Consider the following 287,605-nt stretch of genomic DNA (forward strand, 5'->3'; position numbering starts at 1 on the left):
TATGGAAGATTCTCACTGCAGAAAGTAAAATCTCATCTATTTTTTGGTCTCTTGAAGCTCTACCCTATTACAGTGAGCCTTTGGATGAGTTTGAAGAATTGCAACGATTTGAAAAGTAATTCTGCCATAACCATTAAAATTTATAAGCACATATACTCTATATCCATCAGACTCACTTTGAGGAATCTGTCATACAGAAATAAAATAGCAGTACATATGAGCATATGGAAAGAGAGAGAAAGTGTAAATGTTAGTCGCTCAGTCATGTCCGACTCTTTGGGACCCCATGGATTGTAGTTTGACAGACTCCTCTGTCCCTGGGATTTCCCAGGCAAGAACACTGGATGGATTGCCACTCCTTTCTCCAGGGGATCTTCCTGACCCAGGGATCAAACCCAGGTCTCCTCCATTGCAGGCAGATTCAATACTTTCTGAGCCACCAGGGAAAACCATGAACATATGGAACTAGATGTTTATTGAGCCTTCATCTTAATAACAATAATCCAGTAATATCTTGGATATTTATAATAGAGAAACAGATAAACTGTTGTATTACATGTTACAAAACATATTATCAATGAAAACTCAATGACAATCAAAAGAGAGAAATTCCTAATGTATTGTCAAACTTGAAAAACTAAGCAAATTATATATGTTCATGCTGAGAAATGCAGAATGTTTGGTCACCTGTTAAATTTAGTTAGAGTTCCGTTGAGCAGTGACCAAAAACCCCATGCCTTCTCAGCATAGTCAGAATGTATGTAAATCCGATTTTCTTCTCCATAATTTCATCAAAGCTCTTTTCATCTCACTGTTTCGCAAGCTGTAGATCAGTGGATTCAGCAGAGGTGTGAGCAACGTGTAAGCCAAGGACATCAGCTTCTTGGTTTCTGGGGAGTAGCCAGATTTGGGTTGTAAGTAAGTCATACTGGCTGTGCCATAGAAGAGGGTAACAGATGTGAGATGGGAGGCACAGGTGGAAAAAGCCTTTTGCCTCCCAGTGGTTGATGGCATCTTCAGGATGGCAAAGAGAATTCGAACATAAGACAAGAGTATCAACACGAAAGGAACCATGATAATTAAAATGGTGCCAGTGAATGCATAGATCTCAAACAAAAAGGTGTTTGCACATGCAAGCTCTAACACTGGGGGAGTCTCACAGAAGAGATGATTAATTTCATTGGGGCCACAAAAGGGAAAGCTAAAAACCCATGAGGTCTGCGCAGTAGCCACCATGATCCATGAGACCCATGAAAACATTACTAATTTCAAGAAAACCCTATTGTTCATAGTCACTGGATAGCTCAGAGGATGGCAGATTGCAGCAAATCGGTCATAAGCCATTGCTCCAAGGAGAAAACATTCGGTCCCCCCAAAAAGAATAATGAAATACATCTGTGTAAAACAGCCTGCAAAAGTGATCCTAGTTTTTTCACTGGAGAGGACCACCAGCATTTCAGGCATGATGACTGCACTGAAACCCACTTCCACCACAGACAGGTTCAGGAGAAACAGATACATGGGAACGTGAAGGCTCTGTTCCAATGAGATGACGACTATAATGATGGCATTTCCCAGCAGAGTCACCAGATAATCAACCAAGAACACTCCAAAAAGCTGCACTTGTAGTTCAGGAAAATTAGAAAAGCCCAAGAGGATGAAGTCAAACACAGAGCTTTCATTTTCCCTTTTCATTTCAGTAGAGAAGTGTGTATTGTTTTTATGAACCATGTATGTAAATTATAAAGTAAAAATCCAAAGCTGAGAGTTCGAGTATGATATTCTTGACAGATGATACAATGATGAGTTCATTCTGGCAAATCAAGTTGGCAATTTTGAGAATGGCTAATATACTGTAATAGGGACTCTTCCAAATACAAATAAAGAAGTGAAGCATTTTGGCTCAGAAATCTTGTTTCAAAAGTAGAAAATAACAGCAGATGTTCACTAGTAATTTTTTGCTAGGTGGAAAATTAATCTTTTCCTTAAAATATACACAGACATTACATTATTTAGAATCTATTGTCTATGATAATACATTGATGTATGCATCTTTGGTCTTTTCAATTTCATGTTTATATATGAACTTTTAAATTAAGTATTTCAAATAAACAAATAGCAAAAAACATCTGGAAAAATATTAAATTGGTAATTCAAAATTAAAACAAAATTTTGGTGAATATTTACTATAAATGCCAAGGTTCAAAATTAATTTATAATAACTTTCTTTAAAAAAATATACAAATAATATACCCCAACAAATACAGAAACACTTAAAAGAGGTTGGATTTAAATGCACTTATCTCAGATAAACCTAAGTAAATTGTTTCAAGCACTCCAGTTTCTAGTCAGAGTAGATCTGACTAATTATACTGAAATTTGCCTGAATGAGAAACTTTAGAGGTCCGTTCTCCATGGCCTATCCTTATGACCATTGAAGTGACTTTCAAGGATATTAAAAAACACCGTTTTTTGTCATTCTGATCCTGTGGTTTAAACAACCACTCTCTCTTTCAATACCTCTCTTTCTCTCATTTCCCCACTACTCTCTACCCCATCATTCACTGACTCCCATCACCTTAGTATCTTTTCTGCCATAACACTCATCACCAACTGAAATACCACATACTTATTAGAGTTTTATGCTTATTGTTTAACTCCCCCTTCTGGAATATAAGCTCCAGGACCACAGGAACTTTGCTCTGTTGTTCACTGTATTCTCAGTGCTGGAATAGATACTAAATGATATAATAGATAATAAACCAATATTTGCTGAATAGATGTAATAATAGATACTAAAATTAGAAAAACCCATGGAATGGGTTTTCTGCCCTTAAGGAATGTAATATCTAAAGGAAAAATAAATCAAATTCAAAACGAGAGCCCCAGAATTAATCCATGGCTTTTGTAGAAGTTTGAGGCTTCTTGTGGGATTGGAACTACCACTAGATTGGAGGAATGAGTCCAGACTCTGCCAGTACCTCCAAGATGAGTCCTTGCTTCTCCCTGCAGTCAGGTTCCCCTTTGTGGTTGGGAGCCGACAAATAACCCAAGACAATTCTTCTGGTTCTGACATGAGTGCTGCTCTGATTAGTTCTTGGAAAACTGCAGCCTGCAAAGCTTCCCCTCCATGCAGACGACACACAAGCTGAAGGAAGACTGGAATCGTGGTGGATGAGCATGTAGGAGGCACACGTGCCGTCTCAGTCCTATGGATGAGCCAGCCCCAAGCAGAGCTGACCATCCTCCTCCCAACCTTCCTGAGCCCCTCTCTGGGCAGAGCACCTCACTTCTCCCCTGATTTTCCCTCCAGTCATCCAGACCAACTCTCCCCTACCTCTAGCATCCTCCTCACTTTTGGACGCTTTGATCTTTAAAATCTGGAGTCCCTCTGGGCTCAGCAAGATCATCCCTACTTTCACTGCTCCAGCTCACTGTCTCTTTTCCTCTCCTTTCAACCTCCCTCCCATCGTTAAATGGTTTTCAAACTGGCTCCTCCCGGTTTTGTAACTTCTCCTCCAATCTACCCCTCATACCCCTGCCAAAATAATATCATCCTCCCTCCCCAAACCTTCAGAGTCTCCTGTCAGTAAAATAAAACGCCTTTTCTCAGTCTGTCATTTAAGGGAAACCAGAGTCAGGACAAGTACTAGAGAAATTTAAAGAGGGAAATACTACTTCCGAATGGAAAAGGAGAGTGAACGACCATAAGCAGAGGATGTCATAGTAAAAGGGCCATAAAGTGGAAGGAGGAAGGCTGGCTTGCTGAAATCAAAGGTACTTATTCAATGACATCTTAGTACTAGAATTGGCCTTTGGAGGGTGCTTTGAAAACTAGCAGAATTTCACTGTAGGACATGAGGAAGCCAGGACAGAAAAACAGGCAAGCTAAAGACATGTAATGTTGTCTTGAGCTCAGATCATAAGGGCAATAGCAGAGAATAAAAGGCAAGGTGATTTACTGAATTTAGCTATAGTGATAAATTAAAATCAAATGTTTGTATCAACTTTAATAATTATATTTTGGATACCAAAAAACTCCCCAAATTAGTAAACTCTACAGGAAAAATAAACTTTTTAAGTATCATTTCTAGTAGGCAAAATTATATATTAGACTCCAGGTGTTTAAAACCAAATGAGTTTTAAAAATAAGAAAATTTAGAGTATATTAAAAATATACAAACTCCTGGGGCTGATAAAGTTAGAAGCAAATTTAAATGTGCTGCCTTCATTTAAAAAAAAAACTAAACCTGAATGGTCCATCTTTTCCTTTTAATATAAACAAAAATGATGGCCTAATTCACTGACATGTTCCTCTGACTCCAGTGTTAACTTTCTGTAAATGACCTTGGGTAAATCACTTCCTCCTCTGGATTTCATCTTTCTCTATGACTAGCCTTATTTATGACCATCTGCCACTCCAGCTACAAACCTCTATGAGCTGATGATTAGTGCAAGCAGTCATCAAATAGAGCTCTAATTATTGCCCAAACTTATACGTGAATATGAAAGGTGGTGTAGTAGGCATTCTTACCTGAGCACTGATAGGCATCTCCAATTATCGTCGAGAAAAACTGTAAATAGGAAACTCACTGACAGGTACATAAGTAGACTCTTCAATTCCTAACCTAATGATTGCCTCAATTTTCATTTCATTTAAACTTATATTTCACTTCTTTAGTTGAGAAATGCTCCCATAAACAAAACTCAGTGATTCAATGCACTGATTTTATATTATACGGCCAAAAAATTGTTTGCCCTAGGAGAATCTTTCTCTAAAGCACTTACTCCCATTTTATATAGACCTGCCCATAAGACTATCCCATATGGACCTAAGAAATTTCAGTTGCACAACCTTGGAGCAACATTCTCAGTTTCTACGGGGAACAAACAACTCTTCACTCAAGAGGCTCAATTCCACCATGACCTCCCCAATTAAGAAATTCTCTAGTAATAGGAAACACATTAAGTTGATTGAGGTTATTTTGTAGAAAGCCTGGATGTCCTTACCAATATGTTTGATATTTTCTAGTACAAATATGGTAATACTGAAATTTTAATGGAGAAAAAGTCATTCAGATGATTTTATAGTTGGGGCTTTTTAACTGGAAATCAAAATATCTGGACTAGTTTTATGACTGAGCAAATAAGTAACTTCTCTGCCTCTATTACATTTCTGCTAAAATAATGTTACTAATTTCACAAGGTATGTGTTAGAACCAGTGTTCAATCTATGCTGAAATGAACACCCAAATTATCATGTTGTACACCTTAAATTTTCACACTGTTATATGTCAAATGTATTTCAACAACAACAACATAAAACCTCACAGTAAAAAAATAAATAAATAAAATTGTCATCATTCCTACTACTATAAATTGAAAATTGTCATTGCATTTATATTATACTTATATTTTAAACAATATTTATGTATATCATATGTACAATATAATAACAGTTAATATACACTGTACTATATTCAATATATATTATATTTTATAAATATGCCTATTCATATCTTAAATATACTCTTTAATGTATTATTTATATATATTTGTATAATAAATTTATTATTATATTTATATGTATATAGTAGTAGCAGTTCCAAGTCTTATCATCTCTCTAAAGTGTTATTATTATATGGTTTTAGTTTTATAATTTTTATGAATTTATAATTATTATTTTATAATACTACATATTTTAAAAACTGATGCTCAGAAAAGATATGTAACTTAACAAAAACATACATACATGTAGAAAGTGGCAGATCCAACATTTGGAACTAAGTCTTTTCAGCTTTCACTGAGTGTCCAGTAATTCACTCTGATTTTCACATCAGTGATATTTTATGTATATTCAACTAGCAACAGTGAGAACAAGTAATTTATATTTATCATTTCTAGGCCATCAAAAATGTTCTACTATCTTTGGTTGAGTTGACTCATTGGAAAAGACCCTGGTGCTGGGAGGGATTGGTGGCAGCAGGAGAAGGGGACAACAGAAGATGAGATGGTTAGATGGCATCACCGACTCGATGGACATGAGTGAGTAAACTCCGGGAGTTGGTGATGGACAGGGAGGCCAGGGGTGCTGCGATTCAAGGGGTCGCAAAGAGTCAGACACGACTGAGCGACTGAACTGAACTGAATTGATCTTTGTATGGTTTTGACATGCTTATGACACCAATATAAGGTATTTTGTTACATTTGATTTTGTCACAGGTAAAATTCATGCTGAGGCATCATTTCTACCTGGGGAAGCCCTGATATATCTCTGTTTTATTGTCTCTGTCCACAGAGTGGTGTGGAAAAGACACACTAAAAGCAGGAAGCAGGAAGAGCTGGGCGACCTTTCTCCCCAAGAACCTACCACCTCAGATATTTGCCAGTCACTTCCCACACGGTAACCATGTCCCAAATGTCATTGGACAGTACAGGTTATTGTCAAGGGTACCACACCAACCCAATCTCAAAGCTGTGTGGATTTACTTACATAAATTCAGTCTTTTCCTGGCAGTTCAGTTCAGTTCAGTTCAGTTCAGTCATGTCCAACTCTTTGCGGCCCCATGGACTGCAGCATGCCAGGCCTCCCTGTTCATCACCAACTCCCAGGGTTTACCAAAACTCACGTTCATTGAGTCAGTGATGCCATCCAACCATCTCATCCTGTCGCCCCCTTCTCCTACCGCCTTCAATCTTTCCCAGCATCAGGGGCCTTTCCAATGAGTCAACTCTTCCCATGAGGTGGCCAAAGTATTGGAGTTTCAGCTTCAACATAGTCCTTCCAATGAACACCCAGGACTGATCTCCTTTAGGATGGAATGGTTGGACCTCCTTGCAGTACAAGGGACTCTCAAGGGTCTTCTCCAACACCACAGTACAAAAACATGAATTCTTCAGTGCTCAGCTTTCTTTCTAGCCCAACTCTCACGTTGATACATGACTACTGGAAAAACCATAGCCTTGACTAGATGGACCTTTGTTGGCAAAATAATGTCTCTGCTTTTTTAATATGTTATCCAGGTTGGTCATAACTTTCCTTCCAAGGAGTAAGCATCTTTTAATTTCATGGCTGCAGTCACCATCTGCAGTGATTTTGGAGCCCCCCAAAATAAAGTCTGACACTGTTTCTACTGTTTCTCCATATATTTCCCATGAAGTGATGGGACCAAATGCCATGATCTTAGTTTTCTGAATATTGAGCTTTAAGCCAACTTTTTCACTCTCCTCTTTCACTTTCATCAAGAGGCTCTTTAGTTCCCCTTCACTTTCTGCCATAAGGGTGGTGTCATCTGCATATCTGAGGTTATTGATATTTCTCCCAGCAATCTTGATTCCAGCTTGTGTTTCTTCCAGCCCAGCGTTTCTCATGATATATTCTGCATATAAGTTAAATAAGCAGGGTGACAATATACAGCCTTGACATACTCCTTTTCCTATTTGGAACCAGTCTATTGTCCTATGTCCAGTTCTAACTGTTGTTTCCTGACCTGCATATAGGTTTCTCAATAGGAAGGTCAGGTGGTCTGGTATTCCCATCTCTTTCAGAATTTCCCAGTTTGTTGTGATCCACACAGTCAAAGGCTTTGACATAGCCAATAAAGCAGAAATAGATGTTTTTCTGGAACTCTCTTGTTTTTCCAATGATCCAGCAGATGTTGGCAATTTGATCTCTGGTTCCTCTGCCTTTCCTAAAACCAACTTGAACATCTGGAAGTTCACAGTTCACATATTGCTGAAGCCTAGCTTGGAGAATTTTGAGCATTACTTTACTAGCGCGTGAGATGAGTGCAATTGTGCAGTAGTTCGAGCATTCTTTGGCATTGCCTTTCTTTGAGATTGGAATGAAAACTGACCTTTTCCAGTCCTGTGGCCACTGCTGAGTTCTCCAGATTTGCTGGCATATTGAGTACAGCACTTTCACAGCATCATCTTTCAGGATTTGAAATAGCTCAACTGGAATTCCATCACCTCCACTAGCTTTGTTTGTAGTGATTCTTCCTAAGGTCCACTTGACTTCACATTCCAGGATGTCTGGCTCTAGGTGAGTGATCACACCATCGTGGTCATCTGGGTTGATGACCCAGCGTAGCCAAAAATAAATGAATAAATAAAATTGTTTTTTAAATACTCATTAAAAAAGAGAGAGAGCACACCAAAATCACAACCATCTGCAGAATAACCATCAGTGAAAAAGATTGGAAACTACCAGAAAAGATCTTCCACAGCTAAAGACATAAAGAAGAAATGAGACCCAGACCCATGATGGGAGGGACCATCCCCAGCTGGGAAACCCACAAACTGGAGAATAATTGTATCACAGAGGTCTTCCCACAGGGGCAAGAGTTCTAAGCCCCAACATCAGGTTCCCCAATCTAGAAGGTCTGACATTGGGAAAACGATCCCTCAGGGTATTTGGCTTTGAAGACCAGGAGGGCTAAATTGCAGGAGCCCCTCAGGACCAGGGGAAATAGAAACTCCACTCCACAAATTCCACACACTCTGGGACTCAGGGCAAGAGCAGTAATTGATAAGAGCCTGGGCCAGACCTACTTGCAGGTCTTGGAGAGTCTCCTGGAGAGGCACCTACAGCTCACCATGGGGACACAGACACCAGCAGCAGCCATATTTAGGAGCTCGTTCTACCCTGAAGGAGAAGCTGACAGGCCAACGCCATTGTGTGGGCTCCTTTCTCCAGCATTTAGGGCCAAGACCTGGCCCCATCTAATAGTCTGCAGGCACCAGTGTTGGGATGCCTCAGGCCAGACAACTAACTGGGTAGGGATACAGCCCCAGCCTTCTGCAGACAGGCGCCTAAAGATCTTCTAAGCCCACTGTTACCCTGCCCACCAGAGGGCCAAGACGTAACTCCACCCACCAGTAGACAGGCACAGGCCCCTCCCACCAGGAAGCTTGCACAGACCTCTAGACCAGCCTCAACCCCCAGTGGGCAGACACCAGAATGTAGGCCAGACCCTCCCCACTGGCAGGGCAATGCAAACTTCAGGACACTCCAGATCTCATCAAACGAATCAATCCTAAAGGAAATCAACCCTGAATATTCATTGGAAGGACCGATGCTGAAGCTCCAATACTTTGACCACGTGAGGCAAAGAGCTAACTCATGGGAAAAGACCCTGATCCTGGGGAAAATAGAAGGCAAAAGGAGAAGGGGGTGGCAGAGGATGAGATGGTTAGATAGCATCATTGACTCAGTGGATATGAATCTGAGGAAACTCCGGGAGATAGTGGAGGACAGAGGAACCTGGCATGCTGCAGTCCATGGGGTTTCAAAGAGTTGGACACGACTTACTGACCGAACAACAGCTGTGTTCAGTTGACCCCATACACAAATGTGTCATGAACCACCTCCCCATCTCCTATAATCGGTCTGAAATGGGCCCTGAGATCCCAATGCCCTGCCGCCAGACTCCAGGAACCAGCTCTGCCTGCCAGTAGTCTGGCACTAACCCCAGGCCCTGGTTTCACCTGCCAGTGGGTGGGCAGCAGCCCAGAGTCTTCAAGACCCTGATTCTGCCCACCAGTGAGCCAGCAGTAGCCCGGGGGTCTCCTAGACCTGACACCTCGTTATCAGGCCCTGCTAAACAGCAGCCAGCAGCATTCCCAGGAGGCAGAGTCTGAAACCAACCAGACTAGAGGCCAAGCAAGCCTTTATCTGTGTACAGTATGTATACACTTGATAGTTATGCAGTATGATATATTGTCTGCTCAGAATCCTTTCCTTAGGAAATCCACTTTTTCATTCCCTATGTTTCAGGAGGTGCTGGTCCTTCCTTACTCAGCCCATCGAATGTGACCTAGGCCATGAGAGTCGCTCAAGTCAGAGTTCATTGTCCAGACCAAAGAGATTGTTCAAGGCTTGACACCTGCTCAGGGTCAGGTCAGAATCCTTCTCCAACTTCCCTGCAGGAGCTATTCATAAAGACTATTCCCTCCCTATGGAATTATTGGCTGTAAGAATGGTTTAGGTTGATGCCCCTTGTGGCCATCTTCTCTGACAGATAAGAGCAAAAGGCAACTATAGAAAGAGCAACAGAGGGGAAAGACAGTGGAAGCCCAGATAACATTGTTAGAAAGAGCCGGACAGACCTAACTAGAAATCAGCTTTAAAAAAGAAAAGAAAGAAAATAGTGGGTCTTTTAATTTTTGCTTAATCTAGTTTGATTTGAATGTGACTCCTATGTAAAATAGCATGTCTAAACTTTAGTTGAATATTACATTCATTTTTTTTTAAAACAGGTCTCCTTGTTCCCATGAAAAACTAGCAACATGACTGGACACCTGTTTTGTTGTTCCCCAAATCTCTATGACTCGCAGGAGATGGTCTGCTGAGACCATTCAAACTCTCTAGGGGCCAACACAGACTAGCTAAGTGGGTTCCACTAGCCTCTTCAGTAATCCAGTACACACTGCTCTTTAATTAAGTACATGTGCACACGTTCAGGCTTCCCAGGTGGTGCTAGTGATAAAGAACCCACCTACCAATGCAGGAGACATAAGAGACGTGGGATCCATCCCACATCTGGGTCATGAAGATCCCCTGGAGGAGGGCATGGCAACCCACTCCAGTACTCTTGCCTGGAGAATCCCATGGACAGAGGAGCCTGGCGGGCTACAGTCCATAGTGTCGCAAAGAGTTGGACACGACTAAAGCAACTGAGCAAGCACACACACGCATGCAGTTTCTTACACAGATTCTGTATATATGCATAGTCTATGTGTTCAACAGGCATGTATATAATTATCAAATGTGGAGCCACCAAACTTTCCATGTGAAGAAGAGTTTGTGATAATTAGTGTCATGGGGTCCCATATTGATCACTCAAGGCTGAGTTGACTTGGATTCATATATCTTAGCACGTCCAGCAGCTTTCTGGAACTGGTCCATGTGAACTCAACTTGTGAGGAGTCATAACAGCAATAAAACTGTGTGAAAGGCAAAACGAGGGGTGTCTGAGGGCCCGAGGCAGTGTTAAAGCTCTCAGCTGCACGGGGGGGCACTGCGGAATGGGGTTAGGTTGGTGGCGCCTAGACAGTCTTTGTAGACCTCTGCTCTACACCATGGGCTGAGGTGTGGGAGACTAGAGGGCTGCCTAAAGAACCCCAGAACCTGGTGGGGCCCCTGACTGAACTTCAATTTCCTCATCGTAAAATGAGGCCTGGCTGGCTTCCCTGGTGGTCCAGGGTTAAGACTCTGCACTTCCAATTCCGGGAGCATGGATTGAATCCCTGGTTGGGGAAATAAGGTCCCACATGCCAGGTGGTATGACTGATGAACATATAAATAAGTAAATAAAAATTTAAAAAAAAAATAAAATGAGAGCTGGGAACTGACCACATCTACATCTAGAATTCCCTTTTTCTGCTTTTCTCTACAGAGGGAACCAAAGCAGAAAAAAGAGATTATGAGCTAGCACTTAGAACTGACTGATATTTCCAGAAAGGAAAGTCAGTTAAAGGCACCTCTGGGGATAGTCATGATATGTTATTAGCATGGAGCTAAATCAAGTCACAGTAAACTTCCAAGACTAAAGGTCTGTGACAAGCCTTGGCTTATTTCCAACGTGGAAATTTGAAAAGTTTCTCGAAATTTGTGAAGCCACTATTTATTTAAGCTACAATTGATCACATTACACCACAGTATAGACTGGGCACTTCTGAGACCTCTCTGCCTCTCTCTATCTGCCCTTCAGCCAAGAGCAGACAACCAGCAAATTCCTAGAACCTGACATGCTTTGTAAAGAACATCATTTGCTTGCACAATGTCAAGGGCATTTCTAACTTGCTTCTCATCTGTGAAATAGGAGCTTAAATAACTCCTCTTCTTGTCCTCAGAGAAACCTCTGAGAATGTGGTCAGAGTGTGGTTGTCTCAGCAAGGGCTCTGGATTCCAAGAAGCCAGGGTCTGGGTGGTGATGAGAAGGGAGGACCTCGGCAGTACCGTCCTCCTGATTCAAGGGCGCAGCACTTCCTCCATGGGACTGGACCTCAGCCTCTTCAACCTCTCTGCCCAAGGGCCCCTGTGGCTCATCATAGCCATCCAGGATGAACTGGGGCCACTCCAGCTGCCTCTGAATCTCTGTGACAGTTGCTTGATTGTCCCTACAACACCAGAGGAGGAGCTGGTCCAGTTTGCCCTCTGCCAGCAGGGCCACACATAAGGACCCCACTCTACAGCTCACACATAAGACATCATCAAACCAGCCTGGGTACAGGGTGCCAGTGGTCCAGTCCAGCACCATTTTTCTGGCCAGGGTTATCTTTCCTATGCCAGCCGACCCCTGTAGCGCCACTCTGGGTGGGACCTGGGAGGGCTCTTCTCAAGGATCAAATAGAGCCTCCACTGTGACAGAGGCCAGCTCCAGCTCCTGGCTGGGGCAGGGAGAGGAGTCTGGGCTCCCTGAGCTGGGCGTGACCACCGGAAGAAGCTGGTCATGGTTGCCATTAATACCCCCTTCTTGACCCTCCTGTAGGTGGCGCACATGCTCTCATGTCCATAATCTGTGCTAGACAAGTGGGGTGTTAGGTAGTGAGGTGGGAATAAAAAGAGAGTCGTGCTGGCCTCTGTCCTTTATTCTTATCTTCTGTGCTCCACTCTGAAGATTATACTTCTAGCAACATGAAGAGGGCCCACTTCAAGTATGTATATGTGAGTGTGTGTATATACGTGTGCCTGTGCATAAATGCATATGTGGTGTGCTTGTTCCCAGCTATATGAGTGTGCAAGGCTGTGTTCTGTGTGTGGGGGGGTGGGTGGCTGGGTGTTTGCACGGTGTGAGTGAATCCTTATTTCCCCACGTGCTCATGAAAGCGTGCTATGGAAGTTTGTGTATTTTTGCCGAGGGAAGGCATCAGTGTGCACCAGCATGTATGTTTGTAAGAATATGTGTATATGCAAAAGTCACTGTGTGTGTGAATGCCTGAGTGTTCATGTGAAATGTCCCCATGTGAATTGGTGAGGACAGAAAGAGGAGAAAGGGAAACTGGAGAATGGTGACTTCATAGGAGCCCATTCCTAGTAAAGGTAAGCCAGGTGCTGGAGATAAATCAGCTTCTGAGCAGGAGCCCCCCAACTCCTAGTCTACAGAACCCTCCTGTCTTTGTGTCAGAGGAGCTCTCAGGCGTGAAAGGAGCCTGTGGAGGAAGCACTGGTTCCACTGACCCTCTGTTCTCAACCAGCACCCTAGAAGGGATGAGGGCTGTTTAGGCGACATGCCTGCCCCGCCCTCTAGGGGGCATCGGTCCACTGGTTCCTTGTGAGAAGCAGCCTGAGCTGCCTGCATGAGAGAAGCCGGGGAAAGGTTTGAGCCCACTGCTTAAGGCTGCTTCTTCTAGTTAGCAGAAACACCTTCACCAACACCACCCCCAACTTCTAAGCTCCTCATACTTTCTCCTCCTCTAGTATGACAACTGGAGACCGGGAGGGCGTTATAATCATAAGATACCCTAGTCTTTCTATTAATCACTCCCTACCCTCCACCTGGCAGTGATCATGAAGCAGGAGAGAGATGGGCCCCAGGCTGAGGACCTGAAGTCTGTTCCCTGTGGACAAATGTGTGTGTATATGCTCAGTCGCTCAGTTAGTCCAACTCTTAGGATATAACAACCTCATGGACTATAGCCCCCCTGGCTCCTCTGTCCATGGAAGTTTTCAGGCAATAGTACTAGAGTGTGTTGCCATTTCCTGCTCCAGGGGATCTTCCCAACCCAGAAATTGAACCCATATCCCTCCCATTTCCCGTATTGGCAGGCAGATTCTTTGCCACTGAGCTTCTTGGGAATCCCCTGTGGGCAGATACTCCAAGGTAAACATAATAGCAGGGGCAGAGAGGAGCCAAGTCTTGCCCAGATAAAAGATAAAGAAAATACATATTTCTCAATTCTTGAGGTCAAAGACTTTCCCAACCACCCATGCACAGAAAAGCTCTGGGGGATTAAAAAGGGAGGGGGTGTCACCCCATAATAGATGGTGTCAACCTTCCCACAGGCCTCTGCACTGGAATCCACCTTGGCTAAGAGTGGAGGACAATATAAGATGATTGGCCAGAGGAAACCCAGAAGAAATGCCCCATATAAAATACACAGAAGCACAACTCTCTCTGACCCCATCCATGTGTGCCTATTCACATGTACTTTTTTTACTTCCTAATAAACACTTGTTTCACTATTTTCCATCTCTTTGTTGAAATTCATTTCTACAAAGCAGACAAGCCAGGGCCTTGCCACTGGACACTGGCCCTCGTGGTCTAGTGGTTGGAATTCAGAGCTCTCATTGCCATGGCCTGGCTTCAACCTCTGGTCAGGGAACTGAGATCCTGCTTCCTGTTACTGCTAATCAAGGCCAGCCAAAATCAGTCAGAGCCTTCAGCTCAAGGCCACTAGGACCCTGAGGCACTGGGGCTCCCAGGCAAGGGCAGAGGGCAAGAGTCAGAGAAGGCAGGAATTATAGGCTAAGGGGAGGGGAGTCTCTGGAAATACCACGGACCGAGGGAGAGTCCCAGGGCCTCCCCTGTCACTGCTGCACTCGCCATCCAGACAAACGTGGCTAAGCTGTCCATGAGTTCCAACAGTTCCAACAGGTTCCAACAGGTCCATGAGTTCCAACTCGCCATCCAGACAAACGTGGTTGAGCTGTCCATGACCATCGAGACCGTGAGCACCACTTTCACAGCCTCCGGGGCTCCATACATTACTTTAGAGTCAATGCAAATCCAATCCAAATTCATCTTTATGAACTTAATACCAAACCCAGACCCATTATACTGATAAATTTAAATACAAAAATCCTAAACAAAATATTAGCAATCTGAACCCGATATTGTGTTGAAGAAGTCATATGTAGTAAACAAATAGGGTTTAGCTCAAGAATGGGAGACTGTTTTAATTTTTTTAATCCATAAATATTAATCTCATTAATAATTAAAGAAATAAAATGTATAATCATAATTAATCAAAAAACTTTATAAAATTGAAAACTATTCATAACTATTTTGAAGAAACTTTCTTAGTGAACTACATATTGTAGAGAATTCCTTAAACTCATAGGAATTGTAGGAATTACCTAATCTCATCAAATGAACCTACAAAAATACCCCCAAGAAATGGGTAAAGATTAGAAAAAGTATTCCCTTTAAAATCAGGAACAAGATAGACACAGTTGCTATCACCACTTTAATTCTATTGTTCTAGAGTCTGTAGCCAGCACAATAAAAAAAGTGGAGGGGGGAGGACAAAGATATAATGATTAGGAATGAAAAAATGAAAGCTATTTTCTGCAAATAATGATTATCTGCGTAGAAAAACAAATTAATAAAACAAATTAATAGATAAATTATTAAAAACAACAGGTGAATAGAGTTGACAGATGGATAAACTATTGCACTTTCATGAATTAGCAATAAAAAATTAGAAAATATAGTTATAAGTACAATATCTACAAAAGCAACAAAAATATAAACAACAAAATATGTGTATACTGCACACAAAAAAATTATAAAATTTTACAAAACTATATCAAATAAGGCCTAAATAAATTACATCCCATATTCACAAATAGGTCAACTTAATATCACAAAGTTGTCAGTTCAGCTCTAATAGATCTTTAGAGTCAATGCAATCTAAATCCATCAAATTTTACAAATTTATAAAAAACAAAAGTAAACAAGTGGGACCTGATTAAACTTAAAAGCTTTTGCACAGGAAAGGTAAAAAGACAACCCTCAGAATGGGAGAAAATAATAGCAAATGAAACAACTGACAGAGGACTAATTTCCAAAATATACAAGCAGATACAACTCAATACCAGAAAACTCATACAACTCAATACCAGAAAAACAAACAACTCAATCAAAAAGTGGGAAAAAGATCTAAACAGACATTTCTCCAAAGAAGACATACAGATGGCTAACGAACACATGAAAAGATGCTCAACATCACTCATTATTAGAGAAATGCAAATCAAAACTACAATGAGATATCACCTCACGCCAGTCAGAATGGCCATTATCAAAAAGTTTACAAATGATAAATGCTGGAGAGGGTGTGGAGAAAAGGGAATGCTCTTGCACTGTTGGTGGGAATGTAAATTGATACAGCCGCTATAGAAGACAGTATGGAGATTCCTTAAAAAAAACTAGAAATAAAACCACCATATGACCCGACAATCCCACTTCTAGGCATATACCCTGAGAAACCAAAATTTAAAAATTCACATGTATCCCATTGTTCACTGCAGCTCTATTTACAATAGCTAGAACATGGAAGCAAACTAGATGTCCATCAACAGATGAATGGATGAAGAAATTGTGGTACATATACACAAGGAAATATTACTCAACCATCAAAAAGGAATGGATTTGAGTCAGTTCTAATCAAGTGGATGAACCTAGAACCTATTATACAGAGTGAAGTAAGTCAGAAAGAGGAAGATAAATATCATATTCTAATGCATATATACAGAATCTAGAAAAATGGTACTGAAGAATTCATTTACAGGGCAGCAGTGGAGAAACACACATAGAGAATAGACTTGTGGACATGGGGAGAGGGGAGGAGAGGGTGAGATGTATGGAAAGAGTAACATGGAAACTTACATTACCATATGTGAAACAGATAGCCAACAGGGATTTGCTGTCTGGCTCAGGAAAATGAAACGGGGCACTCTATCAACCTAGAGGGGTGGGATGGGGAGCGGATGGGAGGGAGGTTCAAAAGGTAGGGGATATATGTATACCTATGGCTGATTCGTGTTGAGGTTAGACAGAAAACAACAAAATTCTGTAAAGCAATTATCCTTCAATAAAAGAATAAATTAATTTAAATTTTTTTTTTACAAATTTACCCTAAAACATATAGGAAAGAACAAAAGGCCAAGAACAGCCAAAACACTTTTAAAGAAAAAGATGGCAAAAGGGAGGGAGAACCTGGCCTACCAAACACTGAGACACATTCCAAAACTACAGTAATTAAAACAACCTATTATCCAGATTCCAAGACTTTTTTTTTTGGCTGTATTGTACAGCTGGTAGGACCTTAATTCTCTGACTAGGATTCGAACCTGGGCCCCCAGCCGTGAAAGCCCAAAATCCTAACCAATGAACTACCAGAGAATTTCCAAGACTTATTCTAAAACCAGAGATATAGTCATTAATAAATCATTATATTTGTGCAGAATAGACAAAACGGAAAAGAAAAAAAAAGAGCCAGAATTAGTACCTGACATTTATGAAACTTTGATGTATAAGTATCATGGCAGATCAAGGAGGAAAGAAATAACAATTCAAAAGGCAAAATTTTTAAATTCCAGATAAATTAAGGGGTCAGAACAAAATTTTTTAAAAATTTAAAATATAGAGAAAATATATGCCTATCTTTATGATATTCAAATAGGAAGGATTTCTTAAACCAGACCCCAAAAGCTCTAACCATAAAGAAAGTATTGACAATCTTTATTACACTACAACCAAGATTGGTTCTTCAAAAAATACCTCATGGGAAGTAAAAGGAAAATCTATAAGCTTGCAGAATGTATTTGCAACATTTATGACTGATAAGAGATGGGTATAAAGGTATGTAAAGAAATCCCTTTTAAAAATAAAATAAATAACATGTAAGTAAATAAATAAGCAACCTAATAGAAAACAGAGCAAATGACATGAAAAGATTTTTCATGGACGAAAAGATACACATGGCCACTGACATATAAAGAGATACTCAACTTCATTAGTAACCTGGAAAATGCAAATTAAGCCCACAAGTAGATACCATTAAATATTCATCAACTGGGAAAAATTAAGATGTGGCAGAGTTCATTCATTAGTGAGTACTTTTATATATCGCTAATAGGAGTATAAATTGGTAAAAACCCCTAGGAAAACAAATTGCTTTAGAGTCTGGAAATCTGGGACCAGAATGCCAACAAGGTCAGTTTCTTTTGAGCGCTCTCTTCCTGGCTTACAGACAGTTATCTTCTCACTATATCCTCACAATGTGGACTTCTTATAAGACCACAATCCTATTAAATTAAAGTCCCAACCTCATAACCTTATTCAACTTTAATTACCTCTTAAAGACCCTATCTTGAGATAAAGCCACATAACCATTGGGGTTTAAGGCTTCAACAGATGAATTTTGGGAGGCCACACCTGGACAAGTAACACCAGTTACCAGGTGCTCAAGGCCACATATACAGAAGGATGTTTAAAGCAGTGGTTGCCAAGAAAGGCAAGCAACCCCATGCCCACTCAATAAGTTGGAAAATAAATTTTGATATATTTAAACAATAAAATGTTACACAGCAAGGGAAATGAATGAACTATAGTTAAATGCAACACCATGAATACATCCTAGTAAACTGAGGTTGGGAAGAAAAGATGATTCCAGAAGTTTACTACTTTCAGTATTATACTCTCATAGAGTTCAAAAGCTAGCAAAATTAAAGAATATATTATTTAGTCATATATATAATTTAAATAAAACCATGATTTTAAGCAAATGGTGATAGACACAAAATTCAGGCAAAGTGTCATTTCTCTTTCTCTTTTTTTAGGATTTATCAATTAGCTGCTCTGGGTCTTAGTTGCAGCACACAGATCTTCGATCTTCATTGCAGGATGCGGGGTCTTTAATTGTGGTGTGTGGGATCTTGTTTTTTTCTTAGTTGTGGCATGTGGAATCTCCTATTGATAATTGTGGTATGTGGGATTGAGTTCTCTGACTAGGGACTGAACTCAACCCTCTTAGCCACTGGACCACCAGGGAAGAGCCTAAATAGTAATTTCTAAGGTTTGGGCAGTGAGGCAATGAAATATTGGGAACGAAGACATAGTATATATAAAACAGAAATGCTAGAACCAACCCATCCTGTCTCACAAAAGCCAACTGTTAAATTTTCTGGAATTTTGAGAGCCAGTTGTTAGACTGCTCATAGTTTGCAATTAACCATGCTGGGAGTATATACACCGTGGAAATAAGTAAACACTAAAACTAGCGCCGTATTTTTTTTTCAGGTAGCTGGTTGTTAAACACTTAGTAGCATCCCACTGCCTGCACCTTGGCATGAAGTCAAGGGGGTTGGCCAGGCTCACTACTGCTAGAATCTAAGCACCCTGGAGAGGCAGGAGTCAGGGATGGTTAAGTTTAACAAGCCAGAGAAAGAAGCTACACTGACCCAAGACAACGGGGAGGGAGGGAAGGCCAGAGGCAGGTACAGAAACTAAGATATGAATATCAGAAAGCCAGAGAATTGAGCGAAGGGAGTGCCAAGCCAAGAAGACGAGAAGGAGATGGGTCTTGGAGCACCCTGGAGACAGGCAAGTGAGTCGCCATGGGTCACCTGGGCAGGCTGGCTTTTGACAGGGTGACCAATCAGCTGATGGGGTTTGGTTGCTGTAGAACATTTCCCCTGAAGGAAGAAGGTCTGCAGCAGCCTCTGAAAGTGCCTCCAGGCACAGGGCTTTAATGTCACTGAATTTCAGTGTAACAGGAATGTCTCAGGCTAGTGGAGCCTGGCTGAGGAGCATGGCTTCCTGAAAACTGCCTGTAGTGATCAGGGACCGACTGCTGGTGGGAGGCAACCCACCAGCCTGCCTGGGCCAGTCCCAGTCTGCAGAAGGATGGTGTGACTGTCCACTAAGGAGTGGTTCCTGGGGTCTCTGCCCCACAAGGGCAGCCAGAAAGTGGAAAGTGTTAGTCACTCAGTCGTGTCTGATTCTTTGTGACCCCATGGACTGTAGCACACCAGCTTCCTCTGTCCATGGGATTTTCCAGGCAAGAATACTGGAGTGGGTTGCCATTTCCTTCTCCAGGGGATCTTCCTGACTCAGGGATTGAAACTGGGTCTCCTGCATTGCGGGCAGAGTCTTTACTGTCTGAGCCACTGTCAGGGAGTGGTTCCTGTAGGCTCTGTCCCACAGGGGCAGCCCAGGTAAGTCCCAGTTGCAGAGTTGAGAGGGCCTGGGGTGCCCCTTTGAGGTTCTCTCATGTTGCTGTTTTTATTCAGTCGCTCAGTCTTGTCTGATTTTGCAGCCCCATGGGCTGCAACACACCAGGCTTCACTGTCCTTCACTGTCTCCCAGAATCTGCTCAAACTCGTGTCCGTTGAGTCAATGTTACCATCCAACCATCTTATCCTCTGTCTCCCACTTCTCCTCTTGCCTATAATATTTCCCAGCATCAGGGTCTTTTCCAGTGAGTCAGTTCTTCTCATCAGGTGGCCAAAATATTGGAGCTTCGGCTTCAGCATCAGTCCTTCCAATGAATATTCAGGGTTGATTTCCTTTAGGATGGACTGGTTTGATCTCCTGGCTGTCCAAGTGACTCTCAAGAGTCTTTTTAAAGCACCACAGTTCAAAAGCATCAATTCTTCGATGCTCAGTCTTCTTTATGGTCCAACTCTCACATCGGAACATGACTACAGGGAAAACCACAGCTTTGACTATAGGGACCTTTGTCAGCAAAGTGATGTCTCTGCTTTTTAATATGCTGTCTAAACTTGTCATAGCTTTTCTTTCAAGGAGCAAGCGACTTTTAATTTCACGGCTGCAGTTACCATCCACAGTGATTTTGGAGCCCAAGAAAATAAAGTCTGTCACTGTTTCCATTGTTTCCCTTTCTATGTGCCATGAAGTGATGGGTTGTCACCGAAGCTGGGGCTCCCTTCACTCCAGCCATTACCGGGGTGGGGGATGGGTGCACCAAGCTATAGGTCCACCTTTAACATGAGCCTGCAGCTATGACCCTGGGCTTGTCAGGCAGGACTGGCAAGCATGTTCCTCAGGACACCAGGAACCCACGTGTGATGGAGAATCTTATATGTCAGTTTTACTGGGGCACAGGATCCCCAAATATTCAATCATATATTTTTCTGGGTGTGTTTGTGAGTGCTCTTGAATGAAATGAACATTTAAAATTGCTAGACTGAGTAAAACAGATTGCCTTCTGTAACGCCAAAGGCTTGAATAGAACAAAAAGGTTGACCCTCTCTCAGATTAAGTGAACTCTCCTGCCTAAATGTTGAGTGAGTCCACACTCATGCTCAGTCGTGTCTAACTCTTTGTGACCCCATGGACTGTAGCCCGCCAGGTTCCTCTGTCCATGGGATTTTCCAGGCAAGAATACTGGAGTGGGTTGCCATTTTCTCCTATGTCTCCTGCATTGCAGGTGGATTCTTTACCCGCTGAGCCATTAGGGAAGCCCTTGTTGAGCAAGAACACTGGTCTTTTCCAGTCTTCAGGCTCAAATTGAAACCTGGGCTCTTGTAGGGTCTGGAGTCTGCCTGCCAGCTTTGGGACTAGAAGTACACATTGGTTCTCCTTGGCTCCAGCTCATTCCACCAAAGATCTTAGGACTTGTCAATCTCCTTAATCACCTGAACCAACTCCTTATCCTAAATATGTATTTCCTGTTGGTTCCTCTGGAGAGCCCTAAGACTCCATCCACAATGTACACAACAGATTTCCCATGTGTAAGAGGACAGCCCATTTTCTCTCCCCCCATGCCTTCTGCCCTTCTCTAATAAACCTGGACCCAGAGTTTCTGTTTATATGGTTCAGCCTGCCTAGATCCCTTAATCAGCCACTAAAAAGCCAGCATCTGGATGTATGAATGCCCTTGTCCCAGCCAGTCAGCATCCTTGAAAGACCACACCAATGATCCCTCTCCTCCTGCCCCTGAGCAGAGGAAAATCACAAGATTGACTGGATCTTTGAGATCTCTGGGATAAGCTGGGTCCTCAGATAATGGGTCAACGCCTTGGAGGGCTCCCTGTCTATCTCTCTTCCTAACACTGTCCATCCCCCAAGGTTGAACTCGACCTTTGCCTGGCCATTCTCACCAGATGGTCTTGCCTCCACTTGCTTGAGAAAAGCATTTGACAGAAGTTCCTGCAATGTCCCTTCTCTCCCCCATTCAAAGTGTCTCTGAATCTTGATTCATCCTTTTCTCTGTCCCTCCAAATCAAAAAGGGTCCTTAAGCCCCTGATATAAAAGTTCTTGATGGTGCAGTGTCCACAGCCAACTCAAATCTACACATGGAGATAAGGTCCCAAGTTTCTGCATGGTCATTTGGGAGCAGCAACACTTCACTGGAGTGGTTCCTGCCTCTAGTCTTCTTCCCATACGATGATCTCAGGGGACCAGCCCTGGCTAAGGCAGACCGCCCCCCTCCCCCACCCCAGGCACCCAGAAGGCAGGCCAGAGCCCAGGGCAGCCTCTTGAGCAGGTCCCTCATGCCATGCGAGACCATCCCTCCAGACTAGGCTTTTCCCATCTGGTCCTCCTTCCTCCCTTGGAGACAATTAGCCTTGTTCTCACTTGTATATTCAATCTTTCTTTCTCCTCTAGATCCTTACCCTTGATTTAAAATACACTTAAAACTCTTCCAGCCTAAACTGTCCCCATCTCAATCCTGCTGTTCCCTCTGTTACTCCTTTAAGCGTCTTCTTTCCTTCCTAGGCAGTTTCTTTGAGAGAGTAGCCAGCACTCTTGCCATGAGTCAACCTGGCCTTTCCCTCACTCTTGAATTCTGGCTTCCATATCCAACCCAACCTCGAGTCCACTGGCATTGCTCTACAGGGACTGCTAAACATCTAAGTCATCAAATGCAAGAATCACTTCAATCCTCCTGAGGTTGGCTCTTCATCTGTGTTTGGGGTGTCAGCTTAAAAAATATTCACAACCTAAAAGTTAAAAGTTATGTTTTATTCAATGAGAATTTTTAGGACTTCAAGCCCAGGAGGCAACATCTCAAGCAACCCTGATAGAACTGCTCCAAGGAGGTCAGGCAGGGGGCCAGGTTATACAGTTTTGTGTAACAAAGGGCTGGTAAGTCTGAATAACAAAAGATTTTTGTTAATTAAAGGAAACCAGATATCTCAAGGAATTTAGCATTTTTATTTGTATGGGAAGATGCAAGAGTCTAGGCTCACTGAAATCATTCTTTTGATATGCATCCACCTATCTGGGGCCAGTATTCTGTGTTTTCACATCCTCAATTTCCTCAAGGCTCACAATGGGGCGTGGCTACAGTCTGAGGCTTTTTTTTTTTTTTTTCTACTTACTAAACCTATTTTTTTTTTTTTTAATTTTTTTTTATTAGTTGGAGGCTAATTACTTCACAACATTTCAGAGGGTTTTGTCATACAATTGATATGAATCAGCCATAGAGTTACACGTATTCCCCATCCCGATCCCCCCTCCCACCTCCCTCTCCACCTGACTCCTCTGGGTCCTCCCAGTGCACCAGGCCCGAGCACTTGTCTCATGCATCCCACCTGGGCTGGTGATCTGTTTCACCATAGATAATATACATGCTGTTCTTTTGAAACATCCCACCCTCACCTTCTCCCACAGAGTTCAAAAGTCTGTTCTGTACTTCTGTGTCTCTTTTTCTGTTTTGCATATAGGGTTATCGTTACCATCTTTCTAAATTCCATATATATGTGTTAGTATGCTGTAATGTAAAGCCTGAGGCTTTTAAATGGCAGGTATTCTTTCCTTCCTAAGTTCCCTCAGGCTCATCAGCTCACCGACAATGGTGGCTGCAATCGCTAATGGCTGTGACTTCCTTTGTTTAGTGATATGTCAAGAAATATTCCATTTCTCGAAGGGAATGGAAAGAAAGAATGTACCCAGAATACCCACAGGAGAGCAGGATCATGGGAATTCTAATCACAAAAGGTAGATCCAAGGAGAAAGCAGTTCTTGGGCATGAGAGTCCGGGCTAAGAAGTTCAACCTCACCCACCCACCTTGCCAGCTGGAAGCTGGCACATGACGCAACTAAAGGAATTGACAAATTTCCTCATAGGCAGATGTTATCATACCCCTCACACAATACAGGAAACTGAGGCTCAGGAAGTTAAAATAAAAACCCTCTAGATTGCCGAAAGTTACACAAGGAGTGAGGATCAGCGCTCCTTCCACACGTAGTGTTGCAGAAACCAGTAATCAATAAATCAAGCACCACACTCGGAGAGTTGGAGACCTCAGGTTTGTTAAGCCAGCGGGCCCAGAGGAGTTAACTCTCCAAGCTCTGAGCCCCGAAAAAAGGAGTTACAGAGATTTTATAGACAGACTACAGTGGACAGCACTAGCTGCCAACAGGCTGGTTTAAACTAAGGTGTTTCACATGCGGGAACAGTGGTCAACACGGGGAGATGAATGACTGACCTTTACATGGACACGCCTGATTAAGCAGGATCGCAGGGGCTGGGCAATTGCAAAGAGCAGGACAAGGGAGTGTGAGATAAACTCTAGTTCCCAGGATTGTAAGTCCCCACTTTCAGAGACTACATGACCTACATGATCCAGACTTTGCAAGGAGCAAACTGAGTTACAGAGGCAGAAGGAGCAGGAGGTTGTGTAAAATTTTAACTTTTCCTCCTCACTAATACATTCTATAAAGTACTTATTTGTCTCTACTAGAATGTAAACTTTTCGAAGACAATGGTCTTTGTTTAGCTCTCTGGTATCTCCTAAAAGTGTCTGGCACATATTCAAATTGTTTAATGAATGATACACTGTATGGACACCTTAGGATGCAGTCAAAAGCAAAGCCCTTTCCTTGATGCCAATTATCCCATTGAAGTGCCAGCTGCGACCTTTGCACCGCTCTCTGGCTCCATCTGGTGGCAGTCTCTCTCTCCTCCCAGGGCGGTCCCAAGTTTATTCGGAACTACTTAGCTTGGTTCTCGCTGAGGGCGCATCGGACCAAAATCAAAGAGCACAAACTCAGAGCAGGAAATTGTAACTCTGAGAGGCATCATCAGTAGCCAGTAAGCAGAAGCATTTAGTTCACGTGGTGCAGGTTCAGCCTATGGCGCTCCTAATGTTCTCCAACTGTCTCTTTTCCGGTTCTGGCTCCTTCTCTCTCGACAAGATGGCCACACCGGCAGTACCGGCGAGCGCGCCTCCCGCCACCCCATCCGAAGCCCCAGCTGCGGCTTCATCTCCGGCCTCGGCCTCGGCCCCGGCCCCAGCCTCAGCCTCGGCCCCGGCTTCAGTGCCGGCTCCGGCCCCGGCTCCGGCTCCAGCTCCATCGCCGGCTCCCGCGTCATCCTCAGACCTGGCAGCGGCAGCGGCTCCGGGCCAGACCCCAGCCTCAGCGCCAGCCCCAGCGCAGACCCCCGCACAGCCTCTGTCTGGTCCTGCTCTCCCAGGCCCCTTCCCCGGCGGCCGCGTGGTCCGGCTGCACCCGGTCATCTTGGCCTCCATCGTGGACAGCTACGAGCGACGCAACGAGGGAGCTGCCCGAGTAATCGGGACCCTGCTGGGTGAGTGGTCAGGGGAAATTGACGTTCTCTTTTACTTCCCATCTCCTTTTATCTTGTTCCCCTCTAGTCTCACTCCCTTGTAGTTATAAGTATAACTACATAATTGTTGAATAAGTATAGTGAATAAGTATAGTGTGAATAAGTTGAATAAGTATAGTGTGCCAAGTGACTAACATTTTATTTTTAATCTTCGCAGTAGCATTTGGCTTCAAGTGTGATTAGTCCCAATCGCCGAAAAACGTGTTCACACCCTTACTGGGACGTCAGAAACCTTTTGACTCCCTAAACCCAAGTGATCAAGTTTTTTCCCCTTACCTACTACTGGTCTTTATTTTCCGAGTGTTAACCGAGAAGTTTTTTCTAACTAGTTGGCAACGGAGTGGGGACATCTTGTAGAAAGATATCCCTCTCAGCAAGTAAACCAGTTTGGCAAGATCCCATTTGAATTTCAATATTCTGCTTAAACGTCTAAGCCTGATCCTTCTTTCCTCGCTCTGTCTAGTACTAGTCACCGGTGAAATATAGACCCCCGTTCCCCCAGGGCAGTCTCTGATTCTTCGTTTGGACACAAACAATTAATACAAAACAAATCTGTTCTTTGTATTTACCATCACATGGAGAAGTAACGTTTTTCTCTGCCTTGTTCCAAATGTGAGGAATGGGTATTTTATGTTAGAGTAAAACCGAGAAGCCCTAAAAAGGGATTTCTGACAGTGTATTCTTTTCTCTGGGGACTTCTGGTCCCATCAAGTTAATTTTCACTCCATCTTGGTCACAGATACGGGGCTCTTTTGTGATTCCACTTTAGTCGAATTTATGCTTTCTCTTTCTTAACCCTTGAACGTGTAATAGTTTCCATTGTAGAAGACAATTGGTGTATTGAGAAGAGGACAATAGTTGTAGCCAGACTTCTGCAAACATTAGGGAAGTCTCTTTCCTTCAGGGGCTTGCTGAAGACGTCTGAGTGTGCTGACACAGACTAGGTATGAAGCAGCTGTTGGTTGCTGTCATCCACCACATCAGGCACACTCCTGACGCACATTCTTATCTTTGAGAGTGTAGCATTTTATGGAAACTTCAGTTGATGCATTATCTTAAAAACATTGCCATAGCTATCTCAGACCAAGCCTTTATATTCTCTTTGCTTGTTCTCCCTATTTTTTTCCTTTAAGTTCCACTCATTTTCCAGGTTCCCAGGAAAAGTTTTCACTCTGTCCTTCATCTCCCATACCCCACCCTCACCTCTACTCATAATCTCCCAAAGTGTGAAAATGTTAGTCGCTCAGTCCTGTCAGACTCTTAGCGACCCATGGACTGTATGGTCTGTAGCCTGCGGGCTCCTCTGTCCATGGAATTCTCCAATAATACTGGAGTGGGTTGCTATTTCCTTCTCCAGGGGATCTTCCTGACCCAGGGATTGAACCCCGGGGCCTCCTGGTTATAAGCAGATTCTCTCCAGTCTGAGCCACCAGGGGGGGTCCCAGTCTCCCACAGTATACCAGAATTCTGTAACGATGCCCTGCTTTGAGCTTCTGTAATAAATGACTCTTGCATCACTGACTTGGCTCTCAAGAAGTACTATTTTATCCTTTCTTCTACACTGTCAGATTTCTCAAATTCACTAGATCTATTGACTAAAGAAACAATTCTCAATTCTCCACCCTAGATTTGTACTCGGTGCCCCCGGATATTGCAGTGACCTGAGTTAAACCAACTGTAATGTAGATTTTCAGCTCCACTTCCAAAATGGAATCGTGGTACAATGCTAGATGTTACAGAGGCAATGCTTACTGAAGAATGAAGCACAGAATCTGCTTGCTAGGAATATAGAAATTTTAAGTTAGAAAGCAATTCATGGGACATATTCCATTTGGTTAAATTAAATCACTAGTACCTTTTATGTGCCATAAAACTATTAGATACTTAGAATTCAAAGGCTGATAAAACGAATGCTACTCTTAACCTTAGATTCAAGATGAAGATACACTTATATGCAAATAACAGGAGTATAATGAGATAAATGCTCTAATAGAAGGGTGCCATAATGGCATGCAAATATAGAAGACTTGACTATTTCAGAAGCTCAGAGTGGCCAAGTCTGTTGACAATAGGTCAAATAAGATATAGAGTATGTATGCATACTATTATATATAAAATAAATAACGAGGACTTAACTGTACAGCGTAGGGAACCATACTTAGTATTAATGGAAAAGAATCTGAAAAAGAATGTGTGTGTGTATATACAGGTATAACTGAATCACTTTTTTGTACACTTGTAATATTGTAAATCAACTGTACTTCAATTAAAAAGAAAAAGTATCACTGGATTTGGGGATATAGTTTCGGCTAAGAGGGCAGAAACCGCAGTGAAGTGGGATTAAACAGACTGATGGGTCAGGAGCAACATTGTAGTCTGGTGGAGAGGGAAGCACCGGAAGCCTAGCGAGAGGGACTAGTAGGTTAGGGTAAAAATGGAGCAATCAAGGGACTGGGAGTCTTAGTGAGGTCAAGAAACAAGGTAGCAGGAATAAAAATATCAGAACTAGAAAAATAAAAGTTTGTGGTATGATGTTCAGGGTTCACAAGGAGAAGTTTTCTGGATGATGGTAGGGTTAAGGTTATGACTGGGACCATATGGCTGCAGCAGGTACAGGGGAAGCTCCCTAAAAGTGTGCTCTGAGGATGGGGCTGCTCTGTGAGTGGTCTACATAGACACGGTTAGAATCCTCCAGGCAGCTCTGCAGGTGAAATTCTATTGAGAAAGTCCAGAGCCTGAAAGACGAAGATCTTAGAGTGAAGATCTGGCGTAGGACAGGTAGCAGGAAGTGAGGCAAAAGGAGACCCTATGAAGGAAGAATAGACGCTGTTTGCTGATCGTTAAAGAAGAGAGTTGGAGATAACTCTGGAGTTCCATTTCTTTGGAAAATCCAGGTTCCATTGGTGCACATGGCTGAAACTTGGGAGCTTCTGAGTCCAGGTTGGATTTTTGTTGTTGTTCCTTGACTTCAAGAAGACCTCTTGAAAGCATTTGGGGCAATTGGAAGCCCAAGGTTTTATAACACTTGGACCATTCTCTCTCACAGGAACCGTCGACAAGCACTCAGTGGAAGTCACCAATTGCTTCTCAGTGCCACACAACGAGTCAGAAGATGAGGTGAGTGGGGATTTGAGATCCCCATACGGTCTGTAGCTATTTGTTTGCCAGACTCTCTGTGAGGCCCTCCTACACCAAGGATGTCATGCTCATAGCTAGAACTGCCGTTCAAAGAGCTTTGTCTCATTTGGACATACTTGCCAAGCCTCTTCTCTTTGTTGGAATTGGCCTCTTGTCTTGTTCACCCATTTTGCTGTGGACTTGTGGCTTCTTAGCTTTCTTTCCTGCCCTTCTTCTTAGGTGGCTGTTGACATGGAATTTGCTAAGAACATGTATGAGTTGCACAAGAAAGTCTCTCCAAACGAGCTCATCCTGGGCTGGTAAGTTGGGACGGGGGTGGAACATCTCAGTGGTTGATTGCCAGTGCCTTTTGCCACCTGACTAGGTAGCGTACTTCCTCGTTTGGAGACAGGGTATTGAATGTGTATTATCTCAAGGAGCTGGGAATTCTGTGTGTTTTGCTGGCAGTTCTGATCCTGTGAGGCCAAGAATACTCATTTTGAGCTGCAGCTTTTGCTGAGCAAGTCGTTTTTGCCTCATTGGTGACTTAGAGTTTTTCATGAGGTTTTAAGTCAGCCTTGTTTTATTTGATTTAATAAAATTATCTGTGCTTTTTTTCTTCCTTCACTGTTGTCCCTGGGGGTATAACTACCACAAGGGTGTCAGGTACCCAGAGACACCCATGCCACCATCCTGTTTAGTACTGATGTCACGTGTAGACATGAGTCCACAGCTCTTCCGTTTTCCAGGTACGCTACAGGCCACGACATCACGGAGCACTCGGTGCTGATCCATGAGTACTACAGCCGAGAAGCCCCCAACCCCATTCACCTCACGGTGGACACCAGCCTCCAGAACGGCCGCATGAGCATCAAGGCCTATGTCAGGTGACCGGGGGCTTGGGCCACAAGGGCATGAAGCCTCCTTCATCCATGCTAACCCTGGGTGACACCCGCCTCTACCCCATGCCAGTGTCATCCTTCACTTTGCGACTTGCTGCCTCCTGAGGAAGCCCCTGCCTCTTTCTCGGCAGTTATCACTGAAGAGGTTCTACTTGTAAAGAAACTGTCCCTGAAGTTACCACTTGCTGACCCTTGCCTGCCCAGACTTCTTCTCATTGCTCATAGCCAGTTTCCAAGGGCAGCCCTTTAGGTATTTGAGCAAGCTTGTTTTTCCTGTCATCTTGTCTAGAAGCTAACTCATACACAGCTCCTACCGCTGATCCTCACATGGTGTGCTGGCCAGGATTCTTCTTCATCTTCACTGATATTCTGAATTGCCCTTAGGTTTGTCATTATCCCTAAAACTGTGCATAGAACACAGGGCAGTACAGATTAAGAGTGGCTGTCTTTATCTTGAACATGTCCGTTAATCCTGGTTATAGTACAGTTTGAATGACAGTCACATTGCTCTGTTGGCACATTGAGCTTGCAGGCAACTAGAATGCTGGGTGATGGGGATGTTGGGCTGGATGATGGGAAACTCTGTAGTGGCATGCCAGAAAAGTGGCAGCTATAGGAGTTGAAAGGATTATATTTTCTCCTTGGAATGACACCCTTTGTTAGTGCGTCTCTTATTACATTTAACTTTGTGCTGTTTCTGTGTCTGTCACTGAAGTGGCTGGTTAACCATTATGTGTTGAGACAGAGGTGGTACATGTCAGTTCTTACAGGCCAGTTATTGTACCACTAAGTTCTAGTTGTTGCCTGATTTCTTAGCCTTTCCAAATATTTCAGACTCCTGCAGATGCAATGATAGTGTATAGTTGACTCAGTAAAGGCAGTCACCTTTTCTGAGATTAGTTATTGTACCCAGTCTAATCTTGATGGACCAGAATAGATTTTTTTTTTTCCAGTGCTGATGAGTACTTTTCGGTCCCAGATGAGACCTGTCCTGTCACTTCTTTCTGTGGGGAAGGATGTCTAGGCACCGAGTTCCACAGGGATATTCAGTGTCTGGTCCTCTTCACTGAGATTTCAGTGTGTGAAGTAATTCTCTGGAAAAGGGTCCAGGCCCCGTCCAAATGCTGAGTCCATTCTCTCAGGCCAAGAGTTTGGTGTGTGGAAAGAGCTAAGGGAAGAAAGTGGCTTGTTCTCATTAGACCTCTGGGCTTCATCTGGTCCAGCCTTCTCATCTCAGAACCTTGGAAGCCATACTCTAGATATGACTGCTTTCCTAGCCGGGACCAAACATGGAAACTGCCCCCCAAAGCCATCTGTTAACCTTGACTTTTGTCTCCCCAGCACTTTAATGGGTGTTCCTGGGAGGACCATGGGGGTGATGTTCACCCCTCTGACAGTGAAATACACATATTACGACACTGAACGCATTGGCGGTAAGTGACCTCCCCATTTCTAGGTCCTGGACATTTTTCAAGGGAGGGGATTTCTGTATAACAAGGATGGAAGACCTTGGGTGGGTTACAAGCAACCCTTGATCTAAGGTTTGTATGGGACTCGAGGAATTATTTGAGAAGTTGTTAGAGGTGGGAAATCATCAGCTCCAGAGGCTACGTGGCCATTCATATGAGACCAAAACCAGGGATTAGCATCCTGGGTGCAGGGGTTGAACTCTCTCAGAAGGAAGAAAAGCTAGTAAGGGCAGAGCAAGGGGAGTTTGGGAAAGCTGACTGAGTCCAGAAGGAGGTAGTTTGAGTTCTCTTTCCTGATGGGATGGCTGAATTCTCTGTCTCTTCTACCCCACCCACTCCCACAGTTGACCTGATCATGAAGACCTGTTTTAGCCCCAACCGGGTGATCGGCCTCTCCAGTGACTTGCAGCAAGTGGGCGGGGCTTCCGCTCGCATCCAGGACGCCCTCAGTACAGTGTTGCAGTATGCGGAGGACGTGCTGGTGAGGATGGGAGGGAAACAGGAGGAGGAGGGCGGGGGTCTCCACTGAGACGGCAGGGGCTGCGCTGGCGAAGTCACGGTCTCAGAGACAGGAATTAATGTGCCGTGTTGACTCTCTTGGTGCTCAGTCTGGAAAGGTGTCAGCCGACAATACTGTGGGCCGCTTCTTGATGAGTCTGGTTAACCAAGTACCCAAAATAGTTCCCGAGGACTTCGAGACCATGCTCAACAGCAACATCAACGTGAGTATTGTCCCTGGGCTTCTGGGAGCCTGCGCCTCAGCACGTACACGTGTGAAGGGGGGTGGGGAGGTGGCCTGGAGAAGGCAGAGGAGGCAGGGCAGCGCCTTTGGCCCCGTTGCAGTCTAGGCTGTGAGGAAGAAAGCACAGGTGTTCAGAGATTCTCTGCCTGCTATTTCTTTGCTTCCCATGGCTCAGGTGTATCAGAGATGAAAGGTGTTCTCAGGCATTTCCTTTTTGTCTTCCTCCTCCTCTTGATCAGCCTCTCCCAGCTTTCATTTGGCCAGGACTGCCTTACCCTCAGTGACCATCATACAGCTCGCCAGCCTTTCTGCTTACTCTCTACCCAGCCCCGCACTCATCCTGGATTCCTTCTCTTCCAGGACCTGTTAATGGTAACCTATCTGGCCAACCTCACACAGTCACAGATTGCCCTCAATGAGAAGCTTGTGAACCTGTGAAGGGGCCGCGGGCAGCCCTCCTGCCACACTGGGCCCCAGCCAACCCAAGGACCCAGATGGAGTGAAGGAGAAATGGTGTCTTTGTGATCTGAGTCACATTGAGTCAATCAACTGCTTGTGACTCTAAATAAACATAGACTACCTTTTGTAAGTGAATTCCATCTAATGTGAGTTTCCCTCTGGGTCGAAGGGAAAAGGCAGTTCTGGAACTCACCCAGGAACCAGGAAGTGAGTACTTTGGTGGAAGCTGGGTCCTGTGTGTGTGGCCTGAATCCAGGTCTGGATTTTTTTATGCCACTGTCTGCTTCATGGTTTAGTGGCCCAGTGAAATAATTGCTCTCGTAAAGCAAAAATACAGCATAATGGGAACATAAGGGCTGACCAGAGTCTGTCAGAGTCTATGTAAGACATGATATCTGAGCTGATGTTTTTTTTAAAAAACCAGGAAATCTGGAAAGGGTGATTGGGACAAAGGAAGTACATGGAAAATTGCTTAACCTGTTTAGAATCTAAGAAGGCAGGAGCCAGACCACGAGGGCCCACAACCTGTGGAGGTTAGATTTTTATCCGGGAAGTTGTGGGAAGGCATTGGGTAATTAGATTTAGATTTCAGGAAGATGACTGGGTACTGGTGTAGAGGTAGGAGGGAAAAGGAGAAAAACAGAAAGCAGAGAGATAGGCAGAGGGTCGCCATGATTGTCGAGAGATGACGCAAGCCCAGGTTCAGGCCGGGCCTTGGGGATGGTGACAGAGACTTGGGTTCAAGAGGCAGACTCCAAGGAGGACCTGGAGTCAGGTTGACACTTGGATGGTGAGATGGGGGCAGTCTGGGATATTGCCTGGTTTATATATGAGGGTTGATAATATATGAAAACCCTGGCTACTCGAGGATGGTGGAAGCTGAGGATGCAGAGGTAGGGTTACAGGGTAGTTTACCAAATGGTGAAGTCTTAAATGCAAATAAATATGACTTATTTTGTAAACTGAGGCCACACCAGATGTTTTGAGGAAAAGCTGAAGAATTCAAGTTACGTGTTGCCTCATGTAATACTTATCAAATGCTAACCAGTGTGTTAAGCAAGAGGTCCTGGTGCCTGCTTAGAACCTGCAGGGGGGACAAAGAGACCATCACTTTGGGAATCATGAGGTGTTACAGGTCGTGGAAGACTTCCAGTTAGGAAATGAAACCTAAGCTGGACTTGAAGAATGAGAAGGAGGCAGATTGAAAAATAAAAGAGGAAAATAGGGCATTCTAGACAAAAAACAGCATGTGCAAAGGCTTGGAGGAAGACTGTCACCTAACGTTGTTCCATTGTTGCCCACGCTGGCCACAGAGTTGTTTATAAGACAAGAACACTCTTCCATGCCTGCAGGGATGCTTGATTTTTTTTTCCCCAGGCTTTGCCTATATGTGCACAAGTTTGTTTTTTCTATGAAATGTGTTTTCACACATTCTCTTTGTGGTTGTGCCTGTGCTGAAATCACTGCAGCGTGTCTGGGTGTGACATCATGTGTTACTTGAGTCCTATGATATTATACTTCCCTGATTTTCTCCCAACACCCTTAACAAACTGGTCGTTCCTCCTCTGACACCTCCCCATCCCATCCCACCCCCAACAAGTTCTGTTCCCCAGGGTTCCATCTTGGGCCCTCTGCCTGGAAGAGCTCAGGAAAGCCTGGGACTGATTACTCCCTCTGTGTTGATGATGCCTAGGCTCCAGTGCTGGCTGAAATTCAGAACTGGTTTCCTGGTTCCAGAAATAGCATATCTCTTACCTGGATGTCTCAGAAGCATCTTAAATTCAGCATGTTTCATATTCAGTTGAGTGTCTCTTCCTCCCCAACAAATCACTTCCTCAGGGAATAACACAACCATGTACACAGTTGCCAAAGCCCAGAAACCTTGGGTGAACCATTAATTCCTCCACCCACCATCATGCCTCAAACAGTTCATCACAACTCAGCCATCCTTCTTGCCGTCTGTGATCCTGTGATATAATAAACAAATTTTTTTCATCCGTGTTACTAGATTCCTGGCATGCAGTTCTTAAACCCGTTGGAATTTCCTAAGTAATAAGACCTATAAAGATAGAGAATCTTATCCCTGAGCAGCTACTTTCAACTGCACCTGAGTTTATGCTAATGGAATGATGTTTGTAAAGCAGCTGGATCACCACAGAATGGGGCCTGGTTGCCAGGTAAATCAGCCATGTGTTTGGAGCTTATTATGTTCAGCTCAGGGAGGGGAGAGGGGCTGAAGTTTGGATCAATCCATGAATGACCACTGGTCTGATCAGTTGTGCCTATGTGATGAGGCCTCCATTGAAAGCCCAGAGTTTGGAGAGCTGGATTGGTGAACAGGAACGTGTCCAGGAGCAAGACGCATACCAGGAAGACAGTGCACATAAACTCCACAGGGACAGGGACCTCTGTGCTCGAGACCCTCCCAGCTTCACCCTGTGCCTCTTCATCTGCCGTATAGTCACATCCTTTAATGTCTTCTAACAAAGCAGTAACAGCAGGTAGACTTCCTGAGTTCTGTGAGCTGCTCCAGCAAGTTGACTGAATCTGCGGAGGCAGTTGTGGGAACCTCCAGTTTATTGCCAGTGGACAAGAAGCGTCAACCTGTACTTGTGATTGGCATCTGAAATGGAGGTGGGAGAGGGATATGGAGGGGAGGCAGTCTTGTGGGACTGAAACTTCAGCCTTAGGATCTAGTACTGACTCCAGGCAGATGGTGTCAGAACTGAGTTAGATTGGAGAATGCTCAGCTGGTGTCTGGGCATCGCTTGGTGTGAGGAAATCAGCTGCACTTCCAGTCATAGACGTGTTTGATGTGGTCAGTGTGGAATAGAGGGAGACGGCTGCCCTGTTGCCCCGCTTCCATCCCTTCTCACAGCAGCCACACTGCCCTTATAAATCCAACCAGGACAAACCAATGATGAAGTTCATAGGTGTCTACTGCCAGGGTGAAGTCACACTTCTGCCACAGTCTGTAGGCTCAGCATGGCCTTGCCTGGCTCTGGCTTCATCCGTAAACTCAGAGGCTGGACACCCTTTGCTCTGCCCTCTGCCTGGAATACAGCACCTCTAGCTGACTTAGTACTGCTGCTCTAGGTTAGTCTAGATGCTGCCTCCTCTTGGAAAGTGCTCCCGTGCCATGATCCCACAACTGTCTCCTACTTAGCATCTATCTCACCATTTTGGACTTGTCTGTTTACCCTCTGTTAGAACATAAGCTCTGTAAGAGCCAAGACTGACTTTTCTGTTGGCTGTTAGACACCAGAACAACCCAAACATTCAGTTCTCAGTAAATGTGTGTGACATGAATAAATGAATGGATGACTTGTAAGATAATTACCTCGAGACACACTGGACATAGTAAGTTCATCGGGGGCATTGGGATCCTGTGGAGAAGGGCCAGAGGGAGGGAGCACACCAGACAGGTCATTTGTTTAACTCATCCTACAAGTATCAGTATTTCGTGATGTTTATGTGTGCCAGACATAGTGTCAGAAGCTGGGGATACAGAAGTAGGTGAACCATGTTCTCTCCCCCTGCCCTGAGTTTCAGTCTTAAAGTGAGAGACTAAATAGGACAAAATGGATTAATTGCTATTAAAAAAAAAAAATAGGGATGACTTCAGAAGACACAGTAGAGGGCAGGCTTAAATCTGCCTGAAAGCTCGAGAGGGACTTCAGTCTTGAAAAACACTGGGAATTGACTGGGCACAAAAGAGGAAGTGCTTTGAAGAAAGTGGGGTAAAGATCAAAATATTACTCAGTTTTATAATGGTCTGTGTATAGGGAGTTGTGTTTCCAAGGATGTAGCAGCCTAGAGGTAAAAATAGAGTTGCCATGATAGCCACAACAGTTTCTGTTACCCTGTCTTCTCTGGGGACACCTGCTTCCTCAGATCCTCCCAGAATCTCAAGTTCTTTGAATCAGGAGTCAATTTTTTGAAATTTCAACTATATTTTATGAAATGTGGACAGACTAATTTTTTTATGTTGGACATGTGGGTTATTTCCAATCTTGTGCTAACATTCCTTGGTGAACAACTGTGTGTGCAGACGTGACTATCTGGCTTTACACATTTTTGGGGTGATCTGTGTCCCCTACTCTGTGACACACGTTGTCACCCAGGAAGTCCACACAGTACCGCCCAGCCTCTGCAAGGGGAAGAGACCTTTGAGAATAAGTCACAGCTTCCACTCGCCCTCTCTCCACTGTGGAGGGACGGAGTGAGAGGCTGAGGGGACAAGAGACCATATAACCCCAGCCTCTGCCCTCCATGGGTCCGTAACCACCATAAACCTCTCCTCTGTCAGCCCAAACCAGAGTCCTTGGGGGGGGGGGGGGGGGGGGGATTGCTTTGGAGAGCATGGGAGGGACATGGAAATCTGCACACGGTTCCCTGTTCTAACTCCAGCCTGCCTCCTCAATTGAGCCTGTGGGCTGCTTGGCTATAAGCAAGGCCTTGGGCTCTGCTGGAGTCCCTGGAGAGGGAATAACTTTAGAGCTTTGTCCCTGGGAAAAGCTGGGCTAGGGAAGTACTGGGAGGCCTTTACAAAGAGGTCTCTGGCAAAGACCAGAAAGTTCTGGATCCTGTGAAGAACCTGGCCCATAATCACTGGTGGACCTAGAGGGAAGCGGGCATAGGGTCTTACTGGATTTTTGCTCTGGCCAAGAAGGATTGAACAGATACACTGAGTCACCCCACTTCCTAAGGCGGGGAATCTGAGGCAAGGCTTCAGCAGAGGGTGGCATCTTGTTTGGCTCTGCTCAGCCCATTCTAGGCAGAAAGACCATTTCATCTTCCAGCACCCACAGAACTCCTAGAGATGGTCAGGCTGTGCTCCAGCAAGCCCTGCTGTGGCTGCGACATCAGTCATCTGATGAAATCAGCATTTCTCCCACATACTAGCCATGGTCAGCATTGCCAGGAATGTTCAAACAGGGCCCAGCTGCTGGATCTGAGTTGCTTTTACACTCACTAATGTCTAGGAATCCATTCAAGCTCTTAGAGGGCTAATAAAATCCTGCTTTGCCCCCTTTTTCCCCAAATATGTCACAGAAGGGAAAACAGTTGCATTTGGTGCTGATCTAGACTATGATTAGGTCAGTTTGTTCCGTGATGGTCTGTCTGGTCCATCTTGGTCTGTCTTCTGCCTCATTCAGGCTGCTAGTCCTGTGTTGATGTTTCTGTCTCATGATGATGACCATCAGTTTTATAACAGTCTCTGTGTCCTTGATAACGGACCACTTGGTCCCATGAGGAACACTGCTGTAGGGCTGAGGCTTTCTGAGTCATGGCCACCAGAGGGTGCCCTGGCACCAACTGAAGTCTTGGTTGCCAGTTTACAGTTTTCTGAGTAGGTTTTCCAAGGGCCTGGTAAAGAAAGAGCACCTGCTTTGGAGAGGCTAGCTTGGTACAAAATAGGTGGACAAAGCTCCTGGAGATGCTCCTCTTCATAAGTCTCCTAGGGCCACTTTCATTCCCATCAGACTGTAATCTACAAATCCTTCTATACAAAAATCTTAGAGGTTCCATTTTTCAGGAGGAGCGCTCGTCCAGGCCCTGACTATCAAAATGAGGTTTCTAGGACTTTCCACCCAGGGTAAAGAGTGGTACCAAAGCTCATGAGTAGTCCTGGGCATCCTAGGAAAGAGCCTAGCCTGTCAGTGTGTTACTAGAGTTTGGGGCAGGTGAGTGAGGGGCCCTCTCCAAACTCGAGGTTGGAAGACATGGTATGAGGCAGGATCATACCAAACAGTCCCAGGTAAGACTACTCAGCTGATGGGGGTGTGAGAGATGGATCGAAGTAAGGGGTAGCTGAGATGCCCCAAACAGTCCCAGGTAAGACTACTCAGCTGATGGGGGTGTGAGAGATGGATCGAAGTAAGGGGTAGCTGAGATGCCCCAAATTTGGACCTAAAATGCAGCTGGAAAAGGGACCTACTTAGTTTGAGTCCTCTGAAAGTAAAATGTGTGGCAAGGACTTGCCGGGGGGGGGGGGGGGGGGAGGTAGTTGATGGGGAAGGTGATCTATTTTAAATTCCTACAGTTGTCATTCAAAAGTACCACAAACTTGCTGTCTTACTCTCGCAGTTCTGGAGGTTGGCAGTCTGAAGTCAAGGGGGTTTATAGGGTTTATGTTTATAGGTTTATAGGGGTTTATAGGGTTATGTTCCTTCCTTGTCTTTTCCAGCTTCTGGCAGGCACAGCTGTCCCTTGGTTTGCAACTGCAGCACTTCAATCTCTGCCTCTGTCGTCATATGGCATTCTTCTTGTGTCCTGTGTCCATATATATCCCTCTTGTAAGGACACCAATCATACTGGATTAGGTCTCACCCCATTGACCTCATCTTAATTTCATGACATCTTCAAAGGTTCTATAGCCAAATAAGGTCACATTTGCAGATACCAGGGCTTAGGACGTCAGCATATCTTTGGGGAAGAGGAGGGCACAATCAACCAATAATATCCTCCAAGAAACAAGTCAGTGGAGACGAGGGGAAGGAATAAAATATATGTATTCCTATATGTATATAGGTATTAAGCTGGTCATTTCCATCTCACTGAGAAGCCTCTAAGGAACTATGTAAAATACCCCCTGAGAATTATCCTGCAGAAAGACTTGAAGACTGGGACCTTTAACCAGTTCTTCCATTACCTGAAGAATTTCTTAGGAGGTTAACTTCCTCATACTTGCAGGCTGCATGCACAGGTGGACTAAGCATACTTTTCCAGCTAATTAGGAGAGCTTAAAGTGGGATGCGAGCACTTTGCAAAGAGCTGTCCACAGCTATGCTGAAGTCAGATTATGGGCTATGGCACAGGGAACCAAAAGTGTCTGCAAAGATAAACCCTTTGCATTGCTCAGATCTGCTCATGACCCACGATAAGTCAGTCCACTCTGTTGTTGACTTCTTTTTTTGACTGTGCTACACAGCACATGGGATCTTAGTTCCCTGATCAGGTATCGAACCCACTCCCCCTATATTGGAAGCATGGAGTCCTAACCACTGGACTGCTGGGGACTTTTAAAGGCAGTGGTCAGCTGCAAGCTCTACATTTAAAAAGAAAAACTTTCAGCAGGAGAGTCAGTAAAGTATAGTAAGTGTAGTTCCTCTGCTGTGTTTGCTCCTAAGCCACTATTAATATTCATCATCTCTTTCCCCCACAACCCAGCCACCAAAGGTGGTCTGATTGCTTGTCCTGAGGGTGTGAGCCTTTGGCTTCGCCATCATCAGGTGGTGTTGGCTGTGGTTACCTAGTTGCTGCCATCACCAGGCCTGAAAGCACCGAGAGCCACTCCAACACCCAGGTGTCACATGACCCCTCCTTGGCCCCATCAGAGGGACTCTCCTTACCTCTTCTGGACAATCAGGGGTGGTTGCGCCCTCAAATATAGCAATTCTCTTTTACTTGATGGTCCACTGGCACGGAGAGCCCAAAATGGAGAACTTTCCTTGTTAACCAGTGGAAGACGTCCCCCCAAGGACCAGAACCAGTCACAGAAATGGGGAACATAGTTCCTGCAAGGAAGTCCCCAGGGTGATGATGAAAGGGGTTGATTCTACTTCACCCCTTGACTGCTTGGCCCCGGGGGTTCTAACTGCCAGGGACGCAGCACTATCAGCCGATAGCTTAATACATGTACTACATCCTGGAGGACAGTGACGTGATCCACGGTTGTCATCCCAAAGCTGGCTCCTAGGTGAATTCTTGAAAGGGCATTCCCACTTTCCACCCTTGGCTTCCAGGTAATGAAGAATATGGTAAGACCCCTTGTTGTACAGAACCATCATCACAATCCTTCACCACAAAACACACCCTTCAACTGAGATATCACTCTGCAGGATCCCGGGTTGATAGTAAGACATTCTATAAATCACTGGAGAAAACAGCAGGGAAGATGAGTCCATTATTCAGAAAAGCTTTCAGTTCCAGTCGGGACACCCTGCTGCCCTCTGCAGGGTGGCGAGAGTCTGATGCAATTAGCTTCCCCGGTGTTGGGGCAGTCTCCTCAAAGAATGACAGCATAATGAGGATCCAGCCTCTGCAGTGAGCATTCAGCAGTAGCAGTACGCAAATCTGCCTGGGTGAGAGGAAACCCTGTCTCAGGGCCTAGGCTGAGCTTCCATCTCTGTCACCTTCCTACTCTGTTCGTGGGCCCAAACTCTTAGTCGAGGATAGAAACTGATACCCACCAGACACGTCATTCTTTGCACCTGGTTGTTGAAGGCCCCTTCCTCTGCAACAGACGCTTTCTGATGAGCATTGAGATTCAAAAATCTGCCCAGTCTGAAGCCACTCCTGTTAGTCCATCCACACCCCTTTCCCCCAGACTTCCTTACTCCGGTCTTGCTTCATCCAGGCCTCTGACCACCCAGTTGAGTTACTCCCCACTGCCCAGAAGTCCATGTGTATTCTCCCCTCAGGCCGTGCCTCCCTACCTGCAAAGCCGATGGCCAAGTGTACTGCCCACGAGAAGGGTTTCTCTCACCACTCACATTTAGCACTACTCCTGAGTGGGTGTGTGATATTGCTGCAGTTCTTTTTTGTTTTGCACATTGTATGAAGCCAACCCATCCATAGGCCGAGGCTCAAATTTTTGTCCTCCTATAGCTATGGCAGTCGGAGACACCCCCACAGGTGTGAATGTGAGCTGAGAGAGAGGTTGGTGCAATAGGGGTAAGACATGGAGTCTAAACCACCTTTCCACGCACTCTGTGAACCTGACCCAAAAGTACCACTGTCATCATACAATGAATCATCCATTCAAGACTAGTGAACATAATCACCCCGCTAATGACTGGACCAACTTAACAACTGCTGACCCAGACTACAATGGACATTTTTGGTCATGGTGTCTTGATATCCCACTTTCAAGTCTTTACAGGCCATACCCGGGCCCCAAAGCACACCATGAGCTGTTTTTTCAAGTGAGTAATTCTGGGTTGCCGAAGGCATGGCTTAGCTCTCAGACCTAAAAGATCTCCTATTGGAACTTTCCACAGACTCCACTCAATGTCCTCATCTAACACAGAGGCCTCTGGCACTGTTAGACTTTTGGGTCATTGAACCCAAGACTCAAGGCAGCTGGGACCTCAGCTTGAACCTGCTGAAGATGCCTTTCTTGCTTTAGTCCACATTTAAAGCTAGAAGAGATAGTGCATTCTCTGGTCTCATATAATAAATCCTACCTCCCAAACCCCCTGTCTCTCAATAAACTGCCAACATAGTTCCCTTCTAAGGCTGGGTTCTCCAGAACCAGACTCTGAAGCACAAGTGATTTATTAAGGAAGTGCCCCCAGTGATGTGATGGTAAATGATCAACACCCGGCTCTTTGGAATGAAAATACAACCTCGATATATGTGTACTAAGGCGTTTCAGTTGTGTTTGACTCATTGTGACCCTATGGACCATAGCCCGCCAGGCTCCTCTGTCCTTGGGATTCTCCAGGCAAGAATACTTGAGTGGATTGCCATGCCATCTCCAGGGGATCTTCCCAACCCAAGGATCAAACCTGCATCTCTTATGTCTCCCACATTGACAGGCAAGTTCTTTACCACTAGCGCCACTTTCCATAAGTACTTCCACCATGGTAAATGCTCCCACCATAGCCAATTTAAAGCTTCAGACATGATGTTTCTAAACATGAAGTTGAGAAGAGATGCTAACAATTGGCTCTTGGCTCTGGTCAGCTCCAGAATGTTGCTGAAATGTTGCTACAGGAGACAAGGAAAGGAGTGGGTGCAGGAGGACAAGGAAGTAAAGCAAGAGTGTGATCTCAAAGTTCCACCAAAGTTAGAGTCACCTGATCCTACTAACAGGCTCCAGTGTACAAGTTTCACCTCAGTGATACACGTGGCCAAGACTAGGATGGTATTCTTTCATACCCGTGCACCTATTAACTGTTAGGCAAGAGCCACCCAGCATGGAAGTAAATCCCTAGGTACCTATGTCTCTGTGTAACTTCATAGTAGGAAGACAGTCCCCTGAGGAAGAGGCACAGGTGTTGGAGTTTAGAAGCAAAAGTCCATCAAAGCTGTTGGTGAAAGTGAAAGGTGGGCAGGACACACAGAAACAGGAAAAAGGGACCCAAAAGGATCTGAGTGAAGCACCAATGCTGTCTGCACCAACTCACTGCAGAACCATCACCATATCCAAGTTATAGGGAGCATAGCATCAGGGCAAGCATGTTAGACCAACTCCAGCTGCCCTTGCCTGAGCATACAATCCCGAATCACTGAGAGTACTCCCAAGTCAGTAAATTCCCACCTGTCTAACCTTGTATTCCAACCTCCCACCCCAATCCTAGCCCAGCACCCTCAAGGTCTGCTCCTGCACTTCTTCTCCGTGTTCCTACTACTATGTATCAGATAGGGTTAAGCAGAGAAGGAGAACGCTTTCTGCAAAAGAGAGTACCTTACTGAGGTAGTCATCCCTGTAGTAACTGGGGCTCACTCTTAGAAGGAAACCATGAAGAGCCATGTAGAAAGGGCACCCACCAGTCCCCCCACTAACTGGGTGTTTGTCTTAGGGTAACTCTCTTATGGGCTTCCCTGGTGGCTCAGTTGTAAAAGAATCCACCCACAATTCAGGAGACCTGGATTCGATCCCTGGGTCAGGAAGATCCCCTGGAGAAGGAAATGGCAACCCACTCCAGTAGAATCCCATGGACAGAGGAGCCTGACGGGCTACAGTGCATGGGGTCACAGAGAGTTGGACATGACTGAGCAGTTAACCAATAACAACTCTTAGACTTCCAGGCAGCACCTGTGCCTGTCCATGCATTTCCTTCAGAGAAATTTCTAAGCCAGAAAAAGCAGAAACACCATGCAGTTTCTTTAGATGGGATGCTGGTAAAACAGAACTCTCCACCACAGCGGCACTGAAATCAGGTAGGTCCGGGGGTGGAAGGCACAAGGTACTGTGAACATTTGCTGCAGAGGGCTTGTCTCCAAGAGAATTTTGTCTTAACAATCCAGGTATCACTCATGTCTGGGGAGGACGAAAGCTGCACAAGGCCTCGGAGAGACTTGGAAACAAAGGCAAGATTTAAACTCAGGGTTCCTAAGCTTAGACCAGAGGTACTTTCTGAGGGTCTGCAATCTAAAGCATGTGTTTACCAAAGGAAGAGGGGTTATGTGGCACAAATTTTTAACAGCAGGGTTGGGTGATGCCACCAGCACGACAGGGGTCTAGGATTCTTGGGTTTTCTGCCCTGGTAAGTAGAGACAACTTAGCGACTAAACAACCAACAAAAGTTCTTACGTCTCCTGCATTGGCAGGCGGGTTCTGTAATGCTAGAGCCACCTGGGAAACCCATCATTCAGATCTCAGCTCAAAGATTACTTCCTCAGGAAAGGTTTTTGCATCCTATCAGACTAGATCCCCAAATCCCACCTTCTTGCACGTATATTCTCATAGCATCAATACTTTCTTATCATAGCTTTTAAATGTTTTTAATTATAAAACAATTTTAGGCCTTGCTATGCGCCTTGCAGGAGCTTAGTTTCTTAGCCAGGGATCAAACCCATGCCCCCCTGCATTGGGAGCATGGAGTCTTAACCACTGGGCAGCCAGGGAAGTCCTCTTGTCATACTTTTTAAACACAGTTTCTAATAATATACTTGAATACAAATGTCACAGTAATAAACCTCAGGTAAGCAAAAATGAAACTTTCCTTCTATTTCCCTCTTACAAACAGATCTCTAATACATATTTCTACCAGTGACAGAAAATTTAATCTTTCCAATTCAGGGCAAACTCATGCTCTTCTGGAAGTAACTCAATCCTGCTTCAGTGAATAGTCAATTCAGAATTTTCCTTCTGCATAGAAAGGAGTAAACAGCAATAAACCTCTCTTTAGGAAGGTGTGCTTGCAAGGTTGGTGATTGGCTAGCATCTGGGAATTTGGATCTCAGGAGGGTTCCCCCCACTTCCTAATAAGAACAGCTCACTGTCACTAATGTGTTTGCAAACAATATAGTATATGCTTTCTTTGGGGATTCCAAATTTTGTTACGTGCTTGGAAAAAGGTGCCTATACAACCAGCCCCCAATAAAACTCCTGGGCATTGAGTCTTTGGTGAGCTTCTCTGTTAGACAACATTTTACAGAAGTTGTCACAACTTATTGCTGGGCATTTAGCTGGTCCTATGTGGAGACTCCACTGGGAGAGGACTCCACTGGGAGAGGAGCCATGGGGAAGCTCATGCCTGGTTGTCTCCAGGCTTCATCCCATGCATTTTTTTTTTCCCTCTGTTGATTTTGCTTTGTATTTGAACAGAAAAGAGCTAACTTAGCAGGCCTAGGTTGCTCAAACCTTACACATTCCAAAGAAAGTCTCATTTTCCAGGCCTGGTCCTTAGCCTGAATCCTGGGAAATAACCTTTGGCCCCTTAGAATATTCTGCCTGTTAAGAGGTTTGGGGCCATACTTCACCAGTTTGACCAGGTAATTTTATCCCAATAAAATGATTTATGTAGTAACTCTTACTGCTCTGGAGAGGCAGGGAAATTGTCATGGTAGGTCAGTCTTACAGTCATGGCACATCAATGTGACTTACCCTCCATCATAAACCTTGGCCCCCAAGGATTGGGTGAGATTCCCTAATTGGCACTGTTGTTGCTGGGAGAATGTGCTCTCACGGGATTCCACTGGGAGGAGTCATCTACACACTTGCAGGTGATTTCTCTTGCTTCCTCTCAACGCCTTTTCCTTGGACTGACTTTAATCTGAAGCGTTTCACTGTAATAAACCATAAAACCAGGAGGATAAGAGCTTCTCTGAGTCCTGCAAGTCCTAGTGGATCACCGATCCTAAGGGTGGTCCTTTGGACCCTGACATAGTATCCTTTCCCTATAATAAATGATAGCAGTGAGTATTGTACAATGAACCCTGTGAATTCTCTTAGCAGATCATCACACTGGGAGTGGTCTTGGGGATCCATGTTATTCTCCATCACCCTTCTTTCCCACACTCCTGAGAAAGAGGGGTTTCTTTATCGTCCTGAACTTTAGGGAAAGGAAAGTATCTGATCCATGAGCATTATCTCTGTAAGAGCTGATTTTGTCTCGTTCTTGTGGCCACACCTGTCAACTTTGTTCTTGTTTCCACCCCACTGTAACCTCTCTGGTCACCTGATCCACGTACTCTGAATCCTCCTCAGCCAAACATCTAAGTCCATTTGGGTACTCCAGGCCTTTTAGCCCTTTCATTTCCCTTATAGAAAGTCCAGAACTTTCCATGGGATTTTCTGGTGCCAGATTAAGGAAATGAAACTCTGTGGGCCCCTGGTTCCAAGACCAGGGGAGCTAGTCTTAACTCACCCATTATTGATATTCCCGCCTCTGGCAATGCATGCTGGGAGCAGGGTACCTATTTTTCACACACTAGGATTCCTACAATCTTCACTGGGGTTTCTGTTTTCCTCCATATTATTCCACCTTGGATTATTTATATCACCATAAATAATCAGAAAGAATGCAGTGTTCTTTCTAGTTATCTAGCTACTCAATATTCAGATTAACTTTCCATTTATTTTCAGATTTAACTTTTTGAAAATTCTCAATAATTGATACATTAATTTAAGAGCACTCACAGTTATCATAAATATTGTGATGCAGAGTGATGCAATTATAAATATACATGGTGGAATTTCAACCTATAAAGTACATGAAGTGATTTTTCCTTCAAAGTTCTGCCTAGAATGTTTGTCAATATTTGAAAGCAAACATTCCGATGTTAATAATACATCCAAACAAGGTTCCTTCTTCATACTCTGGATGTTATATACAAGTTAGAGGTGATAGGACCCCCACAATCACACGATTGTTGATCATTCACAAGTTCAGGGATGTCAGATGTGACATTTGGTGACCTGGCCTCCAGTAAAGCTGAAGTCAAACTGGAGTTTATACATAGTTCCTGTCACTGCTTTTTCTAGTGGGAATAAAACAAAAAACAAAAGTATAACAAGAACAACAAAGTGTGCAGGCAGATATTTCTCCCAAACCTTTTTTTTAATGTCAGACCCTGAACTGATGCTCGACACATCTTTTCATTGCATAAATAGTCAGCTCTTGCAATTGCTCTTGGACTCTCTATCAAAACTTGTAAGAGCATTTTTTGTTGTTGCTCTTGTTGGTTTGTTTACTTGTTTTGGAGCTTGAAGGTTGAACACTGACTTTGACATCTGTCTTTTCACAGCCAGCCTTGTCTGCTCTCTTGCTCAGGCTTCCAAAAAGCTCACAACAAGTATCGCCCCCATTCAATAAGAAGCAGAGCTATCAAGGGTGAGGTTACTTACCTGGGAAGACATAAAGGCCTGTTCCTGCCTTAGACAGTGGATACAGGGGTACTAAGAAAAATTACCTGTCAACTTGTGTTATCTTCTTAGATCCCCATTCCCACCCCTCTCTTCATTTACAGAGAGCCCTGAGCACCCAGAGTAGGGCTGAGCAGATGCTCTTGTGAAGATGTTCCTGCCACTCTGCCCCTTTAGGATGAAGAGGAAACAGGCGGAGGTTGATGAGGGAGGTTGTCGTGTGACAGTTCATTTGGGCCTCTGAAGGTGAAGCCACTATTCTGTAGCGTGAGAGTGGGGATGGTCCATCACCTCTGTAAGGTCATTCAAAGTACCAGTCACCCAGAGAGGAGGCCCAACTCTCTCAAATGGACATCTTCACCTCTTGACCTTAGGCATGCAAGTGGCAGGATGACTAGGAAAGAAATCCTGTAGGAGAGTCTACGTTTTGGAATCAGAATATAGATATCTACAGATGATCAGAGAGACCCTGCATTCACACATTTCATTGATGGCTCTGCTTATCTTCCAGTGTTTTTTCCTCTAAAATTAATGACATCATTAAAAATCTAGCCTGTTCTAGATCTAAAAACCCAGGGACTGTGTCCATCAGGGCCAGAGTGTTAAAGAGGGGGCGCTGCCTATTAGGCTGACATGGGGATAGCAGTGGGAACAGAAGTTGAAGGGAGAGGATGAAACTTCAGGGCACAGTGGAGGGTGCACTTGGTTCTAGCCAGCAGGCCTTCCTTCCAGAGTTTTATTTTGCAAAGTACTCAACTTGTCTTGGGCTTCCCTGGTGGCTCAGACGGTAAAGCATCTGCCTGCAGTGTGGGAGACCCAGGTTCGATGCCTGGATTGGGAAGATCCCCTGGAGAAGGGGTACTAGAGTGGGTACTAGAGTACTAGAACCCACTCTAGTACTCTTGCCTGGAAAATGCCATGGACTGAGGAGCCTGGTAGGCTACAGTCCATGGGGTCGCAAGGAGTCAGACACGACTGAGCAACTTCACTTCACTTCATTTCAACTTGTCTTAGGATCAGGAGTCATTGCCTTACATTGCCTTTCATCCCTGTTACACCAGAGGAGTTTTCCTTCCAGGTGTGGTCTCTGAGATGCCGACTCCCAGGTCCCTGTTCCTCACTTTGCCATGGTGGACCCTTGGTCCTGGGTCCTCTTCTGGATTTCTCTTTGCTCTCCCTGAAATGAGTTGGATGATTTGGCCTTGCCCAACTGAGAGATTCCGCCTTCCTGGACGGTAGCCAGGACCCCAGTTCCAGGACCACTTTCCTGCACTTTTTCATAGATAGTCCTAAATCCTTCAGCCTATGAAGGCTACACTTTTCTTCAAAATGCAAATAGACTATTTCTAATCTATCTCCTTTTATCTGGGGAAGTCTAACATGCCCTCTGTAATTTGCTGGAGGACTTCCAGGAAGGGGTGTGTTCTCTTGGTCTTTGTTTTTGCACCCTCCTCTGAACTTCATTCACAGTCCCCCACGAGCTGCTCAGCTGGCTGTCCTTCTGCTCCACTTCGGCTCACATGTGGTCTGTGTTCTGCCTTCTGCATCGTCGAAGCATCATTTCAGCAAGGTGATGCTGTATACACATCAGACTTCTCCTGAAGGCTTGGGGATAACAGTACAGCACCTCGGAACAGGAACCAAATTACAGTAACATGTTAGACATCTTTTTCTTCAGGTGCCCTGGCCATTCCTACCCAGGGATTTCTCATCAGCTACATTCCCTCTTAGACTCTAGCCTTCTGCCCTTCTCCCTCTCCATCCCCAAGCTTTAATCCTGTATTCTCTCTCCAGACTTATTCCTCCCACTCATCATTTAGCTACCCTACAATAGCACATACATTCCTAATGTCTTACTAAGCAGGGTAATCAGTAGCCTTGTTGTAACTCTTGCACACAGATAAGCTGAGACCCTTCCTCTCATAAGCAAAAGGCTCATTAATCAGCTTTCAGGGAAAAAGCACCAGCTCCTTTGAGATGAGTTCTTCCTGCCTGGCTATCTATGAGGTAAAACAGCCACTATTACAGAGTGCTCACAAGTTCTGTGGGTCAGGTGAGGGCAGGGCAAGGATGACTTGTCTCTCCTCCATGTTGTCTGAGGCCTCAGCTGGGGAGACTCAAACAGACTTGAAGGGGTAGAGGATGTAATCTTCTGAAGGCGTCTTCACTCATATGTCTGGTGTTTAATTGTTGTAAATTGAAGGCTAGGTCAGCTGAGACTGTCAGTGGAAGCATCTACATATGACTTAGAGCTTTTGCTTATAGCTTAGGCTTCCTGACAACATGGCAGCCACTTGGAAGCCAGACTTTCTTACCTAGTGACTCAGGGCTCCAGTGAACTGAATGGCCTTTTACTCTGTAACCTCAAAAGCACATAAGCATCCAGAAGCAAAACGAGATAATACAGATTTTAGTTCTCAAAGAGAAGAATGTCAGAGATTTTGTGATCATGCTTTAAGACTGCTGATACTTTAAGACTGCTGTATAGCTTCCTCCCACAGAAAGCTGACAGACAGCTCATGGTATTGATGAGTCAGCCCTTTCTCTGGGACTCTGTCAGGCCCTTCCTTCTGCCTAGTCCAGGGTTCCTCTAGGATGTCTGGGATGTAGCTTCCCTCCAACTTTCAGCCCTGGTTCAGGACAACTGGTTTTGGGCTTCTTGTCTGTACGTATTTGGGTGTCAGGACTGGGAGGTGGAGGTTTGGGAGTCCAGTACACCTATTATTGGCTCTTACAGCCACAGAACTCTTGTCTTGCACCAACAATCTGGTTCCATGAGGAGGTAGAATATGTATTTATTATTACTACCTCCACGGGCCTCCCCAAGGCAAGTTACAGGGGCCTGCCAGCCAGTGCCGGATGTCAGTGACTGCTGGCTCAGTTCTCATGGGTTGGAGTGGGTGATGCTGCTGGAGCAAGTTCTCTCTTATCGTGAGAGTCCCTTCTGAGGTCCTATTGCCCTTCCATCAGTCCTTTGGAGAAAAGACATCCTTGGAAGCTTGTCTTATAGCACAATGGTCAGGAGCAGTGACAGGGGCTCTGGTGTGTAAGTTAGTCTCTCAGTCGTGTCCAACTCTTTGCAACCCCATGGACTGAGCCCACCAGGCTCCTCTGTCCATGGAATTCTCTAGGCAAGAAAACTGGAGTGGGTTGCCATTTCCTTCTCCAGGGGATCTTCCTGACCCAGGGATCGAACTCAGGTCTCCTGTATTGCAGACAGATTCTTCACAGTCTGAGCCACAAGGGAAGCCTATGGGGGGCCCCCACAAACTCACACGTTCTCCAGATAGGAAAGTTCACCCATCACCCCTACCCAAACAACGAAATAAACCTTCACAGAGTCACAATGAGTGATTCTGGAGTCCCAATCCACCACTCCTGAGGTTAGGGGTGTGCCAGGAGTCTCACCATCAAGATGTGGTTCAGAAGCAGTAGTTCTGTTTGGGAGGCAGATCGTGCATGTCAGTCTGTAAACCCCCAAGGGAGAAACAGTGTCTGCTTGCTGTATATAGCATTCTGCTGAGCACCTGGCTCTTGGCAAATACAGATTAATGATGCTTTGGGGCAGCTCTGAGTGGTTACAGAGATGATCAAATTGCACAGTGTGGCAAATTTCAGAGCTATAGGGACCAGCAAGTTATGTAAGTGAGAGAAACTGGCTGCCTGGGAGGCTGATGGGAGAAACATGCTCCTCTAAGGACAGAAGCCACTTCTCTGTTCTGTACCTACCATGTGGAAGGAAGACCCAGAGTTGCCAGGTATTCTTAGTTTTTAAGACAGAACAAAAGCCCAATCTGACAAATTTACCAATTTTTGTGTTGTCTGCTTGCTGCTGCTGCTGCTGCTGCTGCTGCTGCTAAGTCACTTCAGTCGTGTTCTACTCTGTGCGACCCCATAGACGGCAGCCCACCAGGCTCCTCTGTCCCTGGGATTCTCCAGGCAAGAACAGTGAAGTGGATTGCCATTTCCTTCTCCGGTGTTGTCTGCTTAGTTACTGAAAAAAAGAAAAACCTGCTCAGGACAAATGAAAATACGTTTGTCAGCTGGATGCAATAGGTGAGCTGCCAGTGGCAAGCCCTGTGATCCAGGAGGTTAACAGGCAAGGATAGTTTCAAGGGAGTTGACCCCGATCCTTGGATTAGGTTGGGCCCCACGGCGGCGCACTCCACCTCCAGGGACCTTGACACCTCCACCCGGACCCTGTCTCAGCCTGTTAGCGCAGCCTCCCCACAGCTGAGGCACTGAAAGGTCCTTCTTAGGCTTCCACGACCTCTGCAAGAAGATTATACCTGTAAATCCCCAAGCCAGGAGCCCGGGGTGGGGGAAGGGAAAGGAAGGAGGGGCGGTGCAGAACCACGGCGCGGTCGGCTCTCCCCAGCCCTCCCCACCCAGCGGGCTCCTCTCCCGTAGACACTCGTCCTTGAGCCACCCTCACCCAGGTGTAGACGAAGTTAAGCCAATATACCTGGGTGTTTTTTGTTTTTGTTTTCCACCCCCCACCAAAGGATTTTGAGTGGTAATGGAGGGAAAGCATAAAGGAAAATAAACAGAAGCGATGGCCCTGAAGTAGGAGTGTTTACAGAACTTGGTCTTCAGAACCCAAGGGGGACACAATATGCCTAGGGAATCTGGCTGGGTTAGAGGGAGGAAGAAGTGGATTTTCTCTCGGGTAAGGAGGAGGCTGAGTAGCGACAGTTTTAGGAGAAGGGGCACTTCACTGGTTAAAGGTTTTCCCTGCTGAAGGCATGGGAGCGGGGACACGGCGGGAATCTTTGAAATTCCGAGATAGGTATTCCCTTTCGTGAGAAGGGCGGCAATAGACCGTAACAGGTTTAATGGATAAAGATCCCACGCAGAAGGAGAGCGATGGGCCGGGGGGGGACCTCTGTCCAGGGTGGTCTGTGTTGTCGGGTGTTCATCCCGGCCTCCTACGCCCGCAGAAGGGAAAACCACTAAGTAGTCTCCGTCCCGGGAAGGTTTGAAAACAGCGGTGCCCTTGTGACTCCGGAAAAGATGGAACGGTTGCTATGGCGACGTAGAGCACACATCGGAAATAAATAAATAAACAGCTCTGGCTGCAGCAGCCGCGCCCCCGCGGGACTCGAGCGCGGGGGAGGGGGCCCCTGCGGGCCCGGGTCCCCGCAGCCCGCGCGTCCCCGCCATTGGCAGAGCCGGAGGGGGGGGTCACCCCCCGAAGGGGGGGGCGAATGGTACAGTCCTCCGCCCGCGCCCTGGCCCGGCCCGCTGCAAGCAGGCGAGCTCGGATCCCCGCGCCGCCGCGGCCGCCAGCGTAGTCCGAGGCAGAGTCGGGAGGCGGAGATGGAGGGAGTCAGCAGCCACCGGACCCTGTCCTACAGCCGCTGGAGCTACGACAGGTAGGGCGGGCGCCTGGAGGATGGGCATCGCAAGGACCCTCCGGGCGGCCCTGAGTGGGCGCTCTCCGAAGCTCGCACTTTTGCGGGGAAAGCCGGCCCTCGCGGGGTGAGAACGGGTGTGATCGCCCAGACCACCCCCCACCCCCAATCAGGGTGCACTCGGACCCTTGAGTATCCGGGACGGTTGAACGGAGAGCCTCGGATATCCGAACCCGGAGCCGAGCGAGAGTGTCCGCACACTTGCGGGGCAGAACTCTCGGAGGAGGGCTCCGGGCACTGGGACCCGCGAGCTGGCACTCACCTCCCACCCCTCCCCCACCCCACCCCGGCTGCCCCGCGGGGGGCGATCCGCGCAGAAACAGCGCAAAAGAGCTTCCAGGGACTGCGGGGCGGGGCGGGCCCGCGGCGCGTGGGGCGAGAAGGGGCGCCCCTCGAGTACGGGCCGCGCCCCCCTTGGCACTGCAGTCGCCGCCTGGGTCTGCCCCGCAGGGCCTCGGCGGGGACAGGGCTAGCCCAGGGCGGAGTGCCCCGGGTCGCTGTCGGGGACCCGCTAGTCGCTGCCTGCCGGGCGGATAGAGGTGGCAGCCCGAGGCCGGCTGCTGGGGCCCCAGGAGAGGTACCCGCGCCCGCCGGGTTGCCAGGCTCGGTATCCGCCCGGCGGGGATGCAAAGCGGCTGCCGGCGTGGGCGGATTAGAGCCGCGCTCCCCACGCACTCCTCCGGGAGGAGGGGATCAGCCATCCTTCTGATGAAATGAGAAAAATAAGAGCAACGGAATGAGTCGGTCATAAAGCAGAGTAGATTTATTCTAAGATTTGGTTCTTTCTACCTTTTTCGGTGTGTTAAATGTCACCCCTCTTATTAAAATGAAGTCATGGTGATGGTAAATGGATTTTTGATGTTGTTTTTGTTTAAGTTCATAACCCCTTGTCAGTCTCAAGAAAGCTGAAGTTAATTGCTCTGATCCGTGGCCCTTATGGTGAGGGCTGGAAGAGAAACTTCCTTAGCCGGGCTGCTCTCATCTCCCTGAAGTCTTACTTCCTGCCTTCTTCCTCTCTCTGCTTAAAACCTTCCTGCATCTCCGATAGCCTTTGTGTTCAAAGATTCAGAGGAACAGGTGTCCCTCCTGCCTCAGGCTAATTCCCCTGGGACCCCTCCCTGGATCTCATCTCCCACTGACCCCTTCCATCTTCATCTTTCCCTCTTTACTGGTCACCTCCGTTCAGCCTGTAAACCTCTTCAAATCTGTCTTGTCTCCCTCCACAGGATAGGTGCAGCTGGGTCACCTCTTTCTGGGCTTTCATTGCCTTCTTTAAGGAAAAAATCAGTTTGATGCAGCTTCCTCATCCACTCTTCATTGCACAGCCCTAGCAATCCGCCTGCAGTCTGCCTCACAATTCCAGTGAACTTGCTCTTTTGAAAAGCAGTGCTGTCTATGGAGATGAACCCTAAAATGATTGAAATATTAACCCTAAAATAACAAAACTTTCCAGCATGTTGTTCAGATCCCAAACCACACATTCATTCACTTAATCAACAAACATGTATTAAGTGCAAACTAAGGGCTCTGGAGATAAGGATATAAAAAAGTACATTACTTCCTTCCCCGACTTAAGCTCACAGTCTAGATTCTCAGAGAAATCCAGGGTAGCACATGCAGCAAATGCATCTTGGGACGAAAAAGCATGATCCATCACCCTTTGCCTGGATTCTGTCACTTGGATTCTCTTTTGTCCCTTTTCCATTCCATTTGGCCTGAACTTGTTTCCCCTGCCAATATCCCTTGGTGTCAAGTGATTGTTGTACCATAGTCTTCTGGAAAGCAAGCTCAAACTCCTGCTATATAATCTGTAACATTAACATGAGATTATTTGTAGCTTAATCTTCCTTAGCCCACTACCACCACAGTAGTAGGTTTTAGATGGTGTTGTAGTGCCTATTGATTAATTCACCTGTTTAATTATCGTCTTTCTTCCTCGGATCTATTTGGCCTCTCAAATGACCTGAGATTTCTGTTAAAAAAAAAAGTTGATGTTACTGTCTGTTGTATAAGAAATTAATAAAATTATCTGTTTGATTTGGGGTAAAAAAGAAAGAAAGAAATACATAGTAGCATTATACCAAAGGTCTAATACATATATGGGAGGAAGTATTTAAATTAAATTAATTCTATATAGTAACTAAACTCTTTTTCCCCCTGCATAAACAAACAAACAAAAGCAGCTAGTCTGTAGAATTACACAGCCTGAATTCAAATTCTGACTCCACCTAGCTAAGCTTAAACACATTATTTTTCCTCTCTGAACATGTTCCTTCATCTGTAAAATGGAGAAATATCATGAACTAGATGGATTAATAAACGTAAAGGCCTTAGCATTCTGCCTGGGACGTAGTAATAAGTGGTTCCTATTGCTGGGAACCCCCTGTAGCTCAGATGGTAAAGAATCTGCCTGCAATATAGGAGACCCAGGTTTGATCTGTTGGTCAGGAATATCCCCTGGAGAAGGAAATGGCAACCCACTCCAGTATTCTTGCCTGGAGAATCCCATGGACAGAGGAGCCTGTTGGGCTACACCCCATGGAGTGGCCAAGAGTCGGATGCGACTAAGCAACTTTCATTGCTGTTTTATTAATAAATATTGTAAACATCTCCTGTGGGCTTCCCAGGTGGCGCTAGTGGTAAAGAACTTGCCTGCCAGTGCAGGAGACAGATGCAGGTTTAATCCCTGGTCGCAAAAAGTTGGACATGAATATAACGACTGAACACGCATGTATTGTAAATGTCTCTTGGGAGCCCTGGTTTTCCACAGAAACTCAGTTTGAAAATCATTATTCTCCTTTATAGGCCCCCCACATTAAGATATTTCCAGGGATCCTGTCCTCAGAACTCTTTTCTTCTCACTCTGACAACCGTGACACCTGGGGAGCTGTGTGAAGAAAACAGGTTCCCTGGCCCTTGTCCAAAGGAACTGAATCTGAATGTCCAAGTATGGGCTCTTGGAATCAATACTTGGGTAAACCTTTCCAGATGATTCTGGTACAGCTGAAACCACTGATATATACCACCCATTTCCATTTTCTAGTTACTACTTAGTTTTCAAAACAGAAGAATTGAATTATTCAAAAAAGTTATTTAATCCTCAAAAAAGCTGTTAAAAAGATTACACAATCAACAAATGCAGATAGTGCATAGATATTAAAAGTGAAGTTCAGTGATTCTGTAGCCCCCCACCCCCAACTCCTAGGAGAAAACCACTGCTAACAGTTAACCCTCACTTTCCAACCCTGTTCTAGCCTCTGTCCCCACCACATCTTTGAACCTGGGAAGGTATTCTCTATCACATTCCCATCGAAGTTGACCTCTGTGCTGTGTGTAACCTATTCATTATAAGCCATTTTCCCCTTTGCTTCTTCTTTTTTGTTTGTTTGGTTTTGTTTTTTGAATTTTTTTTTTTTGGACCACGCCCATGCAGCTTGCTGTATCTTAGTTCCCTGACCAGGGATTGAACCTGGGCCCACAACTGGGGAAATGCTGAGCCCTAACCACTGAACCACCAGGGCATTCCCTCCCCTTGGTTTCTGAGGCCATTTGTGTATCAGTCATCCGTTGCTGTGTAACGCATCACTCCTAAACTTAATGGCTTAGGATAGTAACTGAGTTAGCTCAAGATTTTGTGAATCAGCAATTTGGGCTGGGCAGTTCGGCAGTTTTTGTGGTCTGGGCCAAACTCAGCTTTTTTTTGGCTGTATTGACTTATATGTTTGGTGCCTTAGCTGTGAAGGCTAGTCCACCTGGGGCCTCTCTCCTTCAAACAGGCTAACTCAGGTTTCCTTGCATACTACTAGAAGCGTTCCCAGCGGGAGAAAAGAAGCTGTAAGGCCTCTTGGGGCCTAGGTTTAGAACGTCACTTTGCCACACTGTTACTGGCCAAAATAAGTCAAAGGGTAGAGAAATAAGCCTCACTCTCAAGGGAGGAGCTGCAAAGAATTCAAGGCCGTTTGTTACAATATGCTACCTACATTTTAAAAATTGTTGCCTCCCCTTGGTTCCCACCTTCTAAATGTGAGCACACGCCAAAGCCCTCTCTCTCCTCTTTTCCATTCTGTTCCTTTCCATTCTATTCTCAGTTATCAACTCAATGCTTTTAACATAGAAATCCATATCTTCAACCCCAATCTTTTTAATAGGTTTTTTAAAAGAATAATTTTTTTTGTTGCACCAGGTCTTTCATTGCTATGTGAGGGCTTTCTCTGGTTGCTGCAAGTGGGGACTACTCACAAGTCGAGGTGCATAGGCTTCTCATTGCAGTGGCTTCTCTTGTGGCAGAGCACAGATTCTAAGGTATACAGTAGTTGTGGGTTGTGGGCTCTAGAGTGCAGGCTTAGTAGCTGTGGCATACAGGCTTCGTTGCCTCACAGCATGTGGAATCTTCGCAGACCAGGGATCAAATCTGTGTTTCCTGCATTAGCAGGCAGAGTCTTAACCTCTGGACCACCAAGGAATTCTTCAACCCCAGTCTTTTTGTTGAGCTTAGCCTTATATCTCTACATGCCTTACATCTCTACATCTCACAACTAAGTCAAGATATTCAAAATTGGACTCTTCCCTGATAAATCTATATTCTCTATTAGATTCCCTGATAGTCAAATGAACACCTCAAGACTTTGACACTGACCTTGAACTTTCCAAGTCTAGTCATTTCATCTGTCTGTCCTTACCTCTACAACTGATTATTAGGAAGATAAAATGAGACGATATATCCAAAATAACTGGCACAAAGTATCATTAACTCCATATGTTCTCAACAACTTGGCACTCGGCTAACTACCTTGTATCTATTGAGGCTCCAGTCATTATCCGTGGAGCTTTCAATGCCCATGTCAATGACTAAACTAGTACTTCTGCCGATTTTCAGATCTTCCTATTCTAGAGACTTTTCTTCAGTTATTTACAGGATACATTCCTAGATCTCGATACCTGGAATTGCCTGACTTCTGCTATCATACACATGATCATCCCATTCTCTAGGATGATACTATGGTGTCCTCTAGTGCCTCATCTCTGCATATTCTCTGCACCCCTTTCCTGGCCTTTCTTCTTAGCTTCCCGGCCAGGACCACATGAGAGATCATTTGAATCACTCACTCCCTTCACTTGGTATTTCCTCACACATGCTCACCACTACCCTGGCCCTGTCTGGATCTCTACCCCCCTTTCTTATGGTGGCACTAGAACCCTATCACAGCTATGCGGGTTGTCCTCACTTTCATGATCTTCATCGCAGCTTGGCTATCTCCATCATCTCTCAATCTTTTCATTTCTCTTGGTTTACCTTCACTCTCATTTCCCACAACAGCTTTTCCAAAGCAAGACGACTCCCCCTCAAGACTCCTCTCACTTGACCCTTTCTCCATGTCCCCAGACTCTAAGCAAATGATATTGCCTTTGAGAAAAACCAGTTACATCCAGCTTGATCTTCTGTAACTTCCTGCCTCCACATCACTTCTACTGCACATCAGTCACTCCCTTGTGGGGACTTTTTCATTGTTTCCACATCTTTCTGTTAGAAACCATTCCATGATAAACATCCTTGTTTAAGACAACAATTTTTTAAACTTTATTTTATATCTTTAAAAATATTCATTCATTTATTTATTTGGCTGTGTCCAGTCTTAGTTGCAGTACGCGGGGTCTTTGATCTTCCTCAGGGCATGTGGGATCTTCAGTTGCAGTGTGCAAACTCTTAGTTGTGGCTTATGGGATCTAGTTCCCTGACCAGGGATTGAACCCAGGCCCCTTGCACTGGAAATGTGGAGTCTTAGCCACTGGACCACCAGGGAAGTCCCAAATAACATTTTTTTCTCGTGATTGATTATTTGATTAGAAGAGGAGTTGTTAGTTTCAGATTTGGGGATTGTTGACAGATTTTTCTCCAAAAGGAGTGAATTGATTTGTATTCTCACATTAAGTCACTTTAATGGCACAGTGTATGATTATCTATTTGTGAGTCTGACCTTCCAGACTCTGAGACTATGTAGCATAATTGTTCAGAATTTGGATTTTGGATCCAAAGTGACCTGATCTAGAAGCCCAGCTCCCTCAATTATTGGTTATGTAATTTTAAAGCAGTGACAACTTCTACCTACAAAGAAGATAATAATAATCGTACCTGCCTCTTGAGTAGGCCCATTCATTTAATTTGTATTTATTGAGCATCTTCTAAATGCCAGACAATATTTCAGGCATGCGAGACAGAGCAGTGAACAAAACCAGGTGCTTGGTCCCAGAGTTCTTAGTCTAGTGGGGGGAGATAGACATAGACCAAACTATTATATATATATATATATATATATATATATATATATATATAATAATTATATATAATAGTTTGGTCTATGTTTATATATGTGTGTGTGTGTATCAGTGCTAAGTGAAACATGATCTGGTTAGTGTACAGAAGAAAAATAAAGCAGGCTAAGGACAGAGTCTGACTACATGGGGGTTGGGTGGTAGTGAGTATGCCATACTGTTTAGTGTGGTCAGGCCAGCTCTTTCTGATAAGGTGATGTCTCAGCAGAGACCTGAGAAGAGCCAGAGAGTGAATCGTGTGGCTAATGGGGAAGAATGTTTCATGGAAGAGAAATGGCGAGTAAAAAGGTCCTGCAGTAAGAAGGAGCCTGGTGTCTGTTTGGGATCGGCACAGAGGCCAGTGTTTCCTTGTGCCTCTTTGTAACATGCTATGCTCAGTCACTTCAGTCGTGTTTGACTCTTTGCAACCCCATGGACTATAGTCCACCAGGCTCCTCTGTCCATGGGATTCTCCAGGCAAGAATGCTGGAGTGGGTTGCCATGCCCTCCTCCAGGGGATCTTCCCAACCCAGGGATTGAACCCGGGTCTCCCGCATTGTAGGCAGACGCTTTACCGTCTGAGCTACCAGGGAAGCCCAACATACCTACCTACTAGAATGGCTAAAATGAAAGAGACTGACCCTACAAAGTTTGTGAAAGGATGCAGAGGAATTGGGACTCTGCTTGTGGGGATGTAAAAGTTGAGGACCTTCAACTTTGTTCTTTTCTTCTTTTTCAAACCACAATATTCATCTATTCCTCCACAGCTGTGAAGATTTCTTTCCGGTTTTTACAGTGTTTGTGGTCCTGCCTGGGGCCCATCCCCAACCCAGAATCAAGCTACAAGGCAGATAAAATCTGGTGGTTTCTTGGAGCGTGTGGAGTCAGAACCATGTGAAAAGGATGATTTGGAGATGGCCTCTCATCCAAGCCCTGGAGATACAGGATGTTCTTTTTTTAAGGTTTTGGCTATTCTGGGTCCTTTTTAAAAATTTCACATTAATTTTACAATGAGATATTCAAGTTCTATAAAAGCAAAACAAAAGCCTACTTGGATTTTGTTTAGGACTGTAGATCAATTTGAGCTTCCCAGGTGGCACTAGTGGTGAAGAACCTGCTTGCCAGTGCAGGAGACGTAAGAGATGAGGCTTTGAACCCTGAGTCGGGAAGAGCCCCTAGAGGAGGACCTGGCAACCCACTCCAATGTTCTTGCCTGGAGAATCCCTCGGACAGAGGAGCCTGGAGGGCTATAGTCCATGGGGTCGCACAGAGTTGGATCCCCTGAAGTGACTGAGCACACACAGGAAATGTATGTAACATAAAATTAGCCATTTTGGCGATTCCCAAGTGTAAATTCAGTAGCATCGATCACAGTCACAATTTTGTGTAACCATTACCACTGTAGATTTCTGAAACATCACCCCCAAACAAAAACTGTGTGCTCATTAACAAATAACTCCTCCTTACCCTCTTCTCCCAGCACCTCTAACTTACTTTCTGTCTCTATCAATTTGTCTATTGTAGATATTGGATATAAAGAGGAATCATACAATACTTTTTCTTTTGTCTCTGGCTTAATTCACTTAGGATAATGTTTTCAAGGTTCATCCATGTTGTAGCATGTATGAGATTTCATTTCTTTTTTTTTTAAACAAAAATTTTTTTAAATTATTTATTTGGCTGTGCCTGGTCTCAGCTACAGTAGGCAGGATCTTTAGTTGCAGCATGTGGGATCTAGCTCCTGGACTGGGTATTGAACCCAGACCCCCCGCATTGAGAGTATGGAGTCTTAGCCACAGAACCACCAGGGAAATCCCTTCATTCCTTTTTTGGCGGAACAACATTCCGTTATATGGATATACTGCGTTTTATTTATCCATTAATCTGTTAATGGACACTTGCGCTATTTCCACATTTTGGCTACTGTGAAAATGCTACTGTGAACATTGGTGCAACATTTTATTCCAGTCCCTGTTTTCAGTTCTTTTGGATATATACCTAGGAGTGGGGGTTTCCCAGGTGGCACTTGTGGTAAAGAACCCACCTGCCAATGCAGGAGATGTAAGAGAAGCAGGTTAGATCCCAGGGTCAGGAAGATCCTCTGGAGAAGGGTATGGTAACCCATTGCCTGGAGAATCCCATGGACAGAGGAGCCTAGTGGGCTACAGTTCATAGGGTTGCACACAACTGAGCAGTTAAGCAGAGCACAGAACAGGTGTACAACATGATGTTTTGATATACATTTATATTGTGAAACGATGACCACAATCAAGCTAATTAACATTACCTATCACCTTGCACCTCACATAGGTACCATTTTCTTTCCTTTTTCTTTTTTTGTGGTGAGAGCACTTAAGATACAGTCTTTTAGCAAATTTAAGAATTCAACCCAGAGTTGATAAATGTAGTCCCCATGCTGAACATTGGAGCTTCAGGATTTGTTCTTCTTGCGTATCTGAAACTTTGTACCCTTTAACTAACAGCTCTCATTTTCCCCATCTCTCCAGCCCCTCCCAATCACCATTCTCCCCTCTGCTTCAATGGCTTTGACTGTGTTAGAGAAATATATAAGTGATACCATACAGTATTTTTCTTTTTGTGCTGGTTTATTTCAGTTAGCATAATGTCTTCCAGAATTTATCTGTGTTGTCCCAAATGGCAGAATTTCCTTCTTTTTAAAGACCAAATAGTATTCCCTTATAGATAGATATAGATATAGATATAAAATCTCACATTGTTAGCCATGTGTTGGTCCACAGACATTTAAATTGTTTTCATATCTTGGCTATTGTAAATGATGCTGCAATGAACATGGGGGTGGAGATGTCCCTTTGAGATTCAGATTTCATTTTTTTCTGGATATACTCTAAAGTTGGATTGCTAGATCATATGATAGTTCTATTTCAAATTTTTTGAGGAATTTCCATTCTGTTTTCCACAATGGCTATACCAATTTATATTATCATCAACAGTGTACAAATGTTCACTTTTTTTTTATAATGTTCTTTGAAGCACAACAGATTTTCACTGTTTTCCACAATGGCTATACCAATTTATATTACCATCAACAGTGTACAAATGTTCACTTTTTTTTATAATGTTCTTTGAAGCACAACAGATTTTCACTTGGACAAAGTTAAATTTATCCCTTTTTCTTTTGTTTATGCTTTAGGTGTCTTATTTAAAAATCCATTGCCAAATCCAAGGTCACGAAGATTTACCACTGATTCCTTCTAAGTGTTTTGTGGCTTTAGAGTTTATACATAGGTCATGGATTTATTTTGAGTTATTTTTTGTATATGATGTGAGGTGGGAGTACAACCTCATTTCTTTTGGAAATCCAGTTATTCTGGCACGTCTGTTAAAGAAACTGTTCTTTCCCCATTGAATGAACTTAGCAGTCTTGTGAAAAATCAATTGACCATATCTCAATTTTGAAAATTTAAAAAAATCGGTTGACCACAGATATATGGATTTATTTCTGGACTCTCAATTCTATTCCATTGGTCTATATGTCTATCCTTCTGCCAGTACCTCACTGTTTTGATTACTGCAGCTTTGTTATAAGTTTTGAACAGGAGACAAGGGAAGGGAAGCAAGACATGACCTGTTCTAAACATTTTAAGAAGAGCTGTGACTCCCAAGGGACTGGCTCACTAAGATGGCACAAAAGGGGCAGAACTTGAGCTTTGGTATTAGACCTGGTTCAAGTCGTGGCTCCACCTCTTACTAGTTGTGTAAATGGAGCACAGTAAGGGAAAATCCTTCTTCTTTTGGTTGATTATAAAAAATCATACTGCCACTTATGAAAATAAAAGAAACAAAGGCTGAACAGTTTAGAAGTATTATCAAGTAGATATTTAATCTGCTTTAGTTTCCCCATCTGTAAAATGGGGTGATGATTTTCTTATAGTGAAGGGTCTTGTGAAAATTGGATGAGATAATGCTCATGTACCCTTGCAGGTGGCCTGTGGATTAGCAGAAATAGACCACACTCATATCCACTATAGGATTAGACAGAATGGATTTCCTAACTTAATTGGCCTAGAGATTATTGGTGACAAGGGACCATACTGGCTGGGGTCGCCACAGCATATTTTGCTGTTTGGTTCCCACAAGGGCATGAAGCTACTGGTGATACTCTGCCCAGGTGGGTTTCTGTCAACTTGAGAAAGCACCGAAATTCTTGTAAAAATAGCCTTTTTGTATTTAAGGCTTACTTTACCATGCTGAGAGAACATGACATGAACAAAATATGTGCTTCTGTTTTCAAAAAGTAGGCCCTCCTGTCACAGGGAAAAAAATTAGTCTCTCCCGGTTCTTGAATCTAACTTGATGTCAGCAAAACCACTTACTTTTGGTGGGGAGGGGGTGGGATGGGGCGGGCAGCCAGAGTCACGTCTAGGTGTTTCTGAACTTTGGCTTTTTCCTCACAGTGTTCGGATCACTTGCACAGTACCTGTGGGTCCTTGGAAAAGCTCCTTAACTGCTGTGAGCCTCCATTTCCTTATCTTCAAAATGGACATAATAGTAGTACTTATCTCATAGCGTTGTTGTGAGGGTTAAATGAATTAATGTATGGAAGCTTAATAAATGCCGAGTGCTTGGGACAGTGCCTGGCACATAGCAAGTGCTATTTAAGTGTTAGCTGTTGTCATTATGAACTGGCATGTAGCAGGCTGTCTGCTAATATCAGGAGTTTTCTGTCCAGTGGAATCTGAAAGTTGGGCTATTCCTAGCCACAGGGACAGATGTGGTGACCCAGGCAGGAGAAGCTCTGTGAGGAGAGTGGGCAGGAAAGGGAGGAGGCAGAGATGGGTCAGGAGTACATGGAGGGAGGTAGTCCAGGGGTTACAGAAGGCTAATGAAGACCCATTGGGCACCAGTTGAAACCAATTGGATGAGAGGGCACAGCTGTAGGAACTCCGAGCCAGGGGCAGATGGACTTGAGAGTCAAGAACCTTAGCCAGTGCCTGAGGTGTGGGTGACAAGGTTCAGCTTCCCCAAGAAGGACTGGGGCTTGGCATTACCACTGGGCCTCAGTGGAGAATCCACAAGTACAGCAGGACGTGGAAACAGACCCCTCTTTGAGGACTTGGACCCGTGCCATCACTGTTGAGAGACCCCGCAGAGGAATCTGTAAGGATGAGTCAGTTAATCCCAGTCCCCAGTGCTGGTGGGCCAGAATCAGCAGAGAAGCTAGAAGGGACTGGGCCGGAGCAGGGCCAATCAGGCCTGGGGGCTGATCCCTGTAGCTTGTGAGTTCACAGGCAGCTTATTCCAAAATAAGGATGGGATCCTTCTGCTGTCTATACATGGTTTTATGAAGATGTGTTGCACACAGCACTGTTGAGGGAGTCCAGGATTTCAGTCCACCCCATTCATTCCCATTCTGTCTCTGGGCCAGTCCCTTGGTTCTCTGGGCCTATTTCCCCTGAAGTAGAAGGAGGTAGACTGGGTACTGAAGCACTCTTATAGTTCTGGTGTTCTGTGAGTACATGGCCTACGGCCTCAGTGTGGTCTGTGATTGGGAAGGCTGGGCTGGAGAGAGGAGGAGAGGGTGGGCTGGGATTGTGACCCTGGCCATGGCTGCGCCAGCTTAGGGGCTGCTGGGCAGGGGAGGCTGCAGTGGCCACCAGAGGTAGATGATTGAAGACCGGCTTTGTTCCAGAGCTTTTAGCGTATAGCTCCTCCTTCCCCCCCTCCTCCTCCTCCTCCTTCTTCTGAATTTGTAGCTGTACAAGATCGAGAGAGCTGAACTGGGGTCCAGGGGTCAGTGGAGGAGCGCTCTGGAGGAGGTGGTGAGTATGGGATGGTCTGTCTCCCATGTAGCTGGAATGATTGAGGCTCAGGGTGATTAGGGCTTAGGGAGAAGAGTCAGTCATGGCTGAGGGCAAGGACTTCTTGAGGACTTTAGGACTTACTCCCACTCAGGTTTGAAGTCATCAGTCACTGGGGTTTCCCAGGTAGGGTTACTGGAATTACTTCTATTTAGTGTGTGCTCAGTCGCTTTGCAACCCCAAGGACTACAGCCCTCTAGGCTCTTCTCTCCATGAAATTTCCTTGGCAAGAATATTAGAATGGATTGCCAACTTCCTCCTCCAAGGGATCTTCCTGACCTAGGGATCAAACCTGGGTCTCCTGCATCAGCAGGCAGATTCTTTACCACTGAGCTACCTGGGAAGCCCTAATATCATTGGATGCATTTAAGCAAAAGCAGAAAGACCCTGAGACAGAGACATGTCTGTGACGAGAGGAAGAAGGAAGGGCCTGCTATGCCCACAGTTTGGAGGACAATTGCCAAGCTGGGGCCCCTGGGATAATTCCTTTATCCTGCCAAAATTTGTGGCTTGTCAGTAGATAAATGTCAGCTGAGCCTGGGTCCCCTCTGGGAGATTCTGGTCCAACGTGTGCCTGGGTGAGATGCCCATCTGTGCCCTCCATCCCCATCAGCCCCCCTCTGAGGTCTCAGGCAGATGATCTGGTCTTCTAATGTGAATATGAACAAAAGAAACCCTGTGTGTGTGTATGTGTGTGTGTGCATGGGTCTGTCATGCTTTAGGGAACATCCTGCCCATGCTGTTGCCATGGACGCAGACTTCTGAAGGCGAACCGGGCCAGAACCCAATGGAAGGCAGCATTAGAATGAGGGGCAGAGTTCAGGTCAGGCAACCTTTGCAATCAGGGAGGGCCTGCAGCAGGGTAATGCGGATCTAGGGTTATCTTCTGACCAGGTGCCCCTCCTCAGCAAAGACTTCATCCCAGCCTGGCTGTGCCTCCTCTCTGCCCTCGTTGGCACTGCAGACCAACTCACCCTCAGGCCAGGAAGGCCCAGGCCCCTCCCTCCAGTCTGGTTGGCCCTGGGTGGGAGGTTCTGGGTGGGGTCCTCTCCTCTCCAACACCAAGTGGCAGAGAGCAGATGCAGCGATGGGTTGGGCTCCACTGGGAGAAGGCTTCTGTGAGTGTGTTTCCCTGCATGTGCAACTGAGTGTGCACGCCAGGAAGAATGTATCTGGGGTGTGTGCCTGTCGTGCTGGGGAGTGTGTGCACCATGGTGCCTGTTGATGAGTTTGTACATCTTTGCGGGGAAGAATGTGTCACCACGGAGAGTGGCTCTCCCTGGATGTGAATGGAAGTACTGTGCCGGGGAGGATTGATTCTGTGTGGTACTGGCCAGCTTCCTCCCCGTCTTCCCGCTCGCTCCCACCATCTTTGGCTCCTGCCTCTGGTAGGGAAGATTGGGAAGTGGAGGAAGACGGCTCCATTGCCCTTTGTCTTGGCCCAAGATTAGGCATGGTTGGGCCAGGAGCCTGCTCTGACTCCCCTTGCCTGGGCACTTTGTGCAGGGCTGGTGGGCTGTAGAAGCGCCCGCGGGACCCACTGAGCCACTCCCCTCCCCACCATCCCCGCCCCAGATGCCCGCTTAGATCAAGGTGCAGGTGTGACCGTGGGCGGCGGGGGGCGGGGGCGGACCCCCACCCCCACTCCACCCCACCCCACCCAATCCCGAAGGAGTCGGAGCCGGGACCCTGCGTCTTCCACGCCTCGAGGGGCTCTGGGCAGTCCGTGGCCGCATCAATGTTGGATGAGCCAGCGCTGCCTCCGCGCGGCCTCGATACCATCTTGCTGGGTCTCACTTTTAGTGTAATTGGAGCACCCAGGGCGAGCCGGTGACTCGCAAGCTTCTCGAGACGCCACCTGCGGGATACCAGGGCCGGGGTAGGGAGGCTGGCGCAGACTCTGGTGCTGTGTCCCGGGACGGGGACCGGGTGGGGTTCCGCCCGGCCCGCGCTCGCGGAGCTGGGGTCGGTTCCAGCCTGGCCACTCCTAGGCCCCTGGGGCCCGGTGCCGGGTTACCCATCCTCCGCGCTCAGGCCACCTCGCCCTCCCTGAGGTGTCATCTGTCTGGTGGCGGCTGCGTGCCCTTGGGCCAGTTCAGTCCTCTCCCCCCGCCTGGCTTTGGGGGTTTCCTACTGGGGAAGGGGCTGGAGGGGCATCAGCTAGAGGGAGAGAGATCCCCCTGGGGAAGGTGGGGGAGTAGCTGCCGCTACGGAGAGCCTCTCCCTGCAGGTGAGTGTTGAGTGCTTGGGCGGAGGGGAGAGGAGGGCAGGACTGAAATCTGGGGGTCCGGGTTGGCCAAGCGTCTCACCACCCTGACCTTCTCTACTCCAGCCTCTGCACCTTAACCCTGGTGACACCACCCTGGCCTCCCCCTGGGTGGCAGGGGAGCAGTGGACTGGTAGTCTGTTGAGCATCTGTACTTGCTGGCAGCCTTGGGGATGAGGTTGATCCTGGGCCAAGTCCTGGGTGGTGGAGAGTGGACCGCCTCTCTGGTGGGCAGCAAGTTTTGACTTGTGCAAACTATGGTCAGTGGGCGGGCAGCCTGTTTTTGTAACTAGTCTGATGGAGCCCAAGGATGCCTGTTTGTTTACCTATTAGCTGTGGCTGCTTTCAGCTACAACCTCAGAGTTGCACACAGTTTGGCTTGCAAGCCTAAAGTACGTACTATCTGGTTGTTTAAGAAAAGCTTTACCCCTCTGAGCTGTCCCCCAGGGCAGGCTCTCCTTCAGCCTCCACACCTGTCTTCCTCGCCCCCAACACTTGCATCGCCACACATCTGGCTCACCCCTGGCTGAGTGCTTTGCACACCTGGGAACTTTACTGTGGGGACCATTCACCTAGTGTCTCCTCACTGCTTCTTTCTCTGGCAAATGACAGGGGGCAACAGGCATCCCAGAGTCAATAGGATATCTGAGAGCTGAGGGTTGAGTGCCTGCAGCACCCGTGCCTGACCCCAAGCAGAAAGTGAGCCCTTCCTAGGCCCTAGGAATGAGGTAAGTCAGCTGATGGTAGCACAGCGTCTCCGGGACCCCCACGTCTATCACGGCAGCCAGCTCTGGGGAGGGGGCTTCCTGTTACCTCTCGCTGTGGGCCAGGCCAGGAGCAGGTGACAGACAGGTCCCAGCGGTGCAGTGCGGAGACACCTGAGTGAGCAGGTAATTAAAAGGCACAGGTAAGCCCTGGAAGGAGTCAGAGAGCTCCAGAGTAAAGGCCCCGCCCCTGCCTGCTACCCTGTGGCAGACCTGGGGCCCCTGTGCCCTCTTTTCTCTAAGCCTTGAGTCTTCAGAAACAAAACTAAGCCTTTTTCCTTGGTTCTCCTTTGCACAATTGAGTTCAGGGGTCTGTTTAGGGGAAGGACGGGAGCAGAGAGAAAACGCCAGGGCCTGAAAATGGAGCTGCAGTCCTGCGCACTGCCAGTAGGTGGCACCCGTGAGGTACTGGCGCCCTCTGGGGTGGGCCCTGTGTGTTCTGCCTCTTGGCCTCTGTTCACCCTCCAGTTCCGGCCTCAGAGACTGTGGTCACACATTCTCTGAATCCCACTAGGCCTGACCCGCTTTGCCTGCCCCCTGAGGCAGCTCATCGACACCTCCAGACGTTGTAGTTCAGAGCGTTTTACTTGGGTTGTGGGGAGAGGCCACCAGGGACAACCTGCAGTTGTGATGATCTGACATCACCTACCTACTTCTCCTCCCTAGCAGGGCAGCTTGAGGGCGGTCGATTTTTCTCTCCTCTGGGCTGCAGGGCCTGGCACAGCGGAGGGGCAGAAGGTATTTGGTGGGAGATGACATGCAAACAAGAGAGAGTCTTGCCATAACTGTTTACCCCTGTGGTGTGTCTGGTGCGTCTTTAGTATGCAGCTAGCCTGCTGGGAAGGAAAGGTGCGGGGATTCACGGGAGTGGGGAATGGAGTGGGGTGGAAGGGGAGGGAGAAGGACCTGGGCACGAGTGCGCCCTGGGGAGGGAGCTGGTCCCACTCTGCCCTGTGCTGGGTGGGGCCAACATTCTAGGGGTTCTCTAGATGGGATGAGGGATGCTGAGGAGACACAGGCCAGGGCCAGAGAGTGCTGCTTGTATCCAGGGAGAGCCAACTTCCTGGCTCTTGCCTGGCACCGGGAGCAAGAATGAGCTTATGAGGGATGAGACAGGCTGGGGTGGGGTCTAGCGCCTGTGGCAGCCTCATCCCTCTCTCCTGGCCCTGGCTTAGCCCATTCCAAAAGTCATTCAGTCTAACAGGGAACAATTGTGTGGCCCCCCTAGCGGTCCCAGACAGAGGCTTAGAGGGCTACATCGGTATTGGGGAGGTCCTCCGTCCACCATGCAGCTGCTTCTGACAGCTCAGGAAGATGTCCAACCCAAGGGGGATGGACAGTGCCAGTGAGGTCTGAGGTCTGATTTTGTTTAGAGGCTGTGCATATTGGGTGGACGTTTCTTGGAAGAAAAGTGGCTATTTCTAGTGACTGTGTCCCGCAGGATCAGTGGAAGCCAGGCCAGCACAAGGCTTGTGTTCTTGGGAAAGGGCTACTTGCAGAATACCCTAACTAAAGGGCTGACAGTGACATGCAGGTGCCGTTTCCCTGCCTCGAACAGGCTCCAGAGTGAGACTGGCATCGCTCATCGGGGTAATTACTGGTTTGGGTTCGATTTCCATTCAAAACAGTAATCCCAGCCTGAGCTGGTGTCAGATCTGAAGGTTGATTATTAGTAACATTTATCAACAGCCTCTCAGCTTCAGGCAATTACAGCTAATCTGCCATTCCTGCTCCCAACCGTGCAAAACTGCCAACCTCTTCCCCACCCGCCCCCTCCTCTCCCCTCCCCTCCACTCTCCTTAGCAGCCAGCCTGAGAGAGGCCAAGAGATGGGGGCCGCCTCCGAGTCACTGTCACTCCCGAATGTAGGGGACCCATGTATGTGCCTGACATCTGTGCTCCTTAAGAGCAATCTTCATGCTGCAGACTCTTGTAAAAGCTGAATCTGGCTCTATCAGAGCTGAGAGGAATCCCTGCAGCTTAGTGAATCCATGTCTCCTGGTGACTTGTCACATGATGATGTTTTCAGTAGGGTCCCTCCTCCCTTCCAGGCCCCAGACTAGGGTGAGGCACTGATCTTTACCACAGATAATATCTTAACACAATGATTTTTAAAAACCAAAAGGAATGCAAAAACATCCATAGTGAACAAAATAAAAATTTTAGTAAAGACAGAATCCAGTGAGTTCCCAGGCAGTCCGGTGACTGGGATCCCAAGCTTCCACTGCACGGGGTCTGGGTTCGATCCTTGGTTGCAGAACTAAGACTTCACGGGCCGCACAGCCAAGGAAAAAAAGAAAAAAACGACAGGATCTAACCGTGGATAGCAGGACTTGGCCTCACTTGCCTCACTCTAATTCCAGCTTTATAGGACCCTGTCTTTGTTTACAATTGTGGTATTTTATCCAGGATATTTTTGCATTCATTTTGATTTAAATATAATTTATCTTGATCACTGGGTTTGGGGGCACCTTCTTAAATTTTGGACCCCAGGTGAGTGCCTCCTTCAGCTCACCCCAGTCCTGGCCCTGCTCTCCCACTTCCTGTTGGGCCCCCCACCCCTGCGCCCTTCAGTTCTCACTGTCCACTGCTTCAGGTAGGGGAGGTTTCAACTTACCTCTGAGTGGGAGCCCCTACCATGGGCCATCCTTCCCGGTGCCCCACCTTTACGCCATCCCCCTGGACCCTGCTTCAGCCTTCAGGCATCTCAAAGAGTGCCTCAAGGTTGCCATGGTAACTGCTGTGGTAACTGCAGGACAGAACACTGCTGGTCTTGCCCCACTCCTATAATCCTGTCCAGGCAGGGACAGATAAGTGCAGACGTGCCTAACAATGTCCCTGATGCATCAGTCTCAAAAGAAGTTAAAAACACTGCTGGACGTGTCTGGAGAGTAACTCCTTCCCGGGCAGGAGTGGGTTAAGAAGGGCATGTGGCTAAAGGAAGACTGTGATGAGCTGTTTGTGACAGGAAAACATGGGTACTGGCCAACCAGCCTTCTGCAGGGGGCAGATCGAATTCACTGAAGGGCTTTTGTTTTGCTGAACAGGGCCTCTGAGCCCAGGGACACTTGTCCCCACTGCCCAACCCTCCAGCTGTACACAGCTTGTCTAAGCGCTAAATAAATGTTTCAGAAAGATCAATGTTGAAGGGCTGGCCAGGACACCAAATTGTATCGGAACTTGAGGCAGTCATGTCATGGTCCAGACCTAGGTGGCTTGACCACTCAGTGTCCTGATGCTGTCCCAGTGGGAGGTCTGAGGGTCCCGGATGAAATGCATGGGAAGCACTCCCACCCGTGCTGTTCGGCTGCAGCAGGTCCCAGCTGAGCCTCCCTAGCCCTGCTGAGCTGCATGCTCTTCAGTCCCCCAGTCTGGCAGTTGGTCACCCCATGCCTGCTCTGCCATTTACTGGGCAAGTCACTTCCCCTCTGAGCCTCAGTTTCCTCTCCTGGGAAGGAATCAATAACAGCGCCCTCCTTTCAGGGATGTGGTCACCAGTAAAAGAGCTAATGTATATAAAAGAGGTCAGAAATGGCCAAGTACTGAGATGGATGTTCTGTGGGGCTCTGCTGGACAGAAGGAGAATCACGGGGAAGTGTATCTGGGCTTAACTGGAAGAAGAAATTGTTGACTGCAGGTGGAGGGACTGCTCTGGAAAGAATGAGCATCCTGATGCTGGAGGCACACATGGAGGTTTTATAATTCCATGTCGATCAGCTTAGCTTCCAAAGGGCTTCTGGCCCTAGGGATGACCCTAGAGGGATGCAGTCTATCCAGCCCCGAGGTTCCATGACTCCTTTTGTCCGTGCTTCCCCAGTCCTCTCCTGGGGGGTTGTGCTGCTGGGCCCCACAGCCAGCCATAAAGTGAGAATGGCCTCCTTGGAGAAAGCTGGCTTCACTTATAGTTGATAAGGTTTTTCCTGGTCCACATTCCTATGGGCCAATATATAAACCTGAGAACTTGGGCAGGAGGGGGGCTACCAGGGATGCTGTGCTTGAGAAAGTGCTGGCCTGAGCCTCAGCTTTGAGATGCCCTTTGACTCTAGCTGCAAAGTTTCATTCTGCCTGAATCAGGACAGAAGACATCTGAAAGAAGTTCCTGAGATGTGGAGGGATGTGGTTTCTGGTTCCAGGTGGCCACACACGTATACTCACCCTCCTGGAAGTTGCTGTGTGCAGCATGTCTGCACACTACATTTGTGCTGCCTTCCTGCACTGGCTTTGGAGCTTCGAGGCATGTGTCAAAGTGGAGCGAACAGCAGACTGAGAGTTGGGGAACCCAGCTCTGACCCCTCCTCCCACTGAGCCATCAGTGATACAATGGGCAGGGTATGAGATGCCTTCTCAGTTGACAATCTGTCTTCTATTCTCTGGGGGCCATTAGAGTTGATAGAATGGACTCATCTTTGCACTTTCCTCCTAGGCCACTCACAGTCTCCCCGCAAGTCTTTCTCTGTCTGTTTGGCAGACCTAGGGGCCAAGGGCTCCAGGGTCCCATCAGAAGTGCCTGGTTTTGCAACTAGGCATCATTTCCTGCTCAGGAATTTGAAATTGAAGCCCAACGATTCCTAATACTATTCTAAGCTCTCATTGAAAATCTGAGTATAATGTTTACAAGAGTGTGGCTGTGGATGGATAAGAAAGAGAACAAGTCGAGCTGAAGGTGACGTGAGCAGGAGGTAGAGAGAAGCCTGGGGGCGGAGGAGGCTAGAGGGGCTGGCAGGACTCGGACAGAGGGAATCAGCTTAGATTCTGCCCTGAGGCAGAATGTGGTGCTTCTGAGGGGTTTAAGCAGGACCAGGAGGCATGATCAGACTTGCATTTAGAATGCTCACTCTCCAAGAGGGAACTAAGACGGCAGAGGAATAGGACGAGGAGACCACTTTCTCCCTTACAAATTCATCAAAAGAACATTTGAATGCTGAGCAAACTCCACAAAACAACTTCTGATCGCTAGCAGAGGACATCAGACACCCAGAAAAGCAGCCCATTGTCTTCGAAAGGAGGTAGGACAAAATATAAAAGCTAAAAAGAGAGACAAAAGAGTTAGGGACGGAGACCCGTCCCGGGAAGGGAGTCTTAATAGAGGAAGTTTCCAAACACCAGGAAACCCTCTCACTGGCGGGTCTGGGGGAAGTTTTTGAATCTCGGAGGGCAACCTAACTGGGAGGAAAAATAAATAAAACCCACAGATTAGAATGCTCACTCTGGTGCCAGTTGGAGGATGGATTTGAGAGAAGTAAGTTGGAAGCAGATGCCATCCTGATGCCGAGATCTAGGCAACAGACGAGGAGGCCTTACAGAGGATAGGGGTCCAAGCAAGGGGGAATGGGGAACTGAGTGATACTGGGTCAGTAAGCTCAGAAGGACTTGATGGTTGTCTGCATTGGTCGATGAATGTGGACAGGGAAAAGAGGAAGCAATGACCGCACCTGGGGGGCTGGATGTGTCACTCACAGAGAGAGAACATATAGAACAAGTGTTCAGAGTCACAGGAAGTCCCAAACTGTGTACCTCAGTGTGAGGTTTTGCAGGACATCCAGGGGGATGTGTCCAGAGAGCAAGTAGACGGAAGGGTTTGGAGCTTAGGAGGAGGTGAACCCATGATGCAGGCACGGATGTTCTTTATGGCAGGGCTGTGGGACTTGAAGCCCTGTGAGGGGATAAGATCACTCAGTACACTCTAGGTGGAGTGAGAGGACAAGAGGCTGAGGACAGAGACTAGGAAACCTAGATCCCCCATCTGTTCCTCAAAGGCACACTGTGTGTGTCCCATGGCCCCGGGCCTGCCACTGACCCCTAGGCCAGGGCTGACCACAGAGAGGACATCAGTGAATGTGTCTGACTGTGGTTCCCCCAGATGAGGTCTTTGTCCTTAATGTACCTGGATCTGCCAGAGTTGCCATAGTAACCACAAATGCAGGGATACATGGTCTCTGTGTTGTCATGGAAACAAACACTTGCGTATCCCTCAGTGGCACGGCTACTGAGAACTTGAGGATCCAGTCTGCCCCGAAGGGTTTGGGAGGGAGACTGTGACCAGCAGAGAGGGTTTCCATGTCCTAATGAATCAGTGATGGCGGCTGTTAGCGTGACTGTTGCCACGGTGATGGAGAAAGACACCCAGGTGACTGGTGCTAGCTTCAGTACTGAGCTGGTGAGATGAAGCATCGCAACGGGCTCCAGGTCTTTGTGTGCAGCCTGAACAGGACCAGACCTCAAACTCACCCCACCCTCTGGCTGCCATGGGGACCAGGACCTCTTTGCTTTCTCTTTGGGTTTGCACCCTTTTGCCAAGACAGGGATTTTGTTCCCAGGAGGCACTCCCCGGCCCATGGGATCTCAGCATTCAAAGCAACACAGGAAACCTGGGCCCCTGAAACGGGGCCACCGAAGAGATCGGTAAGCACGCAACACCCTCTCCTTTAGCCCATGGACCCCCACCCTGTGTCCACGGCACCCATCATGACTTCCTCCCTTTTAGTCCCAAGGCCCTCCCTTCCCCCACCACATGGGTTCCCATGGCTCTTCCCTCCCAAAATCTCAGGCTCTGTACAGGTCAATGGGGACCTTTGCGCCTCTGCTCACCCAAATCTCAGGGGAATCCTCCACCACGGGTGTGAGGCCTCTGCTCCTGCCCTCTGCCTCCACTGCGGCCTCCACCCCACCCCTGGGCTCCACTCCCCTGACTTTATCATTATCGCCCTCCTTCTGAGCTGCCTGCCTGCTGTCCCGGGCCCCACAGAGCCAGCACCTGCAGGAAGTCCCTCCAGCTGATCCCACTTAACTCCCACTGGAAGCAGCTGGGGCTGAGGCCCTGGAGGAGGCCTTGATGAGTGCCCAGTCTGGCCAGGTCAGGGGCAGGAATGACGAGGTGAGGTACAAGGCCGTGGAGTCACCCCTGCTTTTTGTCCTCAGGCGAACAACCAGGAGGAAGTACTGGAAAGAAGGAAGGGAGATCGCTCGGTGAGCTGGCAGGGGAGGAGGGAGCTCTGGCTGGGGAGAGGCCACCAACAGAAGCCTGTGCGGGGTGGGTGTGGGCAGGGGAGGGCAGCTCTGTGGCCGTGGACCCCATATGTGCTGGGCTCTATGCGTGGGAAATGAAGTCTGGAGGAAGGTGTGACCCCGAAGGGAAGTGTGCCCTCTCTGTGGCTGTCATGGCCTTGATTTATTCCTCCTGGAAATAAAAGGACCCTCTTGTGGTCCTTTTGCCCAACTCCAGCCTGGTGATGCTGCTGAGAGGGCCCAGGGTTCTGAGCTCCACTCCCCAGCCTGTCCTGGGTCACTCGGCCAGGCGTTCTCAGACCCACACTCTCCCTGCCCTAGGCTGGCATCCCCAAGGCCTGTGTTCACAGTCCGGAGATGGTCTTTTCTAGGACTCCTGACCAGAGCCTGCTCTGTGCTTTACTGATGGCACGGTCCCTGGGATATATTTCCTGGCCCAGAGGACAGGCAGGAACAGCTGCCTGTGAAGGAGGGAGCTTGCCTCAGAGGTGAGGCCAGATGTGGGATCCCCTTCCCAGGTGCGATGTGGCTGCCAAGGGTTCCCTGAACCTGCAGAATGCATCTGGTCTTCCAGGGACCAGGCCAGAGACATAGAGGGGCATTTGGGGCTCTGGTTTGCACCCTCTGGGATGTTGGTCCTGGGTTTCTGATGAGGTCTCTGATGAGCTGTCCTCAAAGAGGAGCTCTGTGGAGAACCATGGGTCTATGGCCCTCTGTCCTCCTTTTCTGCACACGGCCTAAAACCAGGTTGGCTTTTTAGCCTAAAGAAAATCTCATGAAGAGAAAGGTGGGAGGCAGGGGAGGAGACATGGTGTGTCCCTTGAGCCTACTTTTGAGGCTTCTGTGGGGGAGGAGAAGGAGGAGGAGGAGGAGGGGTGTAGGGATTGAACCCCAGGGGGCAGACTCTGCTGTATGACGCAAATGAGGCTCGAGGACTTCAGCTCATTTGTCTTCTGCAGCTGGTGCATTTTGAGTGATGTGAGCTGAGTGATGTGCCCCTCTGGCACCCACCACCCATACACTGTCAAGGCCACAAGAACCTCTGAGATCACCCTTTGATTAACAGCAGAACAGAGGCCTCAGGGCAGGGTCACACTGCAAGTTGACAGCAGAATCAGGACTAGAACCCAGGCGCCCTGCTCATGGATCTTTCTCTGCACTGCAGGCCTGGGAATCAGCCTCACTGTGTAGCAGTCAAGGAGCCTGCTAGGAGTGAGTGGTCCTTTGGTTATGACCTTTCCTCCTGTGAATGGAGGCCCTGAGCTTACTGTGGGCTGTATATCCACAGCAGATGCCTGACTGGCAGGGACTCCTGGCCTTACCAGGTTTCTGGGATGACTCTGGGGTTAGGTGCCTCGTTACTTTACCCAGGGCCTCCTCCCACCACCACTACTCTGGCTATTCTGTGTTGAAAGGCTCTGCCAGTTTCCCTTTAAAGCTGTGTTATTCAAGATGGTGCCAACAAGTGTGACATTTTGCTCCCAATAGCCAGTCCTGTATGGGCTCGCGGGGTGGTGAGTACATGGATGAGGGAGCCAGGCAGTCTCAGTGTTAAGACTGAGTTCTGGGGACATATCTCTGCCAAGTTGGCAATAGTCTTAATTGATGATAAAGTTTGATGGTCCAGCCATGGAAGGACATAGCCAGAATAAAGGAATCTTGTCACAGCGTTTTTATTGCAGGTTCTCCCAGTCATCCCGGGAGCTTCCACGTCCCTGAGGACATTCCTCCATACCCTAGCCTCGGAGTTTCTTGTTTTCCTCAACTCATTGACTGTCACCTTTACTTCAGTCACCCAATACTGGGATCTTATTGTCATGTAAAACCGTTCCATCTCCAAGGTTTTAATCTCTCTGTACCTCCGAGGCATTGGCTCCCTTTGCTCCACTGTATCAGTTCACAGAGACCTTCAGGCTCCCGCCTCCTAGTTTTCTTCCTGCCCTGAATCCACCCTTGTTCCTATCCAGTCTGGACCCTATGACCTTGCTTCAGCTGTTTGCCAGTCACCACCTGGCCCCCTAGTCTCCCACACCACCCCTAGAACATGGTAACTGACTGTCTTCCTTAGTCCTGACTTACAAGGAAGGGGGCGGGTGGGAATCCCTTCATGAATGGACACTAGTCCAAATTCACAGTCCATAGCCTCACCTGAGCCCCCAGCCGTCCTCCGGCCTAGGCCACTGCAGTGCCCCCTCAGCTGTTTCTAAGCTCTCACATCATCCCTCTACTTGTCTATACCAGTTTCCCCTCTTGTTCCTAGCAGTCAACCGAGGCTCTCTCTTTATAAAGAAAATCTGCCAGGAAGACATTTCTTTTCTTTTTTTTAAAAAAAAACTTTTTATTTCATATTGGTGTATAGCTGATTAACAGTGTTGTGATAATTTCAGGTGAACACAAAGGGACTCAGCCATACATATACCTGGATCCATTCTGCCTGCCCCCTACCCCACCCCCAGGAAGAAATTTATTTAACCTCTGCTCTGGGCAACATTCCTGCATCCATGCCTATCCATACCTCTGGCCCCCATCACACTGAGAGATGGGTGTTCCTCTTCCAGTTAGCCTCTCCACAAGAGATCTGGGGACCCTCCACCTTGCCTCTCCATCCAAGTTCCCCCCTCTGTTGCTCATTCCTTCTCTCCTCTCCTGGCTCCTTCATTTGTAACTCAGTTAAGAAATGAAACAGGAGCACTTTGACTTTATAGCCTCCTCTCTCTCCTGCCCTCTCAGCCAAGCCTATGAAAATCAAAGTCAGTGTTTATTATCTCCATTTCCCCACCTGCTGCTGAGTCTTTAATCTACTACAACCTGGCTTCTGCCCCCATTTCACCACCTGAGCTGCTCATCCTGTGTCTCCAGTGGGTCTTGCTGTAAATCCCCCTGGAGCCTTTCAGTGCCTAGTCGACCTCTCAGCTGCATTTGATAGAACGGAGCGCGCTCTGCCTTTAGAAGCTCTCTTCCTTGCATTCCATGACCACACACTCTCCTTTTCCGCCTGCCATCCTGATGTTTCTCAGTTTTCTTCATGAGATCTTCTTCTTCCGTTCATCCTGGAAATGCTGATGTGGTCCAGGAGTCTGCCCTGGTCTCTTTTCTCCCATAAGCTTGTTCCTGTGGTCTCATGGATTACCCTGGCTTCAGCCTCATCTCTCACTGGTGACTAGAGCTGCTCCTCAGACCTTCCTCCTTAATTTTACCTTTTCTTTTTAGTTCTGTAAGTTTTTGCTTCATGTGTATTGAAGCTTTCTTTATAGGTACATAAACGTTTAAGATTGCTATGTCGTCTCAAGAACTCAACCCCTTCATCAGTAAGAAATGTCCTTCTTTATCTATGGCAGTACTTCTTGTTCTGAAGTTCCATTGCTGCTACTGCTAAGTCACTTCAGTTGTGTCCAACTCTGTGCGACCCCATCCCTGGGATTCTCCAGGCAAGAACACTGGAGTGGGTTGCCATTGCCTTCTCCAATGCATAAAAGTGAAAAGTGAAAGTGAAGTCGCTCAGTCATGTCTGACTCTTCTCGACCCCGTGGACTGCAGCCTACCAGGCTCCTCCGTCCATGGGATTTTCCAGGCAAGAGTACTGGAGTGGGGTGCCATTGCCTTCTCCATTGGTCTGATGTTAATTTAGTCACTCCAGCTTTCTGTTGATTAGCATTTGCATGGTGTATCATTTTCCATCCTTTTATTTTTAATCTCTCTGACTTTAAATTGGGTTTCTTTTAGGAATCATATCACTGTGTCATTTTTATCCACTCTGACAAATTTGAATTTTTAATTGGAATATTTAGAACATTTATATTTACTATTATCATAATATGGTTGAGTTTAAATCTACCATCTTGCTGTCAGTGTTCTATTTGTCACACTTGTTCTTTTTTCTTCTCTTCCTACTTTCTTTGAGATTGGCTGTCATGATTCGATTTTATCTCTGTTCTTAGCTTATTAGTTGTAACACAGTTTTGTCTTTCTTCATGGTTGCTCTGTTGCTGTTCAGTCACTCAGTCGTGTCTGACTCTTTGCGACCCCACGAACTGCAGCACGCCAGACCTCCCTGTCCTACTCTGTCTCCTGGAGTTTCTCACACTCATGTTCATTGAGTCAGTGATGCCATCCAACCATCTCATCCTCTGCCTCCCCCTTCTCCTCCTGGTTCAGTCTTTCCCAACATCAGGGGCTTTTCCAGTGAGTTGGCTCTTTGCATCAGGTGGCCAGAGTATTGGAGTTTCGGCTTCAGCATCAGTCCTTCCAATGAACACCCAGGACTGATCTTTAGGATTGACTGGTTGGATCTCCTTGCAGTCCAGGGGACTCTCAGGAGTCTTCTCCAGCATCACAATTTGAAAGCATCAGTTCTTCAGTGTTCAGCCTTCCTTATGGTCCAACTCTCACTTCCCTAAGTGGCTACTGGAAAAAGCATAACTTTGAGTAAACTGACCTTTGTTGGCAAAGTGATATCTCTGCTTTTTAATATCCTGTCTAGGTTTGTCATAGCTTTCCTTCAAAGGAGAAAGCTTGCTCTAGGGTTTACAATATACACCTTGTACTTGCCATAGTCTACCTTAAAATGTTACAGTACTTCACTAATATCATAAGAAACTTACAACAGTATACTTCAGTTCCCCTTTCTTGTCTTTTGAGCTGTTGTTGTCATGCATTTTGCTTTTACTTATAAACCCAACTATCAGTTTATTATTTTTGCTTTAAACAGTGAATTATCTTTAAAAAACAACTTTGGGGGGAATATAACTTATATACCATATAATTCACCTGTTTATAGTGTACAATTCAATGTGTTTTAAGTTGTGCAACCAACACTACAATCAATTTTAGAGCATTTTCGTTTACCCCATCTCCCCAAAAAACTCATGCCCATTAGTAGTCATTTCTCTTTCCTCTACCCACCCCTAGCCTTGCACAACTGCTGATTTACTTTCTATCTCTGTAGATTTGTCTATTGTGGATATTTCATATAAATGGAATCATAACTGGCCTTTTGTGACTGGCTTCTTTCAAACATATCACAATGTGTTCAAGGTTCATCCATGTTGTATCATGTCTCAATACTGCATTTCTTTTCATTGCCAAATGACATTCCATTATCTGGATTTACCACATTTGTTTATCCATTCATTCGTTGATGGACATTCACATTTTCCACTTTTTAGCTATTATGAATGATGCTACTGTGAATATTTGCAGACATGCTTCATTTCTCTTGGGTACATGCCTAGGAGTAGAACTTTTGGAAGACTGTATGTTCCACCTTTTGAGCAACTGCCAGGCTATTTTCCAAAGTGGCTGAACCAATTCACATTCCCACCAGCAGTGTATGTATAAGAGATCTAGTTTCTCCACTTTCCTGTCAATACGTGTTTTAGCTGTGGTATTGACTAAATAATCATCCTAGTGAGTCTAAAATGGTATCTCATTGTGGTTTTGACTTATCTCTCCCTAATGACTGATGATAAGTGATAATGTGCCCATAGGCCATTTGTGTGTCTTCCTTGGAAAAATGTCTGTTCAAATCCTTTGCTCATTTTTAAATGGACTATTTGTCTTGTTACTGAGTTGTCAACGTTCTTTTTGTATTCTAGATGAAAATCTTTAATGAGATGATGATTTGCAAATATCTTCTGTCATTCTTTGGATTGCTTTTCACTTTATTAATGGTGCCCTTTACAACACAAAAGTTTTGAATTTTGATGAAATCTAATTTATCTGTTATTTTGCTGCTGCTGTTGTTTGTGCTTTTGGCGTCATATCTAATTGCTTAATACAAGGTCACAAAGATTTATGTTTTCCTCTGAGAGTTTTATGGTTTTAGCTCTTATACCAAGGTCTTTCATTAATTTTGAGTTAGTTTTTGTATATATTGTGAGGTAGAGGGATCCCAGGTTTTTCTCATTTTGGATATTTAATTTTTCCCAGTATCATGTGCTGAAAAAAACTAATTTTTCTCCTATTGAGCAGTCTCGGCATCCTTGCCAAAAATCAACTGATTGTAAATGTGAGTTTGTTTCTGGACTCTCAGTTCTACTGTGTTGATTTATGAGTCTGGCCTTACACAGTCTTGATTACTGTGGTTTCATAGTAACTTTTGAATTTAGGAAGTATGAGCTCTCCAAATTTGTCTTTTTTCAAAATTGTTTTGGCTGTGTGCTGGATCCCCTGAATTTCTTATTTTTTTTTTTTAAATTTCTATATGAATTTTAGGACCAGTTTGTTAATTTCTACAAAGAAACCAGCTGGTATTTTGATTGGGGATTGTGTTGAATCTGTAGGTCAATTTGAGGAGTATTGCTGTCTTAACAACATTGAATCTTCTGATCCATGAGCACAGGGTATCTTTTAATTTATTTAGGTCTTCTTTGATTTCTTTGAAAGAAGTTTGTGGTTTTCAATGAACAATCTATACTTGTTTTTAAAAAAATTCATTCTTAAGTATTTTTTGATGCCTTTGTAAATTGAGTTATTCTTAATTTCATTTTTTGGATTGTTCACTGTAAGTGTATAGAAATGTTAAAAATTTTGTATACTGGTCTTATATCCTGCAAGCTTGCTGAACTTGTTTATTAATTCTATGGTTTTTAGTAGATCCCTTAGATTTTCTTTATACAAAATCATGTCATCTGTGAATAGAGATAATTTTACTTCTTCCTTTCTAATCTGGAGCCTTTATTTCATTTTCTTGCCTATTCATCTTGGCTAGAACCTCCAGTACAGTGTTGAATAGATTTGTTTTGATCCTATTGGGAATGCATTCAGCCTTTTACTTTTATGTATGATGTTAGTTTTGGTTTTTCATAAGATGCTCCTTGTCAGATTGAGGAAATCCTCTGCCATTTTTTCTTTGTTCCTGTTTGCAGTATCTGCCACCCCATCCATTTTTCTGGATGCTTTTAGGATTTTCTCTTTATCCTTGGCTTACAGCAGTTTGATTATGAAGTATCTTGGTATAGTCTTTTTCATGTTCTGCTTGAGGTCTTATTACCATGCCATGTAACTCTGCTAAGAACGGTTCCATTCTCTCATCCATTTTAAAAATGGTTTATATACTTTGCTGTTGTTTGATTACAAGCTCCATGAAGGCAGGGGCTATGTCTGTTTTTCCCCACTGTTCTGTCCTCACCCTGTAGTGTATGTACACAGTAAGCACTCAATAAACGTTGACTGGGCAATAATAACCAACATTTCCTGAGGACTTAGTGTGCTAAACCCTGAGGACTTACAGTGTTAAGCCATTTACATATATTAACTCATAAAAAGTCGCAACTACCCTATGAGGTAGGCACTGTTGTCATTCACAATATGAGGTGAAGAAACTGGGACACAGAGTGGTTAAGTAAATTGGTCTAGGTCATATTGTCATGTAAGTAGTGAGGCAAGCTTTCAAAGGTGTGTACCCTTAACCATTATTGAATGAATGAATGAATATTTTGATATATAGTGTCTACAAAAGGGGACCACAATAGGTAAAGGTATAGCTCCTAAAACAATCATCAGAACATCAGACTTTCCATAATTTTGAGTATCCATACACAATGTTAATAAATGTCTCTCTATATTATGTATGTATAATATTAAATATAATATTCAATTAAATGTAGTAGTTCTATAAGTATTAAGTGTTAAGTAATGCTCGCATATAGTATCTATCATCACTATTAACATTGTGATCCTACTGCATGCCAGGTTTTGTGTTAAGTGTTTTATGTAGATTGCTTTATTTATTTATTTATTTATTTATTTATTTTTATTTTATTTTATTTTTATTTTTTTTATTTTTCAGTGGATTTTGTCATACATTGATATGAATCAGCCATAGAGTTACACGAATTCCCCATCCCGGTCCCCCCTCCCACCTCCCTCTCCACCCGACTCCTCTGGGTCCTCCCAGTGCACCAGGCCTGAGCACTTGTCTCATGCATCCCACCTGGGCTGGTGATCTGTTTCACCATAGATAATATACATGCTGTTCTTTCGAAACATCCCACCCTCACCTTCTCCCACAGAGTTCAAAAGTCTGTTCTGTACTTCTGAGTCTCTTTTTCTGTTTTGCATATAGGGTTATCGTTACCATCTTTCTAAATTCCATATATATGCGTTAGTATGCTGTAATGTTCTTTATCTTTCTGGCTTACTTCACTCTGTTTAATGGGCTCCAGTTTCATCCATCTCATTAGAACTGATTCAAATGAATTCTTTTTAATGGCTGAGTAATATTCCATGGTGTATATGTACCACAGCTTCCTTATCCATTCATCTGCTGATGGGCATCTAGGTTGCTTCCGTGTCCTGGCTATTATAAACAGTGCTGCGATGAACATTGGGGTGCACGTGTCTCTTTCCGATCTGGATTCCTCAGTGTGTATGCCCAGAAGTGGTATTGCTGGGTCATATGGCAGTTCTATTTCCAGTTTTTTAAGAAATCTCCACACTGTTTTCCATAGTGGCTGTACTAGTTTGCATTCCCACCAACAGTGTAAAAGGGTTCCCTTTTCTCCACACCCTCTCCAGCATTTATTGCTTGTAGACTTTTGGATAGCAGCCATCCTGACTGGCGTGTAATGGTACCTCATTGTGGTTTTGATTTGCATTTCTCTGATAACGAGTGATGTTGAGCATCTTTTCATGTGTTTGTTAGCCATCTGTATGTCTTCTTTGGGGAAATGTCTGTTTAGTTCTTTGGCCCATTTTTTGATTGGGTCATTTATTTTTCTGGAATTGAGCTTCAGGAGTTGCTTGTATATTTTTGAGATTAATCCTTTGTCTGTTTCCTCATTTGCTATTATTTTCTCCCAATCTGAGGGCTGTCTTTTCACCTTACTTATAGTTTCCTTTGTTGTGCAAAAGCTTTTAATTTTCATTAGGTCCCCATTTGTTTATTTTTGCTTTTATTTCCAATATTCTGGGAGGTGGGTCATAGAAGATCTTGCTGTGATTTATGTCGGAGAGTGTTTTGCCTATTAGATTGCTTTATTTAATATTCATAATTCAGTGAAATAGGTGTTAGAATCCCTGTGATATAACTAAGGCTCAGAAAGATCAAGCCCAGGGTCACAGAGCTTATCACAAAGCTGGATTTGAGCCCCTGTCTATTTGACGCCATATCTGTGCTCTTAAGGGCTTTGCTGTACTCCCCTCTCGAGCCCAGCTGAGGCAGGGGCTGCCTTTGACTCTCCAGGCTCTCGCTCTCCCAGGAAACTCCCAAATCCTAGGGCTTGGTCCCCACTTCACAGCACTCTCCAAGGGGACTACCTGTGCCCCAGGCAGTTTCTCCCAGCCCCTGTCCAGTAGGGAGAGATGACACTTCGTCAGTTCAGACACTGTGGTGGTCGTCCTAGTCCCTCGGAACCTGAGGGGTGCCATATTGGAACCCATCCTAGACCAACTAAATCAGAACCTCAGGAGGAGGCACAGGAATCTGAATTTTCACCAGCTCCCCAGGTGACTCTGATGTCTAGACTGATTTGGAAACCACTGGCCCAGGCTCAGGAAAGAGGAAGTGGATACTCCTTAGGAAAAGAAGTGGGGGCTCTTTCCCAGACCAACTTTACAATACCTTTTAGAAACATGATGGCATTATGTGGTATGAACATATATTGTAAAATAATATTAGAAAACCTTCTAGTAAATTTGGAATACACAAAACAATATAAAGAAGAAACATAAGGTTACCTATATAATCCTAACACCTAGAGGCAACTCCTGTTAACATTTTGATTTATTTCTCTTTTTAAACTTTTTTGAAGTGTATATTTGTACACATAAAAATGCACAACTATTAGGGACACAGTTTATAATGAATTTTCATGGCTGAACAGTTATGTTAACAAAATCCAGACCAAGGAACAAAACATCAAGAGCACTCAAGAAACTCCCTTTGAACTCCTTTCTGGTAACTTCACCCTCCAAAGCAGTTAACAGTGAAAGTCGCTCAGTCGTGTCCAGCTCTTTGCAACCCCGTGGACTATACAGTCAATGGAATTCTCCAGGCCAGAATACGGGAGTGGGTAGCCTTCCCTTTCTCCAGGGGATCTTCCCAACCCAGGAATCGAACCCAGTTTCCTGCATTGCAGGCGAATTCTTTACCAGCTGAGCCACCAGGGAAGCCCAAGGCAGTTAAACCGACTTCTAACATACTAGGTAATTTTGCCTATTGTTCAGTCATCAAGTCGTGTCTGACTCCTTGCAACCCCATGGACTGTAGCACACCAGGCCTCCCTGTCCCTCACCATCTCCCGGAGTTTGCTCAAACTCATGTCCATTGGATCAGTGATGCAATCCAATAATCTCATCCTCTGTTGCCCTCTTCTCCTTCTGCCTTCAGTTTTTCCAGCATCTGTATTCTTGCTGTGAGAACCCCATGAACCGTATAATTTTGCCTATGATTGATATTTAAATAAATGGACAATTTCTTATCTCCTCTTTGAGTCTGGCTTATTTTGCTGATATTATATTTGTGAGCTTCACTTGTTTTAAGCATGTGTAGTTGTTCATTTATTGCTTCTGTATAGTATTTGTGTGACTGTAACACAGTTTATATGTCCATTTTAATGTTGATGGCATTTAGGGAGTTGAAAGTGTTTGGCAACTGTGACTAGTGCTGTTATGAACCTTCTTGTACCTTTCTCTTGCTGCACGTGTGTTTGCATGTCTGTGAGGTATGTACCTAGGAGTGGAATTGCTGAGTTTTACGTTCAGCTCTAGCAGATGTTGCCCAAGTTTTCCAAGATGGCGCTACAGGTGCACCTTTGCCAGCAGTATGAGTTCTGCTTATGCCACATCCTCATCAAAACTATCTTTTATTTTAGCCATCCCGGTGAGTGCATAGTGTGTGGTATTGTGGTTTTCCTTTGCATTTCCTTGGTGAATACTGAAGTTGAGCATTTTTTCCTTCATGGTTTTTGGTTTTCTTGGCTGCAGCTTGCGGCTTATGGGATCTTAATTCCCTGACCAGGGATTGAATCTGAGCCCATAGCAATGAAAGCACCGAGTCCTAACCACTGGACCACCAGGAAATTCCCACCCTTCATGTATTTCTTTTTAATCTTTTACTTTGTGTTTACCTCTGGCAATCCTTAGTTCATTTAAAAAGAAAAACAGAAAAAGAAAGACAGGAGGGGTAAGGCCAAACCATAAACAAAAGAAAAATCTGATAAAGTAAACATAAAAATCAGAGTAAAGTACTATGTTGTTTTTCCCTTCAGTGAAGTTTGTCAATTAAAAATAAACACTGTCTGACTTTCAGACCTTAAAGAAATTTTATGTTTTGCTGTTGTTCCATCTCTTAGCCCTTTATTCTGTGCTTCTCTCAACCACTTAATTTTCACTTGCTTTACTGACAGCATTTGTATCTTTGGGAGTGGGGGATGCAATTTTGTAAACTTTGCACTAATATTCTTCAAAGAGAAGTTATTGTGACAAAGGAGAAACTTAAATTCAGGCTGAGAGAGGGAAGCCTTGGGTAGCCAATGCCCAGAACAAGTTACTGTCATTCCCATGAGAACAGTAGAAGTAGAAGTCAAATTGTGGACACAGCAGAGCGAATTCTAGAAATAAGGTTGTTTTGTTTTGTGCTGCTATGCAGTTGTTTGTTAATTGAAAAATGGATTTAAATTTCCTTTAGATGCTTTAGGAAAAAAATCTTCCTGGGCATTATCTGAAAACAAAAATAAACAGATTGAATCTATACACAAGACAATTATATATGTTCTTATATATCCTTTCCACATATATCCTTTTCACAAAGTTGTGTAGACTGACATCTAAAGTTTTCTTGTAGCATGTCTTCCCATATCATTTAACACTTGAAACTTTTAGTGTCTCTAGAATAGAGCTTTTTTTATGGACTTACTGAAATTTATTTAATCACTCTCCTGTTTTGGTTATTTCAATAGTTTCTGAAGTCTCAATGATGAACATCCTTATTGTAAATTTCCATGCTCACTTAGATTACTTTCTTAGAATAGCTTCAGAGATGTGAAATTAATGGCTCAAAAGAGTGAATGTCTTTAACAGTCTCTGATACACCAGTGTGAGACATTTCTTCCGGAAAGAGCATCATTCGGCCATATATGACAGTAGATGACACGCCACCCCCTTGGATGACCACCAACTTTGCACTCACTTCAGTTACAGTATCTCTTGCCATATGAGAAGACTGCTATTTTAAACCTTATAAAATCTGTTTGGTTTCTGGATTTAGGAACTTGCTTAGAGCAGCTCCTCTACTCTCTACACATGATTAGAACAGTATTGTCTAATATTTTTTCCTTGTAGAAATGTTTTCCTTTTTACATAAACCTTAATCCATCTGTTATTTGTTTTTGTGTCTGATAGGAAGTGGGGATACACTATTTTCCCCCAGATAGCAAGTTGATCTCTAAACCATTTGGCAAATAGTGCAGCATTTCTTCAGTCTTTTGAAAGGCCATCTTTATCATAAACCAATTTCCTCTACAGACATGGGGCTCTTTCCACACTGCATTTGTCTGTTTGGTCATTCTCGAGCCAGTACCAGTGTTTTGGTTATTTCAGAGTTTTAGTACAGTTTGAGAACTGGTATGGCAAGTGCCTTCTTATTCTTGTTCTTTTATAAATTTTTCTTTGATATCTTGGGAAAATCAGCTTATTTTTTCCAGGTGAATTTTGGGATATATTTGTTCAATTAAAAAATTCAACTGCACTTATGATTAAAATGCTATCAAACCTATAAATTCATTTGTAGACACGAATATCAAAATTATAATACCAGACAGGAACAGAGGATTCATCTCCTTAAATCAGGAGTGTTTGTATAGGTAAGATTTCTTGTGTTTTTTTAGAATTTTAGTATGTTTTCATGTATATGTGAGACATTTCTTGTGACGTTTTTCTGGGTATGTGAATAGGCTAGAATCTCTTGTTTTATATTTGTAACTAGATGTTTCTGATACATAAGATAATTATGTAAGTCAGCGTGTCAGAACTGGAGTAGGTGTGTCAGAGCTGAAGGATCAGGGTGTAGCCTCATCCTCAGTGAACCCAGGGGACCCTGAGGCCTGAGAGGTAGGGTCTTGCCTCTGGTCACAAGGTGAATCTGAAGCCCAGGAGTAGGTTCCCAGCCTGTATCCCCTGGAAACCTCCTAAGTTAGATGGAGAGAAGGGCTCATTGTAACTCAGTAATCAGGGAGCCAACTACTGTTGCCATGGAAACCTAGAGGCTTCATCTTCTGGGAGGACCAGAATGTGGAGTCTAGAGAGAACAGACTGCATTAGGATGGGACCAGTCTAGGGAGTGTGTGTGTGTGTGTGTGTGTCTGTGTGTGTGTGTGTGTGTATGTATGAGAGAGGTGGGAGAGAGAGAAGGAGAGGGAAACACTTTTTAAAGAGAGAGGTGCCCACCACATCATTGTCTACTAAGGTCTGGTGCCGTACTCTAGATTGACACTGGGTGGTGCTGTAAGAAGGGGTGTCCAAGGCTGCTCTTGCAGTGAGCTGGAGGCACTCTGGGCAGAAGTGCTAGCATCTGCCCATCATAGGACCCGGAGTCCAGCTGGCATCTGCTGGACGCTGGTTCCTCCTCCCTCAAGGCCCAAAGGGAGGCCCCCACCCAGGCCACACAGACCCTGGGATGATGACAGAAGAGACTGACCTCTCACCCCAGGACTCATCTCCGTTGATAATGGGCTGGGTGGCAAGGACAGTGCAGGAGTACACAGGGTGATGGTCAGGAGGAGTGGACAGGGCCTGACCTGCAGATGGAGCTCGGGGTTGGGACAGCCAAGGCCAGCATGTGATTCTTTCACAGCCTCAGTCTGACAAGACTCAGGAAGGGGAGGCCCGTGAGTCCTGTGAGCATCTGTGGAGTTTGCAGCTGGGAGTCCTGACTTCCCTGCTCGCCTTGCCCCCTGCTTCTGCACACCTGAATCTTGAGCCTCCTGCTTCTCTGATCCCTCCCTGCCAGCCCAGGAGAGCCTAAGCCCAGAACTAACTGCCCCTGAGCAAGGGCCGCAGGCCCCAGGGAGGCCTTCCCCAGGCAGGCATGGGATGAGCTTCTGGAAGCAGGCGGGGTGTCTTCATTTGGGAGGTGGAGTGCTGGGGAGAGAGGAAGGAGGTGAGCTGCTAAGGCCACCCGTGGCGCCTGAGGCTGGGTCTGAGGGACCCAGAAGTGTTGAGCGAGCAGCGCTTGTCCATCCTTTCCCTGTCCCCACTCGTCCCTGTGCCCCAGGGAGACCTGACCTCCAGAAATGGAGCTGTGACCCCAGGAAGGTTCCCTCCAGCTTTCCCACCCCTTGCTGTCAGGGTCACCCTCATGATTGATCCGGAAGGTGGGCTTAGAGTTCTGGCAGGGGTTGGGGGAGTCTCCTGCCTTGGAATGTGGGGGTGATATGAGCATGCCTGAAGTATGAGCTCTGTGTGTGGGGTGGCCGGTGTGAGTGCCTGTGCTAAGTGATCATGGAAAGAGATGAGGCAGGGGATGGTGTACATGTGTGCATGGTCTGTGTGTGTATGTGCGGTGGGGAAGGAGGTGTGTGTGGTGTGTCTGGAATGGTGGAGGTGTGTGATGGGCTGCTATGGTATCCATTGATGTGTGAAAGGCCTTAGTGGGAGGCTGACAGGTCTTTGTTGGAGGGTATGCACGTATGAAGTGCATGAAGCAATTTCAAGTACATATGCGTGTGTGGGTATTGTGTGTGACAGTTGGGTGTATGGATAGTGGGTGTATGTACAGTAGAGCTGGAGGCAAAATATGTTTGTGGAGTGTCTGAGGTGGCGTGTGGGGCCTCCCACACGCTGTACATATGTGAGCCTGACTGCAGGAAGAGCTGGCATGTTGTTACATGTGGCTTGGGAGGGCGAGGGCTATATGTGGATCCAAACTGCCTTCATGGTGTATCCCAGGTAGTGTGTGTTGGAGGAGTAATGAAAATGAACTAGCATGTGAGAATGCGGAGTGTGTATGAAGAAGGGACAGGCATTGGTGGCTGTGGTCTTCCTTCTCCAAGTTGAGGAAGCTGAAGCTCACGTAGGGAAATAAACATGACCGTATGCCTAGCAGCTCCCAACCCAGACTCTTGAGGGTTGAGGGAGACTGGCCCCTCTGGTGGCCTGGTGCTGGTGGGTTATGGCCGGTCACGTTCAGTCCCTTAGGGTTATTGTCCTGGAGCTGGCTCCCACACCCCATGAGGATCAATTGTACAATAAAGAAAACATTTTGTAAGCCAGCTGCTAAATATAGCTGTTATTGACAAACAATATAAATGTAAAATTAAATTATGTTTTTTAAAAAGGTGATAAATACTCAAAACTCCCAGCTTCGTAAGTTTTTTTTCCTACGTTGGACTGCATCTTCCGTCCGGCCACTCTTGTGGCTGGTCTGTTGTGAGGCACTGCCTTGCACTGTTCCTGACTCCACATTCAATCACGTCTCAGAATCCCAAGTATTCTTTCCCCAGAAGTGAGCAGATGCTACAATTTAGACTTGGTTTATTCTTTTGTTGATGGTCTAGACTTCAGAAAGGGACAGAAAACAGTTTTGTGAGTGTGGATCAGATTTTCAAGTTTGAAATGTCTGTGGCTGCTTCATTGTCAACAGTACTAACTATTGAACAATTTTTTTTTTTAAGTATTCAAAAGCTGTTTACCAATTCAGCAAAGAAGTCACTCAAATCACTGGCGAATGGCTGACGTTTTGACACATCTTCATTGTTTCACCATCTTACTTGTTAAACAAAAATATCAACCAACATGCACATCAGAACTCTACCTGTCTGTCACTGCAGCCACAGGTTGGCTCCAGCTAATGAGGAAAGTGGAAATCAATGAATGCATTGATTTGGGGAACATCAACTGGCTATATGGAATTTTTATTTGTAAATTATGTGCTGCACATCCTTTATATCAGCAAAATTTATGATAAGCTTATGTATGTAGGCATGCAGACATTTTCTGGAGAGCCGGGTATTAAGCATCGTTGATTGGAGCTCTCAGTAAGAACTACCCCCTCCACACACGTCTCCCTTATTGTGCACGAGGTGAGGGGAAGAGGGCAGGTGCAACCTCAGAGACACTGGGAGCCGCTTCTCAGATTTCCAGACAGGCTGCAGGCAGCTCACCACCTCCTCCTACTCCTGGGCTTTGGGGCTCACCTGGTGGCCCCATTTATTCAGCAATAGCTACTTAAGCCCCTTCTCTGCCAGGTGCTGGGCATTCCCAAGGAGCAGGAGGACATGGTCCCTGCCTACATGGAACTTACAGCCCAGGGGAGGAGACACCCAGTCCCAGCCAGCCACTCCTGTGAAAGCATGAGGCAGAAAGGAGACCCCTCACCCAGCTGGAGAAGGAGGGAAGCCGGGACAAGCTGGCCTGATACAGACGCTTCTCAGTACTGGGTGCATGGTACCCATGGGCTCTCTGTTAAACAGGCGGAGGCTCTTTCAGGAGGTCTGGGCAGTCTGGTGCCCAGGAGTCTGCAGGGTACTTGGGTGTGGCGGGGTGGGTGACCCTCAGGCTACACTTGGAGAAGTCTTGATCTGGGGAGAGAAGGGGGTGTGTGCAGAGGCAGAGGGATGAGAAAGACGAAGTCATGTTGGGAAATCTGGAATGAGACTTGATGGGGGCAGTGGAGGGGAGAGGGGGCTGGAGCAAAGTGGAGGTGGGCCAGCCTGGAGGGGAGGGCGGAGGAGAAGCAGGAGGCAAAGGGGGAAGCTCACATAGCCTCACAAGGGGTTTGGATTCTGTCCTGTGAAATGAGGGGCTGTCAAAAGATCCTGGTTAGCAGAGAGGTGATGTGCTCAGATTGACTTTGGAAAAGTATGGTGCCCTTAGAGCTGGTAGGACTGGAGGTCAGGATTCTGGAAGGAGGCTAGAGTCACGTGAGGCCTAAACCCAGAGAGAAGCATGGGGGACAGAGGAGAGGGACCTGTAGGAGGGCCTTGAAGGTTGAACTCACGGGGCTAGGTGAAGGACAGATGAGTTAGGTTGGCATCTGGGTGTTTGGGAGTGAATGGGTAGATGGCAGGGCCATTCTTGGTGCCAGGAAACACAGGAGGAGGAGCAGGTCTGGAGTGAGATGAGTTCAGTTTTGGACCTGGAGAGCTCGGGTGCTTCTGGAGGGGCCCAAGACACTTGGAGCTCAAGGGAACCTGCAGGAGGTAGATTGGGAGCCCCAGAAAGTAGGTGGGGGGCTGGGATGGGATTGGAGAAGTTCCCTGGGAGAACACACAACGAGAAGAGCCTCAGAACAGGTGTTTGGATCCATCCTGAAGGGCCAGGAGCTCAGGTGCCTGACTTGGCCTCATTTCTGGAAGAGGTGACCCAGACACCAGTCCCTCCATTCAAGAGAGCCAGAGAGGGGGCTGGAGGAGGCTGGAGTAGTTCAGAACCGTGAGCAGGTGACTGCCTTCCACAAGAGCTGGAGGTCATAGCACTTAGGAGTCTCGGGGTCTCAGTTCTAGCTCCAGTCCTAGCTCTGTTGCCAACTTGCTGTGTGACCTTTGGCAAATCACTACCCACTCTGGGCCTCAGCTTCTTTATTTGAAAATGGGAAGGTTGGACCAGACCAGTGGTTTTCACATGACGTTTGAAGCCGCAGGGTCACCCAGAACTAACTCTAGAGCATCCTTGGAGGGGGAGGGAGAGGCTGAGGGTGAGGCACACCAGTCCCTGGCCTCCCTCAGCTTCGTCCAGAGCTTTTGTGGTTTCTGTGTTGGTTTCCACCTAGAACCACTGGGTAAGAGAATCCCAAGTCTGTGAAGCCTTATCCACACAGACACTATGGAGACTGAAGGGTAATAAAACACGCTGAGAAAATGAAATAGCCTCACTCAGATGCTGTGTGAGTCTTGATGCCTGTTTTCCCATATAGCGCAGGCGTGGTCATGCCCGTGCTTACCCAAGACTCTGCGTGGCTGTGGGTAATTTCAGCAGCTCAACTTACTCCCTCCTCCTGGCCAGTGGGTTGCCAGCCTCGACCATCAGTGCCCCCCTCTGGGGGTCTGTGTGACACTGGCCCTTCCCCACAGCTTCTGGGGACAGCACAGTGTGAGGTTGGTTGTGAAGCAGCAAAGGGCCTCCCTGCCCCTTGATGCTATCTGTCCACTGTCGCTATAAAGACAGAACAAAGATTCTCTGAACAGGATGGAAAACACCTGGGTTCTCCATAAAGTCTGGTCTCCATGATGATGCCCACTGAGTGCTGGAGACATCTGCTGGTTAAGACTTCCCCACCTCACCCAGCTGCCCCCAATGCCCCTCAAAGCTAGGCACTGTCAGCAAACTGGAGGGAGGCTGGACCTAGACCTGTGTGCAGGAGGGAGATGAGCAGGGGGTCAGAGATGGGAGCAGAAATGTCCCTAACAGTGCCCCCTAGGGAAAACTCAGACCCTTCAAATCTGTGCGCCCTCACATCCCCGAGAAGCCCATGCCTGGCTTCCCTCTCTCCAGGCAGGGCCCCTGAGCGGTGGAAGAAGGTCCCTGCCCACACCCTGGCTCTGGGATCCTGCCACGAGGTGGTCATCTGGGCGGGGCCAGGATTCATGCCCGTTTGCCCCTTGCTTCTTCAGCTCAAGCTCATGGCCCAGCATGCACCACCCTCCCATTGCTGGGAAGGTGGTACTGCCCCTACCTCCTAAGGCATCCAGATGCCCAGACCAGGCCACACTGGGCCCCAGGATCCCAGGCTTGAAGACTGTGCCTTTGGGGAGCTCCAGGGTCCCCAGGTTTCCTGCTACCTTGGGAACAGTTTGGAGGAAGAGCTCAGCAGAAGTGGCCTCCTCCCTGTCACCCACTCAGTGTCCTAGCTAGGGCTCAGAAGCTTGCTCCAGGACCCCTGGGATGAGCCCCCCACCCCCTCCTTATCCCTCCTCTGCTTTCTGGGTTCCCCACGACCATGGAGGCCACTTCAGCAGTTGCCACTTGGCAGGGTGGTTGGATGCGGGCGGGGTGACGACTCTCGGTGTTTCTGACAACAGGCTGGGGGACTCAAGCGCCAATGTGAAGCTGAAGAGAGTCGTGGAGACAGGGGGCATTGAGACCGAGTCTGCCCAGGCCACGCCCGTGGCCGGGGTGTGGCCCTGGGCCTGGGGAGGGTCACTGTTTGAGAGGAGGACGCAGCTTTATAAAATGACTCCGTAAGTATGGCCTGGGTGGGTGGGGCCATGGGCCCCTCTGCCCCACCCTGGGACGTGGGAGTGGACCAGGAGCAGCTGGAGCTGCTTGGGGCAGCCCAGATAGCCGGGGGGCTGCTGGTGTCAGCGACGTGCGATGCTGCAGCCAAGACAGGGGGTGGGGAACTAGTCTGTGGACAGCTAAGGAGCCTAGTTCCTATTTCAGGGGCCTGCGGAGGACCCTCTGAGGCATCCTAGGCTACTGTGCTAGGGTTTTCCCTTGAGGGTCGTGTGAGGGTGGGGAGGCTATGGTCTCTGCTGTGACTGCCAACTGCAAGCTGGCCTTTGGTCCAGATGAGAGCCATATGAACCCAGGAGCCCAGGAAGACAGGCCTGTGACTTCTTTCTTAGGCATGAGAGGCGCTAGGACAGTGATTTGCCTCATACAGGCCTTTGGAGAGTTAATACGTGTTCCCAGGCCCTACCCCCTCAGAGTTTTGGTTGGGGCCCAGGAATCTAGTTTTGAAAGCCCCTCAGGTGATTCTGATGGAGCAGTGTAGCTGGGTGAGGACTCATATCCCGGCCCAGTCCTACCATAGGCAGGCCACTGCCCACAGTGCCGCCAGAAGATGCTCATGCTTTGACTCTTAGAGACGTTATGGTCACCCAGAATCTCACATGAAAGGTGGAAGACCTCTTCAGAACCTCTTCCTCTGAGGCCCAGAGGAGAAAGAATGGTGCATATGGTGGGCCCTTGAGGGAAAAAGACTAAGGAAGAGAAGGATGAAGCCTGAAAGAATGGGATTCCTGCACCTTAGTGTCTGGAGCCTCATGCCTAGGCTTGTGGTCCTCCCAGCCTGCTCAGGGCCCAAGGCACCCAGGTCCACACCAGCTCCCGCACTGCCCCCATCCGGTCCCGAGGGTGAGCCTGACTCCTTCAGCAGAGAAACTGGAGAATGGAGGTTCAAGAGAGGTTGTCTTGGAAGGCGAGCATGCCCAAGGATCATTATGGAATTTTGTCAGTAGAGTTCATTTTTTAGTATGTTTAATGTCTTTTGAAAAATGACCTTTAAAAGCACTCCTGATTAACATGAAGGTTACTGACTTCACTGAATCAATGTGAAAGTAACACGAAGTAACTGACTGAATGTTTGCATGGTGGAGCTGGAGTCTGAGGTGCTGTGAGCTGGGTCACCTCCCATCTGGCCTGCCCGGAGCTGCACATTCATTTCCCTGACCCCAGGCACGTCCACACCTCCTGGCTCCGGAGCCTCTAAGCTGCTCACTCGACCCAGTTTGCTGAGTCACTTCCCAAGGGCTGAACCTTTGGGCCCTTTCCAATTTCTTGCTATTATAAATATCACTGCTATGAATATCTCTGTACAAATTACTTTCTTAGTATTTTACTGGGAAGCAATCCCTGAGTGGAATCACTAGGTCAAAGGACATGCACAATTTTATAGTTCTTGTCACATATTACTAGATAGTTCTCTGGAAATACTGAATCCGTTTACCATGATACCGATTATGTGTGGCCAGTCTACACAACCCTCCCGTAGTAAGGTTAATTGTTTTTGTTTGTTTGGAGATGTTTTGGGTTTTTTTGTTTGTTTTTTATTTTTATTTATCTTTAAAATTTATTTTATTGAAGTATAATTCATTTACAATGCTGTGTTATTTTCTGCTGTACCACAGAGTGATTCAGTTTTATGTGTGTGTATATGTATATATTCTTTCTCATATTCTTTTCCATTATGGTCTTTTGCAAGATACTGAACATAGTTCCCTGTGCTATACAGTAGGACCGTGACGTTTATCCATTCTATGTATGATAGTTTGAATCTGCTAATCCCAGATTCTCAAACCATCCCTCCCCCACCCTCCCTCCTCGTTGGCATTCACAAGTCTGTTTTATTTTGTTTTGACTTTTCCTGTCTCGCCATATTGGTTAAGAATGGTGCTGTAAAGTTGTTGCCATGTGTATTCCCATAATGACTGGTGGAGCTGGGCATTCTCTGAAGGACCCTACAGACCTGATAGGCAGGGATTATGGTGGGATCAGTCCTGAGTCAAAGAGCTAGACTAGGGCTGAGAAATGGAAAATGTTGGTTTTCTAGACTTCCTCTTTCTGCCCCCTGCGGTAAGGCACCTAGACCACAGTTCCACTTGCTCTGAGGCTGAGTGATGAGTGACTCATAGCTGTCTGCACCAGCTGTGGCCTTCTGGGTGCCTAGATTACCATGCCGTGCTTGTGGTTGTGGTCCTGGGGTTAAACTCTGGGCTTTGTAATCTACCTGCCTGTTGTTTGATCTCAACCACCACTGGGGAGCTCTGCCAGAAGTTTGTCCACTGCCTATCAAGCCAGGGCTTTGTGGCCAGCGAGGGCATCTGGGTAAGGCCAGGAACGTTTGTAAGATCTGGGCTGCCATGCCTTGGCTGAGCTTCAGGCTTGACGAGTTTGGGACAGTCTTAGGGAGCCTTGACCCACATCAAGGTCTAGCACTGCAGCCTGCAGATAATGTTGGGAGGGCTTGCCAGTGATGTAAGGGGCTCTCAAGACAGAGACTGTGAGGTTCGAGGGCATGAAACCCGGTGATGGCAACCGAGTGCTGTGGTCATTGTGGGCAGGGCCACAGGACACCCTGGGATCTCAGAGTGAACAGGCCGGAGTGAGGGAGGAGAATAAGTCCAAGCAGACCTGACTGGTGGGCAGCGGAAACTGGAGTGTGAGGCTGGCAGTCACAGTGTAAAGTGTTGAGAAAATCTGAGAACACAAAGTCACACATGGACATCCAAGGGTGTCCCGGGTAGGATGGAGTTACAGGGCAGTTTGTGAGCCAAGGGCGTCTAGGAGTTCCTGTACCAAGGGCCTGTCTGTGATGAAGCAGGATGCTACGGGAGGGGAGGACACAGGGCCAGTGTGTGATACAGACAACAAGGGCCGGCCTCTTGGAGGGGAATTGGCAGAAGCTGGCCAGGGATCAGTGTTCCAGCCCAGCACCTGAGTTTGGATCTACTGAGGGGAGGCCTGGCTCATGGACATGGGGCTGAGGCGGGGGAGCTGGGAGCTGTCCTGGGCTCTGGGTCCTCTGGCCTTTGGGCTGGAAGCGAGTCTCCTTTGCCTCTCATTCCTGGCCTGATGCTCATGGACCCAGGGCTTGGATAGGGCTGGAGCAGGTGATCATGGACAGGGGAGACATGGCCCCAGGACCCCCAAATGGCAACTAGACAGAGCTGAGAAGTGGCTTGGTGCAGCAGAAATGTGGATTCAGATTCGGATTACCTGGTCTGACCCTGGTGCTGTGTGTGTTTCTGTGTCACCCTAATTTACCGTCTCCCACCCTCCACTTCCTCTTCTGTAAAATGGGAATATTCATTATAGGGTGGTGGAATTACAGAGGAATTCAAAAGAATTGGATTAGAAAGGAAACTGCTCAGCACAGACAGTTGTTGCTCAACAAATGCCGGTTTCCCTCCTTTTGCTTCTTTTAGCTTCTAGAGCAGGGCCCTGTGTGTCTCAGGTGGGCGTCTGCCCTCAGCAGGAGGGCCCAGGGGGAGGGGCTGGGGGAGGGGAGGGGGCAGCATGTGAGTTGGCAAAGCCCTGGAGCAGAGCTAGAACAAAACCTCAGCTTCTGGGTTAATCTGACCTGCGGGTTATGGTGAGTTTAGCCCAGTGGATGGTTAAATCCTGGCAAATTGCTGAGCCTCTGTTTCCTCATCTGAAAAGTGGGTTTATTAACATCTCGAATCCAGAATCACATGAGGAGTCACAATGATACGTGGAAAGCACTCACACCACTCATGCACATAGTAGGTCCATTCATATGTGAAGTGTGGCTTCTGTGACTGCTGACACCTCTGTAACCCCAGGGTCACAGAGGGAACAGAGTAATTGCATGGTGGTTAGCGCTCCAACTGGTGCTGTAGCTAATTAATCTGTGGCTAACGTGTTGTCCTAGAGTTGGCTGAGGAGGGAGGACACAGCTGGATGCTGCCCTGAGGCTCTGGGACCTGTGGGGCTCCAGGGTCCTGCCAGGGGCAGAACAGGCCCTCAGTAGTTCTCTCTCACACCGGGTGTTCCCAGAGTGGCAGAGCCAGCAGGTCTGATCAGGATTGGGCTGAGGTCTTGCCTGGCACGGCTCGGAACCGCCTTTCCCCTGCAGGAGCATCACCAGGGGCAGGCAGCATAGCGAAGAAGGGAGTCAGGAGGGGCCCAGCATGGGGTCAGGATGGGGGCGGGCAGGCAGTTCCGTGCAGTCCGGAGAGAGCTGGGTTCAGTCCCTGGATGGGTCAGCTGCCTGTGCCCAAGCTCTGATCCCAGGCTTGATCCATTACTGTGCACGGGGGATCAGGGGATGGACTGTTCTTTGGAGGCAGGAGGACCATGTAGAGGATCCAAACATCTGGGGAGAGTCAGGCTGAAGCTGCTTCGGGCTTCCTCCAGGACCCCCCTGCCTCCCACTCTGGGCACCACAGCCCTGGAGCAAGAGGATTCCAGGGTCCCGAATCCCAGTCTGTCACCTGCAAGTTGGAGATCCAGGGCAAGTCTAGCCTATGTGACTGTTTGTATCCCTTTCTGGTAAATGTGCTCGGTTGTCAGGTGCTGTGCTTGTAGCCTGAATCAGACATGATCCCTGGGTTTGGAGTCCTCGGTCTAGGAACTAGCCTGTAAGTTACACCAGTAATAACTGCGGGTGTTCGGGGACTTCAGCAGTGGTTACAGAAGCGCGGAAGGGGTGTGAAGCCCCTGCACAAGCCCCACCCCTTCCAGGTGTGCAGCCCCTGCACTTGGCAAATGGCACTCAGTCCCTTTCCCCCCAGGACACCCCTGGACCTGTCTGGACCTGCCAGGATCCTCTGGACAACCTGTGCAGCCCATCATCTCTCTGCAGCACACACACACTCACACATGCACAGAGCCATCACTGCGTAAAGATAGGACCCCTCCCTGTCTCTGTCGCTGCCCTTCATCCTGAACCTCTCACTCCAGCAGCTCCACTCTGATTTCCTGATCTGATTTCTCTGTTCTCCCAGTGTCTGGCTGCATAAGATATTGGTTTGTCGATGGTCTTACCCCACCAGTCTTACAATAACTAGGTCCTGCATCTTTGGCTCGTACCTCTGCCTCCCCCTTCCTCCAGCAAGATCTAGGAACTGTCCCTCTTGATGGGGCACTTGGGAGTTAGTGCGATGGGGTGGTTGATGGGCTGTCCTTTCCCAGTTTCCCATCCTGTTCAGCCAGTGTCAAGGAGTCACAAATTCCCAGGTTTGGACCCTGTCTCTGCTCCTTCCTAGCTGTGTGAAATCGGGCAAGTTGCTTTACCTTTGAAACCTGTTTCCTGGTCAATGGGAACACTGATAGTACCTCCCTTGTAGGGCTTCCATAAAAACTCAGTGAGACCCCGTAGATGCAGTTTTTAGCCCCAGTGCCTCTCACATAGTAGATGTTTAATAAACATTAGCTTCTGTTATTACCTTGTGGCTAAGAAAATATATGGAGTAGATGGGAACGATTACTTATATACCCAGCAAAGAAATATTGATCTTCTTTGTTCCAGCACTGCCCTAGGTAATGGGGATAAACTGGGGAGCAAAGCAGAGGAAATCCCTGCCCTGGGAGCTTTCACTCTGATGGTTTTCACACCCACAAAATCCTGCTGTTCGGTCAGCCTCTTCTCTGCATCTTCCCCTGGGGCAGCCTCTCTGCCCTCTCTCCCTCAGCCTCCTCCCTCAAGACTCCCTGAATTCATCTCCTGGCCCATCCTCTGTGTATGCTCTTCCACTTACCCAAAATGTGTGTCCTACAGACCTGCAAACCTAGCATATCTGAATTGGAACTCACGTGTCCAACCCCCCTCCCACACCTCTTCTCCCACTGTTTCCTGTAGGGATCCCTGCCCCACCTCCAGCTATTCCTCCATCATCTTCATTGTCATCATCACTTCTCATGGAGCACTTACTATGTCAGGCACTATTCCAAAGGCTTTCATTTATTAAATCACTTAATCTCCCGAAATCCCTAAGAAATAGTTGCAATTGTTTGCAGATAAGAAGACTGAAGCCAAAGTGGTTACATGAATAGTTCAGAGTTCCATGACTCTAAATGGCAGAGCCAGGATTATTAGCCAAAAAAAAAACCAACCCAAAATAAAAAATATTCCAACCACAAAAGCATGAGGCAGCCTGGCCTCAGAAGCTATCTCCAAAGGCTCTGCTTTCCCTCCGGTTGTGCGCCCTGCCCCGAGCCCTTTCTCAGAGGGCTGACCTCAACTGTGCCACTCACCCTGGTCCCCTTCTCAGCCAGAGGCCAGGCCCCTCTCTTCTGGGCTCTTGAAGAGCCCACTCACCTGTATCTCTGCCGCTCTCTTGCTTCACCCCAGACCTTGCTCCAAGGGCTGCCTGTGATCTCCCTTACAAGCAGGACCATGTGTCTCCCCAACTTCCTGTTGCTGCTAAGAGATTCAAGACCTCAGCCTGGCCCCGAATAACCTCCCCATTCATTCCATACACCACCCACCCACGCCAGTGCTGTCCTGCCTCCCGTGTCTCCCTCACTCCTTTTCATTAAACCTCTCTCCAGCCTTGAGTGGTGCCTCTGCTGCAAAGCTCTGCCCGACCCTTGGCCAGACTCTCCTGCCCACCCCTATGCCCCCACAGCGCTGGACCCCACTGGTCCAGACCTTCATTCTGCTCGGGATGATCACTTGCTGTGTCTGTGTTCACGGGTGTGCTCCACTGCCCTGTGATTCTCAGAGGCTGGCACCACGTCTTACTCATCTCTGGGTGCCAGAGACTACCAGGGCTCTCGGCAGAGGGAGTCTCGATGCTCAGATGAACAGAACCAACCTCCAGAGTCACTCAGCAGTTTGGGTCAGGAAAGGTCTGAGGGTCTTTTTTTTTTTTCCCATCACGTCCTGCAGTAGAAACCAGAGATGGGGGATGATTCCCCAGATTGTCAATCCCAGAAGAAGGGCGGAGCTGGAAGGGCCAGTGGAGCTCATCTATGTTAATCCTTTATTTTTGAATTGTTGGACTGAGGCCCAGAAAGGGGAAGACCCAGTCCCAGGCCGCTCATCAGTGAGAAGTTGTGGCTAGAATTCAGATCCCAGCATACTTCCTGCTTTGCTGAACTGTTAGATTTTTTTTTTTTTCTTCACTCTTTCTCTACATAAACTGCCTGCTGTGGTAACCCCAATTTCTTCCACTGAAAATCAGCCAAAATCTCAAGGCTCTGGAATGTTTCCCTCTCCTCTTGCAGATAACTCCATGTACACTTCATTTTATACAGTTGTCATCACAATTTTGCATTCCTATTTTCTTATTTAGTACTTTTTGGGTAATAGTTCTTATAGAAAATGGGATATACTTCTGGGTTGCTTGTCTTTGTCCACTGAAATTTCATGTGAGATTCCTATCTATCAGTGTGCTGTTTCAGTTGGTGTTGCTTTATAATATATTTTAACCTCTAGTGGGACTGGTCCTCCTCTCATTAGCCATCATTATCAGAATTTTCTTTGCTTTTCTTACTTACTTTTCTTTTCCTCCAGATAATTTTTACCTGGGTTATCTAGAGGAATGAAGGGCAGGAAAATAGTTTATCCCAGGCTACCCTAATCTTGAATTGTGCACTCAACTCCTGGCTCTGAAAATGAAAAAGAGGCCCATTGATTGAGTGAAATAGGCCAAAAGGGAAGTGGTAACACCAACTCCCCTTGCCACTGCCCCTCGCCTACCGTCCTGGGAGGCAGGGTAGGATGGCCGCACAGTGATAGATGTGCTCCCTCAGGGTGGGTGTAGCTGGTGCTGGTGATCACTCTGAACTGTGGGTTTGCCTGAGGCCAGGAGCCCATTGGCAGCTTCCTGTGGAGGGTGTGGAGTCGGGGGAACAGACCCAGCCCACGCATCCTCTGAACCTGCACCGCCAGCCCTGCAGCCTCCCCACCTCCTCAGCAGGGGCCCAGTCTGTCTGCACCCTTAGCTCTTTGTGCTCTGGTGCAGGAGTCTGCCTCTCACTGCCCACTCTCTCTAACTTGGTACCTCAGAACTAACACCTCACCTCTTATTAGCCCAGTTACCCTTAAAAACACTTGAGGTGCAGAATGGACACCTAATTTTATCACTGACCCAACTGCTTTGTAAGACAAAATTTAGGAATCCTCTTTGTTAAAAATATTTTCATTTTATGTTGGAATATAGTTGATTTATAATGCTGTATTTACTTCAGGTGTATAGCAAAGTGATTCAGTTATATATATACATATATCTATTCTTTTTCAGGCTCTTTTGCCATGTAGGTTATTACAAAGTGTGGAGAAGAGTTCCCTGGGCTCTACAGGAGATCCTTGTTGATGACCTGTTTTTAGGAACACTGCTGATTGGCACTAGTCAGCAAGGCAAAGCGACTACTTTGCCTTTCTTGTCTTGGAAGCCTGGTTCACAGACCATCTTGGTCTGTGCCTTCCTTTCTTCAGGTCATCACCTAAGGGAATCTTAAGAAACCCCTGTACATTATCAAGTTTCAAAATTCCCTTCAATTTTTGCTTTGAATTAAGTGAAGTCTAATTTAGGAAAAATTACTATCTTTAAAATACTCTTATCAGGTAGGAATATATTAGGAATCTCCATTCAAGTTCTTTTTATAAATCTCAATTATATTGCATAAATTTCTTCATATGGATCACAAATAAGTTTCATTAATATTATTTTAAAACACATAATCTTTCCATTGTAGATGAGAGATCTTTCAAGCTATAAATGATTATTATTTTATAATAATAATAGAAATGTTGACTATTTTCTTTTCATCTTTTTATGTGGTGACTTTATTGAACTTTCTGATTCTAGAGATTTTCTCATTTATCCACTTTAGTTTTCTTAAGAACCCAGTACAGAGTGCCATTTGCAATAATGTAAATTATTACAGGTTTGACCCCTGGGTTGATCCCATTTTCCACAATGTAAATTATGACTCTACTTTCTAATATAGTAGACTAACAACTGTTATAGGCTAATGTATAGTCTAATATAGTAGACTAATGACTGAAGAAGAACTAAAGAGCCTCTTGATGAAAGTGAAAGAGGAGAGTGAAAAAGTTGGCTTAAAACTCAACATTCAGAAAACTAAGATCATGACATCTGGTCCTATCACTTCATGGCAAATAGATGGGGAAACAATGAAAACAGTGGCAAACTTTATTTTGGGGGGCTCCAAAATCACTGCAGATGGTGACTGCAGCCATGAAATTAAAAGATGCTTGCTCCTTGGAATAAAAGCTATGACCAACCTAGACAGCATATTAAAAAGCAGAGACATTACTTTGCCAACAAAGGTCCATCTAGTCAAAGCTATGGTTTTTCCAGTAGTCATGTATGGATATGAGAGTTGAACTATAAAGAAAACTGAGCGCCAAAGAATTTATGCTTTTGAACTGTGGTGTTGGAGAAGACTCTTGAGAGTCCCTTGGACTGCAAGGAGATCAAACCAGTTAATCCTAAAGGAAATCAGTACTGAATATTCATTGGAAGGACTGATGCTGAAGTTGAAGCTCCAGTACTTTGGCCACCTGATGCGAAGAACTTACTCACTAGAAAAGACCCTGATGCTGGGAACGATTGAAGGCGGGAGGAGAAGGGGATGACAGAGGATGAGATGGTTGGATGGCTTCAACCACTCTATGGACATGAGTTTGAGCAAGCTCCAGGAGTTGGTGATAGACAGGGAAGCCTGCTGTGCTGCAGTCCATGGGATCACAAAGAGTTGAACACGACTGAGTGACTGAACTGAACTGAATGACCGTTCCTCAATATTGCCTTCAGGAACTTTTAAAAATTGAGATAGTTGGTTTGGCTCCATCCCAACTAAACCACCACCCTAGGTCTCAGCAATAGAGCCTTGAACTAGAAGCAGGGAGGGTGGGGGGTAGATTCTAGACCTAAGAGACAGCCTCTGCTGAGGTTGGGAGAGTGTGAGCCTGGCTTGCCAGAAAGCAGACCAGTATGGCTGGAGAATGGAAACTTGATTGGTTGTATGGACACTTAAGCATTTTTCTTTTTATTTTTTTTGGTCTGCAAGCCCAGGAAGTCAGTGAAGGATTTAACGCAGCAGGTGCAATGGTAGATTTGCATTGTGGAGAGATCACTCTTGGTGCCATGTGAGAACAGACTGCAGGAGAGCCAGAGGGAAAGGGGGTGCAGCGCATTATGTAACAGCAGCTAACTCATGCATCTCTTTACAACATGCCAGGCGCTGTTCCGAGTGGTTTCTGTATATTAACTATTAAGTCTCCGAGTACACAGAGAGTTTGTGGCAGAGCCTGGTTTGAAGCCACAGATCTGGCTCCAGAGTGGATACCTGAGGCATACATGGTGACCCCATGTACCTCAGATGAAGTAGCATGGACCAGGGTGGTGGCATTGGAAATGGTGAGAAGATTGATGAAGGGGACCAATGGAAGAGATACTTAGGAGTTAATAGCCACAGGACCTGGCGGATTTCATGTGGTAGGGTGGTGGGAGGAAATATCATGGTGCTAGTTTTTCCTATGTACTTGTGGTCATTTGGAGTTTTTGTGGGACTTGTCTACTTTTCTACTGAGTTATTTGTACATGCTTATCACCTCTACTCGTTTTCTGGGGAAGGAAGGAATTCAGATCAATTGCCAGGGTGCATTCTGCATCTCCCATGTGTCTTCTGGGTGTGCGGCCAGGTGAGAGATGGCCGCTGCTCATTATACTTTTGCTTAAGAGTGTGAGAGCAAAGTGAACCTGTTCTGAGTGTTCCCTACTCAGCCCTCCCAGGGAGAGGGATCCCAGAAGTAGTGATGAGTATGAGGGCCTGGACAGGGCCAGTTGGCCTGAGAAAAATCAAGCCAAAATCCAGGGAGGGCCTCGTCCTGCTGAGCTGGGCCCCTCATTCCCTACCACCTGCCCCTTGCCAGCCTTAAGGCCATGGGAGGGGCCGGCTCTACAGCAGCAGGGAGATGGTGCCTGCAGCAGAGATGTGAAGGAGGGTGGCCTGGGAGGAGGACTGAGAATCAGGGAGAGAGATGCAGAGAGGCTGGAAGCAGCCTGGAATTGGAGAAAGGCATAGGTGGGTTCTGCCCCACCCAGCCCCACCAGCCCTGGACACTGTCTCACTGAGGAAGTCTAGAAGGAGCTGCCCAGAGCTCGGAGATGCTGAGGTGGAGCGGCTCTCTCCTCCCCGCAGAGCCCAGGCAGGGCAGCAGCCACAGGGACTGCCTGTTCTCATCCTCCTCTGAGATGGGCCCACGCCCCAAAGCCCAGGCTTCCGCCAAGGCGAGTAAATCCTTGCTGTTGTGACCACCCGTAGAGCTTATGCTTCCTTTCGTGTAATAGCTCCTCAGGGTTGCTGTGAGCAGTCAATGAGATAATGCAGGTAATGCTCAGCACAGTGCTGGCTCCACACCAGGGCTCAATAAGTGGAAGCTCTAATTACTATGTGTTGTCACATCTCTGTGGTGCTTTGGAACACAGTGATCGCAGGTTCTCATTCCTTCTCTGCGTTCAGTCTCACACACCCTATGTAGCAGGCAAGGTGCGCATTGTCCCCACATAACAGATGAGGAGACTGAGGTGAGCCCTGCACGTGGTGCTTGGCTACCCATGAGTTAGCAGCACAGAGACAAGAATTCAGTTCACGTGTAGTGTGTTTTCATTGCTGTGTGTTTCTTTTATAAAATGCAAGACTTTTATCCTTATTTCAGAGTTGAACAAATTCTAATCACCTTCTTTTGTCTCCTAACAGCCCTGCTGTAAAGAGTTAAAATATTAGAGAAATGTGTAGCACTGGAAGGTAGCCTTGGAGAACATCCCACCCTCTGAATTTCTAGAGGCACAGAAAGGCAACATACTCGCTCAAAGCCACACAGCATATTGACAACAAAGCCAGGACTGGGATTCTGGGTCTGGTGTTCTTTCTTCTATACCTGCTGCCTCTATAGGACTTGGTGACTTTTCTCCCCATTTCAGAGATGGGAAAACTGAGCCAGAAATGTAGAACAGCTTCATTCTAATCCCATGGCTTTTTCCTTAGAGGACACTGCTTCTTCAGTGACCTAGTAGCTTTAGAATCTGATTAGAATTTGTTATTTATGAACCATTACGAGCAAAAGAGAAGGACCTTGGAGCAAAAAGATGGTATGTTAGGGGTAATAAACTTTGCAAATAGTTTAAGTTGCATTTCAGGGTCTGATTCCTCTTGCTAGAGAAATGGGGTAGCAAATTCAAAGTAGTGTTGTTTAAAATGCATCTCACATTTTAAACAACCATGGTTTTCTTAGGGGGGGGGTGGAAAAACAGGTCAAAACCGCAAACTCATAGGTTTTCTGAAAGGTTACAAAATAAAATGTTCTTTGCTGGAGGATATAAAGGCAGTGGCTCTCTGTTTGACAAAGGAGAGAGCTCTGCTAGATAAATCTTGCATTATGAACAAATGAGAACTCGCTCCCTCTCTTCCTGATCAGCTTAATTCATTGTTGCTTATCTGCAAATTCAATAACACTGATAAAATAAACCCCTCCTGCAGGCTGAGCACGGGGCCTGGGCCCTCCTCCTCAGAACCTTTTCCTATTTCTAACCTCAGCCCCTGCTCCTTGGATGCCCTGTGTGGAAGTGGGCAGAGACTCTGTGCCTTGGCTCTGGGTCCCCCAGCCACACCCCACCCACGTCTGGGTCCTCGGAGCAGAAGATGCTCAGCAGATCCTCAAGGCAGAGCTGGTAAACTGAGCCAAGGGCAGGTATTAAGCATCCTTCCCACACTTCCCCACCCCCTCCAAGATGAATCATTTAATACCTGGCTCAAAACTGCAAGGATTTTTAATGCCCACGTGGACTGGAGGGCTGTCACCTGGGTGCCATCTTGGTGACAGATCATACTGCATAGGACGATTAGGGATATTTCAGCTGTACAGCTTTAAGAATATTATTTATTAATTCACTAAACCCGTTGTGTACCAAGTGTTCATTTACCGTCTGTCTCCCCAACCACACTGGCAGGGTGCTGTCTATGCTATGGAGGGGTCAACGGGAGAGCTAAGGAACCAAAAGCTAGAGTTAAGAGGAAGCCAGCACCTGGAAGGTAGTCCTAGGGTGGCTTTGCTGATGGACTAGACTGTGTCTTTCTCACCCTGGGCAACTTTTTCTGAGACCATGTGTGCATATTGCCAGTGTGGAGCTTCTTTGTAGGATATTATACTTTCCTACAATATTGTATCTTACCTCATAAACCTGTTCCTCTGTTACATTCCTCCTAAAAGATACTTAGAGATCCATCCTTTGAATGTAGACTCATTGATCTAACCAAGCCCCAAATGACACACATTTTGTTACCCCACGCCCCTCCCCCCCCAATTTCTGCCAATTTCCCCCATAGAAATAAAGCTGGGATGACTATCTCTGTACATAAACTTTGGCTCCAGTGTGTGTTTCTCTTGGCTGAATTTCTAGGACAGGAATTAATGAGTCAAAGGGCTAAGCCTTATCACTGGGTTTTCTCTAAATGATAGCCATTGAGCTGTGGGCTCTAGAACTCTGTGCTGCCTGAGTTTGAACTCTTTCACTTGTTATCTGTGGGGCTTTCAGCAGGTTATGTAACCTCCGGTTTCTTCATCTGCAGAATGGGGATAATAATAGTACCTACCTCATAGTGTTGTTGTGAGGATTAGATGAGAGAAACCATGTGTAGCTGTTGGGTTGAATAGGCATGACTCATGAGATGGAATCATAAAGCCAACTTTATTTTTGTCTCCCATGGTCGATTTAATTTTATTCTTCGAGGCTGTTTTCCCCCCAAAACCTGAAGGTAAGTCCCATGACTTTTCTGGCCATTTCCAGGTAACCAAAGGTTGTCCAGTCAGTCATTAATATGTTCTATCTATTGTGATTAAAAAAGCTTTGAACTCCAGAGTAACATCAGCTTCTCTTGTCCACCCCAGCTTGCTTCAGGCTAGGTCTTATAGGCGAGGGTTCACTCAGCAGTTCTGACCCTCTCCAGGGTCCAAGATGAAGGTACAAAGTGGGGAGAGAGGAGAGGAAAGTTCTCCCTGACTGATATGATATTCTGATGAGCTGGTGTCACACTCTCTGGGCTATCTCTCTACTTGGGGTGTTTTTGTGGATTCTTGGCGATCATTCCATCACTGGGGTGTCTCCCCAAGTACAGCTCCTTTGATGTGGCTGGTGCTTTCGCTCTATGACTCACCTTATGGACCCATTCTCAGGCCTTGGGAAGGTAGCTGGACTCACCCCCTCCCCCACTGTGGCGTCCCCTAACAAGGGGGCCCTCTGGCCTGGGATCTAAGACAATCACACTTGTTCCTTGTGCTGGGGCCCACACTGTACCCATCACCCCACTAACCTGAGAGCACAGGCTGACCCTGGGGCAGCAGCACCCTCTCAGCCATCAGGGCAGGTGTGACTCAGATGCCCAAGCACTGTGGCCCCATACTGGGCTTCCCTAGTGGCTCAGACGGTAAAGAATCTGCCTGCAACACAGGAGACCCAGGTTCAATTCCTGGGTTGGGAAGATTCCCTGAAGGAGGAACACCCACTCCAGTGTTCTTGCCTGGAGAATCCCATGGACAGAGGAGCCTGGCAGGCTACAGTCCATGGGATTGCAAAGAGTCGGACACTAAGCTCTCATAGGGGTTTCCAGCAAGCTCTACCCTTCAGGTTGGAGATGAAGGACATAGTACTCTCCACCCTTCCTACTTAGGGCTCACTGGACCCTGGGGACTCTCCCTAAAATTCCTGTTGAACCTCCCAACAACCATTTTTTTTCAGCCTGTTTTATTTTATATGTATCAGAGATGTGCCAGCTAATGATACAGCCTCTTTTCCATGTCACATTTGGTGGTGTCCCACCTCACCCTGGAATGTGATATCTTACCTCGGAGTCTCAACTACATAGTTCCATTTCATCACCCTTTTGCTTTTATGAAACACACAGAGGGTGCCCAGCATAGAGATAGTCTATAAACACATAGAGGGTGCCCACAAATGATAGTCATGTCTGACAGTCTTATAAGCACTCATTTACACTGACTTCCTCACCACTACATTTGGTTTTCTTCCTATTACTTTGTTTTATACTTTCTGAGTTTTATGTTTCCTTTAGACTATAATCATTTTTTTCTTTTTTTTTGGCTGCACTGTGCAGCATGTGGGCTCCTAGTTCCCCAATCAGTAATGGAACCTGCATTCTTTGTCTTGGCAGCACAGAGGCTCAACCACTGGACCACCAGGGAAGTCCCTAGACTGTGATCATTTCTGTTGTTCTGAAGATTTTTATTTGTTATTCTCTTCTGCAGTGATTTGGAAAATAGACATATAGCTTTTAATTCTGTGAGTGGTCACTCTACATTTTTTTCACAGACATCGGTAAGCCTGTTTCTCTCACTTTAATCATGTGTGATGGAGCAGTGGTCTCTGTATATTCTGCAGTTTGAACGGGAATTTCAGAGGGCTTCTCTGGCTGCCCACACATGTGCTGCCGTCTTGCCATGATGTCTGCCCCACGGCTTTGCAAAGCACCGGTCCCTGGTGTAGGGCCTTTTGTCTCTGCCCTGGACTTCCCCATCCACCATCTAGCAGGTTTCAGTACCTCTGGGCTTGTCTCTCTCTATCCTCCATCTTGTTCCCAATTCTCTTTTTCTAAAAGGTACACGTGGGCAGGTTGTTGTTATTGTTGTTCAGCTGCACCCCAGTCATGTCCGACTCTCTGCAACCCTGTGGACTGCAGCATGCCAGGCTTCCCTGTCCCTCACCACCTCCCAAAGTTTGCCCAAGTTCATGTCCATTGCATTGGTGATACCATCCAGCCATCTCATCCTCTGACACCCCCTTCCTGCCTTCAATCTTTCCCAGCATCAGGGACTTTTCCAATGAGTCTGCTGTTTGCATCAGGTGGCCAAAATACTGGAGCTTCAGCATACTTCCAGTGAGTATTCAGGGTTGATTTCCTTTAAGATTGACTGGTTTGATCTCCTTGCTGTCCATGAGGCTCTCAGGAGTCTTCTCTAGCAGCACAGTTGGAAGGCATCTATTCTTTGGTGCTCTGCCTTCCGCGGTCCAGTTCACAACCGACCACTGGGAAGACCATAGCCTTTGACTGTATGGACCTCTGTTGGCAGAGTGATGTCTCTGCTTTTCAACACACTGTCTAGATTTGTCATCGCTTTCCTGCAGAGAAGTAGTCGTCTTCTGATTTCATGGCTACAGTCACCGTCCACGGTGATTGGATTACCCTTGGCTTAAAACCCATTAGTGGTTCCCCATTGGCTACAGGATAAAATCCAAGCCCACCAGTCAGGTGCTCTGAGGGCCATGTGATCTGGTCCTACCTTAACTTTTAGGCCGTTTTGCCACACCAAACCACTCACCTACACGCTACCACGTTAGGTGATTTGCACTTAGATTTTCACGTGCGTTGGTCACAGACTCTCACATCCCTGCCTTTGCTCATGTCATCCTCTCTGTCTAGAATGCCCTTTGGTAAAAGAGCCTAGAACCATGCCAAGCCAGTCATAGACTCTCAGGAATTGTTAAACTTCACCCATTCCTTCCTCATCTGTCTATCAAAACCCTCCTGGGGACTTCCCTTCCTGACAAAAACAAAAACCTGCCTCATCCATCAAGGCCCAGTTCAACTGTCATCCTTTCTTATTCTCAGGGAAGGCTTATCCTAACCTGACGTCCCTCCCTTCAGAATCACTGGCTGCTCCCAGCACTTTGTACACCTGGACTGTGGTAGCGGCACATTGGTGCTTTCTGTCTCTCCTGCCAGACTGAAAGCTGAGAGCAGGGTTGAGCCTGACACCTGCTGAATTGCTGCGAGGACCCTTGAGCCCAGCTGGGTCGAGTTGATGTTTGGTCGATTGCACTGTCTTCCTCAGAATACAAGGGTACTGTGCCAAGCTATGAGGCCGGGGGTACACCTTGGGACTTGGTGCCCAATCTGGATCGGTGTTCATTTATTCTTCATATCCTTTTGCTTCCAAAATTGACGCAAGGTGGCCCACACTCAGACTGTTAAATTAGGAACAGAAAATTTATGATTCCACATGGAAGTAGCAAGGTGCCAGCATGCTCACCTTCTTCCTTGAGTGAACGAGCCTTACAGAGGGGAACTTGCGCTGGGGTCCAGGTGGGTGGCAGCTGGTGAAGGTCTCCTGCAGGTTGTTTCTGTCCCTATGTATTCTTTCTCTCCCTTGACAAACCGTGACCATGTTGGAAAATGCCTAACATGCCATGAGGAGAATTTAAATTCACAGCAAATACCTCATCTTTGAGGAATGGGACAGGTGGTGAGGAGGGCGTGTGGGTTGCTCTGTTTCAGTAGAGGTACCCTTGTTCCTGGGATAAATATAAAAAGCTTAGGTACTTCTTCAAGGGTCACCCTGCAGGACAGCTGTATTTTAACCACAGTTTAGCACAATATTCTTCTCATGCCTTTCTGGAGTGGTTTTTTAGTAGAAGCCAAGGGCATACGCTTAAAATGTCAACCAGGGAAGTCATCTGAGCAGCAAAACCCATCACCAGTTCTGAATTGAGTGTGAAACTCACACACCCCTGTAGAACTCACAGAAGTACATGCTTAGATTCTCCTCATGCATACACATAAGCATCTCAACTAAGAAATGTTCTTGTGCAGGCTCATTCTGATTGCAGGGACACCTTACACACACATGTGCGCACACACACACTCATGCATACATGGCGCACAGCCCCTCTGGCTCCCCCACATCCCATGGGCGCACACAGCCTTCACAGAAAGAGACATGGAGAACTGTCTTTTTTCTGCACCTCACTTTGCCTCCCTTAGGACAGAACTTAAAAGTGTCTATTTAATAGATTCAATTACTCCAGGCTCCTGAGACCTTCCAACTTGATTCTGATTGCTTTAAGGTGTCAGATAATTTGGGGAAAAAGGAGGAAAGTAGCCTCAAGTCTTGAGGAGGCAGTCTTCTCAGCTCATCTCTGAAGTGGTTGGTAGCTGCTGATGGTCTGGAGGGTGGTACTGACCTCTTGCTTCTAGGCAGTGTTCTGTCCACAGGTCCTGACAGACAGGCCTGGGGTAGTGATTTGCTGTGCTGCCTTGGTCTCCAGGGCAGGGACCAGCCCCTTTCTGCAGCCCTTCTTAGGAACCTTAGGAGTGAAAGCACAGGCCCAGGCCAAGGGTCCCAGCAGACAAGGAAACCGCTCTACCTTCTGCCCCCTGCACCCTACTCTGGGATGAATTTTTTTTTTTGTCTGCTCCTTGTTCTCATTGACAGTGATAGCTCTTGGAGGTTGATAAATAATCAGAGGTCACAGCCTTTGGCGAGCGTTGATGCTGCACTAGACAGAGATGGATCTGACTGCCCCGTGCGCCAGAAGCCTGAAGAGGGAGGCGGCGTGCATATGTGTGTGTGTGTGTGTGTGTGTGTGTGTGTGTGTGTGTGTGTGTGTGTGTGTGTGTGTGTGTGTGTGTGTGTGTGTGTGTGTGTGTGTGTGTGTGTGTGTGTGTGTGTGTGTGCGCGCGCGCGCGCACTGCAAGAACTGTGATAGGTAGGAGGAAGCTAAGGACAAGGGCTGTGGGCACTGGTGTGTGGATCCTGGCTTCACCATTGACCAGGTGTGTGACTTCGGGCAAGATCTGTCTTCTCGGTGCCTGTTCCTTCTGCTATAAAATGGGTATAAGAGCACCTACCACTGTGTGGTTGTGAGAATTACACAAATTCTATTTCTGGCACCTGATGGGAAGTAAACGCGCCTCCCCCCCCACCCCCGCCAAGATCCTGGTTACTGTTTTTACAGTGGGGGGACTCCTGGGGTGGGGGCTCCTGGTTGTGGACCCATGGGCTGCAGGAGGGGCCCTCCCACGCTCTCGCCATTAGCCAGGCAGTCACGGACACGCCCCTGGCCTGGCTGGGGGATGGCGCTGCGGAATCCAGGGTGCACGTGAGGACACACCTGCAGTGTGGAGACCCCCTCCGTGATCCCTGGGTCTCCCCCAGCTTCAGCCAGCCCTGCTGTGGATTGGCTGCCCTTCACCTCAACACGCTTTGAACTCGGTGCTCGTCACAGCCAGGACCACTTCAGTGCTCAGAGACTGTGAGGTTATCTTTGTTGAGAGGTTTTGCCTCCGTTTAAGTGTAGTCCTTAGGGCTTTGGAAGACAGAGATGCTGGGTCCTTTTCAGCTCCATCGCTGGGAACTTTCTGTCTTTGGACATCTTAGCCTTCCCGAGGCTTTATTCTCTGGGAAACAGCAGCAACTACTTGCCTCTCACGGCTGCTGTGAAGATTAAGTAATATAAAATTTAAGGGCTAAGGATGCACTAGACCATGCTCGGGACCCGAAGGTTCCCTTGGACCTCTTTCCGTCTTTGGGGGCATCATTCCTTTCCTACACAACTGGATCCCACCCCCTACTTCTCCTCTCCCTCACCCCATTTAAGCAACGGTTTCCCATCCCTTAGCGGAGATAGTTCAGGTAGGTAGGTAGGTGTTCGAATTATCCCCGTTTCACAGAAGGAGAAACTGAGGCTTGGAGGTCGGGGACCCGCTCGGTGGTAGCGCCTCTATTCACCCAAAGTGGGCGCAGGCGCTCTTACTTGCGCGGAGCCAGGGGACCCGCGCTTTCTGCGAGGGGGCGGGGGCGTTTGGGACGCCGGAGCCGATCTGGGGGTGGGGTCTCCGCCGGGGGCGGGGCGGAGCGAGGGGGGAGGGGGCGGGCCGCCGCTGCCACGCCAAGGCCGGGCCCCCCGCGCGGGCCCCAGCCCCTCTGGCGGCGGCGGGCGGTGCGGGCGACTTCTCCCGCCTCCACGCGCGCGCACGCCCGTGGCGGCCCCGCGCACTCAACCGCTTCGCCCATCGCGCCGCGCAAGCAGTCGTTCTCCGAACCCGCGGCCGGGGCCCTGGCGTGCAGCGCGGGCCTCGGCGGGGCCCAGCGCCCCGGCCCGGGAGGATGCGGCCCTGGGCGGCCCGGGAGCTGAGCAGGGCCCCCGCGCCGGCCCTCAAGGGCCCCGGCCTTCCGAGCCGCAGCTGCCGCCCCGCCCCCGAGAGACATGACTTCCAAGCCGCATTCCGACTGGATTCCCTACAGGTACGCGGGCGCCGGCCCCCATCTTCACTTCCCCCACGGGGCGCGGGTCTAGCCCACCACCCTTCAATGCTGAAGGCTCGGGGCAGGGTCGAGGGTGCTGGGTCGGGATGCCCACCACTCCGAACTCCGGGAGCAGGGCTGGTTGCGGATGCAGGGCTGGGGCGCAGGACAGCTGTACCCTTCCCATCTGGCCTTACCCTAGGGGCGCGGGTTGGAGGCGCTGGGCCTTCCTACCCCAACTTTGGGCGCCCCAGTGAACCCGCCTGCTCTGCCCTCCCCACTTATAGGCCGGGGTTGTTGGAAGAGGCCAGTGCTCTGGGCCTGTGTGGACCTTGTTGGGGCGGGCAGCGCCAGGTGGTTGCCTGGGGAGGGAGTTAACCGTGCTGAGCCCCCTCCTAGGCCCAGCATACTGGTCACACGCCAGTATAGCCGCGTGCACACACATACATCTGCAGATATGCACCCATAGGACGTCCACTGGACCAAAGACGCTCCTGCTGGTCGCTTCACACACTCAAAGAGCGTGAATTCCTGGAGACAGTCATTCTGAACCTAAAGCACAGGCTGCTTCTACATTCATGCACCATGTATTGCTGCGCGCGTGTACACACACACACACTTTCTGATTCTTAGGCTCACACAGGTGCACTCCTGCCTGTCTGTACACACACACATCCTGTATTTGGGGGAATACCTGCCTCCCACTACCCAGACACAAGTACCACTGGTATCTATCAAAGACACAGAAATCCACTTAATCCACTAACTGGTTTAAACACTTGGATACAGACCAACTCAGTACATGAAAACTGCCTTCACATGCACAAGAGAACGAACCTAGGAACCCGGGCACACTTAGGGAAGCATGGCCTGCCTGTGTTCCCTGATGCTGTGGTCTGTCCCAGGGACAGTTGAGTGTTCACGCCTGTGTGAAGGTTGAGGGGGTGGGAGGGGGGGAATCTCTGGGGCTTGCACAGGTGCAGGCCTTTCCCCATCCACTCTGCTCCATTCTCTCCATTACCACTGGAAAAGAGCTCATCGCCATGGCAGCGCTATATCCTTGGTCACCCATTGGCTCCTTGGTTGCCATGGGCTACGGGGCTATCTCCAGGCCTCCCCTGAGAGGCATGTGTGTAAAAGGGGTGCTGGACTTCTAAGGTCCACTATGTTCTTGCCAGCCTAGGTGCACATGCTTGTGGCTGGTAGGCACAGGCTCCAGACCTGCCTGTAACACAGCCTGCTCTTAAAGAGACCTGATTCCAGTCACTGATAGAAAATAATTCTGACAGGGCTCTTCGATGAGTCTGTCCAGACAGCATCCAAAATGGAAATCAGCTGAAACTGCCTGAGGCTTGTTAAAAGCAGATCCTGCTACAAACAAGCACCCGTCACTGGCCTGAGACTTCACAGTTTTCTCTTGAGAATTGTTGTGGTCTCTAATCTCAGCTTCTTTGGGAGCTTCAGGGCTTCCCAAGTTAGAATTTATGGGTGTCCCTCCCACCAACACACACACACACACACATGTGTGCATACACATACATCAACCTAGGATTTCCTGTGGACATAAGCAGTCACACATAGACCAGGAGACAGTCCCATCAGGGGACTAGGGCTCTGTACTCAGAAGAGTTGTCACCCCGCACAGGGCATCTTGGCTGGGGGTACAAGTATTTTCTGGAGCATCCTGGCCTTCTTGACACCTGTGTGCTGAGAACTTTCTAGAAGACAGAGTATCATTAACCTCTTCTAACCACCCAGCAGAGATGCCTGGGCAGTACCTGTGAGATAGAGGCCGTGAGTGCCGTGAAAGTACCTGCCCAGGTGCTGATGGCAGGGTGTTGGCCACAGACTGATTTACGAGGAAGGGAGAAAAGGGGAAGCGCATGGAGCTGGGATGTGATGGCGTGTTTAAGATCTGCAGGCTGGGGACCAGGCCAGATCATGGTTCAGGGAAGCCTCTCCCAGGAGCCAAGAACCACAGCAGCTTGTGAAGGGAGCGCTCAGGTCTTAGAGGAAGTCGGCCTCATACTGGGGAGGCTTAAGCCTGCCTCTGGGGGAGAGGGCACCAGGGAGGTGGGGCTATCTCCCGGAGATGCTTAGTCTTCCCACGAGTCCCAGGCACTGGCATCCTGCAGAGAGGGATTTGGCACTTGCCCCAGCCCAGGCCCAACCACCCCATCCCCTCATTCCTTTCCTGAGCCCACACACTCCATCTGGAGCGCAGAATCCTGCCACCCTGAAGCCCAGCCCCGAGGAACATCTTGGCCCCCTTGTGGCCCTGCCATGTTCACCGTCCCATCGCTCTGCCACTCTGCTTTCTTGTTCTGTTGCAGGGAGGGTAGGTGTCTAGCTGGGGGTGGGCTGAAGTTAGAAGGTGTCGGTCTCTCCCGCCTTGCTGGGGTCTTTCTGAGCCTTTGTGAGCTTAGGAAAGCACTGGACTTGGGTGTAGACTTCCAGAATGAGGAGATATGGCTCAGAGGAGCAGATACAAATTGCCTTTTGCACTAACGGGGCTGCTGATCGCAGTCACAGCCACATGCCTGCCTGATCACAGAGGAAACTGGGGCAGAAGATGGTGAGGTGATGCACTTTGGAGATGAGGAGGAGGGGCGAGTGTGCACGTGCTTTGGTGTGAGGTTTCCCTTGTGTCACAGCATGTCGGAACTGGAAGGTATCATCTGGCTTGGGGACCAGAGGTGGGTCGATATCTTGTTAGCTCTCCTGGTGGGGGTTCTGCTGCCTCAGTGGTGGTTTGCACCTGCATCGCCCAGACCTGGCTCGTTTTCTTTGAAGCTGTGGCAGCTGGTGATAATCTTCTTAAGGGTAATTGTGACTCAATTTGTAATGATCATGGATTAACCTCACATTCTGACTTAGAAGGGAACCATTTAGTTTATAAAGTATAACAACTGTAAAAGTGTAATAACTTTTTGGTTTTTTTCCTCCATATTATTACTACTACTGATTTCTATCTGCCATTCTTCCTTCACCTGTGTTCTTGAGTGTTTACTGCCCCTGGTTCATGATTTTACGTTTTATGGACTGAAGGAGGAGCAGTGAGAGTCAGGAAAGCCTGCTGCCCACAGGTGTATTGGAGGAAGGGAGTGATGACCAGCCCTGTCCTCTGTGCTCTGTCTGTGCTGTCCTGTGGCCGCCGCCTGGCGTCTCCTTTACCGGCCATGAACTCCTGGAGAGAGGGGAATGCACCTGAAGAGCAACCATGTGCCTGGCATGACCCTGCACGGACACGTGCCCACCGCTTTGAATCAAAGTGGCATTCCCAAGTAGACTGTAGGACTTCCTGGCTTTCCTGGCCCCGCACCTGGCTTCTCAGCACCCCTGAGGGCTGCAGTACTCTCCCCTCACAATGGGGCTTCCTGAGTGCTACTGGCTAAGCACAGTTCTAGGTCAGAGAAGGAGAATTTCAGGCAAGAAGGGCCCTCACAGACTGCCCAGTCTTCTGTGTGAACACTCCTCTCAGCATGCCTGCCAGCAGCCTCACTTCCGATGGACGAGACCGCTAGAAAACTCTCCCTTAGGGTGCGCCTACTCCTGTCTCTGTGTTTCCCCTCCTCTTGTTCTGTGTGTTAGTCGCTCAGTCATGTCCAGCTCTTTGCGACCCCATGAACTGTAGCCCCTCGGGCTCCTCTTGTCCATGCAGGCAAGAATACTGGCGTGGTTAGCCATTCCCTTCTCCAGGGGATCTTCCTGACCCAGGGATCGAACCCAGGTCTCCTGCATTGCATTACTCTGTGAGCCACCAATGAAGCCCTTCCCCTCCTTTTGGCCCTAATTAAGATTCTCCTGCTACTGCACTTCTTACTGCTTCCTGGGGAGAGGAATGACTGCTCATTAGGCGAGACTCCTGACTCGCTCAGTTCTGCCTCAGGTGCCTCAGGGCACTCAGGTGCCCGCTGCTTTGCCTCTGGTCGCAGGAAGAGCAGACCCTCTGCCCGCAGTTCCACAGGCAGTTTCTCTCCTCTCCCACCCCGAGCATCTTTGGGAAGTCTTCTTGCTGCTGGCCGGGGTGGAGGGAGCAGGAGCACAAAGTTGACAAACGATTCAGGGAGCAGAGAGCCTGTGGATGTGCTCAGATTGGTCTCTGCCCTCCTCCACCTCCTGGAGCCGCAGGCAAGGTCCTGGCTGTGGCCTGTCCAGATGTCCAGCATCGAGCAGAGTGAGGCTGTTATTTCCTCACAGTGGACCTCTGCCTTCCAGCCCTTACCACCCCCAGGGGATGGCTTTGATACTGACCGCTCCCCTCAAGGCCTCTGCGAGCAAAACTGCAAAATCTTTCATCAGGCTGATGTCAAGCCCTGTCTTCTGCATTCTGCCTGTGTGGGAAGACGGGGTGTTTGGGGACCCACCTGTAAGATTGGACCACTACCTGTTAGGCTTCTAGGGTCTTCTGAATGCACACTCTCTTAGTGAACAGTTAGTATCTCTTCTACTTTGTTTCACCTGTAAGTCTGTTCAGAGGCCTGCCTTGTGTCAGGTCAGCGAAAAACCTGCTAACCAAGAGAAGCTTGATGCTCTTAATAGAAAGTTCCTTTGATGATGATGACATGACCGATTGTTGCCAAAACCTTTATCCATCTGACTGACCTAGCCCACCACTTACTTGGCTTTGTCCTACCCACATGGTGGTGTCACTGGTCCCTGCAGCTGCATGCGGAGGCCTGGCTGTACTGTCCTCCCGTCTTTTATGATAGGCCCGAGGACATGTGCCCTGACTTACCAGCATACTTGGCCATGCTCCTAATGGTCACATCCTGTCTAGATATTCAGTTGACCGCTTCCACAGTCTAGCCTGGGGCCACCCTGTTCTGCACACTATATTTTCCTGCATCTGAACAGAAGACTCTGCTTGCATGCTTCCAGCCTTAGAGCAACTTCTCAGTTTCTTTTTTGTTCTTTAGAGATCACAAGCTCTGACTCCTGGTCTCTACTTGCGTGGCGGAGCATTAGAATCACATGTGTCATTGGCTTTGAAAAAGAAAAGTGTGAGGTGGGGGATTTATTCTGGGGCAACTTCCCCAGCAGGTCTGAACTATCAAGTCAGGGCTGAGTGCCCCCAGCAGTTGGGACTCACCTGGTAAGTTTGGGAGCCGGTGGCTGGCATGAAGAATCCTCATCCTGGGAGGCTGAGCTCTTGTGAGCAGTGTGGTCCTCTCGCTTCTGGGGTTGCCTCTGTTCCCACCTCCACCGTGTTGCCCACAATGTCCCAAGCAGCCACTGGGCAACAGAAGCCACAGGTCTGGACGTGCTGGGGAGTGGGGAGGTTCCAGCATTGGGCACAGAGTTCACAGCCAAGCAGGTGGTCTTTCCTCCCCGGACAACACACTTGCCTGACTGCCAGAGTCCAGCAGGGGCAGGCCCCGCTGTGACTGAGCGGGAGGACAGGGAGCAGCGGGCAGGGAGTGGGCACGGAGACTGAGTCTGCTCCGAGGTTGACCTGGCCTCTGGTCGGCTCTGTGGATTAGCTGGAGAATGGAGGTGGGGTCTAAGGAGAGGGGGGACCTGGGTTCCTAGCGACATTGGCCAAGTCTGGCTTTTCCAGCCCCTAGAAGAAGTGTCCCTGACCCTTGCTGTCATGCACGGTTCGGTCTCAGATATCTGTCCGGCAGCTTTGAAGAAGCCGGGGGATGTGGAGGGGCCGTCTCCTGGGAGGTGAGGGGGTCACTTGATTGGCCTTGGGCAGAGCGGATGGATGGATGCACACCGCAGACCAGGTTTCTCTGGCCTTCACGAGCCAGTGGCCAGTGCTTCCCGCGGCCTCTCTGGTGACCATCGTGAAGGAGCCGCCGGGGTCAGCTGGAAGACCCATCCATCAGTGCCCTGTCTCCTGTCCGAGTCGCCTGGCGGGGCTGCAGCTGGCAGCCTGGGCTTGGCAGTGATTCCATAATTGGAGCCCAAGTCATTAAAAGGCCATTACTGTCTCCTTTCATGGTTATCGTTTAGTGCTGTCTAGAACAGAGGCAGAAGGAGGCAGGCCGGGGAGTGAGGAAGGAAGATGCCTGGGAGAGGTTCTGTTGGGAGGCAGGGCGGTCTGGGGGAGGTGCGGGGGGAAGGACTGGCTTGGCTGCTGTCGGGGTGAGAGAGGAGCTCTGGTTCTGCCCTCCCTGGAGACGGCCATCATTGTTGTCATTGTTTAGCTGTGTGCAGGGGATTCTTTGTTATTCTCCAGCGACAGATGCTGTGCGCTCCGGATACATTGTTGTCAGGCAGAAACACCACCCACTGCCAGCTGGCTGGTGCCAGGTGATTGTGGTCCACCCTTTGCCTTTGTGGCTCTCAGGGAAGCACCCTGCTGCCCCGCACGGGCGGCTCTCAGAGCCTCCTCGTTTAGCTGGATTTATTGTCGGCCCTCCTGGATGGGTTTTGCTCAGCCAGGCGTGTTCTTGCTCACCAGACACATGTTGCTTCTCCCCAGTTGCCGCCCCCTGCCCTGCATCCCCCACTCCCCTGCATCCTTCACTCACACAGCGCTCCTGGTGGGGAGGGTGGAGGGGGGTGGCTCTCCAGGCATTTCTGGGGTATCTGAGTTTCTGGAATCTCTTCAGAAGCCTCACCCTTGCGTTCATCCATCTTTCTCTGAAGGCCGGTGATTAAGTCCTTTCTACCTGTAATCGTCCTTGGTGCAGCTCTTTGTCATTCTCCCCCTTTGGGGGATGGAGGTGGGGACAGAGGAAGAGGAAGTGATGGAACAGAGTGGAAAGTCCATGGCAGTGGAGCAGATGTCCTCCGCACGTGGGTGAGGTTGTTGGGGGCGGGGGGACACTGAGCAGGGAGGCCACGGTGGCAGGAACCACCGTTTGTCAGTTGAGCAACCACTGTGGCCCGCAGTTTGGAGTGGCATTGCTGATGTGAGCTTACCTCTCAGCGGGATGTTGCCCCTTCACGTTAGCTGTCAGCTCTTTGCATGGTGTCAGCACCATGGAAACAGTCAACTGTGTCCTGCTCAGCCAAGCCCAGGGCCAGGGATGACCTAGATGACTGGCTCGCGTCATCCCAGTGAGCCAGGAAGCAGCCTCTCCTGCTGGCAGGAAGGGGAGGCAGCACGGCCTTGCAGAGGTGGCCAACATGCCTGAGGTGCAGGCTACCCCACGCGTGCCAAGGCGCAGAGCGTGGCGAGCGGGGCACAGCTGGCATTCAGGCCCCGTTGCCCCTCTCGGCCAGGTGCACAGAGCCAGGCTGGGCACCGTGGCCACGAGGACAGTGGTGTTGGCACCGACCCTTTGAGGCTGTGTGGCCCTTGTGCTCTTGTCAGGCCATTGGCTGGAGGCAGAGAGACAGGAGGAGAGTTAGAGCCTCTGGACCTGGCCAGACTCCCAGGCATCCTGCTCTCCTTCTGCCCCGCCTGTCCCGTGTGCGGCCTCCTGTGACGGGACCCTCGCTGTTCCAGCCCCTGGGATTTTTCAGAGCTATTCCCTGTCCTCTGGGCCTAGCATTGCCCTTGGGGAGACCCATGTGCAGCTGTGTGCTCTTAGGCAGGTGGGCTCTTTTAGGTGGACTGAGGCCTTGACTAGAAGCATGTCTGAGTTCTCCTGTGCTCTGGCCACTGAGGGTTTGGTGAATGAGGCTGTTCTGTGCAGGGCCCCAGATCACAATCGGGCTCTTCTTGTGTGTAGAACAGTCCATGGGCGTCGGGCAAGTCCTTCCCAGATGTCAAGTAGGTAGGACAGCTGCTAGTTCAAAATAGGCAGTCTTCACAGTTCTTGGCCAGGAAGGTGGTGAAGCCAGAGGGCTGGGTGGTGGGCCGTCAGCCATCCGTGGACTCCCCGCCACCCCCTGGCCAGGCCCCTGCAGCACAAGCAGTGTGCTGAGCTGAAAGGACATTTCAGGTCAATGATTGTTCCAGCTGGGAAGGGCTCCTGCTGTCAGGAGGAGGTGGATCGCCTCACCTTGCCTTCAGGGTGATGTGACCTCCTTATATGCGACTGTGTTCAGCTACATTCAGGACACCCACCTCTGACACAGTGTCTGCATGCATGCATATCCAGGTATGTGCTTACACATGTGGACATGCTTCCACACACTGGGACATCTTCCAGTGTGCACACACACATGAGATCCTCCTACCGCCTCACACGCAAACCCGGCACACTTGGACATACCTGTGGAGGCACCCACACAAGGTCTGGTTCAGGGGCAGGCTCCGGAATAAGGGGGCCGGGGCAGCCTGGGGGTTCCCAGAGCCCATATCCTCAGGCTCCAGCCCCACACCATGCATGCTTTATAGTCTTGGGTCTAGGTCTCATACTTGTGTTTTAGACTAGAAAGAAAGCTTAAGTGGTTGGCACTTCCTCTTCATGCCCTGCCTTACTTGAAGGCAGGGCCAGTCTGTGAGATGAGGCTGCCGGTCCCATGACCTCATTAGTTAGGGATTCAAGGATTTGAGGCTCTGCAGCTGCTTGCACCATGTAGGTGGCCAGGGAAGGACCCGGCAGCTGGTTGCTGGGCTGTGCCTCCGATGTGCTGTGTCCACGCTGCACACATCTGCACCCAGCCCTCACTGTGCCCCAAGGGACTGGTTGGTGTTTCCGTTTCACTCTCCAAAACGAGGGGTCCTCTTTACGTGGGGCAGGGAGGTGGGCAGTGTCAGCGTCTCCACTTTACCACCTGGAGAGCCAGGAGTTGGCCTTGAATGGATGGCGAAAGTCTGCCCCAGAGGACCCAGCTTCCACCAGAAGGATGGAAAGATGGAGGGGTGGAGCCGGAGGGGCAGGCCCTTGGGTCTGAAGCCCCGCCTTGGGCCCGGCTTGTGACTGATGCCCCTGGATCTGTCAGGCCAAGCCCTAATGGGCCCAAGGGGAGAGTTTCCTCCTCAGTTTACTGGGGCGGGGTAGGCTGGGAAGTCCTTGGGCAGCAGGGTCCCAACAGGAGGTAAGTCCCTGAAGTGGCAGAAAGACGGCTCGTGTCTTTATGTCTCTAGGTGGTTCCCAGAATATAGCTTGACCCTTCTTCCCCATCCCATGCCCAGCAGCCATGACGGGAGGGGCTTAAAGAACCCAGACGTGCCGGGAGAGGGCTCTGGGTGGTCCTCGTGGGCCAGCCCTGAGTGCCCCTCTCTCCCCCTGCAGTGTCTTAGATGATGAGGGCAGCAACCTGCGGCAGCAGAAGCTTGACCGGCAGGTGAGTGAGGCTGAAGCCGGGTGGGAGGGTGGTCAGTGCGCGCCATCCAGGCCAGAGTCTGGACGGGGTCTCCAAGGGCAGCGGGTGGGGAGCCATCCTGCTTCCTGGGTGATCCTGTGTGGTGGAGAGAGGGGGCCCTCCCAGGAGAGAAGTGGTGAGCTCTCTCCTTCACCAGCTTGGCATTAGCACCACCCTGGCATCTAGGGCTCCTGCTGGGAGACAGCTCAGGTCATTGTGCTGTGACCCTGCCGGGCAGCTACCTGGACTGACACTTGCCTGCTTCCCCAAGTCCTGGGGCACAAGGACACGAGGTCAGAGTGGGCTATGGACCCCACTGTGACCTCTGGAACCACACGGAGCCAGAAGGGCCCCCCCTCCCCGCCAGTCCCCATCTGGGCGCCTTCCCTTGGGGAGGCGGTCAGCCTGCTCAGGGCCCGCCAACCCCTGTGTGTGTCCGCTGCCTCTGTAGCGGGCCCTGCTGGAGCAGAAGCAGAAAAAGAAGCGCCAGGAGCCCCTGATGGTGCAGGCCAATGCCGACGGGCGGCCCCGGAGCCGGCGGGCCCGGCAGTCGGAGGAGCAGGCCCCCCTGGTGGAGTCCTACCTCAGCGGCGGCACCAGCTACCAAGGTACACCCCACCCTGGGGCTGCCCACGGGGGCCCTCGGGGACTCCTGCTGACCTGGACAGGCGAGGGCCCGTCCTGTTGGGGGTGCCCAGGTGGGCAGAGGGCTGGGACAGGCGGAGGGAGGCTGGGATCTGGAGCCGGGGCTCCCACGCCAGGTGTGGGGCCAGAAGGTAAAGCTTTGTGGGCCTGGGACTTCAAAAGCCCGGGTTTCTGATCTGAGACATTTCCCTGAAAGCAGGAGGCAGCTCCCCGCCAGCTTTTGTCTCTCGAGAGGACTCTATCTCACATGCTGCCCACCCATGCCTCTTGTTACAGATAGACAGACACCTGTCGCCTCCCCTCCCTGGGTTCCCCAAACCCTCAATGTGCCCAACTTCTGGCCCGTGGGTCCCTGCACGGAGCCACGGTGACCAGCAGCCTCCAGCTCCTAGCTGTGTACACACTGGTTCTCAGCGGAGTCCCCTGGGAAGGGAATTCTCTGCGGCTCATCCTGGGGGCAGGGACGCGTCGATTTCACCCCAGTGCTCAGGACCCTCCTTCCTGCTGAGGACCCCAAGCTGGGCAGCAGGTGGGCCTCTCTGAGCCTGAAAGGACTGAGACTCAGTCCCCACTGCCCCCTGCTGGTGGCCAGTGATCACGGCAGCTCCTCCATCGATTAAGAAGGTTGCAGGCCTCTGGCTTTGCAGTTGGAAGGAAGCGACGTGCTCCCCTCCTTCTGGGCTTCCTCAGGAGGTGCGGCCTCCAGGCACTTCAAACGACTGGTAGTTGCCTCGCCTTGAGGCTCCTTCACAGTAATGCCCCCGTGTGTGCTTCAGTTCAGCACCTGGGCCGCAGCTGATGTGTCTGCTCCACCTGAGAGGCCCTTTAGAGAAGGGGACAGTCTGGGAGGCAGCCCCAGCTGCTCCGCCTGGCACTGGCACCCGGCCCCAGCCTTACCTGGCAGCCTTCCCCTCACTCTTTGTCCATGGGTGCTGCCTCAGTGTCTTGCAGAGAAGGCCCCCGACATTCTGGGTTTGGTGGAGTTTAGTCTGTATCTACTGGAGCCTGGCATCACTGCCCCAGCTCTGCCAAGCCTGGCACCTGGTCATCTGAGGCTGCCCCTGGCAGGGGAGCCTGCTCTGGGGACTTCAGGCCCTGCCAGTTTGTGCCAGAGCCAACATCTTGAGGCATTGAGCGGAGAGTCTGGCAAGTCACATCTGTGCAGTCACTTTGGCAGGGGTTTCTTGAGCACCGACTGTGTGCTGGGCCGGGCCAGGCCTGCAGAAAGACAGCAGCGGCTCTGGGGTGCATGGCCAAAGTCAGAAACAGAGCTTCTGGTCGTGTGGGTCACCTGCTCACTTGTCACTATGAGCAAGTCACTTACCCTCTCTGGGTCTGTTTCCTTCCCTGTAAAGTGAGGAAAGTTCTGTCTCAGGGCTTTGAAGGTTGGAGCAGCTATGGTGTGTTGCAAGGTCCAGCCAGCAGAATGCTGTCCCCTGCCCAGACTCCGGACCAGGCAGGCTGAGGGCAGCTTCTCCGGCCCAGGCTTCCCCAGCTCAAGGAGGCTGCTCACCCTGCTGGCCAATGTGGGATTCGGGTTTCCAGGAGCCATGACCCCAGCAGCCTCGCTGCCTCTGCCCTGCCCTCTGCTGGCTGTTGGTGTTAAATACACAGGGCTCATTCCCAGAGAAAGATATCAAAAAGTGCAAGTGTCAGTTGCTCAGTCGTGTCTGACTCTTTGCGACCCCATAGACTGTAGCCCGCCAGGCTCCTCTGTCCATGGGATTCTCCAAGCAAGAATACTGGAGTGGGTTGCCATTCCCTTCTTCTAGAGGACCTTCCCGACCCAGGGATTGAACCCAGGTCGCCTGGGTTACAGGCAGATTCTTTACCATCTGAGCAACTAGGGAACTCCAGAAGATGAGATAAATCAGAACCAGTATTTTATCCCAGTGGAGAGTTTTTGACCTACTGACTGTGTTCATTCATGTTAATATTTATTGAGAGCCTGTTTGGGTTAGAGGCTGGGGGTCCAGAGTGAGCACAAACTGATGCAGTCTCTGTTGTCTCACGGCCCTTAAGATCTAGGAGGGGAGAGAGGATGAAACAGACTGTCATAGGTGTGGGTTGCGGAAGGAAGCCAAGCTCGGCGAGTAGATGGCAGAGTAGTGGCCAGAGCAGGGTTTCCCCGAAGAGGTGATGTCTGAGCTGAACCTCGCAGGATGATGGATGTTAGTGGGAGCGGGGGCTGTGTCGCGAGGGCAGTCCAGGCAGTGAGACAGCGAGAGCAGGCCCATGGCAGGCAGGAGGGAATCTGGGGCCTGCCTGGGACCTGGGATACCCAGGAGGTGATGAGGACACAGTTAGGCAAGGGGAAGGCCGGGCTTGCAGGAGGACGTTGGTCATCATCTTAAGAGCAGAGAGAAACCACTCAAGGGCCTTGACAGATTGGGCTTCTGAAGCCTGGAGAGGGTGGAGATACCCAGTGGTGGCCCTTCTGAGACCTTCCACTTGGCAGGCAGCTCTTGGGATCCATTTATTCTCCTGCTTCGAGGGCTTGTCCCAGGAGAACAGTGCAGCCCCTGGGGTGCTCGCCCTCACTCTGGTCTCTTCTGGACATTGCAGCCTTTTCTGTCTTCACCTACCATCATTGGTGACCCCCATTCTCACAGACACACTCCCTCTGCCTCCCCAGCTGCTCTGCTTCTGGGGTGGTCACGGTGCAGACCAGGCTGTTGACTTTATCACCCTGTTGGGTTGGGGGGTGCCACCTCCTTCCAGCCTGGCCTGCCCTGCGCACCTCTGCCTGGAGGGATGATGGTACAAAGGCCCTGGTGGGGGAGCTGGGTGTGTTGTGCTGGAGCTCTGGTCTCACCTTGCATGCATTTCTCTCTCTCTCTCTCTCCGGCTAGTTCAAGAGGCCGACTCGCTTGCCAGTGTGCCCCTGGGAGCTGCCCACCCCACAGTACCAGCCTCAGCCAAGAGAACCAAGGCGGCCGCTGCGGCAGGGGGCCAGGGCGGGGCCTCTAGGAAGGAGAAGAAGGGGAAGCACAAAGGTTGGCTTGCTTTCACTGCCCTTTCTTTGGGATGCCTGGCCCCCACCATGGGGCTGGCAGGAGTCTTGTCCTCCAGACTTGGGGGTGAGGGGCTGGGTGGGAGGCCTCGGGGAGAGCCCCGACTGGCACTCAGGAACCCCCTGCTGGCTCACAGGCCTCCTCCCACTCACATGGGACCGGGCTGGCCCGTGGGCATGGGCAGGACTCTCCTGCTGCCCCAGGACGTGAAGTCCAGCTCAGCTGTGGCCCAGGAAGCCCCTCCCGGTCCGCCCGAGCACCCTTCACCCTGATCAGGACACTCCTCTGAGGGCCTCGGTGTCTCCCGGGCGGCCCGTCTCCCCCTCGGGCAGTGCTCGGTGGTCTTCTGGGATTCCTCACTTCTCCAGTCCCATTTCCACCCTCTTGGCCCACAGACCAGTCTGTTCCCTCTGCTCCTGCCTCTCCAGAAAAGATCCCTGGAGACCAAGGCCAGTTACAGTGGCCCTGCCCTGAGTCCCGTCTCTGCTGGCCACCCTGTCTCCTCAACCCTTGTTCCTGGGAGTGGCTTCCAGGCCTCCGCATCATGGTCGGACAGTGGTGTGTTGGGTCTGAGGGCCTGTGGAGCTGACCGTGGCATTTTAGGCCAAGCCCAGATGTGTGGGCCAGGCCTCATTTCTGGTCCCGAAGCTGTGGCAACGTGGGCAGGAAGGTTGATGGGGGTGGGAGCCCCTCCATTTGGGAAGGCGAATGTATGCCGACCTGTCTTTTTCCAGGGGCCCTGTGTGTTCCACTGATGTGTGTGAGTGTGTGCGTGTGTGAGGGAGAGAGAAGGCTGGCCCTGGCAGTGCAGAGCTGGCCGTGTCCGAGCTGAGTGGTGGCCTCGCTGTGTCGGACCCAGCCTCGTTCTCCCTCCTGTCCTGCTCACCATGTAGTTGGAGCTGGCTGCCGGCTGCCTAGGGACGAGAGGTATTTCAGTCCCCCCCTCGGCCACAGATGTGGCGGAACAGCAGAAGAAATGGAGCCCGTGCCCCTTCCTAGCTCACCCACTGTTAAGAGGCTGAGAGCAGTCATTCATTTTTTTTAAAAATCGGTTTTGCAAATAAAGTTTTCAGAGGTGCGCCTGTTCTTCCCTTACCCTCTTCCTGGACACCTGGGGATCCAGGCTGCCCCGCCCCCTCCGCACCCCTGGATGGGACTCAGGAGTGTCCATGGCCTGCAGGCTCCGGCGGGTCAGCAGCATCGGCTGAAGACAAGTCTGAGGCCCGAGGCCCTGTGCAGATCCTGACTGTGGGCCAGTCCGACCAGGCTCGGGACGCGGGGGAGACGGCCGCAGGTGGCGGCGCACAGCCCGGCGGGCAGGACATCCGTGCCACGATGCAGAGGAAGGGTGAGCCCCGTGGGGGTCCAGAGACACCCCCCAAAGCTCAGCCCCAGGTTCTCAGATGCACCTTTCTCAGGGAGCATGGCCGTCCTGTGTCTGTTTCAGCCCCTCCCAGGCCCTGACAGGGGGCACACTTGGAGACCAGTGAGCAACTTGGGCAGGGACCCCTGAGAAGGCTGCATTGAGGGAGAGAAGTGTGGCTAAAGGAACCAGCCAGCCCACAGCCCAGCCCTGGGTGTCCCCATCCCCGTCTCCTGCCTGCAAGGAGGCCCAGATTTGGGGACAGATTTCCTTTCCCTTTGGTCCATTTGAGAAAGTTCTTTTCTTATGAAATGTCCCCACTGAGCTAGAGGGAGCAGGGCCAGGAGACTGAGAGGCAAGGCAGACCCTCCCAGGAGACCTGCTGCCCAGAGAGTGAGCTCTGCCCCAGGGAGGTGGCGGAGGGAGAACCCGCAGTGAACATGTTCTGAGATGTCGCACAAGGCACAGCCTCCTGGAGGAAGGCTGCTGAGGCTAGGGTGAAGATGTGAAGGCATTAGATGTGGCAGGTTTTGGAGAGGATGGGCTGCCTCGGTAGCTCAATTGATAAAAGAATCCACCTGCAATGCAGGAGACCCTGGTTCGATTCCTGGGTCAGAAAGATCTCCTGGAGGAGGGAATGGCTACTCACTCCAGTATTCTTACCGGGAGCATCCCCACGGACAGGACCCATGGGGTCGCAAAGAATCGGACACGACTGAGCGACTTTCACTTTCTTGGGAGAGACTTGGTGGGCCCCGAGCATCAGGCTGAGTGAGGAGTTGGGACTTTTCTCGAGATTTTATAGACTTGGCCAGCCAAGGCCTCCAGTAGACTTGAGGCCAGAGACGGAGGCTCCCAGGCAGGGCCAGCTCAGTTCAGGCCTTGCTACCCAGGAGACAGGGCACCCTGGCTGCCAGACAGCGAGGGTCTGACAGCTGAGGCTGGGAGGGGGGCTGCACCCGGGGACAGTGACCAGCCCCAGCTTACGTATGCACAGGAGAATGTCCTAGTGTGCATCTGAATGTGTGCGTGGGAGTCTGTGGATGCGCGTGTGTACGTGCCACTCTGCGTGTGTGTCTGTGTGTGTGGTGTGTATGGGTGATTTGGAGCCAGTGAACGGGTGACTGTCTGGGTGTGCCTGTGTGACCGCTCGTCCCCTCCCACTCCTCTGCCTGACCCAGGCATCTCCAGCAGCATGAGCTTCGAAGAGGAAGAGGAAGATGAGGACGAGAACAGCTCTAGCTCCTCCCAGCTCAACAGCAACACCCGCCCCAGCTCTGCCACAAGCAGGAAGTCCACCAGGGTGAGTGAGGAGCTCCTGCTCAGTAAGAAGGCAGACGGCAGTGTTGCCCGGGTGGGAGGGGAATGAAGTAAAGTGATGCAGAGTTGGCGTGCCTGTCAAGAGCTGCTTTCCCCGGGGCTCTTCTGTCTTCTCAGTCTTCAGTCAGGCCAGAGGGCAACGGAGCTGGAGTCGGACAGCATGTTCCAACTCCCTGTTCCCTCCATCCCCACCCTGGGGTGCTGCGCTGAAGGAAGGGCTAGGAAGCCAGCTGCTGGCCCAGGGCTGGGGTCTCTGTGCCCACATCCCAGGGTGCAAGCCCTGTCTCCCACCACCACCACCACATGGGGGTAGCTTTGGATTCCAGACCACCAACTTCAGCGGCTTGGGGTCCCTGTCTGGGGCTCAGGCTCTTCCTCTCTCTTGGGCAGGAGGCAGCCTCGGCCCCCAGCCCCACAGCCCCCGAGCAGTCAGTGGATGTTGAGGTCCAGGATCTCGAAGAGTTTGCCCTGAGGCCGGCCCCCCAGGGGATCACCATCAAGTGCCGCATCACACGGGACAAGAAGGGCATGGACCGGGGCATGTACCCCACCTACTTCCTGCACCTGGACCGCGAGGACGGGAAGAAGGTGAGGTTGGCTTGGATGCGCAGTTTGACCCTGTGGGCTTAAGGTCCTGGGGGCTGGAGTGGGACTGGAAGCCTCAGCTCCAGCACTGACCTGCCAGTTCCCCCAAAGAGACAGAAGGCTGTGTGCCCCGTCGGTGCATACGTGTGCACACGTGTATGTTCAAGAGCTGAAGCGAGGGGATCACTTGTGTGAGTGAGGGTGTGTGAGTGGTCCTGGGATTGCATGTGGACTAGAGGCTGGGCCTGGAACATGCTTGACTTTGCTCCACTCCCCAAGGTGTTCCTCCTGGCGGGAAGGAAGAGAAAGAAGAGTAAAACTTCCAATTACCTCATCTCCGTGGACCCTACTGACCTGTCTAGAGGAGGGGACAGCTACATCGGAAAACTGCGGTACCAGCATGCCCCCAGGAGGCCAGCAGGGGTGGGGCAGGCAGGGGCAGGCTCTGTTGAGGGCAGCTCCTGCCCCTGAAGGAGGTCAAGTGTCAGATCCTCTCCCAGGGTCCTCTCTGTCCATCAGATCAACCGCAGGCTCAGATCTGTGCTAGCCTGGAGCCAGATTGGAAGATAAGCCTCACTCATCCTACCTTAAGCTGCTCCCAGGCAGAGGGAGCACAGGCCCCCTAGGGGGACAAATCAAACCCTAGGATGTCAGGGATGATGTAGGCCACCCTGGAAGAGCCGCCTTGGTCTCACAGTCAGTGCCAAGGGGCAGGAGTAGGCCCTTGAGGGAAGAGGAAGCAACCTTGGGTTGGGGCCAAGGCTCTGAGCTAGGCCTCAGGTGAGGGAGGGTGTGCTGAGAAGTGTGGCAGATTCAGGAGCGTAAGTCAAGCTTAGAGCTGGAGTTGGGGCTGGACCATAACTCGCAGGCTGAACGGGACAGAGCAGATCATCTCCACTCTCCATGGGGTGCCGAGTTTCCTCTGCAGTCTTGCCGGGTGCCCCTCTGGTAGCTCACCTACCACGAAGGGAGCCACTCCAGTTCCTCCAGGGAGAGTTTCTGTAGCACTCCAATTTCCCTGAACTCAATTGAGATGCCCTTTGATTAAACTCGGAGCAAGTCGAGGCCCTCTGTCCACGAAGCGCCTTCTGAGATGATTCTGTGAACAGTGTACCCCCAGGTCCGCTCCTGGCCCAGCCCAGAATGCTTTGTAGGCACCATGTAAGAGCCTCTGATCTGCTCTCTGTCCACAAAGGTCATGGAGGTCCCTTCCAGTCTTTCCTCCATAGGACAGCCTCTGAGCTAACTCCCTGCCCAGGGACAGAGGGTGCACAACCCTACACTGATGGTGTCTGTCCTTTAGGTCCAACCTCATGGGCACCAAGTTCACCGTTTATGATAATGGAGTCAACCCTCAGAAAGCATCAGCCTCTACTTTGGAAAGTGGAACCTTGCGTCAGGAGCTGGCTGCTGTCTGCTACGTGAGTTGTGGGCCCTGGATCTCTGGGCTTCCAGTTAGACATGACACTCAGGACTTGCTACCTGTCTGTGGCCTATTCCATCTACTCTTATGGGCAGACAAAGAGGTGCCGTGGAGTGGCCCCTGCCTGGGACAGAACACAGCTGACCACCTGCCTGGCAAGTTCTGGGAACTCGGGCTGCCTCTCTGCAGCCCAGCCTGGATGCCTCCTGGGAAGAAGGAGGCAGGAGGCCTGGGTTCATGTTGGCACAACCCTCCAGTCTTCCCTCCAGTATTCAGGTCCTAAATGGACTGTAAGGCCCTTTGCATAATCATCATTATCACTGAATAGTCAACCTAAGAGCTTGAGGCGATCTTCTTTATTATATAAATGAGGAAACTGAATATCAGAGGTTGGGTCACTTGCCAGTGTCACACAGCTCATAGATACCGAACTGGGATATAAACACAAGGAATTTCTCCATCTAATTTCAAAATGAGGGACTGGTACCATTAACTTGGGACTGCATAGCTGTTTTGTATGATCCAATGGTGCCACCTGCTGGTCAGCTCTGGGGAGGCAGTCTGAATCTCTTCAGGTGGTACTTAGCCCCAAGTGCCATTTGAGGCACTGAGAGACAGTAGTGAAAGAAGATACACTCTTCTGGGGCTTCAACCCTGAGTGGGGGAGGTAAGCTATAAAACAGCTATGTGACATTCAGAAAACTAAGATCATGGCATCTGGTCCCATCACTTCATGGCAAATAGGTGGGGAGACAATGGAAACAGTGAGAGACTTTATTTTGGGGGCTCCAAAATCACTGCAGATGGTGACTGCAGCCATGAAATTAAAAGACACCTGCTCCTTGGAAGAAAAGCTATGACCAACCTAGACAGCATATTAAAAAGTAGAGACATTACTTTACCAACAGAGGTCCGTCTAGTCAAGGCTATGGTTTTTCCAGTAGTCATGTATGGATGTGAGAGTTGGACCATAAAGAAAGCTGAATGCTGAAGAATTGATGCTTTTGAAGTGTGGTGTTGGAGAAGACTCTTGAGAGTCCCTTAGACCGCAAGGAGATCCAACCAGTCAATCCTAAAGGAAATCAGTCCTGAATATTCATTGGAAGGACTGATGCTGAAGCCGAAACTCCAATACTTTGGCCACCTGATGTGAAGAACCAACTCATTTGAAAAGGCCCTGATGCTGGGAAAGATTGAAGGCAGGAGGAGAAGGGGACGACAGAGGATGAGATGGTTGGATGACATCACTGACGCAATAGACATGAGTTTGAGTAGGCTCTTGGAGTTGGTGATGGACAGGGAGGCCTGGCGTGCTGCAGTCCTCAGGGTTGCAAAGAGTCAGACACGACTGAGCGACTGAACTGAAGAAGGATAAAATAAAGCAGGAAGAGAGCTCAGTTCAGTTCAGTTGTTCAGTCGTGTCTGACTCTGCCACCCCATGAACCGCAGCACGCCAGAAGAGGAAGAGGGCTATGATTATTCTTTTAGGAAGGATGGCAGGGAGGGCCTCACTGAGGTGGTGCTTGGATAAAGGCCAGAAGGAAGTGAGCGCCAACCGTGCAGGTGTTGAGAATATGGTGAGCAAAAACGCAGGCATGTCAGGGGAGCAGAAGGAGGGCAATGAGTGTAGCGGAGAGTAGGTGGTGAAGAGAGCGGGTGATGGGGCCATATTTCATGAGGCCTTGCAGGACGAGGTAAGACCGTCATCTTTTACTCTGAGTGAACTGAGAAGAACGACCTGACTCACCAGGACTGCTCAGCACTGTGTGGAGAACCGATGACAAGGAGGTGGGGTGGGGGCTGAGGAAACGAACAGTCCAGCTGAAGGCTGGTCCTTGCTCTTGCTGAGAGACAGTGGTGGTTGAAAAGTGGTTGAATTCTGAGTATAACCTGAAGGAAGGGCTGACAGCATTTGCTGATGGGTTAGAAGTGGTATGTGAGGGTGGGGGGAGTTAAGTTACGACTCCAGGTAGTTTGAGCAGATGGAGGAATGGAGATGTCATTTACTGGAGGAATGGAGATGTCATTTACTGGAGCAAGGAAGATGGTAAGCACAGCTTGTTTGGGCAGAGTGGAGATGAAGGAGCCGATTCTGGACATGGTAAGTTTACAGATGCCTCCTGTACATTCGAGTGGTGATTGACGAGCTCATCTTTATCCCGTCCTCCAGTCTGTCCAGCAGGTAGGTAGAGTCTTCAGATGGCCAGTATTGAGCGAACTTCTCTCTTTCGCAGGAGACAAACGTCCTAGGTTTTAAGGGGCCGCGGAAGATGAGTGTGATTGTCCCGGGAATGACCATGGTTCATGAGAGAGTCTCTATCCGGCCCCGCAACGTGAGTCGCCACCCACCCCACCCGCTTTCCCTGTTCTCCCCGCCCCTTCGCGCACTTCGGAGGGCACAGCTCCAGCGGGGGTGTGTGTGTGTAGACAACAGGAGAAGCCCTAGGGGTCTTAGGGAGATCTAAGGACCCCCACCCCGGGGCAGATCATTCTCTGGGGTGGCCATGGGGCCGAGGCCCGGGCCTGGCTCAGCCGAGGCTGCCCTCCCAGGAGCATGAGACGCTGCTAGCGCGCTGGCAGAACAAGAACACGGAGAGTATCATCGAGCTGCAAAACAAGACGCCCGTCTGGAATGACGACACGCAGTCCTATGTACTCAACTTCCATGGGCGCGTCACTCAGGCCTCGGTGAAGAACTTCCAGATCATCCATGGCAATGACCGTGAGTGTTTCTACCCTGACTCATGACTGTCCGCGTGACCCTGGGGCCCTTAGCTTGGGATTTAGCCCACTCAGCCCTGCCTGTAGAGGTCAGAGTTTAAGGACATGGGTTATTTGGTTAGTAAAGGACTTTCTAACCTTAATGACTGGGAGGCCCTGGAAGGACCTCCTCTGGAGCCCTGACCCTAGATTCTGTGCTCACGGCAGAGTCTCAGGCGCGGGACCCCCCTTTGAATGGACTTCCTCTCCTTCCCCATCTCCTGGTGTGTGTCTGCGTCTTATCACCTGTTCCATCTCTCCTACCACTTCTCCCATTTGGTCTGTGCTTTACCTCCTCTGGGATTCTCCTGGCATCTCTGCTTCTGGCCTTCTCTCTGCCCCCTCATGATTTGGTTGTCTGTCTGTCCTTCCGCATCCCTGACCTGCCCTTCTCTCTGTCCACACTTCTGCCTGGCTCCAGCGGACTACATCGTGATGCAGTTTGGCCGCGTGGCAGAGGACGTGTTCACCATGGATTACAACTACCCGCTGTGCGCGCTGCAGGCCTTTGCCATTGCCCTCTCCAGCTTCGACAGCAAGCTGGCCTGCGAGTAGCGGCTGCCTCGTGCCCTCTGGGGTTGCCCAGCCTGGAGTGGAGCCGCCCGCCTGCCTGTGGAGCAGCCCCACCGACCCCTGTACATAGGCCCCCTGCCAGGTGAACCTTTGGCTCGGTGGGCCCCCGGGCTCAGCCACCCGGGAACTGGCTCCTCCGCCTTTGCTGCTGAGGCAGAGGAGTGGGGGGCATGAGGGGACCAAGGCAAATCCTTTCTGTGCCCCACTCTTGGGTTAGTATCCTGCTGCAGCCGTGTTTGCCAAGCGGAGCAGCCTCTTCAGCCGGGGAGGTGGGAGGAGGTGGGGAGGGAGAGGAAGCACAAGGCAGGGCTGCCGCGGCCCAGCGTCCACTCAGCCCGGACTCAGACGACCATGGGGCCCCAGCAGTGCGGGGCTCGGTGAGTGTGTGTGTGCGAGAGTGTGTGTGTGAGTGTTGGGGCACGTCAGCTTTACATAGCACAGGCTTGGGTAGCTGAGCTGGCCCTGAACTGCAGAAAGTCCTCGAGCATCAGCTGGCCTCCGCCAGGCCTGGGAGGAATTGGGGTGGAAAGGTGAGGGGCAGGACCCTGTCAGGGTTGCAGGGCCCGGCTGTGGCTGTGGGAGTTGGCTGGCAGCCTGGGGTTGGGGCTCGTTTGATTTCTCTAGGATTTCTTAGTGTGTGCAGAGGCAGCAGGAGGCCGGCCCCCAAGGCCAAACGTCTTAGCAGGTAGGGCCTGTAGGATCCATACAGGCTGAGCATACAGGTGGCACGTGGGCCAGGGCTGTCCAGCAGCCCTGTTGGCTGACCCAGGGAACCCCAGGATGAGCCCCAGACTGCACACACGTAGGTGTGCCTGGGGCTCCTGCCTGTGCTGCAGCTCCCTGCAGCCAGCCTAGGCTGTGGCCACTGAGGGCGTGTGTGTAGTTGTGAGCTGGGAATGGGAAAGGGTGAGGACAGCGGGAGGCATGTTAGAACCACAAGGGATCAGAGGTGGCAGGACCGACCTTTAGAGATCACCTAGAAGATGGACTTGCCTGGGGTCACCTGGCTGGTTAAGGGCAGAATTTGGATTTCAGTTCCCTTCATTTCCTTGTTCCCACCATCCCCCCAAAAAAACTCTCTCTGGCCTTCCTGGGGCGCAGTGTGCATTCTCACGCACCTGATTCCAGACTTAGAAATGTCAAGAGGTGGTGAAATTGAGACCTTTTCAGTGGGAAACCGGGCAGTTCCCTGCTGAAAGCTGTCTGGATTTTGCATGTCCATCTGACCAGGACTGGCCTGTCTGGCTCCCCCCACCCTGAGGGCAGGCTTTAGCAAGGCTGCTGCCCAGGTGTGACAGCTGTGACAGGTGTGGGTGGCCTGACCTCTCCCTCTGCCGCCCTCCCCCTCGGATGGCACCATCCACGCTGCAGACTTGGGGACGCTTGCGTATGTGTCATTCGCCCTGACAGAGGCTGCCGGCCCAGATGGAGATCAGAAATCAGTGGGAAGCAAGCGAGAGTCATTCCTCACTTCAGAGTAGATGGATGTCCTTGGAAAGACTACACAGAAGTTGGGTTTTTTAAAAGTCATACTTCAAACATGTTAGCAAGGCCCTGAGTGAGGTGGTGCAGCTGTTTTGACTTCAGTGGAACGAGGCTGTTCTCATTTCCTGGGAATCTAGGTTTTCACTTGTTGAGTGCTTAAAGCGAGGCCTCCTGTCCTAGCAGGGACCTGGCCACACCTGGGGCTTCCGTCTCTGGTTGTTAATATCGTCTGGTATCTAGACCACTCTGACTTGGGACCTTCTTGAGGGCGCTGGAATTTTCTGTCCTGGAGCAGGTCCACTTCCCAGGGAAATATTGTTGTGCTGTCCTCCTTTCCATAGTCCCAATTTGGCTCTTCCTGTCTTGACTTTTGAGAAGAGAGACCTACTGACATTTGGAATGACAGAAGCTAGATGACCTCGAACGTCTAGTCAAGCTGTTTCTCTGGGTCAGTGATTTTAAGGTAGAAAGGTTGATCCTGGATCTTTGAGAGAGGGAGGATCCTGGTGGCAGAGTGGAGAATTCATCAGACATACAATGGAAAATGTGTCTCCTGCTCACTCCTCTAGTACACAGAGGATGGGTCGACGGGTGTTTCATTAGGGTCAGGAGTGTGGCCTGAGAGTTCCAGCCTGGCAGTGGCAGAGGGTAGCTCAGTGACAAAACCCTCTGTTAGGTACTGAGTGACAGGCAAGAGCACTCATCACCTGCTGGAGACCCAGCCTCGCAAGGTCTTTTTTAAGACCTCATTCTGGGTGATGCTGGTTTTCCTTAGCCATGGGCCCAGACTCCTAAACCTGCTGGGACCCCTGCAGACCACTTGGGCTCAGTCTCTCTCCCACAGTAAGAGTCCTTGCCCTTTGTACCCACTACCCAGATGGTCCTTGGTTGGGCAGGGAACTTGGTGATGGAACAAGCATGCCCCAAGGGCGTTGGGTAGCTGGGGCCTTAGGCAGCTCCTCTGTAACTGCTCCTGCCGCCAGCTCCTCCTGGGGCCACACCCCATCTCTTCCCCCACACAGTTCTGCAGAGCAGTAAGGTTCACATCCCTAACTCTTCTCCAGTCCTGGCTTTTCTTTCCTTATGGCCCTAAGGTGCTCTGTGTCTGTCTCTTTGTGTGTATCTGGGGCCAAGGGCAATCGGTGAACAATCAATTAAGGTTTCCTATTATGATCATATTTCTGTGGATGAATAGGAAAGGAATGAGGATGTAGCTATGATCACCTGTGGATTTTGTTCATTCATTTCATGCCCTTTGATCAGAAAGCGTACCTGGGAAAGTACCACCTCCTTCTCCAGAGGTTCTGCTTGGGAAGACACTATCCAAAAAAGTGTAGTTCTTCAGTTTCCACTCTGCATTATCTGGAGAAATTGGTGTGTTGCACGCGTGTTTTGGATGAATTTGAACTTATTGTAGTTGAATGTGCCTTAAAAATCATGACACTAATTCAGAACAAGCATGTGAGGTCCAGACCCATGCTGAGGACAGGTGTTAGAAGCCAGGGAGTGTTATCGTCACAGGCTAGAAGAGAACCTCTGGGGCCCGCCTCCTGCAGTGACAAGAAGGAACAAAACTATAGAAGCAGATGTCTTTTTTTTGCTCTAGAAATAGTGGGGCATTTACCTCAAAATGAATTTACCATATATTCAGAGTTCTGAACTTAACAAGCCACAGTGATGATTTCAAACTAAGATGCCTGTGCTTTCCTTACAGCAAGTGAGGGGGGGGTGGGTCCACGGCTCTGTTAACGCAAGCACAAATTTCGTCTCCAGGGTGGGGTCCCTGGTCTTCCCTTCTCTACAGTTCCTTACCCCAGCTGAGACAGCCCTGTGACCTCGGGATGCCAGGGGGCGCTCAGAGCACACGTGTCCAGAGAGCTGGAGGAGGCTGCTTGCTCTGGTGCCAGCACTGAGGGGGGCCTGACTCCTTGGCACTCAGGGCCCAGCGCCGGGACCCTACAGTGCCCTGGGCCCTGGCCTGTATAACTGGAGCGGCCCCCAGAACAGGCCAAACTACGGGCTCTTGTTTTTGAGTTTATTGGTCATCTGTCCTTCCATGCCTCTAGTTTTGCAGTTTTTTTTCATCTCAGGATATGGGGGGGAAAGGCCAACAGAAGTTATGGGGCAGGTTTGGTTTTTTAATTTTGCAACCAGGTTGAGAAGCAAGTTGGTCTTACAGAAAGCACTGCTGCACTTAGTAATCAAGTGATTCTGAGCAAACCACGTGATTTTTCTAGATCTGTTTTCTCACAGAATAAGGTTAGACTGTCACAGCTTGCGGTAGGATTCGGGGTGAATGAAAGTTGGTCCTTGCTCATCACTTTCTGGCTCATCACTGTGCCTTTTTTCTTTCCTGAGAAAGATGTCACACCTCTTTCCTCTTCTGTTCTCTTGTCCCTCCCTGCTTCCCTCTCAAGATCCAGGCAGAGCTGGAAATTAGGCTGAGATCCAGAGTTTCCTAGAAAGTAACAGAGTGACTTAGAAAGGGAAGCCCAACTCTGGCCTCTTTAGTCCTGCATTTGGTGACAAAGGGGACTTAGAATGGTGACACTTTTCTTGCTGAGAGCATACATTTAGCCAGTTTGCATAATGCCTAGAATGTGTATGTCTGTTTGCACAAGATTGTCTTTTCCTATTTTGGAGTGGTCAGACATTTTATTTTTGTTCAAAATTATCGAGTTTTAGACAAACTTGCAAAACTGTGCTTTTATTAAGTGATTTTTTTGAATAAACTCTTTGGTATTCTGGAGCAAATGTATTTATTTATTGGTATGTGCAATGACAAAGTTGGTATTTTCCCATGTTGACATTATGTATGTTGTAGAACTTAATGTTTGTCTAAGTACAGACCATATATCAACAAATTAAACTTGAACTGTTTCAACACTGCTGTGCACTTTTTTCCCCCCATGAAAGAAAAAACATGTTTCTTACCTAGAAGTTTTTTTCTACAACATTCATTCCTTCTGCCCTAAGAGCCTCAGGGTAGGGCAGGAGGGTGGTGGTAACAAGGGGATCATAGTTGGGTTGGAAACAGTCACCTGTGGGAGGAAACTGTCTTTCCTCTGGCTGTGCTCCTCAAGTTTAAAGATGGTCAGAACCCCAGATGTAGAGGCTGGGGAAGGCTGGAAGAAGGGTAAAGACAGGAGGTACTAAGCTAGCTCATCCTTTGCAGGCTCAGCTGTGCCAGCCGGAAGAGCGGGCTGCTGCTTCCTAGTAAACCCTGTGGGCCTGGCCCTGAGGAACAAACACAGGGATGTGGAGCTGGAAAAAGGTGGGGAAGGCCAAAGTGGTGGAAATAACATGAAGACCTAGATGCTGGGTTCCTCTAGCCATATGCAGAGCAGCCCGACCTGTTTAAACAGAACCTGGACACACTACACGCTTGGGAATTTTCTTTTCAGCCTGTGGCAGATCTGAAGTCAAGAGGAAGGGAGGCTGCAGTTATGCCTGACAGCTACAGGTCTGGTCCTAGGTGGGGAGGACCAAAACTGAAGTCACCCAGTGACTGCGGGACCTGGGCTCTGGGCCATTCCTGGCAGTCAGGATAGCCTTGGAGTGTCAAGTCCAGCAGCCCGGCACGGGAACTTGGTGAGTGCTATGCTGTTGACGGCACTGACCTGAGCACCCAGCACAGGCTACACCCTGGACGGATCCTATACACAGCATCTTATTTCATCCCAACGGCTCTGCAAGGGGAGAGCTTCCCAATTCAACACTGAGGAAACTGGTACTTAGAGCAGTTAAGGAGTACTCTAAGGAAAAGGAGAAATTTGGCCTATTTAATTTGTTTAAGAAAATGGGAAAGGAAAAACCTAACGTTAGGTACATTTTAGAAAGATTTGTATGAAAATCATCAAGGCAAAGTCTGTGATACTTTTTTTTTCTCATTTCTGGGTAGCTGACATGTTCAATTTTCCTCTGGAATATAGTCTGGGTTGAGGGAATTTAATGTGGTGATGAGTAGTGTTGGTTTATTACCCCAGATCAAGAACCTACCTGGACTGTGGCCTCTCTCCATGGCTTTGCCTCTGGGAAATAGCATATGCAGAACACTACTATGATAAAAAGGAAAGAGGATTTTGTAGTTTAGTGATCAGGTTAAAGATGATCTCTTCAACAGCTCTGGACAGGGTCCATGGAGAGTCCTGGTTGATAGCTATTATCCTGGTGTAATTATTATTAAAGTTCCCTTTTCCTAAAATGTCCCAGTTTGGACTGTAAGTCGTTGGATGACCCAGGCCATGGAAGGTGCATGGGGTGCTCACAGGCATCTCTTCCAGAGGCCGCACGAGCCTCCACTCCTCACTGCAGCTCTCTGTCCCTGGCTCCCGAGCTCCCACAGCATTGGTCCTGGAGCTAGGGAGGTGCTCTGCTTGTGCTCCTGGCCTGACCAGGGAAGGGCATCTCCAGGCCAGATCACCCACCTGAGTTACTAAGCATGGCCCCACATGATGCAATTATTTCCTAGGCCAACTGTCTGACCCCAGAGGTATGACTCTGCTCTACCATGGTGCCCAAAAGTCACTGCAGACCTAGTGCCAGGGGACTGATCAAGTTCTCAGCCTAGATCAGTTCTGGAGAAATGAAGACCAGGAGAAAAAGAGATGACAAAAACCAGGCCCATGACTTTGGTCATCTTGGACTGTATATATAAATATAATCTCATCCCTGAAGAATAACGTAATTCTGAAAAATCCAAAAAGGACTGCCTAATCCGAAACGACTGAAAAGTAAATTTTTTAAAATATAAATACATAAATATTTTCCTGTTATATAAGCCCACCAAGAATCAGGGCAGCAAGAATCTTCATGAGGTCTCAGTACTTGGGGCAGGAACTGTTTCTACAAGCCAGTTTCGCCCAGAGATGAACATTCCAAATAAAGAGTTGGTTATGTGACACCTTACATACCAGCCTCAAATATCAAAATACCTGAACATCCATTTACTTTCACATCTCACTGCTCTACCACCACTCTTTCTGCCAACTGTATCCTTTCTCTTCCTTGCACATCTGGAGAAGTTCATAGCATCCCTCAAGATCCATCTCCTCTGTGGAGTTTCTTGGAAGTACTTTAGCAAAAGTGACCTTTTCTTCCTTTGTGCTCATATGGATTTGGGTCCATATCTCAATTATAGCACAAAATCTTGCACAATAAAGTAGCTACCGCTTGCTGAGTGGTTATCCTTTATGAGATAGGACCAATGCTGTTTTATAAGCACTGATGATTTCACTTAATCTCCGTAACTGGATTTAGTCCTCATACCCTCTAAGACCTGGGCTCTGACTCCCCAGCTTTAGCGATGAGAAAGCCAAAGTTCTCAGGGTTAAAGAGCTGGCCAGATTCTACAACTAGAATAGACAAGGATGGAACTGTGACCAACATTTCTCTGCCTGCAGAACTCACCATCTTGAGCCCTTTTACAGTTTACAGTTCATTTTAAAAAATAAACTGGATAAGGCTCTCATATTCAACTGTTTTTTCCTCAAAAGCAGGAATTATGCAGTGGTCTGCAAGATGAATAAATGAGAGAATAAGCAGAAGGAAACAAACATCCACCTCTAATAAGGGAATCATATCCTAAGGCAAAAAAGAAACTTGAACCAGAGTCCCAGAACCCTCCTCATAAATCAGCCCCTCACTGTGATGAAGAGAAAGAACATGGCAAATAATTTATCGAAGCAGGAAAGAGCACCTACATTATTTTTTACCTTCAGCATTATATTACATCTAGATTGTTCTCAGTACATTTTAAACTCCTTTCTTTACAAGTGAATCTAATGTTCTACACAGAGAGAGATACAGTATGCTTTCTATGGACTCAGTCTTCATTGACTTTTCTCTGTAGTCATTAACAAGAAATGCATAGCTGTAGCTGACACATCATCTTAATATGATCCTGTGACAGTAGTGTATATGCTTATATGTGATCTAACAGTGATTAAATTATTTTCTTGGTCTCTGACTCATTCCAGGTATAGTGGAACTCTAAAAGCCAAGTCCACCTTTACATGATTTCTTAGTTTTCAAGTCTTCCACATTTCGTGGTCCTCGGGAATGTGTCCTCTTGAAACTCTCAGGTCTTACCTGTAAACTGAATTCACTCATCCTTACTATACAGAATACATCTTACCTCAAGGAGACACATGACCAATGGCAGCTCAGAAATTAGGCTTTGGGTTTGGTCACAGTCCTCCCTGTCCTAACCTACCTCCCACTTTGCCCAACTTTCTCAATAGACTCAGATATCCAAATACGGAACACATGGTCTGTTCCCAAGCACTGCTATATTGGGTCCCTGCAATATAGGGACCCAATGGCTTGGGTCCAAGGTCCTTAGATCAAGGACAGCACGTGGTCTACAAGTTCAATCCTCCTCGTTTCTGTTTTAATTTGTTGTTAAGAACAAATTCCCCAGAGGACACACATTCAGAAACAGCATTTAAACAAGGACTGCCTGTCAGTACATGGGTTTACTCTCCGTCAGCCACTCCTTGGCCTTGTGAGCATCTCATGGCAGGACCTCCACCCTTCGGCAGCCTTTCCTGAAGCTTCAAACCTTGGTTCCACAGGGCAAGGACTAAAGTCTCTATCTCAAGCTTCCTCTAGCCACGGAAGACCAGAGGTATGAAGGTGCTTCTACATTGGGCAGTTCTGTTAAGCAGAACAAGGATAAAGGAAGCTAGAGATCCAGCCATTATTAGAGAAAAACTGTTTCCTGGCAAGCCTGTCCCTGTAGAAGGATATGGCCACCCACTCCAGTATTCTTGCCTGGAGAATTCTATGGACAGAGGAGCCTAGCAGGCTATAGTTCATGGGGTCCCAGAGAGTCAGACACAACTGCGTGACTAACACTACTACTACTATTACCAGCAAGCCTCTAGGCTCATTCTCAGGTCAATGGGAGTCTTCTATGCTGGAGAAAAGTGGAGGTTTGAGGCAGCCTCGGGGCTCTACAAAAGGCCCTCACTGTAACAGGCTCCTCAAGAGGCCCTCGCTGTAAGTGGCTTCAGCTCAGGCAAGAGTCCCCGCTCTGGCCCTACCATTCCCACAAACAAAATGTTCTCCTTCTTGAACCCAGCATATCACTAACCTGCTCAAGGCCCAAAGAATAAGGCACCTTGGACTCAAATCTTCACTCTTGCAACCTTAAGTCCTCATCATGTGTAATTTGATGTTCGTCACAGGTAAACCATCTGTTACTTCTAACACGGAGAGTCAGACCTCTGCCCTGAGTGGTCCCATCTGTAATTATGATAGATCAAAAATTACTCAGTGGATCAAATCTCTGATGGAGCAAAGGAGGAAGAGAAAGAGGGAGGCTGTCTTGTGTTCATACTAATTTCTATGATGTTTTGTAAGGTGACAGGTGTGCAAGCACCAGGAAGGATTTATGATATCCATGGTAGTGGCCTGATTGGCTATGATACTTAAACACAGAGAATGAAGTACAGGGCACAGGGCCAAGGATGAAATCAGAGAGGAGAGAAAGGTCACCTTGGGACTACAGTAATGGTCCTAGACTGACTGTTCTCAATCTAAACCCTGGGGATGCCGCTTCCTCAGCATACCACCTGGATCTGCTTTATCTGCACTGATGCCCGACTCTGCAACTCTCAAGTCATAGGGCCACACTTCATTGGTGGTTTCCTCCTGCTCACTGTAACTGTTTGCACCAAATCCAGCATTCTCTGCCAAGACGGCGGGATCCTCTTCTTCAGGAGACCAGCAGGAACATGGTTCTGGCTGTAGGTCACATGAGGTAACAGAATTATCTTCCTGAGCTCTGGGCTCAGTAGGCATTGCCCAACCCACAGGGTCTGATACTTCCTCTTCCAGCACTCCCATTCTTTCAGCCATTTCTTCAGCAGAGGGCTCTTTTGAGTCAGGGTAATCCACCAGGATGGTTTCTTGCCTATGCTTGATGCAATCTGAAAGGTCATAAATTGGATAAGTCTCTTCGGGATAACCTAGAGAAAAAAGTAGCATAAAGGTCTTACAAAGAATGTCTCTTCCAAATAAATAGTGTCAGGTTCAAAGAGGCTTCTCAGGCAGCAGCCATTCTATCCCAACAAATCCATTCAAGAAATCTCTAACAGGACTAACAGTTCTCAAGTTTCACTTGAGCAAATTCTTGGCGATCCAGCTGACTGTCCACCAGCTCTATGAAATACAAACTAATTCAGCTGAAAATCCCTTCTCAAGTTCAGGGTGCTTGGGGCAGAGTGTAAGTCTCACACCTCAAGCTTCTGCAGTAGTGATGAAGATTAAACAAACAACATGATCCTCAGTTTAAAAAAAAAAGTGCCAAACACCAGATGGAGAGAGCATAGCTCAAGGCTAATGTTTATAATTTCTATTTGGAATCATTTCCAAAGCTTCCCAGGGGTGGGGTGAGAGTGGGGGAGGAGGAAAGGAATGTTGAGCTCTTTGAAAAATACACCACAAAGCCTTCTACTAATCAAAACAATTGAAATGGCTTGCAAGTGTCAGAAATAGAGCACACTTTAGCAAGACAGGCCCAAGATCCCCAAGGACAAAGACTGCATTTTGAGAAGACAGAATTCCCATTGTTGGCTTCTTCGTCTTCGCGACAGGGAACAAAAGAAAACAACAAACTGGTAAACAACATGAATCCCAGCAATGATAATGAGAAAAGAGAAAATGATGCCAAATTAAAGAATGAAATGAAATAAATCTGTGTCAGCCAAGCCGAGCCTGAGCAGCAGATGGGCCGTGCTGGAGCTCATATGCCGGTGCTGGCAACAGAGCCGTGCTCACCATACAACGTGAAAGCCAGAGAATTCAAAACCCATTTGCACGTTATGATAATTGGCAAGTTGAACCCTAACATAAACCATTTTTTTTTTTGCCTACAAATTCTGAAAAGTTGGGGTCTTTTTTTTGTGCCATGCACAGTGTGGAGACACATTTTTACAACATTTATGATCGGGGGGGAAAAAAAACAGTCAAAGTCACACAGGCTTATTGTAGAAAATCTGAAAAACCCAGACAAGTTTTAAAAGAGAAAACAAATCACCTAGAATCCCATCACTAATAACAATGTGTTGTACTACCTCTAGCCTTTTTATAAGTGCAAGTGATATTTTTCTCTTTTTTAACAAAGAGGGATCATACTGTACATAAAATATTGTACCCAGATTCTTTTCCTTCAACATTATATCATGAGTACTTCTTCATATTATTAGGCATTTAAAAGTTGGCTGCAAAATATCCCATCATACAGCTACATAACTGACATGATTTACCATGCCCCTTCTGTAAGACATTCAGATTCTTTCCAATTTTCCATTATAAGTTTCATATTAGTTAAGATCTCTGAATATAAATCCATCTCCATTTCCCTATTTTTTTAAGATAGACTTTTAGAAATATGAAAACTAGACCAAACGGGAGGGACATTTTAAAAGCCTTTTTTATATTCTGCCAAATTACTTTCCAGAAGAATGGTATAAATTTTTAGTCCTACCAGTGACATAAAAAAACTGTCCTCCTCCTCACATCCTCACCAGCACTGTAGTAGCGTGTCAAGAATCTCGCCAATGCAGCCTTAGTTCCCAGGCTTAACTTACTGCGGACAGTATGCTGGGTAAACTGGAGCCTAGCTACCCAAGGTCCTCACAGTCTCTTTGGTCAAAGGCAGAGGCTGGGAAAGTTAGCTCTAGTTAGCTCCTAGCCACTGAATGCTTAAGAGTGAAATCTGTTTTCTGGCATATTTCTGCCTCTCCCTACACCAAGAACAAAGCTTAATGTTGGAATTTCATGACTATCTGCCTTGGTTTAAGATGGGGAAGCCTGCTGAAGAAAATCAAACAGTGACTCACATAACTACTTGAGTAGCCCATATCAGCCAACGTACTGATTACCCAAGAACTTCATTAAAAACATAAGCAAGAAACAAAAACTCACTGGTCCTACGAGGAAGTCAGCAGTCCAAAATGGGAACCAAACTAAGCAAACGAAAGTGAAAGTGAAAGTGAAGTCGCTCAGTCGTGTCCGACTCTTTGCAACCCCGTGGACTGTAGCCTACCAGGCTCCTCTGTCCATGGGATTCTCCAGGTAAGAATACTGGAGTGGGTTGCCATTTCCTTCTCCAGGGGATCTTCCCAATCCAGGGATCGAACCCAGGTCTCCCGCATTGCAGGCAGACACTTTAACCTCTGAGCCACCAGGGAAGGTCAATCACCTTTTAACTGACATTTCCAGTAATATTCAACTGGTTATTGTATGTATAAAACCAATCAGGCTTCAATATAAAAAAAAAGGAGCAAACAGAATATAAGAAAGAGCTGTCAGAAACTGAAAATCCTAATTGCAAAAAAAAAAAAAAAAAAAATTAACCCAAATAAGGAAGAAAAGAGTAGGTTGAAATAGACATGACTGAGAACCAAATTAATATATTATTAGAAGTTCAAGGTGAAGAATTCTCCTAGGACAAAGATAAATATGACAAAGAAATGGAAATTATGAGAAAAAAGATAAGCTGCACAGAAGACCTATCCAAGATCCAATCTTAGAATTATTACAATTCTACAGTGAGAGGGCAGAGTAGGTTAAATGGGAGCAATAATCAAAGAAATTATAAGAAAATATTTTTGAGTTGAAAAAAAGTCCCAAGTCTTCAGATGGATAAATACTAGGTAAAAATACTTTGAAAAATCCATACATTAATACATAGTCAGATATATGCTGATAAACTTGTACAAATTCAAACTTTTAAGTATAAAAAGAATACGAATTTCCAGACAGAAAACAGAAACTAGCTAACCAAAAACAGGTTGCCATTGAGAAAAAGAATAAGACTGGGATAAAAGTTATCATTTTCAACATCAAATGAAAGTAGAGAATGAAGCAATGTTTTCAGACTTATAAGGGAAAACAGCATGATCATACAATTTTATACTCATCCAAAAAATTATTTGTATCAAAGTGAAAAATTAAGTTAAGTCCAATACTTAGAAAACACTCTCTTCTATTTGGGGGAGCTGGGGGAAGGCCTTAAGGAAGTATTCTGACAGATACAAAAATTAATCAAAAGTTTAAAGAAAGAAGATACTGTATATAAGAAAGTGGTAAAAAATGAAATCTATAAGAATTATCAATGTAAAATAAATAATTATTGATAATGTGGTTAGAAATTTAATGACATTGTTAAATACTTAGAAAAGCCTAATATCTTTAAAAGCTGCATAAATCATTTGGAGCTAAAACTCTACATAATTTCAACAAAACCTAAGTAGTAGGTAGAAAATAAATAAGAATAATTTTACCTTATTTGGGAACAGGTTATATAATGAAGATTTGCAATTTGGAAGGAAAGAAGTAATTCCATTTTTCGTTTCATTGATTACTACTGAGAATGAAATAATTTTTCTTCTGTTTTGTAGCCAGTTGAACTTTTTTCTTTTGTGCACTGCATAGCTAGGTGGATATCAGTGTTTCCTAAATTAGTTGTAGAACTTTTTATATATTAAAGATATCCACTTCTTTGCTGATTATATTTGTTACAAGTATTTTTCCAATTTTAGTGTAGGCTCTGAAAACTTTTTGACCTTGTCTGATCTACAGAAAGTAAAAGTTTTATGTACACCATGTAAATTTTATGTTATGCTATCCTCTCCCTTATAATTTCTTGCATTGCTTTTTTAAATGAGTTTATCTTGTGTTAATTGTAGATTGATGTATAGTTATAAGAAATACAGAAATCCCATGTACTCTAGTTTTTTCTAATGATAACACCTTATAAAACTATACACTATAATATCACAACCAGGATGTTAATACTGATATAGTCAGTATACAGGACATTTCTATCACCACAAGGATCCCTTATATTGGCCTTTAATGGCCACACCTACTCCCTCCTGCCCCTAATTCCCTCCTTAACCTCTGGCAACTACTAGTCTGTTCTCCATTTCTATGCTTTTGCCATTTCAAGACTGTTATATAAACAGAATCACATTACATAATAACCTTTTACAATTAGTTTTTTTTATGCACCATAATCTGGAAATTCATCCAAACTGTTGCATTTATCAGTAGTCCATTCCTTTTTATTGCTACAATCTTTCCCAGCCATCAGAGTCTTTCCAATGAGCTGGCTCTTCGCATCACGTGGCCAAAGTATCAGAGCTTCAGCTTCAGCATCAGTCCTTCCAATGAATATTCAGGATTGATTTCCTTTAGGATTGACTGATTTGATCTCCTTGCAGTCCAAAGTGAAAGTGAAGTTGCTCAGTCATGTCCAATTCTTGGCGATCCCACGGACTGTAGCCAGCTCCTCTGTCCATGGGATTTTCCAGGCAAGAATACTGGAGCGGGTTGCCATTTCCTTCTCCAGGGGATCTTCCCAGCCCAGGGATCGAACCCAGGTCTCCCGCATTGCGGGCAGATGCTTTACCATCTGAGCCACCAGGGAAGCCCTGCAGTCCAAAGGGACTCACAAAAATCTCCAACACCACAGATCAGAGTCATCAATTCTTTGGCGCTCAGCCCTCTTTATGGTCCAACTTTCACATCTGTACGTGACTACTGCAAAAACCATAGCTTTGACTATACAGACTTTTGTCAGCAAAGAAATGTGTCTGCTTTTTTAATATGCTATCTAGGTTTGTCATAGCTTTTCTTCCAAGGAGCAAGCATCTTTTAATTTCATGCCTGCAGTCACCATCTGCAGAGATTCTAGAGCCCAAGAAGATAAAGTGTGTCACTGTTTCCACTGTTTCCCCTTCTATTTGCCGTAAAGTGATGGGATCGGATGCCATGGTCTTAGTTTTTTTGAGTGTTGAGTTTCAAGTCAGCTTTTTCACTGTCCTCTTTCACCTTCATCCAGAGGCTTTTTAGCTTCTCTTCACTTTCTGCCATAAAGGTGGTGTTATATGCATATCTGAGGTTACTGATATTTCTCTGGCAATCTTGATTCCAGCTTGTGCTTCATCCAGCCCAGCATTTTTCATGATGTTCTCTGCATATAAGTTAAATAAGCAGGATGACAATATACAGCCTTGACATACCCCCTTCCCAATTCTGAACCAATCCATTGTTCCATGTCCAGTTCTAACTGTTGCTTGTTGACCTGCATACAGATTTCTCAAGAGCCACAGGTAAGATGGTCTGGTATTCCCATTTCTTTAAGAATTTTCCAGTTTGTTGTGAGCCACACAGTCAAAGGCTTTAGTGTGGTCAATGAAGCAGAAGTAGGTGTTTTTCTGGAATTCTCTTGCTTTTTCTATGATCCAGCAGATGTTGGCAATTTGACTTCTGGTTCCTCTCCCTTTTCTAAATCCGGTTTGTACTTCTGGAAGTTCTTGGTTCACATACTGTTGAAGCTTAACTTGAACGATTTTGAGCATCACCTTGCTAGCATGTGAAATGAATGCAAGTGAGAAAAACACAGTATGTCTCCCCATTTATTTATTAATAGATCTTTGATTTTTTCATTAGTGTTGTATGGTTTTTCAGCATGCAAATCCTGTACATGTTTTGTGAAATTTACACCTAAGTCATTCATTTTTTTGAATGATTACAAAGTTTTCATTTTGATGCCACCATGTTCATTGCTAGTGTACAGAAATACAATTGATTTCTGTATGTTTATCTACCTCGCTGAACTCATTTATTAGTTTTAGCTTTTAAAATAGATTCCTCAGGGTTTTCTATCAGACCATCATGTGATCTGCAAGCAGGCCTTTTATCTCCTTTCCTTTCTTCCTGTAATACCAAGAACTTTCAGCACCATGCTGAATAAAAGTACTCATCCTTGCCTGTTCCCAATCTTAGGGAGAAAGCATTCATTGTTCACCATTAAATAAACTGTAGGTTTCATAGATTCTCTTTATCAAGCTGACAAAATTCCCCTCTTGTCCTAATTTCTGTTTTTATAATGAACAGATCTTGCACTGCTTTTATGCTCAATTTTTTTCCTGCTAAGAGCGAATACCTATTCACAACTATTTTTTTTCTAGTTTTTAAGGTTCTTCTCCTCCATCCTTAGCTATTTAATATACGTAGGGTTATTCTGATTTTAATATGTACGCTCTTACTTCTGCTCTGGCAATAATGAAGGCATGAGAATTCCCCTGTTAAACAACTAGAAAATCAAATAAAAGATATGAAGAGCCAATTTTCAAACATTATATAACAAAAGTAGTCATGGATCCCCACGGAGCTTGGAAGGCAAAGTTCAGGGAGACCAGAGCAGTGAGAATATATAGGGAAAAATACTGGAAGGAAAGGAGCTTCGCAAAGAGAGCTCCAGAGATCTATAGAGGGAACTCCTAATGTTGTTAATTGTGTTCGAATCTGTGCAGATATGGGATAAAACTAACCAGGGCCAGGAAAAGAAATGATAAAAGCATTAGGCCTGTAAATTCCTGGAGCTCACACATGGCTAGAACAGTTCACGTCCTTACCAGCCAAAGTGGAAAGACCTTGTGAAGCATCACACAGAGTCCAGAGAAAGATACTACTTTACTAATAGGGCTAAATTAGCCACAGAATAAAAGTTGCTTTGGAACCACTCTAACAAACCTTAAAAACAAGCACTGAAGGATCCAACTGATTTCTGGTAACTTAACTGTAGTATTAGAAAGAAGTCCAACACTAAAGTACTAAGACAAAATCTAGCATTCCACAATGTAAAACTCATAATACCCATCATCCAATCAAAATTTACCAGGCATGCATAAAGGGCAGGAAATGAGGACCCATAACAAGGAAAAAAATATCAATAACTAGAAAGAGATCTAGAAATGACACAGAAAATAAGATTAGCAATCAAGTCTGTTAAGAAAGCTGTTATAAATATGTCTCATATGTTCAAGAAGGTAGAAGGAAATATGAATATATGGGAGAGATGAGAAATAAAAAAACCCAAACAGAACTTCTAGAGATGAAAATACAATATCTGAGATTAAAAACACACTGAATGAGACTTAGAGCAGATTATATACTGTGGAAGAAGAGATTAATAAAGCTGAAGACATAGGAAAACGATCCAAAATCAAGCATGATGGAAGCAAAAGACTGAAGGGGTAAAAAAAAGAGGCCATATGTGACCTGTGGAACAATATAAAAAAATCTAACAAACATGCAACTGGAGAATCAAGAGAGCACAAGAGAACTATCTCATGAATGAAACAATGGCCAAAAATAGATCAAGGATCTAGGCTTCCACCTTAAGAAACTAGAAAAAGAATATCAAACCCTAAGTAAGCCATAGAAATCAATGAAATAGGAAATAAGAAAAAACCCGAACCACAGTATAGTTCTTCAAAAGATCAACAGTGTTGATAAACCTCTGATCAGTCTAATCAGGAAAAAAAAAATTACAAAAAGGCCCAATTACCTATATCAGGAGAAGAACAGGACACATCCTTATAGATCTTACACATATTAAATAAATAGCAAAATATTATAAATAATTTTATACTAATAAATTTGATAATGAGAATAAAATAGGTAAACTAATTGAAAGATACAATCTATCAAAGTTCACTCAAGAAGAAATAAACTGATATAGTGCAATTCATGTTAAGAAATTAAATTCACAGTCATATAAGTCTTGCCACAAAGAAAACTCCAGGTCCAGATGGTATCACTGGAGAAATCTGCCAGACATTTAAGGAACAAATAAGTAATCCTACATAAACTCTTCTTTTCCAAAAAAAATCAGTATAATTCACTAACTTAAGTCACCAAAACAGAAAAATAATATGATCAGTTCATGTGATTAACAAAAAGCATTCATAAAATCTCAATACCTATACATGATGAAAAACTCTCAGCAAAGTAAAACCAGAAGGAAGCTTCCTCAACTGAAAAAGAACATCCATGATAAACCAAGAGCTCATATCATATTAATGGAGAATGTGTGAGCACTTTCTCACACATAATATCAGGAAACAAGGATGTTTGCTTTCACCACTTCTATTCAATATTGTGCAAAGAAGTTTTAGCCAGTGCAGTAAGCCAAGAAAAGGAAAAGACCTATAGACTAAAAAGAAAACTGTCTTATATAAATAATTTGAGACTGTCTACATAGCAAGTTTAAAGAAATTTAATCTTAAAAAATCTTAAGGGAAAAAAAAAAGAAGCTACTAGAAGTGTGTTTAAGAAAGTCACAGGATACAAGATCAGAAAACAAAAATAAATTGTGTTTCTACACAGATAGCAATAAGCTATTAAAAAATTTTAAATATCACTTATGATATAAAAAATATGAACTTTAAGGATAAATTTACAAAATATGTATAAGACCTAAATACTGAAAACCATAAAACATTGCTGAGAAACTAAAGATCTAAATAAATGGAAAGAAAAATATTAATGGCTGGAAGATTCAATATTGTTATGATGTCAATTTTTCCAAATTGATCTAAAGAATCAATACAATGCCAATCAAAATCCTATCAGGCTTTTGTTTTTGTAGAAAGTAACATAGAGCCTCTTGATGAAAGTGAAAGAGGAGAGTAAAAAAGTTGGCTTAAAGCTCAACATTCAGAAAACAAAGATCATGGCATCTGGTCCCATCACTTCATGGCAAATAGATGGAAAAACAGTGGAAACAGTGTCAGACTTTATTTTTTTGGGCTCCAAAATCACTGCAGATGGTGACTGCAGCCATGAAATTAAAAGACACTTACTCCTTGGAAGAAACGTTATGACTAACCTAGACAGCACATTAAAAAGCAGAGACATTACTTTGTCAACGAAGGTCCGTCTAGTCAAGGCTATGGCTTTTCCATAGCCTTGTGTGGATATAAGAGTAGGACCATAAAGAAAGTTGAGCACAGAAGAACTGATGCTTTTGAAGTGTGGTGTTGGAGAAGACTCTTGAGAGTCCCTTGGACTGCAAGGAGATCCAACCAGTCCCTCCTAAAGGAGATCAGTCCTGGGTGTTCATTGGAAGGACTGATGTTGAAGCTGAAATTCCAATACTTTGGCCACCTGATGCGAAGAGCTGACTCAATGGAAAAGACCCTGAGGCTGGGAAAGATTGAAGGCAGAAGCAGAAGGGGACGACAGAGGATGAGATGGTTAGATGGTATCACAGACTCAATGGACATGAGTTTGAGTAAACTCCGGGAGTTGGTGATGGACAGGGAGGCCTGGCGTGCTGTGGTCCATGGGGTCACAAAGAGTCAGACACGACTGAGCGACTGAACTAAACTGAACATACTGATTTTAAATTTATATGAAGGGCCCAAAATTACAAAAATAATTTTGGAAAAAAACATAGTTGAAGAACTTGCCTTACCAGATTTCAAGACAATATAAAGACATTGTGATATTAGTATAAGTATAGACACAAAGATCAATGAAACAGAACAGAAAATCCAGAATACACCCACCTATACATGGTTAAATGATTTTTCCATTTTCCAAAAGGGAAGGGTTGGTTGATTTCCAACAAACACACCAAGATAATTAAATATAACAAAATAAACTGGAACAATAGAATATCAATATGGAAAAATATTAACCTCATCCTGATACTGCACACCATATATAAAAACTAAAAAATAAAATCATGGGCCTAAAAGTAAGAGCTAAAACCATACAATTCTAGAAGAAGGCAGAAGACTTTGGTAACTTTGAGTAAGGCAAAGATTTCTTAAAAGCTCACAAAGAGAGTGAATCATAAAAGAGAAAATGATAAACTAGACTTCATCAAAATGAAAAAAAAATTTTCTGGTCTTTGAAAGATGCCACTAAGGAAATTAAAAGGTAAATCACAAATTAAGAGAAAATATTTGCACAATTCATAACTGACAACTTATATCTAGAATATAGAAAAAACTCTTGCAACTCAGTAAGAGTATAACCAATACAGCTCAAAGTTGGCAGCCCAAAAGTTTCTAAACTGGTGAATGGAGAAACAAACTGTACCCAGACAACAGAACACTACTCTGCAATTAGAAGAACTACTAATACACTGAACACATGCAAAAGCATTACACTTAAATCAATGAAGCCAGAATACAAAAGAACATGTGCAGTATGACCCATTTGTATAGAAAAGATAAAGCTAGAGGGACAGAAAGCAGTTCAGTTGCTGCCAGGGCAGAAGGGGATTAGCAGCAATGGGGATGGTAACTTTCTGCGATGATGGAAATATCATGGCCATTTCATGACTGTGGTATGATTATACACCTCTACATATCTGCAAAACTTATCCAACCATACACTTAAAATTGATGAACTGTGTATATCTTATACCTCAGTAACAAAGCTGATTTTAAAAATTCTGTTAAGATCTCTTTTCTGGGCTGATGGTTAACAAAGAAAGAAGAAAACACTGTTTACCTTCCCAGTCCTCCATATAAGGGGCCTCCTCAGCTTCTTTCTCTGGAGTGGATCTATCAACGAATTTTCCTTCTCTCATGACCCTGGTGATTTCTCGGAGCTGATGCAGCAATCGTTTTTCTTGGTCAGAAGTCACAGTCTGTGCTCTGCTTAGAAAGAGCAGACAATCCAGCTAGATAGTAGTAAATACTCCTAGGCAACGAACATAAACATTACTATGATCTGCCTGGACTCTAGAACAGGAAGTTCAATAGCAACAGATAATTACTCTAGGAATTGATTCTGGAACTGCATAGATGGGAACCAGAGATGTTAGTTCAATGTTTTGATTTTATAAATAGGAAAACTAAGGCCTAGAACAGAGCAAGTGATTGTCCGAGGTCCCAGAATGATTTAATGTCAGTTCTGGGACAAGACCCCAGATGTCTCAGCCTTCAGGTTCTTTCACAGTACACCTCACTGCCCCGATTCCCTATCCTCAAGCGGTTTCACCATTACTTACATTACTCCATTTACTACAAGCCACTTTTCTCTGAAGAAATGTCATCAAAAGAAAATGTGCTGAACCACTCGCCTCAATGAAGGAAAAATATGCTACTAGGCCAACCCTAGAAGTGCCAGGCTGAACCTCCTTGTGCAGAAATAAAGACATATCCTAAAATGTGAGAGCTGGATCATTCTGACAAATCATCTAGACCAAAGGAATTGGGGAAACTGAGGTCCATGGAGAGGAAATTATATATTTATTCACATTGTTAGTTAATGTCAGCACTCTACCTAAAACTAGTCTCCTAACTTGTAATAGCATTCAGTGCAATTTTTAAAGCACAGTGCTCAAGTTCCACAGTTTAGAAAACCTGGATGTGATCCCCTCATTCAGCTGTGCTGGCTCTGGGGAAATGCCTGCATGAGTAAGATGAGGCTCAAGGATAACATGTGACTATTTGAGAGGGAAGCGCTGCATCGTATCGACAGGAAGGCAAAGCCCTACTCAGAACACTGAGAATTGTCTGCTTTGGGACCAGTTTTATCTACTGGCAGGATTTAACAGAGGCTACTTATTCTCTTAAAACCCCAAAGCACTCGAAGTCAATATAACACTCATGAAGATGAAAGAAATGATATATTCTGTACCAGCCTCATGGAGGTGTCATCAATCTTTCCCAGTCCCAAGCCTATGTTTCTTTTTACATTTAACCTACATTATGTTACCCTTAATGACTAACAAGGAAGAAGAAAAAAATGCTTCTCTTGTCAACATTAAGATGTTAAATGAGGAAAATGTAGGTGCAACATTTTTACAAATCTCAGTGGGAGGAAAATAAAAACCCCAGGAGCTCCACTTTTTCTACAATAAATGGTCTCAAAGCTATGAACTGAGGAAAGCCTGTCTGTTCTACATGCATGTGAACAGCTGCTTGATACTTTCCATCAGCAGAGGAGTCCTGACTCACCTTAACTACTCATCTGTTCTATAACCCCTAACTCTTATTGTTATGACAACTCATTTTGTGGGAGGCTTCTGGGGTAGCTGGGTCACCCTTAGCTCAAAGAGCCTATGTGATTATCACAACATGTTGCACATGTTACTTCTCTGGACTGTACTTAATACATCCTGAATTTTACTGAATGCAACAGTCTTGACTTTGTTTTCTAATTCATGGAAAACCAGAGCCCTTAATTAAAAGGGATATGGGTAGGCTAAGAAAAGCAGAAACAGAAGAGAGCAGCTTTCTTAGAGAATTCCAAACTAAAGTGTCCTCAAGTGTACTCAGGGTCTCTATCATGCATTAGGCAATTAATCACGGTCCACTTTATATCTTCTGAATTTATTGCAATAGCACTTTCATGGATTCCTCATTGTCTCAATTTGGTTTGATAATCCTGGATGTCAGAGATAAGTTCACTACAGTATAGGCACACTGCCATGAACATTTTAACTGCCCAATAAATGGGTTAGCTTGACTGGTCCCCACTTCCTCACTGTCCATTTTCTTCTACCCCTGAAATCTGGCTGCCACTCCATCATTTTACCAAACCTTGTGAAAATCAATGACCACTTTACTTTCTTCCCCCTTTTGTCACACAGCACACAGGATCTTATTTCTCCAACCAGGGATCAAACCTGTATTCACTGCAATGGAAGCATGGAGTCCTAACCACTGAATCACCAGGGAATTCTCCAATGACGACTTTACTCTTAAGTCCAAAAGTCTTTTTATCACATTTCATTCTTCTTGACTTCTCTGTATTACGGCCCATCTTCTCCTTGAAATGTCCTCCTCTTACAATATGGTTTTCCTGAAGGCTCAATCCTAGGCTCCTGTTTATCCACTCCTACAGGCATGCACTCAGGAAGCAGAGCCAATTCACAGACTAAACCATAACTTCTACATATATGATGCTCAGACTTTACCTCTAATCTTGACTTCTTACACAAAGGCCAGTCTCATAATTCCAGTTACCTCCTGGGCATTTCTACTTGGAGGCCTTGTCACTATACTAAAGTTAATCTTAAATTCACCCTTTAAAACCATGTCCTAGTGGCCCAGGATCATTAGCAACTGCATGAACAGGTAAGCTAAGTGAGGTTGGCTATGGCTGATTCCAAGACGTTAGAAAAATAAAAGGTCAAGTTGGGAGATAACTCAGACCTTTGAATGCTTCAAAACTCCGAGAAGTCATCAAGTTCTGAATCCAAGAGTTACACAGAATGAAACAGCTTCTTACAACAGCACTCAAATGAGAAAAGAAATCAGACCAGCAGAAGACTGCTGGCAATGGCCACATGACATAACATGCTTCAAGGATTTGGTAATCTCATCTTTTCCTCCTCTTACTCCCAGCCAAATGGACACTTCCAAACTTGTGTCCTTTGTTCTGACCACAATACCTCAATTTACTATTGCTGCTATATATCATACATGGACGTTCTGTTTATTTTTTTTCTTTTCAAACATATTATTTTGTACTGGAGCAGAGCCGATTAACAGTGTTGTGATAGTTTCAGGTGGATAGTGAAGGGACTCAGCTGTACATGTATAATACACGGATGCGCTGATGTTTCTTCAGCCATGCTCAAAGCTGAACTCATGACTCATATTGCAAAGCCTTCTCTTCATTCTTCTGTGCTTTATCTTGGTTGATGCCACAATATTCCTACCAGTTTGGACTGTATTCTGGATTATCTGGGAGGACACAATGCATTTATGAAGGTCCTTAAAAGCAGAGGGGGAGGCAGAAGAGGCTAAAGTCTCAACTCACTGTTGCTGGCTGTGAAAGTAGAGGCAAGAGTTCATGAGCCAAGGAATACGGGTAGCTTCTAAACTCTGAAAAAGGCGAGGAAAGATTTTACCCCAGAACCTCCAGAATGCAGGGAAAAGGCTGGCCTACACCTTGATTTTAGCCCAATGTAGGACTTCTAACATACAGAACTGTAAGATAACCATGTATGTTGTTTTAAGGCATTAAGGTCAGGTTAATTCATTACAGCAGCCACAGAAAACTAATACACATTCCTAGAGCACATCTTTTCTCTCTGAGATGCAGGGCCTTACAGAGAAAATAATACTTGCAAATGACAACCATACAGGGTTGTAAAATCAAAAAGGTGCCAAAAATATTCCAAGTGTTGCTGAAAATGTCTGCTTCAAAGTACTTTCTTTACATCTACCTCATTCAATCTTTTAACATGTGCAGACACTGTCAAATGTGCCGGCATTAGGAATGCAAGTCTGAATAATGAAAATTCCCTGTTCTCAAGAAGGTTATAAGGCATTAAGGAAGACAGAAAAGTTAACAGAAGATAAGGAAGTAACATGATGCTTACAATATCCAATAAACATAGGTGCCCTGGGAGCATGTAGGAGGAAAACCTAACCAAGTTGTGGGTCCAGGGAAAGGCTCTCAGAGGAAATGATGACTAAGTTGAGACCTCTAAGACAATTAAGAAATAAAATAAGTGTCTGTGCCGAGGGGGTTGGGGGCAACAACCAAGCAAAGGAAAAAAGTATATGCAAAGTCCTAGAAGCAAAAATGCACAGGTACTTCAGAGGAAAAGCAAGTACTCAGTGTGGCTGGATCATAGACATGGAGAAAGAGCAATGGGGAAAGATAAAGCAACTGAGGTATGCAGAGCCCAGACTATGTAAGTCATGTAAAACATTCTACTCTTAATCAAAAGCAACAGGGACATAATAATGAAGGGTTGAAAGAGGTAATCCACTGGTTTGGAAAGCAGAAAGTGAAGTGAGGCAAATTAGAGGAAACAAAACCACATGAGATAGTTTTGACCTATGTCAAAAGTAAAGGCATTCTCAGGACTTCCCTGACAGTCCAAAGACTCCATAATCTCAATACAGGCGACCCAGGTTCGATCCCTGGTCAGGGAACTAAGATCTTACATACCACACAACATGGACAAAAAAAAAAAAAAAAAAAAATTAAAAGACACCAATTTCTTTAAGGAAAAAAAGTTAAGGCATTCTCCATTTGCTCACTCATTCTTCCATTTCAACTAATACTTTTCTAAAGCCTACTACTGTCCTGTGCTAGGCACCAGGAATAAGAAGGATAATTCCTGCCCTGGTAGTTTAGAATGTTTTGCAGGGAGACACTTATTAACCAAGAAGAAATGACAGGACAGGTAATTAATGAGATATGAGAAGTTAAGAAAAGATGAATCAAAGATGACATTTAATTTCTCTTTTGGGCAACTAAGTAGCTGGTGGAGCTATTTGCTGAGATGGGGAACATTACAGGTAGAAGAGGCTCATCTGTGGGTAGATGATGAGCTTTGTTTTGGATGTTCATTCAAAGGACATTTACTGTCTGATGAGGAAAAGAGGAGCTATCTATGTGACATGTCCTGTAGAACCCTGAATACAAAGATCAGGAAAGGAAGAGAAGGATGTCAACAGGGAGCAGGTAGGATTTACTCTTCTACCATGGTAAGTACAAATGCTTACCTCAAAAGTGACTATATACTCTTTCAACGGCAAGTATTTACTTAGTACCTGCTATGTGAACGCAGTGAACAGACAAGAGACTAAGCCTGTCCTCAAAGAGTTTAGATCCCAACGATGCCTGCCAGAAATGTGGAGTCCCACAGAGATATTCAACATGCCTGCCAAAGTGTCTGCTGCCAGAGGTTGCACCCTCGTGTCTCCTCTTGGGGCACTCCATGCTTCTAGGTAAATAATTACAGCTGCACATGCTGCTCCAGGAAGGAAATTTTGCTGATCACAAGGATGAAATAAGGACACCTCAATTCTGGTTTCCAGATCCTTTCCTTGGTCTTTGTGTCCCGGGACTAGAGAGTTTGCTTAAATCAGACATAACATGGCATAATACCAACCTTCTAGGAGGCCTAATTATTTTAAAAAGTGTGCAGACTTATATTGCTCACAGGTGAAAGCTTTCTGAAGTTTCATTGGATAGTATTATAAGCTTTTCCCATATTCTTTCATAAGCACTAAAATAAAGTATTAGAAATGGCATATATTGGGAATTTTAAGCAAAATCTTACAGTTACAGAGTGATATTAAATAAAAGGACTTGGAAGGCTGAAATGAACATGTCTTCTTTGTCTTAAATCCTCTCCTTGACCCCCAGAAGCCTGGCAATGTGACAAAATCTTGATATAATAGAAAAAATACTCGGTTATTTTGGGCTCTTCTAATAACCCTAGAAGCACAGACTTGTAAAAGAATAAATGCTACAGAAACTAAGGTTAAAGGATTTAAGTATAAAAAGGAGAAGAATATAAAACATGTAGCTACCTAGGCCTTGCAATTTTGAAGGTGTAAGACCCACAGGTCCAAGCTATAAGGATAAAAGGTTTTAGATTAAGGAGTTTCAGAGAGAAAGTCACCTCCTGTGGACTGGAAAATGAGATCTGGGAAAGGGAGACAGAGCTATGCTCTCTTGAGTGAAAGGAGAGCTGATCCCTGGTTCCTGACAGGTATTGTGGAAATATTTCACACAATCGTTGCCATGCAGCAATGCAATCCATGTGTTCTCAGAGAGTCCCCACTCCAGCATCTGACAAGGAGTAAATAACCTGAGCTAGGGCCTACTGCCCCAGAAACAGTGATGTGGCACACCTCCACATGCAGTGGTGATGGCAGGGTGGTGGAGGAGACACGCAACTCCTCTGCTTTGCACATGAGATGTGGAGACGCAATCCTGGCCGGCACAAAGAGGACAGACAGTAGTTAGGAACCACAGGACCACATCCCGAGCTTGGACAACGGACAGATGGGATGCATGGTAGCATTACGTGAGCTGCGCTAAGGGAGTCTGAACAGCAGTGAGTAATATCTTCAGATGTTATTTGAAAATATCTTCACGTAGTTTTTTATCCCAAGGTCCAGTAATTGGGTCTCCCAGGTGGGAGGCCCTGCCCACAGACACTCACCGATTGTTTTCTGACCCTTAGGTGTTGCCTAGGGCTTCAAACAGACCAGGCGAGGGTATGATATTTTCTGAGGCACAAGGGTCTATAAAAGTCTGGTACTTGCCTACCCAGACTGAGTGGTACAGGGCAAGGGCAGAAAAGGCCAGAAACATACAGATGCACAAACTAGTTTAGTCACACTCATACGAAACACTGAAATAGATAATGTATATAAAGTATTTAGCTTAGAGCTTGGTTCTTAGTAAGTGCTAATAACACCAAATAGTATTACTCACTCACACAGATATATTCATGTAAAGATAAGAACACCTATCTTGACTGCTCTGGAGAAGGCCAGATGGTCACTTTGCTTTCTGGACCAAAAGAAGCTCAAGGGTGCTGGGCCCAGAGAGGCAGGGATTACTCTTTTTTTTTTTTAATTTTCATTTATTTTTATTAGTTGGAGGCTAATTACTTTACAATATCGTAGTGGGTTTTGTCATACATTGACTTGAATTAGCCATGGATTTACATGTATTCCCCATCCCGATCCCCTCTCCCACCTCCCTCTCCACCCGCTCCCTCTGGGTCTTCCCAGTGCACCAGGCCCGAGCACTAGTCTCATGCATCCAACCTGGGCTGATGATCTGTTTCACCCTAGATAATATACATATTTCGATGCTGTTCTCTTGAAACATCCCACCCTCGCCTTCTCCCACAGAGTCCAAAAGTCTGTTCTGTATATCTGTGTCTCTTTTTCTGTTTTGTGTATAGGGTTATCGTTACCATCTTTCTAAATTCCATATATATGCGTTAGTATACTGTAATGGTCTTTATCTTTCTGGCTTACTTCACTCTATATAATGGGCTCCAGTTTCATCCATCTCATTAGAACTGATTCAAATGAATTCTTTTTAATGGCTGAGTAATATTGCATGGTGTATATATACCACAGCTTCCTTATCCATTCATCTGCTGATGGGCATCTAGGTTGCTTCCATGTCCTGGCTAAGGGATCACTCTTAAAAAGGTCACTTCAGCAGCAATGTAGACATTGCAGGGAAAAGCCAAACCAAGGGACTATAATTTGAAGATGTTTACTCTTTTCATATCCAGCCAAGGATGGGCAAGGCAGGAGCCAGAAAGCAGGGAAAAGAGTACAGGGCGCTAATAGCACCATGGATGGCAAACAGAAGGGGCCAAGGTAGAGCAGTTTTCTGAGGCAAAGACTCTACACTGAGCCCCTGGGTCTACAGGAGGGACCTTTCAAGACATCCTCCTGCATGGGACCTCCTGCATGCCATTCACCCCAGTTCCTACTCCACCCTTGTCAGAAGGCCTAGCGTGAACCGAATCCCTCTTTGTCCTCAATCTCACATTCTGGTTTCTCCTCTCTAGCCTTCCTACACCCGTGTCTTCTTAGTTGATGCCCACTTCCATTAACCCCCAAAGCCACCATTTCAGATCCTCAGCCAGCCTTGTAGCGAGGAGTGTGTCTTTGCCGTGGGGCATCCTAAAGGGCTAGTTTGGCTCCCGACACCTATTTCACACATCCAGTTCTGTTCTGGCACAGTCAACATAAAACAAATGACTACTTTGAGCATACTTGGGCTCCTTGCATTTTGTCTCCAACAGAAAGCACAGTATTTAATAATCTTGTTTTACTTAAGATAATGCCATTTTTAGACAGCTAGGAAAATGACTTCCTTAAAATGCAGTCATTTTACCTTGTGGCATCCACTCACAAATTTACTCACTCTCACAATAACATTGCACAACATAGAACATATACTCTTGAAAATGACACTTGAAAGTGTGAAAATGGAAATGTTAAGTGAAATATGTAAATGACTAATATGATAACAATATATAAAGTGAAAGCAAGTGGGCCAGAAATCAAAGAAAAATAAAATTTTGAATTAACTCTCTAAATGGGCAACAGTCTGATCCCTGTTAAGTGAAAACATACCTCTCACCATTAGGCCCCACTCTGTTGATTAATTTTTCCATGGCTTCCTCTGTTTCCTTCAGTTTTTCTTGCAGTTGAACAAGCTCAAAATTGGCTGAAAAACAAGCATCAATCTGAGAACCATCATATACAACTCCTTAAGCTCTTTTCTGAAACACAGCTGGCTGTGACGCTCTACAATAATCCAGGCTGGTCCTGAGACTCAGAGGAGAGACTGACAGTCTCTGCAGCTAACCCAATCAGGACACAAAGGGTACTGAGGTCTAGGTACCAAGATCTAAAGGATACACGTTTAGAAACTGATGAATAAATCACCCTCTCTTACACACAGAAACACAGCAGAACCCGCCAAAGAAACACCTACAAGTGAAAAACACAGCCCTACACAGTCAGCCAAGAAGAAATGAAGATAAACATCATCTTTCTAATTCAAATAATACTTGAGGATGAAGTACCAAATCTGGTAAAGGTCTTCAGAAAAGGTATTAAAGTCTTGAAATAAGCACTATTTCATCTGTACCTAAGATCTGAAAACATAACGAAGATGACAATTTAAGTCTTCAAAAGGAAAAGACTTGCACTAGGGCTGACACATTCCTGACCCCAGGTTTCCTACTTCAGTCATCTGTGGTTGAACTGTGTAACCTTGCCCCCCGTCTTCTCAAGAGAGGTCAAAAGGAGCACATCTACTGAAACCAATGTTAAGGTCCTAAAAGTAAAATAAAAAAAGCAAATCACTCAATCAGGACATGAAATAAACTTTAAAGCAATAGGAAAATAAAATGTTGTTCATGTCTTTCTGTTTCATATCTGAGCGTCATCCTACGCAGATATATTTAGAGGGTCACTATAAAATATAACATTTCAGAGGCTTTTTAGTACTTTTATAACATATTCTTCTGCATCCAATTAACATCTGTGCCACGTATATGCTTGGGTTATTTTTATTTTGTGTATGATTCAAAATCGAAGTGGAAAAAGTTGATACAACTGCTACTGTATCATAAGACAGCTGCTCTTAGGAATTCATTTACTTCTTTCTGTTTTAAATGCATTATGTGACATTATGAATTTGCTACTCTTTAGCTCACAAATATTTTTTTTTAATTTTATGATGTGTTTACCATTACTTTTGGTTAGACACTATCTCAATTAAGAATACAGCAAGGACTGCAGTCACTTAAATCTGAATATTTAAGATTTCAGGATGCAGAAGCCACTGGGCTATCTATTTTCACAGTGAATCCAGAGTAAAATTAAACTGCAACTATGGCTGAGGGCAGATGCTTTAGTGGCGCAGACTTTCTTCATTTTGATGATGTCTTTCTTTTAAAAAAACCTCTGATGAGGCTTCAGTATCCACAGCATAGTTTGGCCTCCAAGGCCTTCAACAATACAGCTTAACTGACCTACTCTTCATGCCTTCTCACGCACAGCTGCCCCGTTTCAGGCTGTGTCTTACTCAAGCTCCCTATCAGGCCTCCTCCACAGCTAGACACGATTTCCCAGAAGGCTTTCACCAACTCCCCTTTTTCTAGGCAATAAACTTTTCACCAGTTATATTCTCCTAACATTCATCCTAGACTATAAATTCTCAGAGCGAGGAGGCATGCCATATACATTTCATTTTTCCAGAGAGCACAGAATATGCTAGTTGGTCCATAAATATTTGATGATCATGTTTCAAGAGTCAGAATATTAAACTCTACCCCTAGATCTAATAACTGACTTTGGCAACTGACTTGATCTCACTGCCTCAGTTTTCCTCTATGTGAAATAAAGATATTTGCTGCCAATACTCTGAAGTCTGGAAATGACAAGAAACCCGTCCTAAGTGTAAAATATTAATTTGTAATATATGTTAACAAAAAACTGAACTGACAGTTCTGTACTTTTCATAACAGTCTGTCCCTTAAAAGCCCAATATCAACATGGAAACTTTTGAGAATTCCCAGTGTGTGTGCGTTAGTCACTCAGTCGTGTCAGACTCTTTGCAACCCCAAGGACTACAGCCCATCTGTGGAATTCTCCAGGCAGTAATACTGGAGTGGGTTGCCATTTCCTCCTCTAGGGGATCTTCCTGACTCAGGGATCGAACCTGGGTCTCCCCCACTGCAGGCAGATTCTTTACCATATGAGCCACCAGGGAAGCCAGCTAAGGTAAAAACACCGTCAGATTAAACTGGGACAACTTTTGAGAAATGCTTTTAAGGCATACCCACAGACTGTCACTCTGGCTGCTTTACAGCTGTCTGACTCAATGAGACTCATGAAATACTGAAAGGGCACTTACTGATTTTCCTGTGGGCATTTCCAGGCGTGGCAGTAGGGCACTTCCGATCCTCTGGAGTACTCTTCCCCCTTGAGAGCTGAGAAGTGAAGGAGGTACAGCACATCAACAGCAGCTCAGAACCTCAAAGTCACGGAACCCCTCATATTAAATGGGAAAAAAAAAAGGTTGGGAGAAATCAAATCAAACAGCAACATTAGAGAAACATCTCAAAAAACAAAAGCCAACAGAAGCTTGCCAAGTAAAAAATTACTGAGGCACAAGAAAACTCTCTTCACACGTCATGTGCTTTGCCCATGCTCACTGAAGACCCAACCTGGGCTGCCAGCAGAATTGCTAGGCAGGGGAAAAGTGACCTCGTACTCTAGTTAGGAGGGCAGAGTGAATCTGCTTCCTCTGCTTGCAGTGCTAAGGCCCATGGCCTGCCTAGACATGGAACTTAATTAGGAGCCTACTTTCAAAAGGACCCAAATCATGTCTCCTCAGAGAGAGGAAATATCAGGCTTAGTTTCAGGATGTGGCAGTTCTGTTTCAGGAGAATCACTACTATTAGGATTTCCCTGGTGGCTCAGATGGTAAAGGGCCCGCCTGCAATGCAGAAGACCCGGGTTCAATCCCTGGGTCAGAAAGATCCCTTGGAGAAGGAAATGGCAACCCACTCCAGTATTCTGGCCTGGAGAATCCCATGGACAGAGGAGCCTGGCAGACTATAGTCCATGGAGTCATACAGTCAGACACGACTGAGTGAATTACTACAACTGATGTGGTGTTGGCACGGTCACTACTTGGCCTCACAGTGATTGCCTGGAAATCACAATGCCAACCTTAATGATAAAGTTCTTCTTAGAACATCTTTATGCCTTTACAGCTTGCAAAGATGCCCAGTCAAGGAAAAAACCAGGAAGGGCAGCAAGAGGGTAGGCTTTGAATTTTATTGCTCAATAGATTAGCAATTAGAAGGATCCAGATTCAATCCCTGCTTCTACATTTTCAGTTGTGAATTCTGGGGCAAATTATTTGGGTTCTGAGTGAAGATTTTCTCATCTATGAAACTGAGATAACAGCTATCTTAAAGTATCTTCTAAAGAAGAGGCAAAATTTAAAGAGACGGTAGATTTGAAAAAGGGCTCCGAAATACAAAGGGTTTTAATGCTGACAATGATTCTTATTATGATGATAATAGATTTTCATTGATGTAATACAATCAAGATGATTTCACTTACCTTAAACAGAATGTACAGTATATATAAAAAAATTCCAAAACCATAGATGGGAATAATTTGCCCCATCAGGCCTCTTCCACCACTTCCTCCTCCAGCACCTCCGCCTGATCCCTTGGCCTTTGCAAAGGCTTCTGCGAGGTGAGACCTCTGGAAACGAGCCCCAGGGGTCTGGCCATCTGAGGGTGCCTGCTGCTGATGCATCATAGGTGGAAATCGACCCAACTTCCCTGAGAAAATAGAATAATCAGTCTTTATTTCTTCTACTATTTTAAATACAACTATTTTGAAACACGTCACATACTGAGATACAAATAATAGAAACCAACTCAAACAAGTTTAAGAAAAAACTGGAACTTAGATTATAAGGATATACAGGTATCACTAGAGTATCACACAGATAATAAACACTATGTGGCAATCTCTAGCTGTTCACCAAACCCATGTTCTCTTCCTTTTTCGGTCCACAGGTAGATGACATTTTTCAGCTTCTCATACTTAAATGTGGCCATGTGACTGAGTCCCAGGCAAAGCAATGTGAATGACAGGTGCCAGCTCAAGGCCTGATCTATACAACTTCTCATGTATTGAATTCTGTGTCCATTTCCGTTCTTCAGGCTGGATGCTGACACCGAGGGAGGCATTTGGGAGTCAAGTGTTGAAAATGGCAGAGCCTCTATCAACCCAAGTTCCTGAATAACTGTGTGGCACAGAGCCTTCCACTGTCGCCATCCCACCAACTTAGCATCATCTTGACCTGTTCATGTGAGTAAAAAATAAACTTCTTTTGTGTTAAGGCCATGATATACTGTGGAGTCTATCTGTTAGAGCAGTTAGCCACTCCAACTAATACATGTAAGGAAATGCAATATACATAATTTTGGTTTCAGAAGAGAACACAACTGGAAATTGGAAAGCAATCGGGATTCAAGACAGCTCCTCTCACATTGTACCTCAATCATTCTCCCTCTCTGTGGGGCCAGAAGGCTTTTTTCCCTGTTACTTTGTTTTTTCTCTGTTACTTTGTTACTAGCTTCTCCTTGAACATGAAGATGTTCACCCCCAAACCCTTTGATTTGCATGTCCTTCAAGGGGTCAGCAGAGATTGGTCATAATTCCAAATTCCCTGCAGGAAGATTTTGAGGGCTCAGCTTGGGTAGGTATGTGGCACTTGCTAATCAGCTGCAGCTGAGCAGACAGGATTCATGTGCTACAAACAGGGTCACAGGGGCTCATCTCTGTGGGTGGAAGAACAGGGCTTAGAGAAAGGAGCACACATCAATTTTCTCACACTGTTTTCCTCCGTTGAGGCAGCCAAACATTAACACCGTCAAGCCTCCTCCAAGTCATAGGTGAGAAAGAAAGGAAGGACATCTCTTCAAAAGCCATGTAAACAGGCTTCTGTGGATAAACCAGTGACAGAAAAGACTAAGGAGCAGAAAGACTTCCTGATTCAGGCTCTGAGAATAGAGACTATATGGTAAAAAAAAAAAAAAAAAAAAAAAAAAAAAAAAACTGGTGGATTTGATTTCAAAAAAATGGTGGATTTCTGTTCAATAAAGAATACCATGAACAGGGTTAAGAGAGATGACAGACAAGGAAAAGCTTTTGCAGCATCTAAACTTGACAAGGGATTAAACCTTTGGAATAGACAAGGAATTCCTACAGTTTGATATGAACATCAGAAGAAGCCCAATAGAAAAATGCCCAAAAGATATGAGTAGGGAACTCACAGAAAGAGAAGTTCAAATGGTTAACAAGTATATTAAGAGATGATCAAAGTAAAACCAATGAGAAAAATACCAATTTAAACAATGAGATAGCACTATACCTATCAGAGGGGCTAAAATCAGAATGGTGGGTAATAGCAGGTACCGGCAAGATGTGGGATGCAAGCACGCTTGTGCACTACGGTAAGAGTGCAAACGGATGCAGGCATTCTGTTAGGTGATACGGCCGTACTTAGCAATGTTAAGGGTATATCCTATGATCCAGTGATCCCACACTGATGGATAAGTTCCAGACAAATTCCCAGATAAGGCTGTCTAAATCTGAATTCAAGCAATAGGCTTTATAGACCTGTGTGAGAATGTTCACTGTGATGATGTTGTAGTAGGCAGCCTGAAGGAACTTTGATCTCCATGACTGCTAGAATGTAAAATCAAAATGGAATAGATACAAACATGGAATTCCATGTAGCTTTCAGAAAACACACTTTACATGAACCTACAGAAGCATGAACATATTTTTAAAAGCACAGCACTGAGTTAAACAATAAATAAGCAAATACCATGTATAAGTTAAAGACACACCATAATTATACTACATATCTTTCAAACAAATATGTAGGCATAAGAACATAAAACAGACACATCAGAGTGGGCGCATGTGAACAGGAGAAACGAACAGGCATGTAGACTGAAGGTAAAGGATTAAAAAGAAAATAATGGAATAAGAAAGCAAGCTTGCACTGATGACGTTAATCAGGTGTGATTAACTGAGGACTATCTTTAAGTCAACTTGCTGCTCCTGAGGTGAGAGAGAGGGGTAGGCAGGCAGACAGTGAGACAGCGAGCCACTGGCCAGGAGCTGCCCGCTGCTTTGTATCTTCTCTCAGACAAGCTCCACCCCAATAACCCTCTTTTCCCTCCTGTTAATGACTTTGGAGGACATGGAAATTGTGAGAAGAAATGCTTCTTTTTAAGAAGAGGTCAGCAACAGAAGCACAGCTTCAGACAACAGACGAAAGACAGCAGGTCACTACCCCTCGTTCTAGGTGCGGTGCTCATGCACGCACTTGCTCAGTCGTGTCCGACTCTGAGACCCCATGGACTGTAGCCTGCCAGGCTCCTCTCTCCATGGGATTCTCCAGGCAAGAATCCTGGAGTGGGTTGCCATTTCCTCCTCCAGTTGATCTTCCCAACCCAGGGCCCGAACCCAGGTCTCTTGCATTGGCAGGTAGATTCTTTACCACTGAGCCACCTGGCAAGTTTATTCTGGATGCTGGTGACTGTTTTGCTACTAAACTGTCAAGGATCTTAATAGCTTAAATGGTGACTACTAGCTTTAAGGCTATCATGCACTTAGAGCAAATACTTAGCCAGCTTCCCAAAAGCTAACCATCTTCTTGAGTGAATCTGATATATCTGGTGGTTAGTGTAGATTTACTATCTGTAGTAATATGTTGTTGAGTTCCATCTTACTGTACTGAGAACACCATTTTCAAAACTTGGCATAAAACAAAATATATAAAATTAAAACCAAGTAATGGCACAAAAGGCATTATTTTGCATTTCTAAAACTGAAAAATGATGATGATGCTAAACATCACACATTTCCCTCCCCCCAAAATTTATATAGCTCCATCAACCAAGAAGATGGACTGGACAGCTATTATTACTCTGTACTGTAGGTAGGAAAGGAGGAGAGCCATAAGTGAAACAGACACAACAGTTCCCACATGAAGCAAGGTTTTTAAAAAGTAGTATACCCAAAACAAACAGCAAAAAATGAAGAGTATCGTGGATCTTATTACCAGACAAACTAAATGTCTAAGTACTGAAAAGAATGCCAAAAAAAGGAAAGGAGTCAGATGGGCTTAATCACTGGAGGGAATGAGATTCAGAAGAGAAGAGGAGCAAAAGCATAGTAGGAGAAGAGGAGTGTGAGCAATGAGAAAAGGACGAGAACAAAGGAAGAATGAACAAGGCCAACTACCGAATCCTTTCAGGGAAGTAACAGGAGACAAGGAAAGCAAAACACATAGATTAAATGCTAACTTGTGTCACATGAATTTAATACTGTGGGTTTAGGATCAGGGAAGTGATTTAACAAGAAGGGTGTTTGAGGGGGATTATTCTAGCAGTTGAGTAAAGACCAAACACAGAAAGAAACCAGGGTCTAGAAAATCAGCAAGAAGACAGCTATACCTATAGAAAGGAAAGGATGGATCCTAGGGCTTTTACCTTGTAATGATCTGCAGTATTTAACAATGAATGAGGGGGACAGCTAAGAAAACTCGAAGGTTGGTTTAAGATACCAAGAGAGAACAAAGAGGAAAACTGAGAGGGCTTATGGTTAGGGGAAGACTGAACACCTATTTTCACGTTAAATTCTAGGTGTTGGTGGTACATCCAGAGGAAATATTTATTTGATTGTAGTTAGGCTTGAGAAGAAACTCTGAGCTATCTAAATGACATAGCTAATAAATAAAATTAAGTTGAGTGAACAGTCCCCATGCCAAAAAAAGGTGGAGGGATATGTGAAGTTATGCGCAAAAGGAGCAAAGGAGGATAGACACGAAAGCAACTGAGAAATCTAGAACAAACTGATAAAAGACTAATAATAGCTATCCCTGCTTTTAGACACAACGTATCCTTGGGAAAAGGATGGCCAGCATATGAAATCTTGACTGTCCATCTGTTTGGATAATAATGGCAGTAACAGAAATCAATATGATACAAAGAATCATAGAAACTTCAGAGTCAGAAGGAGCCTTAAAAGCCATTCAGTCTTTCAAAAAGCGCTATGAGGACAAGATACCCATAGAAAAGGATGAGTTGGACCCCCTGCCTCACACCACATGAAATTTCTAAAAATTAACTCAAAATAGAGACTTAAATATAAGAGCCAAGACCATAAAAGTCTTAGGAAAAAAACATAAACATAAATCTTTGTGACCTTAGATTAGGGAACATTTCCTTAGATATGCCTCCAAAAGCACAAGCAACCAACGGAAAATTAACTGGACTTCATCAAATATTAATGCTTTTGTACGGCAAAGGACACCATTAAAAAAAAAGTGAAGACAATCCACTAAATGAAATAAAACATCATATCTCATAAAGGTCAAGTATTCAAATATATACAAAGAAGAAATGTAAAGTAAACAAATCTACAATCGGATACAACTTTATACCCACTAGGATGTTATAATCAAAAAGACAAGATAATAAAAATGGTTGGTGAGGATGTGGAGAAAGGAACTATCATACTCAGCTGAATGGGAATGTAAAATAATGCAGTTGCTTTGAGAAATAGTCTGGCAGTTCCTCAAAAAGGTAAACAAAGTTTCCTTACGACCCAGCAATTCTACCCAACCTCTTCAGGCTGCTGCTGCCAGAATGCCACCAAAATGTGCTTACACAAAAAATTATGTACAAATGTTTAAAGCCAGCATTATTCATAACAGTAAAATGTGCATCAACTGATGAATAAACAGATGTGCTATATCCATACAATGGAATCGTACTCAGCCATATAAAAGGAAAGAAGTACAGACACATGCTACAGTATGCATGAACTTTGAAACCATAATGCTAAATAAGTGAAGGAAAAAAAGTCAGTCATGCAAGACCACATATGATTCCATTAATATGAAATGTCCAGATTAGGCAAATCCATAGAGACAGAGTAGATTCATGGTTGCTTGGTGGAGAGAGGGAGGGAGGGTGCAGAGGGAGCAAAACAAAGTGACTGACTATTATTAAAAACCACTGATTGTGCAACACAGTACATGAATTATATCTCAGTAAAGCTGAAATTTTTTAAAAGAGCCATCTAACCACCTATGTTCAATACCCTCAAATTCCCTTCAGCGGTGGTCCTGACTCTGCCAAATACCAAACAGAAAACTCTGTATGGCCCCCAGGAAGCCCAAGCCACCTCTGTACAGCCGTGACTGTTAGATTTGTCTTCTTTATATTGAGTTAAAGGGTGAGTAATGGGAGGAAGAAAGGAAGTGTAATACAGGGGTTTAAAAAGCAACACTGAAGGATGTGGCCGGAAGTAGAGAAACATAATAAAATTGATTTTAAAGGAGATTATTGGTGTTGAAGGGCTTCCCAGGGGGCGTTAATGGTAAAGAACTTGCATGCTAATGCAGGAGATTTAAGAGACGTGGGTTCAATCCCTGGGTCAGGAAGACCCTTGGAGGAGGACATGGCAGCTTATTCCAGTATTCTTGTCTGGAGAATCCCCATGGACAGAGGAGCCTGGAGGGCTACAGTCCATAGTGTTGCACAGAATCGGACATGACTGAAGCGACTTAGTATGCACAAATTGGCGATTACAACTAGAATCAAAGAAGCACTAAAAGGACTTCCCTGGTGGTCCAGTGGTTAAGACTTCCTGCTTCCACTATGAGGGGCACAGGTTTGATCCCTCGCTAGGGAGCTAAGACCCCTAGGAAAAAACACTGAAAAAGTAGAGAATACTATTTTCAAAGGCAGGAGGGGGAATTGACATCAATGGAAGAGATAAGCTAGATGGTAAAAACATATTTTATATCCCAGGAGAAATCTGTGCATTTTATATTCAATGTAACATTTTACATATTTACTACTGAACACTTAACAATATGCCAGACACTGTGCCAGAGATTAAAATAAATAAAAAGAACTTCTGTATTTAAAGAGATTATAGACAAGAAGTATAGTTACAGCAACATGGTAACGTACCACAACTATCAAGTTCAATGGCTTTTCCTCAATTCTCACTCGTAAGGTTCCTCTGCTACACAAGAAAACAATCACCACAGTCATTCAATAAATACTGGATTAATCTGAACAAATCTCTCAAACTTTCCTGCCTTAACATCCGTGGCACATCACTCTCCTGATCTTGGCCCACTGACTTGTCTGTCAACCTATTTCTTTCCATCTCTTTTACCTGTTCTTTAATCCTCTCTCCTCAAGATTCAGTTTCATCTTTTGTTTTTTCCTCTTTTTTTCTTTGGTAAATTCATTCATTCTCAAAGCATACATTATAATTTCCAAAATGTACAGGCTCTCGTTCTAACCTTCCTCCAAGCTCTTACCTCTTATCTCTGAATCCCATTAGTATATGTCTTTTGGTGTGTCTATCAACTCAAAGCTATGAAATGAAACCCTTTTTCACCTTTCAAAACCTGCTCTCCTCCTGTATTTCTTTTCTTTGTAGAGTCAATTAAGCTTTGGATCTATAACCCCTGCCACCTGTAACCAAAGGTATACTTGGGATGGTAGGCTAAGTTCAGAATGCTGAATCTGGAATAGATTTTTCCATAAAATTAACTGTTCTCAACAGGGAGTTAACCTGACCTCTTGGATCTTGGTACCACCATATTTCTTAAAACTGAATAGCCCAGGATGCCTAAAAAGTCAATGGCAAGCAAACACTTGGAGATGTCTGGTTGAAATGAATTTTTAAGAAAAAAAATTTAAAGAAAAGACCCCAAGTATACAAAAAAAAGAAAAACTATAGATGATAATACATGAGCACTTGTATGACTACCTACCACATGTTAACTGGAGCCCCTTGTGTCTCTTCCTTCCACCATCGCTGAGATAGCCACATCTCTGAATTTAGTTCTTATTATCAGAATGTATGCTTTTAGGCTTCACTATGCAAGTATACCCGGAGAAGGCAATGGCAACCCACTCCAGTACTCTTGCCTGGAGAATCCCAGGGACGGAGGAGCCTGGTGGGCTGCCGTCTATGGGGTCGCACAGAGTCGGACACGACTGAGTGACTTAGCAGCAGCAGCAGCAAGCATACATCCATGAACAATATACAGTATTGTCTGAGTATTCTAAAACTTTATATGATGAATGGATGGTGGTTGTATAACACTGTGAATGTACTTAATGCCTCTGAACAGTATACCTAATGGTTGAAATGATAAATGTCACGTATATTTTAACAATTAAAAAAACCTTTATATTACAGTATCACACTGTACTGATGTTTCTGTAACTCTCTTTTTTTGCTTTTTCTGGGTGAGGATTAATATTTTGACTTAGAAATGTAACCAGATTGATACACGTAGCTCTAGTTCATTCACTCAAACTGCTTTATAGCATCTCCATATATGTGTATATCACAATTTTCCACTATTATAAATGTTACAAAATATTAAACACTACTTTACAGCTACAATATAGAAGAATTTTTGGATTTTTAAAGATTTGTGGATTTAAAGATTTGTGTTGGTTTGCAATGTCATGTTAGTTTCAGATATACAGCACAGTGAATCAGTTTTATACGTGTGTATATACATATATATAAAAACACATATATACACACACACTTTCATATTTTTCCCTTATAGGTTATTAAAAAATATTGAGTATAGTTTCACGTGCTATACAGTAGGTCCTTGTTGGTTATTTTATATACAGTAGTGTGCATATATTAATCTCATATACATAGCAATATATACACAATGAAATATTACTTGGCCATAAAAATGAATGAAATAATGCCATTTATAGCAACACGGATAAACCTAGAGATTATCACACTAAGTGAAATAAGCTAGACAAAGACAAATATCATATGATATCAGTTATATATGGAATCTTTAAAAAAGATACAAATGAATTTATCTACAAAAGAGAAACTCAGACATAGAAAAATGTATGGTTACCAAAGGAGAAAGGGAGAAGGAGAGGGATAAATTAGGAAGCTGGGGCTTATGATTTTAAAAAAAAATGCTTTAAAACAAACAGAGAGATCAGAACATTAAAGATATTAGAACATTAAAATTGCAGACCTTCCAAAATAGAAAACAGCTGTGTTTCCTATCTCTATATGTACTTAAGTATTCTATAAAGTGGACTTGACTAAATCCCAATTGTTTATTGAAAGCTTTCCCCAAATTTAGGTTTATTTAATTATTAAAATTTCACTTAGCAAATCATTTAAGCTTGACTAAAAACTTAATGGATTTTACAGAGTGAAGCTCTACTTTCCCTTGTTAATAACCAGCCCCACTGCTAAAAACAAAAACAGAAACTCTAGCACTGTTAACAAAGAGCTTTCTGAAAGCAACATTAAACCATCTGCAGCATTTCATTCTCAGGCAAATAAATCAATAAAGAACTGGATGTGTTTATATTTCTGATTACCGCAATACAAGAAAGGGCTTAATGGCCAGTCCTTTAAGATATGAAAGCGTCTCCCTAAATACTGAGGACATTCTCGAGGCCATATTTAATTCAGCATTACTTAAGGTGGCGGCTCCAATAGCTGACTGTTTCTTTCTCACCAGTCTCCTCAGAGGGCCCATCTTGTCACATTCCCCTCCTACCTAACTCTACTTTGCTGACCACTGCCTTAATGTTTTCTGCCTGTTTAATCAGATTTTCTTCTTCATCTCTTACCAACCTCTCCATTCCTAATTCATACTACATATAACTAAAGGAGATACTTGTGGGTCTAAGCTGCTTAGCATAGGGTCTGGTCCACATACTCAATACATGTTAACTATTACTCTTTGTATCAGAGTAATCTTCCTGAAGCATAATTCTAACTAGTCTTGCCATATCTTTGATCAAAAGCTTTCAATGGTTCCCATTATCAACAAGAGACTGCATCATGCAGGAGGAGAAGGAGGGAAGTAAAATGAGTACCACCATTTCAGTCAGAGATTCTCACTGTGCATCCAACATTTGAGCAGAGGCTAAACCAACCTTTCTAGAGCCAATTTTCATCATCTGTAAAATGGCTATCATAAGACCTACTTCTTGGAGTTGTTACAAGGGTTACAGATTAAATAAGACAACATATACAAAGCACCCAGCACACACAGTAGGTATTTAACAAATTCTGATCTTCCCTCCTTACAACCTGAACTTCAAAACAACCAAATCCCATAATCTAGCTCAAAAGTACCTCTTCACACTTCTTTCCCATTACATACCCCTGATTCAGCCAAACGAGACTTCTCACCAAGCTCTGAGCCTTCCTTCTGATTTCTTGCCTCTTAGCCTTTGCTTATTCCAATGGTTTTGCTTCTCCCTCCAACTTCACATACCTAAATCCAACCTATTCTAAGCCCAGGCCAAATGCTGCCGTTGTCCCTGAAGCATTTTTTCTTATCATCTCCATTGCTAAGAATACACTGTCTGAACTTCTTTACTTACACTTTTAACACCTGGCCTTATTCAAGAGTTATATTGAAATTATGTGTCTTATAGCTCCTACTTGAATGGACTGGAACAGAAATGGGTAACAACTCCCACTAAGTACCATTTCTACTCAACTTTAGTTAGTGCTAACTGAAACCTACAAATCACATCTGAGAACAAGAAAAGATCTGGTGTTGCTACCAACTGGCCTGGCACTCACAGTTAGCTCTTGGTATTCTCTTAAATGTAGGCAATTTCAGACATCAACAGCAGACAAGGCCATGACGGATCAAGGCAAAAATAAATAAATAAATAACATTCTGCAATCTGTCTGAACACACACAAAACATGAACACTGCCCAAAGAAATATATACATATATATATATCAAACTAGATGATGAGTGATTGCTGCCACTTTGTTAATTATAGCTATAGCTTTTCTATAGACTGCTGTCTTTACATAAACTCTACTAAGACACCCAGTCACAGAATTTGCCCTACTTTCTGACAGCACCCAATCCATAGCAAAGACCCACGTCCTTGAACCTTCTTAAAAATCACCTAACACAAGCCTCAATCTCTATAGTAAGACTTTCCTAACACTCTTCTTGCTGAGATACTGCATGCTTCATCACGGTATACATCTTCCTTTGCTGAACAAGTAATAAATCCAATTTACTCAACTACAGGTGCACTCCTGGTGCCCTGGCTGGAGGATAAACTATGAACTTCTTGAATAAAAGTCTAGTATTTTCTTTATGCCTACAGGGCATGTTTTGGGTCTCACAAGCTGTACACTTTGTTGAGCTGATCTGAATGACTTATACTATGCCTGTTGGCCCTTTCTGGAATCTCAAGACCCAGCCCAGTCACTCTCAAGGCTAAACATTCACTTCATTATCCTGAGTGTTTTCAACTTCACAGTTTTGAGAAAAGAAAACAGCAGTCAGGGTGACTGATCAAGGTGCTCCACACCCACTTTTTTTTGAATTTAAAAAAGTGTCTAATTCACATGCATTCAGTCTCTCAAATTGTCTCCTCTCTTCTTTGCGTATGCTTTCAGAATAGATGTCTGATGTTTCCTTAGAAGAACAAATAAGTAAGGGACCAAAATAATTTGTATCAGGCACTTACAATTATGTGTATATGTCAATGTTATATATGTACATAACATATGTATACACAAGATTAAGAGTCAGTGAGTAGTCCTTCACTTGAGAACACGGGGACAAGAGGAGTCTGAAACAGAGAAACAGGGTTCCTGAGGAGGGGATGGTAAGGAACCTTGTTTATAGGCATTCAAAGTGAGATGCTCAATGGAAAATAGGCAGGCCGGGTCAGCAGGAGAGATACCAGGTGTGACATTACTCTTGAGCGCCACGGGCCCCATCCAGTGGAAATGAGGGCAGGACTCTCTTGAGGTCAACTCTAGCACAGACACAGCACTCTGTCATTGTGGAAGACTTCAAACACTCTGGCACCTGTGCAAAGTCTTAAGTCAGCTAACTGGGAACAACTGACAGATCCCTGACCTAGTATGCTGACATTTTCATGTTCCACAGGTATGTAAGATGAGTATGAGAATGGCTATTATGGCTAAAGAAACTGGTTGATGAAATGAAAGGAGAACCATAGGAAAAAGAGACCATGTCATCTTAGAATTTGTGGCAATAATGTAGGGGTTGTATGGTACAGGTTCTAGTAAGGCAGAATTGAGAAGTCCTAAAAATAAAGCCATGTAGTTCCATGGCAAGAAACTCTAAAAAGAAAGCTCTTGAAATGCACTTTTGCTTGGATATTTAGAAGAGCTACCAGTACATCAGATGTACTGGTAGCTCTTCTAAAAGAACAGACAGAAGATCAATAGAAGAACACACAAGAAATCAGAATGAAAGAGTAGCAAGACTTAGAAGAACCATACGAGGAGGCCAAGGTTCAAAATAAGTTTACAAAAAGGCTAGCAAAAGCAAAAGGGGTATTTTGAGAGTGAAAATACAAAATTTATGTGGCGTTTTGGATAGACATGTACACACTGCTATATTTAAAATGGATAATGAGGACTTAACCACATAGCACATATAACTCTGCTCAATGCTATGTGGCAGCCTAGATGGGGGTGGAATTTGGGGAATAATGGATGCCTCCAAACATACGGTTGAGTCCCTTCACTGTTCACCTGAAACTATCACAATATTGTTAGCTGGCTACATCCCAATGCAAAATAAAAAGATTAAAAAAAAACTACAAACAATAAATGCTGGAGAGGATGTGGAGAAAAGGAAATCTTACCACACAGTTAGTGGGAATATAAATTCATACAGCCACTATGGAGAATACCATGGAGATCTCTTAAAACACTAGGACTAAAACTACCATATGACTCAGCAATCCCACTACTGGGCATATACTCTGAGAAAACCGCAATTCAAAAAGATATATGTACCCCCAGTGTTCATTGCAGCACTATTTACAACAGCCAGGACATGGAAGCAACCTAGATGTCCACTGACAGATGAATGGATAAATAAGATGCGGTACATATATACAATGGAATATTATTCAGCCGTAAAAAGGAATGAATTTGAGTCAGTTGTAGTGAGGTAAATGAATCTAGAGCCTGTTATACAGAGTGAAATAAGTCAGAAAAAGAAAAACAAGTATCATATATTAATGTATATATATTTTATCTAGAAAAACAATATGGATGAACCTATTCACAGGGAAGAAATGGAGATGCAGACATGGAGAATGGACTTATGGACACAGTAGGGGAAGGAGAGGGTAGGACCAACTGAGAAGGCAGCACTGACACATACACACTTCCATGTGTGAAATACATAACCAGCGGGAAACCGCTGCGTAACACAGGGAGCCCAGCCCATACAAACAAAACTGACCCACCTTGTTGTATGGCAGAAACCGACACAACATTGTAAAGCAATTATCCTCCAATAAAAAAGGAAAAAGAAAATGCAAAGTTACCTGATAATAAAATGTAAGGCTGAGAAAGCAGAACTTGTCAACCTCTATTTTACTTCCATATTCTCTATCAAAGGATATGAATTTGGGGTTAAATGGAAGAGAATTAACAATTATAGAGGGGAAAAAATGTCCCAGATGGGTGAGGCAAATAAGTTCAAGCCATTCACTAATTAACAGGAAGACTGGTAAAACTTGCAAATAAGGTCACTGAACTAAAGAAAATGTTAGAAATTAAACTGATAAAGATTTTGAACGAATGGTAATAGATAACTATTGTTCCAGTTTGCAAAAAGCAAAAGGTGGACAGTGGACTTTTCAATTAATAGAAAAGTGAACATATTGTATAGCTCTTGGGCTCAATTCTAAAAATGATTCTTCCCTTTTTTATGGAGTGGACATGAGAGGGAAGAAACTTTTTTTCTGGTTGTAAAAGAAATGCATACCTATGGAAAACTGAGAAAATACAGAAAAGTATAAATAATGACCACCTATAATTCCTAAAATAACCAGTGTTAAAATGTTGATTTGCTTCTTTCTTGTGACTATGCATAGTGAACACAACTTTACTTTTTATTTATAGCATACAATTTTTGCATATCATTTAGAACTTGTCATGAGGAGAAGAAAGAAAAAAGGAGAATGAAAATGTACTAAAAGAAATTATGGCTGAAAACTTCCCAAATCTAAAGAAGGAAACAGATATCCAGGTACAGGAAACACAGAAGGTCCCAAACAAGGTAAACCCAAACAGATCTACAGCAAGACATATAATAATAAAAATTTCAAAAGTTAAAAATAGGATTCTAAAGGTAGCAAGAGAAAAACAAGGAGTTAATTACAAGGGAACTCCCATACAGCTATCAGCTTATTTCTCTTCAGAACTGTTGCAGGCCAGAAAGGAATGGCAAGATATATTCAAAGTTCTGAATGGGAAAAATCTGCAAACTAGGATACTCTACCAAGCAAGATTATCATTTAGAATCGGACAAAGAATTTCTCAGATAAGCAAAAACTAAAAAGAACACAGCAATACCAAACCTATTCTAAAGGAAATATTGAAAGATCTTCTCTAAATAGAAATGAAGTTATAAATATATAGGAAAGACAAAAATCACCTAAATCACTTATTTAGATCATTTGGAAAGCAAATCACCTAAATAACCCAGTACAAGGGGAACTCCATGGTGGCCCAGTGGTTAGGACTTCATGCTTCCACCACCTGGGACCTGGGCTTGATTCATGTTTGGGGAACTAAGGTCCTGCAAGCCATGCAGTATGGTCAAAAATTTTAATTAAAAAACTTCAATATTACAATTTAAAACATAGATAAATAAGGCCAGTGTACAGATTTTTAAAAATTCAAAATTTCTGTGAAAGTGATGATAACCACAATGAAGAACAAAAGGACGAACAAGAAGATGTACAAGAAGATATGAAAAGCATAAAATGAGAGGGGAGAGTAAGAAAATGTAGATTTTTTTTTCATTTCCTAGAGTGTGTCTGAGCCTATATGACCAGTCTAAAGCACACAGATAAAGGATGGAATTAACATACTTGAAAAACAGAGTAACTACAAAAACATAACACATTCACAAAAACAAAAAAACAAAAAAAAGAGAGAGAGAACTGAAGTATGATGCAAAAGAAAATCAAACCACAAAAGGAAAGAGAAAGAATAAATATAAAATCAACAGGAAAATACAGTTTAAAATGCAATAAATTCATATTTATCAGTAATCACCTTAAATGTCAATGAACTAAATGCTCCAATCAAAAGACACAGAGTAGAAGACTGGGTTAAAAAAAAACAACGGCTACAACATGCTGCCTATAAGAGACCCACTTTAGGGCAAAGGACACAGACAAAATGAAAGTGAGGGGACACAAAAGACATTTCATTCAAACAGAAATGAGAAGAAAGTGGGAGTTAAACTACTCATATCAGACAAAACAGACTTTAAAACAAAGGCCACAGAGGAATATAAAGGACATTATATGATAATAAAAGGATCAATACAAAAAGAGGACTTTACACTTGTCAACATATATGCACCAAATACATAAAACAAATTCTAACAGACATAAAGGGAGAAAATAACAGGAATACAATAATAGTAGGAGATTTTAAAACACAACTCACATCAATGGATAGATCTTCTAGACAAAAAACTCAATAATGCAACAGAGATCCTAGATTATACAATAGAGCAGTTAGACTTAGTTGAAATTTCCAAAACATTATATCCAAAACACCAGAATACATATTTTTTCCAAGTGCACATGGAACATTCACTAGGACTGACCACACAGTAGGGCACAAAACAAGCCTCAACAAAGAGTACAGAAATTATCTTAAGCATCTTTTCCAACCATAATGTCATGAAACTAGAAAGCAACCACAGAAAAGAGAAATGAGAAAATAAACAATCACACAGAGACTAAAAACAAGCTACTAAAAACCCAATGGCCAATAATAAAACCAAAGAGGAAATTTAAAAATATCTTGACAAATGACAATGAAAACACAACCATACAAAATCTGTGGGATGCAGCAAAAGCAGTTCTTAGAGGAACGTCATAGTGATAATCAGGAAATTCACAGTGATACAGGCCTTCCTCAAGAAACAAAAAAGTCTCAAATAAACAACCTAACCTTTCACTTAAGAGAATCAGAAAAAGAACAAACAAAATCTAAAGTCAGTAAAAGAAAGAAATAAAGATCAGAGAGGAAATAAAGTAGGGATTAAAAAGTTGAAAGAAAAAAAATCGATAAAACCAAGAGCGTGTTCTTTGAAAGGATAAACATGACTGACAAACCTCTGACCAGGTTCACTAAGAATAAAATAAGAAATAAGGAGACTTAACAAATAACACTGCAGAAATACAAAAAACCTTAGGAGACTACTTTGAAAAATTACATGCCAACAAATTTGACAACCTTGGAAAAATAGGTAAGTTTCTGGAAATAAACAGCTCACCAAAATTGAATCAAGAAGAAATAGACAATTTGAGCCGACTGATCACTAGAAGTAAAATAGAATCTTTAAAAGCTCTGTACAAAACAAAAGTCTGGGACCAAATGGCTTCACAGGCAAATTCTACCAAACATATGAATAAGAACTTACATCGATCCTTCTCAAACTCTTTTAAAAAACTGAAGAGGAAGGAACACTCCCAAAGATATTCTAGTCTATGAAGCCACTATCATCACCCTTATACCAAAACCACACAAAGACATCACCAAAAAAGAAAATTATAGGCCAATATCTTTGATGAATATAGATGCAAAAGTTCAACAAAATATTAGCAAACCAAATTCAACAACATATAAAAAAGATCATACACCACAACCAAGTGGGATTCATCCCAAGTTCACAAGGATGGTTCAATATACACAAATCAATGTGATACAGCAAATAAATATGAGAAGACAAAAACCACATGATCATCTCAACAGATGCAGAAAAAGCATTTCACAAAATTTAACATCCGTTCATGATAAGAAAAAAAAAAAAAAAAAAAAAAAACACCTCTTACCAAAGTGGGTACAGAGGGAACATATCTCAACATACTGAAAGTTACTTATGATAAACCCACAGCCAGTACAACGCTCAGTGGTGAAAAGCTGAAAGCCTTCCCACTAAAATCCAGAACAACACGAGGATGTCCACTTTCACCTCTTCTATTCAACACAGCATTGGAAGTCCTAGCTACGGCAATCAGACAAGAAATAAAAGGTACTCAAATGAAGGGAAGAGGTAAAATTGTCATTATATGCAGATGTCAAGGTATTACATATATTAATAGAAAACCCTAAAGACTCCATACAGTTTGAGAAACCTGTATGCAGGTCAGGAAGCAACAGTTAGAACTGGACATGGAACAACAGACTGGTTCCAAATAGGAAAAGGAGTACGCCAAGGCTGTATATTGTCACCCTACTTATTTAACTTATATGCAGAGTATGCTGGGCTGGAAGAAGCCCAAGCTGGAATCAAGATTGCTGGGAGAAATATCAATAACCTCAGATATGCAGATGACACCACCCTTATGGCAGAAAGGGAAGAGGAACTAAAAAGCCTCTTGATGAAAGTGAAAGAGGAGAGTGAAAAAGTTGGTTTAAAGCTCAACATTCAGAAAACTAAGATCATGGCATCTGGTCCCATCACCTCATGGGAAACAGATGGGGAGACAGTGGAAACAGTGACAGACTTTATTTTTTTGGGCTCCAAAATCACTGCAGATGGTGACTGCAGCCATGAAATTAAAAGACGCTTACTCCTTGGAAGTTATGACCAACCTAGATAGCACATTAAAAAGCAGAGACATTACTTTGCCAACAAAGGTCCGTCTGGTCAAGGCTATGGTTTTTCCAGTGGTCATGTATGGATGTGAGAGTTGGACTGTGAAGAAAACTGAGCACCGAAGAATTGATGCTTTTGAACTATGGTGTTGGAGAAGACTCTTGAGAGTCCCTTGGACTGCAAGGAGATACAACCAGTCCATCCTGAAGAAGATAAGTCTTGGGTGTTCATTGGAAGGACTGATGCTGAAGCTGAAACTCCAATACTTTGGCCACCTCATGTGAAGAGCTGACTCGTTGGAAAAGACCCTGATGCTGGGAGGGATTGGAGGCAGGAGGAGAAGGGGACGACAGAGGATGAGATGGCTGGATGGCATCACCGACTCGATGGGCATGAGTTTGAATAAACTCCGGGAGTTTGTGATGGACAGGGAGGCCTGGCATGCTGCGATTCATGGGGTCACAAAGAGTCGGACACGACTGAGCAACTGAACTGAACCGAACTGAAAGACTCCATACGTATAAAACTAGAACTGAGAAATTCAGCAAGGTAGCAGGACATAAGATTAACATGCAGAAATCAGATTTCAACAATGAAATATCAGAAAGGGAATGTAAAAAAAAAAAAGCCAATAACTTTCAAAATTGCACTCCCCAAAATAAAATACCTAGGAATAAATCTGAGGAAGGAGGTGAAAGATTTACACACTAAGAACTATAAAACATTAATAAAGGAAATTGAAGCTGACTCAAAGAAATAGAAAGATATCCCATGCTCTTGAATTGGAAGAATATTGTTAAAATGGCCATACTACCCAAAGCAACCTATAGATTTAATGTTATTCCTATCAAAGTGACATTTTTCACAGAACTAGAACAAATAATTCTAAGATTTATTTAGAACCATAAAAGACCCAGAATTCCCAATGCATTCTTGAGGGAGAAGAACAAAATAGAAGGCATAACTCTCCCAGACTTCTGACAACACTACAAAGCTACAGTAATCAAAAAATCATAGTATTAGCACAAAAACAGACACATTAATCAATGGAACAGAAGAGAGAGCCCAGAAAGAAACTCCTACATGTATGGTCAATTAATCCTCAACAAAGGAGGCAAGAATAACGGGGGAAACACTGTTTCTTCAGCAAGTGGTGTTGGGAAAACTGGACAGGCACATGTAAATCAATGAAGTTAGAACACATTCTCTTACCATACACAAAAATTAACTCAAAATGGCTGAAATACTTAAACATAAGACATGACACCACAAAACTCCTAAAGAGATGATAGGCAAAACACTCTCTGACATAAGTTGTATCAATGTTTCCTTAGGCCAGTCTGCTGACCTAAGGCAATAGCTGCTGCTGCTGCTACTAAGATCACTTCAGTCGTGTCCGACTCTGTGCAACCCCATGGACTGTAGCCTACCAGGCTCCTCCGTCCATGGGATTTTCCAGGCAAGAGTACTGGAGTGGGTTGCCACTGCCTTCTCTGCAAGACAATAGAAATAAAAACAAAAATAAACCAATGAGATCTAATCAAACTTATAAGCTTTTCATAGCAAAAGAAACCATAAATAAAACAAAAAGACAACCTACAGAATGGGAGAAGATATTGAAATATAGAAACCCCACTTCTGGGCATATATCCTGACAAAACTCTAATCCAAAAAGATACATGAACCCTATGTTCACAGCAGCCCTATTCACAACAGCCAAGACAAGGAAGCAACCCCAGCGCCCACTGATAGATTAACAGATGAAGATGGGGTCCACACACACAATGCAACATCACTCAGCCACTAGAAAGAGTGAAATGATGCCACTTGTAGCAACGTGGGTGGACCTACAGATTATCATACTAAGTGAATTCAGAAAGGGAAAGACAAATACCATATGATGTCACTTATACGTAGAATCTAAAATATGATACAAATGAACCTATCTACAAAAAAACAGACTCACAGACACAGAGAACAGAGTTGTGGTTACCAAGGGGGAGGGTTGGGGGAAGGATGGAGTGGGAGGCTGGGGTTCGCAGATGCAAACTATTACACATGGAACAGATAAACAAGGTCCTACTTTATAACACACAGACCTATATTCAATATACAATGATAAACTGAAAAGGAAAAGAATATTTAAAAATGTATATACAGGTATAACTGAATCACTTTGAAAAGCAGGAATTAATGCAATATTGTAAATCAACTATACTTCAATTAAAATAGTCTCAAAAATAGGTGCACAGTATCAGATTCAAATTTAGGTATAACTAATTCTGTATTTGTATTGTCCACCCTGTTTATAAATCAATACCACTGCTTTAGTGATTCCAGAGAAATCGATATTTTCTCCCCTTTGATTTCAAAGAAAAACAAACCTGGCCACAAAAAAAAAAATACTTCATGAATATAACTTACTGGAATCCTAACAGTCTATCATATGCATGCACAATATGAGATGCAGCCATAAATAATAATAAATGGGAACCCACTCAAGTATTCTTGCCTGGGAAATCCCGTGGACAGATGAACCTGGCAGACTACAGTCCATTGGGTTGCAAAAGAACTGGACACGACTTAGCAACTAAACAACAATAATGGTTTATAAATGTTAATAGAGGAAACCACGATCCTTGGGAGCCAATATTCATTAATTTGTTTAATTCTCTAATTCTTTAATTTATTGATTAAATTCTTTAATGATTTTCTACTGTGTGTGGGCCTGATCTAAAGCTGGAGATACTGCAGTGAACAAAACAGAAATCCTGACCCTCATGGAGCCTCCTATCTCAACCAGAAAAGAGATGATACACGAGGTAATGATAAATACTAAGAGAAAAAATGAAGCAGGTAAAGGGGATAGGAGGTGTTGGGGGAAAGTAAAGATTTAGCAAAAGTATCCAGAGAAGGCTTGGGAGATGTCTTTTAAGTTAAGACATAAAGAAGATAAAGGAAATGCACATAGCTGTCTAAGGAAGAGCATTTCAGGCAGAAGAAACAAATGCAAAGGCCCTGAGGTGAGAGCGCACCTGGAATGTTCAAACCATAGTGAGGAGGACACCAGTGTGGTCAGAGCAGAAGGAGAAAGCCGGCAATGTAGAAGGAAACAGAAGAGGATTAAGTAGGCCTTGTAGGTCGGATACAGACTGCCTTTTCATCTGTTTGAGTCAGGAAGCCACTGGAGGGTTCTGTGGAGGGAGACTTAAGCTTTAACAGGATTAGTATGGATTCTATGTTGAGAATACAAAGAAGGGGGAAGAAAGGAAGCATGCAGAACATAATGCTATACTGGACAGAATAAGATGGAGTAAAGCAATCAAACCAACTGGTTGAATGATTGTACACAAATGGGTTTCAATGAACAGAATGAGGTGACCTTAAGAACAGCTTCAAAAGACTGACAGATTTTTTTAGATAATGTGAATGATCAAGAAGATATGCTAATCACAATCAAGGGAATTCATGAAAAAAAAATGAGGCAGTGAGAGAAATTTGAATACTGATTTCATGACATTAAGGAATTACTCACTTTCAGGTGTGATAATGATATTGTGCCTATATTTTTAAAATAAATTTTGTTTTCTTATGCTTTAGAGATGTATACAAAAATACTTAAGGATGAAATGAAATCCCAGTGTCTGGGATTTGCTATTTGCATAGGGGGGAAAGTAAGTAGGGATATCCATGATACAACATGATCGTTGTTGAAGCAGGAGGACGTGGATTCCTCTTATTATACTACTCTATTTACTTTTTCTTATGTTTGAAAATGTCTTTGACAAAAAAAGGTTTTTTAAAAATCAAGAATGATATATAGCTGAGATGGTAAAAAAACAAATACAATGAATGAAACAATAAATGTTCTGAAGAAATGTCAAGAGGCTAGAATTCTGGATCAAATTGAGACAAAATGCAACAAGGAAGGCTATATCGCTCTATTTTGGCTCCAAAACACCAAGAGAATGTACAAAATGGACAAACCTATAGGAGTACCTCCTTTTAAAAAAAAAGAAAACTTAAAATTCTAATACACAGCAAAATCAGCAAGTAAAATACCCACAATCTAAAGCAACCCCCAGGATGTATTAACAGAAGTAAAGAATTTTAAAAGGGGGGATATGCGTTTAGTCACTAAGTCAAGTGCAGCTCTTTGCAACCCCATGGACTGTAGTCTGCCAGGATCCTCTGCTCATGGGATTCTCCAGGCAAGAATACTGGAGCATGTTGCCATTTGCTCCTGCTCCAGTATCTATCCCTGGGTCAGGAAGTGAGTCTCCTGCACTGGCAGGCGGATTCTTAACTGCTGAGCCACCAGGGAACCCCCTAAAAAGGGGTATGGGGCATGCAATAGGCTGCTCTTCCATGAGCTACCCGGCTTACACTTGCTATTGTTTGCCATACTTAGATACTTGAAACTATGTCACATGAGGAATGGATATGGGACCTAGGGATGTCACGTAAGAAAAAAGATGGAAAAAGGCGATGTGATACTAGTCTACAAATTTCTGAACTCGTTGCCTTTCCCCTTTAATCTATTTTGCTTCATTACTATTTTGGTAAAGGGTGTCACCATCTATATAGTCACCTAAGCCAATAAGCTGAGAAAAATTCAAGATGCCTCCCTCTGTCTCAAATTCCACTTCTAGATAAAAATGTCTCTTAAAATTGTTCCTGTCCCTCCTGTTCAATGTGGACACTTCCCCTGCTCCATTTACTCCTCCTTCCTCCAGTATCCCTATTTCCCTCTGGGAACCACTCCCAACTACACAGTGGGTCAGCATATTCTTTCTACCCAGAGCACTGCAAATAACTTTACTCAAGTCAATAAAATGGATGGATATGTTAGCTGGAACTACTGGGAAAGAACTGGGGGTGGGGGGATAAAAGTGAGATGGGGGAGAAGGAAGAGTTCAAAAGAAAAGAAACATTCTTTCTCTGCACTATTAAATGTGAGGTGATATCTGGAACTGTTGCAACTATTGTTGCTACCCTGAGAGACAGAGCCAACATGAGAAGAAATCCAGAAGTAAAAAGAACAAAGAAAATCAAGACAGAAGTCCTGATGGGGTTGTGAATCTCTGGATCAAACCAACAGGAGGCCAATTTTAACACAAAGTCCTTTCATGTGCACTAGTCAACACATCCTCCTTTCAACTTGACAACTCAGCTGAATTTTCTGTTACTTATCAAGAGAATCCTAAACTGAAGAGTCCAAAGACACTGGCTTAATGATGTTCATGATGTCTCAAATGGACTACTGCAACATTATTTTCCCTGAAGAAACCCTCACTGATACAGCTTCTACACTGTTGTCAAGATGTCCTTTCAGATTTAAGTTTCTCTTCTATTAACAAACTCACAATGGCCTCACCTATCTTTAGAACAATATCCAAACTCCTTAAGTATGGCATGAAAAAAAATCTTTACAATTTGGCACCTAGTCTCATCTCTTACAACTCTAAAGCTATTTCAAAGCTCTGGGTGTTGATTTTGCTGTGTTCCCTCTGCCTGAAATATTCTTCTTAATCTGGCTAATAAAAACATGTTAGAATTACCTCCTCAATTTAGTAAAAAAAAAAAAAAAAAAGCAAGGTTTTAACATCCAAAAATCAATTATGTAATGTATCATATCCATAGAATGAAGGACAAAAACCCCATGGTTACTTGACAGACAGAAAAGGCACTTGACAAAATTCAATTCAATCCCTTCATAATAAAAATACTCAACAGACCCCCTTTTAAAAATTCTTTAGTTCTATTAATGCATCCATAGCTAGCAGTATCCTTAATGGTATGAAAGCTTTCTTAAGATTAGGAACAATCAAGAATGTTCACTCTTCACTATTTCTATTTGACACTGTACTAGAGGTTCTAGACCCAGAGAAGGCAATGGCAACCCACTCTAGTACTCTTGCCTGGAAAATCCCATGGACATGGACAAAGGAGCCTGGTAGGCTACAGTCCATGGGGTCACAAAGAGTCGGGACACGACTGAGCGACTTCACTGTCACTTTTCACTTTCATGCATTGGAGAAGGAAATGGCAACCCACTCCAGCATTCTTGCCTGGAGAATCCCAGGGACAGAGGAGCCTGGTGGGCTGCCATCTATGGGATCTCACAGAGTTGGACACGACTGACGTGACTTAGCAGCAGCAGAGGTTGTAGCCCAGGCAGTTAGGCAAGAAAAAGAAAAGGCCTGTAGGTAAGAAAGAAAGAAGTAACGCGATCTCTGTTTGTAGACAACATGATCATTTACCACAGCCAATAAACAATTCAGCAAGTCTACAGAATACAGTATTAATACACAAAGACTGTATTTCTAAAACTGAGTAATGAATAATCTTAAAATTAATAAAATAATTCAATTTACAATAACATCAAAAAGAATAAAATACTTAGGGATATATTTAACAAAAAGAATTCTTGTACACTGAAAACTACTGAAAGTCGTTCAGTCGTGTCCGACTCTCTGCGACCCCACAGACTATATAGTCCATGGAATTCTCTAGGTCAGAATACTGGAATGGGTAGCCTTTCCCTCTTCCAGGGGATCTTCCCAACCCACGGATTGAACCCAGGTCTCCCAAATTGCAGGCGGTTTCTTTACCAGCTGAGCCACAAGGGAAGCCCAAGAGTACTGAAATGGGTAGCCTATCCCTTCTCCAGCAGATCTTCCCAATCCAGGAATCAAACCGGGGTCTCTTCATTGCAGGTGGATTTCTTTACCAACTGAGTTATCAGGGAAGCCTGAAATCAATTAAAGACCTAAATAAATTTTTAAAAATCCTATTCATAGATTAAAAGACTTATTAAGATGGCAATACTCTTCAAAATGATTTAGATTCCACACAATCAAAATCCCAGCTGGTTTTTGCAGAAATTGACAAGCTAATCCTAAAATGTGTATGGAAATCCTGAGCCACAGCACTCAGAAATCAATCTTGATAATAAAAGAACACAGTTTGGAGAGTTAACAATTCATGATCTCAAATTTTAACTACAAAGCTTCAGTAATCAAGGCAGTGTGGTACTGACATAAGGACAGGTATATATTCTATATCTGATGCTTATCAATGGAACAGAATTGAGAGTCCAGAAATAAGCTCTCACACTTAGTCAACTGAATTTCAACAAGGATGTTAAAAAAAATTCAATGTAACCAGAATAGTCTTTTCAAAAAATAATGCTGGGATAACTGTATATCCATATGAAGTTGGACTTCTCCTCATATCAAAAGCAAAAATTAACTCAAAATGGATCAAAGGATTAAATATGAGTAAATACTATCAAACTTGAAGACATGGGCATAAATCTTCATAACCTCGGATCTGGCAATTATTTTTTTAGATCTGACACCAAAAGCAGAAGAGGAGAAGGTAAATAAGTTAGACTTCATCAAAATTAACTTTTCTTAAGAGGACACCATCAAGAAAGTGAAGAGTTGAAGAAAATATTTGCAAATCACATATCTGATAATGAACTTGTACCTAAAATACATAAGAAATTCTTATAATTCAACAATAAAGAAACCCAATTTAACAATGGGCAAAAGTCTGAACAGACATTTCTCCAAGTTGTTACACAAACAGCCTATAAACACATGAAAATATATTAAAGTTGTTAGTCATCATGGAAATACAAAAACAAAAACAAAAACAACCCACAATAAGATAGCACTTCACACCTGTTAGGATGGCTATAAGAAAAAGGCTGGCAATAACAAATGTCGGAGAGTATGTGGAGAAATTGGAATCCTCACACATTAACGGTGGGAATGTAAAATGATGCAGACACTTTGGAAAACAATCTAGCAGTTCCTCAAAACTGCTCACAGAGTAATAATATGAGCGAAATTCCACTCTTAGTTCCAGCCACACTAAAATGTTCACATTTCCCAAATGCATATATTCAAGAGAAATGAAAGCATATATCCACACAAAAATGTGTACACAGATGTTAACAGCGGCATTACTCATAATTATCAAAACCCCAAATGCCCAACTAATAAATGAATAAAATGTAGATGGAATATTCCACATAATGGAATACTATTCAGCCATGAAAAGTAATGAAGCACTGAAACATGCTACAACATGGATGAAACTTAAAATCATGCTATGTGAAGGAAACCAGTCACAAAAGATCACACATTGTATGATTCTATTTACATGAAATCCCCATAGCAGGCAAATCTATAGACAGAAGATTAATGGTTGCCTAGGAAGCTCCAATACTTTGGCCACCTGATGCAAAGAATTGACTCATTAGAAAAGACCCTGATGCTGGGAAAGACTGAAGGCAGGAGGAGGAGGGGACGAGAGAGGATGAGATGGTTGGATAGCATCACCGACTTGATGGATATGGCTTTGAGCAAACTCAGGGAGACTGTTCTGAATGAAGGACAGGGAAGCCTGGTGTGGTTCATGGGATCACAAAGAGCCAGGCACAACTGAATGACTCAACCGAACTGAAGGCTGAAGGGGCTAGCGGTGGGGCTAAAGATGGTTTGGGGGAGGCGGGAATGATAAAGTGTTCTAAAATTGATGGCGGTGATGATTGCACAACTCTGTGACCATGCTAAATACCAGTCACAAACTTTTTTTTTGCTTACTTTTTTACTGATGTATAGTTGATTTACAATATTATTTCAGATGTACAGCACAATGATTCCACATTTTGCAGATTATACTCCATTATAGGTTTTTTACAAGATATTGGCTATAATTCTCTGTGCTATATATCCTTGTTGCTTATCTATTTTATATTTAATACATAGTAGTTTTCATCTGTTAATCTCATACCCTTAATTTACCCCTCCCCCCTTTCCTCTCCTGTTTGGTAACCACAAGTTTATTTTCTATATCTGTGGTTCTGTTTCTGTTTTGCACACACACTCGTGTTATTTTTTAGATTTCACATATAAGTGATATCACATAGTATTTGTCTCTGACTTTTTTCACTAAGCGTAATATTCTTAGGTCCATTCATATTGCTGCAAATGGCTACTGCTTTTTCTAAAATTTATTTTTAATTGGAGCATAACTGCTTTACAATATTGTGTTGGTTTTTGCCATATGCCAACATGAATCAGTCATAGGTATACATATGTCCCTTTCCTCTTAAACCTTCCTCCCACCTCTCACTCATCCCACCTCTCTAGGTTGTCACAGAGCACGGGGTTGAGTTCCCTGTGTCATACGTAAATTTCCACTTGCTATCTATTTTACATATGGCAGCGTACATATGTTTGCATGCTATTCTCTCAATGTGTCCACCCTCTCCTTCCCCTATTGTGTTTACAAGTCTGTTCTCTATGTCTGTGCCTCCAATGATGCTCTGCAAATAGGTTCATCAGTACGATCTTCTAGATTCTATATATATTCTCTTTTTGACTTACTTCACTCTGTATAATAGGCTCTAGGTTCATGCACCTCATGAGAACTGAGTCAACTGTGTGTCCTTTTATGGCTGAGTAATATTCCATTGTGTATGTGTACCACAGCTTCTTTACCCAAGCATATGTTGATGGACATCTAGGTTGCTTCCATGTCCTAGCGATTATAAATAGTGCTACAATAAACACTGAGGTACATGTGTCTTTTCAACTATGATTTCCTCAGGGTATACACCCAGTAGTGGGATTTTGGGTCATACGGTAGTTTCTTTTTTAATGTGGTACGCATATGTTTAGTTTTATTAAAATGCATTTATCAAATTGTTTTCCAACGTGGTTGTACCACTCTACATCATTACAAGCAATATGCGAGTTTCAGTTGCTTTGCATCCTCATCAGCACTTGGTATGGTCAGTGCATATGGTAGTTTTATTCCTAGTTTTTAAAGGAACCGCTATACTGTTTTCCATAATGACTGTATCAGTTTACCCTCCCACTAACAGTGCCTCTCCAGCATTTCTCCACAGCCTCTCCAGCATTTATTGTTTGCAGATTTTTTGATGATGGACATTCTGACCAGAACTGACTCATTGGAAAAGACCCCGATGCTGGGAAAGAGTGAAGGCAGGAGGAGTAGGGGACGACAAAGGATGAGATGGCTGGATGGCATCACCGACTCGATGGACATGGGTTTGAGCAAGCTCCGGGAGTTGGTGATGGACGGAGAATCCTGGAGTGCTGCAGTCCATGGGGTTGCAGAGTCAGACACGACTGAGTGACTGAACTGAACTGATTCTGACGAGTGTGAGTTGATACCTCATTGTAGTTTTGATCTGAATTTCTCTAATAATAAGCGAGGTTGAGTATCTTTTGATGCAGTCACACAGTTTAAACACATGAACTGCATGGTATGTGAATTATATCTCAGGAAAGCTATTACCAAAAAAAAAGAAAAGGTTCTTCTCTTCCATAACACTTTTCTTGAGACACCAATAAAACCAACCATTCTAACATGTGTCTCCTCCTTTCCCTGCAAGGATTTGAGTACCTGCAATTGATACTTTTTTGCACTTCTTCAATGTTTTTTCCCCTATACTAAACTGTGAGTTCCTCAAGGCAGGGATTTGGCTTTTTTTTTTTTTTTTTTTAAGAATTAAACAGTATTTATAAACTGTGTGCAAGTTATGTTAAAGGGTACATTATTAATATTTGCTAAAGACTATCTTAATGGCTGTCATGTGGAAAAGGGACAATGCTCATTTTATATATGCGAATGGGCAGAGATGGAAGCTATAATGACACAATTTTAAGACACGGATGACATGAATTTTCAAATAATCAGGGTTATCCCTTTCTGCAGAGCAGGGGTTTCTGGATTCTGTGGTTTCTCTGAGTTGATACTCAAATTCTTGATGTATGTACAAAAAGTATGGGCATTTTTCCTGGGGGAAAAATCCATAATTTTCATTAGATTCTTAGAGAGATAATGGTTAGAGGTTATAATGGATAACCCAATGGTGGTTAGGAATCACCATTTTTAAAATGTCAGTGTACCAAGACAAGGATTTTAGTTAGCAAATTTCAGTTACTGGAATACATCAGTTAAGGTAGGCTTTTACATAGATTATGGTGGCTCAAACAGTAATGAATCTGCTGCAATGTAGAAGACCTGGATTCGATCCCTGGGTGGGGAAGATCCCCTGGAGAAGGGAATGGTCACCCACTCCAGTACTTTTGACTGGAGAATTTCATGGGCAGAGGGGCTATCTGCAGGCTGCAGTCCATGGGGTTGCAAAGAATTGGACACAACTGAAAAACTAACACTAACTTACTTTTACCTAGATTATACTACTTTGGTAATGAATGCAAAAAGAGCATTTTATTCATTTAAAAATACTGACGGTCCAGTATATGCCAACTGCTAAAGAAATGGCTTACACTCTACAAAGCAGAGACAAAAAAAAAAAAAAAACCAACCAGTAAAATATATAAGAAAATGTCATTTGATACAATAACGCCTTCAATCGAAAAAATAAAACATGGTGGAATAGGAAATTATGAGAGTGTAAAGAGTGACTTTAGTTAGAGTCATCAGGGGAAGTCTTTGAGGAGATTACATTTAAGCTGAGCAATGAGAAGGGCGCCGAGGAACTAACACTTCAGGAATGAAGAGAACAGAAACTGCAAAGTTTCTAAGGTTAAGAACACTATTATTACTTGAGTTCTTAGGAGAAAAGGCCATCTCTGATCATCTCTCTATACAACATTTAGAAGAGTATCTCCCACCTGCATTGAAGAGAACTTATTCAAGACAATTCAGCATGATGAAAATTTAACATGATAAGACACTATTGTAAACGAATCTTTAACTGCTTAGGGTCATCGTGAATTTACTCTTCATCATCATCAGACAAAGTGAGTAAAACCTTTAGGGTTTTGTAATCAGAGAAAAGAAAAAAGAAAAAGAAAACTCAACAAATGAGGTAGTTTGCTTTTTTTTTTTCCAAGAAGTTTCTCCCAGGGAGATAGTTTTACAAACATAAAGACTATCAAGCAAAGTCTATGAAAAGAATTCTGGGTTGGATCTGCCCTTCACCCTTAGAGCTTGGTGTTTTGCATTTCTTGTATTTATAATCTATGATGTACAAGAGGGTGGAGTTACAGTCAATGTGCACAAATCAGAGGGAAATAAGTTTGAGTTCAAGGAGCTGTCCAACATCAACAGGTTGAATACTAGTGGAAGCAGGAAAACTGTAAAACCGTGTCTCAAAGATGTTATACAGACAATTTCCAGAAGAAAGTTACCAGAACTTCACAGTCTACAGAGAACTGTGCTAGTTCCTTCTCCCAGTCTTTGGCATTCCTGCCCTGTTACATTTACCCATTATGCAAACGCCCCAGAATGCAAACCACAGGGTGGATTTTTAACCACCACATACATCATGCCAGTAACAAAGGATTAACAAATACTTGTTCAGGTAACGGGACGCATAACCATGTTCATCTCAGTAACTGAAATTCGGATGATTAAAGTCTTCAGATTATATTTACAAAGGCACAAAAAGAGCCTGAAGCAGTGAGCACTCGACACCAAACTGAAAATACACAAGAAACTAAGGTTAACAATACCCAGTCCCACTATTTCATTAGAAAGCACGAAAGAAAACACACGGACACCCTAACAAGGGGAATTCAAGTGGGAGCCCTCCTGACTCAAAGCGCTTGGACAGATAGTGCCTAGCTGAGTTAGGCCAACGGAGGGAAGGGGTGAGAGCGACCGGAGAGAGCGTCCAGGCTCGTCTGCGCGCACTCCTGCAGGGGAAGGCCTGGAGGGATCTGGTCCGGCCGCTGCCCGCTGGGGCCAAGAGGACCCTGGCGCTTGGCACCTCCCAAACTCCGCGGGGCCGGAGACCCCCCGCGGCCGCCCTCCCTCCAGCAGGGCTCTCGGCGCTGGTGCTCGCCCTGCGGCTCGGGCTGGCGGGGCCGGCCCGCGCTTACCTTCGGGCGCCGGCGGCGGCTCCTGCCGCTTTCCGCGGGACAGGAAAGCCTTGGGCAGCAGCAGCGACACAGCCAGGACGAGGCCCGAGGCCAGGGCCACCCTCTGCACCGTGGAGTACGCCATGACCGCCCACCCCCCGCCGCAGGTGCGGGCTCCCGCCGGAACCGGAACCGCAGCGCCCGCGGCCTCCGCCGACCCCACCGAGCGCTGCGCGGACGGCGCCGCGCGAGGGACACGCGAGCGCGGCGCGTGGGGCTGACTCGCTCCTCCCGCGGGGTCCCCAGGTGCGCTGGGGTACCCGCGCCCTCTCCTTCGTACCAGCTGGAAACTCCTCCCTGTAGCCCACGCCCACAGGGGCGTTCTACACCTAAACTACCGGTGGCCGCGCCCTTCCTTTCATCCCCATCACTGCACTGCTCACTCCCCTCCTCAACCGCCCATCAATTAACTGGTTAAGCTTCCAGCCCCTCAGGCCCCGCTCATTCATTCTCCATCTGCAGCCCAAGGTGATAATGCTAAAACTCAGGTGTAATGCGTTTTAAGCTCTCCATAGCTTCAAATCTTTGAAAATCTCCCCTTTATTCTCATATAAAGGTCCAAGTGCTTTCTGTGACCTCAAGGCCCTCCCTGATCTGGTTCTACCAATGCGCAGTTCAAACTAGATCATTTGCTATTTCCCTAACATATTTCTTGCTTTCCGGGAATCTTTGCTTATCCTGCTCACACTGCCTGGAAAATTCCTAACACATCTCCACTGCTAAAAACTTCTCTGAAAAATAGCTGAAAAGTACTACCTTCATGAAATATTTTTAGCCAGCTTCTCCTTCCTGTGTCCCCACAGTCCTTGTCACTGTCCTTATGAATTTCTTTAACAAACATTCTTTTGGTTCTTACTTTGTATCAATCACAGAAATGGCACTACAGAGTCTGATGAATAAGATAGTTTCCCTGTAGGGTAGATAATCATAGAAACAAGAAAATGCAGCAAGTATTCTGGACTCTAGATCACTCAGTTCACTGAAAGGAGGAGAAATAAGGAAAGAGCTTCTGAAAGTAGGTGAAATTAGAGTGAGTGTTTAAAGAATGAGGAAGTTACTAGGCAGACAGGTGAGAGGAGTTCGAAGGATAGTCCAAGAAAAGGTAGCAAAGAAAGCAAAGACATGAAAGCTTGAAGCTTCCTTATGTGCTGTGAAAACTATTAGTAATTCATTTTGGTTGTAATTCATTTAGGGTCAGTGACATAAAGTGATAAGGCAATATAAGCAGGAACTAGGTTATGAGAAGCTTAGATATAATTCCCAGTTAAATATGGCAGATGAAGGACTTCCCAGCTGCTCCTAGTGGTGCAGGAGTACCATTATGGTGCTCGTGCCAATGCAGGAGATGCAGGTTTGGTCCCTGGGTCAGGAAGATTCCCATGAATAGGAAATGGCAACCCACTACAGTATTCTTGCCTGGAAAATCCCATGGATAGAGGAGCCTACAGTCTCTGGGGTCACAGAGTTGGACACAACTGAAGCAACTTCATGTGCATACACTCATGGCAGATGGAGCACACACGTTTATCTTTGCTTTCTCCAGACACCTCAGAAAAATGAAAAAAAAAGTGTATCAACTAAAATACTGAAGAGGATGGGAAAAACCATGACAGCAGATAAAAATGTCAAAGTTTCTATAAGATGCAACATTATCCGATAGAAATAAAATGCCAGTTACTTATGTATTGGGTTGGTCAAACACTTTGTTTGGATTAAAAACCAGAACAAAATTTTCAGTAAACCAATAATTTAAAATTTTCTAGTAGCCACACATTTAAAAAGTGAAAATAAACAGATGAAATTAATTTATTTAACCCAAAATGTCCCAAATATTATCATTTCCACATGTGTAACACTAGTCATTCACATTTCAATGACTTAGTAGCCAATGCCTAGAGGCTACCATATTGAACAGTGCAGGTTTAGAGAATAAAAAGTGAAGTGCCTACAGAGAGAAAGACTCTAAGAAGCAAACCAATTTGACTTTTAGAACCTATAAATTCTTAGGAATTGAAAGTACTGAGTTCCTTTAAAGGCAAAGATGTAGAGTGGGACTGAATGAAGAAAGATTGGTTGAAAGTCTGTGAAGAAGCAGCTGATATCCTCCAAGTCCTCAATTATTGCAACCAGGGGGATGCCCCTGCTAGCATCACTCGGGCATCATCATTATTGATGTCATCAATAGTATTAAAAGTTATTGAGCTTTTCCTATTGTCCAGGTATTTTCCATATCATGACAATTGATTCTGTTAACTTTATGAAGTAAGAAATATTATTATTTGCCCACTTTACTTATGAGAAAACTAAGGAACAAAAAGCTGAAGTAACTTGCCCACAACTGCACAACATACATCGGAAGCTTTTATTTGAATCCAGGCAGGCTTACTCCTGGAAATGGCAACCCACTCCAGTATTCTTGCCTGGAAAATCCCGTGGACAGAGCCTGGTGGGCTACACTCCATGGGGTCTCAAAGAATTGGACATGACTGAGCACACATGCTTACTCCAGGACTTGCCGTCTTTAACTACCAGTTTTGCTTTCTGGAACCAGAGAAACTCTGGGCTCACAGAGAGCACATGTGTCTTAGGAAGGTGATGACTGATAGGATGTATCTTCTAAGAGACACAGAGGAATCTCAGATTACCCCCAAATTCTTGCTTGGATGATTGGATAGACATTGACTTCATATAACAAGATTTTGAGAGCAGAAGAATCAGATTTGTGAGAAAGATGAGTTCAGATTTTGACAAGTTGCGTTTGAGGGTCCATGAAGTGTCCAGGTGGGCTTCTCAGGTGGTGCAAGTGGTAAAGAATCTGCCTGCAAATGCAGGCAAACTTGTGGATCCAGTCCCTGTGCTGGGAAGATGCTCTGGAGAGGGGCATGGCAACCCACTCCAGTATCCTTGCTGGAGAATCCCATGGACAGAGGAGCCTGGAGGTAGCTATCCAGTTGGATAGATGGGTCTGAAGCTCAGAAAAGATGTTTGGACTGGAAATAAAAATAGAAATGATCAGTCCATCAATTGTAAATGAAGTCTGGGAGGAGATAACATCAGCCAGAATGCTCATGTAAATGATAAGCCACAATGGAAACTTGGGTTACACCCTTTTATTGAAGTTACCAAGTATTATGACAAAAGTGTGATGGAAAAGAAGACAGTGATTTAGGTGTTGAATGAATGAAGACACTGGAAGGTGACAGGAACAGAGAGTATAACGAGCAGTTAGATGACCTTCTCTTTAAGGAGTTGTAGTTGGTTTTTAGAGTAGGTGTAGCAGTGGTGGCGGACTTTCCTGGTAGTTCAGTGGTAAAGGATGCAATGCAGGAGATGTGGACTCGATCCCTGGGTCAGTACGATCCCCTGGAGAAGGAAGTGGCAACCCACTCCAGTATTCTTGTCTGGAAAATCCCATGGAGAGAGAGGCCTGGTGGGCTACAGTTCACGGAGTCACAAAGAGTCGGACATGACTTAGTGATTAAACAACAAGCAGTGGCCGCAGTAACCACTCAGAGGCATACTTCTAAGTGCTTTATGTACAAAAATACATTGATGTTTATACAGAACTTCCTGAATATATGCCAGTTCTTATCAGTAACTGCATGCATGCAAAGTCATTTCAGAAGTGTCCAACTCTTTGCGACCCAATGGACTGTAGCCCCCCAGGCTCCTCTGTCCATGGGATTCTCCAGGCAAGAATACTGACATGGGTTGTCATGCGGTCCTCCAGGGGATCTTCCCACCCAGGGATTGAACCCACATCTCTTAAGCCTCCTCCATTAGCAGGTGGGTTCTTTACCATTAGCACCACCTGGGAAGCGCTATCAGTAACTACTTGGTCTAATTCTATTGCTTATGGTTTTACACTCAGAACAAACTTTTTTCCCTTTCACCTGCAGCTCCCACTGCTGAGGAACTTGTAAATTGTTCCCTAGCAGTTCCTCCTATGTTGCTGGAATTCTTACCTTTGTGATAACTACCTTCCCAATACTCCTGATTTACCTCCTTTCGTCTTTCTTAACACCCAATTTCAGAACAAGAACAAACTGCTCATAGGCAACAAGATCCAGGGAAGAGAACCTACCTTCCTCTGACGTGCAGTAAGTGGTTAAGAGGGGCTCTTTCAGTTTAGGCCCCAAAAGAGGGGAGCTTTCTTTGCCTCCTCCTTGGAATCTATTTCCATTCTGCTTTGTGATGACCAGCAAGGCTCCCTGATATGAGTCCCTCAGCCCTGCAGCTGGAGCTACTTAACTGCAGCTGCTTCCAACTGAGCTTGCCTGGGGAGCCTAAACTGTTCCTCCATGAGGGACATCAAAAAGTCACTTGGCCTTAAGTCATATTCATAGTCATTGATCATAGCCTAATGTTTAGCCTGCTGTCAATAAGCTGTTGGCTTACTTCTGTGACTTATATTAGTGATTTTAAAACTTGATTTTTTTTTTTTCTGATGACAGATCTTGAATCCAGAAAGCACAGTAAGGAGAAAGTTTGGGAGGTCAAGGATAGGAGATGGAGTCAGAGTGAAATATGTGCTGAGCAGTACACCATTAGCTCTGTTTCTCTAGGGAACTTTAATACAGTGACTTTGGCTATTTCTGAAAATGTAATTCTTCTATTTTTGAGGCTTCTTTGTCCCAGGGGAGATTCCAAGGCTGTACCTTGGCCTCTGAAAACAATTTTAAAAACAGCACATAAGAAACCATGGCAGCCCCACTGTAGAGTCACAGACCTTGTTAAAGGCAGAAATCAGGGTGGTGAGCAGGGAAGTGAGACCCAAATATCCAGAACACTGAGCAGAAGGGAGCAAGGCATGTAACTGCAAAGCACAGAGTGGAAAGGCTAATGGAGGCAGGCAAGAGATGGGACAGGACCCACAGGAGAGGCTATATTGGACCAGGGCCTTGAGAGATGGATGAAATTTCTATCGGGGATAAGGAGATTTGATAAACACCTTTTGAATACCCTTTCTTTGTCAGATGTTATCCACATTGAGAACCTCACTTTCTCAATGTTGAATTCAACAAACTGTATTTCCCCTGGCCACTGGGGTGCAGATACGTAACTCTGTTTCCCAGTCAGATGAACCCAGATTTCAGTTTGGAAGTTATCTATGAGAGGAAACGTCAACAACAGCAGCCTGGGCTGCTTTTTTAAATATGTATGTGTGTGTATGTATATATATATACATACACACACATACATATTTATGTATATATATATATATATATATATATATTTCCTTACTTGGCTGCTTGGGATCTTAGCTGCGGCATGCAGCATCTTTCACTGCGGCATAGGGGCTCTAGAGCGTGCACTGAGTAGTTGCTGCAGGTGGGCTTAGTTGCCCCGTGGCTGATTTTAATTTCCTGACTAGGGATTGAACCTGAGTCCCCTGCATTGGAAGGTGGATTCTTAACCACTGGACCACTGGGATTGTCTCTAGGCTGTCTTTTTTATTTTTATTTTTTGATGGCTGTAGGTGGTAGCAGAAGCAGATATTCCTGCAGTTGGTAGAGGCCCCAAGTAGCTTCCTAAAGACAGAGCAGAGGCCCTGCAGGTTTGGGGCCAGTGGCAGCTCCCTTTCAAGGTAAGTTCTGTGGAGTTATTTCCAGCTACCTCTGGGGCTATTCCAAACTTCAGAGCGCCAGTTTTCTCACCTGTGAAATGGAGTCTATGTCACCACCCTCCCCTTTCTCCCTCCTGTGAGCTAACACATGTGATGGAACCTGGAAGGCAACTGTATGTGAGACAAAAACAGCAGTAGGAGCTACAGCTCAAAGTAAATCCAGTGAAAACAAATTGGAATCAGGAAAGGGTAGATGGTTTTGCAGGGAAATGTATAGGGAGGAAGCTTCTAGAAGGCCCATACTCCTCACCCTGAAGCTTTACCCAACTGGGGATGCATAGGTAAAGGTCAAGGGCATGAAGATCCACACTTCCTGGTGGCGAGGGATTGAGGTGAGAATGTCCTTACTGCTTTGCAATCAGTGTTCCTCACTGGCCCCTGCCTCTGGTGACACAGAGCAGAAAGAGGTCACAGTTGGATACCTTGGGCCTTTCTGCCTTCAATGAGAAGAAATAGTCTTTGGCTTCAATTAATTAAGCAAACTGTTAGAAATTCCCCACTAAAGTCACACTTTGCATATCCATAATCTGTGCATTACATTTTCTGTATACTTTACCCCTGGGTAAAAATTGGTGAGCATTTAAATGCTTCCTCACATAATCTTGCTAAAGCACACTCTTGCCTATAAATATTCATGCCACTGCCAAAACATTTGCAGGCTTTCCCCAAAGGTGAAATGTGTGTAATGTACTTTGTCTTCTGGGTATAAATATTATCCAATACATTTTAGTTAATATGAATACACTAATTATTCCTGTAACCCTTTTAAAAAGGGTCATCTTCATGATGTGAATTTTTAAAAAATGTAATTACAGTAATTGGATACTTAATCTAATTAAAATTTGCTTTATCTTTAATGGGAATTTTTCTAAAGAGGCAGAACGACAATTGGCTTTTTGATAATGACTGTTTTCTTTCTACAGGGAGACCAAGTTGGTGAAAACTGGCGAACCAGGCAGTTTTGTGTCTGTCAGTGACTTTCTCCTTACAACTTGGTCCTTGAGTAGTGAATGGCTTTTGGTAACTGAAGAGGATGAGGAAAGGACCAAGGAAACCTTTCCCATTCCAAGAGCTGAAGCTCTACACCTTCCTAGGAAGCAGCCCTCTGCTGGACCTATGTCTGGTCCATCATGGGCATGTGACCTAAGCCAGCTAGATCAGGGTTCCTCCAGGGCTTGCTGGACCTGGAGCCGGAAGAGAGGCAGCTCGACACTGCTTTGGGGGCCATGGCACTGGAAGGAGTTGTTGTGGATGTTACAAGTATGCCACTATATCCCTTGATATGGTGACTCTTGAGGTCATCTGCTGAAGATCCTGTACACCATTTGGGTATCTCTGTGTCTCTCTGCATGAGGCCATTCTCTGGCTTGGGGAGCAAGTTAGGCTTGCTAGAGAGCTCCCATTCCCAGAGCAACTCTCAAACAATGAAGGAAAGGAGCTGGTAGGTAGATCCATGTCTCAGCCTCCTTGCTCCAGGTGGACAATCTGAGGGGTTCTCCACACATTCTTTCTGAGGCCTCCCAGTGGAATTGGGCTCCACTCCAGCTGTAACTGCTCATCCATACATCCGTGTGGGAGCTGTCCTCCTTTGTCTCACTTCCCCACTCCCTCATGATATTTCTTGAGATCATCTCCCCAGTAGAGCAGTGCACCCAAACTCTTGCCTCAGGGTCTGCTTTGGGGGATCCCAAACTAAGATAGTTGCACAATTGGAGTTTCCAGGTAACTATTCTCCACTGTGTGGAATAGGCTTGTCTGACGGAGGAGAGTGAAACCAGAGGAAATGAGCAGAAATGGGGTGGATAGAGATAACCTGGTGGTGTTGAGCCTGGTTCTACCAGAGGATTCTCCTTGCTCCTGCTTCTCTGATTTCTTGAGCTGTCCTGAACCCTTCCCACCATATCAACCAATATTTTGGTGTGTGTTCAACTTGCTTGAATTGGACTTCCATCTCTTGAAACTGAAAGTATCATGACTCTTGCAACCAACAAGTGACTTTGCATGCAAAACATTTAGAATAGAGCTTGCCTCAGTTTAAATGCTACTACCATGACTGCTACTATTATTATTAAGTGCCTATAATTATTATTCAAAGTCTAACCTGCTTCCAAAAATGACTATGGATCAATGACCTAGAGCCTAGAAAGGAGTCATAAAGAAGTCAGTTTAATTCTAGCTAATTCCCTCTCTTTTGTCTTTTTTCATAATTTGATTGGATTAATGTCCACTTTCTCTCTCACTGGGAGTTATTTATGTAATCAATAACTATAGCCTTACTGTCTTCTTATTGATCACTAACAACAAACAATTAAATATTATTCTATTTTTTAAGGATCACATTGGTTTTGCTGTCATTTCATTTCCAAATCTGAGTGGCTTAGACAGACTTCTCAGCATGAATGCCCAGTTAAGGTTCAAGTCATGGCAGCTCTGACTGGCTGCATGGTTACAGTAGGACTGACTGTTGAAAGCCCCATCTGCCAAAGAAAAATTTTTAACTATGTTTTGTGATTGCACTGCTATAAAGACAAATATATTAGTGTTATATATTAAGACACTTTGGGAACTTCACTGTAAGTCCAGTGGTTAAGACTCCATGCTTCCTGGTTGGCGAGCTAAGATCCTACATGCCAAGCAGTGCATTCAAAAAAATATGAAGACACTTTCTATCTAAAAATTCTTCTTTCCTTCTAAGAGAAATTAAAACATTTTAGTAATGTTCAGTTCAGTTCAGTCTCTCAGTCGTGTCCAACTCTTTGCTACCCCATGGACCACAGCATGCCAGGCCTCCCTGTCCATCCATCACCAACTCCCGGAGTTTACTCAAGCTCATGTCCATTGAGTCAGTGATACCATCTAACCATCTCATCCTCTGTCGTCCCCTTCTGCTTCTGCCTTCAATCTTTCCCAGCATCAGAGTCTTTTCAAATGAGTCAGCTCTTGGCATCAGGTGGCCAAAATATTGGAGCTTCACCTTCAACATCAGTCCTTCCAATGAACACTCAGGACTTATCTCCTTTAGGATGGACTCCTAAAGGATTGGATCTCCTTGAAATCCAAGGGACTCTCAAGAGTTTTCTCCAACACTACAGTTCAAAAGCATCAATTCTTCAGCACTTCAGCTTTCTTTATAGTCCAATTCTCACATCCATACATGACTACTGGAAACCATAGCCTTGACTAGACGGACCTTTGTTGGCAAAGTAATGTCTCTGCTTTTTAATATGCTGCCTAGGTTGGTCAAAACTTTCCTTCCAAGGAGTAAGCACCTTTTAATTTCATGGCTACAGTCACCGTCTGCAGTGATTTTGGAGCCCCCAAAAATAAAGTCAGCCACTGTTTCCCTAACTATTTGCCATGAAGTGATGGGACCAGATGCCATGATCTTAGTTTTCTGAATGTTTAGTAATGCAGCTGCTACTTTTTTCTGTTTTCCATCACATATGACAGGTTTTAATTGTATCAAGCATCCTAGAAGTAAAATGTTGCCATTTTTAGAAAAGTTGCCAGCAGATGTGTGTGTGTTTGGGGCATGGCAGAAGACTTGATCTTGACAGAGGAAAAATGCTTCCATGAAACTTTTGGTTAGGCATAGGCAAGGCCCAGAGGGTAGTCTGAACTGGAAACAATGAAGACCAAGGGGCTTTTCCGAATAAATTCAAGTGGTGTTTTCTTTCAATGAGAGGTTGCTATATTGACTCTTTCTGGTAGCCCAGAGACAGGAATTTGATAGCCTCAGGTCTGGGTAAAAGAAAACAATGTTTGAAGGTTGGTGATTTGTGGAGGAGCTTGGGTTAATAGAGAATTCGCTGGGAAAGAACTCCTGGGATGGGCGATGCCTGGTAGACTATGGATTTAGTATGGTGATATCCTAGTTTTCCTCCTGCATTGATTCCTCTTATGATTTCTTCAAGCCTTTAGAAAAGTCTATGACATACCATGTCTGTGTCACTGATGCTGTGCCCTGCTTTGAGCAGGGACATGTCATTTTGTAAGGCCAGGACAGAGGTAGCAGCATTTTATCAGGGGAGAATTCTAATCCCTGGTGGCTCAGTGGTAAAGAATCTGCCTGCCAATGCAGGAGACTCAAGAGACATGGTTTCGATCCCTGGGTCTGGAAGATCCCCTGGAAAAGGAAATGACAACCCACTCCAGTACTCTTGCCTGGGAAATCTCACAGACAGAGGAGCCTGGCAGGCTGTAGTCCATGGAATTGCAAAGAGTCGGTCACAACTTAGTGACTAAACAACAACAGCCAAGGTGACCTGAAGCAATGTGAATGGAGGGCTGCAGGCTACTCAGCAGAATGCAGAGAAACAGGCTGCAGTGTGTCTGGTCAAGAATGCACTTAAGACAAATTCTGTTTCTCCCAAATGCATGGGAGGATGGTGATCCCTCAAGGGAAGAGGCAAAGAGAGGGATTAGATCCTGCTATGAGGTTAGGGGTCCCAAGCAGCCCGGGTTCATAAATGTCCTCACCTTTCTTAGCACATCTCCTGAGAGTCTCTACCAGCTACACTGGCCTCCTTGCTGTCACTCAAGTGTGCCTGGGCCGTGTCACCCTGAACCCTTGCACTGTGTTCCCTGCTGGGGTGGTCTTGCCCCAGATATCTTCATGGCTTGACCGCTCACCGCCTTTAAGACTATGCTCAAATGTCACTTTTATCAGTAAGACTTTCCCTGGCCAATCTTTTTAAAGTAAAACACTCCTTAGCCCCTGTTCTGCTTTATTTTCCTCTATGCCACTTGTCTTAGTCTTTTTGCGCAGCTCTAAGAAAGTTCCAGAGACTTTGAAACAATAGAACTCTATTTCTCACAGCTCTGGAGATTGTAACTTTGAGAACAGGGCCTTGGCCTTGGCAGATTTGGTGTCTAGTGAGAGCCTGCTTCCTAGTTCATGGATATCTGTCTTTTCTGTGTTCTCATGGGGAGGAAGAGTCAAGGGACCTTTTGGGGGGTCTCTTTTATAAAGGCACTAATGTCACTAATGAAGCTCATCACCCTCATGATTTAATTACCTCTCGAAATCTCCACGTCCAAATACCATCACATAGAGGGTTAGGTTTCAACATATGAATTTCAGGGGGACATATTCAGTCTATGAGAAGGTCACAGCAACCCGCTGCAGTAGTCTTGTCTGGAGAATCCCATGGACCGAGGAGCCCGGCGGGCTACAATCCAAATTGCATAGAATCGGTTGTGACTGAAGCCATGGAGTGCATTCAATCTCTAACATCAACTTATCACATTCTTCAGCTTTTTATTAAATACTTTCGGTTGTCTCCTGCCCCTCCCCTCTAGAGTACAAGTTGCATGAGGGCAGGGAGTTTGCTTGCTTTGCAAGTTATGCTTGCTTGCATAACCAGTTTCTAGAATAGTACCTGGCACATGGTAAACTTCAGTAATCTTCAGATGAATGAATGAAGATGTGTTTTGGGAAAACTAAATTGATTGGAAATCAGTTTATATGCCTATTACATACCAGTTGAAAACCACAGCTGAGTAAATAAAGTGGTAACAGGTTTACACGGAATGATTGATTATCCACATTCTCATGTTTGACTTAAATGGTGTATATCATGCTGTGACTGGGGTGGGGGTTGGGGGGCACGCGTGCATGCTCAGTCGTGTCTGAGTGTTTTCAACCCTATGGACTGTAGCCTGCCAAGCTCCTCTATCCACAGGATTCTCCAGGCAAGAATACTGGAGTGGGTTGCCATTTCCTTCTCCTCGGGATCTTCCCTACCCAGGGATCAAACCTGTGTCTCCTGCATTGGCAGGCAGATTCTTTACCACTGAGCCACCCAGGAAGCCCCGTGCTGTGGTTGGGTGGTTTATAATGATGTTCTGTAGAAATTCAGGTGCTTCAGGGCTTCCTTTGATATGGGTTCTTCTGAATTTTATTTTTAAATATATTTTTAACTATTTGAGAATAGAGCAGACTTGAATGCGGTATACATTAAATTTGAATACAATGACAATTTCTGATGTGTTGATGAGCACTGTCAGGTTAACTAATTCAAAAGAAGTATAGCCTGAGGATAAAGATTCTTCATTCTTCTGCCATTGATATAAATATATTTGGACTTCTTATAAATGTGTTCATAAAAGATGATAAGTTTGGAGTTCTTCATTTGTGACACTTTATTCAATAAGGAATGCAAACAGATAACTTTGGTGATTCTCTATTGAAAAAAGTTTTCTACTGTTTACTTTCAAGCTTCTGAAACAGGTTAACTGAAGATTATCCTGAGGTTGTAAGGTGAACTTGAAATATATTGTCATTTTCACTACATTCCTCTAGCATCAGAATCCAGTAGCATCTGACTACTATGTGATCAAAACAAAAGGCAGAAATAAATTGGGTGCCAAAACTGGTAAGTAGCAGAAACTCTCCTCAATAGCCCTTGCTTTCAGTACTTATTGAAATTGTAATTATTTGGGTGGTCTTTTGTTTTTGTTTTTCTTTTGAAACTGATGCAGCTATGTGGACAGATAAAATATTGCCACCACAAGGCTACAATCTTGTGTTTTTATAAAGTCTTGGTACCGTATAGATCTTTATACTCTCCCTCACTTTCTGGGTTGATACAGCTGTTCATTTCCATCAGGGCTTTTGAATGTGGAAAACTGAATCATGGGTTTGTTTGTTTGTTTGTTTTTAAAAATTGACAGATGTAAAATTCACTTTTGTTCCTATGAGTTTTTACAGGTGTGTGTGTGTGTGTGTGTGTGTGTGTGTGTGTGTGTGTGTGTGTTTAGTCACTCAGCTGTATCTGAGTCTTTGAGATCTCATGGACTATAGCCTGCCGAGCTCTTCTGTCCATGGGATTCTCCAAGCAAGAATACTGGAGTGGGTTGCCATTCCCTTCACTAGGGAATCTTCCCAAACCAGGAATCGAACCCAGGTCTCCCAGATTGCAGGTGGATCCTTCACTGTCTGATCTACCAGGGAACGTAGATTCTTATAACCACTATCTCAGGATACAGTTCCAGCATTCCAGAGAATGCCAATGTGCTGCATCTTTGTTTTCAGATCCTCACTCTATACCTTCTCCCGGCAACTACTCATTTGTTTTCTGTTTCTATGTTTTTGCCTTTTTTAGAATGTCTTGTAAATGGAACCAGGCAGTAATCTTTTGAGACTGAATTCTTTCACTTAGCTAAATGCATCTGAGATTCATCCAAGTTGGTGTATCATAGTTCATTGCTTTTTGTTGCTGAGTGGTATTCTCTTATGTGGATATAGCACATTTTAGCTATTCACCCATAGAAGGACACTTGAGTTATTTTCAGTTTTTGGTGATTAAGAAATGTTGCTATAAGCATTTGTGTACAGGTTTCTGTGTGAACATGGTTTTCATTTCTCTATGATGAATACAAAGAAATGAGATTCTGAGAAACTGCTACACTAGGTTTTCCAGAAGGTGGAATTATTTTGCTTTTATACCAGAAATGTGTGAGAGTTCTAGTTGCTCCACAGCCTCATCAGCAGTTGGTATTGTCAGTTTTTCTCTTTTAATTTTATCCACTCTAATCTGTATATATTAGAGTGTCATGATAATTTGAATTTATATTTATCTAATGACTAGTGGTATTGAAAACACATCCTTTCATGTGATTATTTGGTAAAGTGTCTATCTAAAACTTTTGCCATTTGCCATTTAAACATTGCTTTCTTATTGTTGAGTTTTCAGAATTCTTTTCATATTCTGGGTACAAGCCATTTATCTGGTGTATGATTTGCAAATATTTTCTGCCAACCTGTGGCTGATATTTTTTTTCTTTTAAAAGTATCCTTTACAGAGAAAAAGTTTCTAATTTTGATAAGTTCCAACTTATCAGTATTTTCTCTTCTGGGTTGTCCTTTGGATTTTTTATCAGGAACTCTTTGCCTAACTCAAGGTCAAGCAGATTTTCTCCCTTGTTTTCTTCTGTATGTTTTATAGTTTTATGTTTATGTATATTATCTATTTTGAGTTCATTTTTTTTATGGTTGCTTTTAATTCTTGACATTTCAAAGTGATCATTTGTTTTAATTGTTTGATATAATTTTTATTTTTTAATTTTTTTAAATTTATTTATTTTTTATTGAAGGATAATTGCTTTATAGAATTTTGCTGTTTTCTCTCAAACCTCAGCATGAATCAGCCATAGGTATACATGTAGCCCCTCCCTTTTGAACCTCCCCCCATCTCCCTCCCCATCCCACCCCTCTGGATTGATACAGAGCCCCTGTTTGAGTTTCCTGAGCCAGACAGCAAATTCCCATTGGCTATCTGTTTTACATATGGTGATGTAAGTTTCCATGTTACTCTTTCCATATATCTTACCCTCTTCTCCCCTCTCCCCATGTCCATAAGTCTATTCTCTATGTCTGTTTCTCCATTGTTGTCCTGTAAACATTTTTCTAGATTCCATATATATGTGTTAGAGTACAGTATTTATCTTTCTCTTTTTGACTCACTTCACTCTGTATAATTGGTTCTAGGTTCATCCACCTCATTAGAACTGACTCAAATGTGTTCCTTTTTATGGGTGAGTAATATTCCATTGTGTATATGTACCACAACTTCTTTATCCATTCATCTGTCGATGGACGTCTAGGTTGCTTCCATGTTCTAGCTATTGTAAATAGTGCTGCAATGAACAATGGGATACATGTTTCTCTTTCAATTTTGGTTTCCTCGAGGTATATGCCTAGGAGTGGGATTGCTGGGTCGTATGGTGTTTTTTTTTTTTTTTTTTTATGGTGTTTTTAGTCCTAGTTTTTTAAGGAAGCTCCATGCCATCTTCCATAGTGGCTGTATCAATTTACATTCCCACCAACAGTGCAAGAGCGTTTTCATTTCTCCACACCCTCTCCAGCATTTACTGTTTGTAAACTTTTTGATGATGGCTATTCTGACCAGTGTGAGGTGATATCTCATTGTAGCTTTGATTTGCATTTCTCTAATAATGAACAATGTTTTCATCTTTTCATGTGTTTGTTAGCCATCTGTATATCTTCTTTGGAGAAATGTCTGTTTAGGTCTTTTTCCCACTTTTTGATTGGGTTGTTTGTTTTTCTGATTTTGAGTTATATGAGCTGCTTGTATATTTTGGAAATTAATCTCTGTCAGTTGTTTCATTTGCTATTATTTTCTCCCATTCTGAGAGTTGTCTTTTCACCTTGCTTATAGTTTCCTTTGCTGTGCAAAAGCCTTTAAGTTTAATCAGGTCCCACTTGTTTACTTTTGCTTTTATTTCCATTACTCTAGATTACACTGCAAAGCTACAGTCATCAAGATAGTATGGTACTGGCACAAAAACAGAAATATAGACCAATGGAACAAGATGGAAAGCCCGGAAATAAACCCATGCACCTAGGGGTACCTTATTTTTGACAAAGGAGGCAAGAATATACAATGGGGCAAAGACAGCCTCTTCAATAAATGGTGCTGGGAAAATTGGATAGCTCATGTAAAAGAATGAAATTAGAACACTTCCTAACACCATACACAAAGATAAACTCAAAATGGATAAAAGACCTAAATGATTTACTTTTTTTAAAGATAGGGATTTTGTTTTTATAAAAACTAATACATGTCTATTTTAAGAAACACTTCAGGGTACAAAGAAGAAAGCTAATATCCACTTCAAACTATGCTACTTGGAAATAATAACCAGATTTCATTGAAGAAGAGATTTCACCTTGTTTACAGCCTGATTTATCAGACTTTCATCTAAGGCTTTGGGGTTATATGTTTAAGAAAGCTTTCCTCACTTTAAGAATTTGAAAAGCATCCATCCATGTTTCCTCTTGGTACTTTTATGATTCTATGCCCCACAATTATATTAGATCCATCTGGAATTTATTTTGCTAATTGAATGAGGCAGGAATCCTGCTTCTTCTTCCCATCCTCCTTCCCACCCTCTCCCAAGAAAAGACTAGCTAGTGAATGAGCACTCTTTATTGAATAACACAATATTTTAATCATTGATTCAGAATGCTACCTTTATTATAAATGTACATATATGTTTTGACTTCTCTCTGGACTCTCCATTCTGGGCCAATGCTGCTGCTGCTGCTAAGTCGCTTCAGTCGTGTCTGACTCTGTGCGACCCCATAGACGGCAGCCCAACGATCGTCTATTATGCCAGTAGTGTACTGTTTTATTTACCAAAGTTTTATGCTTTATTTTCTGGTAGAGCTGATTAATTCTCTTTTCTCTTGTTATCCAGTTTTACTGCTTATTCTTACAAATATATTTTTCCAGATTAACTTTAGAATCATTTTCTAAACTGATTGCTAGCATTGGTATCACAATTAATGTATCAATTCATTTATTAATGATTATCATCTTTATAAAACTGAATTTTTCCAGCCAAATACCAGTATACTAGTTGTATCATTCATTCTAGTCTTTTAATTCCTCAGGTGAAGTTTATAGTTCTGAACACTTTCTCTTAAATGTATTTCTTTGTTGTTATTTGAATGTGAACTTCCCCCCAGTGTTTTTCTTTAAATTGTTGTTTTTCATATAGAAAAAATATAATTTTATATGTCAATTTTCTAATTGTCACTTACCATTTTTTGTTTCCATTGAATAGTCTGGATTTTTCATATTGTTTAAAAATAACCATAGTTTTACCTCTTCTTTCCAATCTTATCTTGTATTAGTTTCTCTTGGCTATTTGTATTGGTCAATTTTGGCCCCCAAAGATGGTGGAGTTGAGGGAACTTGGGCTCAGCTTTTCTCACTAGCACACTAGGGATACAACTATCTGCTCAACAGCTACTGATGGAAGGACTGGAGCCTGCCCCCAGAGGTGTTCTGCATCCAAGAATATAAAAAAGAAACCACAGTGGGATGGTAGGAGGGGTTCACTTGCAATATGGTCAAATCCCATAACCCCTAGGTAGGCAATACACAGGCTGGAGAAGAATTATATTGCAGAAGTTCTCCCATAGAAGTAAGAGTTCTGAGCCCTGTGTCATGCTCCCCAGCCTGGGGGTCTGGCACGAGGGAGGGGAGGAACCCTCAGGACACGGAGGCTTTGATGGCCAGCAGGGCCTGATTAGAATTGTGGTGCTAAAGGAGACTCTTGAGAGTCCCTCAGACAGCAGCGAGATCAAAGCAGTCAATCCGAAAGGTAATCCACCCTGAATATTCGTTGAAAGGATTGATGCTGAAGCTGAAGCTCCAATACTTTGACCACCTGATGCAAAGAGCCAACTCACTGAAAAAGACCCTGATGCTGGGAACGACTGAAGGCAGGAGAAGGGGGTGACAGAGGATGAGATGGTTGGATGGCATCACTGACTCAATGGACATGAGTTTGAGCAAGCTCCAGGTGATGGTGAAGGACAGGAAGGGCTGGCATGTTGCAGTCCATGGGGTCACAAAGAGTCGGACACGACTGAGCGGCTGAACAACAACAATCCCTGGCCTGTAGCCAGACTCCAGGAACCAGCTCTGCCTGCCAGCAGTCCTGCACTAACCCCGGGCCCTGGTTTACCTGCCAGCGGGTGGGCAGCAGCCCCAGAGTCTTCAGGACCCTGACCGCCGAGCAGTGAGCCAGTACCAGCCCCAGGTCCCCAAAGTTCCCACAACCAGCCACGTTGTGGTCAGGCCCTGCTAAACAGCAGCCAGCAGCATGCACAGGAGGCAGAGCCTGGCAACCAACCAGCCTAGGGGTCAACCAAGCCCAGCAGACCACCCACACAGTCAGCCCAGCGCAAGAGATGGACCCACACCGCCCTCTCAGGGGGAAGTGAAGTCGCTCAGTCATGTCCGACTCTTTGTGACCCCATGGACTGTAGCCCACCAGGCTTCTCCGTCCATGGGATTTTCCAGGCAAGAATACTGGAGTGGGTTGCCATTTCCTTCTCCAGGGGATCTTCCCAACCCAGGGATCGAATCCAGGTCTCCCGCATTGCAGGCAGACACTTTCACCCTCTGAGCCACAAAGGAAGCCCAACCCAAGAGCATATAGCTTGGGGGATAAGACGGGGGTGCACTGCTGGGATGTGTAGGATGCCTCCTACAGAGTTGGCCAGTTTTCCAAGGAAGAGAAGTAGAACTGACCTACCACAAACATAAAAATACAAATAACAACTTAGAATGAGGTGGCAGAGGAATATGCTTCAGATGAAGAAACAAGATAAAACCCTGGAAGAACCACTAAGTGAAGTGGAGATAGGCAGTCTGTTTAAATTAGTCTATAACTGCACAACAGTGTTAAAAAATAGTAGTGATAGAGTATATTCTGGTCTTATTTTTAATTTGATAGAAATTATTCTATTGTTAAACAGTAAGCAACATTAAAAATGATGCTAACTTTTAGTTTGAGGACATATATCTGGAAGTGTTAATATGGTAAATTGTATTTTCTAATTTAAAATCACACTTGCATTTCTGGCATCCATTTCACTTGATAATCGTGTAATATATGCTAAGTTCTATTTGCTAATGTTTTATTTAAGATTTTTGCTTTGTTATTCAAAAGTGAGATTAATCTATAGTTGTTTTTGTGCCTTGTCCTATTTTGCTATCAATAATTTATTATCTTTGTTACAAATAACCTGGAGCTTCCTTTTCTTTTTATGCAGTAGAACAGTTCAACTCCAGAATTATTTGTTCCTCAGAGGTTGGAAAAAATTCACTTCTGAAACTGTTTGTGTACATGCAAGTGTGTGTATACATACAGGAGAATCTCTTTTTTGACAATTTTCTCAATACTTCCTATGATTATTAACATATTGCTAGTCAATGTTTATAATAGCTTCTAGAAGTAATTTCACAACTTTAAAACATATTAGTATAAAATCGTAATATTTATAAAATCGTAATAAATAAAAATATTTAATTTTATAATCGTAAAAATTATAATTATTTTAATTTTCTACTTATTTGTGGTTATTTCCCTGTTTTGTATAGTATTTCTTTTTAAATCTGATTATTTTATTTTAGTCTTTTTGTCAGTTGGGCAGTTAATAAGTTGTTCTTAATGAATCAATTTCTACTTTTATTATTTTCTTCTTGCAACTTTTCTTAGGATATTTTTTTCCTAGTTTGTTTAGTTGGATGCCTAAGTCATTTATTTTAATTGTTTCTTGTCTACTGTTTAACACGTGGCTGAGACAGTGCTCACTGGAAATGTATGTGCTATTCACCTACATATCACAGAGCCCTTGAAGTTTGGTTGCAGCCACTTGATTTGCAGCTCTAGCCAATGGACTGTGAGCACAAGTGATGTATGTTTAGTTTGAACTGAGCCAATATGTTTTCTCCCTCTTCTTCTTTATGCTTTTACCACAGTCTTGTAGGCCTTGTATTCTGGGTGGCTCAGCTACAAGGCAAAAATCCTGTAAAAAGCCTGCATCGCTAAGTAACTGAAACAGGCAAACAAGAAATAGCCTTTATTGTGTTAAACCACTGCAGTTTGGGGGTTTGCCTGTAGTGCTAGCTTTTAGTTGCTTATCTTGTCCAGAAATGTATTTGAGGCTATGACTCTTCCTCTGAGTATAGCTTTAGACATATTTAAATGTTTTGATATGCAATTAAAATACTCAATTTTTTCCTGCTCAGAGACACATGTCCCATTTGCACAGTCTCACAGCTGCAAGACACATCTGCTCAGCTTAGTTCTTCAAATCCCAGTCTGGCCAGAACTTTAGGTCCTCCCTCCACTTAAGTCAATCTGTAAATGCAAACTGTGATAGCCGTGCAGACCTCTCCTGAGCCTGCTGCTTCTGTGCCTACTTGCTTCTGCTTGAATGCTCTGCCCTGCCAGGTTACCAGTTCGAGGCTCCATCTCTTCTTCACAAATCTGCTTCTTCTCCTTTGGCCTTGGCATTTTCAACCTATGTCTCTGGTTGTTCTGCCCGTAGTCCGAGTCCCCGGTCGGGAAAGAAGACTCCTCGAAACAATGCAACTCACAATAGGGGAATTTATTACTGACTCGAGCCAGGGCCTCCGGCCCTCACCAGGTGTGTGAGCACGAAGCGCCCCCCCCCCCGCCGAGCCCCAGTTCTCTCTGGTATTTATTAGGTCAAAATAAGCAGCAGGTAGTTGGTGCAATCGGATTGGTTACACAGTGGGTAGTTGGCGCAAGCTGATTGGTTACACAGTTGCAAGGTAATTTTTGTTGGCCCAATGTGGGACTTTCAGCTTTCCCCTGATAGGTTCCCTTTTTTCTGGCTAGGCATATGTTGATTGGCTGGCTCCAGGAGGCCTGATAATTATGTTACCCCGCGAAACCAGGCCTACTCCTACTCTAGGCTGCCTGCCATGGTGTTAGCCGTGACAGCCTCACATGGTGACTTGAGGCTTTCCTATAGACTACCTTGGATGTGGCTCACTCCTTCAGATGGCTTCAAGCAGCTGGTGCCCCAGCCCAGCCCGGCCAGCTCAGGAAGGAGGCATGGGGAAAATGCCATCCTCAGGTTTCCCTGCAGACTGCCATCCACTCTCAATCCTCTTCCTTCTCATGCATTCTCTATTGGGAGCATGCTGCAGTGAGTAGGTACTTGGGGAGGTCTAGGTGGTCCCAGCCCTCAGTCTGGTATAATGATGGTTTTCTGCAGCCCTGGAGGGAGCCCCTAAGGGGGGATGGAGACAAGAGTGCTGCAGCTGCCACCATTTTCACAGCTTTTCAACAATCTGTATTCTTGGGCCTTTTCCTTAAGAGGGAGTGTGAGAATACATATGATTTATAATGTAAACAGTATACACTGACAGGATGGGAATGAATAAAAGATGAATAAATAAAAGCACAGGAATAAATAAGCCTCCCACCTTGGCCTTGCTCTGAGCAGCAAGGAAACCAGTAGGAACTCACAGTAGGACAGGGCAGTCGGCGGTGGTTGCTGCCTCAGCATTCTTACTCACCAGCAGGCTAGGAGGCCTCCCACCTCCTGTCCCAGAGCCCCCTGTCTTTAAGCAGTTCCTATGATAGGAGCTGACCTCTTCCAACTGGGGCAGGCTGGTGCACAGAAAAAGCCCAGGACAGACAACTAGTATCACAGCCTGAAGTGGGTCAGCAACCCTCTCCTCTGCTCCCCTCCAGGCCTCACCTTCCCATCCATACAGGAAAGGATTAGACTAGATGTCCTCTGAATCCTTCAGGAAGGTGCTTTCCTAGCTCTTCTTATCCAAAAGCTTAGTGTGATGGACCCTGTTTCTGGGCCTCAGTTTTCCCATCCATAAAGTGGGGGTTGTGGGAAGTCTCAGAGGTCTCTTTCCTCTCTTCCCTGCTCTACTGTGTGGCTCTGACTTCCCTGACTTCCTGGCAGAGTTCACAATCGGGGGCACACTCTGCCTCACCCCTCCTGGCTTCAGGTGCAGTTGGCTCTGGAACGGGCCTGGACCTGTGGCCAGGTAGCCCGCGGGCTGACTGGAGGCAGTACATCCTTGTAGGCTTCCCTCCAGACCTATGACAGGTCGAACCCTGTGGCCCCCTGCTCCTTGCCTGGCCTGGTCTGGCATGACTGAGGGGACAGACATCATCTTCTGCCCGAGGGGCCACGTGCCCCAAAGCTCCTACTCTGAGCCTCTGCCTCGACGCTTGAGTGTGAATCCATCCTCAGGCAGTAACTATATAAAGTAAGGGGCTGGGGGAGCGGAACCCAGGACAGAGGGATGGGTACCCAGAGCGGGTGTGAGAGACGGTTTGGGAGGCCAGAGGAAGCAGGCAGGGAAGCTGGGACTTTCTGGCTGGACTGACAGGTGAGAGGGGCTTTCCTAGGATGTGACTTCTGGCTTGTGCTCACGCACAGGGCAGCCCCGGATCACTTTTCCGTCCTCCCAGCAGATGGCGCTGTGCGTATGGGAACCAACGCAACAGTTTCTGGGATCGCCAGCCAGCAATTTTGCAGGCAAGAGGGCAGGAAGAGGACCACTGTCCCTCTTGTCAAAAAGCTGAATAACCAGTTAAGTGGTCTTCTATCCTGCTTAACAGACACCAACCGCCCTGGTGAGCTGCTCAGGGGAAGCTTGTCCAGGAGTGCTGAGCCCAATGATGGAAGGTCCCTTCTCTCTTTCTCAGGGGTCAGCCCCACATGCCCTGCCCGGTGCTTAGGCGAGTGTGGGCCTGAGTGGGGTCAGGATTGGCCACAGGCCTACAGGGCACCCCCACTTAGGGGAAGCCTGCCCCTGTGTGCCAGCTCTGTGGCTGCAGCTCCATCCCAGCCCTCAGATTAAAGCTTCTTCTCCCTGTCCATCCACTTGATCCCGTCTCCTAGTCCTGAAGTGTGGGTGGGTAGTGGGCCCTTAGCCTGTTCTCAGGAACCCCTTCCTTAGGCACAATCTGTATGTCCCCCATCGTGCCCTGAAGAATGGGCCCAGAGAAGCATACAGTGGCTCTTGTTGTCCTGCCCCTGGAGCCCCGCACTGGTCCCCAAGCCTGGACCAGAGAGGAGGGAACAGATGAGCACTGGTGGAGCCCATCTGACTTTGAGGCCTGAGATGGTGGAGGATAAGCTTTTCTCTTACTCAGGGGTCTTTAGTGCACAAGGAACAGAGCATCCAAATAAGGGAGGCCAAAAAGCAGGGGATCTCTATCTTCCAGCAACTCAAGGACAGAACGCTAGCGGTGCAAGGTGTCAGGAGCCTGGCCTGGGAGGTGTCAGGTCCCACGTGGCTGATCTGCACATTCCTCACTATAAGCCTCCATCGCTAACCCTGTGTGCCTGCCTCTCCTCTCCCACACACCATCTGTATGCCCGCGGAGCTTCCAGCTCCTCTCTACTTGCACTTTCTGAATTTCCACTTGCCTTAACCCTCAATGGCCCTTCAGGACTCCTGACCCCACACTCTACTGCAAGGCCTTTCTGGATATATCTTTTTACCTTCTTACTCTGGCTACAAAGCAATTTTCTCCATATTTTATAATCCAGATTGCCAAAAGCATCTCATGGTCAGATACCAAAGTCTTATCCAGTTGTCCGTGTCGGAGGTTACACAGCACAACACTTGCTGCCTAGAGGGGGTGATATCAGACACTGGGATGGCATGCAAAGGGGCTGCTTATGGTTGGGTGAGGGGAGCCCTACCCAAGAGTGCCTGGCTGAAGGGGCAGAAGGGGGCTGACATTCCATCCACACTCTTGAGCAAACCATACAGCTTTGTATGGGGATGCATCAGCCCAGAGGAAGGAAGAAGACGGTGCCTCCAGGTGAAGAAAAGTGGCTCCCTCAGATACTGTGATTAGCACATAATCTTTTTATCCCTTAGGACAATGCATCTCTTATTTATTCTCCATACCACCCTGTATTAGCAAGCTTTTGCTGCATAACAAATCAACTCTTCCTGCTGTGGACTGAATGTTTCTCTTCCAAATTCACATGTTGAAGCCCAATGTGCCCAGTGTAATAGCATTTGGAGGTGAGACCTTTGAGAGATAATTAGGTCATGAGAGTGGAGCCCTCATGATGAGATTGGTGCCCTAATAAGAAGAGTCACAAAGAGATGACCTCTCTCCCACGTGTGAGGTTACGACAAAAAGGCACCCACCTACAAATGAGAAAGAGAATCTCATCAGGAACCAAGTCAACCAGCACTTTGATCTTGGACAACTCAGCTTGCAGAACTGTGAGAAATATGAACTTGCAGTTTGAGCCATCCTTTCTCTGGTCTTTTGTTATATCACCTCAAGCTGACTCAGACACTCCTCCAAATCAGTGATTTAGAATGGCAGCCACTTATCATTGCTCATGAGTTCTTGGGTTGGCTGGGTGTTTGTGATGATTTGCACCTTGTTTAATTGATCTAAGCTAAACTTCTTCATATGTCTGCCCTCAGCTAGAGGCTTAGCTATGGGCTGGATAACCCAGGATGGCATCACTGGCATGGCTGATAGTTCTGCTTCTGGACATTGGAAGACTGTCATTTGATGGAACAGTGGCAACTGGGCTACATGTCTGTCATCAGCTAGTAAGGTACTTGTCCACGTGGCTGCTCAAGTTTCAAAGAAATCAAGTGGAAGCATGCAAGGCTTGGTCTAGGCTCAGAATTCATACAATGTCTCTTTTGCCATATTCTTTTGGCCAATGAGTTACAAAACCACCTCAGATTCAAGGGTTAGGGAAACAGACTCTTGGTGGGAGGTGTTGCAAATCACATTTCAAAATGGCAACTAGAGGACGAATGTGCAGCCATGTTTACAACCTACCACACATCCCGACTCTGACCATGAGCTCCACTGCAGGCAGAGAGATGGTGACCAGAGGGGAACTAAGCATAGCCCAAGGGAGCTCTTATGCTCAGAAACACATGCAACTGCTCCTAAACCTTGTATTCAGATCCAGTGTTTTTAGATGTTGGCTTAACTGGGTGTCAATGGTGGGAAAGGAAACCAAGGAGATTTTTTTTTCACTAAGTGCTTCAACTTTGCTCTCACAATTCACATACATGAAATTCTCATGTTTGTTGTCAACGGCTCCCTGAAACTGATGCCCCTGAGAACACCCACTTAGCCATCATGGGGGTTGGGTGAGAAACTCTAACATCTATGGGGACCCACTCAAAACCCTGGCCTCTCTGTGTCTCCACCTCCTTCCTTCATCTGCACATCATCCCATCGCTCACCTACACACTCCTTCTCTATAGCCACACTCAGCCTTGCTCTTACCCCAACTGCTTTACTTACTGAAGCTTGTTCTCTAGTATTTGTCTCTGAACATAACCTCATATTTGGGGGTATTCACATGTCCTTGCCCCTGCTTCTACTGTCTTGGTCCTTATTGTGCCTGGCAGCTCTTCAAGTCCTTTTCCTAGAAGTCTTTCAGTCATATCCTGGTTTTATTACCTCTTGATCTTTCCAGTGATCCATCACTTTTACCACTGTCTTGCCAACACACTTAACCCGATTGACCTCTGTTTTCCCACTGCCCTTGTTACAGTTCATGGATGCTGAGTAAGTTATTGAGTAGGACTAAATTTCTTTCTTCAAAAGATCCTTAGTAGTGACCGAGGGGACTTCCCTGGTGGTTCAGTGGTAAAGAACCTGCCTTCCAATGCAGGAGACATAAGAGACACGGGTTCGATCCCTGGGTCAGAAAGATTCCCCTGGAGAAGGGCATGGCAGCCCACTCCAGTATTCTTGCCTGGGAAATCTCAGGGATCCTGGCAGGCTACAGGCCATAGGGTTGCAAAGAATCTGACATGACTGAAGTGACTTAGCACATACACATGCACAGTGACCTAGATCTGGAGGTTTGGGGCCCAAAGAAGGCAAGGTTCTCCATCCTGCCAGGGATTAGCTATTCCTGCTCTGGCATCCATGCAGCCGTCTATCTGGGCCTCAAGCAAACAGCCTGGAGTCTGAAGCCTCCCTCTTCACCAGCGGTCTCCTCCAGACTGCTGTTATCATCACTGTGTATAATGCTGCTGACAACCCAAAGGGAGGGCAATGCACAACACCAGTATCTGCTAATCAATCACTCCCTTTTGAAACACTACCTAACACGGAAACAAAAGCTATAGTATGCTAAGTACATCTATTTCTTGTTATTCGAAGACATTCAGTTGCATATAATTATGTCTTCACGGACACTTCACAGCCTTTTGCAGGTGATCTGGAGGGCGAACTCTAGATCCAGGGAGGTGGTACCTCTCCTAGCTGAAGCACACATCTCATGGAATGATGGTTCTTCTCACTCTATCCTCCAAAAAGACCTAAGTTCTAGTGCTTTGCCCTGATAGGAAGCTTCTGGGTTTGTCTGCTCTCTACTCCACCCCTCCAGCCATGTCTGATCTGTATTTAACTCCCGGAGTGAACCTAGTGTGGAGGGTCAGACTGGGAGAAGAGAGTGTGAAGAATCACAGTCTAGCACGCAAAGGCTCGGCAGGACCCGAGCAGCCCCTCTCCTGCACACCATCCTGATTCTGGAGCCTCAGGCACCCCTGCAGTCAGGCCTGGATTTATTCATCCATTTATTTAATAAGCATTATTGAGCACACAATATGCACCAGGTTCATTCTGACCACTTTTGTTGATTGAAATGTGAACTACTTGTGGGAACATTTTGGTAAAAGGTGAAGTATCAGAGTTGGATGCCTACAGAATCAGAGCTCTTGGTCATCCAAAGATGGCACCTGGCCCCACTGACTTGCTCCGTAATCTGGGTAAATTATTTCATTTCTCTGTGCCTCGTTTTCCTAATGTGTAATATGTAGAGTAATAACCACAGTAAGGATCAAATGAGATCTGAGGTTGAACAATATGAAATTGCCACCAGCTGGCTCTTTTGAACCACAAAAACACTAATGTCATACAGTTTTAACTTAACAAAACACTTTGCACAGGACTTGGTACAGAACAATTGTTAGTAAGTAGTACCTTCACTTCTTATTTTCCAGGAGGTACAAGCTTAACAGTAGGTTCCTTTGCCTCAACTGTTTGTCTCTGCTGACACTTGGAGATGAAGCTCTTTCTAGCACCACCAGGAAGGTTTTGACTCAAGGTTTACACACTCAGTGGATTTGTTTTACTCAAGACTGGGGACAATCACCTTAGATCAGGCAGTGACTGCCACAGCTAAAGATTAGCCAGGAAGCTGCCTAACTGTGTCTTGGAGTTGACATTCCTTTAGGTCTTACTCAAAGTGGTGCATAGTTAAATATAAAGTTAACTACTAATGCTAATTAATATCCTCAATTATCTTAAGAGTTGTATTTCCAGGAAATCATAATGGAATGGGAAGTGTCTCTATACTTAATCACAGATAACATGTCCATTAATCACAAGTATGTATTTTTTTTTCAAACCAGGAAGAGGCAGAAGCAGGAGCAAGTTCATTGTGAGCAAAGAAGAATGCAGTCCTCAGTCCTGGAGGGGCAAGAAAGTGGGTGGACAGAGGGATGAGAGTCTGCTTTCCAGAAAGCTTGAATCCAGGAGGATCACAGAGCCTGGAAGCCAGGGCTGTGGACAAAGGCCTCCTTTCTCTGCATCTTTTTCTCTTGAGTGACCTACTCAGGCAGCACTGTCACTGGAAACATCAAAGACCCTACCGTGCCAGAAACCAGCCCACCTAACCCCGTGTCCAGGGCTCCTCCCACGTCTCTGCTCTGATGCAGAGCTCCAGGTCTGCAAGGTAGACTTCTCAGGACTTCAGGGATTTTCTCAATGTCTTCCGGCTCTCCCTGCATTTCCTCCAGCCAGGGCCCAATTCCTAGTTGTCAGGGAAGTGAGGCAAAGCTGTTAGCTCCGGAGTCTCCTGGGGCTTTCGGGCTTGGCAGAACAAAAACATACCGATACCTGCTGCAGCAGCAAGCCCCTTCCTATTTTTCCTCATCTCCCTCCTCCAGCATGTTTCTAGTCCTTAGAGTATGACGTGGACCCTGAATCTCATTTGACTTTTACCAAAGAGGCTGTATTGTTATTTACAGAGTCAACAAGCAGAGGCAGAGAGAAAGCAAAAAGGCACTGCGGTTTGCCAGTCATTGCCTGGGGCTGGAAAGTCCCACCCCAACGAGTTGCACGTGAGACACTGGAGGTTCAGAGAAGGGGAGGGGCTCGCCCAAGGTCACACAGCACTTCTCTTTTCCTTGCTCTAATAAGCTTTTCTTTCCACAATTCTGTATTAAGTGCCAAACTGTAGGCCACCCCCAGAGAAGAAGAAGGAGAGAACCAATCTCAAAGCCTGCATCTCAGCCACAGAGCCCTCTGTGTTACGAGGCCCTAGGGAAATGCAACCCCCCAAGTTTGAAGTGAGGAGGCCCCCTCTTGAAAAAATCAGTTAAAATGCCTTCCTTTATGCACATGCCAACTTCGACTTCAAAAAGACTTTATTCCCAAGGATAAACAACCGCATGTTTGTGTAATATAATTAAGTGAAGGCATCTTTAAATGTCATACCAGCTTGTGCCCATTTCAAATTGTTATGCATCAACAGAACTTAACGAGATAGCCAAGCCTTCTCCTTGCTGTGAGACGGAGATAAGCCACAGCACTGTGGGCCCTTTAATAGATTGCCAAAATAAAGCATTTTCTATGCAAATTATTCATGCAGTGGGACAGCTAATCGCTTGCCAAGAGCCCGCCCACCGCCTCTCTGCAATTAGTCGTGAAGTTGAGGGAGCTCCAAACTCTGCAGGGGCGCTCAGAGCTCCTGCTCCCCTGGCTGGTTTTCAGGGGAGTGGGACTTCCTTTCAGCTGCTTCTGGGGCCTGGACTCCCCCGCCATGGAGACCTGGGAGGGGTGTGAGAAGGTGGGCAGTAGGTAGATGGATAAAGGTGAGAGAGAGTTCCTAGAGTGCCAGCCCAGCCCAGCCCTGACCCCATGTGTGTAGTGTGTCCTTGGGCAGCCTCAGTTTCCTCATCTGTAAATTGGGGTCAACACTGGTCTGAGGTTCCCAATAGTCTAGTGTTTCAAGGACAAGTGGCAAAGGGGATTGGGAGTAAGTTCAGCCATTTTCCTGGGCTTCCCTGGCAGCCCAGCTGGTAAAGAATCCACCTGCTATGCAGGAGACCCTGGTTTGATTCCTGGGTTGGGAAGATCCGCTGGAGAAACAATGGGCTACCCACTCCAGTATTCTTGGGCTTCCCTGGTGGCTCAGCTGGTAAAGAATCTGCCTGCAATGTGGGAGACCTGGGTTCGATCCTTGGGTTGGGAAGATTCCCTGCAGAAGAGAAAGGCTACCCACTCCAGTATTCTGGCCTGGAGAATTCCTTGGACTGTATAGTCCATGGGGTGGCAAAGAGTTGGACACGACTGAGTGACTTTCACTTTCACTTTTCAGCCCTTTTCCTGCTCAAGAAAGAACTCACTTTGGGCTTGAAGGAAGCCAGTGACTCAAGATCAGAACAGAGATTTGGAAAACCTGCAGGGTCCCAGCCTGCTATGACCTGTACCTTGGCAACTGTCATCATAGACACAGCAAGTCTCTGGGGCAGCCAAAGGAGAGTCCAGATAATTTAACCAATGGTGAGTGCTCCCCCAACTCTCACACAAACCAACCAGCTCCCTCTGCCCTTCTCCTCTGTCTCTGAGTCTCTCATTCTTTCCCACCAACAGCTGGCTATAAAGGTCTCTGCAAAGGGGGCCAGCATTCAGTGACCTCTTGAAACCAGAGCAGATTTGATCTGGGAAAGGAAGATTGAAGTGTCTTGCTCTTGCCCCAGCTTATGCAAGGCAGCACCCCTGACCTGGAATCACGTGTTCACTCCCCAAAGGGAGTGTACAGACCAGCCCACCTTTGGCCTCCAGTCCTAAGATCTGATGAGATGGGCCAAAGCTAAGCTGCCCAGAGGAACAGACTTGCTCAGTGAGGAATTAAGGGTCACCATGAAGACAAAAGTCATGTGTGTACACATGTGTAGGAGAAGGAAGGCACTGTTTTTGTTGTACTGGGTAGTTTTAGAAGCGAACTATTCACTTAGTAGGTTAGGGCCTGGGTTAATCCATGGGTTCTCAAGTCAGAGATTTGCTTACTTAACAGAAAGTTATTTTCCTTATTAGGGTTTGTACAAATATCAAAATGGCAGTCATTTAACCTAGCAGAGTGACAGATGATGGGTATTTACCTTAGCTATTCTTCGACAGCCTTTCGATGCACCAGGAGCCCCAGAGAAGGCACTGATGAGGAGTGTTTAGTCAGGAACCCAAATCTCAGCAGTGCTCCTTCCAGTGGGGGATGCCGGTAACCTCCACACAGATGGAGCACATGTCTGAGCCTCCCCCAAGGCCTGGGTAGCTCTAGAAATGCCTGTTAGTCCTCTCACACAGAGGTCAAGGCCCAGAAGGTCCTGGGGTCGAAAGGCCCCTGGAAATGATCAGGGGGTAACAGCATGTTGAGCCCTTGATGCTGAGCCGCATTAAAGACGAAGGCACTGCTCAGACTGGCTGCTCGATGCTTCCCTTCCTTTCATCAGCCACTTTCCCTCACCTGTGACCTCGGTGGGGCCCAGGTGGCATCCCTCTATTCTCACTGGGCCTCAGCCTCCAGCCCCAGGCTGAGCTGTTTATCCTAACGTGTTGTGAGGCTTGAGGCTCCACCAGGTCCCCTGCTCATTGCTTAGAGCAGCTTTGCCCCAGCAGCCCTGCTCACAGCCCCTGTGGCTGGGGTCCAGTTGCCTCCTGATGCTCAGGCCTCCTTGCACCTGGCCCTGGCTGTGAATTCCTACCACCAAGCTCCTCGACCTGAAGATCCCTTCTGCACTGCATGGGATCAGGGCATTGAACCAGAGCTGGCTTATGCCTGGTGATTGGCCCTCCCTGTGGCCTCCTGGTTTCTATTGCTAATTCATGGCTAATTCTCACCCAGCCCTGGAGAGAAGGTGGGGTACAATAAGGGCAAGGGACTTTCCCAACCTCCTCATCCTAGGAGGGCTCCAAGTCCAGGTCCCCCAAAGCCCTTCTATCCTCATGACTCAGACTCTTTCATATGTAGAGACATGACCATGTTGCTCCCTGAATACTTGGGACTCTGGACATGTGTGTCTGGGCTGGGGAGAGGGCAGGCCTCAGAAGGCTGGGACTCTGAGCCCTGCATACGAAGGCAGACTGGAGAGGGTACGATGACGGAGAATGGCCCAGTAGGGTGAAGAAAGAAGATGGGGCAGGATGGCACATGGAGGAACCTGCCCACTCGGAGAGCAGCTGAAGCCCCACTCTATGTTGTGAGCCCAGAGAAGAGAACTGACAAGTTTCTTTTCTATCCTTTTCTTCTCTAGCTCTACTTCCTTCTCTTCTTTTCCCCATCCCATGGCCCCTTCTGCTAAGGAGATGTGCTGAGACAGCCTCACTACAGGTCTCAAAGTGACTAGGGCCACTTTCTCCCATGAGGAACATCATTTCTATAATACAGAATGCATTCTGAATACCTAATGACTCCCAAGTGGGTTCCTGGAGCCCAAACCCTGTGTAGCCAGAGCTTGTCTGCACCGTTGCAGCCTTGTTCCATGCTGGACAAGTCCTCCCCACCCAGCACCCCTACCCTGGTAGGGCCTTGACCATGGCAGCCTGTTTCCGTGCCTTTTTGCTGGCCAGTCCTTGTGTTCCCAGGGTATCTTAGTGCTCAGGACACACGCTTCAGTGGGAATCTGTATATTTAACTATCCCCCAGCTCAGGTAATTCTAAGACAGCCAGGAGTGGGAACTCTGGTGTTGTCAACTGCTTCTCAAACTTTAACAAGCATCAGAGACATCTAGAGAACTTGATTAAAGCCTAGATTCCCAAGCCCTCTCTTCTGATATTCAGATTCAAGGTCTGAGGTGGCAGCAAGAATTTGTATTTCTAACAAGCTCCGGGGTGATGAATGCTGCAGGCCCAGGGACCACGCTTATAGTTACAAAGACCTGATTCAACCTCCCAGCAAAACAGGGTGGGGGACGCTGGCCAGCAACGCAAAGACCTGTCAATGGGCTCAGGCTCCCATTTGAGGAAACTCAAGCCAGATCCTAGCAGGCCATGTTGCCACGTGTCAAGCCACTGGCCTGGCCCAGATGGCCGGGGCATCAAGAGTGTCAGTCGCTGCCATTGGCTGATCCCTCATTGACAGGTTGTCATCGACGGCAGAAACTTGGCCAATGGCAATCAATCAGGGGGCCCGCGCTGCCTTAAATACCAGCAGAGCAAACAGTTTCAGACAAAGCTGCGCCATATATCAATTACCAAGAGGCTGCGTGCTCCTCTGGGCGGAGGGAGCCGGAGCGAGCGGCCAGGGCTGCCGTCCCAGCTGATAAGGGCCCGCATTGTTCGGGGACAGCTGGCGGCCCGATAAGGGCCTGCTCGTCCGAGATAATGGCAGTGGGCAGGCGCCTAGCGGCAGTTTAGAATTTCTTGGGTCTCCAAGAAAGGTTCTATTAAGCCCACTGACCCCAATTGAATATTAATTAGCTAATTAACGGATTTATTGTTCCACGCCATTTCTGGAGAGGCCATTTTTTTCGAGTGCCATTATTTTTGTAAATGATTTTTCGCATTGTGCATAATTGAATCTTTGCAGCTGCCAGCATCTTCTGCATGATTTGGCAAAAAAAAGGAAGCAGAAGCACTTAGGGTTTTCTCCCCCCTCCTCTCTCTCTGAACAAATGTTTTCAGCCCCTCCTGCTAATGCGGGAGCGAGGGGGAGGTGGGGGGAGCGGGTTCTGTTTCACAGGTTTGTTTTTTAAGCTGAACTGCAGCCTCCGCGCTTCTCCTCTCCTCCCTTTTGTAGGCAGCTGAGGGCCGAGGCACTCCAGGCGGTCCCGCACCAGGCCTTTGTCTGGCTGTCTTCAAACTGACCAGACTTCACTTTTTGCAGCCCCAACTCCTTAAAGCATTGTGCTTTCTATTAGTGGGTGGGGAGAGGGAACAAGGTCCAAGCCTGTCCCGCCCAGAACTCCCAGTGGAGGGAGGCCAGCTCTCACCAGCGGAGCAGCACCGCTTGGAGGCTCTGCCTGGTTTCCTGCCCTCACCTGCCATCCCCCAGCCTTCCCTCACCCAAGCCTACTGGGGTCTGGTTGCTCTGGGGGGACAGAACCCCATCCCAACATCTCTCTGCTGTTCTTCAATAAGTCTGCTCTGAATTCCACGAAAGGGCTGTCTGTCTGACTCCCTGTAACTGACACCTACCCATAATAAGCTGACCTAGGTGGTCCCACAGGCAAATGGCTGATTGAATCAAACCCATTCCTCAGCAGAGGGTGTGGAACTGAGAGGGGTATGTGCACTGGGGTGGGGCTCACGTTGAAGGCTCAGCAATATTTTCAGGCAGCTTTGGGGAGCCTGTTGAACCTCCCAGCCCCCTTCAGCATCATTAATGAAGTTGAGGGCAGACAGAGGCTCCAGGAATATTAGTCAGGGGCCCCTGGTGGGTGGGTCTAAGGAAGGCTTGTGCCCAGGACCTGGCCCTGGCCACCAGGGGCTGCAGAGTTTTATTGGGATTTTTTATTAAGCCACCTCTTCCTGCCCTTGTTCCTGTCCCTATCCCGCTGCTTCTGTTTAGAAAGAGGAATTCTGAGGGCTTTCTGAGCAAAGAGATGAGTCAGGAAGTCGGTCTTGCATCCCTCTCTGAAGACACTGGCTGGGATCATGCCATCTGCCCATTTCCCTTCCTCTGGGCTGGAATAGAGTCCCAGTGGACAGCCTGACAGATGTCATGGGCATCCCGACCAGATGCACAAGTTGTAGAAGGGACCCAGAAGTCTGGCTAAGAACTGGAGGGGGCCCTTAGAGTTGAGGAGGGGGAGTCATTCAGCTTCTCTTTGAAGACCTCCAGGGCAGGGAAACTTTAATAATAAGGGTCCTCTTATATGAAGTCTGCATGCTCCTCCCTGCAACACCTCCCCCACCCAGAGTCTCCCCTTCCCTTGTCAACAATTTAGCTCTAGTAACAATAATCATAGTAGTATCTAATGTTAATTGAGGACGTGTGTGGCACATGTGTGTGTATGTGTGCGTGTGTGTGTACTCAGTTGCTCAGTTGCTCAGTCACGTCCAACCCTTTGCTACCCCGTGGACTGTAGCGCACCAGGATCCTCTGCCGATGGGATGTCCCAGGCAAGAGTACTGGAGTGGGTTGCCCTTTCCCTCTCCAGGGATTGAACCCATGTCTCTTGCGTCTCCTGCACCGGCAGGCCAATTCTTTACCACTGTGCCCCCTGGGAAGCCCCGCCTCACATAGTACTAGGCACCTATTCTGCACCACCGTATTTAGTCTTCCTAAATAAGTGGGGGGGGGAGTGGGATTCTGAGCCCCAGACACATGATACTACCTAGGCAAGGTCATTCATGAAAGTAACAGAATCAGACACCAAACCCCACTTTGCCAGACCCTACTTTTGACCACTCTACTCCGAAGACAGGAACACCGTGGCCCCGAGGCAGGTCTTCAGCAGTTAATGCCGCAGATGCTCCTTGTCTAGCAAGGTCTCCCTTCTTCCTGCCATCCTGGGCCTCCTTCCTGCTGTGCAAATCCCAGAGGTGGTCTGGCCAGGAGAGAGAAGAGTGAGCCTATCACCTTCCACGTTGTAGACACTATACTGTGTTAATTCAGCCTCGTGGGCAATGAGGTTCTTAGCAAGGGTCCCTCTCTTCCCCAATACTGCCTGTTCTCCAAGGTTCAGATTCATTGTTCTGAAAAGCAACCAAAAAGAATAAAGACACCAGAAGTAGGGTGGGACCCCATGTTGGTCAAGAAGTTCTTTTGAGTTTGCCATACCAGTGCTCGGAAAAACCTGAATGAACTTTTTGGCCAAGCCAATATGTACTCCCAGTAGACTTAATGAAGTCATCAAGAACATAGGTGTTTCCATTCCTTCATTCTGCCTTCCTGGTGTCAGCTTCATTCTAAGGCTGGTTTCCTTTGTAGTCGTAAGATGCTTCCAGTGGCAAACAGAGCTTCCTTGGGACAACTTGGATGCCTACTCACCGTGGACCAATAATCGGTGTCCGGTGGACTCTTTTGATTTAGACTGATCATCTGTAGGATGGAGGTTGAACCAAATGTCTGTCCACCAAAGAGGGTGTCTCCGGGTTCCCTGGTTCCTCTGAGAGAGAGAAGGATGTTGCTGCTCTGGTTCTGCTTCAGTATCTCAACCAGACATACATGGCTTCTCCCTGGATTTACCTAAGAGAAATTTGCCACTGCAACATAGCTGATTCTCACCAGAGGAATGCGTGTTCCTCCTAATAACCTCATTTTTATTTCTTTCCAATAATTATGACCTGGAATTACTGTGCTAAGGAAGTGTTTGACTCATTTCTGATCCTGCTTTCCCAGGCTTCTCCATTCACAGAAAATGCTCCCACTTGAGTCATTTGGGATATTGGCACCATTCTCAATTCCTTTCTCTATGAGCCCCAAATGTCTTCTCTGGTAATGGAGGGGGTGATACTGAGGAGCTGGCCACAGTCCATCTCAACTCACAAAAAATTGTTTATGCAATGTGAACACTGTTCCTTTGGCCATTTTATTCTCTGTGCTTGCAGATGTCCTGGGAGCAGAACATGGGTAAAAGTCCTTGGGAGGAGATCTGAGAGGCTGGATTTTCTGAAAAGGGAAAAGGAAGACCTTGGAAGGTAGGGCAGATAGAGCATCTCACCTCTGCATCCCCAGGGGAGTTTGAGTATATGTTTTTTGAATAGGTATAAACATAAAAAATCCCAGCAGGGGCCCATGAGGAGCAAGTCATGCAAAACTCATTTCTCACCTGGGCAATTTAAACCACAGGTGTTCCAACCCCTGGGGTCTGCTCCTTCTGATTCACCCTTTATGTCACTCCAGAATGATCTTTCAAAGACTGCAGATCTGATCATGTCCTTATTCCATTTACAAAGGCCTGACATTTCCCTGTCACCTCAAGGATAAAGGTCCATCTCCCCAGCCCAGTGTGAGGGCTGCCGCCAGTAGCCTGGCTGCCTTCCCTCGGGCCTCTGTGTTCTGTGTGGCAGGCATACCAAGCTCTGGGCTACCCTCCACCTGAGCTCATTTTCTCCCATTTCTGGGCCTTTACCCACTGCCTGCCATGATCATCTTAACTTGTTTGATGGTTGAAGCGTCGTTTCCTCAGGAAATCTCTTGTCTCCCAGGTTCAGTTAGTCACCTTCTCTTTCTTCTTTCTGAAGCTCTATCATGACACTGACACTCTGAGTTATGACTTTTTCACTGGCTGGCTCCTGCCTCCCCTCCTTTCTGTGAGAGTTTTTGAAGGCAGTTACTTTGCTTCATTTCTTTTGTATCTCCCTTGTCATATCCTGTATTAGATGCTCAACATACATTGGCTAGATAGAGAAGTGAATGGAAGGGGGAATGGAAGTGGGGAGGGATGGCTGGAGAAATTAAAACAACCTCATTTTTTTTCCTGCCTACATCACACACACTTAGGTGTCTGAAGACTTGCCCCTCAAAAGCACCAAATATAGTAGCCTGATAGGAGGTGCCTAGTGATCAGATACAGAACTCTGTCCTAGGCCACGTCATGCCCAACTTTTAGCCAAGAGAGTGACCCTCTCTGCTTGCAATCAGCATTATTATCTCTTGGGAGAGGCAGCATTTAAAAATATCACCCCATGGTGCTGAACTCTGCCACCTGTTGAACTCTCTGGTCTCTCAGGCCTCAAAGTCCTCCCCAATAAAGGGCACCCCCTGACCTTAATCAACAGAGGGCCCAGGGCTTGCACTATGAAGGCCTGGAGGTCCCCAACAGGACAGAGCACACTACTCCCCCCCCCCCCCCCCGCCCCTTATATTCCCACTTTAACAGGTTATGGGCTGAACATTGGTGGACATCTATTGCTGCTGGGACTGGGAAGAGAGCATTCAGTTTCACCACATGTCCTTTGAGAGGGGAATCAAGGGCTCCCAGAATACAGGAAGGGAGGGATCTCTAGGATTATGTAACAAATCCCCAAGTGAATTCAGGAAAGCAGAGCCAGATGGAGTTGGGAGCCCAAGTCAGAGGCCCTAAATTAAGGAAACAATGTGAGGGCATCTCCCTATGTTATTTAAAATAAATATAATATCTAAAGTGCAAAAGAAAAGTGCATTTTTGAGATGAAACAAACTTACATATGTGACAAGATTGTCCTTTGGGAATTTCCTGGTGGACTCTGCGCTTCAGGGTGGGAGTGGGGGCAGGTAAGGTCCCTGGTTGGGGAACTAATCCCACAAACTGTGCACCCCCCCAAAAAAAGAAAATTGCCCCTTTTTAGTTTGGTTTTTCCACCTGCACGTTCCAGGCAGGAGGCAGAGAAGAAGAAGATGGGTCACTATGAAGGGCAGTTTTGGCCATCATTTCCCAGAATTAGAGGGGCCTGAACAGGGGTCTCCCTTCTTAGACTCCAGCTGCTTCTGGAGACAGTGAGCACCTGTCTTCCAGATAAAGGCTACATCTTGATACTTGGAGATGCTTTCCACCATCCTCTCCACTCTGGGTAGCTGACAGAACCAGAGAGCGCAGGCTCAAAAAGTTCAGAACCATGGAGAGCTCCAGGGAGGGCTGTAGACCTAACTCCATTCTCTCTTCTACAGGGCATGTTCAAGCCTTGGGTTTGAGCAGGAAAAACTTGAAGCTCCAGAGGGGATGATCGCCACCATTCAGCCCTGCTTTTCCCTTTATCCCTCCTCCTCAATACCTTCTCTCCATCCAACCCTACCAGTTTGGACCTATCCTGCGCAGTCTCCACCAAGCTTAGCTTTCCTGAACTCTCTTGGACATTTGCCTGGAGGGAGAGGATCCTCTGATAATGCTCCCACTGCCTCCCTGCTTCAGAGCCTGGAAAGGCATCTGTAAAAAGCCACAGCCTGGGGCTAGGTGGGAAGACAAGGAGCAAGGTCCCCCTTCAGATGGGAAGTGGTGGTGATTAGCCTTACCAGGGAGGGAAGGGTAGCCCATTTCATTACAGGGAAATGAGATTTTTAAATCACATTTTAAGGGCTGCATCAGTTCTAAAATGGCCTGTGGTGGGGCCTCAGAGCAGTTGGTAATTAGCTCTCTTGTTTCTAATGAAAGCAGAGGGGCCGGAGGGGGGGTCACCTAATGAACACAGGGATTAGCTTCCAAATAGGCCCTGAGTAAGAAGACAGGTGCAGGAGAGGGGGTGAAGGTCAGGCCAGCTGGGTCTGAGAATGAGGGGCATCCAGCCTGTGCAGACTTGGAGAAGGGGGTCCAGGGTTTCCTGAGCCCCACAGAACCAGTGCCTGCACCAACCCTACTTTGTGAAACTTCCCCTCACTTCTTCACTGCGAGTCGGTAGGGCTGGGTGGGGGCCTGGTGACCCTCATCTAGAAGCAAGGGGCTCTACTGTCAGGGGGATTCTGGAAATCTATAGCCCTGGAAGAAAGGCCAGGATGGAGCAGGAGGGGCATCTCAGGGGTCAGACAAAACCACCCTTCCTTCAGGGGGTGCCTGATGGGGTGCACGGTTGGCAGCAGCAGGAGCCCCCAGCCTCAGCTCTGTGACACACAGTCAAGAGAAACCCACCTCTACTGGCCCCTCTCTGGGCCACGTCAGTCCAGTAGGAGCCCTAAGACTGAGCCCTCAGAACAGACCAGCAGAGCTGAGGGTGGTGAGGGTCTGGAGAAGAGGTTAAGGATTGTCCTGTGGCCCTCTGGGCACCACCAATTTCTGCTTTTAAAGCACCTCTTCTTCCCTGGAAAACTGGTCATGCAGAGTCTGCAGAGAAACCTACTTTCCTGATGCATCCTCTGTGGAGGGCAGTAATTCCAAGTGTTTAGAACAATCAGACTAGAATCCCCAGAAGCCATGGATCCAGCCAGTGTATCCCAAGTTAGTGGTATTACAGTGCAGGGTGATGGCAGCCAAGAATCCAAGCCCAGTTTCTTGGTATTTTAAGGAATACTATTTCTCATTAACCTAGAAAACAAAAGGAGAGGAGCAGCGAGCAGGCATCAGGGCTGAGAGATGCTCTCTGTCCTCCAGGCCTTGTGTCCCAAGGAAAATCCTTGGCTGGAATACAGGTCTCAGGATGCAGGAGACAGAGCCCTGGGTCAGGCTGAGGCCCAGGAGGTCAGGCTTCCAAACCAGTCTGGTTACAGTGTGCCTACAGACATTGCTTTCTTTCTGGGCCTCAACTTCCCCAAAGTGAGCTCTTTGATTAAGATGGTCTATAAGAGTGAGCAAGAAAAGGCTATTCTTTCCCACTCTATCTGAAGTAAGCCTCCCTCAAGCCACTTGATACTATATTTAGCTTGTTATTGATCAATTTGTTTATCATTTGTCTCCCCCACTAGGGTGTAAATGACACAGAGAGAAGGACGCTATAGGCCTTCTCCAATGGCATTTCCATTCTTTGCACCCAGAACCATGCCTGGCATGTGGCAGACACTTGATTCATGACTGTCAACTGACTGATGGGCTGGCTCCCTGATTGAATGAATGATGATGCATTGAGGACTGTCTCACTGAGAAACCTCCAACCCAGGGATTGGGTGAATGAGAAACCTCCGGCCTTGGGATTGGTGACTAAGAAACCTCCAACCTCAGGAGTGGATGAGCTGCTGGAGTCTCACCATTTCTCCACCTTGCACTGCCTCTAATCCATCACCTGGAATTGCTCTGTTCCAACCCAGCACCCAGCACAGGCCAGGCCCAGTGACAGGCTCAGTTAGGATGTGCAGTAAGGGACAGAAGGGCCATCCTTACCCAAGAAATAAGTTCTCATTTGGAGGATGGGTTGTGAGACACAGGGGCAGTCTGGGGAGGTGGAAGTCCAGGGGCTCTGTCATAGGTAAAACCAACTGTGTACTCTCAGATCCTTTCACTGCATGAGGCTTCCTCTAGCTATTCATCTCATATGGAAATTACCTGCATGGAATCTGGTTAGGCCAGGTCTGAATTCAGATCTAGGTTCTATTGCTTACTAAAACAGCTCTCTGAGCCTGTTTCTTCAGCTGTAAAATGGGGATGATGATAATAGTGGCACCCAAAGCAATGGGTGTAACAAAAATAGCACCTCCCTAAAAGAGTTATGGCTTCCCTGTTGGCTCAGTGGTAAAGAATCCACCTGAAACGCAGGAAATGTGCGTTCAATCCTTGAGTTAGGAAGATCCCTTGGAGAAAGAAATGGCAACCCACTCCAGTATTCTTATCTGGGAAATCCTGTGGACAGAGGAGCCTGGCAGGCTACAGTCCATGGGGTCCCCAAAGAGTTGGACACAACTAAACAATAGAGCTCAAGAATGGCTCAGCTGGGTTTGGCATGTTTTCGCTTTTGAAAGACCACTGGGTCCCAGAGTGCAGTGCCCTTTCCAGGGAGCACACACCAATGCCCGAGAACAACCTGTGGGGTGTGGCTAGAAGCTGCCGTGGGGAGCCCAAGCCTCCTATGAGAGGGCTCCAAGCCTCAGGACCAGACCTAGACATGGCTGAATGCAGTGAATGTTCCAGCAGTGGAACTGCATGTTCTGGTATTTACCATAAGCCTGCTGCAGTTCTAAGCATTGTCCATGTGATGACTCAGCTAATGCTCAAGGCAGCTCTGAGAAGTAGGTACCATCGACACACCCCTTCTAAAGATGAGGAATGCCTCATCTGTAAGCCAAGTAAGTTACCCAAGGCTGTAAGCTGCCAAGAGGAGGAGCATCTGAACCCACACAACTGGCTCCTGGGCCACATGCCACCACCATACCACACTGCCCTCTGCCACCATGGTGGCCCCTACCCCAAGTCTTCCCAGCAGTTAGCAGATTCTTCCCAGACTCTTGCCCATTGTCTCTCCTGCTCTGGCTCATCTCTTTTCATCTGTTTCTTTCCCCCACGTCCCCTTCCTCCTCCCTTTCCCCCCTTCCTGCTCCCTCTCTTATTCCCTGTCCCTCTGTCTCGGGGAAGTGATCCCTGATCTGTGTTGGCAGATGGGGAGGGAGGAGGAAGAAGGGGAGCCTTGGTCCTCTAGGGAAGCCTTTCGCCCCTCTACGGGGCAAGCCCCCATGTTCCCAAGTGCAGCGGGAGACCAGGTGGAACAAGAGGTGTGGCCTGGAAACTGCCTCAGCATCTCAGACTCTGGGAGACAACCATGGACTTGCCAGAACTATGGGAAACTCCACTCCGCTCACAAAGCAGATCCAGGAGGTATGAGTCTGTAAGTCAAGTAGAGGGAGAAGTCCCCGCCTTAGCTTCTCTCTGGGATCTGGTTGTGCTTGCAGAAAAGGCAGGAGAATGTAGGTATGCAGACCGCCGAACTGGGTGCTACAAGCAGCCCAAGGGACTCAGCCTTTCTCTGCCAGAGTCATAGTCTCTGTAAGGCCCAGTGCCGGTGGGATGGACTTGGGACTGGGCTGCTTGTCCTGGGCTCTGAGCATGTGCAGAGAATCGGGGCCTGGGCAGCACCCACTGGAAGCCCTGGGTAGCTGTGAAGTCTGGGCATCTGAAGAGCAGGAGCGACCCGTGTTTTGGAGAACCCAGCAGCACAGAGGGCTTCCTTCAGTTCTCAGAAAGGAGAAGGATGTGGCCCCAGAATAAAAAACATCTTGTAGAGTCCAAAATATTTGCATCCAAGTTTCCCCTCCCCGCAACACTGAAAATAGGTTCTTAAACCTAACTTCTCTCTCTGAGCTACAGGGTTCCCTCCTACCTGAGGCCTGGTCCAGCCTCTCCTTCTTCCTGCTACAGCAGTTTCAGAGTGAAGCGCCTCTCACCTCTGCCCCACACCCCTGATGGATGCCGGAGCAGCAGTGGCGTTCCCTTTCCTTAGGTGCAGCCCTGAGACCCTAGAGAGGGTCGTGAGGGTCTAACGCAGAGCCACACCACTGGAGGCACCCTGATCCCACAAGAAGGGTGTAGGCAGTGAAAGGGAGAAAGCACAGGGTGGAAAGAAGTTTGCTGTGAAACTTATCATGTGCACACTGGATCCAGTCCCAAGGGGACAGTTGGTGAGTGTTGGAGGCCACTGGGTCCTCAGGGGCTCAACATGGCAGCAGGAACAGAGAGGTGTTGGTAGACTGGGGGCAGACCCACTGGCTGGAGGGGCTGTTGGTGGGGGACAAAAAATGGCCCCAACAGGAGGGAGCTTAAGAACAATCTACTCTGGAGGTACCAAGAGTCGGAAGGAATCTGGACACCCCTCAAACCTTGCATCTGGGAGTAGGAGGTTCCCAGTCTTGCTGGGATAAACTAGCCTGAGAGTCTGCCCCAGGGGCCAGGAACAGAGATGAGGTTTGCTCACTAGGTACTGATAAACCAGCACTTTTTGCTGGATTTTAGTTCTGTGTGTGGGTGTGTGTTCGGTTCATTTGATCATTTTCTCATGATAAACCAGTCTGGATCAAGTATTTTTCTGCACCAACTCACCTTCATGTCAGCTCTTCTCTAGTCATTATTAGGCAATTATAGTACGGGAGGTAATATATAGCATGATTTGGCCACCTGATGCGAAGCGCCAACTCACTGGAAAAGATCCTAATGCTGGGAAAGACTGAGGGCAGGAGAAGAAGGGGGCAACAGAGGATGATATGGCTTGAGTCTGAGCAAATTCCGGGAGATAGTGAAGGACAGGGAAGACTGGAGTGCTGCAGTCCATGGGGTCGCAAAGAGTCGGACACGACTGAGTGACTAAGCAACCACCAACAACATATAGTGAAATAATGATTTGCAGACGGACAGAATTTTCTCACTGGAGTTTTCACCAAGAGTGACACACAATCTCAGCTACAAAACATCTTTCTTGAACCTACACTCACCTGGTGGCGGCATCCCCAGGTGGGTGATGCTGGGGATCACTCAGTGCCGGATTCACCCTGCCCTTCACTATCTCTGACAGCTTTAAGGGAAAGAGCAGCTGTCTCCATGTAGAAATGAGATTTCCCAGGCAGAGATTTCATGAGGATTCCACCTGTGGCTCCTATGTGTCTCATGGTATGGGGCACGGTTTCTGGGCCATGTGAGATTTCAGGATGGGCCCTATAGTAGTCTCAAGGCTAGAATCAAACTTCTTTCCAAACACAGACTCTGTGGTCCAGTTTTAGACCAAGCAGCGGGGGCATACGCACATGCCATGTTCCACGGGCCCCAGGCCTCTTGTTAGAGTATTTTTGACGCCAAGCCATTAAGGAAAGCAGCAGGGGAAATGGGGTCCCATGGGCTGGTTGGGGATAGAGGGGATTTAAGCACCACTACAGTGCAAGGCCTTCCATATCCCCACCACCCACAAGCCCCAGGCTGAGGCTTGAGTCTCTATTGGTTCACGTTCAGTACAACCTGGCTTCTCTAATCCATTCTTCTGTGGTGGGAGGCAGCCTCAAGGAGAATCAGGTCAGGACCATTCATGCGCTATACTTAACCAAGTTTCTCCTACACAGTGACTGGGGAAGTGGAGAAAATCAGGGTCTTCCTACATCTCCCTTGGGGGGTTGCAAATCCTTTCCAGGCACATAATGCCTGGCTCTCAGTAGCCATTCCAGCTCTAGCTTGGTTGCCCTGCTGCAGAGAGATTGGACCCCTCTCTGATTTGCTCTCCTCCCCACCTATTGGTTCTACACCTGCGGAGGCAAGGCCTTGTATGGCCTCTTCGTGGGGGCAGCTGTGAACTGCTATGGGGTCTTCCTGGGCAAAGGGTCTCCTACTCAGGACTTCATGATGTTCAGGATGGTGACCCCAGCTCATGTAAACAGCACTTCACAGTGTAGATCTCTGCCTTGTGGCTGTCCCAGGAAACAGATCATTCCCATTTCCTGGAGGAGGACAGTGAGACAGAAGTAAGTGGAGCCATGATGCTGGACTTGGAACTTTCCACACCATGTTAGGCTGAGAAAGCACCCGGCAAGGTCTGCGTCAGGCAGAGTGGGGCTGGGGTCATCTTAGAAGGCTGGCTCTGCTCTTGGGGGCTTTCAAAGCCTAGCTGCCTGACTTTTGAGTCAATCTCATTGTGAATGAATTAATTGTTGTGCAACCTAGAGTGTGAGACAAGTTAATTACATAATTACTGCAAAATGACACATTATTTCATGGCTGCAATATGGTAACTCTGTTGGAAACAACTGTAATTGCCCAGAAACTACATTCGAGTGGCTCCGTTATCTCTCGATAACCATGCAATTAACTTGCATTACAACTTTATCTGTGGCAAACTCCAAAGTTAGGAGTTGGGTTCTTGGGGGTGGGCACAGCCATCCTTAGACCTCAGGGCCCAGAGAGGGTCTGGCATTGGGGACTGTGCTACAGTCCAGAGAAATAATTTACTCGTTCATGTTGAGCAAGAAAAATCCCTCACTACGGACTTCAGCCTCCAGTTCATGCGCTCAGATCCATTCAGTTTCACATGGTCACATATAGATGACAGCCCCTGGTCTCAACAGACTCACTCAAAAATACCCGCTGCAGCCTCTCTTCTCTCTCATATACAAGGGTGCAGCTCCTTCACAGAAGATGGGAGACCTAAAGTGGAGAACTCTTAACCCAAGATCCTTGGCCATAGAGATCCCTTCTTGTGGACTGGGTCACTGGCCATAAAATCATATCTTAGAGACAACCTCCTCCAAGTGCGCCCAAGAGCCCAGGCGTCCTCCCACGTCACTCCAGGGGAGAAGCAGGCCTTGGGGCAGGTGACGTGAGGTCACAGTGCAGACCCCACTCCATCCAGGCAACAAGTCCCTTGTCCAGGAGTAGGCACAGCTTGAAGCTGTGGGCTGACTTCATCTGGGCTCTGGTCTGTGGCCAGGATAAAAACAGTCCCTGGGGAAGGGGGAGTGAGTGGCCTGATGGTTGGAGGAGCCTGTCCATTCAGCCTTCTCTGTTCCGGCTTTGGATCCAAGGAGCCTCTCTCTTATACTGCTCAGTGACACCTCTTCAGTTCCAGACCGTGTGCTCGGCACTGTGGCTACAGCCACGGCCTCACTCAGTCACTGGTTGGCTGGCTGTCTTCCGGTCTGAGTACCTGCCGGCTTCCTGGCTGTCCCTACCTGTCTCTGCCGACACACCCACCTACGTGTGTGTCCCTCTCTTCTTCTTGTCAGCACACGTATCTGTCTGTGTGGTGTTGACTTGTCTGTCTGACTCTCTGGAGTCATCGCAAATAGTCCTGTGTCTGCTGGAGGGAATCGGCCTGTCTCGGGTCTCCCCGTGGCGTTCGTCCTCACCTTGATGTGATCTGTTTGTTTTCTTGGCTTTCCCCCTCGTCCTCAAGGGCACGGACTGTGTCCGATCCGTGATTCATCCTCGTCTGGTACTTGCAGCACAGGGCTGAGACAGAGCGGATTAAGGTTTGCCGACTGAATGAATGAAAACCTCCAGCCTGCGTGGGCTGAGTTACAGAGAAACAGGATTTTCGCTCTCACCCAGAGGAGCAGAATGCTAAGACCCAGGCTGTAAGGAAGAGACAGCAAATGTTGTCTGTCCCCCTGAAGGTGAAGAGAGGTTTCAGGATTGTGCTCCCATGGCAGGGAGCTGGGGATTTGGGGTCTTACTATGGAGGGAGATCAGAGCTGGGTCCCTGACTGAGCATTCTGTGGGGAATGTAACACAGGATCCCAGGAAAGGGAAGTTTTCATTTGGGGGCCAGGGTCTATGGTTGCCAGAGGATGGGGGTGGACAGCATACTCCCACTTCTGGTTGGGGGGTACTGGGGGTTGTCCGTTCCCCTCCAGCTTTTCTCTGTAAGCCCCACCTGGAACTCCCTTGCCCAACAACCGCACACACTAGAGGCCCACGTCCTGCTCTAGGGCCCTCCTCCCTGCCAAGAACTGAGGGAGGGCCTTGTTTTACTCCCAAGCCGAGGGGAGGGTCCCCCAGGTCTGTGTCAGTCATGTGATCAATGCAGAGTAACCTCCCCGGAAACATTCATAAGTTTAATCCACGCCAGTAATAAAATCGCATTACATTTCTCATAAAATAAATGTTCCCATTTATATACAGAAGACAGACTGTACAGGCCCAGCCTGGCCCCAGGAGGGGTCACACACAGACGGGCAGCGGCGGAAGGAGGGTCGTCCTTCCCATCGAGGACGGAGGAGCTCTGATCGGCAGGAGAGCGGCCGGCCGGCCAGGCGGGTGGGCAGGCGGGTGGATGGACAGACAGACGGGCCTGGAGGCCAGGTGCCGGGCGTTACTGAACGTGGGCGTCAAAGGTGCCATTGAGCTGCCCCTCCTCATAGTCCATCTGACACAAGATCATGTTGTTCTTCAGGAAGAATTTGTCTCCCACGCAAAATCTGGAAAATCCAAGCAGGAGAATGAGGCCATGGTGGGGTCCCAGTGGATGGTGGAGGCTCCAGGCAGGACCCCACCGGCCCAGGAGGAGGACATGTGGGCAGTGAGGTCCTGGGAGTCTGTGCCTTGAGCTTTCCAGAGAGGATCCCGGAAAGTCCCAAGCAAATCTGGCCAGTCACGCCGGCTCAGCCCAGGCCACAGGCTTCCTCTGCCAGGTCTCTCGGGGGGTGCGGGCAGGGGTGGGGTTGGTGGGAAGGTGTAGAAATGATGCCCAGGAGAGGGAGAAAGAGAGATGGACAAAGAGATATGAAAAGACCAAGAGAGGAGGGGGAAGGAGAGAGGCAGAGATGGAGAAGGAAGGAGGGATAAAATGGCTGACTTTTCCAACCCTCTGTTCCCCACCCCACCTTAAGGAGATGGCTCAGTGAAGGGCACTCTTCATCTAAACAGAATCTGTGGGTTTCCTGGAACATCCTTCCGGGAAGACGTGACCCTGTCCCACCATCTTCCCTCTAACCCAGAGAAGGCCCTGGAGGATTCAGCCCTTCCCCCAAAGGTGTCCCCAGGACGTCGGAGGCCTTGAGTGGGACCCCAGGGTCACAGGCCCGGTCCCAGCCAATCCTGCTTCAACCACCAGGTGGCGCTGCAACTTCACCGCGCCCTCCTGGCAGTGGGTCTGGGCACAGCCCCAGACAAACCAGTGTTCCCTGCGGGTCCCCCTGGACCTCAACCTCTGGGAAGACTTGTATGAGCTCTTTCCTGACCTGGGGGCTCCTGAGCAAAGGGCCTGCCTTCTGGGGCTTGGCCCCTAGTCAGGGCTGAAGTGCTCTGGTTCCTTAGGTCCCCACGGTCTCCCACAGGGCGGCGGGGCACAGAGGAGGGGCCAAGAGACCAGAAAGAAGGCTGGGCTGGAACCAGAATCGCAGGAATGAGTGACAGTTCCCCAGGGGGATTTCACCCATCAGGTCTGGGAACCCCTTCTCATTAGATCGTCCATGCGGGTATCTCCATGTAGCACACACACAGGGCTGTTGTGCACACACATGCACAGGCATACTCACCCATCACACAGCACACACAGACCTGCCTTGTACATGGACATTTAAAAATACATGCATGGACACAACATACAATGTACACACAGCTCATGCATGGCCCTGTCCATCACGTTTGCATAGACCTGAACTCCACAAATGAGCGCACACGGTATCAGAGCACACACATCTGGCTAGAGGGCTCAGGCATATATAAAACACACACATGCACGTACATGCTTACAACATGCACTCAGAACCCACGTCTGCATGCATGCCTCCGCGGCACTCCTGGTCTGTGGCAGCAGGTGTCTGATAGGGGCTGCTGAGTGGGTTGGGTCTGGGGCAGACCAGCACTCACCTCTGGTTGCAGAGCTGGCAGGCGAAGCAGTCAAGGTGATATACGTTGTCCCGGGCCCGCATCACCATCTCGAAGGCTGGAATCAGCTTACTGCAGGCAGCGCAGTTTCCTGTGGTGCCGAAGAGCCTGCAGAGGGAAGGGTGCAGAGGGCTCAGGGGCCTGCGGGGGTGGGGGGCAGGGGAGTTGCCTCGACTTGGGGGACCACCTGCCCCCTACCCCTATAGTTCAGCAGGTGGGCCCGGGCCAGAGGGAAGGAGCACAGATGACAGTATCTAGTTTCTGCTAAGAGAGCAGGCTTCAGAGAAATTGACACAGCCACTCAGGAAGGAGACTGGGAACTCGGGAGTTGGTTGATACTGCCTGTCCCCTGGCTTCACTGACAATGAGGGCTCCCACTGGGGTCCCTCAAGCACCTGGGGCTACCAGAACAGCAGGTTGGGCCCTGGGCAAGGACTGCAGGTTCACACAAGCCTGAACTTAGACATAGTCTGACAGTCACGGGCTGTGTGTCCTTAGGCAAGTCACTGAGTTTCTCTGAGTCTCATTTATTTCAACTGTAAAATGGGGACTGAAACATACCCTTCACAGGCTTGTTGTGAAACCTGTAACCTCTCAGCCACAGCTCCTTTAGTGAATGCCTGCATAGCATTTGCTATATGCCAGGCACTGTTCTAGGGGCTCTCCAAAGACCAAGTCATTCAATCCTGACAAAAATGCTATGGGGTGGTCTTTTTCCGCTACTGATTCATGGTGTGACTTGCCTAACTCCCTTGAGCCTCAGTTTACCCTTCTTTAAATGGGGATGCTGGACTAGGTGATCCTGTTTAAAGATGGCTCTAAAAACAGGACTGATGCCAAAAGGAAGTTTCAAGGACATCTGGCACAAAGCCTCTTTGGGGCAGGCACCCCTCCTCTTGGCTGCTGATTGCAAAGCTCTAAGGACAGGGAACTCACTCCCTCCCCATGCAGGCCTGCCCTTGACTGGACATTCCAGGGGTATGCGCCAGTCAGGCTCCTCCTCGCTTCCCTTCTGCACACTGGCAGAGCAAGCCCCAAGTGAGGCAGAGACCGAGAGGCAGGCAGGAGGCCCTCTAATCCCTGATTTGTCCAGCTCAAGCTCAGGCGCCTGCAGATGAGCGTAGCTCCATTATTCATCAGCCTGAGCTGCCTGGTGGCTCAGATTAAGGCAGACAAAGGCTGGGCCACAACATCTGCTTGCCAAGAGGGGCCTTTCTGGCCACCAGTCCAATGGGAAGTCACTGCAGAGCGGCAGGTTCTGGACAGCCATTCTCTGGGGCTGAGCAACTCAAGGAAGGCCCACAGGCCCCCTGGCCTACTGGCCCAGGTGGCCTCAGAGTCATTCCTGGGCCTCTGCCAGAGCCCAGGAAAATATCCTCAGGCTCCAATAGCTGGCGGGGCCGAGGGTGCTTGTGGATGCATTGACCCTGTAGGTGAGCCCCTCCTGCACTGTGGCCACCCCAGATGGCTGGTCTGCCATCTCCCCTCAGCCTGGCTGGGTTAGCCCCCAGGTGATGTCCTAAACCTCAAGACTCGGAGGCCGCTTCCAGGTTGCCGAGGGGTGAGTCCCCAGTGCCTAACCCCTCCTCTTGGCCTCAGTATCTCTCCTCCAGTCCCAGTCTGAGTCACACATCTTGGTTTACAGCACCACTTAAAAACAAAAACAAAAACAAAACAAAACCTCCTGCAAAGGCAGAAGGTGTAGACAGGTAAATCTTAGGCTCTTTGGGTAAGGAGGGGAGCCTCTGCTGATAATCGCACCCTCCCCTGCAACAAGCCCAGTCCTGAGCAGAGGGAGCCCCAAGAAACCCTGGCCATGACCTACTAATTAATGCGATGGGCCTTCCTTCCCCGCAAGGCCCGGCCACCACCCAGCACCCTGCACGGGAGCCAAATGCAGACGCTGGGTCTCAGCCAAGGCCCCTGCCTTGTGGCCCCCTTCCAGCCTTGCTGATGTCATAGATGGCCTTAAAGGGGGGTTAACTGGGGGAGGCGGCCCCAGGGAATAGGATCTAGGTTGTAGGGGAGGGGTGGGTTGGAACTCTGAGGAATGCAAGGTGGGGAGGTGTTGGTATTTTCACTATCTACAGAGGAGTGAACTGAGGCTGGGGAAAAGAGGCTCAGAACTAGTTTAAATCTAGCATCAGTGGCTCTTCTAGGGTCTGGCTACCTACCAGACTCTGCAGGCATGGGGGTGTCTAATCCCAGGGCCCACCTGGAGGATGGGGAGCTGGGCCCTGGGGAGATTGAGGAGGAAACCAGCAGGCCAGGGGGGCTCAGGGAAGATGGAACTCACTCCCCTACTTGCTCCTGGAAGCTCCTCCACCGCGTCCCTTCCTAGATTCCAGGGACAGGGTGGGTCAGAAGTGCCTGGCAAAGGCAGAGGCAGAACCACATTGGTGCCCTTGGGAGGCTTCTCTTGGATGCCCGATGGTTAGAGACATGCCCGCCCTAGACAATTGCTGGGCACCGAGGGTCAGGGGCGGGCATGTGTGTACACCGGGTGTGGGGGCTGAGGCAGGGTAGAGCAGTGCCAGCCATGGAGAAGGGGGCTCTCGGGGTGGCAGGGCCGGGGTGCAGGCCAGGGTGGGGGGCGGGGGGAGGCCACCCACCTCAGGTAGTCGCGCCGGCACAGGATGAGGTTGGCCTTGGTGTAGAGCGTGGAGCCCACCTCGCCCAGACGGCAGTCACAGCAGGCGCACTTGAGGCAATCCTCGTGCCAGTATTGGTCCAGCGCCTTCAGCAGGTAGCGGTCCTTGATCTTGCGGTTGCAGCCCGCGCAGCCCTTCTGCTTCCCTTTGGGCTGGACGGAGAGCATCGGCACACCTGCGGACGGACAGACAGATGGACACGGTGGGCGCTGGGGCTCAGGACACTTCCCTCTGCTTCTTTCTGCTGCCCCCTCCCAGGACCCCTCCCTGTCTCCTTGGCAACCACCTCTCCTGGCCTGGGGTCCCACGCTGTGGGGCTGCAAGGCCCGGCCTCCTCCCCTGGCCCATGAAGGTCCCTCCAGAAGCTGCAGGAGCCCCAGGTCCGCTCGGCTGCAGGCACACAACCAGCTCCAGGGCCCAGCCCCCCTGAGTCACCCCTCTCCATCCAGCCAATGTCCCCTGTGCTGTGTGACCCACCGTATATCTGAGGCCTCCTCAGGCAGCCCCTCAGCTCTTCCAGCAGCCCTGAGAAGCTCATCATGGGCTTGGGGTCCACTAGGACTCCTAGATCTGTTTGCACCTCAGGTCATCCTCACATTGCAGTTTGTTTTTTATTTTAACCAGACACATCAGGCTAAAGTCTCGTGGTTGTGGGGGTGTCGAGAAGAAAGTGGGGTGCTCCTGTGATACTCCTGGGGCACAGGAGCTCTGGAGCTCCTGGCTGGTGTTGGGGAGACAGCGGGCCCTGACCTCGTTGGTGGCCCCCCTAGGAATGTTTCTGCCTGTGTTTCTGCTCAGGGGCTAAGTCTTGTCCAACTCTGTGACCCTGTGGACTGTAGCCTGCCAGGCTCCTCTGTCCATGGGATTCTCCAGGCAAGTATACTGGAGTGGGTTGCCATTTCCTGTTCCAGTGGAACTTCCTGACCCAGGGATCAAACCTGTGTCTCTTGCATCTCCTGAACTGGCAGGCTGATTCCTGCTGGGCCACCTGCAAAGCCCCCAGGAATGTTTCTAGTTAGATTCAAACTTCCTACCTGCCCTAGCCTGAGGAAGGGGAGTTTCAGTGCCTCTGCATCCTTGCTCATCCTACCAAAGTAAGAAACTTGGAGACTCTGGCCGGCTCCCAGGGTCCATATGATTCCCAGCATACAAGAAAATGGTGAGTACAGAGGACAGGAATCTCAGCATGGCCTTGCCTGGAGGGAGGGGCAGACCACCCAGCAGCAAGCAAGAGCATTCACACGCAACCACTATACACTGGTACCACATGCAGGCGTGGGCTTGCTTGTGCACAAAGGCACGACTCCCAGGGCCCCAGCCCTGAGGCCACAGGGAGGGGTGGTTGAGAAGGAGGAGGGGGCAGATGTCCCCAGGGGACCTGGACATCCATGCGGAGCCCTGAGGCTCCGGTGTGGAGAATTCCAGGCTTGGACGAAGTGTGGGGGGGGGGGGGGGGTCTCAGAGACAGGCTGGACAGCGGGGTTGCCTGTGACACTTGTCTAAGAGCCCCTCACAGGGGTGGTGGGGGTAGTGGGTGTTCCTTCCCTGACCAGGGCACTGCTGGGCTGAGGGGTCACCTCTGGAAGATAAAGCCCGCTCTTTCCTGTCCCCTCAGTTTTTCAACAAGCCCCTGAAGGCTCCCTCTTCCTGGGCCCATCTTCTCCAAAGGACCTGCGTACTCTCCAGGCTCTGGGTTCAGTTCCAGTCCCAGGGCACCCCTCCTCTCGGCCCTCCCCATCACTGCTCCCCCCACCCCCACTCCAACCCGAGCTGCTTCCATTCCCTTCCTTCCTCCAGGGGTGACCCTTCCTCAGGCTTCAGGAGAGAAGTAGCTTCCAAAGGACCTCAGTCTGAGTCCACAGGTGTCCGGTCAGAGGGGCCCCGGGAGTTCTTACAGGCAAATGCTCTCATTCCACAGGTGGGGAAACTGAGACCCAGACAGGCCAAACAGCTCATGTAAGCCCCGCATCAAGTTGGCCTCTGGGGTCCTGCGTCCCTCCTGTGCACTTCTGGACCTCGCTGCCTCCTCTGGGAGAGGGGGCGGCCCTGGAGAACCCAGGATCAGCAAGACAGGTGAGGGCAGCGTGGAGGCAGGCCAGGCTTCCTGTGCTGGGCTCGCTCCTTCCTCCCTCCTCCAGTCCCGGCAGGGCCCATCTGTTAGCTGGGAAGTCCGCTGCCTAATTTCCTTAATGCAGCTCTAAAGGTTAATTGGTCTGAGAGAGTGATGGGGCTCAGGTTGGCTGTGTCCTCAGGCCTGCCTGTGTCTCCGCTGACAGGGGCCAGCCTGGTCACAGAGCTCTGAGGAGCCCAGAGAGGCTGGTTGGGGAGCAGACATGCCCGCGAGCTGAGGGGGGCCCAGGGGGCCCTTCCAAGGCCTGGCCTACAGGGAGCAAATGCAGGAAGGATTCAAAGAGCTGGGTGTGGGAAGGTCTGGGGGCTCCCGGGGGCAAAACTGTCCCTGGGGCCTGTGGAGGGATAGCCAGCCAGCATAGCTATGCATATAAATTCCAGCTTGGAAAACCCCAGGCAAAGCCTCTATCCAGCCTCCCTAAGGCTGATTTTCCCCTTGTTTCCCTGGGCTGGCAGCAGGCCTGGCTCCCTTCCCAGACGTGCTGGGCCCTCCCAGGACTCTAAACTTGTGCTTTCGCTGCTGGGGGGTTGGGGATGGCTGAAACATCCTTACTCAGGGGATGTACTCAGGGTCCACTAAGTTATACCCCCAAATGAAGGGGGATCCCAGCACTAGGAGTGTCTGTCCTGCTCCATATTCCATCTGGCTTGACTCCTGGAGAGGCTAAGCCTGCAGGGCTATGGGCCACATGGTACTGGTAATTCCATCGCCACTGGGACAGGGTACCTGGATGACTCAGAGAGGTTATGGGGAGTGAACCCACATGCTGCCCCAGGTTCCCAGCCTGGCATAAGGTAGGTGCTCTGTAAGGCCTGAACACCCAGCTCCAGGCTGGGTGCTTACTGGACGCTCTGCTTTCTGGGCTCTGGAGAACTCTTAAGAAGCCACGTGGCTCCTGTAAGTGTCTGATGTCCACTGAGACACGAACACCAGGGTCAGCCTGGCCAAGGAGGTTCCAGAGCATCCAGGGACCTTGTGCTTTCTCTGCCTAGAAAGTCTGAGGTCCTGGAAAAAGTCTGACTCACCCCTCCCTTCTTTAGGGAACACTCATGCTATTTGCTCTCCCTGGGCTGGTCCAGGACTTGAAAACACCCCTGGCAAGGTAAAAGGGCTTTAAGGAGGACATCTATGGTCCCTGTTTCCCCAGTTGGAGTAAGATGCTCCCCAGAGGGTCCGGGTTCTTCCTCCCTGTCCTGCCTCCCCAGCCCCCATCCAGCCTGCCAGTCGGCCCTGCAGACACCTCTTCCCTCCCTCCCTCCCCTGCCCGGCTCTGGGAGCTGAGCCTCGGGCCATGCACTTTCCATTAAGGAGATAGCATCCTTTTGCTGAAGTCCATTTGGGATCCATTTTAGTGTTATCTAAAAATCAAATCTACATGGTAATCCTTTTAATGTACTCCTGACTTTAGAAAAAAACAGCTTTGCGCTCCTTCAGGAAAGGTTTTAAAGCATTACCCAGTAATTACTACTCACCCATGAAAACACTGATATTTTACAATGGATGGTGTTTGCCCCTGCACGCGCGTGCAGACTCACGCTCAGACACACACACACATACACACGGGACCCAGCAAAATAAACTAATTCACTCAGCTCGAGTGTTCCCCCAAATCTTGGGGTGTGCAGGGGGATATTTGAGGGGAGATGAGCCCAACCCTTACCCTACCCCTACCCTAGGCGGGCCGATGCAGGAAGAAGGCAGGCTCCCAGTCTGACTCATCCGGCTGCCAGACACTAACCCTCAGCTCTTTAATCTGGGGAAAAGCCAGACAGTCCGGGTGACCAGGAGGGACTGCCAGAGGTCATTCAGCTCTTCCCACACCCCGTGGAGTGGTCTGCCAGGCCACACCCAAGTCTTCAGCAAGTACTGCCACCAACCCCCGGCCAGCCTGCCCCTCAGATCGGACTTTTCCAAAGTGCCCAGGCCACTGACTCCTGGGCCCACCCATGTCTCTAGTTTGGAGAGCAGGCTGAGCCCAGCTGTGGAGCACTCCCTCTGCTCCTAGTGATCTCAAGGGCCGGTCCTCCTCCCCAGAATGCCAACCCCATCCAGCCCCGGGTCACTCCAGGTTATGCCCTGTGGCTCCCCTGCTGGAAGCCACTGTGGCCACCACCCAGAACTCCACCTGGTATTTGAGGCCCCTTCCACTGTCTGGTCCTGCTGGCTCTGCTCCCTGCAGAATCTAGGAATAATATTCCCTTTCCATCCTGCAAATGGATCTCATCTGCTTCTGCCCCAGAGCCTTCCTTTCACCATTGCTCCAGGAAGAAAAATGCCTGGTCCTGCCCACCCCACTCTTTCCCAGAGGTCAGAGTCAACAGTGGAGCTGAGGCTAAGAGCCTAGACCCTGAACTCAGAAAGTCTACTTTCCAGTCTGGGAACTGTTCCAAGTCACTGGAGGGCCTGGTGCATATCCCTTTATCTTTCCAACTCTCATCTGTGAAATGGGGCCATACCAGTTTCCTTCCACCAGGCTGTGGTGACGACAGGACCACAGGTTCTGCATAGGAAGCCACAGCCCAGAGTCTGGCCACTGGCTGGGACTGACAAACAGGTGTCTGTCTATTGTTACCATACACCCTGTTCTGACACTTGTTTTCTTGCTCTTTAACTTTTTATCTTGTCAACACTTCAAACTTTCAGATTTTGCAAGAGCAGAAAGAATTCATGTATACTCTTTACCCCAAACCTCTAAATATGAGCTTTTTAAACCATATTTACTTTATCCTTCCCTGTTTATCTATGCAGCTACATCCTTTCCTATAATTCTTTTCCTGACTCAGTTGAGAGTTGGTTTCAGTAACGAAGCCCCCGCACCCCTTAAAACTTTGGTGTGATTTCCTAATAGAAAGGACAGTCTTTCACATGACTCCAGTACAGTGATCAAAACCAGAAAATTACCACTGATCTAATACCATTACCCATCCATTCAGATTTCATCAGTTCCCCCAATAATACCTTTTCCGGCAAAATAAAAGTCTGGATCCTGCATTTCATTCAGTCGTCAAGTTCAGTCTACTTGAATCTGGAAGAATTCCTAAGCTCTTCTTTGTGTTTCAAGACACTAGCATCTTTGAAGAGTACAGGCCAGTTATTATGGAGTTTCCTTCAATTTGGTTTTATCTGACACCTTTGACTATATGACCTTAACTGCTCTGTGCTTCTTTGTTATAAAACGAATATGAGAATAGTACTGCTACAGTTTCGGTGAGGAATCCAGGAGCTAATACATGTGAAGTGCTCTGGACTAACCAAACCTGGCAGTCCAAACTTAGCCCCGATTAGTGTCAGCCCATTCAGCACGTCGGGAAGATTGACATTAGTCACAGCTCCATCTCAGGGCCCTACAGCCCGTGATGGACACATTTTGAGGAGAATCACTTGATTTGAACGTGCCACGATGGTTAAAGTCACACAGGCACTGACTAGAGTCGAGCCTTACCCAAAGGATCGTCTAGTGGCCACTGCAAACGTCTGCAGGAGGAGATCAGCCGCATCTATCTGACAGGCAGCTTCAGGGACCAGTCAGGGGAGATGGGGGCTGTGGCAGCTCAAGGGGTGACAGCTCAGGGCAGGCCCCGCTGGGTGCCCTGGGAGGCCTGGGACACAGGCAGGTGTGGGCTTGGGATTTCTCGTCATCGCCCCACGTGCCTCGGTACTGTTCCAAAACCGCATTCACACGGCACAATACAGCTGCCCAGCATAGCGCTAGGCCTCCCTTTCTCACCAAGGGGCAGGCAGGGAGCCAGGGCTGGACTCTCCTGGGGGCTAAGGGTATTCTGGAGGGAGATCTACCTGTGATTGAGTACTTAGCAGTGCTCGCCTCCCAACTGCCTTCTGAGATGGTACCCTGATGATTTTCATTATTTTTTGACACACCATGTAGACCCCATTCCTATCCACGGTTGATACCTTTGCCCCCCCTGAACTTGTCCTAGGCTCTGTTGGTCGTGTAGGGCACCCGCTCTCCTCCAGCAGGCCGACGGAGCAGGGGGCTCCATGGATCAGCCCCGGTCTGGTCTCCTGTGCAGAGCCCTGGTCTAGATCCTGGATAAATCATTGCGTCTCTCAAGACCTGTTGGTCTCCCCACCGGCACAGTGGGAATAACTCTAGCATGTACTTCTTGGCTGTCCTCAGGCACATGTAGGATAACATCTGGCATTAAATGCACCTCTCCTCACAGAAACTAGCAAATGCCCTTGAAGATGAAAACTAGTTCCACTTTAACAATGGGAAAACTGAGGCACTGGAAAGGTTGTGACTTGTCATAGGTCATACAGAGCTGGGATTTGAAGCCCAGCAGCCTGTCTTCAGGATTCATCTGTTCTGATGTCGGGCTAGGCACTGCTCACCTAGAGGGGCTAGCAGACCCAGGAGGCAGACATCACAGCGGTCAGGAGACACAGAAGGTACGCAGATGCAGGTCACACCTACAAACATACATAGCTGCACACACACTTTCACACGTGCATGGAATCGCACGCTTGCAAACTAGGTCCCTAGGAGGCAGGGCCATGTCTGCTTATTCTCCCCAGAACAACGTTATTCCAGGCTCCAGCAAAGCACGAGCATTAGCAGGTGCTCAGTAAATCACACGAAAAGACACACCCCTGCATCCTAGTGCACGCATGCACAGGTGTCACGTAAATATACACACATACACTCGAGTGCTCATATGATCGGTAACTGTCTTTAAAAAAAACAACATATCAGGACTTCCCAGGTGGTGCAGTGGATAAGAACGCCAATGCAGAGGACATGGGTTCGATCCCTGGACCAGGAAGATTCTACACGCTGTGGAGCAACTAAGCCTGTGTGCCACAACTACTGAAATCTGCAAGCTCCAGGGCCCGCAAGAGCAGCCCCACTCTCCACAGCTACAGAAAGCCCTCGTGCACCAATGAAGACCCAGCACAGCCATAAATGAATAAAATTATATTAAAAAAAAAAACCCACAACATATCCGAAAAGTGGATCGTAGCTCAAAATCAAGCTCTGATTTGAACAAAACCCACAAGTGAAAAGCCTGGTACCCCGTTCTCAACATCACGTTCCCCAGGAAATGGAGGAGCACGAGCCCTGAGGTTTTGTCCACATGGACCCACGTGAAGTGGCTGAAATTATCCAGAAGTGATCAGTCTACAATCATCATATCCACGTCAGCTGCCGGAGGGTAGGGTCTGGGTCCCTGCCACCTGCAAGGTGCCTGTACCCAGCGGGGTCCACACCTGGGCCTGGAACTGCAACGTAGGATCCCAAACACAGCCAGCTGGCGGCCCCTCCTCAGCATCAATCCCGTTTAATAAGGAAATTTGAAAGTGTAATCTAATTCTGCAGAATCTCTTTAAATCTCGTTTTCTCAGAAGTAACTTCATTTCGCACGGACACATCCAGCCTTGTGCGAAGGCCTCCATTTCACACCAGTTTTATCTCCACAATTTCTCGTCTCACTGCACTCCTATCCCAGGGCCTTGCCATGCACCAGGCGAGGCCTGAACTAATAGCATTTCCTACTCATTTGGAATCAAAAGCCAACGAGAACAACTGTTGAAGCGCGCGGCCACAGCCACCTAGAGCACGCTCATTACCACCTCTGTGCGCACACCCCCTTGCAGGTAGGCGGCTGCGTACTGGGTTTGATGACGGAGGGATGTGGGGCTCCCGTGACCTCCAACTCCCTGTGGTGGGGGCTCGGCTCCTGGGATGCTGGACAGTGCAGTGGGGGGACTGGCCCCTTTGACTCTGGAGGAGAGCAAGGCCATATAGACCCTGAAAGTGGTCCACACAAAGAGATGGACTCAGCTGACTCCATCACTCCCCAGCCCAGGCTCAACATATTCACCTGCTAAATGAGGACAGCCTACTTTAAAGGATTATTTAGAGTATCAAATTAGATAATAGACATGAAATGCTTATAACAACATTTGGCAAAGTAGCTTTAAAAAGTCAGCTAAAAAAACTTATGTACACCTGACAACTCAACAATTCTCTTCCTAGGTATGCACCCAAAGAGTGAGAGCTTATGTCCACTAAAAGAGATGCACAAGGATGTTCCCAGTTCTCAATAGCTCCAAACTGAAGACTGCACAGATGTCCATCAACAGTAAAATGGATACTACATTATGCTATGATTATACAATGGAATAGTACACAGCCATGACAAAGAATGAATCACCAATTTACACAACACCATGGATGAATCAGACAGTATAATGGGGCACAAAAGAAGCCAGACAGAAAGGCACACACTGTGTCATTCTACTTGTATGTACTTCCCAAACAGAAAGCCGATCCATGGTGATCAATGTCAGAATAATGGCGTGTATTATCACCTGTCAGGAGGTGTGAGGAAGCCTGCTGAAGACCTGAAAATGTCCTTTATATTGAACCTGGTGGTGTGTGAATGGGTGCACACATATAGAAAACTTCTCTGAACAGTTGAGACTTGGGCCTTTTACTGCATATACATTATATCTCAGCAACAACAAAAGACTAAGGAGGCCCCTCAGTTGGGACTTTATATGTCTTTTCATAAAACCCACCATTTACCCACCGTTCACTACCTCTGTTGTCTCAGAGAATCCTCATTTTTACCCCGAGGCACTATATGATTAACTCACTCAACAGAGCCCCAAGGAGGCTCAGGCTGTTAACCAAGGTCAAACAGCCGGACGGTGGCAGGGCAAGGATTGGATCCCCAGCCTGCCTGATTCCCAGGTTCAAGTTCTCCCCCCTGCACACACCCTATGGCCTCCGTGAACAGCCCGGTAAAGAGGGTTTGCTGGAGCAGCTAATGGGTTCTCCTGTGCAGCCTGAACATGGGTGCGTCTAGGGTGGGACTCTGGGGGCAAGCTTAGAGCAGGGTCTGGGCTAAGACCAGGAGGAATGACAGACAGGGCACTGTCTCCAGGCTCTGCTGTGTCACAGGCTTCTCACCTGCTGCTCCTTCAGAAGCTGTGGCTGCTATGGGATCTAGACAGGGCTTCTGGCCGGGCCAGCAAGGGGAGGTGGACTGGAATCTAGGGACAAAGATGGTTCAGGGGCTGGGAAAGGAGCAGAAAGGCTGTGTGGAGGCAGGACTGAGATGTTTGCATTGCGGCCTTAAGAGAGATGAAGAAGCTTCACTGGGGAGGGCTGAGCTGTGAGACGACAGCTGACGGCTCCGGACCCAGAGCCACAGGGTGGGGGTGCCTCAGTCAATAGCCAGGAGCTTCGGGTGAATGAGATGACTGGGGTCTACGGCCATACCACCCTGAACGCGCCCGATCTCATCTGATCTCGGAAGCTAATCAGGGTTGGGCCTGGTTAGTACTTGGATGGGAGATGACTGGGGAAGGGGGACCTGGAGAGGGGCCTAGGTAAGAAATTTAAAGGGGTCCAGCAACAGTTGCCTTCTCTAAAGAGCCAAGTTCCTTCTGGTCTCCAGAGACCACCACTGTAGAGGCCGAAGGAAAGCACCGTCCAGTCCTGTCCCAAACACCTGCAGCCATGGTGGGTGCGTTTGACCTCATGATAACACTCCACAATGCATGCCCACTACAGCCATACGCTTTAGATTCATTAACGCTCATCCTCCTCGTGACCCTGAGGTCAGGGAAATCACAAACCTGCCCAAGGAACCTGTGAGTGGCTGAGCAGGGCTTTGGGCCCAGGCTGCTGGCCAGGAAGTGGCCCACCCCCTCCCTGCTCTCTCCAGAGGCAGCATCGCATCATTTTTTTCCTAAACGATGGGGAAAGTGAACTTCTGCTTGGACCCAATCTGGGCCTGGCCCTGGCCAAAAGAAGGCGGCTCTGAAACACCCCTTGCAGGGACGCATCAGGGCAGGATGGGCCCCTGGTCCCCAGTGTCCCCCAAGGGAGCCACTTTCTGTGCCGGAACCCAAAAGCAGCTGGCACTTCTGCAGTTGGTTCTGGTGGAGGCAAACCTCCTGAGGTATGGTATGTCCAGAAGCCTGAGCCCGTGGGGACCTTCCAGCGGGGGGAGATACCACCACATGGGTCCTTGTTGCTGAGGGAAGCCGGACCCAGCAGAGCCTGCTGTCAGGCAACAGCTTTAGGGACCCAGTAGAGAACCTGAAGGGGAGCGCTGAGAGACATGGGAGCAGCTGCAGACAGAATCTAGAGGCACTTTGAAACATCAGAAGCTGCACATTCTCTTTGGAGGCTGTCATGGGGAATGATGCCTAAGTTAACTGCATACTTATCTGCAGTGCGTGCCCTTCCAGCATGGGTGGAGGTCTTTCTCTTCTCATCTTTGGGAAGCCCCAGACATGTCTAGGAAGCAACAGATCCAAAATAGGACTCTAGATCTCCTCCCTCAAACCTATACCCTTACCCAGGCTTCTGTTCACAGTCCTAACACCATCATCCATCCTGGTGCTCGGGGCAGAAACTCAGAGTCATCCTCAGATCTTCCATCATCCTCATTCCTCTTCCCTGCTTGGTCTGTATCCCATCTCACCTACTTTGTTCCACTTCCAAAGCTACCACCATCTTTCACCACACTACTAGATAAGCCCCCCATGAGCTTCTTCTGTTCGTATCGATAACCCAACTTCAAATAGCAGCTGGAGAAATATTTCAAAACAAAGTAGGTCAGGTCTCTGCTCGCTTGAAACCCTTCAACTTCCAGGGGGCTGGGAATATCACCCACATTTTTCATCAAACCCATGATATCCTTGTGTGGTCTGGTCTCTGCTCCCCCACCCCCAACAAGCTCTAGCCAGAGTTCAGATCTCCCTCCTGCCTCAAGGCCTTTGCACCTGCTGTTTCTCCCTTGTCAGAACACCCTTCCTATTTCTTCATGAGGTTGGCTGACTCCTTCTCATCTTTTGGCTTCAGCTTAAATGTTATCTGCTTAGAAGGCCAGCCTTGATCTCTTGATTTCCTTATTTAAATGACTCCTTGGTCATTTCCTTCTGAGTTTTCACCACAATTTGTAATTGTTTTTACTTTTTTGTGATTTTACCTAAGAAAAATGTTTGGTCTTTTATCATAAGAATGTAAGTGTCATGAAGACCTATTCTGGGGACTCTGTCTTATTCATCACTGTGTCTCCAGCATTGAACCCCACAGTGATCACTTTTTAACCATCGGTTCAGTTAATGAATGAAGAGACTGAACAGAAGCTATCCAGATATTACTGACCAGAGTCTGCTGGGCCAAGTGGGCTGATGCAAACAGGCAGGCTCCCCAGAGATGGGTACCTTTATCAGGCTTGGTGCTGTCCTGGAGCTATGTAGCTCCAGAGCTATGTAGCTCAAAGAAATAAATACAGATGCAACTGCAGCAGTGCCTGGCCTGCCACTCTTAGGAATTTGAATAGGCCCACCCCAGGGCTCCAGCTGAGAAATGGCTGCTCTTGTGCAAATATTGGATTGGCCAAAAAAGTTCCTTCGGGTTTTTCCACATAATCTTAAGGAAAAATCGAATGAACTTTTTGGTCAACCCAATATAAACCCTCTACCTTTTAGATAATGGGACAGCAATTCTGTCCTTCAGCCCTGCAGACCATGAGGAATGAAGCCCCCTTCCCCTCTCAGTGCATCTGAAAGTGAAAGTATCAGTAGCTTAGTCATGTCTGACTCTTTGTGACCCCATAGACTATAGCTCACCAGGCTCCTCAGTCCATGGAATTCTCCAGGCAAGAATACTGGAATGGGTTGCCACTCCCTTCTCCAGGGGATCTTCTCCAACCCAGGGCTTGAACCCGGGTCTCCTGCATTGCAGGCCTCTTGAGTAAATACTCCATCCCAACTCTCTTGTTGGGGTGGAGGCCTGGAGCTCAGGCATCTGTGTAATCTTGGTAGTTCAGTCTTTCTCTTTGCACTTGTGGCTGGGGCACCCCTCCCCTGGCACAGACTCCCACAGCTCCCCTCTTGAGGGTCCTTTGAGCTTAAAGATATTACCACTCCTCCCTCCCTGCCTAGTCTGAACCTCTGTGGGGCAGTAGGAGGAAAAAGCCCCTGAAGTTTGCTACAGAAAACCCCCAGATCCAAGCCTCTCTCTATCTGCAGCTCCCCCAAGCCCCATCCCATCCTGGTCTGTTGCAGCCAGCCCCCAGTCACTTGGCAGGATGCTGCTTGCAGCTGCATAGTTGTGGGTACTAGTGGGGAAACGTCTGGAAGTTGAATTCCCCAGACGGCAACTCAGCTGCTCCCTGGGCACCGACAAAGCCCGCGTCACCCATCTAATGAAACAGGGCTCCCAAGGGGCCTGCAATCTCCACAGAGGAGGAGGAGGGCACGGACTCTCAGACGAGTCTCAATTTCACAGCATCAGAGACGCGAGCACCAACGCGCTGAACCAGAAAACGAGAGTCTGGCAGGAGCTGCAGACACACCGTGAGCGCCAGGGGATCGGAGATTAGGGCCCTTCAAAATCAATTTTGAATTCAAACTTTTAAATGTGTTCTCTAGATGCCACGAGGGGACCCTCCAGGCAGGCTTGGCCTAGCCAGCTGTTGGGTCCTGCTTGCTTCTTGGAGCGGCCAGGGCCCATCTGCTAGCCCCCAGGCTGGATGAGGCAGGGGAGGGTGAGGAGGCTGGGAGGGAGACCCCAGGAGTGGGAGGAGCCTCTTAGGTGCCAGTGGACCCAGCACGGCCCCTGGGGTGCCTGCCTGAAGTGCCATCCTGGGGCCTCCTGTTGAGGCCTGGGGGGCTGCTCCTCCCTCCTTTGTAGACCTGGATGAAAAGAACTGAAGGCAAGGCCCACACGAGCCAGATCCCCACAAACCCCTAACCTGGCTGAGGAGGCTCATGGGGCCCCAGTGGAGGAAGCTGCTAAGAACGCGAGCAGTGGAGTCAGACAGGCAGGAATCTGTATCTCAGACATGTGTATCTCAGACCAATCATGGGTTCCCATGGAGAAGGTGTTGGTTCAGAAGTGAATTTCCCTTCCAGAAACCTGGTGGGAGGAAGCCTGCTGTGAGGGCTTGGGCGTGCAGGCCCTGGGAAGTGAGAGTGGTCTGAAGCCTCCCAATGAAAAGGGAGACAAAGCATCGCTGGGTAGCTGGACTTCTGTGAAGGCCGGGGTGGCCACAGGCTGCACTGAGGCATGGGATCTGCAGCCAGGGAGCTGACAGTCACCCTGCCTGCCACCCATCAGGCCGTGTGGGGTGTGCTGAGCACCACCCTGGCCCTGCAGTGGAAAGGGATGGGACTCACGGGGTAGTCGGCCTCAGCTGGAAGCCAAGCAGAACAGACTGCTCCAGCCAAACTTAGGAGGAGGCCCCTGGGCCCGCAGAAGGAGGGCCTTGGGGATGTTTGCAGGCAGAGTAGGCTCCTAGCAGCCCCTGCTCTGCCTGGGTCCCTGCTCAGGCATATTTGTTCCTCCAAGCATACGATCAGCCCACCACTGATGCCTTCCATCTCTGGGTGTGGAAGCTGGTGCACAAGCCTGTCTGACTTCAATGACTCACCGCCCCTGCCCCTCAGTTTTCCAAACCTGAGGCTAAGCCCTCAACTGGAAGCCACACTGAAAGAGACATAAACACGAGCGACTGTGAACCACTCTTCCACTGAAAGGCACCAGGAGGGCAGCCCCCTTCTGGAATGAGCAGCCCTGCAGAAGGGCTGGGGTCATCAGACCACTTGCAGGCGAGGAGGCAGGAATGCCCCAACCCCTCCCACCCCCTGTCTTGGGAGTGGGCTGCCGGCTCTGCGAGGAAATTACAACATGGGCCTGGGTAATGCTCCTTTTAGTTACAGCATAAACTGCGGCAATAAAGCGTACCTGGGGAATGTTTAGAGAAAGCACTAATGATTTCTTCCCCAGTGGTTAATAAATTCACTTCCAGATCAATTTGTTCGCGATAGAGCCTGGCGAGCGGAACCCGCGCGGCGGGCACAGCCGACTGTGTCTTTTTCAGTATAAATGATTTATTACAATGATTAGCGGCACATAAACAATTTAAAATACAACGCTAATTAGTTTGGGGAAGAAAGGAGGGGAAAAGCCACCCTGCCTCTCTCCCCATTATGTTCTACTTCCCTAAGTGTGTACTTTTTAATTAAATCCAAATGTCACAATAAATTTAAAGTGTTTTATTACCATTCGGACTAACTAAGGCAGTCATGCAAGCCCCCATCTCAGGCATCATGGGCGAGGCTGGGGGTGAGGGCTGAGGGTGCAGCAGGGCCTGTCTGCAAGCTCTCCTGGAGACGGGAGGTTTTGGTGAGACCCCTGGAAACCTCTCCTGCTTTCTGGCAGCCCCAGGCTGCAGAACGCTGGCAAAGTGCACCTCCTCTCAGCTTCCTGGCCAACCCAAGGGATGTCGCCTCCCCAACACCGGCTCTGAACAGCCCAGAATCCACCCATTTCTCCTCAAAGGTCCCACAGCACTCCGCACCCTCCCCAAGCCCTCCTCAGGTGTTCTAGCACCTGCCTCACATCGTGCTTGGCATTTCCTATACATCTTACCACATTCTCCTTCCACTGCTCTGAGTAGTAATTACTGCTTCAGTTTGGTGGATGGGGAAATTGAGGCTCAGAGAGGTGGAATAACTTATCCAAAGTCACACAGCTAAAAAGTGGACTCTTGACAAATCCTAGAGCAGCATTCTGCCTTAGAGCCCACGCCTTGCCACGTCTGGGGCCTGACTTCCCAGCACGCAGGATGGGGACATGAACGTGATGGCTGCTCAGACAGGGATTTCCCTCACATAACACCCTGCTGTGCCCAGAGGCACAGGTGAGACGGGCGTTCAGGTCAGGGACCTGGACTCTGATGAGCCTGGGTTCAAGTTCAGGTTCTTCCATTAATCCACAATGTAAACTCAGTCAAGTCCTCAGCCTCTCTGAGCTTCAGCATTCCAATCAGCAGAACTCAAGTAATAATACCCAAACTGCAGGGCCAAATGAGCAAAGCAGCTAAAGCAAGAGGAGTGTTTTGCAATCCTGGACACACTATATAGGTAGTAATTACTAACAACAGCTCTTGAAGTGAGCAAAGATCCACAAGAAATCCCACTTCACTGATCAGGAAACTGAAGCCAGCAGGTGAAAAGGACTTACCCGAGGTCCTGCTGAACCTTGGGTGCCCAGGGGACCAGGCTGCAGGCAACCTCCTTTCTCAAAGCTCAGACGGCCAAGGATGGTTTATCTTCTCAACATTCTTCTACTATTTATTTAAAGTGAAAAACAAATATCCCTAAACATAGAATTACCATATGACTCAGCAGGTCTACCCCTAAATATATATCCAAGAAAAATGAAAACATATGTCCACACAAAAACTTGTACATGAATGTTCATGGTGGCATAATTCACAATAGCTAAAAAGTAAAAACAATTCAAATGCCCATTAACTGATATACAGATAAATAAAATGTAGTATATACAGATAATGGAATATTATTTGGCAATGAAAAGAAATGAAGTATTGAGACGAGTTACAACATGGATGAACTTTGGAAACATTATGCTAGGAAAGAAGTCAGCCACAAAGACCACAGCTTGTCTGATTCCATTTGTATGAAATATCCAGAATAGGCAAATCCATAGAGACAGAAAGTAAATCAGTGGTTGCCAGAGAGGAAGGGAATGGGGAGTGACTGCTAATGGATATGGAGTTTCTTTTTCAGGTGATGAAAATGTTCTTGAATTAGATAATGGTGATGACTGCATCACTCTAAATACACTGAAATGCACATTTTTAAAAGGTTAATTTTGTGGCATTCAAATTATTCTCAGTAAAGCTGTTAAGCTCAGAAAAGCAAAACAAACAACAAAACAAATATTCCTTTGAGAACAAGAGAAAACAGTTTGTAAAAAGTAAGTTCTGGGGTCAGGAGAGGGGTCCTGGGAGGTCTAACAGCTAGACCTCAGCCATGGTCACCCTGTCTCATAACAGCTACTCCACAGGGAAGGGCTTCAGATCACCCTCCCCACCCCTAGCGGCTCCCTCCTCAGTACTCCCATCCAGAAATCTGATTGTGCCTTCTCTTTCCAGCCCTGCTCCCCAGGCAGCTCAGACCATACTGGTGTATCACTCTCCTCCTACACTAGTGTTTTGTCTCCCTAGTGCTCTCTGTTGAAATTTCTCCACCCACTGAGGCTATCGTCCCACCTGCAAAGAACATACTCATGGAGGTGGGTCCCTATTCCAGGCCCTGAGCTTGTCCTACATCAGGTACCACAAGTTACAGTATAGCACTAAGACTAGGATCAGAGTGAGGTCCTCCGTGTCCCCAGCTGAGATTCAGTAAGGAGTGCTACCCCCTCTCTCAGGGTCTGAGAGCCTCCCCTAGGCGGGGTGTACAAGCTCAGATCCAGGCCACAAAGGCCAGGAAGGAAGGCGACTAGGCTGCCTTGGGGTCAAATGAAAACTGCAGGAGGGAGAGAGTACAGTGCCCAGGCCAGGGCAGTGCTCCTTGTGGCTAATCTGAGAAGGTGACTCAAGAAGATGAAGCATGTGGTCAGCAGAGGGAGCCAGGCCCACTGGGGCAGGGTGCACCCAGCTGCCCCTGAATCTGGGGCCTGGACTGATGCTCTTGGGGTCTCTCTCCTCTTGGGGGAGGGAATCTGCAGCCTTTACCCTGGAAGGGAAGGCAGAGCATCTGCAATGTGGGTCATGGGGAAAAGAGTGCGGCCAGGGTGGAATGGGCTGGGTGGCTCCCTAGGCCCTGGGCAGCCAGGCAGGAGCGGTGCTGCACACGGAGGCCCTAAGGGACAGCTCACTGCAGGGCCAGGGCCTTGTACTCAGCTCACCATGGAAGTGCCCTCAAACACAGGTTCTGATCTTCTCAGGCCAGTCATACTCTCTTATAATCAGGAGGTGGACTGTATTAGACATGGGTGAGGGCAGGGAGACGTGGCTCTTTCCCAGAATCAGGAGTTTTTTAAAATTTTATTTTATTTTTGGCTGCACTTCATTGCTGCACCTGGGTTTTCTCTAGTTGTGGCAAGCGGAGGGCTACGCTCTAGTTGTGATGCACAGGCTTCTCACTGCAGTGGCTTCTCTTGTTGCAAAGCACGGGCTCTAGGGAGCCCAGACTCAGTAGTTGCGAAGCATAGGCTTAGCTGCCCTACGGTATGTGGGATCTTCCTGAGACAGTGATTGAACCCGTGTCCCCTGCATGAGCAGGCGAATTCTTAAGCACTAGATCACCAGGGAAGTCCAGGAGCTTTCATGGAAGCCAGTGTGAGAGAGGAAACAGGCCGAGAGCTGTGAAGGCCATGAAACACTTTATAGGCCGATCACATGAGATTCTGGGAGCTGGGACATGGGAAGCTGGTTGGGTGGGACTTGCTGCTCCCCCGTCCTGGTGTGCTCCCGCCTGCCTCAGGCCAAGGGCTTCAGCTCACTTCTTTGAAGCCTGGAAATCCAGGAGCTTGGTCCAATCATGGGTCAGCCACAGAAGAGAGCACATGTAGGAGCAGGGAGCCTCAGGCCAACAATGGGGAGGGTCAGCAGGAGCCTCCAGGACAAAAGTGGATAAGGACAGGCTTGCAATTGAGGACTCTGTCTGCCTTCCCTGGGGCTCAACTCTGGAAACTCAAGCCTTGCTACTGGTAGTAGAAATGCTCTAGGCAAGATCTTGACCACCAGGAGACTTCAGAGGAGCCCTCACATTCCCAAGGCCACAGTTCTAGCCACGCCCTCCACCATTTCTTTCCAGGACTTCAACTGCCTCCAGTCTGACCATCTAGTCCCCATCTCCACTTCACCCACCCACAGGCTCAGAATGACTCTTGGAAGGAAGCAAACTGCAGGAAGGAGCAGAGGGCAGTCTGAGGCTGGAGTTGGTGGAGTGGTCATCCTATAAACTCAAAACAAAGAACACTTCCCTCCTACGTCATCACTGGTTTTTTTTTCTGCCCCTAGTTTTATCCCCTCCAATTATCCTCCAAATTGGGAAAGGAGTATGTCAATGCTGTATATTGCCACCCTGCTTATTTAACTTATATACAGAGTACATCATGAGAAATGCCAGGCTAGATGAAGCACAAGCTGGAATCAAGATTGCTGGGAGAAATATCAATAACCTCACATATGCAGATGACACCACCCTTAAGGCAGAAAGCGATGAACTAAAGAGCCTCCTGATGAAAGTGAAAGAGAATGAAAAAACTGGCTTAAAATTCAACATTCAAAAAACTAAGATCATGGCATTCAGTCCCACCACTTCATGGCAAATAGATGGGAAAACAATGGAAACAGTGACAGACTTTATTTTCTTGGGCTCCAAAATCACTGCAGATGGTGACTGCAGCCATGAAATTAAAAGATGCTTGCTCCTTGGAAGAAAAGCTATGACCAACCTAGACAGCATATTAAAAAGCAGAGACATTACTTTGCTGACAAAGGTCCATCTAGTCAAAGCTATGGTTTTACCAGTAGTCAGGTATGGATGTGAGAGTTGAAACATAGAAAAGGTTAAGTGCCAAAGAATTGATGCTTTTGAACTGCGGTGTTAGAGAACTCTTGAGAGTTCTTTGGACTGCAAGGAGATCAAACCAGTCAATCCTAAAGGAAATCAGTCCTGAATATTCATTGGAAGGACTGATGCTGAAGCTGAAGCTCCAATACTTTGGGCCACCTGATGCGAAGAACAGACTTTTTGGGAAAGATCCTGTTGCTGGGAAAGACTGAAGGCAGGAGAAGGGGACAACAGAGGATGAGATGGTTGGATGGCATCACCAACTCAATGGACATAAGTTTGAGCAGGTTCTGGGAATTGGTGATGTACAGGGAAGCCTGGTGTGCTGCAGTTCATGGGGTAGCAAAGAGTCGGACATGACTGAGTGACTGAACTGAACAGGCTGAGCAGATATAACAGTAATATATCTTTGTCTTTGTCTCAGGTTCCTAGCACTGAACTCCTATAAACCTTGGAATTTCCTGAGTCATAGGACTATCTTTTGTTATTCATAAGGAGTCCCTACTGAGTACCTCTGAGTTTATACTAATGAGGTGACCTAGGGTGGGGCCCCTAGATAGCCTCAGGCTGGGGCTGGTCACCAGAAAGACCTTACAATAAGACGGTCAGAACTTTCTGCCTCACCCACTGACCTCCAGGAAAGGCTGGGAGGTGGTTAGTGATGAAGCTCTATACAGAGTCCTAAGCAAGATTTGATGAGCTCGGGTTGGTGAACATGTTCACATATTGGGAGGGTGATACATGCCAACTCCACAGGATGGAAGCTGTTATGCTTGGGACCCAACAGACCTCACTCTATGTGCTTCTTCATCCACCTGCTCATCTGTATCCATTATCATATCCTTACAGCAAACTGCTAAATGTAAGGAAATGCTTTCCTGAGAATTGTGAGCCATTCTAGGAGATGATCTCACCTGAGGAGGGGGTGGGGGGAACCCTGATTTTTACCGTGTTGGTCTGAAGTACAGGTGACACCTGGACTTGCAATTGGCTTCTAAAGTGAAAGCAGTCTTGGGGGAATGAGCCCTGGACCTGTGGGATCTGACGTCACCTCTGGGTAGATAGATGTCAGAATTGAGTTAAATTTGTAGGACACCCAGTAGGTGACCACTGAGAATTGGAGAATTGTTTGGTGGTTTTAGAAAACACTCCAGAGTAGCCCAAATGATCTTTAAAAAATGAAAATCTGCCGTCTCTCTGGGATAAAGGAATTCTTCATTCTGTCTGCTTCTCTCCTGCCTTTACTGTTAACTCATTCATCGACAGGTCATGCAACAAATATTTACTAAACATCTACTACTAGGGGCTAGCCCCTAACAGCTATATGTTAATAAGCATTATATCTTGATGATATTTCATCAAGAAAGTAGTTCTTAATGAGCTTCATTAAGTCAGTTTGATGCCTTGATCACTAGTGTTAAACCATTTCTTTCTCTTTCTCCATTGTATTATACTGGAATTATTCTCATTGGGATAAATTATTCTTAAATTTTAAAGTTACTATGTGGCTCATGATCAGTTTGGGGCTCAAATCAAATCTTTGATGCCTTGATTCACTAGTGTTAAACCATTTCTTTCTCTTTCTCCATTGTATTATACTGGAATTATTCTCATTGGGATAGATTATTCTTAAATTTTAAAGTTACTATGTGGCTCATGATCAGTTTGGGGCTCAAATCAAATCTTTCAAATTAGAATTTTCATTGTTGCTGAGAATTTTTTTTGTAGTAATTATTTATACCAGAAAATATTTCCTGAGCCAACTTTGGCAGATCTAAATTATATCAGGAAGATTTGGTTCTTCTGTCAATTTTTAGTCAATAACATATTTTGCCAGGTGTAGTCTTAACTGTTGCCAGTTTTGCTTTGTGTTAATTATTTCAACCAATTTAAGTTTTTTCTAGAATTTTTTTTCTTTACATTTTCAATAATACTAATGAGATGTTATTCTTGTGTAAAAGGCATATTTTAGCACTGATCTGATAAAGCATTCTGAGGATCAGAGTAGTGTGAAAACATCCTAAGGGGCAAAAAGGCAGGTCAAAACATCATACCCTATACTTGGGCTGAGTACCAATCAGGACCTGTGCCCAAGTTAGCCCCGCCCACTGTCCTCTGCTCCTTGGGAGCCCGAAGCCCTGCCGGGATGCCTGGAAGCTGGGGAGCAGCCTCTGGCTGGCGTGAGAAAGGCTGCCTGCAAGAGATTGCCTCCGCTCAACAGGCAAAGAGATGAGGTTCAGCCCTGATGTCCCATCCCAGGTTGCAGGCAGCCTCTGCTGGGCCCTGGACTTTTCTATTCAGAAAGTATCAGCTGAGTATCTCAGCATCAGCAAAGAATTATTAATGGATGCTTCTTGGTGCATTAATCCCCCCCCATCCCCAACCACTGATAAAAGGACATAATTGACCAGGGTCCTCTCAGGTCTGAAGCTGTGACAGGCTCACTTGGCCTCCAGGCTTTAGGCCTATTCCAAGAGTCCCCTCTGCCTCCTAGTTGAGCTCTGCCTGGGAAGAGCCAGGGATGGGATCGTCCACCTAACCAAGTGTGGAGGGTTGGAGGCCACAAATGCTTTCACCTGGGATCTCTACTTCTCCTGACCCTGGGAGACGAAAGAAGGACACAGAAACATCAGTGGAGTGGTGTCTCCTGGTCTTGGTCTCACCCCTCCTGCTTCCCACCAGTGGTCACGTCTCCATGCATGGTATAGCTGGGCATCAAGCAGCCAGAAACCCTGGAAACATAAATGGGAAAACATAACCCCAGAGAGGGGAAGAGGTTTGCCCAGGGACACACTGTGAGTTGGTGGCAGAGCCAGGTGGAGGAGGCATGAGTTTGCGTCTCCATCCTGTGCCCCAGCCCACAGGAGAGTCTCCTTCGGCCCTATTCACAGGGGAGAAACTGCTGAGGGGGTCTCTGCCCAGGCCACCTCAAAGACACCAGCTCCACCTGGCCTGGGCAGAGTGGGCAAGGGGCTGAGGCCCTCAGTCCCACTGCTGTGGGGAGGCTGCCACAGGAAGGAACGACTCTCATCTCCTCTGAGAGAAGACAGGACCTGGAGTAACAGACAAGTGCTTTGCAAGCCTGCCCTCTCTGGGCATAACCCTCTCCTCTGCAAAATGGGACTAGTGTTGAGCTCCAGCCTCTCGGAGGTGCTGTGAAGATGAAACAAAGGGTGCTGGGACATCTGTGTCCTTCCCTGGTGTGAGGTGATGCAGGGAACAGAGGCGCTGGGCCCCCCGGGGATAGAGGTGAGTCACTCTCTCCGGGGGCAGCTAAGCTGTTGGACACCCGGGGCCTGAGATGCTATTCCAGAGGCTGACCTCTCCCAAGCAATAGGAAGCTTCTTAAGATTGTCCCAGTGATCCTCTGGCTTCCCAGGTAACTCAGTGGGTAAAGAATCCACCTGCCAATGCAGAAGTCTCGGGAGACGCAGGTTCGATTCTGGGTCAGGAAGATCCCCTGGAGGAGGACATGGCAGCCCATTCCAGTAAATTTGTCTGGAGAATCCCACAAACAGAGGAGCTTGGTGGGCTACAGTCCCTGGGGTCACAAAGAGTTGGACACAATTGAAGCAATTGAGCACGCATGCACGCAATGATCCTCTGTACCCTGTGTAACCCCACCCCCACCTACTTCCCTGAGTATGAGCTGCACCTAGAGACTTGCTCCCAAGGAAGAAAATACAGCAAAAGTGATGGAATGTCACATCTGTGATTAGATGTGTCACATTTTATAAAAGACTGTGACTTCCTGCTTGCTAGGAGACATTCTCCCTTGGTGGCTTCAAGGAAGCAAGCTGCTCTAGTGGAGAAACCCATGAGGCATGGAACTGAAGGCAGCCTTTGGCCACCCTTCAGTGGGGAATGGAGGCCCTCAGTCCAGCAGCCCACAAGGAATTGAATCCCACCAACAACCACCTGAGTGAGCTTGAAAGCTCATCCCCCCTGATGAATCTTCAGATGAAACCACAGTCCCAGCCAGTGTCTTGATTATTATGACAGACCCTGAGTAGAGGACCCAGCTAAGTACCTGGACTCCTGACCTACAGACACTGTGAGATTAAAAAGTGGGTGCTTTTTCAAGCTGCTAAATTGTGAAATAATTTGTTACACAGCAAGAGATAATACACCACCACACTGGTGGATACACACAGGACAGGAAGGACCTTTCCTCAGGCCAGAGAGAGGGGGCCTGTGTACGGATCTCTGCCCTACATCCCCTGTTGTTGTGGGCCTCCTTCTGGAGCCCCATTCTTGCTGTGTAGAATGGAGAGGTTGGAGGACAGAGAACACCCTCTAGTGTGCCGCAGCAGATTCCCTGCTCTCCGCTGGGCAGATCAGGAAAATGGGTGGGGCTGACCCACTTCCTTATGCAGTCATTGCTCCGGGTCTTCCCCAGAGAACACTCCTGCCAGAGTTCTGAACCCAGGCACATCTGGAGTGGAGTAACCGTTCCACAGCACACCCACATCCACTTTCTCCCCTGCTCCTCCCCAAATCCTAGGAATGGGAGGGAAACCACATCAATCACCTTTAAGATCATCAAGAGCTGTGTGAAGATGGTCGTGATCATACCCATTTCACCAGTTAGAATTACTATTCAGTTTACAACCTAGAATTACCTAGTGACCAAGGTGGGATTTGAACTCAGTCTGTCTGACTAAGCCCAAGCTAGTTTCACTTGGGAAACTAAGAAACGGAGAGTTCAAGCATTCATGATGGTGCCCATAGGCAGCCCCACACAATCCAGGCTGGACAGTCTATCACCAAGGGATCAGGAATTGGGGTTTTTAAAGATTCAGAGGACAGGAAAGTCTGGATGGAGTGGGTGCCCGTGGGGGCCATTGGAGCCCAGACCAGGGCTGCTCCCACTTATCTGAGAAGAACCAGACTCCCTCCCCTTCTCTATCAAGTCATTGTGCCAACCAGCAAAGGTGAATTATTAAAACTCCCTTCTGGGGTACCACATGGATTTTCTCCACTGAGATTCCAAGCAGAGGGGCAGCCGCTCCCGCCGCACAATATTAAAATGTCAGGAGTTTAAGGTCTGCGTTGGTTGAGTCATAAGTTATCAGCACCCAGTGAGGGCCGACAGAATGCCTCCCTTAAATTATTAAGCAGAAAGCGTCAGACTGTAATATTTTGCTAAACCAAAGTACAGACACAGACAAAGATGTCATTTCAATATTTGAAACCAGCAAGTTTAATTTAAAATAAGAGCAAACCAATAAGCTCAGAACATAGCGGCGTATGAGAGGAAAATTATACTGTGAGAGGAAAAAAAGTGGAAGGACTTAAGAAATTTATAAAAGTAATCTCCAAGTGGAAATTAGAAATCAAGGCCTAGAAACAGAATAACACAAAAGAAATATTACTGTCCACTTTCTAAATCAATATAACACTGCTCCACGCTGGAATTACCATGGTAACTCAAGTAAAAAGAATCAAGCAATTCTTATTATTTCAAAATAAAATCACAGCCTGAAGCCTGGGTTTTATTACAACCACTGATAGATCGCTGGCTTGTATTTATCTGAAATATTGCTTTTCAATCAGCTGGTTTATGAATGTACACGGGCCTCTCACCAGCCCACTTACTGCCCTGTTTTGAGGCGAGGGGCTAACCAATGAATTGATTCCCGCCTGGCTGCATCTGCATGGATGTCCAGGTTTCAGTCCGCTCTGGGAACCATAGAACTTCACGCCCCTTCCAACTGACGGGTGACTTTGCAGGACAGAGAAAAAGCCAGACAAGGCAGTGGGGCCTGACCTCACTGTGGTCCCCCTCCAGGCTTCCCCATGGAGGAACCTGACAGGCTCTGATGTTGGCCCCCAGCAATGGCCCCAACAGGAAGCCTCCCACACCCCCAACCCCAAGCCATCCTCTTGCTGGTTCCACCCCTCTCCCATGAGCTCCCCCTGCAGCTCCATTACAGATGACTCCTGATCCTACTCAGGGTCACAAGTGTCCTTCTCGCCCATCCTCAAGTCTGCCAGCTGCAACGGGGAGCTGGCAGCCGGCAGAGTACAGAGAAGGAGAGCAGATGGCCTGGGTTCACAGCCCAGCTCTGGTCTTGTGAGTTGTGCAACTTGCACGTGGTTCTAAGTCTCTACCCCTCCCCATATTCACACCCTTTGCAATGTGACTTTTCACCTCTTTCCTTCAAGGATAGAACTGTTCCCCCATTTCTTGAACTGGGGCTGGCCTTGTAATTTATTTTGGCCAACAGAATACAAAGTGACAATATCCCAGAGCCAAGCATAGGCCTCAAGAAGCCTTGTGTGCATTCATTCTGGACCTGCCTCCAGCCTGGGAACAATCCAGAGAAGTCTGCTGGATGATGTGGGACATAGTCTTGTTATCCCCAGCATCCAGCTGGTCAGCCATCCCCCAGGCATGAGTGAGTTCAGTCAAGGCCCAAAAAACCCCTTAGCCAAGCTCAACCTTCATCACTGACCCACAGATTCAAAAGCTAAATAGATGCTTGTTGTTTTGAGCCTCTGAGTTTTGGGGTGGTTGGTTATGCAGCAATAACTAACTGATACACATGTACAGTACAATGCTTGCTTTTAATTAAGGGCTCAGTGAAACAAGAGCTGCTGTGTAAAGACCAAGAGGCCAAAGCCAAAGAGATCACCCTGCATCTGTGTAGAGAGCACTCTCACTTCACATGGACATTAGGTGCCAGTTAAGTGTTGCTCCCACTGCAGACATGTAAAAACCGAGGCCAAGGAAGTTGTCTGAAGTCACACAGCAGTCAGCTGGGTCTCCTGATTTATGCTAGCAGGCTGCACCTGAAGAGAGCAGGCCACTCAAGAAAGTCCACTTAGGAAGGGGTGGGAGGTGGAGTTGGGGATCCAATCTGACCCGGTAGGCCTGCTCTCTGAGGCATCTGTCCCTGCACCTGGGCCAGCCCCCCTTCCCCGCTCCCCCCCACATCCATTACGTCAGCCACTATAGGCTCCTGCCTTAGCCAGAACACAAAATAAACATCCTCCAACCAATGAGAGATGAGCTTGTAGCTAGTTGGGTGGATGTGACTCTGAACAGGACCTGGAATGGTCTGTAAGAAGCCTAGGCTGCCTGTAGGCTCCCTCAAGGCCAACCGGAGGGTAGAGGATGCACCAGACAAGGAGGACCGCATGAGCAAGGATACAGAGGGAAATGTCAGGCCGGCATGGGACACAAAACCAGAGTGGACATATCAGTCCTGCCCAGCCTAGTGTAGCAGCAGGTATCTGATAGAATGTCAGGGTGTCAAAGGGCTGGATCTTCTGATACCAAAGGAAAGGTGGTAGATGGGATGGGAGAATGGTGGTGAAAGAGTTAGGTCCAGAGTCCCAGATGAATGCAATCCAGTGGTGTGCTGATAAATATCTCACAACTGATTCTCCGGGGGCGGGGGGAGGAACACCTTGATTTCCGGTGTTTGCCAACTTCTGTGGTGTTAATATTTCCACCATGGCTTGTATCAAGTTACCAATGTGATGTCACTGAACTCAGAGTTGGGAAGGGATGTGCAAAATCAGCTTTTGCAAGTCAGCACAAGGTGACTCCACTGGTGTAGCCCTATCTAGAGTACAGACCTGCCAGAAAAACTCAGGCCAACAGCACCATGAAAAGTTCATCCGAGGCTGGGAGGATGTCCTGTGGGCCTCAGTGTCCTTCAGCTCTACGCAGGGCAGGCAGGCAGCATGGGCTACAGGCCACATGTACCTCTGGGGCTTCTCCAGCCCATGAAGGCCCAGATCAGGTTAGCACCCGTCAGCACCTACCAGGAGGACCTACCTACATCTGAGAACACATGCCCTGGGCTGTCAGTGGGGCCATGAGTAGGATGCCCAGACACATGGTCTTGGTTAAGCTCATATTCCTCCTTATCAGAGATTTCTACCATCCAGCCTTGTCACACTTTGGGTACAGGCAGAGGCATGGAAGCCAGGATAGAACACATAAAGATGCTAAAGCTCTGGGCTCTAACTCCCTACGTAATTCTGGGCAACTTTGAGTCTCAACTGTGCCACTATAAATGGAAGGGCTTACAAAGAGTGATTTTGGAGTCTTCTTCCCATGGTGCTACCTGACTGTAAGGACCTGAACTGTAAGGTAAGGACCTGAAGTGGTGAATAGTGAGTCCACCCTGCCTCCTGGACAGTGGTGAGGGATGGCCATGATGGATAAACTAGAGAAAAGGAAGGATGAGGGCCTAGTGCTGGGCAGCAAACAAAGCACTGATCTGGGCACAAGACTATTTCAAATCAGCCTGTGGTTTTGCAGATAGCACTGTTACTTCACAATGCATGAAGCTTCCTGGTTTATTATGTGTGTACGTGGACATTATCTGAGTTAATCTTGATAATAATCCTGCCCTTAGATGTGGTTGTTCTCACCGTAGAGATGAGAAATTATAGAGGCAAAACCACTTCAACGCTGGGTTGGCACAGAACACAGAACTACAGTGGACATATTGGACCTACGTAGCCCAGCACAGTAGTAGATGTGACAGCCAGTCCTATAGTACCTGCCACACTGGGGTATCAGGTCCTTTTTTCTACCTTCTTCCCTAGCTGCTTCCAAACTTGCTAATGTGTCTGATCAGGGGTCCCTGGGAGGCCCTCTGGTCCCTGGAATTGAACCTGAACAACAGTTTTGGCCCCCTGGCTACACAGGGACAGCTCTGCCCTTCGTGGGATGTAGCTCTGGAGGGGGCCCACATTGGCTAAGGACCGGTCACTTTCATCAGCCAACCACTCTGTCTTCTTTTCAGAGAAGGCCCAGCCAGGACCACTCTCCAGCTTCAGCAGCCTTGCCAGTGCCAGCAGTCCAGCTGTGCTGAGGCTAAACCTCACGTCTCTTCCGATCATAGAGGGTCGGCCGCCAAAGCTCGCTGGCAATCATCCATCTGTTCCAAGGGGGAGAGACCAAAATAGACCTCCTCTTGGTCCTACTCTCAGATGGGGCTTTCTGAGTGTTCCTTAAATGGAGGCAGGTGGGGCAGCCACCCCGTCTGACTCTGGGACTTGGAGCGGGGTGGGAAATTAATTCTCAGGAGGGATGAGAAGCAGGCCCTGGCTCTAGGAAAATGCATATTTCCATGTGCTAAAAGCATCATTGTGGGACATGAAAGAGAGAGAGAGGCAGTTCCTATGGCCACAGAGGCCAAGTGAGTGGCCAGGCCAGGGCCGAGACCCGGCACGCAAAGGGTGAAGCTTTTAGGCGAGCAGCGGCCAGTGATCTCAGCTTCCCCCAGTCCTAATGCTCCTGAAAGGCTCTCTCCCACTCCCTGTAATTGGGCATCAGTAGTTAATGCAGTATTGACTGCATTACACGCTCCCGTGCCTCCCCTCGCTAATGCCAATTGCATCACCTTGTACAGTCACCGGCTTGCTTAGCCAATAGCCGTTAAAAGCAATCCAAATCATGAATCATATGGGAAACTTTTAGCAAGACACTGCCATCCAAGGAGACAATTTACAGTTGAGTTAATCTGGGTACATTAGCGAGACATGGATTCCGGACGACAGACCAATTTATGTTGTTTCCCTGTCCCCCCACCCTGCCCCCCCCCATCCCGAGTTCTCCGCATGGGCAGATGAATGGAAGAGCAGGGAACAGACAGAAGCACCTGCTTTTTACCCTGAGCTTTGGGAGGGGGTTGGGGAAAGCCATCCTTACAGGCTCCCTGCCTCGCTGGGTTTGGGCAAGAAGGGGACATAGCTGTACATGTTGCTCAGATTTTGTGATACTTCGTTCCCCTGCATGAGATGGCTGCAGCCCAGGCCAGACTGGTGGGTGTTCCTTAAATGGAGGCAGGTGGGGCAGCCACCCCGTCTGACTCTGGTGGGTGCAGATGGAGACCCTTCTCTTCCAGGCACACGGTGGGTGCCAGGCCTGGTCCCCACCGTGCCAGCCTCACAAGGCCCTTACCAGCCCTCAGCAGAGAGCAGTGTCCACTGGGCTCCACCCTCCTGCCGATGGGTTGGGGTCTGCATTATGGAACAGCATCAGGACCCACTCCCTCCCTGCCTTTCCTCCAGGGCCAGGGAGGTCCTGGCCACACTCTGCTGGGAGAGGCCCCTAGAACCCTCCGTGGTCCAGAGCATGATGGGATATTCTAGGAGATCCTGCCGGTCAGTAGCCAAGTGTAGCTGAGAGCCTGCTCCCGTGGATCAACCAAGTCTGCTGTGGAGGCCACGCTCACAGTGGTCATTAACAATTGAAGATGCACTGTCTGGTCCTCCTCAGCCCAGCTCCAATCTCCTTAGGTGTTTTTAACTTATTAAAAATGCCCTAGGAATTAAGTCTGGCGTTTAGTTCCACTGCCTGCCTGCTGTTTCCTGCAGCCGCCCTGGCCCTCCTGCTGGGCCTATGCAGAGGCAGCTTACACCCAGACCTGCCCTTCTCCAGCACACATGTGGGGCCACCCCTTGGGGGTGACTTCAGCACACTCTCCTGCCCATTCCTGCACAACCTGAGGCTCTCCCTCTTTCTGGGGCTGCCTGGACCCTCTGCTGCCTGCCCCTGCTCTAGGGCCATTTCTCCAACAGCCCGAGAGCTAATCTGACTCTTCAGGGTTCAGGGCTATAGCTCCCCTTGACCACAAACCTCCCCGGAAAGCCCACTGCCTGGTGCCAGTCCAAGCACAGGTGCCAGGGGGAGAAGGGCGCTTTCTCCAGGAAAGTTGGAACTGTGCTCCCTTTGCTGACAGGCAGGCCCCACAGCACGTAGAAAGGCAGGACCCTGAGTTCCAGTAAAGTGGAGCTGGCTAGGCCAAGAGCAAGCATCCAAATGAAAGCAATTAATCTTGAAACCCGAAGTTTAACCGTTTGCAAAACAGATCTTTCCTCTCTGTGGTGGCCCTTCACTGCTCGACCTAATGGATTACTTTATTAATAATGCACTGTGCTTAAAAGCAAAAAAAAAAAAAAATTTTTTTTTCTGACAATTCAATACTTCAGAAAGTCTCTTAAACCCGTTGCTACGGCAAAGCGATTGATATTTTATTATCTTTCAGAAGTGCAACATGAAAGCCCTGCAACCCAGCAGAGCAGGAGCTTTGGTCCTCGGCAGCTGGCGGACCTGACTTCAACCAGAGGAGCCCGGGCCTCTTCCCACAAGATGCTGTCAGGTGGAGAAAAGGCGTTGGGGGTGGTTAATAGGAGCCTGAGTTCCCCGCTGCAGCCAGACAAAGGGTGCAGTTCACAGCCGGGAGGAACACACTCCTGGGGGCCCTGGGGACCAGTGCTGCCACCCAGCCCAGACAGCCACCTGCTGGGAGAGCAATAAGTGTGAGGAAGGAATTAGGCAGCAGGTTTGGGCGGGGTGAGGATGTGAATGGGTCTAGAACCTTTCTCCCTCCATCTAGCTGAAGGTACCACCTTCAAGGTTTCCTGGAACCAGGAGATGCTAGACTCCAACAGGGAATGGAGGGTGGATTTATGAGCAAAAAGGCTGCTTTTGAAAGACAGATCTAGGCTGGGCAGGACAGGAATCAAATGACTCCTCAGGACTTAAGCCAGTCTTCTTCCTTGTGCTGTGAGGGGTCCCAGAGCTCAGTGATCTCAGCACTACTGGGCCACATCGTTAAGACTGGACAGGTTGGGGGACCTTAGGGCAGAGTCAGCTCTTCTCTACAGGTCTAGGGCACCCTAAGGGAAACACATATACCAGGGGGGCAGGCAGGAGACTGGCTGAAATGACCTCCAGAGAACCATTTCCATTTGGGGCTCATCTAGAAACCTTTAGTACATAGAGCCAAGGCATTCTGGGGTGCCTGCACAGAGTACAAGACCTGAGATGCTGCTGGTGGTATTATCTTGTCAGCTGGAGGCCAGTCTTCCTGCCTGAGGCCACCTGTGTACAGGGCCTGGGTCTTCTAGATTTCTGGCTTGGGCCTAGGGAGTCAATGCCAAACAATCTGGGCTGAAGACATACCCCAATTTCCAAATGCTCCCCATGGTGGGAGCACCTCCAAACACCAAGGAAGGACCTGGCGGCACTGGCTCCTCACTTTACCAAGAGGAAAAGTCTGGACTCGAGATGGGCATAACTGATCCAGGATAACACTGGGAGTCAATGAGAATGGAGCTAAAGCAAAGACTCCTTCCTCCTTGTCTGGTCTCACCCCAGACCTCTTCTCCTTTCCAATCTGTACACACTTGCACCAGCCCAGCCCTCTAATGGCCCACCTGGGGCTCCAGGGGAGGGGCCCATAAAGAACAGCACACAGGAAGTGGATGTCTCACCCTAGCCAAACCCTGGCAAACGGATTCTTTTGGCCAGAGCATTTAGTCCTCCTCCCTCTCTTTCTACACACATACCCAGAAATGGGCTGACCGGTCACAGTGCTCCCCCACGTGCCACTCCTGGGCCAGATGTTTTAAATGGCCCTTCCTGCCGGAGGCCTCAGTGGGTGGGAAGGGAGGCTAGGGGCATCGACACACAGCGGCAGCAAAGCCAACATCCTGTGTGACCCTACGTCACTTAACTTCAGATTTCCACCAAGTGACCATGTCAGGAGCACCACCGGCCTGGAGGGCAGAGGGCACAGACCTCCACACTCACTGGGAGAGGTCAGCAGATGTCACTCTAAGAGGACTCCCGCTGACTCACAGAAAACCCCTCTTCTCAGGTCCTCACCAGCAGTACAATGCAGATGGGGCCTGGGTGCCAACAATTACATTCCTGTCTCCCGACAACACTAACCCACCAGGTAACCCTCACCTCCAGGGCAGGAGGGCCTCGACCAGGGCCAGGGCAGAGCCACTCTCTCGACCAGGAGGGCTGCCCCTAGGTCACAGGACACCCACTGGTTTTACCCTCAAGCAGGCTGGGTTCTCTGACCTGTGCTGCACATACCAGGTCAATTACTGCAGAACAGTCGCAGTCAGGAAGGCTTCGGGTGTGTGAGACCACCTGCTAGTGGCTTCTAGCCACCACGGGCCCCTCTATTCTGACCTCTCAGGCGCAGTGAAGCTCTTGATCAGGGTAGGTCCCGGTGGCCCCGGCACGCATGCTACTGGCCAGGAGTGGGACACTTTCTTTCTCTGGGCCAAACTCCTGCCTCCGAGCTCAAGAGCCGCCAGGGAGACGGTGGGCAGCACAGGAGGCGTCCCTTTATCTCACCGAGTTTTCGGGCAGCCGTGTCCCCAGTGGTCCGGCCGGCTTTCCCCCTGGCCTGCCGGGCACCCCGGTGGCCACCTTCTTTCTGCGCGCCAGCCGGCCGCAAGCTCTGGAGTCCGATTTCCCGAAGCCACTGATTTGCTCGGCGCTCAGCGCCTCTCGGGTTACGCGTGCGGCGCGAGGGTGATGGCTGCGGTGAGAGGAGCAGCCGCAAAGGCGAAACGCTCTACGCGAACCGCTGCTGCGCCGAGATCGGAGGGCAGCCGGAGCCTCCACGCGGCCCCGCAGAGCATCACACTGCCAGAGCGTAGCTCGCCCTCCCGCGGTCCGGTCCGGCCTGGCCCGGCCCCGGGGGCGCGCAGTCCAGAGCTCCCTTGCCTCCCCACCCCAGTCCCCAGCCCCCTGGGGACCGCCCGCCCCGCCAGCCCAGCACAGCCCGGCGTGTGCGCGCCCGTGTCCCGGCGTGTGTGTTCCCGCGCGCCGCGGCGGGGGTGCAGGGGCGCGGGGCGTCGGGACCCCCGCCCGCCACCTACCGTCCTCCTTGTCCAGCACCATCATCTCGGGCGCTCCGTGTCCAGCCGCAGTTCGACTCGGCCGGGAGAAGGGCGCCGACTCCGGGCGCGCTTCGGCGGGGCGGCCGGTCCTCGGGCAGCGAGCGGACTCTAATTACCCGCTTGTCCGGCTCTTAACCTAGATTGCACTCAGCTAGAATTACATTCAGGAGTGAAGCACTTCGCAGATACAAAAGCAGTCTCACCTACTTTTGTGCCTCAGAATTGCAAGGAACTACGAACTGCAATTTGGAGAGGGAGAGGGAGAGGGAGAGAGAAGGGGGAAGAGAGGATCAGAGCCGTTTCTTTGATTCTCACCTTCTAAATGGCTCAATTTGCCCAGTATAATCTGTCTTAATGTAATTGCATTTGATAGCTCATAACCCTGGCTCTGGCAACGACACAGCTTTCAGCCTCATAAAGTGTTTTCCCCTCGGATTTAATCTGAATCTCAATCTAAAATTATATTCAAAGAGATGGGGGAATCTCGGCGGCCGTCTCCCGCTGCCTTTCTCCCTCAATGTATGAGGTTTGCACTCCTGCTACTGAATAAATGCACACATTTCCCGAGGCCCCCCTCCCTCCCGAGTTAATGGGGAGTGGAGACGCGCGGCTGCCCGGCTCCGCAGCGCCACCTGGAGGCCTCTAGGACTCAACTCGGCGCGTGGCTCTGCTCAGGACCCTGGGTCCTCATTCCCAATCACTGTCTGGTAGACCACTCGTCTGTCGGTCCCCTCAGCCTTGATTTTGGCCCCCTCCCAAGGGGCACTCTTTCTCTGACCACGTACCCTCCCTTCCTACCTCCTCTCTCCGGGGTTCCTGGTTGCTTCCTGGATTGTTTGGCAAAGTTAACCCTCTGCAGGGCACAGATTTTCTCACTATTGAGTCTTTCATCACCATCCTTACCCCAGCAGCCCCTCGGAAAGCATCCTGATTTCACAGAGAATGAGATCCTGTCTCAACTTCTATCTTAGCAACCACAGCATGGCCTTGAAGGTTATTATTTTCATTCCACAACTATTTATTGAGCACATATTATGCACCAAGCTCTATTCTAAGGCACTGGGGATACAGCAGTGAAAACAGATTCCTACTATTACAGAGTTGATGATTCTTGCTTAGTAACACAGGAGGCAGGAAGGGATACAGCGTTCATCTCCTCTCCTTCTGAACCCTGCTTCTCTCTGTGCACCCTGGGGCTGGTGCCCAGGCTGCCTTCTCCAGGAAGGCCACTCTTCAGTATCAAGGGCTTTTTTTTTTTCTCTTGACAGTACAGAGTTCCAGAATGGGATGGAAATCTAAACAGCTCTTCTCCAGACACATGTGGCAGATGTTCATCCCCTGCAGTCACTTCTAAGGATCAGATCCAGGCAAGGAGAAGGAAGCTGGAGTCCTTGGAGGGGCAAAGGGCCACCACGACTTCATCTTGTCCCTGCCTATTACCAATAGGGGACTTTTGCAAGTCATTTTCTCTCCCTAGGGCCTCAGTTTCCCTGTCTGTGAAGCAGAAGACTACTCCAAATTTGCTGTGGGGATCAGATGAGACAATACATATGAATGTGCTTTGTAAACTGTGGCACCACAGACAATGGGGTGGGGGTGGGGGGAGGCAGTAGGTACAAAGGAGATTTGAAGGCCAGGTCATGCCCCTTAAGCCCTAGGGGGCCCCAATGTGGGGTGCTTGATGGGAGGGGGAAGGGGAGAGGGACTGGTGCTGCAGCCCACCCTCCTCTACCCTAGGCAGGAAAGTCAAGCTTTGAGAAAACAGAAGAGAGGCTGCTTCTAATGAGATGCTTCATCCGCAGCTCAGAGAGTTTCGCTTTCCCCTTCATCTTGAATACTTAATCCTAATAGTCCTTGAGTATATTTGATGTTAAATATATCATTTTGCTCAGACTCACCATCCCTCAGGACTGCGAGCTTGATCTCTCCCCTGCCACTGCAGCTCAACTGTACCCTGAGGGTCTGAAGGAGGCTTTGGCACTGCTGCCGCCGGCACATTTAGTGCCAGCCCCTCACCCCAGCCTGAGCTGGGGGCCTGACAGTGCAGCAAGCACTGGACCTGGCAGGCTGGCAAGGGGGAGCTTGTTTCTGTAGACACCTCTGTGCTACCTGGAGGTGTTCACTCTACAAGGGCTGTGGCCTTACTCCTGGCCTCCGGGACTGCTTCTCCTCACTCTCAGGGTCTGGCCCTGACCCACAAACCTGAACTTGATTAGTTGGGGCCACTTTCTCACTCTCGGGTGTTGTGCTTGGGACTCTGTCCCAACATCAGCTCTCCCCAGCTCCCAAGGTGCCCAATTAGCAGCCACACAGTTAGCAGCAGCTCTTTTGGGAGTCAGGGGCCTTGCAGCCCAACCCAGGGACTGGAGCAGGCCTGGGTTACAGAACAATGGCCTGTAGAAGAGGCTGGGGTGTGAGCAGGGAGTTGGTGCTGTGTGTGAAGGGCTAGCTGCCTTTGCCCACAGGCAGCTTCCTCTGCAGCCCCAGTGATGAGCACTGAGCTGCCACACTCATCTGGAGAAGGGCCTCCATAGAGGCCTTCTGGTGGACAGAGCTACCCAGCAACCTTTGGATGCTTTGGGTGACTTGAGCTCCCACCCAGGAAGGGGCCTGCTGGGCTGACAAATCCAGGCAGGAGCCTGGCTCCTCCAGCAGCCTCCCTCTCAGCTTATGGGTAATTGTTGGGCAGCGAGGTAACTCCTGTGCCTATGCTCACTCCCACTCAAGCTGCCTTCAGGTCCAGGGGCACACCCACAACACTGAGGTGGAATTCTCATGTCTCCTGGGGCTGGGGGGTATCTGCACCTGACACATTCCACAGGTGATGAGCATGTACTCACACTGTGATTCTGCCAAGAGTGCTCCAAAATGCCCTTGAAATGCCTCTGGGGACAGCAGAGGGAGGCCAGCTGCTCAACCCCCTAGGTTACAGTGAGCAGAAAGGAGGTAAGCCTGGCTGCTTTACAAAGTTTTGGGCAGGTCCTAGCAGTTAGTCATTGCATCTGGCAGTAAAGTCCCGATGAAGGATTCCTGCACTGGGGTTGTGGGGGAGGGGGCTGAAGACTTGATGCCCCCGGGGGCTCAGCAGACCAGATATTCCAGAACTCCTCAGCGGGGCTTGTCACATGTGCCTTGGCCTGAGGGCCTGCTTCCAGCTCCAAGCTGGAGTTACAAGCTGGCCTCACAGGTGACACTCAAATGGGGTATCTGGAGTGACAAAGGCCCGTTCCCAGTGGCCGCCACAGAGTGGGACAGAGTGAATCTACAGACTTTGAGTACAATCAGGATGCCTGCTGGCCAAGTTCAGGTGCCCCGTCCTGCCCAGCCCCCTACTCCCACAAAGCAGCCCATGTATAGGGATTTGCAACAAACTAGAGTGGCAAAGCACACAGTTGGCAAACTTTTCCTCTTTCGGTTTCTGGAAGCCCAGGACAGGCCTTCTAGGAAGCTGCCGTTATAACTTGTTAGGTTTTGTGAGGGCCTATGCAGAATCTGCCCTCCAGAAGACAAGTCTCCCCTCCAGAAGACAAGTCTCCCCGCCCCTTCAATGAAGGCCAACCCACCCCTGCACAACAGACCAGAGAAGGCTGTGGATATAGGCTGTCGACCAGATGTCCTAGTTTGTCCTAGTTCTCTGGACTGAGGGGCTTCCAGGACCTGGGATTGTCAGTGATAAAACAGGGATGGTCCTGGGCAAACCAGGACAGTTGATCACCCTATTGGGAGGTAGCAGGGTGGGACAAGGGACTAGCGGAGCCAGAGAGAAAGGCCAGGCACCCAGACCCCTCCCTGCAGACCAGTAGCTGCCTCCCAACCCCCAATTTCCCAGCCTCCTGCCTCAGAGCTTCATTTCCAGGGCACCAGAGAACTGCCCTAGCAACTGGGGATGCTCCATGGACCAGCAGAGCTGTGAGGTCTCCTGAGAGACTGGTAGTTACCGATGGGAAGGGTGTAAGCTGGACCCAGTGGTGGTTAGATTTTGCGAGAGTGAAGCTTCCTTATGCAACTAGGGTTGGGGCAGGTGGGTTAAGGGTCTTTAAGAAAAAGAATAGGAGATTTACTAAACAAAATTACAACGGAAGGGCTCTGAAGCTTAAAAACTTATTCCTTCAAGGTGAATCCACCTCTGCTATCTTGGATATACAGCCCATCCACATGCGCTAATCAGCAGTGCACCTCCCAGCACTCTGGGCTGGGGGAACTGATCGGCGAGAGTCCTCCCCAGCCCGGCCAGGTGTGAAGCCATGTCACCCATCTTGCAGCTATGAAGTTCCAGACCCGAGGGACCCCAGGGTGCTGGCTGGACGGCACCCTCACCCCGGTGTTCTCTGGGCATCCTCCTGTGGGAGCCTTTCCGAAGCGGTGCAGAAGCGGGAACAGGCAGATACCCAGTGGGGAGGCAGAGAGACAGGTCAGTGGGCACTGCGGGGAAGCCCACGGCGCGGATCGGAAAGGCGCTCCTTTGCCCGCGAGGCGGCAAGAGCCACTGAGAAAGTTCCCTGCCCGAGCGTGCAGGGCTGCCGGGCTTGGCTGGCCCGTGTGACTTCCTAATCCGGCTGAGGAGCCTCGGGCTGAGCCCGGCACTCCGACACGCACCCGCGCGCACCTCCACCGCCGGGCTTCCGGGGAGCCCACCAAAGGCGGCCGGGGCGGGGCGCGGGGGACGCTGCCGCTGCCCTCGCCCTGCGCCCCGCCGGTCCCCGGGCACCTACCGTCCTCTTGGTCCAACACCATGGTCCCCGGCGGCTCCAGCCCGGCCCGGGCCGAGGACGCGGAGGGGCGGGCGGCTAGGACTCCGCCGTCGCCCGTCTGCGTTGCTCCCGCCGGCCCCGCGCGGGCTCCGCGCCCGGCGAGCGCGGCCGCTGACTGGGTCGGATCGACCCGCGCCCGGAGCTGAGCCCCACCGGCGAGGAGCTCCCGCGGGCGGGCGGGCCGGCCAGACCCGGGGGCGGGGCGGGCCGGGGCGGGGCTGGGGCGGGGCTGGGGCTGGGGCGAGTCCGCCCGGCCTCGAGGGCCGAGCCGAGCCGGCAGCCGCTGCCCGGGCCGGGCCGGAGCCGCCGGAGCCGCCGCCGCCGCCGCCGCCGCGCGCTCTTCTCTCCGCGCGGCTCGCGCTCTCTCAGCCGAGTGAAGAAGCCTGCGTTTCCCAGGGCCCCTCAGATTCCCCTGTTAATTAAATCAATTCATTATGTTCAGATCTGATTAGCGGCCCTTCCCCCCCTTTGAATCAATTATTCAATACACAAACATAATTGCTTGGGCCAGAGGTGCCCGCCATTAGCTTATTTAACTCCAAGGACACTAATTACCCGCAGGGCACGGGAACTTTTCTCATTAATTCTGACAAAACACAAAAGCACAGCCAGAGTGTGTGCGTGTGAGGGACTGTGTGTGTGTGTGTGTGTGTGTGTGACCGCATGCCAGAGTGAGGGCTGTGTGGGGTAGTGAGACACCGTGGGAGCTTCAGCTCGGACTTGGGGGATGCGGAGTGTGTGCGGTTTCCGGGGGGAGTATGTGGGGTGTCGTTTTGAGTCTGTGACCCTGTCCTTGTGGGTGTGGGACTCCCCATGTGTGACTGTGAGTGCATGGGGTGAATGCGGCTCTGGGGCTGCGGACCGTGGGCCAGCGTCTGAGGCCCAGCACAGGAGTGTGTGAGCTTGCTTCTGTGTGTGGCTGTGGGTGTGACTCCGTGGTTACTGTGGCCGGCGCCCCATCCCCTTTCATTTTGTCTAATTTTCTGGCCATTGCACTCTGCAGGCTCAAACCTGCAAGGGCAAGGGCAGACCACAGAAGAGATGAATCAGGAGGCGGTTGGGGTCTGTGGAGGCAGGCTGAGAGAGTGTCCTCCTCACCCCATCACGGCCTGGAGGATGCTCCCCTTCCCCCCAGCTATAAACTCCAGGTTCCCAGCATCTCCTTCTCTTGCCCTCTCACTGCACATCCCTATATCCACCCCCCATTCTCCAGGTTTTATCCCAAAGCCCTCCCCAGCTGCAGCTTGCCTCCTCCCTTTTCCACAAGTGTCTGATATCTAGGCGCACCCCACTCCCACTCCACAAACCCTAGTTCTTTGCCTCCTGTTTGTAAAGGCTAAACGGAGGGTGTGCCTATGGTTGACCAACTTCTCCACATTTTACCTCCCAGGAAATCTCTATTGAGAGAAAGCCAGTGAGAGAGCCTACAGAGGCAGGGACACAGAGGGTAATTGATTCCCCCAAATTAGGTTTCTGCTTTCTAAAGACCAGTATTGTTCCTGTTCTCAATGTGCACAGAGGTATTGAAGATTTCCTTTTTGTTTCCTCGGGCAATGAATGAGCTTAATCCATTTGGCTTTATAAATCAGGAAACTAATATTCGCTCCTTCCCTAGCAGCTTTTTAAAAAATTTAATTGGTGGAGGAGGCACAGTTTGTCACCCTTATGCTGTCTCCCAAGCCCCCACTTATCAAAACACATTCTGATTGAGGGGTGGAGAGAGGGCTAGGGGAGGGGAAGGGAGGGCTCATCCTGATTCCTCCTGCCCTCCTCCATCCTTGCACATTGACCCACATAGTTCGTATGGGGCAAAGTTTGTGAAATGAGTGAATTAATTACACTCAATTCAGTGAAGAAAAGGGAGCTGTTCAGAGGTGCTCTTCAGAATGACCTCCCAAGTCTGCTGCTCTCATCTTCCACAAGCATCGGACATAGCCATGCAGAGACCGAGTTTGCAAAATCGTCCTCACCATCCAGCACAAGCTGCTAGAGTCATCTTCCTGGTGCCAAAACCTGACCCTGCTACTCTCCTGCTCAGAAAGTTTCTGTGGTTCCCCTTTGACCACAAGAGCAAGCCCTAACTGCTTATCAGATCATTTTAGGCCCTTCACCAGATCTGGGGAAGCCTTTGTAACCACCACTGCCCTTCACTTCAATTGAAATGCTATCTATTGACCTCCAACAACAGCCTCACTCTCCTGCCCCTCTGGATTGCTTTGCTGTAATTGAACACACCCTGCAGGTTCTTGCTCTAGTGATTCTTCTCATGGCATCCCTTTGCTTAGGAAGCCCTTGCCCACCTCTCAAAATCCTCTAAGGAAACATCTCCCCTGTGTTCCTCTAAGTGAGTGTCTCTGTGTGAAGTCTGAACTTGTGAGTGGTACGTGCATGACTCCACTGAAGCCTGGAGAATAAGGTCAGTCCCTGAGGGCACAGTTTCAGCTCTCCCCTGGAGTAAAAGCACAGATACCATATGAGGAGTCTACACTGGGTCACTGGAGAGAATGGGAGCCACAGAGGCAGGGGAGGAATTTAGACATAAAAATGGAGGCTCAGAAGGAGAGAACCTTAGGTACCATCTTTTTGTTCCCCCAGGACCTCAGATGGAAAGGGACCAGAATCCAGGTGCACGCTTCCTGTGAATCCAATATTTTGATCTCCATGCTGTTTAGTTCTTTGTGTTGCTAGGCACGGTCACTGTCTAGACTGGTGCTGGCTGTTCCTGGCATAGGGCTTCTGGCCAAGAGGACAAGAGGGGGCTGAAATTCTGCCCTTTCTCTGCTCTCCAAGCCATGTGCCTGACATAGGCTGCACCTGCCAAAAGAGAGTACTAATTTTCAGAAAAGCACTGTATGGACGAGCGTGGCCCTGCAATTGGGTTATCTGCTTGGCCAGACCTGACACTTGAGTCCAGCCCAAGGGGGTGAGCACCCAGCTTCACTGCCCCCACCCTCACTTACACTGAGGGCCTGTGTGAACTCCTTGAAGACCAGCCTCGTGGTTTTCACAGTGGAAGAGAAAATTAGAGCTTCACCATGATGGGTGGTCAGGGAAACTGAAACAGATGCCCAGCCCCATCTCTGAATGTATATGGGTCTCAAACACTAGTGAAGGACACTGAACTTAGTCCATCCCTGAGATCTGGACATGGATGGACATACTATAAGGATCAAGGTCCCCAATGGGGACCACGCTGGAGGAGAGACAATGAGGGTCCTGAGAGGAGATCCCCCATGGGGGTCTAGACTGAGTAGCAAGGCCTGGAGTTTGGAAGGGTAACAGTTCCAGGTATGGTGCAAAGCTGAGCCTGGCCCACTTCTGCCCAGCACTCCAATGAGAAGAGAGCAATGATGCAGATGAGGAAGCAGGTCACTAAGAGTCCTACAGCTCTACTATTAAAGCCTCCTCTCAAACAGCTGGTCACTAGAAATGATGAGTAACTGCAGAGAGGGACAAGAGTACCTGCGTCAGCAGCTCAGCGGCATGGGTGGAAGCATGTGCATGCAGTGATGACAAGATGGCAAGAGTATCAGGGAGCAACCCTAATTATATGGGAGGCATCAGTATCCCTAGCCTATCAACCCTACTTCCCAACCCTGGGAATGTTAGAGAGAAAATGGCTTTATCCAGAACTCAAAATCTGATAGTGTCCAGAGGGCACCTGGGTTACATGTGTAAGGATTCCTAGGAGGTCTTACACCTTTTTGGAGAGGAGGACCCAAAAGAGAGGAATTAGAATTTGGAGCTGATTGTTATAAATGTGTGAGATCTGGTACCTGACATATACGGCCTCCATGTTCCCACCTATTTTAGTTATGTGACCAGCATGAAGGGAGAGGCTATGGGAGCAAGAATGGGCCAGAATAGCACCCACAGCCAGCCTTGCCTGGGGGGCAGTAGAGCTCAGCCAGAGATGCAAAGGGCGTCATCAATGTCATCAACAACAGGCCAACCAAAGGCTTTGCTCCCACTGCCCCTCGCTGCCCGGAAGGTCTCCTGAAGCCACACGTGTTCTCCCACACTCTCCTTCTCTTCTTGTCTCTTTCTCTTCGTGTCCTCTTTCTCTTCTTGTCTCCCTACCTGTCTGATCCATTCCCCTGCTCCACTGCAATGTCAGTAGGTGATGTCACTTCCTACCTTAAGAGATGAGATGTGTCAGACAGAAAGGCCCAGGTCCTCCTGCCCCAGGTCTGTGTTCCTACCATCATTTTCCACATCTGCAACAGGCACCTGGTCACGCATACCTTCCCTCCTGGAGAACATGACCTTCTTCCTGCTGGGCCCTATCTCTCAGCACGTGCTCTGGTCCACCAGCTACCACTGTTCAAAGGGTCCCATTGGTTCTTCCCCTTCCCTTTGACCTCCTGGCTCTAATGGACCTTTCACCACAGCAGGCAGACAAACTCTGGTGTTTCACCTGAAACAAGTAAACAGAGGAGTTCCCTTGGACCTCACATCTGCCTTGAGACCCTTTGCCATCTATTCCCTTTGTTGTCGCACTTCCTCACCACCCACTCTCTCCTCCTCCACAGCTATCTGACTTCAGCCTCCGCAAGGCTTGTCAAGGTCACCAGTGACTTTTATGTCACTAAAAGCCTATGTTCAGACCTCACCATACCTCTCAGAATTTAATGCATATAATCCCTTCTGTCTTGAACATGTTTCTTCCTCAGACAGACACATTCTCTGAGTCTTCCTTCTACTCCATGGACATTCCTTCTAGTCTTCATGTATTGCCAGCTTTTCTTCTTTCATCAGCTGTTAACTGTGGCATCCCTCAGGACTGGGTCCCAGGCATCTCTGAACACCTTCCCCACCTTGAGGTGCCATCTAGGGTTGTTGGTGTGTGTAGCCCTTACTCAGGATTCTCCCTTTGAGTTCTGCTCTGGTATTTCCACATACCCCCTTGACATCTCCTGTTGAATGTTTCATCCCATTGGATGTTTCCAATTGGATGTATCTTAAGGTTTAAAATCCAAATTGAGCCCATGATTTTCTTCCCAGATCTTTCTTCATCTTGTTTCAGTAAACCAACCACTCAATACTTAATACCAGAAATCTAGAAGTAAAGCAGAATTTCAACCAAGCCAGCAAAAGCAACAACAACAAAGGTATGTGTGTGTGTGTGGGGGGGGGGGGGGGGGAAGAAACAACAAGTGTATGGAATGAGATGAAACAAGTAAAGCTAAGTATATTGGTATATTACACTACATGTGAAGAGGCTGAATTTCCCTATCAAAAAACAGATTGTCTGAGTGATTTAAAGCATAAAATATAGCCACATGCTGTTTACAAGAAATATTCTCAAAACAAGGTGACAAAGAAGACTGAAAATAAAGCAATGAGCAAAGATACACCAAGTAAATGCAATCAGAGAAAGAGTAGGAACAGCAATATTAATATAAATAAGACTAATTTCAAGGCCAAAAGTATATACTGCTTGGCAATTAAGAAACACTCTTTTAAATTACTACTGGATCAAAAATAAAGTCAAAACTGAAAATACAAATGACCTAGTAATGAAAAAGAGAATAGCATACCATATAGAATTTATAAAACACAGCTGTATTCAGAGGAAAAAATATAGCCGTAAATGTTTTTTATGTTTTGTATTTTTATATATTTACTA

The 287,605-nt window shown here is 47.0% G+C and overlaps 5 protein-coding genes across 12 annotated transcripts; 2 read left to right on the top strand and 3 right to left on the bottom strand.

Annotated features, from left to right (window-relative positions):
* Window positions 1-750: 750 nt before the first annotated feature.
* On the bottom strand, window positions 751-1,695 carry LOC136175285 (olfactory receptor 10A3-like). Its single transcript, XM_065945603.1, has one exon. The coding sequence runs from the start codon at window positions 1,693-1,695 to the stop codon at window positions 751-753; it is 945 nt and encodes a 314-aa protein (XP_065801675.1).
* A 23,174-nt stretch (window positions 1,696-24,869) lies between these two features.
* EIF3F (eukaryotic translation initiation factor 3 subunit F) lies at window positions 24,870-32,154 on the top strand. Its single transcript, XM_065944584.1, has 8 exons — window positions 24,870-25,291; window positions 28,377-28,447; window positions 28,688-28,767; window positions 29,197-29,334; window positions 30,691-30,782; window positions 31,163-31,299; window positions 31,427-31,540; window positions 31,921-32,154. Exons 1-8 carry the CDS (start codon window positions 24,898-24,900, stop codon window positions 31,996-31,998), a joined length of 1,104 nt encoding a protein of 367 aa, XP_065800656.1. The 5' UTR covers window positions 24,870-24,897; the 3' UTR covers window positions 31,999-32,154.
* Window positions 32,155-51,627: 19,473 nt separating this feature from the next.
* TUB (TUB bipartite transcription factor) lies at window positions 51,628-138,078 on the top strand. 3 transcript variants are annotated; one of them, XM_065944326.1, is made up of 12 exons: window positions 51,628-51,717; window positions 122,216-122,267; window positions 122,737-122,893; window positions 125,783-125,926; window positions 127,125-127,292; window positions 128,489-128,610; window positions 129,018-129,215; window positions 129,492-129,604; window positions 130,516-130,633; window positions 132,870-132,968; window positions 133,186-133,357; window positions 133,817-138,078. In XM_065944326.1, exons 1-12 carry the CDS (start codon window positions 51,662-51,664, stop codon window positions 133,948-133,950), a joined length of 1,533 nt encoding a protein of 510 aa, XP_065800398.1. In that variant the 5' UTR covers window positions 51,628-51,661; the 3' UTR covers window positions 133,951-138,078. The 3 variants fall into 3 exon arrangements, with proteins under 3 accessions (XP_065800398.1, XP_065800400.1, XP_065800399.1); XM_065944327.1 differs by lacking the exon at window positions 51,628-51,717 and adding an exon at window positions 112,862-113,132; XM_065944328.1 differs by lacking the exon at window positions 127,125-127,292.
* A 1,670-nt stretch (window positions 138,079-139,748) lies between these two features.
* RIC3 (RIC3 acetylcholine receptor chaperone) lies at window positions 139,749-195,888 on the bottom strand. Of its 5 annotated transcripts, none has more exons than XM_065944330.1 (6): window positions 195,736-195,888; window positions 165,663-165,889; window positions 164,443-164,518; window positions 162,150-162,243; window positions 153,784-153,929; window positions 139,749-143,426 (listed from the first exon to the last, which is right to left on the bottom strand). In XM_065944330.1, exons 1-6 carry the CDS (start codon window positions 195,857-195,859, stop codon window positions 142,990-142,992), a joined length of 1,104 nt encoding a protein of 367 aa, XP_065800402.1. In that variant the 5' UTR covers window positions 195,860-195,888; the 3' UTR covers window positions 139,749-142,989. The 5 variants fall into 5 exon arrangements, with proteins under 5 accessions (XP_065800402.1, XP_065800403.1, XP_065800401.1 ...); XM_065944331.1 differs by having other exon boundaries at window positions 139,749-143,387; window positions 153,784-153,932; XM_065944329.1 differs by having other exon boundaries at window positions 153,784-153,932.
* Window positions 195,889-240,606: 44,718 nt separating this feature from the next.
* On the bottom strand, window positions 240,607-282,152 carry LMO1 (LIM domain only 1). Of its 2 annotated transcripts, XM_065944773.1 has the most exons (5): window positions 281,938-281,957; window positions 277,205-277,464; window positions 244,996-245,209; window positions 242,366-242,491; window positions 240,607-240,972 (listed from the first exon to the last, which is right to left on the bottom strand). In XM_065944773.1, exons 2-5 carry the CDS (start codon window positions 277,227-277,229, stop codon window positions 240,867-240,869), a joined length of 471 nt encoding a protein of 156 aa, XP_065800845.1. In that variant the 5' UTR covers window positions 277,230-277,464; window positions 281,938-281,957; the 3' UTR covers window positions 240,607-240,866. The 2 variants fall into 2 exon arrangements, with proteins under 2 accessions (XP_065800845.1, XP_065800846.1); XM_065944774.1 differs by lacking the exon at window positions 277,205-277,464 and having other exon boundaries at window positions 281,938-282,152.
* Between the last annotated feature and the right edge of the window lie 5,453 nt (window positions 282,153-287,605).

This window comes from Muntiacus reevesi, chromosome 9 (genome assembly GCF_963930625.1).
Source record: "Muntiacus reevesi chromosome 9, mMunRee1.1, whole genome shotgun sequence".
Lineage (NCBI taxonomy): Eukaryota > Metazoa > Chordata > Mammalia > Artiodactyla > Cervidae > Muntiacus > Muntiacus reevesi.

What these genes read in the sequence shown, in the direction of transcription:
- LOC136175285 (XM_065945603.1), bottom strand. Translation starts at nt 1,695, where the DNA reads ATGAAAAGGGAAAATGAAAGCTCTGTGTTTGACTTCATCCTCTTGGGC.
- EIF3F (XM_065944584.1), top strand. Translation starts at nt 24,898, where the DNA reads ATGGCCACACCGGCAGTACCGGCGAGCGCGCCTCCCGCCACCCCATCC. An exon ending in AACGAGCTCATCCTGGGCTG is followed by an intron (nt 28,768 to 29,196) that starts GTAAGTTGGGAC and finishes TCCGTTTTCCAG; the next exon opens with GTACGCTACAGGCCACGACA. An exon ending in CGACACTGAACGCATTGGCG is followed by an intron (nt 30,783 to 31,162) that starts GTAAGTGACCTC and finishes CCACTCCCACAG; the next exon opens with TTGACCTGATCATGAAGACC.
- TUB (XM_065944326.1), top strand. Translation starts at nt 51,662, where the DNA reads ATGGAGGGAGTCAGCAGCCACCGGACCCTGTCCTACAGCCGCTGGAGC. An exon ending in AGCCGCTGGAGCTACGACAG is followed by an intron (nt 51,718 to 122,215) that starts GTAGGGCGGGCG and finishes CTCCCCCTGCAG; the next exon opens with TGTCTTAGATGATGAGGGCA. An exon ending in CAAGCAGGAAGTCCACCAGG is followed by an intron (nt 128,611 to 129,017) that starts GTGAGTGAGGAG and finishes TCTCTTGGGCAG; the next exon opens with GAGGCAGCCTCGGCCCCCAG.
- RIC3 (XM_065944329.1), bottom strand. Translation starts at nt 195,859, where the DNA reads ATGGCGTACTCCACGGTGCAGAGGGTGGCCCTGGCCTCGGGCCTCGTC. An exon ending in TACTGTACATTCTGTTTAAG is followed by an intron (nt 164,519 to 165,662) that starts GTAAGTGAAATC and finishes TTCACTTCTCAG; the next exon opens with CTCTCAAGGGGGAAGAGTAC. An exon ending in GTGGGGCCTAATGGTGAGAG is followed by an intron (nt 153,933 to 162,149) that starts GTATGTTTTCAC and finishes GCTCTTTCTAAG; the next exon opens with CAGAGCACAGACTGTGACTT.
- LMO1 (XM_065944773.1), bottom strand. Translation starts at nt 277,229, where the DNA reads ATGATGGTGCTGGACAAGGAGGACG. An exon ending in GGTGCTGGACAAGGAGGACG is followed by an intron (nt 245,210 to 277,204) that starts GTAGGTGGCGGG and finishes GTCCGTCCGCAG; the next exon opens with GTGTGCCGATGCTCTCCGTC. An exon ending in TGCCAGCTCTGCAACCAGAG is followed by an intron (nt 240,973 to 242,365) that starts GTGAGTGCTGGT and finishes TGGATTTTCCAG; the next exon opens with ATTTTGCGTGGGAGACAAAT.